Source organism: Lepeophtheirus salmonis, chromosome 6, assembly GCF_016086655.4.
Source record: "Lepeophtheirus salmonis chromosome 6, UVic_Lsal_1.4, whole genome shotgun sequence".
Lineage (NCBI taxonomy): Eukaryota > Metazoa > Arthropoda > Copepoda > Siphonostomatoida > Caligidae > Lepeophtheirus > Lepeophtheirus salmonis.
This window is the reverse complement of record NC_052136.2, coordinates 36967366-37255723: the sequence shown is the minus strand read 5'-3', so window position 1 is coordinate 37255723 and position 288358 is coordinate 36967366. Positions and strand designations below refer to the sequence as shown.

Here is a 288358-nt window from a genome sequence, read left to right as displayed (position 1 = left end):
CAAAAAATTATACAATGTTGATTTTGCTATATAGTACTCAAAATTTGATCTAAAATCATGGCCTAATACTGAACCAAATTGAGTTGAAAGCACCCCCAATAATGAAGATGATCTATTACGTCACACATATTGTAATATTTATGGGTTTTTAAAGAAGTTCTGAACAAGTATTATTTTTGTTTTGCTGCAAAGCTCGTTTATAAACATATATACATATATAAAAATATATTTCTTTGTTCTTTTATGAAGTAATATATTGAAGTCTATTTATAAATAAAGCATTGCATGAGACCAATATTTAATGGAATATGAAACCTTTTTTTATGATGGACCTAACATACTAAATATTTTAAACTTGCTAAAATAAAGAATAGAGAATATAAGAAGAAATAAAAGATCTAGTTGTAAGCTAATCATTAATTCGAGTATTAAAGAATGCAATTAAATGATCACATATAACAATGAAAACATTTTTTTGCAAAAATACATTAGCAGGTTTTAGTTTGGAGGTGCTTCATTTATTATACCTACAAAGGTACATAGATAACAAATGGTAATGATGAAAAGTTGTATCAATGTGGTTTTATACATTATCAATTTGACAATATTTTATGCTCCATTGTTTAGTTTTAGAAAAACTTACATAGCTTCGATAATTTGCATCATAGTCTAATACTCATTTTCAATTGTTTGTGTCTTTAAATATTGGTTGTATCTTCAAAGGCGACCAAATGGGATCCAAAAGAATTATATAGCTGGAAATTCTTGCGCATCAGTAGAACCCAACCGAGATTGCCAATTACCTCAGGATCATATGGACAGCCTTTTATAGCTTAAAAAGCGATTTGAAACCCAAAGAACAGTCTCCAAAAGTCTGGACAATGTCGAAAGCGAACATTAAGTACAAAGGCCATGAGTTTGCGTATCAAAAACCACCTTGCTAGAAATCCAGTAAGGACGTTTCGTGGTATGAAAAAGAAGATGAATGTGAGCGAAGTTACAATTCAAAGAATCCTTAAAGATGATTTGGGATCAAAATCAAGAGCAAGGAGGAAGAAACATCTCACTACAAAGATAACAAAGAAGAAGAAGTTGTCTAAACCCAAGCTTCTTTTGGCTTCATTACAGGGCATAATCCCTGAAGGAGGTATCTTAAAATCATGGGAATGCATCATACAGACTCTGTGGGGATACAACGGAGACACCAATTCATTTATGGACAGAGTGTGATGCTCTGGAGAGTATAAGGAGGGGAATATGGAAAACATGGCCCAATAAAAGAGAAATTTGACTCTTCATTGAAGTCGTTCAGAAGACTGGCTATTTAAATGACGTTTTTTTAAATCGGTGATGCTATTTTTATAGACTTTCTCTTTGATTTTAATAAAGGAAAATATATCCCAGACATAGGGGTATAAATTACACGGCTAGCTGCATTTAGTTGGGGTTTACGTGGCTTAAGGGGGAAGTTGATATCTCATATACATACCCTTAAAGCGTAAAAAAAAAAATAACTTCCTTTTTCGAATAGGAAATAAAAAAGTTTTATGTATCAAAAAAAGAATTTAAATGACAATATATTTCTTTCCAAAATTGTAGATGATTAGTTGATTAAATAATTAGTTATTGGAGATTCTACATATAATGTTTATTTTTCAACCAAAAAATATATCAAGTTCCCATAGACGATTTATACTATTGTGTATTTATTTTATACAACCAGTCTAATGAAAAACATTTTAGTAGAATTATTTGCGTTCCAAGAATTTTTCAAGTTATGAAAATTAACTAAAAAAAAGTGTTTTTCTTTTTTTTATGAAGCCATTATTGGATTTTCATACACCACAATTATGAAAACTAAGGAGCTAAATTGCAATTATTTGAATTTTATAAAATACTAGGTCAAACCATTTTTTGTAATATTTATGTTCGACGCCAGAAGCACATTCCTCACTACTCCAACACATGATAGAAACTTACTGCATTTCGAAGAAAACTTTGCAATCTAGCCTCTAGAATGAAACCACACTACTACTTCTACAATCTAATTGGCCCATATTATAAAAAAAGAAAATTATGATGTCGTACCCTGTTTAAGTTGTATTCTTGAGTTTTAGCTATAATATAAAGTTATAAAATACACAAACATATTTGATACCATGTCTGATTCTTGATTTTACTTGATTTTTGTATTATTAGACACATTTTAGGAACTATAGAAAAGATCACTTAAGCAATAAATGATTTTTTAAATGTTAAAATATTGAATATATATTGTTGTTAATTTAACTTTCATTGATATATACTTATTTCTCTTCTAAATATGACTCTGTATCGAAATTATATTTTAGAAAAACCTTCCCCTTTTTTTTGCATTCAAAATTTAAAAAATCTCTAAATTAAGTTAGTGTTGAATTGTTTCTAAAATTAGGCTATCCAATAATCAAGTAAGTGTATAGTCGGGAGGTGGATATTTGAGGAAGTGATGTCTTATATATAATTGACTCACATAGTTGACCTTATGAGTCATTTACCATGCTATTTAAATCCTCGCATTCAAAACTATGAATGTATCAACACTTTAACGTTTTTATGACTTGTCTGATTTTTATCAACGTTCCAAAAAATTTGAGATTTTACAATGTTCTCAAAAAGACATATAAAAAATATAACAACAAGCAAGGTTAAGGATTCTTTAAAGTACATTTATGAGTCAATTTTTGAAAGATTTTTAAAGTCTTATTTGTATTTTTATTAAAAGCCCTTATTTAATTGCGTTTATGAGCAAAAATATTATTCTTGCGCATTGTTTTTGATGAAATATATATGTACATGTTAAGGTTTAAATATCTTTATTTTAATTGAGTAAAAATGATCGTTCTTTTATGCAAAAATAAAAATACAAGAAAAAGAATACAGGGTACTTTGTTGTGTAATTAATATCATCTAAACTAGTCGAATCCTACACTACTCCACCTAGACGGAAGATTTAGGAAAGAGATCGTCTAGTTAGTAATACACAATAAACTGCATCATAAAAACATTGGTAAATGAAGAAATAGATCATTCTCCAGTTGTAGATCTTGTGCATCTTATAGTCGGAGACGCTGGAAGGATACTTGAAACTCCAAATGCAGGTCGAAGTCTACCCATCAAGATATTGTCAGTTGTTGACCCAAATTGCAATTTATAGTAACGATCGTGCCTCTCAATCCCCTTAAACGGGCCCAAGAAAGTTGGCGAAAGAGACTCTTTTATGGGTTTATTTTGAACAAAAACGAATTCCGTTTTTTTTTATTGTTTGTTAAAATTATTCACTATTGTCTTGGAGGTTATACCTGGAATAGCTATCACTTCTGGCCACCTTGTGAAACGATCCATAATATTGTCTGAATAAAGGAAAGTCTTTCAGATGGAGGATCGAAAGACGCAGTTGGTTTTTGATGTTCTGAAAGGTTGGGGTTTCTGACACGCTAAACACTCTTTAGTGAAGTTTCTGACGTTTGCTCGCAAATTTGGCTAAGCATAAAAAAGTGAAACCCTCCTCAACGTTTCTTTCAATCTTGGTTGATTGTCCATGTGTAAAGAATGCAGGATTTTTTGACGCAATTCTAGAGATGACATAGCCACACGGAATGCGTCAACATTTCCAAAACCAGCAAGTATGATTCCTCCAACGTATTTAAAAGATGGTTTAATTTTAAACTTAAGTAAATTAGGATCCTGTTTCTTTCGATCCTCAATTATATCTTCAATGAAGGTTGGACCTATTGTGATGTGTCTATTGTCTCCAGTATGATTTAATTTTCTATAAACTTGACCGATATCATAATTAAATTATGCTATGAATGCAAAAGTACGGATGTCTTGGTGTCAAAGAGGGATTGCGAATGTCAATCGCAGTGACTAAAGGTTTGTGATCTTTGAAAACTTGTCCATCCAAAGCCCGTAGAAATTGTTAGATGCTTTCCTTAACACTTAATAATTCCTTATCAAACTTAGAATATTTCTGTTGTGTCGTTGAAAGAGCCCGATACCAAAAAGCAAGAGGTTACCAGTGTCCATATACCTTTTGCTCGAGAACAACTTCCATCCCTTTATCAAATTCATCAGTCGTCAGAGCTAAACGCAATGAACTATCTCTGAATGCAAATTGAGTACTTTGAGACAAACTATTTTTTACTTTGAAAGGCTTGTTCATGTTCTGTATTCCAATTAAACTTTACATTCTTCTTTAACAGGGGGTACAAATGAACTGTCCATTGAGACAATCTTTCGATGAACTGAGAGTAAAATTGTGTCATGCCAGAAAATCTATGCAGTTCATCTTTTCATTATAGAGTAGGTACTTTTTGGATTGTCTTTACCTTAGATTTTAGAAGCCTGAAACCTTTCGATGAAATAGAATGTCCAAGGAAGTCTCCGATTTCATGAAAAACTCACATTTTTCAGAGGAGAGTATCATACCAGCTGGTTTAAGTCTTGATGAAACCACGTTCAACGTTTCTAATGCTCATCCATTGACTCTGAAGCGACAAAGATATACCACGATACACAAACACATTTGGAATTCCTCGTAGAATTGAATCGATGAGTCTCCGAAATGTCTGAGCAGCACTTTTAAGACCAAAAGGCATCCTCAAATATTTATATAAACCAAGTAAAGTAATGATTGCAGTTTTATTTATAGAAGTGATATTCATAGGTATTAGGTTATACGCTCTGTGTAAATTCATTTTACTAAAAACAGTCATACTTTTTAGATTAGCCTCCAAATCTCTTAGATTTTGGAGGGGATACCGATCAAGGTCCATCATCCTATTTAATTGGCAATAGTTGCTGTATATTCACTAGCTTCCTTTGGGTTTTGGAACAACGTGAATAGCGGAAGAAAAATTAGAAGAACACGATCGTAGGGTTTATTTCTTTAACAATTCGTTGATTTCGTCTCGTACAAAATTTAACTTCTCACCATCTAACTTGTGTCATTTTGCACTGCAAGGAGGACCTTTCATATCGATATGGTGTTCAACTCCGTGAGCTGGATATGTTTCAATGAAACTTTTATTATCAAATACATCATTATATTTCGATTTGATTTCTTGAGTCTTCGATAGTTCTGTAATGAAGCACAGTTCATCTCGGAATAACTTTTTATTAAAAATATCAATTCTAAATTTGAAACTATATAAAAAATCTGCACCCAAAATTGGACGACCACTTTGTACCACAATAAATTTACATGGGAAATCTCCTAGATTTTCTAGATTGAGAATTAAACTTGTTGTACCAATAACATCAATATTCATATCCAATAATAGAGGAGAGTTTTTCTCGAATAAGACTTTTACATTTTTTAAATGGAATAAAAGACCCTTGCACTCCTGTATTTAACAGAAAGTTAATCAAATTTGAATTGTCTTTGATGAAAAAAAAGTTTGATGGTTTATTTATAACCTCAGTCCCGTGCAACCGAGGGTAATTTAGTTTTTGAAACAAGTACATAAAAATGGCAACTAGCTCCTGAACAGGTAGTTGCGTTCATTTCAAATTTAGAATGATAATAGCAGATATCTTTTTTCTAGTTAGATTTAGTAAATTTGGACGTGTTATGAAGAGTTTTTTTTAAACATGATTGATAGGTTGCGAAGCGGACGAGTCTTCAACAGTGGAAATATATGAATTGCTTAGTTCTTTGGCTGCAACACACATTTGCTTCAACTCTTCAATTGAATGCGACTGTGCTCTCAAGTACCCTTGCTGTATTTTAGGTACATTTCTTATGAGGGTCTCCCTTAGTAAATGATGAAGCAATCAGGGATGTATTCCTGATTAAGGAGACGTTCAACTTCATCTATAACTTTTTCAGGGGAAAATCCCGATGAATAGCACTCCATATCAGAATTTTTTTAAATTTTATTTGAAGTTGAGGGACCACATTTTTGTAATATTGCCTTTTTCCACGATCATACATGAGACCTTTATTTTTAATAGGGATAGACCTAAAAACTTCGCTGAAGCGATTAAGCAATATTATTATTTCGATCTGAGGGACATTGTCCGCATGGTCTTGACCATCAGAATGAGATTTTTTAGGAGGCATGAAACCACGTCGGGGTCACCAATGTTAAGATTTAAATATCTTTATTTTAAATGAGTAAAAAAGATAATTCCTTTATACGAAAATATAAGGAAAAGACAAGAAAAAGAATATAAGGTACTATGATAAGGTTAATATCATCTGAACAAGTCGAACTCCTACATACATATGTGGTCTGTCAACACAAAAGTAAACAAAATGATTTTGTCTAAGGATTACCAGTGTATTTTATTTGTATTTTTTGATGATTTATCATCAGTTTCGATCGACAAATTATTTTTATTAAGCCTTTGAAGGTACTGCAAATTATGTTGAAAATAGCCTTAAGTGTTCTTCAGAATTAAGGAATGAGAAATTGCAAGATTTTATTTAAATAGGTTATATTGGACTGTCATACACCAAATTTTAGCTAAAATTCTTGAATATCTAAGCTACTCCCACAAATTTGAAAAAAAAAGAAAGCCTGGAATTGACTCAAATATGTCTATAAAACATTGGGCTGTATGTATATATGAAGTTAAAAAAAGGATTTGATTTTTCCTTGATGTTTCCTCGGGATTGAGTTTATGTTGACGCACCCCATATATTTACATAGAACATTATTCAATATGGATTTTTATTTTAACATATTTTCCCCATCCGTTTTTTTTTTCTTTTGGATAAAATATTATATTGTTTTTTCCTTGCACTGTCAAATAAATAAAATGCAGACACAACTCAACAAATTTGCTATCAAAAATAACAATTATTTTTTACTCAAATAAGTTTATGCGACTACTATAAGAATAATTAATGACCATCTTCCAAAAAGTAATAATAAAAACGGAATTGAACATGCAAACAATGAAACTCATTTCGGCATAATGTTATTTTAATTTTATTTATCTAACATCTGTCTATTTTTCCTTCTCAATTAAAACAGATTAAAGTGTGAAAACTTTTTGGAACCTATTTTTGTCTTACTTATATAAGCAGTATTCAAGAAAAGTAAAGGACTAAATGCTCTAAAGTAGTAGTTCTTCATAAAGCCTGCGCTAAGATCTTTTTTTGGGTAGAGTATTTAATTGTTTTTTCAATTTTTTAATTGGCTAAGGCCCATTTCACAGCCCTGGGTATATCCAAAAAGGACGGCTTTTTTTAGCTGTTGAATTATATACTTATTTACGTTATTGGATTTATGAAAATTACATAAAAATCTGTTGTATATTAGGTCAGCTGTCAATTTTTCTACAGTTTATGGCTATTTTAGTTTTTGAACTCAAACTAGCTCTTATTCAGTTGTGAACGATTTCTTGACACTAAATTAAGGCTAATCCATTAGAAATAACGAATTAACTAACGACCAAATGACTTTGAGCTATTTTTTTTTTTTTTTTTTGATAAGTTGATATAAGTATATAATAATGAACAAATCGGTTTAAATGATGATTTATTACCTTTTTTTTTTTTTTTCCTTTATATTTCAAATATTATTTAAATTATAAAAAAATTTAATTACAACTTATTGCAAAAAATGGCTGGTAAATATTTTTTTTTAATTTTAACTATTTTGGCTATAGATTAAATAACATTGAATTTTTTCTTTCAGTTTTCAAAAAAATATTAAAAATTGATAGGCTCTTTTCTTGATGTAAGATGCTTTTCAACATAGCACTACCAAATATTACTTAGACTTTAGACTCCATTAAAGTAATGTAAAAAAAGAACAATTTAGTTATAATCAGATTATCCTATTGCGTCATTATTATTGAAACTTGTTATTGACAAAAAAATTATTTAAATAATAATTTTTTTTCAATCATTTTTTATCGAGACATTTAATATTCATTTGTTTATATAAAAGATTAAAATGTGCAAGATTTTTTTTTTTTGGTTTATAATTGCTTCTATGGTTACTGAATGTCTATGCTTTTCTTTAAGATTGTTAATTTCATTGAGCATTTGAATTATGTGGTACGCTATACGACACAACTACAAAAGATATGAGTATCGCAGTGACGTGAATTTTACATTTCATTATATTTGGAGTTGAATAGCTTGTTACTTGATAACATGGAACAACATAAAATAATTTGTTTGTGCATTTCTAGTTTTTAAACATGTTTTGTCACTAATACTTAAATATACTAAGGTATTTCTGTTTAAATAACATGGATGCATTCAATTAATACAAAATTAATATAAAAACAAAGGTATATATACCTACTAGTGTTGAGTATCGGCCCAAGATCGATTTTTTTTTCCGGTCTTAAGTGATTTTATACTTTCTTGGATCGATATTTTTGACCAAAATCACAGTCTGTAGACCAAAATTTAAATCATAGTCAGAAGGGTAGGGGGGATATGAAATTATGTCTTTTAAAAAATGTCGGAAAAAGTAATTTTATTTGGACCGAATGAGTTTGGTCTTACAAAAATTAAAATGGTCTCTGACCGGTATAGGATTTTCAAACCTAATTGCCAATGCTAGTACCTGGGGTTACAAATAGCGCGAGTGAGGCTTGGCCTAAAAATAAATGCGCGGGCCCTTTTTTTTCTTTCTAACATAGTGCCCCTACAAAAGTGAAGCCTGAGGCAAGTGACCGAGTATCTACCTTTAAGAACGACCTTGCTATTATATACTTGTACATATGTGTATATGTTTGGATCAACATGTACGTAATAAAGATGTACCAATTCAAAAAACCCTTCAAGCAAGCTATTTCTGTTTTGTTTTTTATTTAGGGCTGAATTAGTTTTTATTCATAAACAAAAGAATCATTTAAATTCAAATAAATAAATAATAAAAAGTAATAATTTGCATAACTCGTTTATGTGTTTTAACATAAAAATGAAAGGGAGGGCGTTAGATTCATACATAAATAGGTAATATTTATGACATGCAATTCAAGGTATACTTTAAGAGGCTATTTGAAACCTTTTCCTATTTTTATGATATTGTATGATACTCTTTTGAGTGTTCTTCTTTATCATATTTTTTTTTTTTTTTTTTTTTTTTTTTTTTTTTGCAAGAATGAACAATTACAATTAATCAAAGTATTTGTACACAAAATGTGTCAAACAAAGCAGATCAAATCAAGGGTCAAGTATCAGTAGAACGTTTATTGATTGCAAAAAATATTTGTTAAATTAAACAAATATATGTTATAAAATGTAACTGTGTTATCAGTTTTCTACGAGGGATATGTAGCTCTCAATGTCTGTTTTTCCCATGAGAAAAGAGTCGATAACAATTTTTGAAGGTCAGTGGCTTGTGTTGCCTGGACAAAGAAACTAGATTAATTGAATTTTCTCTATGTTCCAATTGCTTCCGTCTTGGTTATAGCTAAGGTGGTCTAGAATATAAAATTAGCTTTGGCATAAATCAGCAACTAATCAATGGTTAAATATCCTTTATACGTTGGTAGATAGACTTTAACCCAGTTGCACTATTTCCATTCATTAAAACGTATAACGACTGCTCGTGACTTATGTAATTATTTCTTCTATTTGAGAATTCACCAAATAAGTTCGTGGAGGCTTGCAGTTAATTATAGTGTTATTCCTGATACCCTCGGCGCCTCTATCGGACATAAAAAGTACTTTTTGTAACCATTTAAATTGGTTGTCGTTTTAGCACTTAGTGGTACCCTTGGTCCTGAGATAAAAGATGTCTTTGGAGAAAAATAAAGAAGGATTGATGAAATGAATTTTCACCATTAATTTCTCAATTTTATCCCGTTCAGGCGCGTAAAAATGAACGGAAACACTGAACAAGCCATATTTTCCGCTCAATATCCAAGTCTGTTGGTAGATGATCATACCTTTCTTTTATTAAAAAAAAATATTTTTTACTTTGATCGTTAAAACAAATAAATATTATTTAAACACGAAGCATGCCCAATGGGTACTTTTGGATGTCTTATGATTTAGATATACATAAATACGTAGTTTTAATCTCCTGGCCATATCATATCCACCCTATTTTAAAAATATACTAATCATAATTGCAGACTACCACTGGTTTGGTAAACAGTAAGGAGCTGGCTCATTCACGGAAGAGGCAAAAGGTCTCATATGATTTCAATCTTTGTACACGTTTGGTTGACTACAATACAATGATGGATCATAATATGTAACAACTATAAGCATACTTTTCAAATCACAAAATATTATGTAAAAAATATCATTTGCCATAATAGGTAGTGCCGTTATTGAATACCGATTGCTCAAGATATGTATGTACCAAGTATGAGTGCTACATGTAATGGAGTGTACTTATTTCCCATTATCATTCATTATGGTAGGTGGAGATCATGTTTATTATGTGGGGGTGATATGTGGATAGGACAATTGATATATCTAACTCGTCATCGATTTCAATCGTAATTGGAATATCTAACACGCCACCTATGAAATAATAATTACCCGGAAGGTTCCAAAAATATTATATTTCTTCAACATATGTATTTAGATTGAAATAATATAATGATTGTTGGATCTAAAATATCATGAAATATCACAAATTTAACTCCTTGATCGTCAAATTTCCTCGTATAAATGTCTCATATATTAGCCAGTAAACATTAAAGTAAGTAAGTAATTGAATTTTGAACCTTTTCCAACACTTCAAGTAAAAAGCCTTTTTCTCCTGTTTTTTTACTTTAAACCAACAAATAATTAGATTTTGTTGGATTATTCTCAATCAGACAGTTTCGGGCTATTTATTTTACAAAGTATTAGGTACGTCAATATGAACCTAGATCTTTGTATGTAGAAAATACAAGTTTAGGGCATGACAATGACTTTTAATATTTTATTCAAAGTATAGTCCATCGCTAGTTATACGTTTCCCCCATCTGCTTGACAATTTGTTGATAACACACACAAAAATGGTTGCTCTTTTGAGCCAAATCAGCTACCTAGCTGTTTTTACACATCATCGTGAAAAAAATGAAGCGCTGCTAAGCAAGTGTGTGTCTCATCAATGCAAACATGTGACAATCGGACAGAACCAAGTCTAATGAGTAAATCTCGTGTGAAAGTGTTTCCCAACCAAATGTCTCAATTGTTTCCTAAACCAGTTTTGCTGTGTTTGATGGTGCATTATCATGAAGCAAAATCACTTTTTTTTGTGTGTGTTTTTTGACATCTGTGTCGTTTTTGACAAAAAACTCTAATCAAATTGATCATTTGTTGACTAGCATTCAGTGTTAACGACACTTTTGAGTTTTTTATACTCCTCATAGCTCTGTGATTTACCAAAGTATACTCACCGTAAATTTCGACAAGAAGTCGATGTAATTTAGTTTTATTCAAATAGTAACATAAAATCGTGGTTTCCAGGCACAAATTTGACCTTTTTAACGCTATAACAACTGTACTGTTGTGCGAAACTTAAATTGTGAAGTAAATCTTCTTTGTTAGAAGTCAGAACAACAGAAATGGTGCAATGGTGTTGTCTGACAGAAACTATTGGTAAATTCCAATTTTATATTTAAACACCTATGTAAGCCAGTTTTAGCCTTTTTATCGCCCTCCCAATTTTTGCATGTTGTATATATATATTTTTTAATTCCCTTTTCTAACCGGGTGGTCCATTGAAATATAAACAATTACTAATTTAATACTCAATTAAAGTTTAATGATTTGAATAAATTATTATTTTCATATAATAAAGCATAAGCAAGAAGTTACCAAAAAAAAAAAAGACTGAGCTCTCTAGCTTACGTTTAAGTCGAGAAAATGACACTTGAACGTGATTGACGAATTTCCATTCGCGCACTCCAAGCAGTTGAGCGTCTCCAAGACCACTGTCTACGCAATCAACAAGTTCGAAACGTTGGAGAGGAAGAAGAGCTCTATGAAAAAGGCCAAACTGCACCCAGAGGAGTTAAAGAAAACAGCCCAGGCCAATCCCCTCATCTCCATTTATGCAAGAGATCTTGGAGTTTCACACCAGACTGTTCTGAGTTTATATAAAAAAAGTGGGTGGAAATAGCCTGGTGAGGGTGGAGAGTCCACTTTTGATACCTGTAATGAAAGAAACCCATCGCTTCCGTTGCAATATTTTTTGAATGAGTCTTTTGGGTTCTTTTGAACTCTTTTTTGACATTATTGGCTCCCTTCATCCCTGATGCAAACCCCTTCGAATACATCTTTTGGGTGTATGTCGAGAGGAAGACATAATCTTCGCGTTATCACCCCCCCCCCCTTTCGTGTATATTTACTTAGAGATCTATAGTTTTCTTTTAAGTATCAATTTATTTCGATATCTAAACTTATTTTGAGATTATGTCTGGATCGGTCCCACAAAAAAATGTAAATTTCATAGAAGACATCTAATACTTATATTTGCCACGATATTTCAATAAACTTTTGATAATGTGCCAGTTGTGGGTTCAAATGAAGAAAAATTGCATGGATAAATATATCATACAAAGTTTTACATCGACTTTTTATATGTGTGACCAATAAATGTTTACAGTCTCATACCATTTCAATAACCGTCAATAGTTTCATTCTTTTTTTCAGTCAGATACCAATTATATAAGTGTAAATTTGTCTAGATAGAATCATTTAAATCAGTTTGTGGCAACACAAATAATACTAAATGTGTTATGTGTTCCTTTTTGCAAGTCCCTTAAACTAATTAAATATATTTAAATATTTTTTCTGTAATATCTTGTAAGTAAAAATATACGATGGCTCATTTGGAACCACATTTAATATGTATTTTAATACCTATGATTATCCATATAAAGTCCTTCAAAGTCTTACTGGCAAAGGAAGGATACGTCTTTCATACCTCAATAAATTGCAATGTTGAATATTAAGTATTTATATTAAAGCCCAAGTTACATAAATTAATTAAATATAGGTATTAATGAGACACAAGAATAAATCTACTCGATTGTACCCACGTTTCCCGGAAGGATCCATAATTATTATGAAGGCTGTTACAATCTACTGGTAATACCTAAGAAAACTCTCTCTACATAGTTAATTTGCAAGGGGCTATTATTATTTTAATAAAACTAAGTTCATTTAGTTGTATCACGACTTTTATCATGGTGAGTCAATTATCACAATAAAACCAGTTATTATGTAAAGTTAAGGCATCCCCAATTTTGAATAAGAACTTGTGTATTATCATTGGGAGGTATTTTACTTTGAGATCTAGGTTTCAATGTATCCTATTGGGTCTTTAGCTTGGTATTATAGAATATGAAATTACCGTTCTATCTGTATTTTGTCACAGTTTGTTTAATATTCGTATGCAACAATATTGATCTCATGGAATGAATATTTCTATATATAAATATCTCTTAATAAAGCCATAGGAAAAAGTGAAAATATTTTTTTTAAGAAAAGGGCCCTGCATATTTATAATTGCACCATGTCACTCCAACATCCATACCCAACTCTGTGCAGCAGTAATGGAAGTGAATATGATATAATTTAGCAGATCTCTCCTTTATATGAATCCATGTATCACTAAAGGCACGATAGATGTAAGAAACAGTCACGAGAAGAAAGGATCTGCATTATTCAACTGAATCTACATATTTGTCTATGTAAGAGTCGTGACTCTCAGGATAATTTTATTTTACTTGCAATGAGGTTCTTATCTTATTTTGTTTTCTTTTCCCTTTTAAATTTATTATTAATATATCATTAATTACGAACTACAACGAGAACTATTAAGTATATCTATCGCTTACTAACCACAAACACCAATACAACCAAGACACTACTCACACATATGGTTTGTCCATTTGTATCCTTGACATTTAAAGACTGGCTATAACATTGTTGTGTGTTTGAGGAGTGAGTATAATCATACACATTTACAAACGTATTAAAACAACAAACCTATATAGATATGTTCGTTTTACACACTTTATCTCAATCAAAAAGGCAGGAAGACTTGTGTGTATTTATCGCTTATTTGATGATGATGCTTTGATATCAACTAACACTGTTTATCTATCTAAGTCACACAGATTGACGATATTACATATGAACACATACGTCAACTCAAAAGTAAACTAAAATTATTTTTGTTACATTGAGACTGGATTACATTTCTGCTCTTATAACAAATTATCCTTCATTTTAATGGTCAAATTATTCTTATTAAACCTTTGGAAAACGTGCAAATTACACTTGAAGTACCAAATTAGATTTTCATAATAAAAAAAAGAGAGAATTAAATAAATTTTATTGTGAAGAGATTACATATGGGGCCAATTTAAGTATCCTACATCAGATTAAGGTTCTAAACTTGGTTTGAAGATTATATAGGGTCACAGTAATAGACCATTAAATTTATACTTGACATAACTTTACAAAAAATTGAAATACATAACTACACAAATTTAGGCCAAGGTTTAGCATTCTACCAAGACCCCATTCTAGTTTGATTGTTAATCCTCAGGATTAAGGAAAAAGTTAAAATAGATTTAGATTGACCTTGGTGCAAAAGTTAAATATGGTCGCAGTAAGAGGTCATTCAATTTTGAGAGGTCAATCTCAAAGATCAAGGCAGCACAAAACGTAAAAAAGCATAATTGATCATAACATTGGAAAAAAAAATACATCACTCAATTTGATTTTAGACGAAGTTTTTGCGCTCTACCGAGTGCCCATTATAGTTCAAGATTGTTTTCATATTGACACACAACATTTTATTTTTGTAAATAAGATTAATCACTTGGATCTTGGCACATTTATCAGCTAAAACAATAGTAGCTTTTAGTTTGTATATACATAATATATAAATAATTTCTTCAGTTATCATCTTTTGATTATTCTTTGTACGTACAAATTTGCTCTTGCAAGGAATGAAAAAAAAATCATATTTGTATTTGTAGTACATAAGAGGAATTTAACCTCCCCCCTTCTCCCTAAAAACAATTGAATAATTTATTCGCTAAATTCCTTATCAAAAACTAATTGTAATAATAATATATCCATTGTGTTGGTACATAGTAATTCAAATGTGGATTAAATATGTATAATTAAATTCTTGGTCAATTCAATCTAATCAAGCACATAAAAGATGATATCAAAGGCTACATATGTATCTATTATATCATGCAGCAGTACTTCCTTTAACTTAACAGTGTCAGACTACACTTATGTACGAACATATACAAATAGGTACATAATATTATAACATATTGGTATATTAAAAAAAGGTAAAGGTAATTATTATTTTATAGTCTCATTTACCTTGTTCAATATAAATCATCAAATTAGTCTCATAACACATATTAAGACCTTTAAACTAAATCTCAACCTTTCCTTCAAAAAGGATAAAGGCTCTAAATTATATAGCCACTACGTCAGACTCTCCACTGTTGTACTATAGTGCTTTTTGATTGACTTTGTAAATTGTATCAGTAACTAAACGTAACGCCATGTTGGAGACAATGCTATATATTATTAGTGTCTCGCCAAAACATGGTTTCTAGTCAAAAAGAGGTGACCTCATCCTGTAAACCCAAAACATAAATAACTGCTATACGCACAATTTGTTAATAATATGTGTATTAATTTTTCAATATAATTAATAGTATAATTTCCCTCATTTTATAGTTGTTCCCTTTCATTTGTTTATGAACCAGATTCCCCTATTTTAAGATACGGGTGGGGAAGGGAGTTGATATATGTATGTATCAAATAAACTAGACACATTTCCTAAGAATATTAAATCAACTTCATCAAAATACTTAAAAAGTGTACAAACTAAACAGCTCTGTTGTTTAACACATTAAGCTCAAAAAAGAGCGTTATTTGAATTAAATAAAATGCCTAGTTACATACTAATAATATCTTTAAAATAGTTTAGATTTTTAAATTTAATTTTGCTTTGGACTGTTAAAGCCGATAAAGTTAGGATAATTAATTAAAAAAAATAACAATCTGATACATGTTCATTTATACATTGGTTAATTTAGTTTTTATTATTAAATCAAATCAAGCTACAGTAAATAATAATTCCTTTTTCAAATGCTGAAATGTTTGCATCAAATTATAACTATATATTCGATATATGGCACTGAATCGTACTTATACCCTAAAAACTTGATTTTTTTTAAAGGCTTTGAAGGCCAACCCAATATTCCTTGAAAGTTTTAATTCTCATGTTTGTGTTCTATGGCTTAAATAACAATAATAAATGTAGTCTTCAGCCAGCAGAAAAAAAATGCTGTTGCATGGTATTATTAAACAATTCATAGCAAGTAATTTGATCATTAAGGATTTGATTAAGATAAAACTTCCTTGCCGGCAATTTCATAACCTAGTGCAACGATATCCAACCCGTGGATCGTGGGCCGGATTGCTATCTGCCTAATGTTTAGGTGAGGACAACTACTCATTCTCACTTCAAGTAGTATGTTTTAGCACAATCGTCAAAACGCAGAAAACGCCCATAATAAATACAAACATTGAAAAATATTTGACTGGATCTCTTATTTTCTGAGACTTTAATAGGGTTACCACTGTAGCTTTTTTAAAGAGTTTGTCCTTACAAATTTTAATTTGGTCTTTATTTATATTTGGTCTAAAATTGAAAAAATATTATATTAAATAGTTTTGTTTTATTTCGCTATTTTTCAAGAAATTTAACTTCATAGATTCTATGGACTATTAAAATATTTCAAGTATCAATAGAGGGGTTTTTATATTAAAAGGTTAGACATCTCTGATATAGTGCATTTTCTTTGAAATTTATTTAATTAGCCATCCCTAATATTGAACATTAAGGACCCCTTCTTATACTCTATAATAGATCTCGACCCACGGGTTATGGAAGTGAATTTGTGCATGGAAATCTATGTCACTCACAATCTCAGGACCCATATGAAAGATCAAATGGAGACATTCAAGAAATTCTTATGATTTAAAAACCTCACAACAAGACAAATTAGTTGGCTGATAATCAGTTGTTTGTTCAGTGTGCAAAGAATTACCGCTTTCACTCTGGGATCAGGCGAAATTCATACCAAGTAATGTATGGGTATCGGATAAAGGTTGGACTTTTTTTTTATGTTTGATCGTTTTTACCAAGCTGATGGATAATAAAGGTGTGTCACTCACGACTTTTATAATTTGACAGAAGTAAGCAACCCCATTTTAATGACCTAACATATGTGTGGAAAAGATTATAAGAAATCTAACACAAAATGTAAGATTTGCTACTTTCAAACTGGTCCTGGCACAACATAAAAGGGGGTATTACATTTAAATACATACTATACCCTTGTAGGCATGAAAAATAAAAAAATAGGTAAATATCTATCGACGTTTATGAATATAATACGCTAGACAACTATTACTATTAGTTGCCTTGTAGTTATAACTTTGAACAGCTACATCTAATCATTTGGAATATTATTCAATTTTCTCTAGAAAGGGAAAATACACCATTATCTTAATATTAGGTATAGTTTTATAATTTAAAAAAAAGATCATCTTTATAGCGAAGAATTCAATTATATATTATAAATAGGCAGATATTACTATTTCCAAACATGAAATGATCATATGAAAAATAAATAAAGTTACAACTAGATTTTAATTTGTTGTTGACACTATGGATATAAGATTATATAACAATTTAATATCAAATGTTTAATACATATTATGGTTTATATGTATTTTATAAAACCAAGCAAAAAAGGTTTTATTCTTATAAAACTTGTTTTTTTAGTCCCCCATTAATAACCGACACCACCAATGTTTTTGCCAAAAGGATTTGAAACTAAAGAAACCTCTAACACTAATGAATTATGTATGTATATTAATCGACCTCATGTGCTAAATTAAAAAAAAAAGTTTATATTTATATGTTGTCTATGCAAATTTGGTATGAGATATTTATGTATTTAACTCAAGGCAGTATCTAATATTATTCGATATGGTCTATTTTCAACGCAGTTATTGAAATGGGATAGCATTAAGTATTTATGTGATAACTGATAAGATATGCAATTAATGGTGCTGTGATTCGATCCAAGAGCAATTTTTTCCCACTCGGTTTTTAACACTTTTTTTTTTGACTGATATTTTCGGTCGAGAACGTCTTCTCGGGCCGAGACGAAAATTTAATATTTTTCATATCGTGAACTGATTTTTTCAATATTTTTCTTTTGAAAAAAAAGGTCAACCTTGATGAATTGTTATTGACGTCACTAATATAGGATTCCAAATTCTGAACGCACAACGATGACTTCATATGAAATTTTAATAATCAACTCGTATAACTCGGAGGGAAAAAAACCATAAATAGATTCAGACCGAAAAAGTCGATCCATGATTTACAAAGAATTACATTTGAGTCTTCCGTCTTTACCTAAATATTGGTCCGAATCAATCTAGAAATAATCACTCTAGACCAAAGCGGAAAACAACTACAATGGGCCGAGTCTCAGCACTAGTAGTATTCTGTAACTATAATTGAATCAATCTTGTGACTAAATTCCTGAGTGGGGTCATACTTTTCCAGTTACAGCTCCTTTTTTAAGAACAAAGGACCTCAAAAATATTTATGTTATAGTTATATATATATTTTGTTTCTTTGTTTTTTCCACAAAAAAGTACCATAAAAGAAGAAAAAAGATTGTTTAGAAATTCAGTCCTAGGATCGATGAAGCTCTATCTGTATAACTTCTAATGCGGTCAATATTTAAGGCACAAAATATCGCAATGTATCTTGAGACATAACTAGTCACTAGCAGATGTGGGGAATTGCGACTCGATATGATTTCTTAATCAAAGACTCGGTACTCTACTTGTCTTGAAAGCTATTTTATACTTAACTCAAGAAAAGCTTTAACACTATGAGCCCTATATAATAATGAAGGAAATGAAATGAGTTCAAAAGAAATCTGAAAACTCGAACTGGAATCAATAAAAAATTTATGGACTCAAACTGGACTCGATGAAAACCTTCAAGGATATGGACTTGGAAGCTAAGACTTGAGATTTGACATGGACTTTCACAATACAGACTTTTTCTCAACTCTAATAAGTAGATATTGTGATATTTCGAATGGAATTTGTGAATTATTTATAAGAAAAAAATTATGGATTTCGTTTTGGCCGGAAATTTTATATTTTTTCAATGCGACATCACTATTTTAAAACTATTTGATTAAGACTTCACGCAGAAACATGAGCTGATTTTCAGTTTGTTGTTTTTTATATTGACAAAGAGATAGCATAAATATATAAGATAATGACACAATTACTAATATAAATTTTTATCTAATGTACAATACTTCTTTAATAGAAGAATAGTTGGAGCATAATCAATAGCTTAAAGACAAAAAGATATTCTTAATTTCTAATTTACAAATTTTAAAGCGATATCAAAAGGATAAATTGCATTTGTTTGATTTAAATGTATAATGTATTCATTATTAATTGAATGTAGGGTTTAAAGGACTATGATTATAGTCATTATCCTTTTGATAAAGGGATTTTTTTTTTGTTTGTTGTTGAAAAAAAGAAAAAAGAATGGATACTAACTTCATATGCAATGAATTATTATAATTCGTATCATTTCCTCTTTTCAAGCCAAGAAATATACATACATACATTCTAAGATTAGTGTTGAGACCCAGTCCAAAACCTAGCGGGTCGTGCAAAATGGATGGATCTTGTAATTTGGGCCTGGACATGGTAGGTTAGGCCTCAAACGCCATCTAGACCACTTCTGGGCTCGATTTTAAGGTTTTCTCCCTCTTTCATGAGCTTTCTGACCCTGTAGATGGTATGTCTTTAGATCCCAACAATCTTGACAATTTCAGGTGTGCTGTCTTTTTGCTTCCATTTTTGTTTACAAAATGAAGGAGGCGATTGAAATAGCTCATTCGAAATCTTAAAAAGTCAGCTGGCGCGTAAAACATTTGAACATTCAACATCCATTTCGCACGACCCGGTATTATTTTCAAATCGGTCTTAAGTAATTTTTTTCTTGAGTGTTTTAGACCAATACTTCAGTTGAAAAGTGGTCTCAGACAGAAGAAAAAAATGTAATCTTTTGTAAATTGTAATTCCTGAAAACCATCAAAAAAATGAAAGACTAATTGAGCCAGACATAACTAATAGGCTAACAATACATGGGCAGTAAAGTATAAAATGATTAACATATTACCCTATCTACCTAGTAAATGTCCTTAAATGTTAAAAAAAGATTCAATACAAAATATCGGAAATAAAATATCCATTTCCTCAGAAAAGGCCGTATAATTTTTTTATAACTCTCCAAATAGAATAATGCAGACTTCAATTAATATTAAACAGCTTTCAAAAGTCTTGGGAACAATTTTGAAAAAAAACAACAACATTTTTAAATGCTTGGTTTTAAATGTGTTATACATATTTGAAACATAGAGAGTGGGAAATGATTGTAGCTGTTAACTTTGGTATGCTTTAACAAAATAATTTAATTAATTTGATTTCTTCCATCTGGATTTTATCATAATATCTATAATTAAAACCAACTCAACAGCTGTATAAAACTACACAAGATCAGAATTTGTATTCTATGTCTGCCTATTTAAGCCAAATAGTTTAGTAAAAAACCTTGTCACCTATATAGTTTTCTGTCTCTATGATATACACTTTCAACTCCATATGACGTCATTCTATCGTTGTTCAGTATTTAGAATCACACTTGATGTCATCAAACTTCCATCTATAAAATCGATCTAAACTGTATTTTAAATGAAACCGATTCAAAGCTATTTTTTGTGGGGCCAATTTAGACGAATTAGCTCGGTCCAAGAAAAATTATATAAGGTCTAAGATTTTCAAACCAAAACCCAACACTAATAAATGATGTTGTGTAAGCTCTTATATATGACTGAAGAGTGCAGTCACATCCAGTCAGCATTGGTCCGGTGTAGTTCAGTCTTACATTTTACTCCTAAATACTTATAAAGTTCAGTTCACGACTATATTTCTTCTTTTTTAATCAGTTCTAGTACTGTCAGTCCAAGGGACCAGTTCTAATACTGGGCTGGACCAAATAAATAAGGACTGACACAGCACTACTCATAATCATATAAATTTTTGATAATTTTGTCCATACGCTTACATAAATGAATAAAGAATCTGAATTACCTACATTTGCAAAAAGGGAGTTATAAAAAGAATGAATACATTCTCCCAAATTATAAATAGCTACTACTATTAGTACCCTTCATATATACATGTTTAATTCTAAGAACCATTAATAAAATACTACTTGAAAAGTTATGAGATAGTAAGGAAATCCCATTCAGACGCAAAAAAAAAAAAAAAAAAAAAAATATGTACTACTCATATTCCTAAGTATGTAATATAGGCGCAGATTTTTAATTTTGGAAAAGGAGCGTACATCTTATGAAAGAACCCATGGAACATGGACACAATGCTATTCAACATAAATAATACTGAATTGAGCGATAACTTCATCATAAAAAGCAATATTGATAATAATTAAGTAGGAAATAAATACATAAGTGATGGATCTCGATTTTGTCTAAAAATAATTTCAAGGTAATTAATCCAATGACTGCATGCATGCATATACTATGTGGAAGTACATACCTAATATGTAGTTATATGTATCTATAACAGTAATATCTCATATTGCGAGTAATTTTTTGGAGGGGATCACCAAGTCAATCATTTTCTATTTAGATAACGCATTGATTGTTGAGTCAGTCTCCACGGAGGATTTTTCTTTGTAGGCTGAAGATTGCAATTCTATTAATTTATTCAGAAAAGTTTTTAATGACCTTCTTGTTATAATAGTCCAAAAATTTAAGATATTTTGGTTTTTAGAAAATTCACTATATTAAGCAATAGTCACAGGCCTGAAGGATGCATATAAAAATGTAAACTATTTTCTATTTATATTTCAATTGGGGCAATGATATTATTTTATTGAGTACTGCATTAAGTAATTCTTTGTAAGAATTTTTTCTTATAGCCATTCTGTGATACCACAAACAATAATAATTATCTTAGGTTGCGTGATTATCGTATCATCAATACTTGTTATATGACATAATTTTTATAAAAAATGCCCCTCTCCACTTATTATTTGGTTATAATTACCCTTTAGTCACACTAAAAAGGCCAATAAATATAAATAATTAATCTTTTTCACATTATACCCGCTGATACATCAGCTACTTGTACCAATACAAGCTGATACCACATAAACATCTTCATTAAAAACCTTCTTTCCTACAAAATAAAAATAAGTAAAGGTCCAAAGTTCACAGGTAGATAGCTCATTATATTGAACTATTTCTATTTATTTCGAGAAGGATTCATAGCCTAACAAGAAATATTTTTAGTTCAGCACGTCGTTTATTATATATCGCAACCATTTACAGAAACACAAAAAATCAAAATTAGCGAGCCAATTCTTCCCAATTATGGATTTATGATTCAATAATTATTCAGGAGTTAATTTGAATTCAACCAATCTACGTTCAGAACACTGACGAAGAGAAAAAGAGAAGAAAATTGACAGCTGATAGCAAATTAGATAGGAAGTTTTTATATTAGTAAAGTAATTCGGTATCAAATAATGAATTAAGGAGCCGAATCCTAATAAGAGGCAAAATTCCACAAATCAATAGCTGATTAAAAATATTAAGGATTTTTTTTTTTTTTTTTTTTTTTTTTTTTTTTTTACGATGCTATAGTTATAATGACCTTCAAATAGTAAGTAACTTGTAGTAAGAAGCATGTTGGCAGTCTGTTTTAGATTACGAGGACTTACCTCATGCGAACACTGCTTGTAGTTTGAGATATTACTGTCCCTATATTGTAACAAAAAATTTGTATATGTATGTAAATATTTGCAAGATATAGAAAGACCCTACAAACGTTTTACAAATGTAACTTTATACAAGATGGAGTCCATAATTATTCATTTGAATATTTATTTGCATATCTGATAAAATTGTATGAATGTTTATTTTATGCCTTCCAGAAAATGTAGTATAGATTTAAACGAAGAGATTACATATTTTAAAAGACAACTGGAAAAAATCTGGATTGAGGATTCATCATGAAAAACACAAATAATGGCTTATTTTAGTGATTTTTTTCTATTTTGGAAGGTATATGTGTTACACCTAGGAGGATCTTCTAAAAACATTGATAGCTTTAGAAAAAAAGTGGTATTGTAAAAATTATAAGAAACCAACAAGTATCAAAATACCAAAGTTCGGTGTATAGCCAATTAGGGATGTCGCCTCATTGATATGATTTTTAAAACTAGACTAAATAAGCTTGAACTGTGTACTGTTATTATTAAAAAAAAGAAACTTGTCGTATTAATAAAACTTGTTTATTTGCCTTTTAAAAATGAAACTATGTTACTGCACCTTGTATTTGAAAAATACTGGAATCCAGGCAATTCTCAAAAAAAAAATGGCGTTAAATGAGAGCTATTCAAAAACAAATTTCCTACAATTCTGAATAAATATGGTTATGTGTCTTCATGTTGCCGAATCCATGGAAAAACGACTTTATTCCGAACTAGAGTACAATAGCTCCTGAATGTAAAACAAAAGAGATTAATGTTATTATTTTTTTATCACTTATTAAATAATGACACATTATTAATATAACAATTGGGAATATAATTTAATGCAGCAATCAGCTAAATATTTTCATTTAGATGTATTTAAAACATATTAAATGAATTATCCAACAATGTCTCATTTAAGATAGCAGTTGAACAAAAATTACTCAGTCATGAATCTTCACAATGTGTGGTCTAAAAAGTCATTTACATATGTACACAATGATTTTATTAATAATATTCTTAAATATTCATTTGTTTTACGCAAAAACAAAGGACACTGGAATGCATGGATTTAATAAAATATACCTGCAACACATAGCTACATATTATCCAGCTATTTATATTGTAAGTAAGCACGATTCAAGTCTCATTAATTGCATTGTGGAAAAATGAATTAAATTATCTGTCAGATAATTATAACATGGACACTGGACAGATATCCTACTGTGTATACTTGTATATAGTATCATATGTATTGATGAAAATTGTTTGAATTTGGGTATTTAAAAAGAAAGAAACCGAAAATCAACATCTTAATCCTGACAATTGGAAGAATGTTTAAGAAGCGAGAAGCTTAGTTGTCATGACTTTTCATTGGATCAGCTACAATCAGCTGTGACAAGGTGGAAAAAATAATCAAGGGCATAGGCAATAATTACTCCAATGTCGATCCTCAACTATTTTGTCAATCTATAAAGGACTTACAATTAAAACAACCCAGTAAAAAATCATCAGTGATACTCTCCGTCTTTTTGAGCTCATGCAAATGTTAAATCTAGTTTTGTACTCGTCAATGACATCACAATGTTCACTCTTAAGGAATTAAATAATAATTATAACAGCGTAGGAAAAGAAAACACAATAATCAGGTTACCGACTGCAAAAAAAAACCCGGGTGAGCTGAAAAATATTTATTATTAGCATCAGTGATCATAGGTATTTAGGATTATTAAAGGTGTATAAAACATTCCCTAGAAAGCGGGAGCAGTTTTTTTCTAGATGTTAATCGCAACAGGATTTTTATTTTCTACATCGGTTTGATTATTATTTAATGAGGGTTTGCTCGGGAAATATAAATGTGAGTACATTTTGGACTTATGTAAAATAGAGGATTGACTTCAGAGTAATTTCAGCCTATATGCCCTTGCTATATACGTAGTGGGATTTTTATTTATTTCCTTCCTCTAACAACTGCTTCCTGCTGCTCTAATAAGACGTCATGACAGCTAACATGCTCTCCTCCCAAATATTATTTTCAAATTATCAGTGGTACACGTTAATTTTCTATTTCTTTTGTTTTTAAATATCGACAGGACATACATTGTGCATTACTGAGGATGATCATATTTGGATTTCCAAAAAGAGGACACTTGGTCAAATTATTTTCGCTGGAAGGGAGGGAGAGATATTGTATTTTAAATCTCGTAAACTCATAAAACCCAATATTTAATGAATAAAGAAAATAATATCCAGACGCCCTGAACAGGATTTAAAAAGATGACATTTCCGGGATATATTCAATCAGAATCAAGTTTTCAAAAAAATGAATAAGATGTATACTTACTTAAAATTAACTCTTGCTATTGTGGGTTGACTATAAGTGCAAATGTTTTTGCAGTATGTACAATGTAATGTCTATACATTAGCAAATTATGAATAATAATTGGGTGTGGTGCAGCAGAAAGGGGAAATACAAAAGGGATAACGGTCCCTTTTTTTAACGATGCGGTGATCAAATGTTGTTCTTAATTCAAGCAACATAATCTTGTTTGATTAAATCATATTGATACACATCTAACATTCCAAGAAAAACACCTTCCATTAAACGAAGAGACAAGTTATTTGACCTTTGATTAAATTAATTACAAATTTATGTATATCCAAATATATGTTGGTAAAATAATCCAAGATTATTTAAGAGGGAATATTAATATTATGTTGCATCTCCAGAACATCAACTGTTAATGTCTTATTTCTTATTAGTGATCGGATCGTCGATCATAATTAATTTGATTATATCTTGCTAAGCAGTTAAAAATTATACCCATACAATTGAATAGAAAATAGTCCAACATTCAGAGAGAATTAATGTATCAGAGGTATGGACTCAAGTCGTTATTTAAAGACATATGAAGTTACATTGGCATTAGCCATTTGAAACTTTTAAAAAAATACAAATCAAATCTCCATCATTTAAGGAAACTAATTTTAACATTGAAACCATTGAGAATTTGGAAGCTTATGAATTACTTCAGAAATAGTTTACTTACAATGGCTTTATTCACGACCTTTACAAAGATAATCATCATTTAAATGTTATCAAACTACATACTAATAAATATTTCTTTAATTCTAATACTAAGCCTTTAGTAATATGTAAATTAATATATTTCAAAAATAAAGATGTTTCACTAGTTTAAATTATAAATCACCATTGACATTTAAGTTAAAAGAACAAGACCCCATTCTCAATGTAACCTCAGGAGCCCATATTACTTCAAAGTAGTATTTACATTGCATTAACTGCAGGGTTTTAAAAGCATAAAGGCATGATTTTAGAAAAGAGGCAATTTGTTTTGAAGAGACATTTTGTATTACTTGGTCCGTCCTTTCAACCTGTGTTGGCTTGGACTAAAGATTGAATGACTAGAGACTTGACTTGGGCTTTCAAATTAGTATAATTTTGGGTCATCTTTTCTTTATACGGGAAAGGCTGAGAAATAGATTATTTCTGTTATTGGGTCACACCTAGGATAACCCTAAAAAATCAACATCGTGTATTATTTTTTTGTCAGTTGTCCATTTTCCCTCTTCTTAGACCTCTGAACATTGATATGTTGAACTTAAAACTATCTTTCTAAACAATAAATATCTACCATTGAATAGAGAATCACAGTCCAACTGTTGAGTAAAATCACTAGGGGGATGGTATTTTTGTAGAGTGTGAGGGTGCCTGACTGAATGTACTTCTGAACTATGGCCACTGTTAACATTTATGATAATGGAGGGAGGAAATGTATTATTAATACAGTGAATATAACCTACTGACACATCGTTCAATAAGTGCCGGGCCTAGGTAGGAAAACAAAAAAAAATGTCCAAAGCTCATTTTTATTCATCAATATAATCTCCTTTTAGAACGATATAATTATTCCAACGTTTCTCTAGCTTTTCAATACCACGGTTGTAGAACCATTTCAGTTCACTTCCCTCTTTTCATCCCCAAACAAGTTTATCACGAAGCAAGCTGTTGTTTCTTGTTCAAAGTCATATTTTATACAACTTTATGAACATATATCTAAGCATATCTTTACATACATATTTCCAAGAAAATAGTATGATAAGAAGAAACGAAAAAATTCAACTATTTTTGTGAGTTCGTACGTGTAACTTGTCTTGATTTTAGGCGTTGTCTAAATATGTATGTACATTGTATATACACACACAACCGAGAGTAGATTTTTTCCGAGATGTTAATCTACCTAAGAGGAAGAAGAAGCAAAAAATAAAAAAGGTAAAGAAATATAAAAAATTGTTCATTAGACTAATCAATTACTAAAAAATGGCATTAAAAGACTATGAAATCAATTGAATTAATTCAGAGTGCATCATCATTGAATGAATATTTATTCAAATCAACACTATGATTTAAAAGTACAATCTAAATCACAAAAAAATGTTGAATTTTGTATTTAACCGCCGATTTTTCAGCATCAGTTCATGACAATTAGATGGAAAAAAAGACTCACACCGTAAAATTTGGGAAACTACGTATTGATTTTGAGTCTCCTTTGTTTTCTTTTTAGAGAATAAGTTGAGAGATATAATATAAATTACTACTTGTCACCTTTTAAGAATTGTAAAGGATGTAATGGTTTGTAATATTGGACTTAAAATCGATCCTGTCCACCGTCTTGTCTCGTCCTGAGCTATAAACAATTTCTAACAGTTATTAAAATGTTAGTTAATAATTAGGAAGAATTGGGTAACTACTACTTAATTTTGTGCCTTTTTTTTTTTTTTTTTTTTTTTTTTTTTTTGATAAAAGGTTGTGAGATACAATCAAGGTAACGATTAGAAATAGTATTACATGTCGTCTTATTGTATATTATTAGAACTAAACCATTATATTATTAATGAAACCTTCAAATGATTAATAATTTTTCATCATGATTCTATGGTTTAAATTGATGGCATTGTATGTTTGTAGAAATGTATTAATCATTCCAACCCAACAATAAAAAGAGAATTTATCCAAAGGACCAACACCCTTCTCTTCTATCTCCCTTCCCCATTCATGACCACTCTCAAGCTCATTATAAAGGGTCTTTATAGGTAGAAAAAGTGTTCTTACTGAAGCCCCAACTGTATGACACATTTGAATGTCATCTTTTTAGACCACCATTTATCTTCAAACTCAAAAAAATATAACCGGATAAAACATAAGTAATATTAAAACCAATGAATGTAATATGTACGAGTACTTACATTATATAATCATTCTTTTTTTACAACTTGATTCTTCAACATCATCATCATGGAACAATCTAAAATGTAACAAAACAAATCATCAATTAGTCTCAATCATCAAATAGATAACTATCCATTAAGAATCTCACGCTTCCTGGATGTGATAATGATAAATTTTGTTTAAATTAATATACAAACATACGAGTAAGAAAAAGTGTAAATCTCACTTTGGATCAAACGAATAGGCCTATAAGTATGTAAACATGATTGATGCACATATATACAGTTATTAAGAATTACAAAAAATATGAAATGATTTATAGAAAAACATTGCTTTCTGCCATAGAGCATGATTACTTTTTTTTGTTAATAATCCCTTAATTAACGATCATGTAAAATAAGAGGAAATGTAGTGTTAACAAGGATAGGTAAATGAGAGTTTGTACCAATATGTACATAACGTATACTTATTGGATGGTCGGTCATGTTCCACATTAACAACTCGTGGGCAATCAATTGCCCAATCTAAATCATGTCTATAAAATAAAAATAAATAAGAGTAAATCCCTTGGACTAGAAAAATAATAACAATGTTTTTTAGGGTATTACTACATCAATTAATTACATCTCTTTATCTTTTCTAGTCCAAAATCAGTTGGTAGTAGGAAGCCAATTCTTCCCATGCATCGGTGGAAATATTCTTTACTTAATATTAGGGAATTATTCACAGATTAAAAAGAAAGAATTCGAGTTCAACTCATCAACTATAAGAAGACTAGTTAGAGGCAGTACATTAACAGCTGACAAAAAAAATAGAAGTTGTTGATGATTTTGACATACAAGTCTGAAAAATAAATTTTTTCCTTCTTATTTCTTTTTTATTAATTTAATATTTTAATTTAAATAAGAATATTAAAGAATAGATTGTTGCAAAAAAAAAAAAAATGCACAATGCATGGGGCACGTCATTATCTTTATTATACTTTGCAGCCATTTCTTCAAAAAGAATCAAATGAAAAAGAGGGCTCAAAATCAGTTGATAGCTATCCATTTCTTCCCAACTATAAAATTATCATTCAATTACACGATTTATTCAAACAATTCCAATGGACTTGTGCTTTGTTTATTTATATTATGGGACTGTTTTTCTGGAAAATAAGACAAATCCCTCAATAATAATATGATTTAATATAAAATATAGGTATGCTTATCACATAGAGGACGTTGTAAAAATTTAAATTGCATTCCCAAGCTGTATACCGTCACACCCCCTGGGAGATATTTTCTTTTTTAGTTTTATTATGCCTTATTAAAACAATCAAACGTTCAGAACACAGATAATGAGGAGGAAAAAGTAGAAAAATCCACCGTTGACAACAAAATGCTACAAAATTTATGTATGTGTTTTTTTTTTGAGTTTCTGTAGATACCATAGTGCAGTGGTTATCAAACTTTTCACAGTGTGTAAGACCTGAGAAAATATCAAGATATCCGTGTATTATCACTATTACAACCAAATTGAAAATGCAAAAGGGGAGGCATAATCTATTTAGGATGTTCCTCTATGTATCACTAGGTTGAGAATCACTGTCATAGACTATTCATTTTATACTATCAACAGTGGATCAATAAAAAAGCTTTCATTTCAACAATTGGATATTTGTATATATACAAATACATACACAAGAGTCTACCTGGATCATACGTCGTTTTAAAAATAATGATTTAACAAAATAAGTCAAGTCCCTATTTAAAGAATTATATATTTTATATGGTTCTAAGATGAATGAATTACCTTATAATTAAATAAAGATGATTGGATTCACAATGTGGATTCATGCACCAGTCAACAATTGTGGAAGTATCATAAATAACTCCGTGGAATAACTTGGAAAATTGGTGATATGATATATGTATGCTAATGTTATTTTTATATCAATGTTAAAAAAGAAGAGATTTTGTAGGAAAAATATTATAGGATTTAATTCGTTTAACATAGACATATCATGATGGCAATGCCTCAAAACGGTAGAGTTTTTCCTTTTCATTGTATCTCATCTTATAGGTAGAGCGCGAGGATAAGGCTGTAGTGAAACTCATGTCATGTACTGAATTAAGACCCTTGTTAAGACCAAGGGTCTACTTTATGATTTTGGGGGAGATAATGAATTACTGCTAAGAAGGGGATAAACTTCAATTAATATTTAAAATAGCATTAGTGCAGGGAAAGTATTATAGTTTTATTTAACGTTGATACGTTATTACGTGTCAAGAAATAGAAAAACTTTGCTTTATTAAAATGGAAGATATCTCCATAAGATACTCTATGCTTATCAAGGGACACAATCACATGTAATTACTCAATACTTAGACATTATTTCCGCGATAATGAATGAATAATGATAACAGCTATGGAAAATTATTATAAAAAAATATTGTTCAAGTTGCCAAGAATAACAAAACTCGTAAACTAAAAAATGCTTAGGCTTGAAACCCCTAGTTATATGTCATCTCATTTTCATTTATTTTTGATATGAAGCATGAGCTTAAGCTACACATGATCGTTGTTAAAATGAGTTGTTTTCAAACAAAAAAACCGAAAGACCGACTTTGTTTTATTAATATAGATATAAATAAATATTATTGGTATAATATGGATTTTTAAATACAACAAAGGTAAGCAAAAATTCTTACCTGGCACAGAAAAATGTTAACACCATGACGATTTGTTAAAAAATTAAGGAAACAAAGTGTATATACTAACCGTTTTAACTTTTTGCATCTGTAAGCTGGGTTTTTCTGTACAAAAATCTTACCTTTACCCATAAGTCAATTAATTCTGTATTTTTTTTACTATCTCTAACACAACCATCACAAAATAAAGAACCTTTTATTATTGACTTGTGATAAATTTGAATGGTATTAAATTGAAACAATATACCGTAGTGCTTAGAGTAAATACAATTAAAAGATGGAAGGATCTTACTACATATAGCCGAAAATAATCAAAAATCTTGTGGCTCAAGTTCAATGAGAGCGATAAGCATCATCTAAGTCATCTACGACAAAAGATATATGCCGTTGTTAACTGTCGATTATTTTCTTTTATTCCTATTTGTCTTCGGAACGACGTTAATTGATAAATTTGAATTATTTTTTGTTAAACTGTGAATAACTTTTCCAACAATTATAATTATTCAATAATCATTCCGTGGTAGGGAAGAATTGACGAACTAAAAACTAATTTTAAGGGGGTTTTTTCTGTTTCTTTTTGGATCAAAGGTTGCATTATACAATAAAAGTAATATTGTATAAGAGACAAATAAATAAAGTCAGTAGTATATTGTTTAGCATTTTAACACTTGCAAGTTTATCCTAAGGCCTAAAAATAATTTAGGGATACTTTGGCGTAAAGCATTAGACTGTTTTTAGGGATTTTGTTAATGGAGTTTTTTGTCACATAATACTTTTCACTGTGTAAATCTGAGGTACTTACATATGTATATAAGTAGCAGAGATGGAGAATTGGACTAGAGACTTGAGTCAGATTTTGAATTAAGTCCATATTTTGAAGACTTACGATTTAACCTGGACTCAAAAGCTATTTTATAAGGAACTGAAAAGAAGAGGAATCGATGAAAATATTCAAGAACTTGTACTATTGAGCAAATACGTGATACATGATCGACTTGGACCTGAAGTATAATTGCTTTTCCCAGCCTCTGCTAAATAACATTTGAGATTCCATGAAAGAGTCTACTACAGAGACAGACAACAAATATACAGTGATTAAAGAGTTAACGTTGTAAGAGGTGTCCCTATGAAGAAATCCATAAATTTTAAATAATTGAAGAGGCACATTGTTGGCATGAAAACAATCGGAATATAAATGGTGATAAACAGTTTTTATAAGAAGGAAGTTCATGGGAGCTATAATCATGACACCACCACTACCATACAAGATTACTTTGTACAATGTAAAACATTTCAGTAAACTACAACTATTCACAAAAAAATTAATTTTTACGAACAAAAATTTAAAAATGAAATTTTAAATATAAAATTTATTGGGAAAAAAAATCAAAAATTCACTGTTACTCTCAAAAAAATAAATTTTTTTGGAAAAACATTCAAAAATACAATGTTAATATCAAAAAATTAAATTTTTTGGCGAAAATTTAAAAATTCTATTAAACTTCAAATAATAAATATTTTGAAAAAAATATCAAATATTAAATTTTCTAGTAAAAGCAAAAATAATTTGGGGGGGGCGATGGGCTACAGGCCCTCCAACCCATCCCTTGAGGACACACCTCTCATATTCCTCATGAACCTTCCCTAATATGATTCTTTGAGTTTAAAATTATACTTTTTGTTTAAATTAGTAATTGATTTAATTGTAAAAAATAATGTGCACAATTCTAAAGGGAAATTTGACCCGAAAATCCCATTTCTTCAAATTTGATTATTTTTGTACCACTCCCAAAATGACTTGAAGGACCTCAAAAATTGTCCAAGTCAGTTTTCTGATTTCTTTAACACAAAAAGTCTATGTTAAGACGATAAGAAAATACTAACCAGACAACAGGACAGTCTAACGTAGATGCATTCATAGATTAGTGATGGGACTATTCAAAAAAAAAAATCCTGCCGATTCCAATGCGACTTTCGTAACAAATTCCTTTGCCGATGCCAATTTTGATTCTTTAATATTTTAAATAAAAATTAAAAACTATCATTCTGCTATCAGAGGAGCTCCACAGGATTATATTATAGGGGGCTTGGCTTTTTGGGAGAAAAAAATCAAATATTAAATTTATTGGTAAAAAGCATAAATTGCTTTATTTTTTTTTTTTTTTTTTTTGTTATTTTTTTTTCATAACTTAGAAAAGTAATCAATAGATAAATAACAGTAATAAATAACAATAGGAATCGCATATTCAACATTATTTTCCTGATTCCGATTCCAGAAAAAGGATCCGATTCTCCGATTCCGATTAATTGTCCCATCACTAATATAAATTATAATGTAATATAAATACATTATAAAAGTATAAATCTATTTATTATGATAATTGTTAAATGAATGAATGTATGTAAGTAGGAAGAATCATTGTTGAGTCTACATAAGCGGATATGACAATGTTCGGCTTTTATGTCTTTTATTTCATTATAATACTTATATATACATAATCAAACAAAAAAAACTTAAAATAGTCATAAATGTATCCATAAATAAGAAGAAGGAAAAAAAATATATATGTTGTGTCTCGGTTTGATATTTTTGAAAAGCCATTTCAAACTTTAAACCCTTTTGATAAATATTAATTTAAAAAAGAAAAGAAGAGTCGTTGAAAAGGTTTGATCTTTAAAATGGTTTGTTCATATTTAGACAAAGAATATGTTTATACTCAAACGGCTCTCATACATCGTAATTGATCATATGTTTTTATCATTATTTTTATGAGTAGGAACTCCATAAAAAAAATTATAAATGGGTAGTCATTAATGCTTTAATTAAGAATTTTATACTATCATAAAGGAAAAAACCATAAGATTATAATTTATTAATTTATTGGAATCGTGATTCCCCCTTTCAGGAATGGTGAACCTATGAACATAAATGAGTTACTTAGTTTGACACTACTTCAAAGCAAAAATTGAAGTGAGGTATAAAGTGGGTTGGTTTTAGTGGGAGCTCTGGAGCCATGCAATGGACATCATTTTGAAAATATTAAACACATACACTACCAAATAAGAAGACACTTTAAAAAAAAGAATACCGTCAAATAGAAAAATGATGAGCTTTTTTTTTTTGAACAAATTGTCATGATTTTATGTTTGTAATTTTATGCTTTAATTCTTTTCAAAAAAGAAAAGCTAAAACCGGACCTGGAAACAAATGACGAATATATTATGTATTTTTGAAGAGATTGAATTGTCGTTAAGTTCTACATATATCAGTTAAAACATGCGTGTGATTGTTTTTTATATATAATTGTTAAATACCTTTATTAAGAGACAAATAATTAATTTTGGTGACATGTGCATAATAGGAGTATGTAAAATAAGCATACTTACCTATGTACAAAGTGACCTTTCATTCATTTTTTGTCAACATCCGGTGCTAAGAATGGCGTTCAAATGAGATGTATTTCAAGGAACTAATTAGATATGGAATACATAATATATACAAAAACCCAGTTTATTCTAACCTACTGATCAAATAATTATTCCACTTTAAACTAAGTATATTATGTAGGTACTTAAATTATTTAATCGATCGAAAATATCTAGTTTTATAACTATGTCCCGTCCCAAATTGAGGAATTTTTCCTTTTTACTAGAAAATTTTAAATTATTTTCAAAAATTTAATATTTAATCTAATTTTTCAAATCTTTCTGAAAAAAATTATATATTTGAACTTTAATTTTGAATTTGTTTTCCAAAAAAATTAATTTTCTGAGAATAGCTACGGATTTTTGATTTTTTGTGAAGAACTGGATTTTTGAAAAAAAAATCCCAAAAAATGTAATTTTTCAATTTTTTTTTCAAAAAATTTAATTTATAGCTTTTCTTTTTTTTTAAATCTAAAAACAAAGTGTCCCACCACCACATACACACAACTGGGGACGCTCCTTACATAATGTAGCTAGGTACTTGATATGAATGTCTCTGAGATATATGAACGGATTTGATTAATGATGTGTGTTTTAAATTGAGATAGATAGACATCATTAAGAGCAAAGTCTATTTGGAAAAAAGATGGATCAAATCTCTTCTGTAGTCATATATATATAGGTAGTCGTAAAAAATATCCCTTTCTGTTTGTTTTTAAAAAAAAGAAGCCGAAAAATAACATGGTAATCCAAATAATTGTTTGAAGAATATTTTAGAGTAGATCAGCTTAATCGCCATGACATTTCATTAGATCACCTTTAAGGAGCTGTGAGTGGAAGTTTTCATTCATGAGGAAAATAGTGCTCTATTGGATGTCAAAATTGGACTGAAAAATAAAAGAACCTAAACCTTACGGTCAATCAAAAAAATTTCTCCTTCTAGTATTACCAAGTTTTATTATTTACCTTAAACCTAAAATGTTAAAAAAATATGTTATTACATTGTTATACAATCTTATTTCCATATTGTAGATAAAAATTAATTATTGGAATGGAAATAATAACAGATTTTACTCCTATGATCCTACTCTTCTCGATAATAAAATATATAATATTAAAATTTATACATTTTATAGGAATTTTCAATATATTTTGGATATTTCGATTTAATTCAAATATCACTATTTATCATAAGAATCAAGTATTATTCAATGTAGGTGTTAAGGTTTTTTTGATTCATAAAGCCATTTGATTCAGATTAATGAAAAATTAAATGGAATTTGCTTTACGTCCTTGATGAACTCAAAGTAAAATTGAGGATCAACATCGAAATAAATCCTTACCTATGTTTTTACCAGATATAGAGTGAATTTTAATTCATTTACTTTGTCTTATAGCTGCTCATAGTCAATTTATTAAAACTACATGGCAGCTAAGCTGCAAGTCCTCCCAAACCGTCTTTAAATTTTCAGGGTGGCCACCTTAATATTTCAGTTTCTATTTTTTTAACAAACCGGCATGTAATATTTATAGAGCTATATTAATCGTATTTTGGCAGCCCAATACAAATTCAATACGACATGAAAAAACTAGCAAAATATTCATAGTCACAAGATGGAGATCTAGAATCTTAATAAACAACAATCATGTTCTATCAAGTCTTTTTTTTTTTTTTTTTTTTTTTTAACTACTGGACTTGACATTATTTAATAGTAGTAATAGGCATAGCCAAATCCAGGTTCAAAACACTAGTAGTAAGGGGGATGAGTAGACAAAATAAATCGCTGAACAAAAGTGTAATGTATTTTTTTTTAGAATAACAAACTTTTATAACAGCTATCATCCAAAACTTAGCCAGAGTTTATCTTTCTAAAATTATATTAGGTAATACACATACCTATTAATAGGGATTTCTTTTTTTTTGGAGACAATAAAACTCATTCTTAACCAGAATTGGTAATAATAATGATCATATTCTTTGCAGTAGTAAAGATATTATGTGGGTAGCTCTGACGGAAATTACACAAATAAATAAAATAAAGTGATTGGCAAATATTTGACAACCTACGCCTTTAACTGGAGCTAAGGGAGGTTAAAAATGATTTGGATCCATGGACACTGGATCCAAGATTTTCTCATTATATCGACAAATATATAATGTAATATACCCATGTGTATTTACACATAAGCTTATAATAATCATCAAGTGGATTGAACCCTGGAGCAAATTAACATGTTCAGAATACAGGTCATATATTATAATATATGACCTGAGTACATATATACAGTTATATCTTGGAATGCATTGGTTTTCAATTTGGAAAATGAGTAATGTCTAGAGTCATTTTGAGCAAGTTACCTTGATTAGACGTTCTTGAGAGAAGCCCAAATAGTTTGATTTTAGAGTAAGACAGAGTTGGAAATTGTACTTGTGACTCAGACTTATTAAATTGCGAATTCAGACTCGACTTGTTAAAAGCTTTAGATTATAGTTGAACAAGAGCTCAAAGACTCAAAATTTTAAATAGCTAAGTCCATGTAAACCCTTACTCTACATTTAATAAGTAACAATACTCCGTTAGATATTAAATGAGAAAAAAATAAAATAGTAGCAAATATTTCAACGATACAGACAATAAAATTTATATCATAATGATTATGGGTTTCCTTATACAATTTTCAATTTAAGAGATTACTGTTGGTCAATGTATAAATGCTGTGTCCAGAGTGAAGTTATTTATATAGAAAGGGATCAATCTTAACCCTGCCACTATGAACAGTTTTGCGCTAAGACACTGATCATGCGAGAACCATTGAGCTTCTTGTATGTTGATCATTGCCATGAAATTCAACAAATGAACGTTTACAACACTAGTAATATGAGGTAATGTAATTAGATAAATCAACATCCAACAAAAATTACATAGGAAGAGTTGTTTTTGGAATACTATTGTGAGGCATGGTCTCGAAGAGTTTTGTTTAATGAGCTCTTCTCCTACACGGATATTGCTCGTTATTCATTTAATTATAGTATATAAATGGTTATATAGCTATTGTCGCATTGGCAGAGTTTTGTAGTTTGTTATAGCTACTGTTGTTGGTGTACATGTATGTTGTAACTACAAACAAGGAAGGTAATTATTTCATTTGAAGATTTCTATTGTATTATTTTGTGTGTTATGTACAATGTACATAATATGTAAGTATTATTTAGTTTTAGCAAATTTGAAATATGATATGTGAAATGTGAGATCTGCCTAAAGGCCTTGTGTGTAAATGAAGATATATATATTTAATGCCTATGTAATTCAGTATATTTTGAGATACTTAATTAATAGAACTCGGTACACCTTTCTTTCTATGTATGCCTACTACATGCAAGTACGTGTATTCAATATAATTATAATTTGCGGGTTTTATCTTATCATGAGAGACATCTAAGACATTTTGCAAAGTCATACCTTTTAATTATGAGTTATTCTGATAAGAGAGATGAGAAATTTTATAGGGATTAATTTACTTTTTTGTGCTAATTCCCACTAATCATCTCCAACAACGGTTTTTATCACTAAAAAAATGATTATAGTTTTAAATTATATGAACTTTTGGGATTACAAAAAATTTCGGAAAACACAAATATCACTTCATATCTAGGAAGGAACTACTTCAATGTCGATTGTCGATCCTCAATTCCATTTTGTGTCCAATAAGAACTTACACTTATAACTCTGCAACGAATCCTCAGTTCTAGGCTCCGTCATTCATTAGGACCAGCATTCTATATTTAGGTGTTCCTTCCTCAAAAATTAGAAAAGTGTGATAACACCTTTGGAGGAAAAAACACTGCTCAAGTTGCAACTACGAAAAATCTCAACTCATATTTGGTCATATTTTTTATTTGTTGTTCTTTTAATTGGACAGAGGAAGTTGCACTGATAAATAATTATAATACTGTTACAATTACTTCATTGTTCCATCTTATTTTTTACAACTTTACAAATAAGTTACTTAAATTCATTATACTTTTTTAGCAAATTCCGACTTATATCATTAGAAATGTAAATTACACACATTTTCTCGCCTTTTTCTATTATTATTTTCCAAAGTTATCCCCATTATTCTATGATTCTTGAAGAGAGGGCATCTAAGTATTAAGTACCAACGAATGCATGATCCTATGCGAGACAAAGAGAAGCACTGCAGATTTTTTGGGAGAGTTATAAGTCTAAGCCCCATTTGGACTCAGAGTATGGTTGAGGATCAATCCAATTCCAACTTATGTCCTTGCTTATAAATATATGGTATTTGTATCAATTTCTTCATAACGGTTTTTAGATAATTTAATTAAACGTCATGATAGCTAAGCCAGGGAACCCTGAAATGAATATGGAACCATGTCGCTTTTTTGGAGTTAGTTTAAATTGACTGAAGTGTAACAAAATCTTCACATATTAATAAAGTAAATTGAAACTTTAACAGCTAATTATCTTACTGATTTCCAAATTTAATTTAATTTATTTTATAGAAAATTTAACAATTATCATTTCAAAGACATTGAATATATAACGCAATTTTATAATGAAACACATATAGGTAACAATATACACTTTAACACTGACAATAAAATAGACCTAGTTACATAATTCATTAAAACTTTTGGAAACAAAATTAACAATTGAATAATTTTTTGAAACCCCATTCCTTTTTTTATTTGCTGTTGGCTTCAGAAACAAAAAATATTAGCTTCTATATTATAATTTTTGGATACGACTCGATTGAAAATAGTTTTGAATAGATGTAGTAGATGACGATTTTTTAAACCATGTTAGTTAGATGGCATATGGAATTCCTCTTGCTTATTTTCAGAAATTGAAATGGACACATATTGTGTATACTGTACATAATATATGTAATTCATTATAAAAATTGGTTACGACGCGTTCGCAGGATTCCGTTTTTTTTTTTTTTTTTTGGGGGCTAAAGGGTTTGGTTTTTGGATTTTTTGGAAAAAAATTTGAAAAATTAAATTTTTTATTATTTTTTTTTAAATTTTAAATACTTCATTTTTTCAAAAAAATTTCAAATATTAAATTTTTTCAAAAAACCATAGTTATTTTCAAAAAAATTCAAAATCCACAACTGTTCAAAAAAATTAAATTTCTTGGAAAAAAGTTTTCAGAAATTCGCAGCCATTCACAGAAAATTAAACTTCTTTGAAAAAAAAAAATTCAAAGATCCACAGTTTTTCATAATAAGTTTCAAAAATTAAATTTTATGAAACAAAAATCTATAGCTATTTCCAAAAATTTCAAGAAACCACAATTAACAAAAAATTTCAATATTAAAATTTCCAGTAAAAAGGAAAATCTCCTTTATTTGAGGGGGCTATAGCCTCTCTAGCCAACCCCTACTAAAATACCCTTGGATATGACGTGTTAAATTTTCAATTTACAGTATTTATCAATAATCAAACACATAAAAAAAGCGTATTCCATATTCATTTCATTATTCCCTTACTAAACTGATCTTCACTAAAACACTTTCTTCAAATTGTCAGGGTTACAATGTCCATTGCCAATATATATTTTTAACAAACCGAAACTGATTATGATTTGCAACTCTATAAATAATCTTCAACAAGGGTTTGAATCAATAACAGAAGGATAAGAAAATGCTGTAAACTCATTTTTCCGGAAGAAGATAATCATGAATTACTCTTGTATACCTATATATTTTTTTATCAATGACTTATTTTTCGTGTATTTCTTTGATTCACTATCTGTAATTATTGTTCTTTAAATATTTATTTAGTCTTCCTTTGGGTCTACTTCTACTCTTACAAAAAGTTTTATTTATTTTCTTAGTTAGAATCGAGGTCATTTTGATAATTAAAATTGACATCATAACTTTTTTTTTTATCTTTTATTGAATTGTAAAGTTGATGGTATCTCTTCCAAAATGGTTTAGATAAGTCATATTTATGAGCTAAAGTTTCCGCCTATGACTCCTTTAAGTAATGAATTATGATGAATCTCACAACTAGGATTTTTTTATCTGGATTGTCGTTCGTTGTTTATCATCATCTATCTTCCATGTTATTCTACTACATATGATAATAAAAACGGTTTTTGTGGAAGAATTACGAGTTTTTATACATACTACATATTAAATTTTTATAACCCTTCTCTCAAAGAAATGAATTACTGTCATCTCATTTGCTCATGTTTGAAGGACATATATATATGTATGCATATATTGGGTAACAGTTAAACAAACCTGTTCCAACAATATCTATATACCTATATGTAACCAAAAGATTGGTGTTCCTCTATTCATGATACTGACATACATATGAGTAATATACATTCATGAGCTAGAAGCCCAAAATGGTATTTGATCAAGGATCTGCCCACATGCTTACTACAACTTCGATTTCATGTTGTAGACATATATACAATTAGCTGATGCAGTTGCACCAACTTTATCAGAATCAGAAGAGCCTAATTTTGATACTGCATCTAGGTAAGTAGAACACAGATACAAAATTTTAGCAAATTTTATTAATGTTTACCTCTAACACAATTGGAATTTTTAAATGTTTATAAAGAAAAACTTTTTTATTATGGGTTTTATAAAAAATATATTGAAAAGTAACATATTCCTATAATCAAATAAAGACTATCTTGTTATTTAGTTTATAGAAACAAAAAATAAAAAGCGTACAAAGTGTCACAGATTGAAATCCAGTAGAATCCTTGATTCTCCTGGCAGATATTGTGATCTAAATCTGTCCTATGCCTAAAATTATATTCTCTCCTAGGAAAAGTTAAAATTTTACTGAAGGAGATAGTAGCATTGAATATTTGAAAAGGTTGCGTGTTTTCGAAAATATGATGCCAAGTTATACCTTCTATGTTACCGTGACTTATCCAAATTTACATATTCGTATAATTAAGAGAAAAAGCATATAGTTGTTGATCACACGGCAGTTCATAAATAAATAAATAAAGATATTTAAGTTTTAAGATATAAAGAATGTTAAACTGAGCACAACTAAAGTCAGCCAGCTTGCATTCCTTACTACTAATTTGGATTAAATGTATTTTGATCCAAAGGAGTTCTGTAATGTAGTAATCAATGATACATAATATTCTTTAAATGTATATTTTATCCTACATAGTATTAAAATAATTTATGTTTGTTTGTGCGTGATGTACGTCCTGCTTAGAAAAAAAATGATAAAAACGCATTTATTTCAAAGACAGAGACAGACTTGAGACATATAAATAAATGTTGTTCAAAAGTTTGAATTATGTACGTAAGGTTATGTTTAATTCAGATCAAACCAGATTACTGGGCTCTGGAGGACAAGTTTGATTTTTCGTTTATAAGCTGATTTTTCTCATAAAACAAGATCGATTCCCCATATGTCAAAGTTTTTTTAAGGTATAGGTTGTCAATTCAAAAATGCACTAAAATGATTGTAATAACAGAAAAAAGGAGAACGTGTATTAAGCCGAATTAAAAAAGGGAATAAAGAACAGGATGAGAGAGTTATGGATCTTCAATCCTCATTATGGTTGAAGAAAGAACATAGCAAGTTAGCAATGACAAGGAAAATAAATTAATTAAAGGTAAATCATATGAAAAAATTGCTTTATATTTACCAAAATTAGTATTTTTACAAGGTTAATTATATGTTACATTTTCAAGAGTCTCAAAAGGACGGTATATTTACATCAAATGGACAGAAACAACAAAAAATGTTGTATAAAAGGAGATTTTAATAGGTAATAGAAATGTACCTATTCAATAATAATAGTTAATAGTAAATCGTTTTAGTTTAGAATTTTAACATAAATAAGCTAAATTAAAATAAAATCTTTTAAATTTTTCATTGAGCATCTGTAATAGATGGTATGTATAATCATGCTAGTTGTATATGAAATAAATTTATATCTAATATGTTTCAACTTTTTCATTAAACTTTAATCTTTAAAAAAAAGAACCTATATTGATTCAATACAGGTTCTTTTACACATCAGTTTGAATCATTCCAAAAAATAGTTGAAAAGTATTTTATAGGTGGTATTTTAAAACTAATTTAGTAAACAAATCTTTTTAGTGAACTGATTCAATGTTCCATCTGAGTTTGAATTTGACTGTGAAATAAAAATTTTAGTTATTAGTATATTTGTAAATAATATTCAAAACTTAAACCTCAAAATGTAAGATCGCCTTATCATATTCAATCCTCAACAGATCAATCAGGTTCTTGTATTTATCAACTACTAAAAATTAGGTTAATTTCGGAAAGGTCTTGAAATCATGTTATACTTCCATTCGTTAAGATCCAAAAGCCTCCCAGTAATATGAAGATGGTTAATTACTACAAAGAACATAGTTATTTCCTAAGAAACAGTGAGGAAGCACAAGTGAAGGGTCGAAGTGAGCAAAGCACAATCTATGATTGTGATGAGTTGAGGAAACATTTCGATAAATTTAATATTATATATCAAAAATCAAATGGATACAGACTTTCATGGACGAGGCCCCCATCATGATTAAGTTTTAAAGCTCTAGTACAATCCTCTTCATGGACTCTTGATGAAGGATTAGAGTGTATATGAATGTCATTGATTCTTTGCAACAAACCATAGTAGTAGTATTCCATGATCCCCTGAAAATGTTTTGAAACCTATGTATTGAAGTTTGAACGTTGTGATTCGATGTGAAGAGGATGAATGATATATTCTAGAAATCTATTACGAGTCCCAGCATGGTCCTATGAATGATGATAATTGTTGTAACCAAGATTAAGAAAATTGGGTTTGCGACAATTTTCCATTTGATGTATCGTACCGACTGCTGGGCAGGATAGGCAGATTTTGACAAAACACGCAATCACTCATAATCTATGACGTCACTATTGGTGGAATTTTCAATTAAATGTATTGTACTGACTGCTGGGTAAGAAAAACAGATACTGAGAAAGCACACAGCCACTAATACACTATGAGATCAATATCAAAAAGCGTGGTGGAAGTCAAACATCAGTCCTACATGCGTTATGACATAACCTTGTATTTCTATTAACCTTGGCTGTAACTTGTAGGATTCAATCCTGATTTGAGATTGAAGAAGGGAGAGTAAGAAATCCTGGAGAAGGGATTTAGGGGAAGTTTAAAAAACAAAGAAAATTGTAATCTAATTGATTTGGCGTTAGTTATGACAATGATACTAATACTTGTATGGGGTCGAGACCTACACGATACTAAGATCTTCAAAAATTGGTCTTGAACCATATCACTAAGATCATTCATATTTATAGATATGAATTTTATCTTTGCTATGAAAAGTTTGAGATTGCACTATAAAACAAACGAAATAGAGGGCTTTCAGTTGACGTCAGTATTATTGACTTTGGTCATTTAAGGGGCTAAAAATGGAGTTTTTATGAATGAAAACAGTTTACTCATTAATATGAAGGCAAATAGTGAACTATGAGATATCTCTATGGGACTAAGAAATGAAAGGACTCAAACTTGACTGTCTATCAAAAATGTATCCCTCTATTATATATCTGACTGTAATACAAAAAACATGATATTACATCGATATACAATCTTATTTCCGTATCATTTATAAAAATTAATTATTAGAATGGCAGTAACAAGATATTTTTCTCCAATTATTCTACTATTCTCGTCCATAATCGATCAAAAAAAAAAAAAAAATAATGGTACAGTTTTTTACATTTTATGGGTACTTTTAGTACATATTACTGTGATTCAAATCAAATATCCCTCTTTACCATAAGTATCATGTAGTATTCAATGTAGTTGTTAAAGTCTTTTTAACTCTTAAAGTCAATTGATAGAGTTTAATTAAGATTTATATTCAATTTGTTCATTTAATGTAGTCAAAATATTAACTTTGAGCGCCCAAGATGGCGTCTCTTATAATTATGATCCAATTTATGAAGTCCGTAAATACAATTTATTAAAGTTGTGAATTTACTTTTAGCCTACTAATGAATGATGCTAAAACATTTCAATGTATAAAATCATCGTTTATAGGCTGAAAATAGACAATTCAATAACATTAAAAACATTTCTCATAAATTGTAAAAATATGCAGCAAATATCGTTTGGTATTCTAAATTTTGAAGCAGTTTTAAAATCTGGATCCATTTTTTAAGTACTCATAATAATAGACAAATGGACGGTTCGAAAAATGCTTTTAAAGGATTTTTATTCAACACATAGAGATAAAATATTTTTAGCGTAGGTATTTCAAATTCGTTCAATTTGAGTAATAAATAACAATATAGTTTTAGCATTTAATTTCAAATCTTTTATACTTATAGGTTATTTTTTCTTGTTCCCAGAAACTTCAATATGGCGGAATTCCTTATTATTTGTTATCAAAATAGCTTATGTTATTATTTAATAAAATGGTTTCATTTGTAGAAACCATTGTTTTAATTTGGTGGTTTTGATTGTCAAAACACTGAATGGATATTTTAATGTAAATATGCCATAATGAGTAAGGAAATGTATGAAAATAGCAAGTTGAGAAGTATTCATTGTCTAATTATCAAGTTTTACCTTTTTTCGCCAAACTGATTTTATTAAAATGATATTCACATAATTTTGTCCTCGATGACTAGAATACACAAAGTTTAATATAAAGCCATCATAGATTTGAATTGATTTTATCTTAAGCAAATGTGATAATACGAGGTCTAGAAAATATAAATATAAAAGTTATTGATATAATTCAATTTAATATTTATGTTTTTGAAAGGTTTACATACTAAGATTGATAAAAGAGAGAGCATACACAAGTCATGAGACAAAACACTATCTACTCTCTGGCATTGGGATTGCACAAAGTAATTTAATCTAAGGAGTTCATAGATTTGAATTGATCTTATCTTAAGCAAATGTGATAAGATGAGGTCTAGAAAATATAAAAGCCTCTTTATTGTTGCAAATCCTTGTAGTTTCATATCTTCAACTTCCAAAGAAACATACATACCCACATCATGAAATTCATTGCAGTTCTTGGTCTTTTGATCGCTGGAGCATCTGCTCTCTCAGTTGAGCTCCCGTGGGATACCTGTGTTGAAGACAGTGCCGCTACCCTTGTCACTGACTTCACTCCCTATCCCGTGAGAATCGTTTCTGGAGAACAATTGAGTACAAAACTTGTATTGAATGTCCTCAAGGAAATTGATGGAGACCTTGAAGTTGAATTGAAAATGGCCAAGAAAGGAGCTCTTTTCAATATTCCCATTCCTTGCATTGAGGTAATTTCTTCCATTTTAAATTAGATTTTTAATTTCACAATGGATTTATAATTCATAGATTTCTGAGGGATTTTTTCTCGGATCCTGCAAGTACAAGGTTGCTGAACTATTGGAAAAATACGGAGAACTCTTGTGCCCTGACTTTGTTCCCGAAGGACAAGAGTGCTCTCTCCCTATCAAGCCCGGTACATTTGGAGGTGAAGGAAGTCTAACCCTTCCTAATATCCCCAATGCCATCGCCAATTTGGCTAAGGGAAAGATCATTGTTTCCGCCAATATCGTAAAGGATGGAAGTGAAAGTGTTGCATGCATCTCTGGAGTTATTGAACTTACCAACAAATAAATTTCCAATTTATTCTTTTTATTTGTTTTGTGAAAAAAATAAAAGAGTTTTGTACGACCAAGATCTGTAGTACTTTTAAATTGTATAAATATTTCTTTTGTACAATAAATATTTATTTCAAAACAAGATGCAAAAATTTTTGTCTTTCACATGATAGTATATTAGATGCCATGTTTTCAACTATCAAATATCAACAGCTTCCGTGCATTTTTTGTCAGCTGTTACTTTTCTACTTTTCCCTCCTTATTTGGGTTTTAAAAGCTTATAAATTACTCGTTAATCAGCTAACACTCAATTATAATATAAGTATAAATAACTAATGTTGTGTCGGTCTTTATTTAGTACTTTAGACTGCAGTTCCGTCGAGTACAGTCCTGTGTATTAGTACTAAAACTTATAAAGTGCGGTTATTGATAACGTCACTCAACTTCATTTGGACTTGTTTTTATTAGTCCTTATACTTCACTGGGCAGATTTAGTAAGGACCTCACTCAACACTGTATATAATAATAGAAATAATAATAAATCCACAACTTACAGAAAAGTAATAAACGCAATAGTGTGAAAATTAAAGAACAGATATTTTGAAGGTATTTTTGTATCGAACCGGTAAAATAGTACAATAGTTAATAAAAATTTTGGTTTAAAAAGGAACAGGGACGAGTATCTATAACGACTAAGAATTATGTGCTAAAATTAGCCAAAATTAGTTTACAGATTAATTTTACCTAGTGTGACAAAAAGTGTAATATCCCTTAGTCGATTTGACCCATACACCTTTTATTTACACAATTGCTCAATTATACTGAACTTCCAATTTAAAAATTATTTGGACAACTCAACTTGAAGAGCTTAGGTCAAATGTGACAAGTCACGATTTAGCTGCAAAAGACGCAGAAGAACTTCAAAGGAAGCAAAGAATTCTAAAGTTAAAACATTTGTATGCTAAAACATAGCGCACATCAAATAAGGAAGATTATCTTGATCACGAAGCTCAAAACCTATTCTCATCATACATTTTTATACAAGAAGCCCTGAGATTGAAGTTTTAACATATATACCATGCTCTAGTTGTATCAATTTAGTTGTGGCAAATAAGTCTTTATCTGCAAAAATACAGCATCTTCAAGCGAAACTTCCCAGGAACAAGGCTTCAATAATGTCAACTAAAAAAAGCCATAAAAAGATATCGATAAAGGTGGTATATGTAAATGAGACAGTAATATATTACTTTTATCATATTTATTATTTTAGGCTCAGTTTTGTCGCAAACCCCATATTGAAGGTTTCTTGAATGATGTTTTTGAAATAACTCTAGAATTAATTTTAAAATATAAAAAGCACTAAAATTAACAAATAAAAAAAAATCAAAAGCTATGTCCTTTCTTATGAATTTGTAAATATAATTCGTGGTTCGTTAGGGTATGCTACTCAGACTTTTGCAAAAAAAAAAAAAAAGGTAATGAAGCTAAGACTTTCATTCATTCGACAAAGTAATGTAGGAAAAAATGGTTATTGGAATCCATGGCAAACTGCTATCATTTTGTCGACAACTTCAATCCTTCAGTTGCACAAGGAACTCATTGATGAAGGATTTTCATTCATTTTTTTCAGGATGATTTACTCAAGATGCCGTGGAAAATTTATTCAGCCTTATTAGGTACAATATCTCAACTCCAACATCATTAGGGGCTCAAAACAATCGAAGAATAATTGTTTTAAGTCAATTCATGAAGGAAAAGGGATCTTCCAATTATCAATATGATGATGGCGAATAACTAATCGATTTCTAAGATGATTCAAAAGAAGGAATACATAAATCTGACGAGGTGGATAATGCATCTTTACTTCAAGAACTAAGTCCTGAGCTAGAAGAAGGAACTGTGTTGTCTGAACAACAAACTGATGTTTTATATTATAATGCAGGTTATACTTTAAACCAAATTAAGACATAATAGTCTGTTTGTTCGGATTGTCTTAGTTTTGTTATTTTGGACACTAATGATAGTGATCCGTATTCAAAATTCCTTGATCTAAAAGATATTACCGGCCAATTTTTATGCCGCTGTATCAAGAAAATCTTTTAAAGTACATATATTCATTGCAGTCGAAAAGCGATTTCGCAACTTTATTAGAACTAAAAAAATGAATTATTTAAAAAAATGTAACAAAAAATCCTGCAAGATATAATTGAAAAAGAACTAACAAATATACCAGATTGTCATAATATTAAGACAAAATTATTAGCAAATATTCCCAAGTTCGCCTTAAGATGTTAGCAAAACTTTCACGAAAGAGACAAACAGAGGAAGAGGAATGAGGAACAATTTTCGGCCTAGCAAAAGCGCAAGTATGAATGAAATTGTGCAACACATTTCTTGATAACTGGCCACATTTAATAATATGTATACTTTATATTTATTTAACAAAATTAAATTCTTTAATAAAGATGATAAAAAAATGTTAACAAGTATTTTATAAAAATAAATATTTCAAATTATGAATTATAAGTGAATAACAACTATATATATGTATATGTATCAGTACGTGCAAATGCAGTAGATGATTTGACCTTATTTCTTTCCTTTATATTTTGTTGTTGTTGTTGATTTGTTGTTTGTCCGCTCTTTCCCATGAGTCCTTTATCTCATCGTAGTGTTGGATTTGAATATTACTCACGTTGGGGGAAATTGACATTACTAAAGCTAAGAATTCTCTTAACTCTTCCAAATATCATACATAATTTGGAAACAATTTGATGGGCAGCATGTTTCCTTAATATGGGGCATATTATCTGTTCCGTGCTCCCTTCTGTCACATTCCTGTCCTTAAAAAGCGTCTAAAATTTTAAAGGCCTTCTTTTAAGCATTATTTTAACTTACTAATGTACGTCAGTTTATCCATCGAATTAGTTTGATCCATGATCCCCTGAAAATGTTTTGAAAACTATGTATTGAAGTTTGAACGTTGTGATTCGATGTGAAGAGGATGAATGATATATTCTAGAAATCTATTACGAGTCCCAGCATGGTCCTATGAATGATGATAATTGTTGTAACCAAGATTAAGAAAATTGGGTTTGCGACAATTTTCCATTTGATGTATCGTACCGACTGCTGGGCAGGATAGGCAGATTTTGACAAAACACGCAATCACTCATAATCTATGACGTCACTATTGCTGGAATTTTCAATTAAATGTATTGTACTGACTGCTGGGTAAGAAAAACAGATACTGAGAAAGCACACAGCCACTAATACACTATGAGATCAATATCAAAAAGCGTGGTGGAAGTCAAACATCAGTCCTACATGCGTTATGACATAACCTTGTATTTCTATTAACCTTGGCTGTAACTTGTAGGATTCAATCCTGATTTGAGATTGAAGAAGGGGAGAGTAAGAAATCCTGGAGAAGGGATTTAGGGGAAGTTTAAAAAAAAAGAAAATTGTAATCTAATTGATTTGGCGTTAGTTATGACAATGATACTAATACTTGTATGGGGTCGAGACCTACACGATACTAAGATCTTCAAAAATTGGTCTTGAACCATATCACTAAGATCATTCATATTTATAGATATGAATTTTATCTTTGCTATGAAAAGTTTGAGATTGCACTATAAAACAAACGAAATAGAGGGCTTTCAGTTGACGTCAGTATTATTGACTTTGGTCATTTAAGGGGCTAAAAATGGAGTTTTTTTATGAATGAAAACAGTTTACTCATTAATATGAAGGCAAATAGTGAACTATGAGATATCTCTATGGGACTAAGAAATGAAAGGACTCAAACTTGACTGTCTATCAAAAATGTATCCCTCTATTTGGTGTTTTTATTATATATCTGACTGTAATACAAAAAACATGATATTACATCGATATACAATCTTATTTCCGTATCATTTATAAAAATTAATTATTAGAATGGCAGTAACAAGATATTTTTCTCCAATTATTCTACTATTCTCGTCCATAATCGATCAAAAAAAAAAAAAAAAAAAAATAATGGTACAGTTTTTACATTTTATGGGTACTTTTAGTACATATTACTGTGATTCAAATCAAATATCCCTCTTTACCATAAGTATCATGTAGTATTCAATGTAATTGTTAAAGTCTTTTTAACTCTTAAAGTCAATTGATAGAGTTTAATTAAGATTTATATTCAATTTGTTCATTTAATGTAGTCAAAATATTAACTTTGAGCGCCCAAGATGGCGTCTCTTATAATTATGATCCAATTTATGAAGTCCGTAAATACAATTTATTAAAGTTGTGAATTTACTTTTAGCCTACTAATGAATGATGCTAAAACATTTCAATGTATAAAATCATCGTTTATAGGCTGAAAATAGACAATTCAATAACATTAAAAACATTTCTCATAAATTGTAAAAATATGCAGCAAATATCGTTTGGTATTCTAAATTTTGAAGCAGTTTTAAAATCTGGATCCATTTTTTAAGTACTCATAATAATAGACAAATGGACGGTTCGAAAAATGCTTTTAAAGGATTTTTATTCAACACATAGAGATAAAATATTTTTAGCGTAGGTATTTCAAATTCGTTCAATTTGAGTAATAAATAACAATATAGTTTTAGCATTTAATTTCAAATCTTTTATACTTATAGGTTATTTTTTCTTGTTCCCAGAAACTTCAATATGGCGGAATTCCTTATTATTTGTTATCAAAATAGCTTATGTTATTATTTAATAAAATGGTTTCATTTGTAGAAACCATTGTTTTAATTTGGTGGTTTTGATTGTCAAAACACTGAATGGATATTTTAATGTAAATATGCCATAATGAGTAAGGAAATGTATGAAAATAGCAAGTTGAGAAGTATTCATTGTCTAATTATCAAGTTTTACCTTTTTTTCGCCAAACTGATTTTATTAAAATGATATTCACATAATTTTGTCCTCGATGACTAGAATACACAAAGTTTAATATAAAGCCATCATAGATTTGAATTGATTTTATCTTAAGCAAATGTGATAATACGAGGTCTAGAAAATATAAATATAAAAGTTATTGATATAATTCAATTTAATATTTATGTTTTTGAAAGGTTTACATACTAAGATTGATAAAAGAGAGAGCATACACAAGTCATGAGACAAAACACTATCTACTCTCTGGCATTGGGATTGCACAAAGTAATTTAATCTAAGGAGTTCATAGATTTGAATTGATCTTATCTTAAGCAAATGTGATAAGATGAGGTCTAGAAAATATAAAAGCCTCTTTATTGTTGCAAATCCTTGTAGTTTCATATCTTCAACTTCCAAAGAAACATACATACCCACATCATGAAATTCATTGCAGTTCTTGGTCTTTTGATCGCTGGAGCATCTGCTCTCTCAGTTGAGCTCCCGTGGGATACCTGTGTTGAAGACAGTGCCGCTACCCTTGTCACTGACTTCACTCCCTATCCCGTGAGAATCGTTTCTGGAGAACAATTGAGTACAAAAGTTGTATTGAATGTCCTCAAGGAAATTGATGGAGACCTTGAAGTTGAATTGAAAATGGCCAAGAAAGGAGCTCTTTTCAATATTCCCATTCCTTGCATTGAGGTAATTTCTTCCATTTTAAATTAGATTTTTAATTTCACAATGGATTTATAATTCATAGATTTCTGAGGGATTTTTTCTCGGATCCTGCAAGTACAAGGTTGCTGAACTATTGGAAAAATACGGAGAACTCTTGTGCCCTGACTTTGTTCCCGAAGGACAAGAGTGCTCTCTCCTATCAAGCCCGGTACATTTGGAGGTGAAGGAAGTCTAACCCTTCCTAATATCCCCAATGCCATCGCCAATTTGGCTAAGGGAAAGATCATTGTTTCCGCCAATATCGTAAAGGATGGAAGTGAAAGTGTTGCATGCATCTCTGGAGTTATTGAACTTACCAACAAATAAATTTCCAATTTATTCTTTTTATTTGTTTTGTTAAAAAAATAAAAAAGAGTTTTGTACGACCAAGATCTGTAGTACTTTTAAATTGTATAAATATTTCTTTTGTACAATAAATATTTATTTCAAAACAAGATGAAAAAATTTTTGTCTTTCACATGATAGTATATTAGATGCCATGTTTTCAACTATCAAATATCAACAGCTTCCGTGCATTTTTTGTCAGCTGTTACTTTTCTACTTTTTCCCTCCTTATTTGGGTTTTAAAAGCTTATAAATTACTCGTTAATCAGCTAACACTCAATTATAATATAAGTATAAATAACTAATGTTGTGTCGGTCTTTATTTAGTACTTTAGACTGCAGTTCCGTCGAGTACAGTCCTGTGTATTAGTACTAAAACTTATAAAGTGCGGTTATTGATAACGTCACTCAACTTCATTTGACTTGTTTTTATTAGTCCTTATACTTCACTGGGCAGATTTAGTAAGGACCTCACTCAACACTGTATATAATAATAGAAATAATAATAAATCCACAACTTACAGAAAAGTAATAAACGCAATAGTGTGAAAATTAAAGAACAGATATTTTGAAGGTATTTTTGTATCGAACCGGTAAAATAGTACAATAGTTAATAAAAATTTTGGTTTAAAAAGGAACAGGGACGAGTATCTATAACGACTAAGAATTATGTGCTAAAATTAGCCAAAATTAGTTTACAGATTAATTTTACCTAGTGTGACAAAAAGTGTAATATCCCTTAGTCGATTTGACCCATACACCTTTTATTTACACAATTGCTCAATTATACTGAACTTCAATTTAAAAATTATTTGGACAACTCAACTTGAAGAGCTTAGGTCAAATGTGACAAGTCACGATTTAGCTGCAAAAGACGCAGAAGAACTTCAAAGGAAGCAAAGAATTCTAAAGTTAAAACATTTGTATGCTAAAACATAGCGCACATCAAATAAGGAAGATTATCTTGATCACGAAGCTCAAAACCTATTCTCATCATACATTTTTATACAAGAAGCCCTGAGATTGAAGTTTTAACATATATACCATGCTCTAGTTGTATCAATTTAGTTGTGGCAAATAAGTCTTTATCTGCAAAATACAGCATCTTCAAGCGAAACTTCCCAGGAACAAGGCTTCAATAATGTCTTTAAAAAAGCCATAAAAAGATATCGATAAAGGTGGTATATGTAAATGAGACAGTAATATATTACTTTTTTATCATATTTATTATTTTAGGCTCAGTTTTGTCGAACAAAACAAATGCATATTGAATGTTTCTTGAAATGATGCTGAATTAATATGAATTAAAAAAAAAATCAAAACCTTGAGATGCTCTTTATAATTAAGCTATTCCTTTATGAATTTGTAATGGGAACCTCTTTTGATCATTCGCAAAAAAAAAAAACAAAAACCTTTTTAAAGTAGATGTAATGGAAGTCATTCGACAAAGTAATGCAGGAAAAAATGGTTATTGGAATCCATGGCAAACTGCTATCATTTTGTCGACAACTTCAATCCTTCAGTTGCACAAGGAACTCATTGATGAAGGATTTTCATTCATTTTTTCAGGATGATTTACTCAAGATGCCGTGGAAAATTTATTCAGCCTTATTAGGTACAATATCCTCAACTCCAACATCATTAGGGGCTCAAAACAATCGAAGAATAATTGTTTTAAGTCAATTCATGAAGGAAAAGGGATCTTCCAATTATCAATATGATGATGGCGAATAACTAATCGATTTCTAAGATGATTCAAAAGAAGGAATACATAAATCTGACGAGGTGGATAATGCATCTTTACTTCAAGAACTAAGTCCTGAGCTAGAAGAAGGAACTGTGTTGTCTGAACAACAAACTGATGTTTTATATTATAATGCAGGTTATACTTTAAACCAAATTAAGACATAATAGTCTGTTTGTTCGGATTGTCTTAGTTTTGTTATTTTGGACACTAATGATAGTGATCCGTATTCAAAATTCCTTGATCTAAAAGATATTACCGGCCAATTTTTATGCCGCTGTATCAAGAAAATCTTTTAAAGTACATATATTCATTGCAGTCGAAAAGCGATTTCGCAACTTTATTAGAACTAAAAAATGAATTATTTAAAAAATGTAACAAAAATCCTGCAAGATATACTTGAAAAAGAACTAACAAATATACCAGATTGTCATAATATTAAGACAAAATTATTAGCAAATATTCCCAAGTTCGCCTTAAGATGTTAGCAAAAACTTTCACGAAAGAGACAAACAGAGGAAGAGGAATGAGGAACAATTTTCGGCCTAGCAAAAGCGCAAGTATGAATGAAATTGTGCAACACATTTCTTGATAACTGGCCACATTTAATAATATGTATACTTTATATTTATTTAACAAAATTAAATTCTTTAATAAAGATGATAAAAAAATGTTAACAAGTATTTTATAAAAATAAATATTTCAAATTATGAATTATAAGTGAATAACAACTATATATATGTATATGTATCAGTACGTGCAAATGCAGTAGATGATTTGACCTTATTTCTTTCCTTTATATTTTTGTTGTTGTTGTTGATTTCTTTGTTTGTCCGCTCTTTCCCATGAGTCCTTTATCTCATCGTAGTGTTGGATTTGAATATTACTCAAAAAGGGGGAAATTGACATTACTAAAGCTAAGAATTCTCTTAACTCTTCCAAATATCATACATAATTTGGAAACAATTTGATGGGCAGCATGTTTCCTTAATATGGGGCATATTATCTGTTCCGTGCTCCCTTCTGTCACATTCCTGTCCTTAAAAAGCGTCTAAAATTTTAAAGGCCTTCTTCTAAGCATTATTTTAACTTACTAATGTACGTCAGTTTATCCATCGAATTAGTTTGATCCATGATCCCCTGAAAATGTTTTGAAAACTATGTATTGAAGTTTGAACGTTGTGATTCGATGTGAAGAGGATGAATGATATATTCTAGAAATCTATTACGAGTCCCAGCATGGTCCTATGAATGATGATAATTGTTGTAACCAAGATTAAGAAAATTGGGTTTGCGACAATTTTCCATTTGATGTATCGTACCGACTGCTGGGCAGGATAGGCAGATTTTGACAAAACACGCAATCACTCATAATCTATGACGTCACTATTGCTGGAATTTTCAATTAAATGTATTGTACTGACTGCTGGGTAAGAAAAACAGATACTGAGAAAGCACACAGCCACTAATACACTATGAGATCAATATCAAAAAGCGTGGTGGAAGTCAAACATCAGTCCTACATGCGTTATGACATAACCTTGTATTTCTATTAACCTTGGCTGTAACTTGTAGGATTCAATCCTGATTTGAGATTGAAGAAGGGGAGAGTAAGAAATCCTGGAGAAGTTTAAAAAACAAAGAAAATTGTAATCTAATTGATTTGGCGTTAGTTATGACAATGATACTAATACTTGTATGGGGTCGAGACCTACACGATACTAAGATCTTCAAAAATTGGTCTTGAACCATATCACTAAGATCATTCATATTTATAGATATGAATTTTATCTTTGCTATGAAAAGTTTGAGATTGCACTATAAAACAAACGAAATAGAGGGCTTTCAGTTGACGTCAGTATTATTGACTTTGGTCATTTAAGGGGCTAAAAATGGAGTTTTTTATGAATGAAAACAGTTTACTCATTAATATGAAGGCAAATAGTGAACTATGAGATATCTCTATGGGACTAAGAAATGAAAGGACTCAAACTTGACTGTCTATCAAAAATGTATCCTCTATTTGGTGTTTTTATTATATATCTGACTGTAATACAAAAACATGATATTACATCGATATACAATCTTATTTCCGTATCATTTATAAAAATTAATTATTAGAATGGCAGTAACAAGATATTTTTCTCCAATTATTCTACTATTCTCGTCCATAATCGATCAAAAAAAAAAAAAAAAAAATAATGGTACAGTTTTTTACATTTTATGGGTACTTTTAGTACATATTACTGTGATTCAAATCAAATATCCCTCTTTACCATAAGTATCATGTAGTATTCAATGTAATTGTTAAAGTCTTTTTAACTCTTAAAGTCAATTGATAGAGTTTAATTAAGATTTATATTCAATTTGTTCATTTAATGTAGTCAAAATATTAACTTTGAGCGCCCAAGATGGCGTCTCCTATAATTATGATCCAATTTATGAAGTCCGTAAATACAATTTATTAAAGTTGTGAATTTACTTTTAGCCTACTAATGAATGATGCTAAAACATTTCAATGTATAAAATCATCGTTTATAGGCTGAAAATAGACAATTCAATAACATTAAAAACATTTCTCATAAATTGTAAAAATATGCAGCAAATATCGTTTGGTATTCTAAATTTTGAAGCAGTTTTAAAATCTGGATCCATTTTTTAAGTACTCATAATAATAGACAAATGGACGGTTCGAAAAATGCTTTTAAAGGATTTTTATTCAACACATAGAGATAAAATATTTTTAGCGTAGGTATTTCAAATTCGTTCAATTTGAGTAATAAATAACAATATAGTTTTAGCATTTAATTTCAAATCTTTTATACTTATAGGTTATTTTTCTTGTTCCCAGAAACTTCAATATGGCGGAATTCCTTATTATTTGTTATCAAAATAGCTTATGTTATTATTTAATAAAATGGTTTCATTTGTAGAAACCATTGTTTTAATTTGGTGGTTTTGATTGTCAAAACACTGAATGGATATTTTAATGTAAATATGCTATAATGAGTAAGGAAATGTATGAAAATAGCAAGTTGAGAAGTATTCATTGTCTAATTATCAAGTTTTACCTTTTTTCGCCAAACTGATTTTATTAAAATGATATTCACATAATTTTGTCCTCGATGACTAGAATACACAAAGTTTAATATAAAGCCATCATAGATTTGAATTGATTTTATCTTAAGCAAATGTGATAATACGAGGTCTAGAAAATATAAATATAAAAGTTATTGATATAATTCAATTTAATATTTATGTCAAAAGGTTTACATACTAAGATTGATAAAAAGAGAGCATACACAAGTCATGAGACAAAACACTATCTACTCTCTGGCATTGGGATTGCACAAAGTAATTTAATCTAAGGAGTTCATAGATTTGAATTGATCTTATCTTAAGCAAATGTGATAAGATGAGGTCTAGAAAATATAAAAGCCTCTTTATTGTTGCAAATCCTTGTAGTTTCATATCTTCAACTTCCAAAGAAACATACATACCCACATCATGAAATTCATTGCAGTTCTTGGTCTTTTGATCGCTGGAGCATCTGCTCTCTCAGTTGAGCTCCCGTGGGATACCTGTGTTGAAGACAGTGCCGCTACCCTTGTCACTGACTTCACTCCCTATCCCGTGAGAATCGTTTCTGGAGAACAATTGAGTACAAAAATTGTATTGAATGTCCTCAAGGAAATTGATGGAGACCTTGAAGTTGAATTGAAAATGGCCAAGAAAGGAGCTCTTTTCAATATTCCCATTCCTTGCATTGAGGTAATTTCTTCCATTTTAAATTAGATTTTTAATTTCACAATGGATTTATAATTCATAGATTTCTGAGGGATTTTTCTCCGGATCCTGCAAGTACAAGGTTGCTGAACTATTGGAAAAATACGGAGAACTCTTGTGCCCTGACTTTGTTCCCGAAGGACAAGAGTGCTCTCTCCCTATCAAGCCCGGTACATTTGGAGGTGAAGGAAGTCTAACCCTTCCTAATATCCCCAATGCCATCGCCAATTTGGCTAAGGGAAAGATCATTGTTTCCGCCAATATCGTAAAGGATGGAAGTGAAAGTGTTGCATGCATCTCTGGAGTTATTGAACTTACCAACAAATAAATTTCCAATTTATTCTTTTTTATTTGTTTTGTTAAAAAAATAAAAGAGTTTTGTACGACCAAGATCTGTAGTACTTTTAAATTGTATAAATATTTCTTTTGTACAATAAATATTTATTTCAAAACAAGATGAAAAAATTTTTGTCTTTCACATGATAGTATATTAGATGCCATGTTTTCAACTATCAAATATCAACAGCTTCCGTGCATTTTTTGTCAGCTGTTACTTTTCTACTTTTTCCCTCCTTATTTGGGTTTTAAAAGCTTATAAATTACTCGTTAATCAGCTAACACTCAATTATAATATAAGTATAAATAACTAATGTTGTGTCGGTCTTTATTTAGTACTTTAGACTGCAGTTCCGTCGAGTACAGTCCTGTGTATTAGTACTAAAACTTATAAAGTGCGGTTATTGATAACGTCACTCAACTTCATTTGGACTTGTTTTTTATTAGTCCTTATACTTCACTGGGCAGATTTAGTAAGGACCTCACTCAACACTGTATATAATAATAGAAATAATAATAAATCCACAACTTACAGAAAAGTAATAAGCGCAATAGTGTGAAAATTAAAGAACAGATATTTTGAAGGTATTTTTGTATCGAACCGGTAAAATAGTACAATAGTTAATAAAAATTTTGGTTTAAAAAGGAACAGGGACGAGTATCTATAACGACTAAGAATTATGTGCTAAAATTAGCCAAAATTAGTTTACAGATTAATTTTACCTAGTGTGACAAAAAGTGTAATATCCCTTAGTCGATTTGACCCATACACCTTTTATTTACACAATTGCTCAATTATACTGAACTTCCAATTTAAAAATTATTTGGACAACTCAACTTGAAGAGCTTAGGTCAAATGTGACAAGTCACGATTTAGCTGCAAAAGACGCAGAAGAACTTCAAAGGAAGCAAAGAATTCTAAAGTTAAAACATTTGTATGCTAAAACATAGCGCACATCAAATAAGGAAGATTATCTTGATCACGAAGCTCAAAACCTATTCTCATCATACATTTTTATACAAGAAGCCCTGAGATTGAAGTTTTAACATATATACCATGCTCTAGTTGTATCAATTTAGTTGTGGCAAATAAGTCTTTATCTGCAAAAATACAGCATCTTCAAGCGAAACTTCCCAGGAACAAGGCTTCAATAATGTCAACTAAAAAAAGCCATAAAAAGATATCGATAAAGGTGGTATATGTAAATGAGACAGTAATATATTACTTTTATCATATTTATTATTTTAGGCTCAGTTTTGTCGCAAACCCCATATTGAAGGTTTCTTGAATGATGCTGAATTAATATGTTTTTCCAAGAAAGGAAATAACTCTAGAATTAATTTGTAAAGACCAACAGTTAAAAAAGCACTAAAATTAAGGATAACAAATAAATAGAATGAATGCGATTCTTTTATGCCTTATTTTCAAGCTATGTCCTTTGTTATGAATTTGATGGTTCATTTCACTTTTCAGATTTGTTCGTGGTTCGTTAGGGTATGAATCTCTTCTTGATCGAGGATTTCCTTTACCTTTGCAAAAAAAAAAATCAAAACCTTGAGAAATATAATGAAGCTACGGACTCAGACTTTAAAAAGGTAATGGAAGTCATTCGACAAAGTAATGTAGGAAAAAATGGTTATTGGAATCCATGGCAAACTGCTATCATTTTGTCGACAACTTCAATCCTTCAGTTGCACAAGGAACTCATTGATGAAGGATTTTCATTCATTTTTCAGGATGATTTACTCAAGATGCCGTGGAAAATTTATTCAGCCTTATTAGGTACAATATCCCAACTCCAACATCATTAGGGGCTCAAAACAATCGAAGAATAATTGTTTTAAGTCAATTCATGAAGGAAAAGGGATCTTCCAATTATCAATATGATGATGGCGAATAACTAATCGATTTCTAAGATGATTCAAAAGAAGGAATACATAAATCTGACGAGGTGGATAATGCATCTTTACTTCAAGAACTAAGTCCTGAGCTAGAAGAAGGAACTGTGTTGTCTGAACAACAAAGTGATGTTTTATATTATAATGCAGGTTATACTTTAAACAAAATTAAGACATAATAGTCTGTTTGTTCGGATTGTCTTAGTTTTGTTATTTTGGACACTAATGATAGTAATCCGTATTCAAAATTCCTTGATCTAAAAGATATTACCGGCCAATTTTTATGCCGCTGTATCAAGAAAATCTTTTAAAGTACATATATTCATTGCAGTCGAAAAGCGATTTCGCAACTTTATTAGAACTAAAAAAATGAATTATTTAAAAAATGTAACAAAAATCCTGCAAGATATAATTGAAAAAGAACTAACAAATATACCAGATTGTCATAATATTAAGACAAAAATTATTAGCAAATATTCCCAAGTTCGCCTTAAGATGTTAGCAAAACTTTCACGAAAGAGACAAACAGAGGAAGAGGAATGAGGAACAATTTTCGGCCTAGCAAAAGCGCAAGTATGAATGAAATTGTGCAACACATTTCTTGATAACTGGCCACATTTAATAATATGTATACTTTATATTTATTTAACAAAATTAAATTCTTTAATAAAGATGATAAAAAAATGTTAACAAGTATTTTATAAAAATAAATATTTCAAATTATGAATTATAAGTGAATAACAACTATATATATGTATATGTATCAGTACGTGCAAATGCAGTAGATGATTTGACCTTATTTCTTTCCTTTATATTTTTGTTGTTGTTGTTGATTTGTTGTTTGTCCGCTCTTTCCCATGAGTCCTTTATCTCATCGTAGTGTTGGATTTGAATATTACTCACGTTGGGGGAAATTGACATTACTAAAGCTAAGAATTCTCTTAACTCTTCCAAATATCATACATAATTTGGAAGCAATTTGATGGGCAGCATGTTTCCTTAATATGGGGCATATTATCTGTTCCGTGCTCCCTTCTGTCACATTCCTGTCCTTAAAAAGCGTCTAAAATTTTAAAGGCCTTCTTCTAAGCATTATTTTAACTTACTAATGTACGTCAGTTTATCCATCGAATTAGTTTGATCCATGATCCCCTGAAAATGTTTTGAAACCTATGTATTGAAGTTTGAACGTTGTGATTCGATGTGAAGAGGATGAATGATATATTCTAGAAATCTATTACGAGTCCCAGCATGGTCCTATGAATGATGATAATTGTTGTAACCAAGATTAAGAAAATTGGGTTTGCGACAATTTTCCATTTGATGTATCGTACCGACTGCTGGGCAGGATAGGCAGATTTTGACAAAACACGCAATCACTCATAATCTATGACGTCACTATTGCTGGAATTTTCAATTAAATGTATTGTACTGACTGCTGGGTAAGAAAAACAGATACTGAGAAAGCACACAGCCACTAATACACTATGACATCAATATCAAAAAGCGTGGTGGAAGTCAAATATCAGTCCTACATGCGTTATGACATAACCTTGTATTTCTATTAACCTTGGCTGTAACTTGTAGGATTCAATCCTGATTTGAGATTGAAGAAGGGGAGAGTAAGAAATCCTGGAGAAGGGATTTAGGGGAAGTTTTAAAAAAAAGAAAATTGTAATCTAATTGATTTGGCGTTAGTTATGACAATGATACTAATACTTGTATGGGGTCGAGACCTACACGATACTAAGATCTTCAAAAATTGGTCTTGAACTATATCACTAAGATCATTCATATTTATAGATATGAGTTTTATCTTTGCTATGAAAAGTTTGAGATTGCACTATAAAACAAACGAAATAGAGGGCTTTCAGTTGACGTCAGTATTATTGACTTTGGTCATTTAAGGGGCTAAAAATGGAGTTTTTTTATGAATGAAAACAGTTTACTCATTAATATGAAGGCAAATAGTGAACTATGAGATATCTCTATGGGACTAAGAAATGAAAGGACTCAAACTTGACTGTCTATCAAAAATGTATCCCTCTATTTGGTGTTTTTATTATATATCTGACTGTAATACAAAAAACATGATATTACATCGATATACAATCTTATTTCCGTATCATTTATAAAAATTAATTATTAGAATGGCAGTAACAAGATATTTTTCTCCAATTATTCTACTATTCTCGTCCATAATCGATCAAAAAAAAAAAAAATAATGGTACAGTTTTTTACATTTTATGGGTACTTTTAGTACATATTACTGTGATTCAAATCAAATATCCCTCTTTACCACAAGTATCATGTAGTATTCAATGTAATTGTTAAAGTCTTTTTAACTCTTAAAGTCAATTGATAGAGTTTAATTAAGATTTATATTCAATTTGTTCATTTAATGTAGTCAAAATATTAACTTTGAGCGCCCAAGATGGCGTCTCTTATAATTATGATCCAATTTATGAAGTCCGTAAATACAATTTATTAAAGTTGTGAATTTACTTTTAGCCTACTAATGAATGATGCTAAAACATTTCAATGTATAAAATCATCGTTTATAGGCTGAAAATAGACAATTCAATAACATTAAAAACATTTCTCATAAATTGTAAAAATATGCAGCAAATATCGTTTGGTATTCTAAATTTTGAAGCAGTTTTAAAATCTGGATCCATTTTTTAAGTACTCATAATAATAGACAAATGGACGGTTCGAAAAATGCTTTTAAAGGATTTTTATTCAACACATAGAGATAAAATATTTTTAGCGTAGGTATTTCAAATTCGTTCAATTTGAGTAATAAATAACAATATAGTTTTAGCATTTAATTTCAAATCTTTTATACTTATAGGTTATTTTTTCTTGTTCCCAGAAACTTCAATATGGCGGAATTCCTTATTATTTGTTATCAAAATAGCTTATGTTATTATTTAATAAAATGGTTTCATTTGTAGAAACCATTGTTTTAATTTGGTGGTTTTGATTGTCAAAACACTGAATGGATATTTTAATGTAAATATGCCATAATGAGTAAGGAAATGTATGAAAATAGCAAGTTGAGAAGTATTCATTGTCTAATTATCAAGTTTTACCTTTTTCGCCAAACTGATTTTATTAAAATGATATTCACATAATTTTGTCCTCGATGACTCAACTCATTTATATATTGTATTTCTGAAATATTTTTGGCAAAAAGAGGAAGGAGAAATTGTGTTTCTTTTGCATAGAGGAAAGGAAGACTTAAAAAAATGGTTCACTGTAAAATGATTGTGGTAAAACGTTGGGGTAATATCATTGCGTGTTAATATCATTGTGTACATTATCATTGTGAGACAAAAACGTTGTGAGTAATGTCATTGCGAAGTAATATGATGGTGAGTAAGTTCATTGAAAGAAAATTGTATATGTGCAATTTTGTTACAATTAATATTTTATTCGGTAGATAAAACTATTAAATGATGAAGAAACATGCCAGGATGGAACCCTTCTAATCCATGATACACCCTGTCCCACAGGCTGTGTAGCTGAATTGCTGGATCCTTTATCCGCCACCGCTTCCCTTCTAATTTCCAAAATAAAGCCCGGCCCACAGGTTGTACAGGTGAAGTGCTTTCTTAGTGACAAATTCTTAAGGTAGTATTCACCTTTTTTAACGAGGAATTATTCATTAAGAAGTCTTATAAATTCGAAAGAGGCATACATTTAAAATACTACATTCCAATGTTTATCAAAGATGGGTAAAATAATATTTTTAATTATTCATCAAATGTAGAATAATTGAAGGATTATATATTGTGGATTTAATTTTGTTGAAAAAAAAGTCCCATTATATTTTATCAATTATTTAGGGTACTTGTCATTGTCAGTATTCCACGTGATTATCAAACAATATTGTGTGATTTATTTTTGTTGAACAAAAAAGTCCCAGTTTTATATTTTATTTGTTCATTTTTTTATTTATAATTATTTACGGTAGACGAAAATACATTTGTCATTGATACAGTTACTAAATTATTCGACAAATATAATTCTATCTAAGTCTTTCTCCGATCCCTTTTTTTATTGAGAATAATCCATAATTTTATACATTTAACATTAATAATTGGGAGAATCTACAGTTTGTTTTTGTCCTTAAGAATTTATATATTTAAAGCTTTTAGGTTTGATATTTAAAGAAAAAAAAACTATTTCAAAATGTCATAACATTGGACAACACGGAGAATGCACATCCTTTTTAAAAAATCCAAGAGGACCCATAATCGAAGTGTTTGAATGCCAATATGTTTTGTAAATTCATCCCTCCAAATAAATGAACTACTTGCTCAAATGATTTTTGTTACTGAAATAAGATTACTTGCTCGTCGCTGAAATAAATGTTGCTTAAATGAATGCACGCATATATGTGTCTCTAATTATTATGACCACGGGCCTATCTATATTTTTTTTAATGTAATAATATTTACATTAGTTTTCTAAATTCAAAGTATTCAAATATAAGACTCTGAGCTCACTCCTGTTCTTAAAAATTGTTATCATTTATCAATGCTTTTTATGAAGGACTACCAAAGAGGTTACGTAGTTTTCCATTATTTTTATTAAAATTCTTAAGTATGAAGATATAAAACGGATGTGGCATGGACAAACCTTGTGTCAGGATATATCATAGTATATTAGAAGGGTTCCTCGGTGTTTACAAACTTAGTGGCGCTTGAATATAAACTGCCTTGGGGCTGAAGCGGCGGGGGATAAATTCAACTTGCCTCGGGCCCAGTATTTCAGCTGAACAACCTGTGGGACAGGGTGTATTATAGATTAGATTACAAGGGTTTTATCCTGGCATGTTTCTTCATCATTCAATAGTTTTATCTTCTGAATATAAAATAAATTGCAATGAAATTACTCACAATCATATTGCTTCACGATGATATTGATGATGATTTGTCCCACAATGATAATGTACACAATGATATTACCACGCAACAATATAGCCCCAATGTTTTTGTCCGTAACATTTTCACCACAATTATTTTACAGGACACCGGTACCACTGAAGGCCTCATAGTAGTTATTAATTAATTTGTTTTTATTGAATAGATTAGATTTGCTAAGGTCATAACAATCGTTTTTAAAGGAAAAATCCATGGATGCCAATTGAGCATTTATCAAGCACCTAATACTTATTGTTACTAAGAATTCCTTTTAGAATCAGATATAAAAATAGAAATAAGTTATAATTTGCAAAAATAACAAGATTATTGATAATATTTTGTATGTAAAATATCATGCAGGTATGTAATTAAAGTAAATATCCATGAATTCATTTAAGATGAACTGGCATAAATCAACTCATTTTTAGAACACTCACGGGAATAATCAAAAGACAACAAGTTATGTTGCGACACCGTATGAACTGATATATTTATAAATCTCAAGGTTTCTTCTGATTCAGGTTTTGTAAATAAAGTTATGTCTTGCAAAATATTGCTTAATGGAATGTGAGTCTTCTAAAATGTTTCCTTCTCAATCTCTTAAAAATTGCATATTCATTTTGTGTATTTTGTGTACCTACAGACGACTCGAATTAGAAGTGTACTTTTAGAAATCATTGTCCAAAAAAACTTAAGAGAGGATATATGGGGAATAAATTATGCTGCAATACGAAATTTATATTCATTTATGTTTGTTTGAGAGAGAGGACATCTTGAATACTGTAATATATTTTTCATGTTTGCGAAAGGTTTACATACCAAAATTTAACAAAAGAGAGAGAATACACAAGTCATGGGATAAAAAACAATCTATTCTTTGCTTTTAGAATACACAAAGTTTAATATAAAGCCATCATAGATTTGAATTGATTTTATCTTAAGCAAATGTGATAATATGAGGTCTAGAAAATATAAATATAAAAGTTATTGATATAATTCAATTTAATATTTATGTTTTTGAAAGGTTTACATACTAAGATTGATAAAAGAGAGAGCATACACAAGTCATGAGACAAAACACTATCTACTCTCTGGCATTGGGATTGCACAAAGTAATTTAATCTAAGGAGTTCATAGATTTGAATTGATCTTATCTTAAGCAAATGTGATAAGATGAGGTCTAGAAAATATAAAAGCCTCTTTATTGTTGCAAATCCTTGTAGTTTCATATCTTCAACTTCCAAAGAAACATACATACCCACATCATGAAATTCATTGCAGTTCTTGGTCTTTTGATCGCTGGAGCATCTGCTCTCTCAGTTGAGATCCCGTGGGATACCTGTGTTGAAGACAGTGCCGCTACCCTTGTCACTGACTTCACTCCCTATCCCGTGAGAATCGTTTCTGGAGAACAATTGAGTACAAAACTTGTATTGAATGTCCTCAAGGAAATTGATGGAGACCTTGAAGTTGAATTGAAAATGGCCAAGAAAGGAGCTCTTTTCAATATTCCCATTCCTTGCATTGAGGTAATTTCTTCCATTTTAAATTAGATTTTTAATTTCACAATGGATTTATAATTCATAGATTTCTGAGGGATTTTTTTCTCGGATCCTGCAAGTACAAGGTTGCTGAACTATTGGAAAAATACGGAGAACTCTTGTGCCCTGACTTTGTTCCCGAAGGACAAGAGTGCTCTCTCCCTATCAAGCCCGGTACATTTGGAGGTGAAGGAAGTCTAACCCTTCCTAATATCCCCAATGCCATCGCCAATTTGGCTAAGGGAAAGATCATTGTTTCCGCCAATATCGTAAAGGATGGAAGTGAAAGTGTTGCATGCATCTCTGGAGTTATTGAACTTACCAACAAATAAATTTCCAATTTATTCTTTTTATTTGTTTTGTGAAAAAAATAAAAGAGTTTTGTACGACCAAGATCTGTAGTACTTTTAAATTGTATAAATATTTCTTTTGTACAATAAATATTTATTTCAAAACAAGATGAAAAAATTTTTGTCTTTCACATGATAGTATATTAGATGCCATGTTTTCAACTATCAAATATCAACAGCTTCCGTGCATTTTTGTCAGCTGTTACTTTTCTACTTTTTCCCTCCTTATTTGGTTTTAAAAGCTTATAAATTTCGTTAAAAACTCAATTATAATATAAGTATAAATTAATGTTGTGTCGGTCTTTATTTAGTACTTTAACTGCAGTTCCGTCAGTCCTAACTAAAACTTATAAAGTGCGGTTATTGATAACATCACTCAACTTTATTTGGACTTGTTAGTCCTTATACTTCACTGGGCAGATTTAGTAAGGACCTCACTCAACACTATATATAATAATAGAAATAATAATAAATCCACAACTTACAGAAAAGTAATAAGCGCAATAGTGTGAAAATTAAAGAACAGATATTTTGAAGGTATTTTTGTATCGAACCGGTAAAATAGTACAATAGTTAATAAAAATTTTGGTTTAAAAAGGAACAGGGACGAGTATCTATAACGACTAAGAATTATGTGCTAAAATTAGCCAAAATTAGTTTACAGATTAATTTTACCTAGTGTGACAAAAAGTGTAATATCCCTTAGTCGATTTGACCCATACACCTTTTATTTACACAATTGCTCAATTATACTGAACTTCCAATTTAAAAATTATTTGGACAACTCAACTTGAAGAGCTTAGGTCAAATGTGACAAGTCACGATTTAGCTGCAAAAGACGCAGAAGAACTTCAAAGGAAGCAAAGAATTCTAAAGTTAAAACATTTGTATGCTAAAACATAGCGCACATCAAATAAGGAAGATTATCTTGATCACGAAGCTCAAAACCTATTCTCATCATACATTTTTATACAAGAAGCCCTGAGATTGAAGTTTTAACATATATACCATGCTCTAGTTGTATCAATTTAGTTGTGGCAAATAAGTCTTTATCTGCAAAAATACAGCATCTTCAAGCGAAACTTCCCAGGAACAAGGCTTCAATAATGTCAACTAAAAAAAAGGGGGGGAAATTGACATTACTAAAGCTAATAATTCTCTTAACTCTTCCAAATATCATACATAATTTGGAAACAATTTGATGGGCAGCATGTTTCCTTAATATGGGGCATATTATCTGTTCTGTGCTCCCTTCTGTCACATTCCTGTCCTTAAAAAGCGTCTAAAATTTTAAAGGCCTTCTTCTAAGCATTATTTTAACTTACTAATGTACGTCAGTTTATCCATCGAATTAGTTTAGTCAAACTTTAATTATAATTCAAGCACGAGAAGAGTTCACCATGGTTCTAAATTTAGCGCTAATTGTAATATTTATTACTCTTCTATATAAAAATTGGACACGACTAACCTTTTTATCCATTCTCTTCCTCGATGGTCAAAAAGGAAAGGAAAAATTTCAAAAAAACCTATGGTAGCTAGTCTTCTTTATTTCTCTTGTTACTAAATGTTTACTATTATTTAAAGAATAGTTCTTAATAATTATATATACTGAATTGATAATCTCATCAATGACAGAGTTTGAAATCATACAAATTCTAAGGGAAGGGATTGAATAGATATATACTAATATAAAAATCAAAATCTAATGTAATACCTTTTTTGAGTTCATAGTACATTGAGTCAGCTACATTAAATCAAACAAGAATCAACTGATGAAAATTAATGAAAACAGTTGAACGAAAAATACAATACATCTAAGTAAGTTAAATAAGCAAGTAATGCAAGATTGGTGACTTTATTGGCAGAAATATATGTTAACGTCATTTTCAAGAAAGTTTTCTACATGAGGAATTTGGGTACGATTTGGACGTGTCCATAAGATTTAAGACGAGACAACATCCTTTTTGGATCGTTACGAGTATATATTTATATGACAATGTTATCATTTCATTTTGATCTTTTATAATTATTACGTGCATCTAATATGAGCATTTGATCTTTACAATGTGCCACAGTATATGTCATTATTTATCAATAAGGTAATTTTCATAAAAAATCAAAAATTACATCATTTATATGTATATCGAATATGTAATGAAAATCAAGCCTTTGCATTATACCTAATTAAAAATAGAACTATTACATAGAGTCAATTCTTCATGTTTCATCTATTTTGTGGTTGCAGCATGCACAATTTTGTTCATCTCAACTTGTACACGACATGCATATCTTATCTATTTTACATACCTAATTTGGGCGCTTTCAAGGTTTACCAATCTGTGATTCCTTAGTCCTACATATTATATGAAATTTTAAAACTTTATTTGCAATGAATTGAATTTTTTTAATGAGTCATCTTTGGGCGGAAAAAGAAGTTTTATGTTTTTATTTCCTCCCCCCTCCCTATTTTTTAGAAGAAATGGTAATTACAAAAGACAATATATTGAAGTAATTAATGAATCAATAGAAATATGTATATAAGAAGAAACAAGAAAATGTCATAGAGGATATGTTTGTGACTTTGCATTTGCTTGCTTAAGAACCAAGGCATCAGTATACTTTAATACAATATTTTGTAAGTTGTACATAAGTAGGAAGACAATATAATAATCGATCATACTTCATATAACATATATCGTAGAATGAATATCACAATTAGTTGCACTAATTTTCAAATGTTGGCTTTGTATCTAGGAAAAATGACTCTGGACATCCTAAGTCTATCTTGGACTTATCATCATTTCTGTAGGAATATCCTAGTCGTGAGAATTCTCAAAACGATTTTCTTATGGCTTTTTACTACATCATCAATTTCACTTTTTGTTAATTATAATAATACTCCATATTTCAAATGCAAATGTCTGTGTATGTGGGGAGGGGTGAGGGATGTTTGTCCGAAAACTATACCCGAAACAAATATTGGATTTTGCTGAAATTTTTCATCTAAGTTTTTAAGGCTAAAGAAAGGGATCTGATAATATTTTATTAGCCTTCAATGCCATGGTGTCCTTTAAATAGTATTTTTCTAAAAATAACAATTTTTTGACAAATAAATGACTTTTTTGTATAAAGCTAAAATTAAAGACCTTAAAATTTGAAGGAGGATTCTCTCTGCAAAAAAATATGTATTCTAGCACACTTTTTTTTTTTTGTAAGAAGATTATCAGACTTAGAGATTTAAAAAAAGAAGAGAAAATAAAACAAATGGTTTTTGACAACATTATGAAAGATGAGAAAACGATAGTTCAACTTGAATATTTTGTCTTCTCTAAACCTTATAATCTCATTAAAAAAACGGAAGAGTTCATAATTAATTTTAATTTCTTCATCTCCCTCGCAAAAGCGGCAAACTAAGTCTATCTCTTTATAAATAAAAAAAAATATGCAGATACATACCACACTAATATGGATCGAGAATAATTCTTAAAACTTTATGTTCCTTATACATTGCTTTATATTAAGCAGAAGAATTATTAATTAATTTTAACTTCTTAACGTCCTGGGAAACGTCAGAGAACCCTTCTCTACTTACAATGAACGGTAAATTAGACATTTGTTTCTGTGAAGAATTGCAATTTGTCAGAAGCTATCATTGTTTTGCTAATAATTTGAATATCCAATAAATCCATCCTTACTATGGATTAAAAAAATAATCAAGTTATATGAACGTAACTGAAAAAAATGCATTCTCAAGTCCTCTGTTGATGAGGATGTTACATAATATCACAACAACAACAAATGTATTTTAGTAGGTAGAAAACTATTGAATTTACATACATAATAAATTATAAAACTTTTCAAACCAAAAGAACCTTCAGAATTTGTATACAAAATTAAATTAAATCCTGTTCTTTTCATACACCCAGCAGGTGTTATATTTAATTATGTATATCTTAAACTAAAATGGGACACATTACCTCCACCTAAAACCAAATTGAGCTATGTATCTCAATTTGTTCGATTATGCATTTTTGTTATGTTTTATGTTTGCTTGACCCCTCAAAATATAATGATCATTTACTGTGATCATATATAATCTTTGTAATAAGTTTAATCGAAATTGATCTCTAACTTTGCCGGAATCCTAGTGACTAACAATCAAACAAACATAGGCAAACACAAACATCTTTGAGGGAGCTGATAAGTGTGACAAGAGGGCACTGGATCAGTTTAAGTTGACCCGTAGTTACTTTTTTTTGTCTCTTGCAACCCTTCCGAAATAACACCCAAAATCAGAATTGCAATTGTTAAAAAAAAACACGTATTGTATATTGATTGCCGAAATAACATATAGTTCTGATAAATTAAGAAACATCCTCTTCAATAATTATGATGTAATATGATTTTGTGTATTCAACATCAGAATAATATCAATACTGTTACCTTGGAATCAATATTACAAGTGGCCACTTTTATAGACAATATACTATTTTATAGACTTCAATTAATTTTAGGATTTGTTGATTTACTTTTTATCAGTTTAGCGTCTTCAAAAATGGATGAGAGGTATGTGGGCGCAGTTGACTGACTCTTAAAAATAAAACAAGAGGCGTTTGACTCATCGATCATCATTTAATTATGAAAATGAAGCTTTTGCGTCTGTATATTGATGTCACAAAATATAGATGTGACAAATGGATACAAAATCAAGCTAGAATTATTTTCTCAAAATGTGGATTATATTTGTATTCTCAACAAATTATTCTGATTAATCCTTTAGAAGTTCTGCAAGTTGCATTTAAAGTTTCAAATATTCAAACCCACATATAAAGAATGAGAAAATGATACATTTTATTTAATAGGCCATATCCCTACCCAATTAAGTATCATATTCATAATTCAGAAAAAGGCTTTAAACTATAACTAATATTTTGTGCTTTAACTTATTCCATATATTTAAATACAAAGCCTGTAGTTAACAAAAATATGTCTATGAAATATTAAGCCGTGTGTATGCTGTATGTATAATATACTAGTGATTATCAAGTGAAAATCCACAGTGCATCATTTAGGGATCCATGAGGTCACCAAGAAATGGTTTTTCTATTTAAAAAATGTTTTCAAAAATCCTAAACCCAAATATTCAGGCAAAATCAGCTGTTTCCAAGGGATCTACAGTGATAAAAAAAGTTGGGAATCACTTATGGACATACATGTATCAGGGCGTCCGTAGGAGGTGGGCTAGATTTTTGCTTTTACTATGTTTTTTTTTGTCATTCAGGCAAATTATGCAGCAGAACAAAACATTTAAAATTATCATTTTTTTTTCAAAAATTTAATTTTTAGCTATGGATTTTTTATTTTAATTTATAGATTTTGTTTGAAAAAATTCCAAAAACCAAGCCTCCTCCCCCTAAAATATAATCCTGTGGAAGCCCCTAGGTATGGTATCAAAAGTAAATTTGCCATTTCTAGGTATCTTTTCAATATTGTTTTTTTGTTAACACAACACATTTAGTATCATAATGACTTTAATGTAACTTTTTCATGAAGGATCCTATTTAATTAGTAAGGTTCTGAAGGTCTGCAACATAGGTTCTTTAACGTGCTAAAAGTATTTACTACAATTACTAGGTAAAACTCATTAATAATCTAAATATGTTTCGTTCTAGAAAAAATATATAAGATTCGTAAAAAGATACGTAAACAGACAAAATAGGATGGTTTTCGTCAGGAAATGCATTGAGTCATCATTTGTCAGGATGATAATATGTATGTAGACTCAAGGTCTTTACCATTAAATAAATTTATAGGATCAGTAATAAAATATTCTAATAACTCTCAAAATGAAAACATATTTCCCATGCTTACCAACCAACCAAATTATCCTACGAGTATAACCCTAGAGTAAACCTAGCATAAAAACATTCACTAAGTCATATCAGTTAATTCCTTTATTAACTAAAGCCACTTCATAATGGAATAACCAATTGTTTTTCTGTAATTTAACATTGCTTCTTGTTTAGATAAGGGTGACTCAAAAGTAGAAACCAAATCGGAAACACTCATGTTAGCTTGAGTCGATTCATTGTCTACTTCAAATATTTCCCCGCCGCAAGAAGTAACTATCGAGATACCACAGATGACGTTGCTTTATAACTTTTCCTAATGGCATATGCAACTTTTTCTTTCCTTTCCAGAATGTACCTTTTAAATTCAATGGAAGGGATTCATTCATGAAGGTTGCATTGTTCGTTAAGAGTTATATTCGTGGTAGTTGAGAAATCCATGCTCTGGTGCAGTTTTCCCCTAAGTGGGAGTTTAAAAAGTTTTTTCCAGAAGATAGTGCTCCACAAGAACATAACTGGATACGCTCCTTTTGCCACCACAGCTAATCATATTACGTTTGATTTGAAAAATGCACTTATCAAACTTTCATCTTACCAAACACGAAAAACAAATTTTGTTTCTAAAACACTTGACGAATTTTGGATTTCTGTGATGAATGAGTACCCATTGTTGGCTAACGCAGCTTTAGTTTTACTTATACCATTTACTTCGACTTATTTATGTGAGAAAACATTTTCCATATGAACTTGTATAAAAAAAAGAGAATTGATAGTATAGAAATGATTCCAAGTAGTACATATATCACTAATTTTTTTATTTACAATATCTGATTATTTCGTCGTTGTATTTCATATATATATATATATATATGTATATATTTCAATATTTTTGATAAATATTGTCAAATAGCTTATATTACTTGACTCTGTCTTGAAATTTATAGGGTTAATGTAGCATTTAAGTCATCTATTTGTATAAAATGAACTCTAAATTTTATATCCATATCTCAATGAGAGGTGTAGAGTTTCATATTGTCTAGCCACATATTTCAAGCGTAGAACTCAAAAAAATTTGCGATCCACTACTCTGGTGTTCAAAAAATGTACCGCATAGTCAACTTCTTGGTAAATTATTAATCAAGTGGTCTTCGTTTTGTCACTTACTTTATAGCTTTGAGGCAAGGATCTTTAAAAATTAAAAATTTCAAGGGTACTACCTTCAAAAAATTGAAACTATAAATGATATATTATACCCTTTGATTTCCTAAAAGGAGGTTATGTGGTCCCAATTTTTGGCGAGGGGTTTAATATTTATAAATTTGTAAAATTTAAGAATGAAAAATTAACAAATTTTGAATCCTTTTTTTTAAGCACTCTTTTACAAGGTTTTTATAATTTTTATGAGAGAAGATATACGATAAAAAAATGTATAAATAATTTCGGAAGAAAAAACTTCCTCAATGGGAGCACAAACCCCGAAATTCATATCATCTGTGTTTCTTTGGAAGGTATAAAATGGAACTAATGTTGTGAGATGATGCCATCAATTCTATGGATTTCTTCAATAAGTGATTCTCTCTTTGCATTCTAACGCTAGCCAAGGATCATATGGAGTGTCTCTGTGTCCGATTACAATAACTCATCATCGAATAAATCCATAAATATCCAAAATGTTGTTTTTTTAATGCATAAAAAGTCGACTCCAGACAGTATGTGAAATGATCTTATGTCAGTGCAAAAGAGCATGATTAATCATTTAAGCTTAGGTGTATTAAGTATAGATTTGTTAATCCTAAGCATTTTTTTGCGTACAAGTTTTTTGTTGTGGGCAACTTGAACAGTATTTTTTATTTTATTTTCTAAAGCTGTTATCGATATTCTTTTATTCTTGAGGAGAGAACATCTAAGTATAAAGTGTAATCACGAGGGTGTGCTCCTGAATAATGGAGCGGCACGCTGAGTATGTGTTGTGAAATTGTTGGATTTAGAGTAGAATTGAGGATGAACATTGGAACAATTCCTGTCTATATGTCTTTCCTAAATACGGAGTCGTATTTTTATTTATTTTCTTCCTCTTCGGCTGCTTCCAGCTGATTTAATAGAGCTTTATGACAGTTAAGCTACTTTCAAAACATTATTCAAATTGTCAAGGTTACCAAGTTTACGGTTTATAATCTTAATTATGCCATTTAGGTTCAACTGTGTTATAATGACAAAACCTTTCATTTCATGACCAATCAGAAAATTGCACTTGAAAAACTTAGATGAGTTCAAACTTTTTAAAGACCATAAATACTTAATAACATTTTCCTAGTCTTTAATTAATTATTATTATTATTTAAAATACTTAGTTATTAGACTTCTTTAAATATAATTTTGATTAATTACTTACTCTAAGTATGTACATTTTTTTTTTTTTTCTTAAAAAACACCACAATAAATAAGAAGATCTTCAAAAGGGCATTACTCCTGGAGTTCAAGGATAGATATAATAAGTAAGAATAATAAGAAAAACATATTCTCATCTTTCTATTCATATCCATTTATTTTTAAATTATACAGTGACAAATTCCTTATCTATTTGTATAGAGCAGTTATCCTCTGGTAATTATTCAGCTCCTAAAATTTACTTAGAAATATGAAAATCATTGCAAGATCATGAGTGATTTTGTTGTTAGAGTCTACGAATTTAATTTTTAAGTATTCAGCTAAGTTCTCATGTTAACTCAACAAATAAAATGACAAAAAAAATTATAATATATCTGGTACAGAACCACGTACAGTCTGTAATTTATTTATGCAAAACTATATGTCCTAATTTGACTATTGGTGAGCTTAGGAACCGACTGAGAAAACAATCTGGTTTTTCGTTGGATCATAAAGAGGACTAGCTAGCTTTTGAAATGATTGCAAGAGTAAAAGATTGAGCTGGCAAGGAAGAGGTCCCAATAAAGTCCTTACCAATAAAACCAAGTTATACCTCCCCCCAAGAATGACGTTACACGGTTAGATGATATACCCGAAGGTAACTCACCAACTGCACCACAAGCTCTTGTGTAAATCTACGCAAAAAACGGCACCTTTAAGATGTAGATTATTCCAGGATTGCATTTTACAAGGTGGGCTCTTCTTAGGGCGTACACAAACAAAATGAAGATTTATACCACAAGATATCGCCACTTTATCATTGAATTTTAGCACTTAATCATTTACAGCTTTTTTGGTGATAGTTGGATCAACAACAGTCACTCTGTTTGAACGAAACAGATGTTCAGAAGTAGGACAATTTTCCTACAGTGGTTTAGAAGCAAACAACAAATATCTACGATTCATTTACGCAAACTTATCTCGTAAAATTAACCAAGAAGACTCCAATCAGAATCTACCGTCTATGACTTCATTGGAGACAAAAAAAAGTATAAATATAACCAAAAATAATTAAATTTTGATTTGCTCACATGAGCAAGAGTGGATAGAATGGAGATGTTTCTGCAAAGTTGAAAAGTCTGTAAGAATTCATAGTTACATATAATCAAACCTAAATGTACGCACTCTTGTGCTCTACCAACTATTTGTACCATTTTAAGCATACAAAATCCCCATGTCTTTGAGACACACTTCTGTAAAAAAAAACCATAAATGCAATTTAGTTATCTTTTTTTTGTTGTTGTTGTATAAGAAATTGACTAATTTTTTTTTTTTTTTTTTTGTTAAAATAATTCATTTATATTCTATAATACAAATAGCGTAAATAATGAATACACATAAAGATAAAAGCAGATCATATAAATAAAAAGCCATAGGACAATTACGTTTTAAAAAAAATATAAAGGAACATTATAGTTCATATTTAATGTCCTGAAGTAAAATAACCTGATATATTATTAAAAGAAAAAAATTCTAAACATCAGCCAAGGTTAATAAAAAACGAAGATGTCTTCTTATCATTGACTTGATGAGATTAAAATATTGCACGGACCTCGAAGGAACAAATTTGATGATATTTCCGGCCCATGCCTACGATGAAGATGATGACAGAGGGATTTTGATAGAAAGTGCTGAATATCGAGTAGCTGCGCTTATCATTATAGCTCTTAATTCTTCCACATGTAATGGAGAGTCAAGTCTTAATTTTTTAGCAAACCAATGATTTTATATTAATAAAGCAAAATCCACTGCTCTGTGACCAGGAGAAGTATTTTTATTGATCTTATAAGCTCCAAATACTATATTTGTCTTTATTAAGTTAGAAGAAATATCTTCTGTCAAACAAACGTTGAATTGGATAAAACATTTGACTACTCACAAAACTGAGCAACCAGCAAAAGCGTGCATGGTAGAGTTGAATATAAAACTGCAGTCTTTGCACGGATAATAAAATTTGATATTGTCAGTGGAAATTTAAAATTGTGCCGTAAATTTGGTTCCGTCTGAAATTCAGGAAATGGATCGGTGAATTCTTCTTTCCCATGAAGGAAGAAGATCGAGTAGTACCATATACAGGGAGCGGAGATCAGATTGTCGCCTACTTTAAACCTTGATAACTTGAAGACGACATTATCAAATAAAAAACCGGTTAACAAATAGGAAAGCTATTCTTGTCAGCTGACGATAGGAGTGAATTTACGGACTGTTCAGCGTATCCGTCAGAAAATAGAGGACACCTGGGATGTTGATGCCACCATAAAGAGGGTACCCAAGGAGGAGGGCGCCGACAGGAAGGTCAGGGACATCGACTTTGTCGACAAGGTGAAGAAGATGGTTGAGGATGACCCTACCAGGTCCAAGAAGGCCATGGCGAGGGATCTGGGCTTCCCTAGGTGTGGCAACAGGACTCAGCACCCTGCCATGTGTCCAAAATCTCCATGCAGTGGTTAACCGAGAACTGTTATGACGTCGTAACCAAGGATTTGTGGCCTCCTAACTCTCCCCACCTTAATCCTTTGGACTATTTTGTCTGGGGCTATGTCGAGAGACATACCAACAGACATCCCCATAGCACCAAGGCCAGCCTGATGGACTCCATCAAGGAGGTATTCGGTAACATGGACAATGAAATGGTCAGAAGAGCCTGCGGCCGGTTCAGAGGCCGTATTGAGGTCGTTATTGATGCCAACGGTTGATTATATTAAATGAATGGCTACTTTATACCTATATGCTCATCATAGTTTTGATTTTCAATAAAAAAGTAAAAAAATGTATATTTTGTGTTGTTTTTTGTAGAAAAATATTTTGGCGACAATTTGATCCCTGCTCGCTGTATTTATCTGACGCAGACTTCACTTCCACAGATAAATTTTTGCAAAAGCTCACTTTTAAAAACCATGCTTTCGAAGGAGTAAAATATTTAAGAGACCTCTTCCCAATATATAGATTCCTGGCTTAAGTCATGATAACTGTTATGATGGAGAGCAGTCTTCTCTAATAAAAACGGATTCCCAAACTTATTAATAGAAGGCATTTTACTCCTTTTTTTCGTGAATTATATCAATTGTTGAATCTGAATGATAAGTAGGCCTTCCTTTCCATAAAATTCTCTGAATAGACGCTAACAGTGGCGAAAAAACTTCCAAATACCGATTAGTTCTAGATGTTCCCATTTGGATCCATTTATGATATTTAGAGGACGTGAAGTTCACCTTCAGTCTCTTAACGGGTATACACCTAATTCCTCCATAACCTTTTTGTAACATTCTGGAATTATACTAAATAAAAGGCAGATCCCACCTCCTAATTTAAACTTTGGACGCTTTAAAGCTGAAATATATTTTTATGGAAGAGGCCCTTAAACCTTCGATCTTCTTGCATCATTGCAGATTCTGCTATAGAAGGAATTCAGGTAGCTCTGTATAATACAAGAGGAACAATTCTCAAATTAAATAAATAAATGGGTTCTTGTAGAGATAAATGACGCCATTTTTTTATCTCTTTGTTGACCATCATATTTAATCGTACCCAATTACCTCTTGATGCCCCGTTGGTTGACCATTCTATGTCTAAGATGTTTACCTTTGGTATAACTCTACATGCTTTGATTATTGTAGAACTATCCGGGTTCGAAGATCCAAGGGGAAGGATGGTGGGTTTAGTTAGATTAATTTTTAATCCAGAATTGACCTTATATTTGTTAAAAAAAGTCAAAAGAACTTTGATCCTATAACGAACTTGAAATGTCGAATTGGCTTCAATGATTAACATTACATCATCAGTATATAGGTCAATTAGATGTGGAGTACCACAAAAAGAGACAACAAATCCCCAATACTTCATCGAAATGATCCTTGTAAGTTCATCGATGGCAGATATAAATAACAAGGGGAGACTCGACATCCTTGTCTACATCTCTTTTTTAATTGAAAGGGTTCACTCATTCTACCATCCAACGAAATTATAGAAGATCCGTTAATGAGTAAAGCTCTGATATGGTTAAAAAAATATTTGGGGAGTAACATTTTAACAGATCTCATAGTGTGGCAGTGACGTACAGAATCAAATGCTTTGCAAAAATTAATTGCAATCAATGCACCAAACTTGCTACTCCTATTAAGAGATTCAATTGATGTAGCTATATTTTGTAAAATATCCATAATTTTTATATTTCTCCGGAAACCTTTTTGTTCATCTTCAATATTTGGTTTAAAATGGGTTCAATTTGCTTAGCTAAAACACCAGAAAATATTATGTAAGCTTCATTTAAAACTGTAATGGACCTCCAGTGATTGAAATCAGTGCCATAACCTTTTAAGGTAAAAGATCTATCCTTCCTTTTGTAAGAGAAAGGGGGCATTTTTCCAGACTTCTCCATGGATCTCCATCTGATTGTTCCAAAGAATGGAATCGGTTTCGCGATCTACTTTTCTTCTCATTTCAGTTTCAGCAATGTCAAAGATTCTGTATGAATTCACCAAATCTGTGGTGTAATTTAAAAAAAACAACTAGAGGAGCTATTTATAACTTTTTCAATACTCTTTTGGAACCTATTTTCTTTCTTTTTGTGAGATTTAATAAATTTTTGTATTGTTTTAACATCAATATGAGACAATAATTTAGAAGCACATCGAGAAGGCAGAAAACTAAGACCTTTTAAAAGATTGGATTTTAAAAACTTTTTGAAATTATATTCCCTTAATATAAATTTCGGAACTTTAAACTGATGACTGCGGGAAGAAACAGAAGAGTTATATCAATAATTTTGTGATCGATCGACGGATCTGGTCTATATGAAGTATTTTTAATATTCTTAACAAAAAAAAACAATATTAAGGCTAAATCAATTCTTGAAGATCTATCCCCACAACTCCAGGAAATATTATCCTCTAGACTCAACTTTTTCGTCAAATCCAGTAATTTAAACTTTTTTATAAGTTCCCAAAATATTGTAGCATAATAGACAAGATCTCGCTAGCTTATCCAGGTCTACATTGAAATTTCCAATCAAAAGCATTGGAGAATTGTCAGTAGTTTGGAAATCAATAATAGACTGAAAAAAAGTCAACGACTTGGAATTTGGCCCATACGCATTGATGACTGAAAAAGTACAGCCAGACAAGGTATCAATAATTTTATGCCAATGACTTTTGATTGTATATTATTTTTCAAATATTGGCTTTGGTACTCTTTTGGAGACGAAAGTTAGCACTACTCTCTTACCTGAACCAGGAAAAAAATGGAATAAAGATGGCAGACACAGGGGACAATTTCCCGAGCAGGACAAGGACACTTGAGTCACCACATCTTGCAGACATAGGATATCGGGTTTTTAATTCAATAGATGTTTCATAACACCATGTCTAACTCGTCTATCTCCTCCTCCTCTTATATTCAACGACAAAATTGTAGAGTCCTATATTGGTCTTTAGATCATTTGAGATTTTCAGAGGAAAAAAGTCGGTTATTTTGTGCTGGAGTTTATTAGTCAGATACTTTTTGGGTATCTTCATCTCATTCAACGTTTGACAATTAGAGTGCAATTCATTTCTATTACTTATGTTAAGTGATTGGAACCTAGTACGACTGATTTCGACAATTTTTCCCCTCAGAAAAGGTTTATTAGACGTCTCATTACATAGTGTTAGTTGTTGAATTTGGTTCAAAGGAGTTCGGAACTAAGCTAACTATTTCCACTGTAGAATCCGAGATACTTTCATTAGTATTACTAGATGTCTTCGAAGCCGATGTGGATGAAACTGGAGTGTTCTCTGAATAAACAGTTGATACTTGATTTGAATCTATTAGCTCATCCCCGTTCGGTTCTTGAGCTTTACAATCTTCCCCTCGTCTCACATATGTTTTTCCCTTTGAACTAGCTCCTCTTCTCGAAATAAAAGTACTTTTTCTCTCCCATTTTTTCTCTTAAGCCTAGAGATCCTCCAAGACTTATAGTAATGAACCAAATTAGTTTTTTCACCACAAGAAGACCTAAAATGACCAAACATAAAACAGTTTCCAAACTGTCGAGATTGGCTAATGAACTCAATTGTTTCAATTTCATCTCCTAATGGAAACAGTGAAGGGGTATTTCTAGGATTTCCTGTAACATTTATTAGTATGTCTGAACCCTTTGTGTTCCAATGTTGATATCTTGGATTATTGAAAATAGCAAATTTTTTCAAAAGAGATTTTTGAAATCAAGAAGCGTTCCCTATACGAAAGGAGTTGACTTTGCAAAAAGGTTCGAGCATAGATCTTAATGTTTTCTCACAATTTTTCCATAGCCATATTTTAAAGTCAAATCAAACACATGCTCGCCATCTCTAGCTAAAGAACTTTATGAAAAAATAAAAGTATATTATTAGCTTTGATTTTTATACATATAGTTATTCCATGTTGAAATATGGGACTGCGTCGTGGGTTATATCCTAAAAAATTGATTTTTTTTAAAAAAACATGGTGGTTGAAGGTTTTAATTGTCATTTTTGTTTGTCTCCTACTGCTTAAATACCAATAATTTATGTAAGTTTCAGCGGGTAAATGAAAATACTGTTGCATCGTTTATTGTTTAATTAATCATTTAGATGTAATATAATTACTAACATAAGCACCTAATATTTTATAGAATACGTCATTTTCTTTTTTAACTTAGAATTTATTTTTAAGTGGCCGTATTAACTTTTTTACGAATTATCAAATAAACCTAATAAAACGAAATATAAGTTACTATTTAATTTAACAATAATAGTATATAGTCGTGAATCATGAAAGAATAACAACTGTCAGTCGGTGCAATAGCTAATAGAGAGTAGATGATTAAAATTTTCTTTCCCTAATATTTGTGTTGTTGTTACCTCCGCAACGAAGTTGAACAGACTTTACATATTTGACTCTGTTTGTTTGTTAGTCACCAGGGTTACAGCAAAAGATACAAATCGTTATTGATCAAACTTGGTGCAAAGATTATACCTATATGGTCACAGTAAGAGGCGACTAAATTGTGAGATGTGAAGGTCAAAGGTCAAGGTGCCATAAAACATAGAAAATGTATATCCGACAAATTGAGATACATAACTCAATTTGATTATAAGCGGAGATCTTGCGCTCTATCGAGAGCCCATTCTAATTTTTGATTGTTTTCTGTAGTTTTGAGTAATGAATCAATAATCTTCCTGAATATATACTGAAAAGTAGTCTTGTGGTTGTCCTTATATATTTGGTGAAGTCCCGTATAGTCTTAAGACCGATCCTAAAGACTAATAGGATCGGTCCTTCAAATTGTCAGTACTGGAACTGATTTAAGAAAGAAGAAACAAAGTTCAGTGACGTCATTAAGGACCAAACTTCATTTATTTTAGGACTAATATGCAGGACTGAATAGGAACGGATCGAGGATGAACTAGACGGGACTGCACAACACTACTGAAAAGTATGGGTAGTAGATGAAATAACTCCATCTAAAGTTTTTTCTATAACATTTATACCAAGTATAATTTGAAGGTTCAATATAGCAGATAAGTCTTGTTTGTTTAACCTCTCCCTATTGCATAAAATTGATAAATGGTGCTTAAATAGCGCTATATTTATCATAATAGGTTGGTATATACTTATTATGACTTTTATTTTATTAGATAACGCCCAAATGATATGATATTATTGAAGGGAATGATACCCTCCAAGCATCGAACTAAATATAGTTGATATTGCTATTATATACGTGTATATCCATAATTTTGATAGACTTTATAAACTAGACTAGTTCAGGGAAAATAACATTATATTGAAATGAAATAACTAAATAATTGAAAATTTAAGGTTATAAAAATAGATAAAAAACATTTAAGCATTCAAAAGATAAATTATTTATTAAGTTATCTTGAATGCAGTTCCTATAAAATGTGTCTAATCATAGAAAAATTTACTAAAATTTCCAGTCATCTGCAGTCCAGTGTTTCCACTCACAACAGAACTTCCTTAGGTTTTCTGAAAGTTTGGGGTATAGATGATGTTTGTATGGCAAAGCATTCCAAGAGTGTCTCAGGTAGTTGGGGAAGATGATTTGGATATTGGATAGCCCTTTGAAGTCAATCTTGGAACAAGTTTCCTAGTGGATTGTCTCTTTTTGGTCGAAAGTTTTGAAATCACCAGTTTGGGAAATTTGCTAATTATTTTCTTCCTTTCTCGACCCTTCCGATTTGTATGGGTTTGTCCATCTTTCCTTTTCTTACACCAACTCTCAATGGTCCTGAGAGTAATCTTTAACCTTTCAGCAACGTCTCTCTGGCTTGATCCACCCTCTATCATGCCAACAGCCTTGGCCCTGAACTCCAAAGCGTGTTCTCTTACCCTTTCGGATATTGAATTTAAATTAACATCCTGTGGTATTTTCTGAGACCTTATATACTGATGTATGATGTAATCATCGAAAATTATTGCATCAAAAAAAATCAATATTGCCTAATGGTTGTGTATCAGCCAAATTTCATTTTATTTCGACCAGAATTTTTTTTTTTTAATATCAAATTGATACTTTTAATACCACCATCAATTTTTGGACATACTGTATATTCACTTTATACTAAATTTTATAACAGCATTTTTTATTGAAAATATAAATACCGTCTACATACGTAGTTCTATCTAGTAAAATTGAAAAAGTTGCTGGAAAAGATGTTAAAAACCATAAACAAGCTTCTTTGCATCGATTTCCTAACAAAAATGGAGAGTTTTTAGAAAAATGGAAATCTATCATTCCTCGGAATCAGATACTTATTAAGTCTCTTTTGATACTTATCTTAATTTTGAAATAAATAGAATTACACTCAATTATAGAATCTAATTGTACTTAAAAAAAACCTTTCTTTGGCTTGAATGCATTTGTACAAAATAAGTGTTCCCCCTCTAATTAATCTGGATGCAATCTGGGAAATGAATTTATAAATAGCTACATCAATCCTAAAATATACATTACGAATAAAAAATACTCTTTTTGGTATTTGCATAGAAATTTGAAACTCTTCAGCAATATTGAAAAAAATTCTACAAAATTTATTTTTTATTTATTTTCTTACTTCATAAACAGTTAACCTAATGATCCGTTGTCCAACTACATGTACATTTGATTTCGACACTCCAAATAACAGTACATAGTTTCTATCATTTTAGTCACTTGCAATAAAACGGAGGACTGTTTTTAGGTCTGGCGGCCGATTTTTTTTTATTTTTTCACCAAAATACTTGTCAAAATATGTAGTCAATAGAAAAGTCAGGCCCAAATTTAATTTGCTCATTTTAATAAATTAACATCCTTCCCCTCCCCCCAAACACAACACACACACTAAAGATCTCGGGTGTACAATTTTCTTTTATTTTTCTATTTTAAACAAAGATTAAATTGGAAATTTATTTGTTGGTAAGTTCAATAACTCCAGAGATGCATGCAACACTTTCACTTCCATCCTTTACGATATTGGCGGAAACAATGATCTTTCCCTTAGCCAAATTGGCGATGGCATTGGGGATATTAGGAAGGGTTAGACTTCCTTCACCTCCAAATGTACCGGGCTTGATAGGGAGAGAGCACTCTTGTCCTTCGGGAACAAAGTCAGGGCACAAGAGTTCTCCGTATTTTTCCAATAGTTCAGCAACCTTGTACTTGCAGGATCCGAGAAAAAATCCCTCAGAAATCTATGAATTATAAATCCATTGTGAAATTAAAAATCTAATTTAAAATGGAAGAAATTACCTCAATGCAAGGAATGGGAATATTGAAAAGAGCTCCTTTCTTGGCCATTTTCAATTCAACTTCAAGGTCTCCATCAATTTCCTTGAGGACATTCAATACAAGTTTTGTGCTCAATTGTTCTCCAGAAACGATTCTCACGGGATAGGGAGTGAAGTCAGTGACAAGGGTAGCGGCACTGTCTTCAACACAGGTATCCCACGGGATCTCAACTGAGAGAGCAGATGCTCCAGCGATCAAAAGACCAAGAACTGCAATGAATTTCATGATGTGGGTATGTATGTTTCTTTGGAAGTTGAAGATATGAAACTACAAGGATTTGCAACAATAAAGAGGCTTTTATATTTTCTAGACCTCATATTATCACATTTGCTTAAGATAAGATCAATTCAAATCTTTAGATTAAACTTTGTGCAATCCCAATGCCATAGAGTAGATAGTGTTTTGTCTCATGACTTGTGTATGCTCTCTCTTTTATCAATCTTGGTATGTAAACCTTTCAAAAACATAAATATTAAATTAAATTATATCAATAATAATGTTATCTATGATACGTATGGCTAACGTAAGTAAATTTCAGACATTTTGGCCATATTATAAAAAATTCGAGATAATACAAATACTTTGAAATAGTTTATCTTTTGAATTTAATAATATTAAAAATATTTCATCTTTGCCAACTTCTTTTTTTGTCTTGAACTTGCAATTATTGGAATCAAAGACGTATTGGAATAGTTATCATTTGAATACCAAATTGCAAAAACTCTCTCACTTTTCAATTATGAAATTAGTGTTTATTTGACAGCCGTTCAAATTAAACAATTTCAATTTAAATGGAAAAATTGGATTTCTAGCCATTTTTCAAGATTGGAAACAGGAAATAAATCGCTGGAAACAAAGGAGTATAAAGTGGATTGAAATATTAAAAAAAAAATAATGACAGTTTCGTAATCATGTAGACAAGTACTTCTAGAAATTGAATATAGAAATTAAAAGATTTTTTAAAAGTAAAATTTTGTTGACTTGAGTTAATTTTAAAATAAAAACCCCTTTTACCTATATTCAACGCTCCTAGCGGACAAGAAAAAGTGTCGCTACGAACACTGCCTTGTAGAAATATTGATTACCTGGTCTTCGTTTCACCTCTTTGTTCTAAAATAAGTAGAGTCTAAAATATTTGAAATGTAAATTTTCGAGAGAAAATATCCATTTTGTTTTTTAAATATTTATTCGTCCTAATGTAATATTTTCTAATAAATTTTAACTGTAAAATTAAAAACTTTTCGTTCAAAATTTGTCAAAAAAACATTTCGCCGCCAGTGGCTCTTATCTACCATTTGAATTAAATAAAACGTCGCAACAATTAAATCAACATTATTTATTAAGCAACAATTCCCTTAATTAAAAAAAAAATGACAGGAGTATTTTGAAACTACATCGAATTATTTGAATTATATCGATCAAACAACAAGAAAGATAGTATTGATGAAACATGTATATAATACCTGAGATTTTCATCAGACCAAATTATAGATTCCTATATATATATTAAGTATATTTCCTTATTTTTTTCTTATGCATGCATACTTTGGATAGAAAATGAGTACAAAAGACATGTATTAATGAAAAATAGACAATTTTATAGTCTCCACTTTATGAGCTTTCAAAGGATTGATCAAAGGCTTACAACACAAGTCCTTCAATTTTATATTGAAGAGAAATTAAACAACTTTTTACAAATCCGAAAAATATAAATATGTATATCACAGAAGGGGAAAAGTAAGTATATTTGCAATGTCACAGATGAGGGGGGGGGATTACAATTTTATAAATATCATTCATAAATTGTCAACTAACAGATTCTTTTTATCTCTTTTTCCAAGTCGTGAAAGCAAGTGATGTGCACCACATTAAGAGAAGTTAAATCATAAATAATATAATTATCTTAAAAAAAGTAAATGCATGGTACAAAAATGAAACTCATATAATATATACAATACATATCTTAAAAACTATTGCAACAACATTGTAGATAGTGTAATAGTTATCTTAAAAAACGTACCGGAATAATTCAGTGTTCTTATTATATATTTTTTAAAAGGGAATAAATACAGGTAAAGGCTTAATAGTAAATACTGCTTACTCTGTATACCAAAGGATATGTTAAAAGTATGTCAATATGCCTGGTAATAATAAATTCTTCTTCATAGAATACTAAATTATTGTAAAATCAATATCTGACGATTTTGGTTTACATATGTAGGCGTCAAGTCTCATTTGATGACTTTGTTCCCTCTTGCATTGCTTACTCATTGGATCAGGTTAAGATTTCTTTCGAATGGGAAGAATAGGACCTCTTTGAGTAAGTCCCTCAAATCTTTTAAACGTATAATTTATAAAGACCCAGTCTTTATAACCAGATTTTTGGTCGCATGTTTTAGGAGGCTTTGGTAAGGTTAAATCTGTTTCAGTAAACTCATCAAAGTTTGAAGTATCATCAATAGATTTAACATTGACGGCGATAGCAGCAGGACGTTCTCGTATGTGGTCCCAATCAACACCTTGGAAAAAATTGATCTTTTTTATGTCGTCTAAAGAGCTAACTCGAAAATCAGACTCGCAGCAAAACCTGTGTAGCATAATTGTATGAAAATAAATATAATCAATGTTAAATATAAATAGTTTCCTACTTTCGTATAGTTTCCTCTGCTGATTCAGATATTGGAACTTCAGGCGGAAAAACTAAAGCTCCTTTCCAATTCATTATTTTCCTATAGGTCTCTTGAGGATTTTCGCTGCAAAAAGGTGGATGTCCTATCAACATTTCAAACATGATTACTCCAAGACTCCACCAATCGCAATTTGAGGAATAACCGGTCTATAATAAAAATACAATCATACAATAAAAACAAAAATAAGTCATCCTTGTGATTCCTTTACCTGTAAAAATACTTCCGGTGCAATGTAATCTGGAGTTCCAACAGTGGAGTATGCCAACTGACGACGATTTTTCTTCCAGCTTTCAGCTTTTCTCTTGGAATTAGAAGGGCCAGATGTGAAGTCAGAAGGATTTGCCTGAGATAAATCACGATAAAATTCAGTCCGATGCGACTTTTTTAATCCTGTACAAAGACCAAAGTCAGATAACTTAACATGTCCACGGGCATCAAGTAAAAGATTGTCCGGTTTAATGTCCCTAGAAACATAACATACGAACATAATTAATTAATGAATATTTTATAAGAGATTGTTATTTTGTCAATATGCTACTCTAAATAATTAACCAATACAAACTCTTACCGATGAATAAACCCCAATTTATGAATGGCTTCAATGGCTAATCCAGTTTCAGCAATGTAAAATTGAGTTACTTCTTCCGACAATGTATCTTTTTTCATTAGCAATGTCATCATGTCTCCTAGAAAAAAAACCCAGATTATTTGAAAATTGTTAATTGCACAATTCCTTCCTTACCACCAGGTAAAAATTCCATGATGAGATATAAATTATTCAGATCTTGAAAGGAATAGTGCATTTTAACAACCCATTGATGATCTGCTTCTACCAGAATATCTCTTTCTGCTCTAACGTGAGCCAATTGTTCTTTTTTGACCATATCTACCTTATGCAATATTTTCATCGCATAGACATGACCGGTATCCACTTTTTGAACAAGTCGTACCTATAATGATTTAAGATGAATATGATCTAAAAAAACATCAATAAAATTCATGCTTACCTCTCCGAATGCACCACGTCCAATGATTTTCAAGGAATCAAAATCGTCTACGCCTAGACGCGATCTTTTAAAGCGTAAATATTCAGTCTCTTTGACAGCGTGTTGCTGAAGTTTTTCCAACTTTTGAGATTCGGGCTCATCCTTCAAGGACTCTTCCAGGCGCAATAGTCTAGAAATAAGAGGATCAAATGGAAATATTATTACTGAATTACTTCAGAGAAAGATCCTTTTAAGCTTTAGTACCTGCCCCTTCGTTCCTTATGCTGAGAAATTAGATTATTGTAGTAGTTTTCAAGTGTAACTTTGGCTTTTGTTGCTTTGTCCCAGGTATGATCCGAGAAACGCGGCTCAGGGAAGGAAGAAGGAGTCTCCGTCGTCGATGAGGACATCCTATCACTTCGTCGTTGCTGCTTTCGTCTCTTTAAGTTTAAATTCCGAATAATTATGACTGAGTTTTCCGTGACGACTCCTAATGGAAATGTATTGGACCCAAGCACTTTTTGATTAGTCTTTTCTCCGTAGCTTCTCGCTCCAGCTACAACAACAACAACATTTAATATAAATATTTATTAATCAAGATTTAGATACAATAATTAATATATTGTTGTCAATGTACGTATGTCTGTGTTTTATTTAATTGTCATTTGAAGTAAACAACAGACTCACAGTTCTTGACTCACTCACTCTCTCTCTCTCTCTTTATTTCTTTCCTTCTGTTCTCTAGCCAGCCTGCATTTAAGACTGACAAACCTTAATATATTCACTACTCTATTTCTATAGCTTTATAGTTTATACACCTACATTATAAATTAAATATCACAATAATATGCATATCCTATTTGAAAATACTGCCTTTGAATGCTGAATATTCAAATGCAGAGCATTATACCTTGTATCAAATTGCAATTAGGACATTTCAAGGGAGATGGCTCTTGCTCATGAACGTTATAAACCATATTTTTGTAAAAACCTTAACAAGAACAAAAAAAAAGAGAAATTCACATTTTCTTATATATTTCTAAGTAAGGTTAGTTATATACCGTAAGGTAAAAAAAAAAAATTTGACCATGTACACCATGACCTGTATTTAATGTGGTCAGAAAGTATAATATATGTTTATATATTTACAAGAGACAGGTATAGATAATAGAGCATATGTGTTCCACTTATATCCTTATGAGGCTTAGTACATCAAGATTTAGCTTACACATTTAAGTATAAGCTTAATCGATTAATTGTTCATACTTATTAAATCTAAATTGCATTGATTATGAAATAGTCAAATAATGTGTGGTGCCCCTGAATTGACGTCATTTTCTAAACAGACTGAAATATAAATAATAATATTTTGTTTCAAGATTCATACTAACTTTCGTCATCCATCTATCATGTTCCACAACATAAGGAATCCCATTAAATCGATGGCATCTCAATGTTTGTTGACGATTAGGTGCATGAGTAAGCATCCTAAAATTGGTTCACCTTGGCCAAAGGGCTTTGAAGATCCATTTGCTTCACGTGTTGAATTTAAAGAAGCGAAAGAGTCAGGCGATGAATATGCAAAGAAAATGGCTGTATCTATAAAATCAGCACCAAAAGAATCTACAGTATCTGTATTTCGGGATTATCAAATGGACAAATTTTCAAGGCTATTCATGAAAGCAGGAAGGAGGGAAAAGTCGATAGAGATTTTGAACGATATCTGTAAAAAAGTATGTTTTAAGTTGTAGTTTACTTTCTAAAGTCTTCGGCATGTCATAAAAGTTAAAATGTATTTTTTTTTTACTATTTTCAGATCAAAGAAACTCAACATAAAAAACGGAATGCAGCGTCCAATGCCGATGCCTCCTCTTCTGAAATAATTGTTGACCCGATAACAATTATTCATAAAGCAATCGATAATTGCAGTCCTTTAATGGTCACAAAGTCCGTTCCTGTTGGTTCGGTTAATTACACTGTTCCTACTGCTATACAACCTCCAAAACAACGTTTCTATGGCATGAAATGGATCGTTGAGGCTGGTCGCAACCGTCCCACAAGGAAAGAGGGAGAACTTTTTGCTCATTTTGTTGCTCGAGAAATTATCGATGCATCTGAAAATGAGGGACGTGTTGTTAGTAAAAAAGAAGAACTTCATAGAACTTGCTACCAGAATCGAGCCTATGTTAATTACTATTCTAGGAGAAATAAAGGCAATTCTAAATAGTGTCTTACATTGATTTAATTTTCTGTGTCTCTGATGCATTATATTATTAGCATACTAGCTAATTTTGTTGCTAAAAGGTTATGATAATTATCCAATCAGTCACTATTAGTTACTTTAGACACTCTGAATGGAATAGAAAGGCAAGGTTATCTTTGTCTGACTTCTTTAAATTAATATTAATTAATAAAAAGGCATAAAGTCATTTGATGCAATATAATGAAAACAAAATTCAATAATAAAACTTTATTTGATTTTTGTTATTAGATTGATGACAGATAAAATTAAAGTAATCATCTTAGCTGCCGGGTATGGTACAAGACTTGAGAAGGATATAGATAGCACTTTAGATGAGGAGCTCCGATCAAGATTAAGTGGCATTCCTAAGCCTCTTCTTCCCATTGGAGGCAAATCTTTGATTAATCGATGGCTCACTATTTTAGAGAATTTGGAGAATACATTTGACCCTCTCATCAATGTAGTTGTGAATCAAAAGTATTTTCATCTCTATGAAGAATGGAGCAATGATGTCAATTCAAGAGGTAGTAATCAAGATTTTGTTTAATGGTTTATCATGTGGTAGTGGCTATAGCTAATATTAATGTCTCAGACATAAATATTTATGTAAGCTAATGATTTTCAGATAGGTCTACATTGAAAGTGAACTTGATTAACGACGGTAGTACAAACAATGACAACCGGCAAGGAGCAATAAAAGCCATCAGTCTTGGAATTCAATATAGATTAGAATGTTCAAATTTTCTCGTCATCGCTGGAGATACTCTTTATTTAGATGACTTTAAAATAGATAATATTGTACATTTTTTCAAAAAAAAATGTGGAACAACTATCCTGACTTGTCCCGTGAACGAAGATGACGTTTCTAAACGGGGTATTGTCGAAGTTGATGGGAAAACAAAAAGGGTTCTATCATTTATTGAAAAACCACTGCCGCATGAAACAAAATCTAGGTAATTATACTTTCAATTAATATGTCCAAATTTGATACATATTCTGTATCTCACATAGACTTCAATGTCCAGCTTTCTACCTTTTCAATGAAGACTCAATCGCCTTTTTAGAAGCTTTCATTTGTGAAACCAAGTATCTCCCCTTGGTTGTTCGAGATGCTCCTGGGCATTTTCTCTCTTATCTTATCCCAAGATCCCCTGTTTTTGGATACTCAATAAAAGGTAGGTTTGACGTTGGAGGACTTGAATCATACTTAGAATGTGATAAAGCTTTTCAAAATCAAGGCTAAAAGTATTGTTAGTTAATCTTATTGTTGTTAGATTGAAATTAAAGTTACTACTTGTTGTTGAAACATTATTTAGGAATAGTTGTAACTATGTTATTGTCGTATTAAGAAATATACAACTATAATTGAATTAATCGAATGTGAATTATTGAAATAGTTTTGGGTATAATTGTAAATGTTAACATATTTTGGAGTTAAATAATAACTAATACTTGAGTAGGTTTGTCCGGACATTAAGAATCTTCTGTTTAATATAAGACAAAATATAAAGAGCGTAAAATCTTAAGAATTATTTATATGTTGTTTTAATGTGTACTAATAAATAGGCACTCTGGCTCTCTTCTTTCACGCGATGAGGAAGTAGTTACTTTATACTGAGTCAGACACTGAACTCGCAGTGGTTCGCTGATGAGCATAGTAGGCCAAAATACAGTTTAACCTCTACCGCCGCCGTTTTTCTAGGTACCAAGAAACCCTTTTAATATTTTATTATTTATCCAGCCCAAGAGTTGTGCAGGTAAACTGCGGGGCCTGAGATAAGTTAAATTTCCCTGCTGATTCTTCCTGTGTATCAAGGAATCCCAAAATACACCCTAGCTCTCAAGCTGTGCAGGTGAAGTACTAGGCCTCAAGGTAGTTTAAGTTGCACCTCTGCCGCATTTATATGGACCAATAATCCATTCCAATATACCAGGACAAATCGTAAAGTTTCGCACTTGTTATAAGTGCATTTAGGCAATTCACTAATTTATGCTTAAATCCCTCGCAGGCAGTTAGCAATTACTTAAGGCATTAGTACGTAAGTTGGTGTGTTGATGTACATAAATATCGTTTATTAAATAGATTTAAAAATTTATAAACTGTTTTAGGATTAGGCCGCGTACACGTAGGCAAATGGGACCACAGACCCACAAACCTTGGCCACCCGCTGCTAGTCCCTGAAGTAGGTTAAATTCTTCCACCCCGCTTCCCTGAGCACAAAATATCCTTCATAGGTAGTGCTGGGCATCTAGCGAGTGTGTGTAAAAAGTGGGAGCGAGATATGGTACCATTGATTAAAAGTTGCGGCTACGGAGGATAGAATATCACGTGATCCAGGTATAAAAATGAGAATCTCCTATTCCTTCATATTACACTAGAAGAGTGACTATAAAAAGTAGTTGAAATTGTCAAACTTTGGAATACCTGGTTAACTTCGTGAAAATCATGAAAAAACTTCCAAATTTTTATATTATAGATTTATTAACCAATATTGAGTCGCTAATATGATACATCATACGTCATAAGTTGTCAAAAACTTAAGATTATCGCTTAACCCGTAGCTATAGACTACTAGTAAATTTAGACATTGCGTCTCCAGCCTGTCCAGTTTTTTAATGAATTCTGGTATCGGGGGCTGGCAAAACAATGCACCATACCTAAAACACCTTCAGGACAGACTGCAGTAGTATACCTAATCCGGCAAACTATTGCGAGGGAACCATAAGTTAGTCATTTTCCCATGTGCCCGTACTGATTGTATATTTTATATGAAGTATAACAAAAAATGTTTTTCTTTTCTTTAAACTAATTACTAACGTATATTTGTGATATTAAGTTAAAGAAGTATAGGTAAAAAAAAAAAAAAAAAAAAAACACGATTAATTATAATGAAAAATATTAATTAGAAATTTAATGGTAGCTATACACAGAAAGTGAAACAAATTAATAATATCAAACGACACTAAATATTACAAATTATTAGATACAAAAGGACGACCAAAGAAACGTCCATCCAAAAAAAAACCATCAATACAGCTGTTATTGATCGATCCCGGTTGTCTTTAGTCTCATCAACAGCTATACAAATATCCTTATCTCCAATCTTTCCTTTAATTTTGGTGATCACATCCTTACAGACAACCTCCATTAATCTATGTACAGACTTTCAACTAGGGACGGTTCTATTGGCATATTTCTACACAGAATGAGAAAATGGGGCTCTATGGCGAAAAAATGTATATTAGAGGAAAGTAGCATCTTTAAGGGGTCAGTGTTAAAGTTATCAGAATCCTAATGAGTCAAATGTTGTTCGTATGCATTCATTTTGTTGATGTGGAATGATGACATTAAGTGTAGTTTGACTCTGAATTGGGGGCTGTAAGAGTACTTACACGGGCATATTCGAAAAAATATTTTGTTATCGTGCGGCAGGTAGCTCCAAATTTCAAGTCCTCCATTAATTTCAATCCAAGCGTAATGTGATATTTTTTCGGCATTTCACTAATTTTATTGTACAAACTCAAAGGTACTCAGCGCACAATAGATTTTTTGAGGAGATATTAGCACAATAATAATTTGAGAAAGAATGAATAATTTTAAAAAAATGGAAATTTTACCAACTGTTTTTCTTTTCTAATCTTAAAACAGTAATTGTATTGACCCGTGCCAAGGACTCATGTAAGCAAGACCGGGCACACGCAAATACGCGTGCAACATGGGCCCATTGAAAAAAAACAATGCAACGTGTTTGGTAAGATAATAAGTAATAACTAATAACTATTAGTTGCAACGTGTTTGGTAAGATAATAAGTAATAACTAATAACTATTAGTTACTTTGTGCACCCCATCTGTATTGTGTTTTGTAATTCCAATCATGCCCACAAGGTGTTGTGCTCCAGGGTGTAGAACGGGATATGACAACGAGCCACAACATTCTAGTGTTACGATCAATCTGTGGTCAAAGAGAGAAACCCCAGACTTCATAACGCCTGACTGAGAGCTATTCCAAGAGAAAAAGATCTGAAGAAATCAGATTAGGCACCATCCAAAAGTACAAAGCTGTGTTCCCTGCATTTCAACGAATCTGATTTAATCTGTGAGTCTAAAAGAAGTCAGACCCTTGACAAGGCTCTAAGGAAGAGGTAAGACAGCTTCTCACTTTTGATGGGTATGCGTATAACTGTCCTTGCTTTACAGGTATCTCAAACCAGATGTAGTACCATCCCTATGGCCAAACTGCCCAACTACCTCTCAACTCCTATAGCTTCATCAAAACCAACTCAGGCTGCGATCACGTCACGTAGGAAATGAAATGAGTTCTGTGGAAGTACTTGTTGACAAATTGGCCAAGGGGACACTCCCATCAAACTTCATCCTCATCCCAAAACCAAGTGCTGCCCTTTTGAAGTTATCCCATGATGAGAAATTGGGCCCCCAAGTAGTAGTCAGCATCCAGTTGGAGACAGATATGTCATTCAAAAAGTACCACACTGGTGTGTTGATTGACAAAAAGGCAGTATCACACATCACCTCAGAAGGCAAGGTCAACACTGTGATTCAAGCCATCAATTTGGCTTCCTTTCTGGGAGCAAAAGAAGAATTGAATCAAACAGAGACCTGGGAAGACATTTTCAACAAGTTAGTGAAGTTTCTCAACTCCTCAGAGATTAAACATAAGCAAGTTTCTAAACTCTCTTTAATTCATTAGCAAATGGCTCTCTTCTTCACCAAAACCAACAGTTAGATAATATTCACCTTGTGTTCTTTCAACCGCACTCATATGGGAGAATGTGAGCTCAGGACTATGTGGAATATCCTAAACGTCAGACACCTGGATTTGGCTACGAAAAGAGAGATGAGCTTCGTGAACCAATCTCTGAACAAACTTGGCCTCTCTTTCTTGAGAGATTTAGTCGAATTTCTCATTGAGGGGCAAAACAGTAAAGCATCTGGCCTCAGAAACCTTCCTAGCAACAAAGAAGACTTGCTTTGCTGCAGTAGATCTGGTAGAGTATCTTCTCCTAAATGAATACTTCTTCTATGTTCTCCTCGGCATGTTCCAGTCTGATCCCATCGAAAGAAGGTTTGGCTGGTACAGACAACTAAGTGAAGGTATCTACTACATCAGCGCGAGACAGATTCTGGAAGCAGAGAAAAATATTCGTATTCTGAGTCTTGTCAAATTCTCAGGTAAATAAGATATTTGTTAATAGTAAGCTTCTTTATTTTGGTATTACTTATTTTCACAATATAATAATATCATAACAATATTTGACTTTTTTTATATTTTCAGGTCTGACTACTTCAGAAATTAAAGGTTTGCTGGATGAAGACCTGGTAAAAACTGAGCTCATTTTGACTAACTGGCAACCAGATGACCTCCAGGAACTAGCTTCCAAGGGAGAGAGTAATACTCACCACTTTGTTGCCGGGTATATGCAATATCACCCTCTGGAATAGCTTAGCAAATATTGCATTTCCTCATAACCAAGAACTCTAATACATCAATTGAATAATATTTTATTTTTTCTATATCTCCAAATCTCAAATCCAAATATGTGAACAAGGCTCGATGGTTAAATCAGTGGACTAAGAAGATCCCTGACGTCTTCAACTCTTACCTGAATGTAGTTGATCTATGGCGCATTACAATAAACTCCTATATTATTTTATATACTTCGTGTACTCCGTCTCTAAGGAATGTTACTTTCAAAGATGAGACTCCGTATTTCATTTTTAAACACTTGTCTTATACTATCTCCTCCAACACGAAACTTTTCAGTCAACCATATTATTCATTTTTTCCATCTCGATTATTTACTTTGGTATATAATACTTAAACTCTACAATATATATATTTTTTTAATTCTGACACTTCTAGGATTAGGTGCTTGATACAATATGGTTGGAAAATTGATGCTTCGGACTCATGTTGAATTAGTTTATAACTCAAGAATACGTAAACACAGACCTTGTCAAAAGCATATTATATTATAGAACAAACTTCTTAAACTTGTTCCCTGAAAAAATTGCACAAAACCTGTAGAGAGGACTGGAAAGCCATAAGCCAAGACTCAACAAAATTATTTGTCCTTGGTAATCCCTGTGCCACTCTATCGTACATATTCCAGAGAGATTGTGGATACTTAGCAACTCTTCTGGCTAAACCGTACTGTCTACCTATGCATGTTTCTTCAAAATAGTCTGCAACGACTTGCAGTATGTCTGGAAAAGTTTCTGTCAGCTCTTGGAAGGCTCCTGGAACCTGGTCCAGGCGTAAAAAAAAGTCAAAGAAATTAGGTTTTTTTGCCTTTAATCGAAAATCTTCACTAGTTATGTATATTTGCCTTAGTCCAGAAGTTTATGTATGTATCCAAAGGGATAGAAGCAACCAACTAATTTTGCTTGTGGAAACGCATTCTGTGTTGCTGTTATAGTTACCTGTTCAAAATCTAATAGGATGCTTTCAGGATAGAAGACTCTGCTAGGAAAAGTCCATATCAAAATCTTCTATTAGTTTAATGGGACTTGTTTGGAAGTAATCCAATGAGACATGGAATTACTGTCCCAATAAGAAGTACATGGACAGTGAAAACTTTGTAAAATATAGTCAGACAGACTTTAAATATCCCTTTCACGAACCAATGTATATATTTGGTTATTAAGTCCCAACATTTTTGATGTGCCAAATATTATAATTCGATGTTCATCATCGACATCTGAATCATACAGGAGAAACGAACGCTGTTCTACAGCGTTCGTTTTATGAAATTCCTCAGAAATTTCAAATCCATTTCTTGCTCCCGGTGATGGTGGGGCCTTGTTATTGGGATGTATCCTTATAATAATAGTTTGGGCCAAATTTATATTAGTTCTTAAAGAAGCAAATGCTTCTTCGCTTAAATTTTGGACATTGTTAGCAATATTTGCTCTTGTAGACTCGGAAAATGATTTAGCATAATTTATTATAGAAGTGTACAATTTCTTGATTTATATTTTTGATGGAAAAACACCATTGTTAAATCTATGGCCACATTAATGACATTAATATTCTTTATGTTCATTCAGAAGGGATACACCTCATCTAGTCTAGGTAAATACCTTGGACGTACCAAATTGTGTATAACGTGATTATTCAACAAAAACTTACCATTTTAACTATTGTCTTCAATAAAACACATTATAATTAGTTCTTATGGAAAACATTTAGTTATTATCTATAATAAATTTATTCGTGTGGAGATCCTAGATCTTTAAAAGAGTAATATTCCAATAAGGTGAGAAGCTGTTTAGAAACTTAATAAGTTTGGGAATTGCAACAACATTAAGATATTCCAATTGAAGTAGGCGTAAGTCACTTATATATTTTTAAACACATAAACTCTTAAAAGTTCCCAATAACAATTCAAATGTAATAATATAACAGAATAGAATTATCCTCCACATGTTTTCCAATGATAAAATAGACTCATAAGTAATAAAGAAATCAAAGGTGAGCTTGGAGTGTTCAGGTTGTAAAATTAGCCCTATAGACTGCACATCACAAACTCCATCTTATAAATGGAATTATATCAATGTGATATATATGAATGATTTCAGAACACTGAAAGACTTATCAACGAATGTTTTCTTAGAGTAGGAGACGAATCAGAGTTGACTTAAGGAGAAATGAAAATAATTTCATTGAATGAGCTGTGGATGGAGGATAATTATTCTGTTTCTATTCCTCACTGGGTCTTTCAGTCGATTATTCTGTTCTTTTATGAAACTCCTTGGTTCTTATAGAGTATACGATGATTTCTTACAAGATCCAGAGGAATTGATGTGTTCTTGAGCATAGAGGCGATGATTCAGAAGTCAGTAGTCACTATCAAAGATCTTGATGTGAAGGGGCATCTGCACAATGAACGATCCCTCCATTAAAGGAGACGGTATCCCTTGAACAGAACATGAAGTTGAAGCAAGGATCAGAAGGTATAAGATTAGATATCCAAAAATAATATATTAATTATTAAGAATGGAAACGATGGTCCAGTATAACCAAATCTTTAATTTTAATAATATCAGTATTAAAATTAATAAAGTTTGTCTGTCTCTCTGACTGTGGAGGACACATTTTGACGAACGTGTGTTGCTAAAGCTCAGCATCTCAAATTAAATAAGAAAATAGGAGCAATGGTGCGTCAACATAAAAAAAAGGTCTTGAACAAAAATTAAAGAAATAAAAATCCAAATTTATTTTATACATCATATTTTATATTCATGTATACACACAACCTAGTATTTCATAGACACAAATGGCTCAATTATAGACTTTGTATTGAAATTTGTGGGATTAATTAAAGTACCCTAGAATTTGAACTTGTTAGAGCACCTTCGACTGCTCTACTTCCCTTCTTTCTTGTTTGGGTAGAACATTGATTAATTAATAGTATGTGGACTGTAATATTTTCTATAGATAAGTTCTATTCTTTTAATGTTCCTCCAATCACAACCCAGTGCTGTCATACATAAATATATATATATATATATCCTACCCTACAATACCCTCACTCGTTTACGAGTGAACATACTCTCAAGGTTGATCAACTCCTTAGTTATCAACAGCAGGTAATATTAACTTTACTATTTGAATTCCTTAGTTCAACACTTCTTACTAATCCATCAGAACCAGGAAAGTTACAAGCTACTAATCCTAGGGGCCAGTCCCTTTGCCCTTGGATGTCATCGACCATGACTCCATTAAATTTCTTATCTTGGTCTTTATTAGGTTTTAATTGTAAATTCAATACAAATTCCTCCATCCAGCAATTTCTAAAATGTTTTAGCAAAATAGTTAGTTTTTTTCACTGTGATAATGGCGACAAATTATTTTCAATTAGCCGATCTGACATGTTAAATCTTGTTATAAGAGCAATATCTTGCACGTTAGAAGATAGTGTTGAAATAGGTACACTATTTATCAAAGATTCGACTTCAATTAAAGCAGTCGACAACTGCTATGGAGAAAAACGAGCCCTAACAAATTTGTTGATTAAGGATGTTCTTACTGACTTTGATGAGACTTTTCCAACTCCCACCTTGGTTAGGACCTCTTAGCAGGATGAATTGCCTTTCTAGGAACCCTTGATTTTCTTGTGGGATGATTTAATATAGGACCCCTATAGTGTACGGAAGTATGAGCAAATGGCCTTGCAAATTCAGCTCTTGCTTTTGGTAAATTACCCATAATTTGTGCTTGAAGTCTACGAAGATCTTTTACATCCAATACAATTTCTGAGATACGAAGAAACCAATCTTTTACAGCCGATGATCCAATAATGTCGACGTATTGAGGCATTTACTATATTGGGACCCACATGAATCAATCGATTGTGTTCGTTTTCAATAAGTAAATTTGATATTTGCGATTCATTTGGGAGTAGAATCGGGTGCATTACTTCTCTGTATAAACAATCCATATTTCTAAGACAGCCTCAACACGAAGTCATTGATCGTTTGAATGAATAAATGGATCAAAATTAATTCATTTATCATTTGATGAAAGCACCTCCTGAGTTTTTAATTTTTGAAATAATTTTCCCCAATATTTAACTTGTTCATGACAAAACAAAACAAATTTTCCTTCTCTAAGTTCATCTATACTTTACATTTTTTACTGATGTTAGATAAGACTGAAATCGAATCATTCAGGACACTGCTCTATGTAGCTTCGTCCAATATGATAAAAAATATATATAAGTCGGTATGTTCCTCTATAATCATCTTCAATAATAGTATGATGAAATACATTCATTTCTTCCGATTTCCTTGTCTTCATAGTTGTCTTCTGTTGGATGGATTACTTTTAGGCCTTTTTTTTTTTTTTTTTTTTTTTTTTTTTTTTTTTTTTTTTTTGTAAATACAACCAAGTGGGCCCATTTTTCTATAAATTTGAAAGAATAAAACCAGATGCCGACATCCATCTGCTAGCCATATCTGCTGGATTATCAACTCCAGAGACGTGGTTCCAACATAATGTCAGAATGATTTCCTCAATCATTTGTACTCTGTTGGTCACATACATCTTCCATCTGGCTGACTCAGATTGCAGCCAGTGCCAGACAATAGTAGAGTCAGTTCAAGCATAAACTTTATCCGCCTTATATGAAATTAATGGTAAAAAGTGATCAATAATTTTGGCTGACAAAACTGCTGCTTCAAGTTCGAACCTAGGAATTATAACTTCCCTGGCAGGTCTTGTACGACTAGCAATAAAGTACACATAAACTTCTCAGTTCACTCCACACACTCTAAGATATGCAATAGAACCATAACCTTTATTTGACGCATCACAAAAGATGCAAATATCAAGTTTAGTGTTTTTATCTATGTATGTAATCACACTTCTGGGTATACTAAACATTTTAAGTTTTATGAAATCGTCTTTCTAAGATATCCATTTTTATTATATCTCTACAGGAATTTCTACATCCCAATCATAATTTCATTTCCATAGATATTGCCAAAATTTATTATGACAATAAATTTAGGCTACTTTAAGTACAATTGATGGCACACCCAAATAGTTAACAAGAATAATTTGTTGATAGAAATTGACGATAATTTTTCGATTAATGTAAATTTAATTCAAACTTAATTTTGAGAAAATTCATTCTAGCTTTCTTTTGTTTTGACGGGTCAAATAATGAATGTGACTCTATATGAGATTTGGCAGCAAGCGAATGTAGCTAAGTCCCAGCATATCATAATAAAAAATAAAAAAAGGGAATACATATCTACATTTTTAAAGATAAGTTCATCGACGCTTAATAACTCCAACCAATATAGGGTACTACCTAAAGTACACTAAAATTGAAAGACTCGGACTTTACTGGATTTGTTACCATGTCGAAGGAATATTGGTTTTTATCGTGATTTTTTTTATCCAAGTCTGTTTAGGAGTCATGGTTCAAGGCTGCTATGTACCTTCAACCTATTTCGAAGAGTTAAAGAAAATTGTATATGAATTTAAATAGGAAATATCCAATCGCCTTTGAAAATTGCCAGTAAGTTCTTGAAAATCCTGCCCTTTCATCAAAGCTAAATTGTTACTTTTATCGGAAACTATTATAAATCTTAAAACAGAAGAAAAGCCCTGGTATGATTCGCTTAATATACATTCTGAAGCCAAAAAAAAGGATTAAAACATTTTTTTTAATGGAAAATACTTCCGAGAAAAATATCATATTTCCTTCACAGAAATCATTATCTTCTATTTATGCATACGGTTGAACGTATGGACGTCTGTGAAGGTCATTTTGGCCACAAAAAAAAAAGAGCAACAATCGTTATTGTACTCATAAGCTTTCCTAGTATTTACCACATTAGTTGAATAAGCTTTAATCACCAATATCAACTACTAAGGTACGGTTAAAATCGTTGAATAATATTTTATTTTATTTAAAAGCCCCATTCATATTAGGATAAACATTCAGAATATTTTTTAAATTGAAATCATTTGTTTTTGTGAATTACTCTTGTTTTATATTCTACATTTTTTTAAGTTTTGGTTAGGATGAAATCACAAACAAATATTTTTTAGCATTAAAGATAACGTCATGTTAAATTTTTTGTCTCATCTGTCATCATCATTAGTCAGTAGTATTTTTGAACACATGTCTTTCATTCGAGGATCACATAGCATATGCATAAATGTAATAAAGATAAAAAAAGATTGTTAAAACTTGATGTAATTGTTCAATCATTTAGTTAAATAGAAGTTTTATTTGTGACATTAATGACTAGAAATTTCTACTAACGTGTCATTTTTAACGTAGCTTAGAAATACACGTGTCATCTACACGGATTCCGTGTAAAAACTGATCCCCCAACCCCGAACCGTATACAACTGTATGCATTTCAAAATTAGGATCAAAAGTGTATCTATCTCAGCACTACATATCGAGGCATCTAGAACTGCCCACCATTTCAGTTCATCACGAGCATCTTCCGAAGTAGAAATACATTTAAAACGAGAAGCATTGTGTAATCCTTCATTTTCACTACGTATAATTACTCATTATTGTTTGAGACTTTATGAAAGTGATTTAATTAAGTAATAAATTAATCAAAAGTATTCTCGACTGAAAGTGGTTCTTCCAAAGATGAGTTGGACAATTCAAGAAGTTAACTTCAAGAATCTACTCTTTTTAAGAAATAAAAAATGTATGAACTCCTTCTCGCTAGTATTACTTGAATTACAATTTGGATTTAAATCCATTAAAACTAATCCATCTACTATTCAATGTTACTATTACAAGGTTAAGCAAAAAAGAAAATGTTGTTTTTTTCTTCTGAAAGAGTTTGTAGATGAGTAAAAAATAGTGATTTCCATACTACGCATACAATTCAATTCTTTAGGAAGAGGAAGTGCATCAGGAAAGTGATGATGATGATTAAAACAGCTCTTACAATATTTCATAATAAACTGATAACACCATTTTTGAACCTAAGATTGAGAGTGAGATTAATGATTATCATTTATCACATGGAAGAGACTATGAAAATTATTCTTAGCAAGCCCCGTTTTTTTGAACAGGTTAATTTATAAATTATAATAATAACAATCTTACAATTTCCAAATACTGCAATATTGCAATTAGCGCCCTTAAGCAATAAAAAACCCAAGTGAGAGTAATTCACACCCCCGGCGGATAATATATGTTTTTTTAGTTTGATCGTGCCCTATTGAGTTGGCTTTTGTTTTCAAGTTCTCTAAAGATTTATTATCATGTTATGCACTCATTTTGGCATTTAGTTCGTTGATAGCCTCATATAGTCCCATGATCGGGTGTAGGGACTGCCGAAAATCCCCGAGGATCTTAATGTATACGACATAATATGAGGTAGAATCAATTTTCAGTTAATTTTTCAATTCGTACAATGAACTAAATCCTTGGAGATGACTTTGTCAATGCAATACTTGGCTTCCACCAAGAGATTGAGTAGAGTAGAGCCGTGCGTTAGGATGGGAAATCTTTGTCATCGCCAGTTCTACTGTCGAGGTTTTAAGAGGAAAGTTCTTGCCTGCACTCTTCCCTTTAATAGTCCAATACACCTTCTTCGTCAGTTCTTTGACAACCGGCAGATCAGGCAACCTAGTTGATTGTTGATGAAAACACAAAGGATCAAAAGTTGGATACGGGAAAAGATTAGCCAGTTGGGAAGGAAGGCAATTAAGAAAAGGAAAATCTCTCTGGTTAATAATAACAAAAAGAGCGTTAGTCTTCCATGTCTCTAGAATTCCATGATAAATCTAACTAACTCGAAGATAAAGCTATAAAATCGACTAGAAAATTGTAGATACTCACAGACTAGTAACTGTGAATTATAGTTTAAGAAAAATGATTTGAATTTAATATTGTAAAAATAAATCTGGCATGGCTTACTAGGCCCATTCATCAAGCTGTGTATTATTTGTGGGCAACTTCTTATATATATGATTTCATAATGTTTTGGAGCTTAACTAAATTAATTACCTTGGATTGGGGTTCACGATGAAAATCTAAATGTAAGTGTAAATTATATACAATACTATCGTGTATTTTAATGAAATGACTTATAAATCGAAACCCGTTTTTACCTGATGTATAAATACAATACTTTTACTAATCTATCTTTTATTGATTTACCTTTTTGTATATGTACACGTATGTGTTAAAACGGTGTCTTTTAGAGCTCAAGAGAATATAGTCACCTTTAATCTTAATTCCTTGTTTAGTGTCTCCTTTATCCCCACTGCCACCTCATCTAGAGGACGAATCTTAATAGTAATATTATTCTAGTTAAGTTCATTTTAATAAACCACTAATACATTCCCCAAAAATAGAGAAAATAAACTAAGTTTGTCACATAATGTCAATTTACGGAAAGAAAGAACTTGCAGGAGGCGTGGGCGGAAGTATATAAGTTTCTTGAGGATTCCCATTCATTACTTAAATGATAGCAATCAAATTCATGTCATTTATATTTAATGTAGATAAATTCTGAATATTTCCCCCAGGCTAAAAAAAATTAAATCCATTACTTCGTTCAATTGCATAATTTACTGGAAAATAATGGTGGCTAAAATATAGTTTATTTAGTCTATTTTTTTTCTATCTGTTGCTTCGTTTAATTGGACCATTCACTGGAAAATAAGTCATCTCAAGATAGCCTTCAAAATTACGAATGGGGTGTAATGGATCAAATATAAGTAATTGGGACTTCAAATAATTTATTTATCTAATATCTTGTAAGGTTTCCATTTAATATGTTCCTGAGGCGTACATCAATTTCAACCCGGCATTAGCACCTTTAATCTTTATTACTGCACAAATATGAAAGCACTTTGTCGTAATTTTTATCCTTTTTTTTGCAATTTCGAATATATGAATATCTTCCCAAACAGTCTAGGCTATTAATGATAGATGTTGAAAGAAAAAAGAGATATTAAAAATTAAGACAAAGTAGTTTCATATTGTGCTGTAATAAAGATTGAAGGTCCTAATGTCGGGTTAAGATTTATGTACTTCGGATAAACAAATTGAAAAAAACTTTATGAAATACTAGATAAATACATCCATTAACATCTATTATACCTTTCATGTGATCCATCACAACATATTTGGGATTTTGAAGGCTATCTTGAGATGACTTATTTTCCAGTGAATGGTCCAATTAAACGAAGCAACAGATAGAAAAAAAATTAGACTAAATAAACTATATTTTAGCCACCATCAAAGATAATAATTATAATTAAACCCATAATCAAGAAATAAGGTGCAGTAAGAAATCTTTGGAAAAAATAGTCAAAAAGCTACCTCTTATGGACAATAAGAAAATGAACGCCATTCATATTTTTTCCCCGTTCATCATTCATTCCCCCCCCCAATATTTTCCCCTTACTAATGCTATTTCAAGCGTAGAATTTTTTCTATTCCTCGACAACTAATAACTCTGGGCAATGTAGGGTACTACCGCTAATATAAATATGATATGATAATTATTGATAACAGCCCCTTCAGTAATAACTTTGTCACTCTCTATATATTCTCTATGGAAAAATTAGTTATAAGTAGGAAACTAGGGTAAACACTATTTCAAAATCATCAATATTTTTTAATCTACTTGTCATGTAGCTAGAACTTTCACAATTGATGTACTTAATTCTAACACAAAAATATTTGAAGTTAGGGGCCTTTTTTGAAAACTGACAACTCAGGCTAATACAAGCCCCCAAAGTTGAATTAGTATAAATGAAACTAAGTTGGTGTATTGTTTTTATTAAACTAATAATTAAATAATAATGCATAAAAAATATAATATGATTGATAAAATTACTTAGACATATTATGTGAACAACAAGTGTTTGCTAGGCTTCATATAGGCCACAAAATTCAAAATTGTTATGGATGAACCTCCTACAAATTGAGGATTTGGAAGCCTCATAACAAAATCTAAAACAATAATTGTTTCTCATATTACTAAAAAAAAGAGGCATTTTATATAATTTATTATGTTATTAAAAAAAATTAATCATCGTAAAATCGAATGTTTATTGTATTATTCTATGTTTACTATAAATTGAATTTACTAATACAGTGTAATTAAAAATATTATAAATCTTTGAAAAAAAGGTAAAAATAGTAAAAACCCTTTTCACATTTATGGTACAATTATCTTGAATGCAATATAGGTGAAATATGATTTTATTTCAAAACAAAGTAACTTTAGAATGAATAGTAAATTAGTATGTTTCATATTACCAAGGGACCATATTACTCCTATAGGTTGAGCGCCGTGATTAAACTTAAATATTCAAAAAGAAAATCTTCCAAAAATATTATAATGCATTCGTTAAAATATTTTCTTGGAAAGGAATAGTAAGCTTATGATTATATTAAATAAATTAGATTGATTAAGGAATAAAAGTCTTTTTATGACTAACTGTTTAAGCAATGAATTTCCATTTATTTTATTTGGGTTTGAAAGACAAATGTTGAAAAAACACGCAACCACTCATACTCAAGTCAATATTAAAAAGCGAAGGGGAAGTCAAACGTCAGTCGTACACGCGTTATAGTATAGCTTTGTATCTATATTAACCTTGGGTTTGACGAAAGTTTTCAACAATTCTTGATATCCTCAGCATCTACTTGCGGGGAAACAAGTATTCTCGTAGTCAAATAAATGTTGACCTTTTAATCGTCATTTCTTCAGTTGATTTTAGCTTTAGTCCTGGTGTAAACACGGCGTTACCTTGATATAACAAAAATACCCTATTCATTTTTTTCATCAGCTGTCGATGCCTTGGTCTGACTTGATATGTCATAATTTATTCTTTTTGATAAATAAACGAAGTAAATTCTTATTGATCAGTCGTAGATTTCTTTATATTGGCCATTTTATTATTTATACGAATAATTTTTGCCTATCATATATAAATATCAATGTCTAGCTACGCTCATAATAAAATATTGCGATGCAATATATAATACAGTATTGGATACAATAATGTGTAGAATTTTAATATTATGAATATATATGTGTTTAATTTATTAGAAAAATTATTGAGAAATAATGACAATTATAGTCTGGTAGTAATTTATAGATAAATAGCAGTTGGTATGATTGATATGTTTGGATGAACCAGGAAACACTAAAAAGAATATTGAACGTCTTCCTTTTTCTTTTCATTTTTGTTTTACAAGAGTGCAAACAAGGAATAAATCATTCATTTGTTATATGTTCATTCCAAATGATTATTCTAGTTTTTGTATACTTAGACACTTATTGGCATAGAGTGTGTCATTCTAGGTACGTTAATTATATATAAAATATATGATATATCTATCACAAAAATGTATAATGTTTTCACAGGAATCATTAAATGAATTCATTAACAATTTCATCTAATAAATTGATATTTTGCATTTATTATTTTCGACAGAATAATTTGCTGTTGTCCAGATTTTAGGACTGGTTATCATAAGAAAAAAAATCATCAAAATCATGGTGAGGAAGAAATTGTTGAAGAAAACCATCATCTCTATAAGTTTCCAAAAGATCTTGAACTTATTAAAATGTGGATCCGTTCGATCAGAAGAAAAAAAACTAGGACCCAAATGAATATTCAAGAATCTATAGCAAGCTTTTATTCAAGAAAGAACGGATACAAATTCAACTCGGCAAAAAAATTATTGTACACTTAATAGATTAAATCAAATCTGATGCTGTTCCAAAAGTATTTTCGGATAATTCCATAAACTTGAGATAACAAACTTTTCCTGAAAGGACAACAACTTTATTTACATTTACTAAAAGGTTATACTTTAGAAAAGGTTTATTAACATTTCAAAGTAGTTTAAAGTGCATTGTTATTTTTTCAGATTTGAGCAAGATAGACTTCGTCTTAATTATCAAATTGAACGTTTATTTCAAGATGATGAGATAAAAATTTAACGGATATAAAAAGACCATGGATAATCGTGTTATCCAGAAGGCATTAATGTAATATATAATGAAGAATTCGTCACGTTTTTTGCCCTTTCATCACAAGATCTTGTTCCTCATATTTTGTTTGGTTTAAAAGTGAATAATGACCTTTCCTTCTCAATTTCTTCAAAAAGACTTCCTATACCTATTGCCGAAGTAAATCATTAAAGAGTCAGAGGCGTTATTCAGATATCAATAACATTTCAGCATATTGGAAGAAGCAGTACATAATCAAGACTTTAATTCGAAAAATAATATTAGCTTTATTATAGAATAATTATAGTGCAAAAGATACTCTCCCTGATTTTTTTTGGAATTTCTAAACTTTGGCACAAGCCCAGATTTATATAATCAAATTAGAGAATCTGGAATTATTTGCTTGACATCTGAATAAGAAGAATAACAAGTGAAAGTTCAAGGAGGAGTGCCAGTATCGACAATTGATTATTTAAAATCTAGAGTTAAATTATTGGATGAAAATAATTAATAATGATAATAATTGACGAAGTCTATTCCTGAAAGAGAGTTGAATTTAGTAGTAGTAATTTTTTTGGATGTGATAACAATGGAAAATATTATAAAACCATACTTTGTTTTATGATTATGAGTGTACTTGTGAAATACAGTGACATGGTAGCTATGGTACTAATCAAAAATATTAAATCTTCCATTATAAAACAATATTATATGAAATTTCTTGGAATAGTTAACAAAGTTGCCCTAGAACCTGCTGCAACCATTACGAATGTGCATGCCTCAAACAGAAAATTCTATGTGGATGACCTAGGAAATTGAATTTTTCCAACATATATACTAAATTCTTTTTCCCTCTTCCGAAAGAAAAATATTTATCTTTTTCGATTCGGCACATATCTTCAAAAAAATTATAACAACTTTACTAGGAGACGAAAATTATAATGTTCATCTTTTGAAAATGAGGTTGGTATTCTTGAAGCCGAATTTGAGCATGTGAGCCAAATCTACTACATGAAGGTAGACCAGAGATTGAAATTAGCTCACAAACTTAATTATAAAGTAATTGCTCCTCAATTAATTGAAAAATGTAATATTAATCTTTCTTTAATGTTTTTTCACGTGTCCACTCTGAATGCACTCAACCATTATGTTTTAAATGATCAATTCAGAAGCTCGAAAGAAACAGCATAAGTTATGGATATTCTTGAGCGCTTTTGGAATTGCATAAATGTGAACTCTAATACTATGTACGTCCAGGAGAGAGATGATTCATTAAAACTAATTTCTGTAAATGAGTGGGAACAAATTGATTTCTTGATTAAGTTTGGAGAACGGATTAAAACATGGGAGACACTCTCAAAGAATCTTGGAGGTGGTTTATCTTCCATGACATTTCCTGCTGCCTATCAAATATCCATAGGATTAGCCTATTTAGTCATTTATTTACTAGATAAAAATAAAGTTAAGTTTATTTTTCTACATAAAATTAATTCAGACCCAAAAGGTATTTTGGGTGGTATAGAATTTTGCTCTTGGAAATTACTATATCAGTTGTAGACAGGTATTTTAGACTGAAAAAAAAAAATCGTGTTATCTTACTTTTAATATCAATATTAGCAATTGCATCAATTTTAATGAATACAAAAGTATCTAATTATTCAGGTGAAGAAGATGTTTCTACATTTATCAGCATTATATCTTCCAATTCTGCAATGGAATTAGATTCACTTAAAGGTTTGGAGACGTTCATTTATTTTGTATGTAGTTGTTACCCATTCTATTTCCAAACCCTTAAATCTGAAGTGTTGTACCAAGTTCTTATCTTCGGATGTAGATATTACTTTCTCAATGGATGAATTGGGAAAATATTAAAAATTAGACTCCTTTGTTAATGAATTAATAGAGGGGGTCTAAAAAAGCCTAGTGATGTAATCTATCTTCCTGTAAGACATCTTTGTGAACTGTTGCATGTTTTTCAAACAAAGAAAGTCGAAATTTTATTTTATCTATGGCTACTCCAAAAAGTGTTTTTGTAAAAGGCACGGTAAGATTTCCTAATCAAACTACAGTATGATTTGAAAAATCATCATGAAGTAATACTCATCTTCTCAGCAGCACTTCTTTTAATCAAATTGCATCAAAAATGTTTAATATGTTTGCAAAAAAAATTGTATCTGGAGAAAACAGCCATCATCATGTAAATAAAAAAAAAGGAAAAGTCCTTCCAAAAATTCTTCTAAGAGTAAAAAAAAATGCAAAGCTCAAATATGATTGAATAGCTCCTTTTTTTCTTCAATGTCATTTGTATATTTGTACATATTATATTTGTTTCATTATAAAAATTAAGCTCAATTAAAATTATGTGTTAAGTTTTCGATAATAAAAAAAAAAAAATTTATAATGGTTTAAAAAGGGTAATTATGACTTATGAGTTTTTACTATTTCAATTCACTGCATTGACTTTATTAATATGATAAATGTTACATTGTTAATTTTTATACATTAAGACCTCAAAAATAAAATAGGTTTTTTGGCAAAAGTTGGCGAATGAAGTAATTTTTTCACAGGATGTAAATATTACTAACAAAAGTTATGAAATATCTGAAAATTTGTTGTCATTTGGAATAATATATTTTACTTAAAAAAAAATAAGGGACTAAAGTTTAACTATGCTCTCACTTCAACATCAATAACTGGATCTACTCATATTTATTAGTAATGTTACATCCATTTGCACTCTAGTAAAATGAGCTCGCGTCAAAAGAAAATACGGGTCCATATTCCCAGTTCAGTGTTCCCTGGGCTGACTACCGAATGATCTAGGGCCTTCTTTCTGGTAATAGTTAACTTCGTATAAACCAAGGTTAATAGAAATACCGTACAAAAAAATGTATTTCTATTAACCTTGGTATAAATCATATTCGTATAAGGACAATTCGTTAAAAAAAAATCGTATAAATTTATGAGGAAACGGAGCATATACTTTATGAATTGCCATTTTATACCCCGAATTTTGGGGTTGTGTTCGAGTACTGCCGGATCCCAAAACGGGATGCAACCTACTGTCAATACTTGAAAAAAAAGTACTAAGAGCCCCTAACAACCTCATATTTGTACCCCAAAGATATAGGAGGAACATATATCAGATTATAATTTTAAGCCAATAAGAATTCAAAAACACCACGAAACATTCGGGGTAAAATTGGGGGGGGTTAAGGGACTAGTAATTGTTTAATTAAGTATCGACAGTGGGTCGCATCCCAATTTGGGGACACAGTAGTACTCAAAAACACACTCAACATAAGGTGATCTTAGTAGTTAATTAAGTATTGCCAGTACCCGAAGGATATGCACCGTTTCCTCACAAATTTAAACAAAATGGTTTTATACAAAATTGTTTTTATACGAAGTTACCGTACACACATATTTTGGTTTCTTTTCATAAGAAAGGTTGCGTGATAAAAAAAAAAGGTAACAACGCGTAAATTGGAGAAAAATAGAAAATAAATGAACGGCTAAATGAATACCGTTCAAATATTTTTTCCGTTAATCGTTTAGATGCTTAAAAATGTATGATTCTAGTAGATGATGACATATTAAATATTTTTTAATATACATAACACAATGAGTTGTGGCTGACTTACAGAACAAAAATGTTCTTTTGGTAGTGAATATAAATATGCATTTGACGTAAAATGCCATTTTCAGAAAGTTTTAGAATTAACATTTAAGAATGGTTTTTTATAAAATTTTCCTTATTTTTTTTAGAAACGATTTGGAAACCTTCTTTTCGGTTTTTCCTAGCGTTAAGAATAATTATATTTTCATGCACAATTCCTTCAAGATAACTATGTAATTTCGTTTTTTAATATACCATAAAATAATATGTATAATTATTGATAAAAAATCTAATTTAACCATAAGTTCACAAAGGATATTACAATATATTTTTGGACACTAAATTGGTCTGTTCTTTTATAATTGTATGGAAAAATATATTATAAAAATGCTATACCGAACAAAAAGTCGATTAATATAACCGAACCATAGTTAGAGAATTATGTCTCTTTAACTTCATAAAATAAATTTAAAATGAATAAAATTTTGATGTTGAGCGTTTTATGCATTGATTTTTTAAATTGATTTTCATAATATACTACAATATAAATCGCATAATTTTGATAAAATCACAAATGTTGTCACATAAAAGACAAAAGCGATATAAAAATACAATTATATATATTTTTACAAGTAAAACATGAAAAAAATTGTCTTGATAAGTAATCAAAAGTAATGAAGAAGAGAAATAAAAAGAGAGAAAAAAGTCTTATAGAATGCTCTCACGAAATTTTTGATAAACAGAAGTGCTGGTCTGTTAAAGTAGTCACAAGATTACTTTTCTAGGGTTTAATTTAAACCAAGGTGGAGAATAATAAATTAATCGAGACAGAATCAACAAATCTATGTCTTGTTAGTTGAAGAAACAATAAGTTGAATACTAATGCATATAAAAATAAATTTCAAATATAACATCCGTGATATGTTCATCGACTTTGATCATCACTCGTCTCAACGAGTGCTTTGAGGGGTTCATAGTGTTTTTTCCCCGTTTTCCTTCTTCGTACATGCATCACACCATGTGATTCGTCCATCATTTTTAGAATTTGAGATTGGTCCGAAGCATCCATTGGGGTTACAGAAATGTCTCGTACAGCTCTAAATTTACCTACAATGAAGGGAAATAAAACAAAGATTTCTTGGGAAAAATGAACATATAGGAAATACATACCGCAATTGTTGAGATGTTCATTCTCTAAACGAAAAAAGTTCCATACAAATCTTCTAAAGACTTCCAGAGGCGCAAGGATTGAAGTAAGTAGATCACCGTGAACATATCCCATCTCTGTTAGAGATAAAGAAATGGCCCAACCAAATCTCAGAACGAAGTCTTCAACTATTCCAAAATAATAGTAAATTTTCCTAGAATAAACTACCTCTTCACGAAGATACCTATTCTCCCCTGCATTTGAGTCGAAAAGGCCCCAATCCATCTTAATATCCCAGGTATATGCATATAGAGAACTACAAACAGAGCTAACGATCCACATATAAAAAAATGGTCCATTTGAATCGTCAGATATAGAGTTTAAAGTTGAAAATGTAACAACAAAAAATGTAGTCGAATATTTTCCAGCATTGACTAAATGAGGAAATGCTTCTTTTGTGTCTCTATAACGTCGAAGACACTGAGCGAATCGAAACCATGCAGGAAGACAAGACAATATTGATCTAATCCAATAAGTGGAGTCCACACATCTGAATTTATCTGTGGCGACCTGCCATTTCCCTATTAATTAAAAATCCGAATTAATTTAAAAGTCCACAAAAAAATGGCAAGAATATTTCTTTATCTCTTTCAAAGTAAAATAATGTGAATTTATACAACAAATAACCCTATGACCTTCCATACGCAAATTTAATATTTTTTGATAATCTGTCAGATAATTTATCAGTTTTTGAAACATGGGATATGTGCATATATTTTGATAATGGATATTTGTTGAAAATGGTCAGTGGTCATATATTGTTTGTTTCAATCTGTACAGTATATTTTGGCAAGTAAGAAATAATCATGGTTTTTTTTCGTTTGATTTGTTAGTATTTCTCCCTCATGGACTCGTCTATGATCTTTTACCTTAACATTAATCTTTGTTTAAAAGGGATCTATATATTTAGTTCCCTTATATAAAATATCATTTAGGTTTTGTTGTCATTTGACAAAACCCATTTTAGCGAGAAGGATTCGTCAACTTTGATCAAATTGATGATAATTTAAGTGTATTTTTATCTGATAAAAATCAACAATAATTCAAGAATAACTTTCCTCTTCATCCTTCATATTCAAATTTATTTTATGTACAAGTGGCGTCGTTAGTCCCTTTTTTAGCTTCCCTAAAAATTTCTGGAGATTTGTAAAATATATATATATATATATAATACCTGTTTATATACGTAATTATATGGCGATGTTGACAATTTTTGGGACTAAGCCATCCCCCTCCCCGCAAATGATGAAAGCTTGTAACACTCACAGAATATATGTACATATAAATTACAAATTGTCTTTTGGGGAGGGGACATAAAAATAATGGATTTTACCGTCAATCGTGGCATTGGGACTCGAGTAGAAGCAAATGAGATAATGAAGATCCGTTATAGCAGGAGCTAATGAATTAAGTTGATCAGCAATCCAGAAATCAGCAAAACCAACATAAAAGAAGGGAGCAGTAGCTATTCTTCCCAAAACTCGAAGTAACCAAAATCGCGCCTGATATCTAAACGTTTTAGTCGGATTAAGCAAAAAGGCACCCATAAGGACAACGAGGGCTAAAGGACTGACATAAGCAGGTATTGATAAATAGGAGGAATATAAAAACATCAAAACACTTAATGTCCAAATAACACCGAATATTGCTGCAACCTCCATGAGATGTTGTTCAGATAAATGATTTCGGGGATCCAATTCAAATATCAAAACGTGATTCACTCCAGATGATCTAAATTGATATTGAATCACAATAGAGAAAAATATAAATCATATATGTGTAATGTGTCGTTACCTCCATCCGTAAACATTGACTCCCATCAGAAATATAAAAAGTATGACAAGAAGTGGACCTCGATATAAACGAAAAACAATTCTCCAATCATTTCGACCTTGTTCAGATTGATAATCCTTGGATATACCTGATATTATGACAGTAATGAGTAATACAATAAAAGCACCAGAGAAGAGGCCAACCTGAGATTAATATTTATAAATTTTCGTTATAATTATGATAACTATTAATACTAGTTTACTTTAAACGTTGTCCATGGAGAGTGATGATCCCCTAAAGGAGGAACGCGAAGCCTTTTCATGGCCTTTTGTCTATCTCCATCTTCCAAGTCATTCGTTACTTTACTTTCGGTGTCTTGAATGAGTTTGTCAATGTCTTTATTAATGTAAAAATTGGCCACATCCACATTTTCGATCCTCCAATTAGCACCAGCATGCGTTGATAGCATTTTGTCATGCTTTTTAAGAATTTTGCGAAAGCCTGGTATTTATTCATACAAAAAAAAAAAAAAATTTAAATTTTTTATCTTTTAACTCGTCAAAAATGCAAATTAATTATTTTATTTACTCAACATTTACCTGTATAATTCAAATTTTGATAGTTTTGTAATAGAACTAAGCTTAGATAATACTCTGAGAAGGCCAATTTCAAGTCCTGTAATTTCCTTGCAGGTACTTTGTTTCCATTAAGGCCTCCATCCCGACTAGGAAGAAGACGAGATTTTTTCCGACCTCCAAAGGAAAAAAACTTTGATTCTTTGTGAAAGGTCTCTTGAGCTGCGGATAATTCACTACAGAGAGTTGCATATTTACGTGTTGCTTCTGCTAATTTCTCAGAGTAGAAGGTATTGATTTTGGCAAGCTCTGTAATAATTAAATAAAAAAAGCTATTGCTTTATAATTATATATAATTTTTACAATTTTCTATAGTCAATGAATAACTTTAGAACCATGACAAAGATATAATAATAAACACTTTTTATTTTTGTCTTAACTACTCCAAGTTAGTTTGACTCACCAAATTTTAACAACACATTCATACATATGTCTGCTATTTTTTTAATTTAAGTAAAGGTTATACCAGTCATTAGTTTTTTCCCCTAACAAACTAGAGTTGAATGCGAATCGTCGATGTCACAACTGTACTCGTAGTCAGGAACGTTTGAATGAGTTGAAAAATATCTTCACGCTGTTTAATTATTAAATTTCAAAGTATTATAGTACATTAAGATATAAATAAGATTTATACTATAGATTACTGATCAATATTATGGATCGGAGAAATTTCCTAACAAAAAAAAACTATTCATGGGACGGTTTTGGCTAAAAAAACATACTTGGTGTCGAGTGTAATTAATTAAAATAGTAAATAAGAATGAACAAGGTAAAGAGATTAATTTAAAACATGGTGCAATTGTCCCCTTTGTACATAGAGATAACAGAAGACTCTATTCTTAATTCATTCAAAAATTCAGTTGCAGGAAAAATTAACATGTAACTGCATTATTACAGAAATAATGCTCATAAAAAAACTACTTTTACCCCCTAAAACAGTTTTAATTTAATATTTCGAAGAAAAGTTGACAAAAATGATTAATTTTTGTCACAATAATCTACAGTATGTTACAATTGTCACGTAAATTTTATAGGTGTAGTTTTTGTCATGTTAGAGAAAAGGGGACTTTTGAAATCATCTTCAGTCTCCCCAACCAAAATTTTGCGTTATTTATTTGCTTTAAAAATGTTACATGCATGTATTTAACACAAGAGTGCAAGGATATAATCAACTCATAACTTTTTTTTCAGGTGGTATGAAAACATTTGAGTAGTAAATTTTTTTTTCATGATACTTTGAGTAATTTAAATTAAAATTTATTATAAATTAGATTTTACAAAATATGCCAAATCTTTAAAGAGATGAAAGACAGTATTTTTAAGTGCATCCTTTCTTTGCAATTTATTATTAATCCTGATAAAATGCAAGATATAATCATCCAATGTTTATATTATATATGTATTATAAATAAGTATTAACTCTTATAACTATAGGTGGAAACATACAGACAGACCGTTGATAATGATGATTAAACGATTTGGTCATGAAAGGTCAAAGGCCAGAACAGTCTCACAACGGGCATTTTGCGTATATCATTTTTAGAATTCCATTAAATAACGGATACTAAAAATCCATATGGCAGGATTTTTACTATTAACTTTATTTTTGATCTATAAGGGACTAGAAAAGTTGGATTATCGGATCAAAATATCTTATATTTGTAATAGTTACATTTCTTATCTCCACTATGTAAATAAGAATTTATATTTACGTAATAACATTTTTTAATAAATATTAGTCTGTGCTGAAAGAGATTCATTCTCCATCCTTCGATAAAGGTGCCTGAAAAGTGATAATAAAATTCGTAGGCACCTCAGTGTCTGTGATATTTTATGGAGACTAACGTTGTAGAATATTTAATGATTATCCTTCAAAAATAATACAACAGGCAGATAATATTAACAAGGGTATTATTTGTTAAATCAATAGTGCCCACGGTATTAACTCACATATATAAAATTTATATTGTATTTTTTTTCAGCGATCAATTTTTCTGCTTCTTTTCCCTTTATCAGTGTTTTGAATGTAGATTGGTTAACTTGTAATTATTTTTTGTTAAGTTGTGAACAATTCCCAACAATAGGGACGGTTTGATCTACATGATTAGCCACTACGGCTCTCTTTATTTATTCCAAACCTGACAGGATCTCAAATTTTATACACTCCACTACGACTCTCTCTCTCTATCCATTCCAAGCCTGACAAGATCTCAAATTTTATACACTAAGTGGAATTTCCGGCAAAAAATTCAAATTACTCCGTGACTTCATTTTCTTGTAATATAAACTTTACTTTGAGCTTGGATTTTTCACATTTTATAAGTTTCACAAATAAAGCGCCTTTCATCTGTGGACAAGTCGTTCTAGAAGTTAATCAGCCCTTATTATTGAATAATAATTTTAGAGTTGGGAAGCATTTACTAACTGCTAGCAACTGAAGGCTTTTTTTATTCATTTTGGAGGAGAGGTTGCGATGTTGATTAAGTTATCTCTAATGGGCCTAACTATAGCTAGACAACTACTTTAGTTCATGCCGATTTTACGGACTAACATTAATACATATAATAAATCGAGACGATAAAGAGATGACATTCTGATAGTCAATAAAGATTTATTTCTTATTATTTGACAGAACCCATTTCAACATCCAAATTCACCATTAGCCTTAATTTGAATGTAAATAGAGTTTTAAATACCTCATAAAGTTTGGTTGTTCAGGCCCACAAGATAGCCGACATCAGATGTAAATGTGATAAAGATAATACGTTAGATAATTAGTTATTTTCATATTTTATAAATTAATGAAAGTACTTAAAGAATAACATTTTAATATACTATATTTATGTTAAGTAAACATAATCTTTTTTTAACTACATGATAATGTATGAATATTTATTATTGTAATATGAATATTGTATATGATACATTTTAGATATAATATATGAACACGATATTTTTGTTGTCAAATCACTATAAAGAGTATCTGCTAGTGTACTGTAGGATATAGAAGATATTTGAAATTTGAACTAGGGGTTTGCATATTAAATATATTTTCTAGATACATATATTAAATTTTGACATCCAAGATGCCTAACAGAGGCGAGGGAGGCACTTCCGCAAACTCCGATTATGTTGTAGAAGTATTTTAAGGGTTTAAAAAATGTTTCCTTATTCTAAGCTAAGAGTTATGTAAAGTTATAACTTATTAATGACCGTTGGGACAGTCACATTCATTCTCAGCCAGTGACCAATCGTTGTCAGTTTTAGTATGACTGTTGACGATTCAACTTACAACTCAAAGAAATCCAAAGAACTTATCGAATAACCAAATGAGGTAATAATATTTATAAATAACCTAGGGAGTAAAACTAGATTCGAAAAATCCTTAGAATAAACAGAGTGACTTTATTTTCATTGGAAATATAGAAAAATGTCAGCAAATATGTACAAGGTTCTCCGGAATTAAAGTATCATAACTTCAACATCATTTAATTTGAGGGTAAATTGTGTATAGACATTTTGTTACACAAATAAAAAATAGTACGACAGCATTTTGTCAGAGAAATTATTACGGTGTAGGCTTGATTTGCAAAGTAGGTTATGGTCAAGAACAAAGTAAATGCAATTTCCAGGCTTCGTAATGACTCCCTATGCCTTAATGCCAAAAATTCCGGAAGACATTTTGCGTAGGGTAGAGAGTGATCAAATGAGTGTACTTTAGTTCTCGCTTCATAACTATTCAGTTTTAAAAATTATAAAACTTTTTTTAGAATACTTAAATATACTTAAACTATGAACTATCAAACGGTCCAAGTTTCATCAAATTGATATAATTTATTGTACATTTTTGGGGCAATATATACTTCAAAAACTATGAACAGAGTTTCGGGAACTCAAAGAAAAAATAACAAGACCTTTTTAATCCATCATTATTCATTATCCACATTTTAACATAACTAATTCTATTTCAACCAATCAACATTCATAATACTAAAAAGGGATAAGATTAGTAGAAAAATTGATAGATGCCTAAAAAAAAGGTGTAATATTCATTTCCCCACCTTTTAGAAATATAAATGTATCTTTACTTGTCCAATACTAAGCATAAGAATAGTACCTATGAGATCTTAATGGCTACAACTGAGACACCTAAGTGAAAATAATTGTCGAAGATTATATTATTAACCTTCTCTGACGACTAGGAATAAACTTAGTTATTGTTTTTCTTGTCTGATATTTTAAGAAATCTTATCTTCCCTATTTTTCCATTTTAGTCATTTAGATAAACATCTATTTGCTACTCCAACTGGTTAGTATTTATTGAAGAATTTATCATTGTATTTTCATCTAATAAATCAAACACCGTATCTATCTTTATTGCCATAATAATATTTGGTTGAAATATATGTATGTACATACAAGAAATAATATAATATTTAATTAAAGATTATATCTTCATTATGGGTATGTATATGAGTTTAAAGAATATGTTTTCTGAAAGGTGATTTATTGGTTTAAAAGAAAAGAAAGAATCAACTCCAACAAATCATAAAATCAGTCAACTTGATCAAATGTTATCAAAAATACACAAATGTAGTATTAATGATCAGTGGTGACACAAGTCTCTTTATTATCATATAAATATATAGTTAATAGTTTCGTTTTATGAAGCCATTTTTCATGAAATTTAATTTAGTAGGTTATGTGGACCATAAAAATATTTCATGTGGTAATGCGACCCATAATGTTGAAAGGTTGGATTACGCTTCTGATCTCATCAATAACTAATTTTAGCAAATTACAGTTTGGCACAGTAAGTAAGAGCTCGTTCACCAAAAATCATCAAATTCTGGAATAGTGTAGTTTTAAAAAAATATATATCATTTAATAAATTTGTATTATTTTAATTAGGCATGTAACTGCCTAAACCTCAATTAATCCGTTTCAAATTTGACATGGAGTCTAAAATCTGTAAAAGAACAATGTCTAAATAGTGCAGCCTAGACCAAAAAAAATTACTAGTCTCCAACCGTACCGTTATACTAACCTTGACCATGGCAACATGCGTTTTAATGTAAAACGTAGGAATCCAAACATTGTACATAAAGGAAGGGGATATTATCCAAATATTTACCACAGTAAAATATCAATTTTTTTATAAGGAAAAAAATATATATATAACTTTTGTTTTTTAAGTAATAAAAAAAATGAAAAACTTTCTATCAAAAATGTAAGAAAATATACTTAAAAAAAATCCTAGTCACAATCCTACAAAAGACTCGTATTTTGTCTTTTTAACAGACCTTACTCACGGTTCGACCGGCTCTGGCCCTTTCAACCTATATCTTAAATATGGCGAAACGCAACTGTTAGCTTCAGTAGATTCCTGGTCGTACGGATATATTTTTCTACACATAAGATGTCGATTTTTATGATATCACAAATGACGTCACTGTATCATTTTCCCTCATGACTTATGCAATTTTTCCTTCCCTTGTTAATTCAGTTAAAAGGGTGAATTCATGAATGCTCATGGTTAGTTATAGAGTAATATTCAAGTATAGTCGACGTCTAAAGTGGACAAAAAAGTATCACTACGACTACTACTTTCAGGGGCTTCCTGAGGGGGTGGAGTGGAGGGGCTTTACTCCCCCCTAAATGAAGGAATTTTTGTTTTGGATTAAGTAAAATAAAAGAAAAATTTGAAAAAAAAGCCTCCCACCCCAAAAAAAAAAAAATATATATATAATCTTGTGGATGCCCCTGACTTTGTAGAAATATATTACTTACGTGGTCTTCGTTTGGCTTTTTGGCGTACAGCTTTTCTTCAATCTATTGTTTGTTTTTTAAAAGTATTTCTACATGATAATTATGTTATTCTATGCCATGTGCATGAAATTTGACGGATATAACCTGACAAAAATGTTTGAATGTTGTTGAAAAGGAAATATTTGATATTTTAGAGCCATAAGTAATCTCAAAGCTGTTAGAGGAGACATTATAGAATAATATGTTAAGACGTATACAAGCTACAATATGTTCCAATGGTGAAATGACCTGATACTATATTTTGGTAAGCATTTCTTAAATTTCTTTAAAGAAATTAAAAATAGGGTCTATAAAATTACATCAAATCTTTAAGTTATTTAGGGGCGAAAGTATTAAAATATCCGAGGGATATTGTCGATTGTATTAAAAATATAGTTCTGGATTCCTTAATATATGAATGGTAATAATTGATAAGTAGGAGTAGAAGAAACAGTTTGTAACAATTGTAACATATAATGCAGATTATTGGGAAAAAAATAAATAATCTTCGTCAGCTTCTTTTCTTCAAGATATTGAATAAAAACGATTTTTGAGGGGTAAAAGTTGTTTTTAATGAGCATTATTTCTGTAATAATGCAGTTAGATGTTCATTTTTCCTGCAACTGAATTTTTGAATTAATAAACCATGGATTCTTTTTTCATCCCTTTGTACAAAGTGTTAAATTAATTTCCTCACACTGTTTATTCTTATTTTATATTATTACCCTTCACATTAAGTATGTTTTTAGCCAGAAGAGGACCCTGAAGAGTTTTTTTAGAGATAATTTTTACGATCTATAATATTAATGTAATAATATTTTAATCTAGCATAATGCATTGAAATTCAATCACTCAATATCATGAAAAGTCTAATTATTCATTCCTCAAAAAATCACTAAGTCTTTTTTTTTTTTTAAATTTCGAACCGAAATTCGATATTTTTATTAATGTAGCCATCCTTGGCTAAGGGAAATTAGAAACCTTTGACGAGTCGCATTCAAATTTGTAATTTGCGGAGGAAATTTTGACTTGTATAACTTTTAAATAGATGAAAACAATGTCAAACATTTTTGGGTAAATTATATTAAAATTTAGAGTCTAAGTCATAAAACAAAGTGTTGCAACTGCCCTTGGTCGTCCGTACATAATATTTTCTCAATCAGTTCTGAGGGATTGGAGCTCCAAAAAAGTTGAAAACTTGGGTTTTAGTACAATGAAGGTTTTGCAAGCAATTTAAATCCATAACTTATAGCATGGGAGGCGTTAGGGGGAAGGATTTAATGAAGCCCCAAAATACACCCTGGCGGATTTTAAATAAATTGCCCCCTTCCCCCGGTCCAAAAAATCTACCTCCAACATTGACTAATAATACACTATACGACTCTGAATAGTGCTGTATATAAATAAGGTACGTACCAAATAGGATTTGAAGACTGGTCTAGATAAATATATTGTCGCTGATAATTACTGATGTAGGTATATGTGCTTTAAATGAAAGAGTTATCCATAAGTGGTTATTAATTACGTCATACAAGTAATAAAAATCATTATAATTATATTCTTCAAAAAAGTGAAATTCACTCATCTAATTTTTTCATAAAATGTTGATTTTTATATTTTTTAATCGTTTCAATCGGCCGATAACATAAAAAAAACATAAAAATCAATTGAATTAAATTAGTCAATTCTTAAGTCAATCATATTACATTTCCATGAATTACCTTATGGGACTGTAATACCTCGTATAATTCGTACCACGTAGAAGGTTTCAAGAAATTTTGGCAGTGTACATTTTGTCAGGTAGGACTGTCATGTAATGTTTTTTTATGGCGAAGTCGAAGTAGTTGTTTTTTTTTTAAATTTTTTATATGACTTTAACTTATTCGAATGTCTTAAAAAGAATGAACAGTAATGGGCATTGGGCACCCTAACCCACTAATCGATTGATAAATAAATAATTCGAACTTTTTTTGTTCTGGACAAAATAAAGACGTGACTAGGTCCGTTCACACAGCAACGTTTATAAAACGGAGCTTTATTTAGGTTTTGCGTCTACAAGAAGACTTAATCCCAGTTGGTTAAGAATCTTGATGGGAGTGGGAATCTTATAGTTAGAGAAAAAAGGTAAATGAGCGCATTCTGAGTGAATATTTTAATTTATCCACTTAATTTATACAACTTGCATGTACGAGTCACAAATTTTCTAAGCAGATTGTAAAAGTTTATTACGCATAAACAGCGCTATAAAATTAACTCTAGAATATCGTTTTAGGTAAAACAAAACGCCGCTTTATGTGGATACAAGCCCAAAACAGATAAACATTTTGCATTTCCCTAAGAAAACGTTTTCGTGTGAACGGTACCTAAATTTGATAAAGACGGGAAGAAAAAAAAAAAAAAAAAACGAAATAACACTGGATTTTGTTTTAAAAACATAACTTAAATCCTCCAAGAAGAAATATCCTACGAAACTTTGTGACAACTATAGAATATAATAAAGTCATACTTCTATTAATTGATCATCTATACTTAGTATAAGAGATAGTGAACCTGACAAATGAAAATATCAATGGTGAAACTATTGATATTAATGCATATTTCTTTTATTGTTTATTCTATGAATATACCGATACCAAAATTCTAGGGGATTCCCATACTAAAATAGTAATTGTACCTATTTTTAGTGAAAAAATAGTAATAATTATATATTGGTTTGGTCCCTTGCAATATAAGAACAGTTTTATCCATCTAATTTCAGACAACAAACTAATCTAATAAGGATATATCATGATTAATTATACAATATATTGTAATTTGTGGAATTTGAAGTCTTGAGTCAATTCTTGCTTCTATAGATTACAATACATCCATACATTCCTTGTTAAAACTCAAACCAACTATTACAACTATTAATATTTATACTTATTTTATTTTTGCTCAGACACAGCTTTTAGCTTATAATAAATATGAAAATTCATATAAACATTTATTCAATTAAATTTAAGATATATTAATTTGAATATCTAACAAGTTCGAGATTTAATTTATCAGAAATGTTATTTGTTGGTTTATTTTTTAATATGAATTCATAATTTTAATTGTTTCTTTAAACTCATGCACTTTATTACTTAGTAGTAAAAATAATATTGCATTAGTTTATAATAATTTCATTCATAAATTGTCATGGATACATTGAACTCTTTCAAATGGAAGAACTGCAAAAACAAAATATAGTCCAATATTTTGTTTTTGCTTCATAGTTTCCACTTGGAATATAATATGCTTACAACATAAAATATAGTCTGTAAAGCACATATTTGTTGGTGACTGATTTACAACTAAAAATTGAATATGACAGGAGTATCAACAGGCCTACCCCCCTAAAGTTAAAAATAATAACAGTACCCTATATCAACAGAACCAATTTCCTGGACTATTGCTGTACATTGATGAATATAAAGCTTTCAACAACAATGTTGAATATAAAATTATTGTATTTAGTTCATAATATTCCTGCTTGACATAGACATGTATGGACAACGTTAAGTTTTAATTTTGTACCTAGAAAACTTGAGTAGCATTACAGAATCTGATTTTCAATCAAGAAAATATTAAAGTTTAACTAAATATCCTTTAGAACAAGTATCTCAACTCTCGGATAAATTACCTTTGAAGTGTTGCGATTGGATCCAAGGCTGTTTTATTTCCATGAAATACATTTCCAAACATATTATTTAGAGTATACATATATTGGAACTTGTCTAACTGGACCGTTGGTTATAATAGTTAAGTTATCTCCTGCTTTAATATATCATTAAAATATCCTTTTATCCTTAAATGAAGGGGTGATATCCCTAATTATAACTAATTATTAGCGTTAATGATCCTACGCTCGAAAAGGCTTCAAATTGAGATAACATGACGAAAAGTATTATTTCTACATAGAAGAAACTACACACTCATTATTTTAAAAACAAGACTGCAACTCATTTGTTTATCATGAATCTATAAAAAAAAAACCAAATCTTGATATAATCTAAACAACAGTTATAGTATTTTCTCAAAATATAAACAGTATATATTTGTAGTTGACAGTACGAATCGAGATGAATTCATCCTGTTCGTTTGTCTACGTACATTGATATCATAGGCTAGAATCTTGACTTACAGTTGAATTTATGAAGACATTCTGAGGCTATAACAAAAGATTTATGGGTTTGGAAACTATGAAATGTGCATGATGAATAACATCAATTTGTCATAATGCAATAATGTGAATCAAAGGTCAAGTCATATTTAGGGCATATGAAAATTAATATGTATGTACTTGAATGATATGTATCTATTATACCACTATCTAGTAACCACTCACCACATTTCTCATACATAAAATAAAATGACATGGATAAAAGCAAACTAATTAATTATACATAAAATTGATTAATGTAACAATTATGAGCCGTAAATAAACTATAATCAACATTTCGCCTACCTTTCTCACAAAAAGTGAAGAAATTTTCGTCAAAATTGGCATAAAATCGAGTTAAAACTTCTAGCTCCACTATTTCGGCAGAAGGAGCCTCTTCTTGAGCTCCATAGAGCATATCCTTCATTTCCTCGTATTGTATATATTGTTTCCGCCATTCTGGAGTGATGTGAGCCCCAAGATTTTCTCCAAATTTCATGGTGCTCCTAATATGTCTTTCTTGAACTATATTCGATCTTCAATTGATATTTGCTGTTGTTTTGTCTCACTCTGCTGAGGTGAGTCTTTGAAACTCAGTAATAGTGATGTTGTCGGAAAAAAAAAAAAAAAAAAAAAGATGTGCGCTTCCCTCCTCCTCCTTCCTCCCTCCTCTGCTTCTTCGTTCATCCACGATGCGGGTAAACTCGAGTGAAAACACTTCTTGATTTATTTATACAATTTTTATTATGTATTTGTTTTAAAGGGGCGGGGGTCAGGAAACCATTAAAAAGATCTCTGGAATAAAAGAAGTGTTAAAAATTATATAATCTTTTAATTCGTCAATATAAATAAAATTATGTAGGTATAATACAGAAGACTCATATTCCTTAACAAAGTATGAATTAATTACATAGGGGAGACCAGCAAACGTTACAACAAGTCTTTTTTCCCAAACATAAAAAATATACAACCATAACCATTAAATGAACATTACATATTGCAGATCATTTTGAAAAAAAAAACACAATAAGTGTTCTTCACTTTTCCTCGAGATATTGGAGCAAATCTTATTTTGAAAGGGAAAAGTAGTTTTTGAAGGAGCAATATTTTTTTAATAATGTAGTCAGTTTCTCATTGTTTTTGATGATGATGTAACTCATTTCATTTGAACGAAGACCACGTAAACAAAATATTTGTACAAGAAAAATGTGTCGGCATATTTTTTTGTCCGCTAGGAGCGTTGTATAAAATATTACACAATAACTAACCAGTAACTAAGCAGCCTCCATGAATTCACCTTTTTAACTGAATTAATAAGGTAATGTCTGCATACGCAGGAAAATGTTGAATACGGCATAAGTGAAAATGAAAAAAAAAAGAAATAGAGTGACGTCATCTGTGGTATCATTATAAGAGACACCTTGCGTGGAAAAAAGATATCACTACGACCATCTATCTCCTCAAGCTTACAGACACGTTTCGCTACTTCTCTTTAAAGTTTTAGTGTGAGCTATTTTGTTAGCAATTGATATAATTTTGCTTGATAGTCTAAGCCCTTTCCATTTATTAAAAATGATAGGTCCCTAATATATTTAATCATTCCCAAAATAACGATAACCTGGGCCCGTAAATACATACTTCCATAATATTATTATTTGAAACATTAATTTGGATCCATGTCCTTTATTTTAAAGAAACAAAACAAAAACAAAAATTGCCAAATTTATCTTATGTCAATAGTACTAGATAAGACTCAAACTCTTCAATACATATAATGTACATAACAACTAACTACACCACGGGATTGGCCTTGTCAACTCTTTAATTCTGTCAAAAAACAACTTGTACAAATAATGTCATCAGTACTAGTGATGTTTAAATTATGTAAATAAGATTTGTTTGCATTTTTGGCTATTATTTGCATTTTTTTTTTTGCATTTTCGAAATTTATTTACATTTTCCCTGTCAATTTTAGATTAAAAAATATTCATTTATTGGAGTAAAGGGAGGATTGAGTGCGAGTATTGGAGGAGAATAAAAAGAAGAGTTCAAATAGTGATTGGGGAAGTACTCTAAGAAGATGATGCCTAGACGCACCAGATGATAATTCAATGGAATAAGGACCTGCTGCATTGAGAAATTTGTATGATATATTTGTTTTTTAACAGAATACATCCTATTACCAGATTTATTTGCATTTTTCTGTATTTTTGAGTTTTTTATTAGCATTTGTATTTGCATATTTAGCTCCATCGAAGCACTTTTTCATTGTAAAAAATATGCTACATGAATAATGATGAATGATTGAAGGGAAATCATAATACATTTTTTGAAGAGATACACAATGTAAAAGCTTCTCGCAAAAAATATATTACATTTTTTTCACAGAATAAAAATAATTGTCACCTTTTGCAATTTATAATAGAGCTGTACCGACCTGAGTCCATTAAGTCGAGCGTTAAGTAAAGGTCGACTCGAGTCGAAAAATTAAAAAGCGTAAGATAAAAAATAAACTTTAGAAATTACGAGCTTTACTCGTTACTCGTATGAATACTCATTACTTGCCCAAACATTTAACCTAATTTAAAAATATACATTTTATTTTGTTGTCAGCTATAGATGTTTCTGCTTCATTTCTAAATTAGTGTTCTCAACGTTGATTGGTTGAACTACAATTTGTTCCTTTTAAGCTGTTAACAATTCCCTACAATAATGAATAATAATTCCATATGGTAAAAATTGGCTAACTACTAATTGATTTTAGGCCTTTTCCTCCAGATTTTTTCCGGAGCAGTCGGTACGATACATCCAATTGAAAATTCTAGCAAGCTTGATTACATGATGGTCTACCCCAAGGTTAATAGAAATACAAGGTTAGACCATCATGTAATTGGGCATCCTAGAATTTTTAATTTGATTTATCGTACCGACTGCTGGACACAACACAAAGATTTTGACAAACCACACACCCACTCATAGTCTACCACGTCAATATTGCTAGAGTTTTCAATTTTATGTATCGTACCGCCTGCTGGGCAAGGAAAACAGATTTTGACAACACACGCAACCACTCATACACTATGACATCAATATTAATAAGCGTAGTGGAAGTGCAACATCAGTTGTACACGCGTTATTGTGCAGCCTTGTATTTTATCAACCTTGAGTGTATCCTATTAAAAAATAAAATAAAAGTGGAATACATATATATATTATTAAAGCAAAGTTTATCGGTCAGTTTGTCTCAAATTAACTTATGCGTACCTATTGCACAACAACAATCAACATACTTCTACATAGTGCTGCCAGTAAAAAGAACTTAACTTCTATTTGCTCGAAAAAGAAAAAAAAGGAATATCAAGTTTAGACAAGTTTCGAGTAAATACTCGCCTTAGGCACACGAACCGAGTTTGCTGGTGTCATTTTGTTAATTTTATAAAAATCGGGCACACATTGACGAGTTTTGCTCGTGCTGTATCACTTATTAATTTTCATAATATAGGCTTTTATATGTCCCATCCATACCCATTGTCCTTTACTGCATTAAACATATTATACATTTTTTAAATATAACAATATTCACAATTATATCCTCATTTTTAAAGCAAAAACTTATAACCTATAAGCCAATATTTTCACTATTGGTTGAGGTTGAGTAATGAAAAATCAAATCAACTCATATAAATATTGAGTTAACACGATTTTTGTTTTTAAATTTGAAATTTGAGTCGAGTAGAACCGAATAAACAGGTAACTATTTTAAATCAATTTAAATGTGTAGATAATGGGACTTCTATGCTTTAAATACGATTGTTTTTAACGATTGGATCAATGATCAATTAATAATTCTTTCATGGCTATTTGGAATCTTTTTAAAAAGGATGAATAATAATTTGATTTATAGTTTGTGAACATGAGGATAAAATATCATTCAAGAATATGTCTCTCATCATCTAAAATGACTTTGACTTTGTAACTAAAATAATAAGGAAAAAAATTAAATTGTCAAATGTTATTAAGAACTTAATGAATTTGCAAAAAACATCACTTGTGAAATAATCTTGTTATATTATAGAGATGACACCAAGATTTTAATTATGCTGGCAGTACACAAACCCTTTTTAGGGGCATATTCGTAAAAAAAAAATATGACCTAGTTATGTAAAAATCCCCGTAACATAACATGATAACTCTGAATATAAATAATATTTGAGATGAGATCAGCTTAGCTTTCATGACATTTCATTAAATTAGGTACAAACAGCTGTTAGATGAAGGAAATAAAATAATAATGGGACGATTAATCGGAATAGGAGAATCGGGATCGACATTGGGAAATAATGTTTAATTTGCAATTCTGATTCTTATTTACGATTTACTAGTATATAACTATTTATTACTTTTGTATGTAAAGAAAAAAAGATAGGCCCCCCCCCCCCAATTTAGCAATTTTCGGGTTTTATACTAGAAAATATAATATTGGAAATTAAATTAAATTTTGCAATTTTTTCTGAATATCTATGGATTTTTGAAATTTTTCCCCAAAAATTCATCACATATAATTTTTTTCCAAATTTTTTTATTTTTTATGAACAGCTGTGATTTTTTGGATTTTTTTTTCGAGAATGGATGTGGATTGTGTACATTTTTTTTTCAAAAAAATGTAGTTTCTGGATTTTTTTTTCAAAGAATATTGATAATTGCTCTGGAAAATATAAAAATCTGAATATGTTGGAAGTACAAAAAGTAAACCGCTTGTCTAAGTTCATATTTTATACGTTTCTACAATCTATATGTCATTACCTACCATTCGAACTGATCCTTTAATGTGCTTGTGATTAGCTTGTGGGAAAACAATTGGGATGGAAAAAAATCAACATCAATTGATTCTTAGCTATGTATCTACAGGGTTAAACTTACCGGGCCGTGCAAAATTATTTACCGATGATGTAAAATATACTTTTTAAGAGGTTTTGTGGCAACCAATCTGATTGTTTCGTATTTTTACTGTTAAAATAAACAAAAATCCTTCCTGTGAGAGCGTAACAACTTCCACACGTGAGACCATGTCCATGGAGATCCAATGGGAAGGCCATGAAGCCAGTATGGTTCCCCACTGGCTCAGATTAACAGCGGAGGATTATGTTAAGTTTCTGGCGTCCAAGGTCCTTCCGTGGATCAAATCCATAGTCGGCAACTCTCCTTGGGTTTTTCAACAAGATGGAGCACCCGCCCACGCTTCCAAGAAAGCTCAGGAGTGGCTCAAGGACAACATGAAGTTTTGGCCAAGGACTACTGGCCCCCTCAGAGCCCAGATCTGAACCCACTAGACTTATCTATCTAGGCGCACGTGGAGACCAAGGCCTACAAAAAACGACGCAAGAACATAAATGCCTTAAAGGCTGCTGTCAACAAGGACTGTGCCTCCATGGATGCCGATTACATCCAGCAAGTCTGTGGTAGCTTCAAACGTCGCCTGATCAGTATCATTGAGTCAAATGGTGGCTACATTGATTAAATTTGATCACAAACTATTTTATTATTCTAAAAATGTATGAATAAATTGTTTCTCAAGTCATTCGAAATGTCATTATTGTCTGCAATATGTTCTGAACCAAAATCGGTAAATGATTCTGCACGGCCCGGTATATATGTATGTATATGAAGTTAAAAACAGATTCATACTTAAAAAAGAGGGAATTTTTAATCTTTAACCGTCATGATAAGTATCCATCAAGACAAAAACAAGCCTGAATTTCAAAAAAAAAAAAAAGATCATGGATTACATTTGTATTCTTCGACTAATTATCGTCAATTTCTATCACCAAATTATTCTTATTTACGCTTTGGAGACTCCGCAATTTGCACTTAAAGTAACTAAACTTGATTGTAGGAATAAAAAAATAAGAAATTGATAGATCGGGATCAATATAAGTCTTTTAAATCAAATAAAGTTTCTAAACTATAGCTGAAACTCTTGAGTTTCTCATTATGCATTGCTCTATGCTATATACCCTTTAAATACAATGTTAATTTGGACTCAATACTCAGCACCTTAGCATTATCAAAGCTGATGAGTGGCCTTTCAACAGCCCTCACCTTAGACCGTGTGATTTCTAGTTGTGGTCAGAGCTGAGAAAGAAGGTAAAAGAACATCCCAATAGCTCCTTGAGATCCCTGAAGTTCTTTGCGAAGAGGAACATGTCCCGCTTCTACAAGAAAGATGTAATAAAGTTCTGCCCGGTCTTTATGTACCATTTACAGTAGGTGATGAATGCCGAGGGTGATCATATTGAATGATACAACAGGTAATTAATTGTTCATACGTGAATAATTATACAACTTTATTTGAGACCCTTACAGGTTATTTGATTTAGAAGAGGAGGAAGGATCCTGACGGGAGTTGAGTTCGGTTTTTAAGAGACACTCCTTGTTAAGAGTTTTTTCGTGTTGTAATTAAATATTTTATTATTAGTAAGAGGATTCATTATTTGATTAAGGGTGGGTAATGCTTAATTGTAAATCTATTTTAGCATGTAATCATCTTGAATCATCATTCGTTGTTCAAATGATTTTTATTCAGTATGATATGTAATAAATTTGGTCTAAAAAAGCAATCTACTATTATTTAAACTTAATTGAATATATTGTCCGAATACTACTGCTCACCCCTGTATATATGAAGAAAAAAAATAGATTGGATCTTCTCATTTTCTTTATATTTGTTCAAGATTGTTTTGATGTTGACGCACGACATATATATAGTGTGGAAACAGCATGAGTAATCAAAAATATCCTCCCAGGTATATATATACACGTTATTGCACATACAGCAATTATAAGCTCTCAATGGATCAATTTTCTTTGTAATAATCATCAAAAGAGATAATTTGCATTAGTTGTAGATACTACATTTACCTAATTTCCATATATTCTACAAATCATCTACCTAATCTGTATAAAAGTAAATTATAGGCAGAGTAGAGTTGCACAATCTGAAAACTTTATTTTATGTTGTTTTGGAAATATCATAAAGTTTTCTAAGCAAATCTTTTGAATAATTCTTTTACATGGAAAGTTTCATTTCATCTCTCAGCCTTTCCTCAAAAAATACCTTAGTCAGACTTTAAATTAATTTTCTAAAATTGATTTTTTTTCATTATTTAACAACATTAAAATTTTAATGAAATAGTAATAAAAACATTCAAAAAAATTCATTCATAAAGAAAATAATTCAAATTATTTTATTAAAAAGCCGTTACATTGTAAAATAACAATAAAGTAATTATATAAATTTCCGAAGCTCAATACATTTTAACTTGTCTAACTTGACCCTTTCCCATAATATTTGAATAGTCCTGCTCTATACCTTTTTAGTAAATTTCCTCAATTATGTATTATAATACTTGTAAGATAATTGTACTATATACAAACTAGGGGTTCTCACTCATAAACCCGGGATTTCTCGGGGTTTTTCATCTACAGGAAATCCTACACTTAATTATTTAATCCTATAACTTTCATTAATTGCATAATCCAGCAAAAAACAATTTGTTCGTCTCTTGCAATTAAATTATTTTTCTTAGTGACCGGATAAGGTAAAGAAATTCAAAAAGGTGGAGCAACGGATTCTAAAAAATTACTCGTACACCAGAGTCGTCGCTAGCTCATTTTTTCTTCTTGTTTGAGGGGATGGGGGCTTAATTTATTATCATTTCATTATCATATTATATTCAGTAAAGACTGTATTCTCAACCATGAGTTGACTTCAGTTCAGTTCTATTAATAAAATGCATGCCAAAATAATTTAATAAGCAGCTTACTCTATAACTAAAAGGAGGATGTGAACGTGGAAGTGTTGTTGTAAAAAAGGATTGACTGCTAGCAGGTTAAATAATTATTTAATAATTAAAGTAGTTCAAGTAAAGATATTTGATCGAATACAGTTTATGGTTGATGTTTTGAGTCTATTAGTCTGTTAATTTATACTTGAAAAACAACTGATTATTTCATACCAATAAGGAATGTAAATTATAGTATGCACTTACATACATGAAAAACAAGTTCAACAACAAAAATTGTCAATTTTTATCATAAATTAGTAGATATCTCGACCCACTATAGTATTATGTACTTTGTTGTACCTAAATTAAACTATTTTGTACACCAAATATACAAATAGATAGGGACAGGATTAATCTGTAACATCATCATACCGAGATAAAAACCACCAACAGAGAAAAAAATTACTTACTCCACATGGACATTGTCATTATTTTAAGATTTTTTAAAGTATACACAAAGCAGACTGAATTTTGAGTACTTCTCCAATATAGGTTAGCTCAAAAAAAAAAATGTTTGGTGTATGAAAATGGCTGAGTTTGCATGATAAAGTTTTAACTTTGTGTATAAATATGGGAGATGGATGTAATTCTATTTACCATACTTATAGTGATGTAACAGATCCTTAAATTGCCTTCCATGATTATATACGGTTCTTTGCTTTTAAAGTCCAGGGTTCTTAACGAATCATCATCTAAATTTGAGTGGTTTTGACCAAGTTCCTCAATTAGGCAGGAGATCAGGTTGTTTCTTACTATTTTCTGTAAAAATAGTACGTATATAATATCAAGAGCAAGATAAAAAGGGTTTGAGGGAGGCCCGTCTCTATTATTAATAGCCTGAGATAGTATCTTCAGAGACGTGGCAAAAATCAAAAAAAGTCAATTAAGCAACTTGTTATTGTTCCAAAAAACAAAAACAAAGAAGTAAATTTTAGATTTAACTATGGTAGAGCAGTGGTTCCCAATCTATTGGTTACAACCCCAACTGGGATCGCCTAAGTCCTTCAAAAAAGTTGTTTTTTTATCCTTGGTTTTTATTTATGTGTTAATATCAATATTATCTAATTATAATAGTCAACTAAACTAAAATATATTTTGTAAAATTTGAGATTGCCTATGATGAATGGATAGATCAACCCAACTAACTTTGTTTTCTTGGGGTCACCGCAGCTTGACAATATTATTAAGTAGTCAGGGCACAAATTAGTTTGGTAGCTGCTGTTGGAGATGGTGAGTAGGTTCTCTCTTCTCTATTATATGGAAAGTAACCTTTTTTTGTAAAACCTAATCCAAAGCACCCATTTTTTTTTTCCTTTTTCAACCAGCCATGCTGATTTTTATAAACTATTTTAGGTAATATTTTTTGTGGAATATCAGATCTTTTAACAGGAGGAGTTATAAGTAGTCATGTAAATTGCTTGTAGTTTTTAGCTGGCCTATTATTTTCGAATTGGAAATCTGAAGAATGAATTTTCTCTTCTTAACTGTTTTCATTATTATTTGACTCTTGAGTAGTGAACTTCCATTCCTACTGCATTCAATTATACTCAAAACCAGACTGAACATTCGTTAATACCCTGAAATATTTGTTTTGGAGTTATAATTGTAAGTTCTTGTTGGACTCCGAGCAGAATTGAGGATCGACATCTGAATAATTATTGCAAGTGTCCTTGTTTATTTCCTTCTACCTCTTCTTCCTTGTCACCGCTCATTGTATCTGATTTAATGAAACGTCATTATGGATAAGCTGATCTCCTCCAAAACATTCTTCAAATTGTTAGGGTTACTATGTTGATTTTCGGGGTTTTTTTTGTATGCCTCAAATACATGCGACTTTCATCACTAGTTATCAACATTTTTGTGAGATATCTATGATTTGCCACGAGTAGGTTTGAGAATTGCAAGTTGTTGTAGAGGGTGTGCAACAAATTATTGGTGCCAGGCATAATTTGATATCTTGTCTACTGAAGACTAATCCAGATTTTACTCTCCAGAAACTGAATCAAAAACCAAAACACAGACACTGCATTGAACCATATGGGGAAAGTAAGGAAGTGTGTCATAGGTTTTCATATAGGAGCAAGCAGGCTTGTGTCAGTCCTTGTTTATTCAGTCCAGTCCAGTCTAATTTTAGGGTCGGCCCTATTAGTACTTAGAATCTGTCCTTCGGACTGTCAGTAGTAGAACTGATTAAGAAATAAAGTCGAATGACGCAATCAAGAACCGAACTTTATAAGATTTAGGACTGATATGCAGGACGGAACTCCAATCTTCAATCCTAAATAAGGACCAACACAACACTAGAAGCAATCACATTGGTTTAATGACATTGCAAAAAGCGTGACATAAAGGAACATTACATGTATAAATATTAGTAGAATAAATTAGCCTTGCAGATAAAAACATCAAAAAAGAGAGTAACTTTTTCTTTGAGAGTCTAGGATTTTCGTACATCTTTTTTTCATATCAGAAGAAACTCAGAAGTTATAAAAGAATTGGGAGTGATGCCTGAATCCCAGTGATAACTTCGTCAAGTCTGACAACATGAAATAATTTATTTAACGAAACTTATTTTCTTGAGGAAGACGAAATAAAAGATAACTACGATGAAACAATGACGATTCACTTCCATAATCCGTGGTCCTAGGGTTATAAAACACTATTAGAAGGGATTCTTAATGCTCCATGAAGCGGTGGTGGTTACTAACTACCAACCCATTCGACTCGCGGTTTACCTGCACAACCAATGGGCTGGGGTACATTATAGTATATTGAAAGGGGTCTTTGATACTCAGGGAAGCAGTGACGGTGGATAATGATCCACATTCTGGACAAGTGGTTCAATTATTGTACTATCTGTGCTGTATAATAATATATTACAAGGGGTCCTTGATACTCAGGATAGTAGTGGGAATAGGTTTGGATCCACCTTGGGGACCAGCTGTCCATCTGTACAACCTGTTGGCCGAGGTATATTTTGAAAATAAAATTGAGTCTCTTGTGATAATTTCTCATCATACTATAGTTTGATTGTATGAATACAATATAAATTTCAAGAAAAATATACTAGATCAGAGATGTGTAACATTTTAATATAATGGCCCGCATTGCCACTAAAAATATGTTAATGGGCCTTAGAACCTGTTAAGTTAAATTTCTTGAAAAATTTATAAAAAACAAACAAACTATTATATACAAATTTATTTTAATTTTAGATCAAATATAACAAAAGGCCAAATCTAATTCTTCAAGGCTAAACTACTTAAAAAGCTAATCTGGCAACCCTGTTAGAATCCCAAAAAATAAAAGATACCGTCAAATATATTTTCAATGTTTGTACGTTTTATGAGCGTTCCACACGTTTTGATGATACTACGTCAATTTTGCTAAAAAACACTACTTGAAGTGACAATGAGTAGTGGGTCACAACTAAACATTCAGGTTGGACATTCCTACACTGTATTATCAAACCGCTTGCAAGGAAATTGTACCTTAATAAAATCCTTAATGCTCAATGACATATTTTTCAATTGTTATTTATTTCTAAGAAAATATAAATCAAAAATTGTTTCCAATGCAGAGGAAACTCTGACAAAGACGAAATTCTGACGAAGGCGAAACTTTGACGAAGACAAGTTTAAAAAAAAACTATGGCGAAACAATGACGATGTCTGACAAAGACAATATTATGACACAGATGAAACTCTGACGAAGACGAAAGCTGACGAAATGATGACAAAGTCTAATGACTGACGAAGGCGAGACGAAATAAAACGAAGACGAGACGAATCTGAAAATAGCTGACAAAGTTAACAGTGCTGAAGCCTTATAAGTTGAATGAATATCAGTATGATGGAGAAGAGTGATTTATTTGTTTTGTACATACAGGACACTGAGGGACTTAAATCAATATTAGAGATTTTTTAGAATATGAAAGAAAGCGGAGAATACTTTTGTAGTACTATACTTTCCTGTATCATAGAATTATAGACACATGGAATAATCACACATGCTGTTAAGCTTTTCTTTTTTTCTTTTTCTTCTTCCCCTCTTGAAGGAATAGTGCACAAAAATGAGTTTGACTCTTTTTTCAAACAATCTCTGCTTATATATTCCCTGTATGGGGAAATAAAAATCATGTGTTTCTAGAATTCCATAACTCTATATAGAGTCTGAATGAACTTTTACAGGATGGTTTTTAAAAAATTCTGGATTTTGAGTAAACTTTTAACACAAAACTTAAAAATCGATTCCATGGGTATTTTCTACTCTTGAAAAAAAAAAAAAAAATGGAAAGAAAAAACAAAATCTAAGGGAAAATTCATTGAAAGCTTTATTATCATTTTGTAAAAGATATTTTAGAACGATAAACAATGTTTCAAAAGCTTTTTAATAATTTTTTTAAATTGTTTTTTCTCTTCATTTTTTATTAATTGTAGAAAATCGTGGTATCAACAAAAGACGGGTATTCCTCATTATTAAAAAAATCATCCCAGCCCTATAAAAAGGAAATCGTAATAAATTTTAGAGTAAAAATGAAAATAAACTTGAGTTGCTGTGATCATATCAACCAAGGCAGATTTTAGAGGAACATTTGTCCCTGTAACTTGCTCTCAATTGTGGCCTTCTAGGTATATTTTAACTTTATACACTGAGAATAAACTGTTAAAAACCCATAAAAAGTGATGAAACGAAAAAAAAATCTTTAAAAAATATAATATACGAATTAATGCATGCCAATTTTAGGCCTATATTTATGCCAGATCAAGACGTGAAACAGCCAGTAAAGCCCATGCTGGACCAGATGCTGGGTTGAAATTAAAACTCCTTGAAAAATATTCCTTGATTTCAATAGGTACTTATCCCTAACCCTTATGAACCTTTATTAAATTAAAACAAATTTGATTTTATAATAAATATTATATAAATTATATCTCCAATGAACTGAAATACATATCATAACTTCGTATAAAAAATCTTTTCTTAACCAATGTCCTTTCTCATAAGCATATGAGAGTAGAAACTTTTTATGGGGGCATTCAAATTTTGCCCAATTACCATATTTGTGAGTAGTATTTTTTGTTAAAAAATTTATTGACAGTTTTTTCGGAACTTTTTTAACAAATTATATTTTTAGGTGTCCTTTTTACACTATTTTTTTTTTTGTAAAAAAGCTTTTTTTAATTAATTGTCTTCATATTTTATTTAATGGCGACTTTTTGAAAAGAAAGGAAATAGTTTTTTCTATGTTTAAAATGCCCTTTAAATAAGTCCTTTTTCTTTTTTTATGAAAACTATTCTTAGTATATATTGTACATATATTTTTTTAATTATGCCCACTATGGGATCCCCAGTCAAATGAAGCTCTGCTGCTTGCTAGAATATACCATGAATACTGATAGTTTCCACAGAATATAGACATATTTGGGGTGTTAAATTTGTTTATTGGGAATCAGAATGTACCAACCAATGGTTATAAACTGACCAATTATTTAAATAGTATTGGTATTAATCCTCTTTCAAAATTGCAGAGAGTATAAAGAGTATACTATTTATATATACGGGACGAGATGGTATTAAGGACCGGTACAACCCTTCATATTTCAAATATAAAAAATATATTTGGTCATGGTTTCTATAACAAAGCAAAAATCATTGCCGGGAAAATGCTCTCTGTATATTTTGCACCAGAAAAAAGTTTTCATCTTTGGCAGATTAATTTGCAGAAAAACTTTGATAAGAAAGATTCTACTACTAATCAAAGAAAATATTTATAATTTACCATATCAAAATTGAATGGTAAATTATAAATATTCTTTAGTATATTAAAGATAAGTATAATATTATTTATTTTTACAAATCATTACCGACCTTTATATTGATCTAATTTACTGAAAAGTTTTCAATATATACAAATCTGAAAAAAAGAAAAACTTTTATGTAGATAATTTCCTTCCAACAATAGAAGTTAACTTTTTTTTTCCAAAAACCTCCTACATTTTAAGGGAAATAAGATCTGAATTTGCACGCCCAAAGTATTAAGAATTCGTATTCTTATCCATAAAGGCAATAGAACCAAAAAATCACGACCAAATACTCAAGAATATGTACATGTATATAGATATGTTCATATATGTAAGTGTAAGTCCTAGCAGGACTCAGAGTAAAATTGAGGATAAACATTACAGTAATTTTCATTATATCTCTTTGATATAGTATAATGAGTGGAATTTGTTCATATTTCCTTCATCTCAGAAGATAGAATAAAACGTTATGACAGCTAAGCTCCTGTTCTCGCAAACATTCTTCAAATTGTTAGGATGACCACGTTCATTTTTTGTTATATTATACACAACTCTAGGCATATTATGAATTATTCTTTACAAAGTTGTAATTTAATCATTTATTAAATTATATTTATGGGTGATGAAACTCTTGAATTTTCAAACGTGTAATACGCTACAAAATTGTAATTTTTCATCAGTTAAAGGTTAAAAATTAACATATGGAATTTCAATCAGTACATATTCTTAACATATAGGTATGTATTGAATATAACTCCTATACATAAAGCTTTCCATCGCTTTTCAAGATAAAAATAACATATCTATGTAAATTATGAACCTTTTTACATAATACTTATAAATCTACAATATCAAAGCAGCTGTCAGTAAGAAATATCAGATTTCAACTTATAAAGATAATTCATATTATCGTTGCAATTTCTTTTTTTCAGCCTAATCCTGTTATTAGCATTGTGCTCATCCAAATTTATTGGGGAAGGTTCAGTCTTGGGACCCGTCCTATAGCCTTTAAGGACAATCAATTCTTGGGAACGGTCCTTGCAACTCTCAGCTCTTGTTTTTTCTTTAAAATGTGGAGAATGTATTATGACAAAGAAGATGTATGTGATTTAAGATTAAGAGAGAGAAAAAAAGAAGAAATATACAAGTAAAAATCCTTTGTCTTATTCTCTCTTTCTTTCTTTTTTCTTCATAAACTTTACAATCTCCTTTTAAAAAGTGAGCAAAGATACATACCAGGATGTAGGAAGAATAGTTCATAACTCTACGGCTTTTGCTTTATATGAAGTAGTCGTTTGTTCGTCAAAAAAAAAATATATTCTAGAAAAATGATATCTTAAGGCCAACACGGCATTGAAGACCAAAATTTTTTTTATCAGAACCTTCTCTGAGCCCTTAAAAAGCAAAAGGAATTTTTTAGCAAATCCGTACATTAGTTTGGCCGTAATTCATGGATACACAAAGACATTCGCATTTAATATATAGAGATGCATTAAAATACAGGTAAATACTATTTATATTTAATTATATAATTTATTCTGTTATACATGGCAAGATAATCAAAAAAGGAAAATCACACTCAATGACGTTACGAGGGATGGATTTTTGCTTCTTTGGGGAAGAGGAATTGGGCTTGACCGTGGAACTCTGTCCTAGATAAGGACCCACCATAATGAAACAAATATATAAAGATGACAAAGTATGCAGAAGACAGTTAAATTACATTCAACTGTTAATTTTGGCAAGCCTAACTGAAGAGGTTCCACCGAGACAGCCATAAATTTAGTAATAATATCCAATAGGAGGCCAAACTCAACAACTGTAAAAAAAAATACTCGACATCAGAATATTTATTCTCTGTCCATATAACACAGCATTGACGACCATCTCAAAATCGTTATCACCTTTATATTTTTCTTTCTTTATGGGAGCGACATACAGCAACCGTTACTTGACTTTTTCTTGGGGGGGGGGGGGGACGAAACTTTGACAATTTTGACTGTATGTTTTGCAAGTCATATTTTTTTAATGACTAGCTATAGAATTGGTAAAAATGAATATAATTAATTTGAAATTGTGACAAAAAATATCCAAAAATTTTACAATGTACTTTCCTTTTTTCCAAAAAACACAGATTTATTTACAAATTTTAGACAAGGGGGTTTAGTCCCCCCTTCCCTACATCCCCCGTTCGACACAACACTCATTGTGACATTGTAATATTATGAATCATATACTATTCATAAATACTTATATGTATATAAAAAAGAGACCATATTTGATTAGGAACTTGTTCAATAAAACTGGAATATCAACAAATAAGAAATCATAGCAGCCCATTTACAAATACCAAAGAATAAGGAAGAACAGTAGTTTATTATCAAATAAAATAATTGCTTTATTTATTTGAAACGAGATCAAGAAATAAAGACTATAATTATAATGGCAACCATGACACTCAAAAAAATATATAAGGAAACTTGAGAACAAGAAAATATATTAGTGTTAAGATACTGTATTTATTTTATTCAAATTCAAAAAGTTATTTGTGTCCACGCTAGGAAGAAATCAGCTTCATTTAAGCATGTTAATATCTTTAATGTATCTAATGAAAATGCGGGTACAAAATTGTACAAGTTACGACTGGGATATAATAACTTGTCCATGTAAATTATACAATTACATCTTCATACGCTTAAAAATACCTGCATTCTCACACTAATGAGAATCTTATTATTTGTAATTCAGTATTTGCATTTACACAGCGTGTAAACCGAGTTGTCAAATTCTTCCCCTCTAAAAGACGTTTAAAAAAAAGTCGTTTTAAGTGAAACGGAACCCCGTCTTCGTGTGGACGCCAAGCTCAAAAGGGATAAATAAGTTGCCGAGTGAAAGGGCTTAAAAAACAAACAAAATATAATCAATTGCAGAAAGGAAATAGCTTTGTTCACCTCAAATTACTTTTCCTTTAATTGTACATAAAAATTAAGACATAAATCATCTTAGAGCTATAATGAAATCCGGTTTGCAGGAATGTAAAAAAGATACACAGCATTAAACAAAAAATGAAGAGTGACAATTATGAACTTACAGTAATTATAGGATATTAAAAATGGTCCTTGATTCTCAGGGAAGCGATGGTAGTTGGTAATGATTTAACTTCTGGGCCAGTGGTTCACTTGTACAACCCGTAGGCTAAGGTGTATCACAGGATATTAGAAGGAGTCCTTAATACTCAGGATAGCAGCGGTGAAATGTTATAATCCCCCTTGTGGACAAGCGTTTCATTTGAATAACCCTTGGGTGGGGTGTATAATAGGAAATCTATGCTCAGATAAGCGGTAGCGATAGGTTATGATCTCCTTAGGGACCAACTGTCTACCTGCACAAGCTATTGGTCGATGTCTATTTTGCAAAATAAAATTGAGTCTCTCGTGAATCTTTATTATAAAATTTCGATGAACATACATTTGATTATCAAATTGCTTGCAATGAAATTGTATCTTAACCCTTTACGCCCTGAATTAAGTTTAAAATAGGATTTTACAAAAAAAAATGAACATGGATGGAGATAGTTAATATTTGTAAAAAAAAAAAAAAGTTCCAAAAATTTTAATTTTTTTGTGAATAGTGATGGATCTTTGAAATTTAATTTTTGAGGGTTTTTGTTCCAAAATAAATTTATTTTTCTGCGAATAAGTATTGATTTTTGATTTCTTTTCTTGACGAAGTGCAGAGGACTTATAAATACAAATATATATTATATACAATAAGCAAGTTGAAATGCTACAAAAATTCATATGAAGATGATGAGGAAAATGTAAAAACTTTAATAATAGTTGATGAATGAAAAGATAATACCTAAACCTACATACATATTAGTTTTGCAGTTGTAGAGCAATTAAATTAAAACAAAGGTTTCTTACGATTTAACAGAAGTATCCATCTTATTTTTTAAAACACTTATTGCAAACATTTTAAGCGCTATTTAGTGACTCCAACTAGCTGAAGTTAAACATCTCTTATCAAAAATATTCGAATCCAACTCCACACCACTAAATAAGTCATCTTGCATTTTTTTTTTTTTTTTTTTTTTTTCCACGAGTTATATTTTAGACAATTTTCCTAATAAGACTCCTATTTAAACGATGCAATTATATTTCAAGACCTACCGATGGAATGAAAAGTTATGTTAGGATTTAAATACTATATGACACATTTTATGAAAATGAATAAGTTCTGAACAAATTTTAAAACTATATTGATTGTCCAAATAGGCGAAGAAAGAAGAGAAGAAGATTGGTTGCGTTGTCTCAGGGAGCCTACGTTAAGGTGAGAACTGTTGTTGATACCTCTTATTCAAGCTGCAGTTGTAGGAGTTAAGAGGCTCTACAATCCGAGCTTTATATGTGGCTTGACACACACCTCGCCCCTTCCTAGATGAAGACGGACAGGACGTGCACACATGTCAGTTACTTAGTTTTGTCTATGAAAAGTACCTCCTCGGGATCCTCCGCACGCCACCTATCGTTTATGTGATACCTTGGCTTCCGCGGATATATTTTCGTCCTAAAAGAGGCAGCCTGCTTGAGCGACGAGAGGTGGCCCAAGGACTTATTGGACTAGAGCTTCTTACGAGCCTCAAAAAGCCCGGCTTTAGCTGTAACACGTAGAAATTGTGTAACCGGATCTGTTGTAGAGGCCCTGTGGACCAGGTCGAGAAATTGAGCTGTTTGTTTTCCTCTTTTCCCTCATCAGAAGTACAAGGGGTCATAAAGAAGTAGGTTCGAAATTATTATAAAAATGTGCAACATTTATGTTTGATATTTTCTATTTTAAAATGGATTAAAATTGAATTCAATACGCTCATCTACCACTAATATTGCAAAAATGCATTACAAATAACTTCAAGTTGGGGGATAATCATTTTAAACCTTAAATTATGTGTGGAAGATACATTTATCCTTAATATATGAATGATGGCGTGACTTCTGCAGGGTCAAACTTCTGCTGAGAGAAAATTCCCAGGCCTAAACTACCTGGGACGTAACATCCTAGAACCTAAATAAATAAATAACTACAAAGTAAATCAATATTTACTTAAGTATTCGACATATTTTTAATCAAGTTATAGATGCATTTTGGATAGAACTACATTATCAGTGAAACTAGAGATTTTGTTTTATCCGGATTTGACTACACATATGACTATAGGGTACGAACTCTGTTTAACAACTAAATTTTTTTTAGTTTTTTTGTTCTTGATGGATTTTTTTATAAACAAATCATCTGATTTTAAGAAAAACCAATGCCAATTAAAGCTGAATAACTTTTTTCTATTATTAAATATAAGTGCCTTTGACATCAGTAACAATCTCAGCTCGATATCAGAAAAGGGACATGTCTTGAGGACAGTTTCCTTAGTCGGACTCCTGAATTCCTCCCAGATCCTGGATACCAGCTCGGATTTTTTATTGCAGGAGGATATGTTGGCGTGTGACTCAAATTTGACCCGCACAAAGAAGTCCATGGGTTTGAGGTGTGGTGAGCTAGGAGGACAAACACTGGGTCCAACAAATTTAAAAAACAATTCTGACAACTAAGTCAAAGTTTTCTTTGCAGTATCTTCTCTGTCAGAAGTTGGGCTCTTTGCATCTTGTATAATTTGTATCACAAATCATCTGCCACACACTTCCTGATCAGCCTTTAAGAACAATTGAGATCACTGTCAATGGCCCTCGTCGATTTAGATAGCTCATCCTCAATGAATTTGCATTGAAATCCTGATCATTTTGGCAGTCTGACCTATCTTGTGATCTGGACGCTTTGCTATTTATTCCTATTTACCTCCAGACTCTTCCAGTTCCTTCCTGACTCTCCACCAAAAGGACTTGTCCAGCTTTAAGAAGTTTGCAAACTCAACATTGTCTCGTCCGATGGGGATTGCAACTTTGCATTTGCTACGATTTTAGAATAAATACTTCTTTGATCGTTTCCATTTATTTTAAGTAACGCCAAACACCTATGACTAGCAACCAAAACAACAATCAACGTTCTACCTGTGCTTGCACAGCTGTCGGAGGTGCTCAATGTTCGATGTTAAAAAACAGCCACACACTCTTTGTAATTATTTTTAAAAAAATAATCCTAATCCAAGTTTAGCTTGGAATTCAAGTATCTCTATTAAATCAGATGGGAGTAAGTCAATAAAAACCGAGGGATCTATCCAAGTTTGCAAGTGCTCTCATCATTAGGTGAAAGAGGGGGAAAATCCTACCTTAAACTTTATTAGCAAGAACAATAATACTTACTTATTTATAAACTTGTTTTAAGGAATTACTTTTGACATTTGTTATTATCTATTTTACAAATTAATAAGACCTTTTATACAGCAAATAAATTGCATAGTCTACTTAAAGTCATATCTTCCAATGTATGAGACATTTACATAGTCGGTAAAGAGAACACTCACTAAAACGTAATATAAACCCTCTCTAATAATAGAAAAAAAAGAATTTCAAGAAAATTGCAGACAATAACAAAAAATATATTCGCACACTAGTTTTTTCATGTTCATGAAATACAAATCACTAGATACATATTATAATCTACTAATACCTATAAAGTATTTATACGCACGTATCTTATAAACTTATACAAATGACTGCATAAATATAAAAACAATCTTGAACAAAAGTCAAGAAAAGGAGAAATTCCCTTTTTACGTCATATACCTATATGTAGAGTCCAATATTTCATAGACATATTTGAGTCAATTATAGGCCTTGTATTCAAATTTGTGGTTATGAATTCAATTACCAAAGAGTTTTAGCAACGGATTTAAACTTTATCTGATGAAAGAGACTTCTATTAAACCCGATGTGGCCCTTTCAAATAAAATGTATCATTTTTTTATTGTGACAATCATTGATCTATTATAAGTGCAATTTCCGACGCCTCCAACTGAATTATATGAATAGTTTGTTAATAAAAAATGAATCGTCGAAGAATACAAATGTAATTCATACGCAATTTTGAGAAAAAGCATTGTATCTTATTTTTGTGTTCATCAACCACATTTGTATTATGGTTATATATTATGTTTGTTTTATGAAACTACATCTTGTAATAATTATTTTTGATCGAACAAAAAGTGATAAAAGTTTGCTGTTTTTTGAGGAGGTTGTATTTAAAGTATCAATCAACTTAATAATTATTTTATAATATATATGGCATATTTGATTCCCAAATATGAGGCTATAATATCTAAAAATGCCCTTAGTATATTACTTTTATGATATAAGTGCACTTTTCTGTTGTAATATGTATTGTGATTTGTCTGTTACCTCATATTATAAAAAAATCTAGAGTTGATTTATATGGACAATGCTTTTTGTGCCTGAAAATATCATTAATTAATACTGGAGTTAATAACTATGAATGCATTGTCCATATATAAAGTCAAATATGTAATTTAACATTCTTACAACAATTAGGGTAAAAATTAGGGCGTGATGTTATAGATATTAAAATACAGAAACACTATTCAAGCAATGCTTAGATCATCACATTCCCTTAATTGACCTTAAACTACATAGACTTTGTAGACAACTCCCCATAAGCAATGATAACTTTCGATAAACTTAGGGGTTTCCTTTCAAAGTTATTCAGGATTCGAAAAAAACTAATACACATATGAAATAAGGATATACAGTAAAAAATTGAAAGTGTTGTAACTAATTACCTTATAAACATAACAGCGATAAATAGATTTTAACATCAACATCAACACATACGAATACAATACTCCAATTCGAAGGAATAACAAGTAAAAGGACGGAAGGGAATTACTATTATTAAAAAATCGACTAGAATGTAGGATCAGTAACGTAATGTTAACTAAGGTGACGATGTTTTAAGTTATAACTAAGTATAAGGATGGAAATTTCAACAGTAAAGTACGAATAACAACTGACGTCATGGGAAAGCAGTCGTAGTAATAATATAGAAAGCAAAAGTAGTAATAGGAAGCTGAATTGAAGAATTTTCACCATTAAGGAGTGCTCGCTATATTATCACCCACCCTCTCTCTCTTTCTTTCTTTCCATCCCTCACATCTGACATTCTATGCGTTAAAAAAAGCGGCATCTAACAAAAGTTTTTCCAACTAAATAATGCCTACGTAATCCATCTTGCGTTTTGACTCTGTGACAGAAATATTCATGTGTAGTTCACAAGGAAGAAAAACTATTTTTCATTATTTAAAATTATCAAAAGAAGGAATTGGTTTACTAATTTTTGAGTTATAAATACTCATTATTTCAATAACATGTTACTAAATTGTGTTTAATAGTATTATTTATTCATGACATTTTGAACAATATCTGTTCGTGTACTAAGGTACCTAAAAGATAACATTATATTCTCATGAAAAGTGCATATACAACACATACACCAGAGTTACTGTATTTTCATAGTATTTGTAAAGTAGTACTCTTAGTTAAAATATTGGGTTACGATTATTATTTTTCATTTGATCTAAATATTAAATCCCACCAATAGAAAAGCTTGAAATAAACTTTGTCATTGGCAAATGAGTTTAAAATCCATTTTTCCTCTCATGAAGCATTTTGTTTTAATTCAAGAATTCTACGTAATATATCACATATAGTTATGTGAGAATTGAATAAATCCTTGTAAGTTTAATTCAAAATTAAAAGTTTATGTTGGCAACTTTGATAGACGACATATCTGCTGACAGAAATCACTATAAAAAACTACAAAGATATATTTTTGTTCGTAAAAACTAAAGTGCTCCTTTTTTCTCGCTAATAGTATTAATTTCAAAATAGGGATATATTAAAATAAAGCAAAGTATATCTGTATGTATGTTTGTATGCATAAGTCATTTGTTAACCTAGATACTTGATCTAAGAAATATCATTACATTCGAGCGCACGGGCATTATAAAAAAATACTATAAACGAGGGTAGTCTGAAAAATTCTGATTTTTTATATTATTTTTCAACATAGTCTCCTTGGAACTCTACATAATTATCCCAGAAATGCTACCATCTCTTTTACCAGTTCCGTCTGCTTTGTCCCTGGGAGAAGTGTGTAAAGTTACAAGGAGACTATGTTGAAATATATAAATTTTGAATTTTTTTTTACAAAAATACTCATATCAACTCACTCAAACGACTATTATATAACGACTGTGTATCCAAAATGGCTGAAACTTTAGTGAGTAACTGTAACTAAGGTAACATATAAGGTGTATTGATAACCTCTTTTTTTTTTGTTTAAAATTGTACTGGTTATTTTGATGACGTCAATTGAGGAGGAAATTCAAATTTTTATAACTAATTGTATTAATACATCATATATTAGTATTTTAATTTCTTATCATACAATTCTATTAGTGTAAATGTTTACCCTCCGAAGATCAGAGTACTAAAATTAATTTAAAAAAATAGATAAAAAGTTGTTTTAAATATTAAAAAAATAGTTCAGATCATTTATTTTCAAATAAATATAGTAAAGCGAAGAAATCAATAATTTATTAAGTATAAGTGGATATTATGCACTAAATATGAAATGATTATTTGAAATATATAAACTAACAATAAGATTTTAATTTGTAATTTATCTTGAATATAATAAAAATAGAGTTCAATTTAATTATCTTGCTAACATAAACAAATATAATGCCTTAAATAAGCCTCCTTTGCCTTGTGATTTTGACTCTTCTCTCTAGATATATATATATATTTAATAATACTAGGGAAATCAAGTTTTCTAAAGCATCCTCACTTTTATATAGCATGGAATAGTCAGTAATAAAAACTAATAATAGTTATGAGTTTATAGTGTCTACATGTCTGAAGAGAATCTCAATAACGAAATAGCATTTGCAAGTACAAAAAAAAACAGAATGAATCAAATAATCGTAATATATTTTTTTTTTGGATACATTTTAAATATTGTCTTTAAATCAAATAACTTATTTTTAGCTCATATGGCACACTTGGTAATTTATTTATTTTTGTAAAGATCCAAGATATTCGACATAGTAATATTCCAATATCCTAACATGCAATTCAGCTGCTTAGAAGAGGATTCAATAATTTTGGAAATTGCAGACATTCAAATATTATAATAAAATCTACAGAAGTTAAGAAGTCAAGCATATTTTTAACAGATAATCATTTAATAGTTTCCAATAACTATTTATAAGCAATGGTAGGATAGAATATGCTTTGCAAAACTATCAACAAAAAAAAAGGCACATTATCTTTAAAGTCTACAATAATCTTCCCCTTTTTTCCAATAACAAAAGGGCTCACAAGTAATTAAGAAATCATTAATCAGGGTTAGGCTTAAAGTATCCAGCTTATATAGTTATCCATATGGACCATGCATTTCTGCATTGTATGCATCAAGGAGACTTATACTGAAATAGTTTTCTTAGAGTAGAAGACGAATGGACTTAAGGAGAAAAGGACTCAAGAGCTTCAATTAAGGAGCAGTGGACGGAGGATGAGAACTATCCAAATACCTCATTGGATCTTTCAGGCGATTATTCTGTATTCTAAACTGGTTCTACCTATAAAATATTGTGAGGAGTGTCTTTTTCTATATGATGTTGATTTTTTAGATGTTTTATAACACTCTATAGTTCTTAGATATAGAAGTATACGATGATCTCGTAAAAGATCTGGAATAATTTTTGCATTCTTGACTATAGAGGCAATGATTCACAAAATCAGAAGTCACTATCATAGACCTAGATGTGAGGCACATTTGCACAATACAGGATTCTTCCATTAAATAAGATTATATCCGCCGAGTAAGGGACAACATCCCTTTAATTTGAAGAGAGGATCAGAAAAGGTTTTATATATTCAAATAGATATAAATAGATATAATATGAATTCCTAAGAAGCGGAAAGGATGGGCGGATACGGATGAATATATCCGAATATGTCGTAAGAAAGATATGTCCAAATCACTAAGAATTAACTGTATTCCCACGCATTCACAACTTTCTTATCCTCTTTTGGCTTCTAGTATTTATCTATAATTAAAATTAACACTTATCAGGAATGAGTAGCACTGAACTTGGGTCCGTTGTGACGTCATCAAAGAAGTTCTCAGTTAACGTCAATCAGACTGTGTTGCAAGTTTATTATCGACACACATTATATATAGTCACCTTGGATGTGATTAAATTTTCATTTACGAGTGCTGCCATCTTCACGTTGGGGTTGAAAACTTTTCAGACCACCCTCGTATGTACGGAGTTGTGGGCAATTCTATGCAAATGTAACATCCATAACGCTGGGTATTTTGTTACTTCTCTCAAAATCCAAAGGGTCAAAACATTTCATATTGTAGGATTATCTGTATCACGATAAGTGTAACTGAAATATGTATACTTATTTTTCGTCATTCAAATCAATGCCTTGTCAATGTTAAGCCATGGACATCTCTAAGCTCCTGGACGCCGGCTCCATAAAGTGGCTGGATGTTTTACCACGTATTATTATAATTATTCACTGTTTAGAAGAAGATATACTTAGTTTTGATATGATTTGATTGTTATCTTATTGTTTTCAATTTATTATATAGTGATTTTTTATTATTGAATTGTCTCATTTTGGAAAATAATTGGATAGAAATGCTGTGCCCGAGCAAGAACCCTAACATTAGTTATCACAAATTTGCTGGTTTCAATGTACCGCCTAATCCTCATCTTCAGTAATGCTGGGAAAGGGCAATACCAAAAATCAATCACAGATCTTAAAACCAAACAACCATTTTGACAATAATTGAAAATTCAAGGATATGTTGCCTACATTTTAAAGAGGAAGACTCAATTACTAATTCCGTGTACAAGCGGAATGGTAAAGGCCGGGAGTACAAAAGGCAACTTCGTAGTCGGTAAAGCACCTCAAATTTCAAGAAATTGATTAATTTATGACTTGCAGCTTGAAAAAGGATGTTGTCTCCTCTGTTTGCCCAAAGTAAAGCAATGTCATGCTTAAGCCTCCGGGCTATTTTTCCTTCTCATCACCACCACGAAGGCCAACCTGAGCTTCCACCAGTAGACAAAGACTCCAACTTGAACACCAACGTCAAGAGGCATTGGAGTCTGAAATGTTCAAGGAGGAAGAAGTACACTCGTCAACTAATATATTTGTTAAGTTATGAAGAGAGACATTGCCATAAGGAGTTCTTTTTATTAAAGCACCCAAATTGTCCCTGGTAAAACTTGATGCTCCTGAGGTCAAGGCCTTAGAAATCAAAGCAAGTTTCGAAATTGAGGACAACCTCACCTTCAATGATTTCCTAGGACATCAGAGGATCAGCAACACTTCAATATCTCACTGTCTTGGATTAAAATCGAATAAGATCAATTTCATGACTAAAGAAATCAATATTGGTGCATATCTTGAATGATTGGAGCAATTGACTTAATATGACAAGTGTGAAGTCATTTTGAACTTGCTGTATAGATTGAAAGAATCCCATGACTTGGAGACACCCCAAACACCAAAGTGGGAATTTTTAATAGAGCAGTTGCCACTACTCTTCCAGAACCCAAATGTGAGGAGGTAAGCTGCATGCCTTCTTTCTGCTTGTGTTTTTGTGGCAAAATATGAGTATTGCCCTCTATGACCAAATTTATTGATCAAATAGTCTAACAATTCTATTTCCCAAGGATCTTAGTGCCCTTTCAAGTGCTGTAACTGTGGAGGTAGTTTTGCCATCTTCAACCTTGCAATATTTGAGTGCCAGAATAAAGTACCTGTACTAAAGAGAACGAAATATGACTCTCATAATTGATGAGGTCTACTTTACTCAAAGAGTGGAGTTTGTGAGAGGTAAGTTTCTATGAACTGAGAACAATCAAACCACTAGAACCATCATCACCTTTATGATAAAGTATGTTGGGGGAAATACATGGATATTGGATTTTTTATACCTGGGGCAAATTTGAATGCCAAATTCATCTTAAGTCAATATATAGTCATTATGCAAGCGCTTTACCAAATTGGATTTATTGTTGTAGCCTTATCTGTCGATAACCACCTTCCAACAACAAGTTTAACTCGCAGCTTCTTTGTGGTGGTCATCTGCAAACATCCATAATGCATCCTCACAATAAATCTCTGAAGGTGCATCTCCTCTTCGATTTTGTGCACAATTTCAAAAATGTCTATAACTTTTTTTAGCGGCAAGTATACTTCAATATCCCCCTGAACTCTCCTGGTGCCAAAACATTTTACGTTCAAATTTTTCTCACATTTAAGAGATCTATCAGAAAGAACCCACGTATAAAGTAAGACAAGCTCATAAACTTACTCTCAAGTTCCTTCATCCGACAGCAATGGAAAAGACAAAAGTGTAGTTAGCTGATTCTATTTTTCATTGATCAACCATTGGAGCACTTAAGTTTTACTCCAATGAAAGACCTGAGTTCATGGATACAGTTGAGTTTCTTGAATTTGTATATATCATGTGGAGCATCTTAAATATAAAGACACCAACAGTTGGGCTGAGGAAAAATGACAATATTAGAAAACAAATCACAAAAGAAAATCCTACTGGTTTCTTCTTCCTCAAAGAGTTTGCCGACTTACTCACTGTTTGGGAAGATAGAGGTGAAAGAGGACTTACGAAAGAAAGTTTTTTGGCAACTAAGCACACTTGTTTGGCTGTAACAGATCTTGCTGAGTACTTGCTGGATGGTAAGAATAAGGACTTTGACTATATATTGCTTACCATATTCCAGTCTGAGAGTATAGAAGAGTAGGGAAGGTTCAGCTGGTATAGACAACTAAACAGAGCTAATTATTATATTAGTGTTAGACAGATATTAGGCTGAAGAGAAAATACAGAGTAAAGTGTCTCTTAAAATTCAATTGGATGACGATTTTTGAGATTAAGGACGTGCTTGGGGATGTAGACAAGAATAAAGTTGAAATACTCCCATTGATTGGGACCCTTCAGACCTAGAAAAAATGAGCAGTATTGGAAAAAGTAATGTATTGTATTTTGTTGCTGGATGAATCGTATTCTCTCTCAATAAGAAAACGAAGTGCTCATCATACAGATCTCTTCAGGTTGGCAATTATTCTCCATTTAACACAAGCATAAGGTTGGTAGCTGAATCCGAAGAGTAACAAGTTAACTTAGCTAAGTTGATAAAAATTATGAATAGAGGAGGGCTCTCAACTCCAACCGATATTCTATTTCTTACTTTTCTTTACACTCATTCTTTATTAGGCTAAATTATTATTACTTCTTTACACCTCGTGTTATGTATTTGTCTAAGTGATATTACACTATTCGTATTATAGGGGTTACCTGTGCATGTGCACATGACATTATGTTCCTTTCCCTTTTATTATTATTCCTCTTGGGTCTTCCTTCGTATTGTTATAACGTGCTAATAAAGAATAATAACGATCATTATGGTCTATCTCTTCTAATCATTTCGATCCCTCGTTCCTCTGTGCCGTGGGTGGTTGGTGACAACTTCGAATATAGTATTAATTACCTTTTCTTACCCAGGTGCGTACATACTATAGTTGTAATCCACAACACCTCGAATCCAAGAGCTTCTTTTGTAATTACGTTTCGGGAAAAATGATGGATAGTTCTGATTCAGCTATTGAAGCTATGAATCCCATTGATTGCGGACAAGGTCACAAATGGAGTACTTTCCACGACGAGACAATGTGATGGGCAATAATTTGGTGAGGCAACTAAATGATGGGTTCCGTAAAGGGAGCAGAAAAAGGACTTCAAATTAGAATATGTTATGTATTGCCTTTTATATACTTTTAGCTCATGACTTAGGGATTTGTTTTAAATAGATACTAATGTACCTTTTGTTTTACGTGTTGATATATTTTAATAGTTATGTCTATGTACATCCTTTTAAGTGTAATCCCTTATAGAATATATATTTAGTGTATGATTGTACCCCCAATCAAAAGGTCTTCTTATTGGCTTTACTACGGTCCGTTACTTCCGTCTGTTGGTGGTGTTCGAAAAACACTACAGAATACATCTAAGACTGTCAAGCTCTCTTCAAGAAAGATTTCTAAGCTTCAATCAGGCTCCACTTAATTATGTACATTTTAATGTATTTCTTTAATTATCTTTTATTGTCTAATAAAAGCACTTACCCGTCCTAATTATGTTAGTTATAAAAACTTCATATTCCTTTTTAAGACTGTGAGCCACTTTCTGGAGCACGCTTTTAAAGTCAATAGTACATAGATTAGAGATGTGTTTGGTTAAGCTTAGTTTCCAAATTTCAATCTGAATGTTACATCTATAACGCTAGAATTGCCCTTCTGTATAAATGGTAAGTAAAAATGAATGAAATTTCGCAGGAGGTCAACTCCATACAATAAAATATGAGTTGAAGGCTCTTTTTTAACAATGATGGAGTGTAATTAAATCTCAAGGAAGTACTTAAGTCTATAAAATCTTCCCATCATATTAATTTTTTTAATTATTATTTCATTCTTCATGAAAGAGCATCTATGTATTGAGCAACTGTGAATGAAAAACGGAGATTAACACTGAGGATTTGTTACGGAGTTATCTTCTATATTATTAAAACAAAGTTTGTTTGTTTTTGTCGACGCCCAATAACCGTGGGGAATGAGGGGTATTAGTACTAGTAATTGATAAGAAACCTAATATCTTGCAGATTACTAACATATACTTTTTTTAGAATAGATGTATGTTTACGAGGCCAGCCTTTGACTAAAATCTCGTTGGAGAAATTGTTTATTCGAAAAGAACACCTTCCCCCTTCATCCTAAAGACAAATCCTAATAATAAAAAAGATCATCCAATTTTTGTTAGTGTAATAGTCTGGCAAAAATTTGTCAAATTCGAAAAAAATTGTTAGAAAGTAGTAACACCTGGGTTCACTCCCAAAAAGAAAAGCTCTAATCACAGTCTTGACCCCTGAATTATGAATTGTGTTAATGCAAAAAAAAAAATGACGATTCACTATGACAAGAAAGGTTAACCTTCTGAAGTAAAAAGCTGTGGAATTATGACTGCTTTACTTAAGTTGTCAAAAGTTAAAGATATCGACACATTTTTAGATAGTAAGGGATAGGTCAACCTCATACTCAATTTACAATTCATCTTTAGTTTTCATTTTATATATGTGTGACTTAGATACATACATAGTATGGGAGTATAGGGACATTTTTTTCGTACATCAAAACAGCTTCAATTACAAAATTAAATATTATATATTAGGAGATTAATATGAATAAATATTAATCAATCAGTTTTTTCAACTTTTCTTTGAGATATTGATAGAAGACTGATTTTGAGGAATAAAAGTAATGTTTGTTAAACCTTGTTGTTTGAAAAAAAATGTTGCATGGGGGAAATAATTTTCACATTGCCCTTTGTGGGAGTAATATACATCTATACTTTATTTTAAAGAATAATTGCAAAGGATTACTGGGCGTAAAGTAGTAAACCAAGTAGCACATCGAAGGCATTATTCGGTAAAAAAATATATTGGTCAAAATTTACTTTATTTGTCCGCTAGAGGTTTTATTATTTCACGCATTTTGGAGAATCATTTCTTGTTCTCTCGTAAAGGATTCAAGTACTGTACTGTTTTTACTTTTATTTACTTCATTACTCATATACTTTTTGCTTGAACAATTACGGAGAAGGAATTGTGATTCAAAATGATTTTCATATACAAAATGGTCAGCAGGTTTCCAATTAGGAAGATATTTAAGATTTGGTATTTATTTTTTTCTTCTTACGACTTTTTTTGCATTTTTGGGAATGGGAAATTTAATTAAAGCGACCGTTTCCTTCAAACTTTTGGATATTTGACTCAGTTCTATTTTTGCATCCTCGGACACTACAATGACCGATTATTTTGGAGTAATTTGTTTCAAATTTGCTTAATAATAATATAAAATATTTAAGACTAGAATAAATTATATACGTATTATTACTTCTCCAAACTTATTAACACTTCATAGTACGTACAATAAATAAATGAGTGAAGTCATAGAAAAGCAACATCTTGCGAAAATATTATGACAAATATTGACAATACCATTTTCTCAGGCTAACGGTGCTCGATGCACTACTTGGTTTAATACTTTAACCGGGTGGGCATAACTCGGGTAAAGGAGGGAACTGAAAATATCATTGATAGTGGTTCATATTATTCCTTTATAATGTTAAACCCCTTTGGCGAGGGCGAGCATTATAATATTTGAATGATTATGATTCATAATAATTACAATGTAATAATTTATGAACTTAAAAAAATTAATTTTGTTATAAACTTCAAATAACATAACAACATATATGCAAAAAAAAGAAAATATAGATACGAAGCCCCTTTTTTATTTGTGTCAAAAAATTGCCAACTCTAAATTTGCGAATATAATTTCCAAAAAACTTTTGTGCACTAATTTTGATAAAGAAGTTGTAAATAGCATTTATTGGAATTTTAGAGAAGAACACTGACCTTCCAATATTTTTTGACCCATACAAAAACTAAAAAATTATTTAAAATAATGTGTTCTAAAAAATGACCCTCGATAACTGGTTCATTTTTGCAAATATTGCCAAAATCATGTCATGAAATGTTCTGAAAATTGAAAAAACTATATAGCATTTTGGAAGGTCTATACCTTTTTGTCCAAAATGCATCGATTTGTGGCATTTTTTCTTAAAAAATTGACTCTATCAGCTCTATCAAATTGTGAAGTTTCTATGTGTGGCCTCTAAATGACAGACTCTGTCGTAGAAGGAATCGCAAGCTCTTGAAGACCTTAATCATTGCCCGTTGAGCTATTTCTTGCTGTTGACGGTGGTTAACGTCCATTTTCATATCAATTTTAGAATCAGGTTTGAAGCAATTTGCTACCATTGCGAGTCTGTGAGAATTTGAAGCCTGGTAGCTATTAAATCTGGGTGACGCTTTCTTCCAGTTACAAAAGCCGACTGAAACAAATGCTGCTTCATTGATCTTGGCCAATTTCAAGAGTTTGCGTTTTTGTACCTGTGCTCAGTAGAAACACAGTATCCTTTTCAGGGAGAGTTTGTTTGGATACAGGGGTAGCTTTGGTACCATTTGGCTTGAAACATAATTTTTTGCGTTTTAGTTTCTACTACAGGAATGGAAGAAGTAGGATGTGATTGGGGCAACCCCAGGTGGCAAACCCGGCATCAGCTTCATCATCATATTTCGCCTCAGATTCTCCATCAACCTCAACGGCACTTTCTTCTCGTTGAACTTCAAGGAGAACAGCCCTACCTCCGACATCCTCCGATTTTGATGCAGACGGATATTCGTCATCATGTTCTTCATTCTCATTATGCTTGAAAAATGAAGTGATCATTGACGTTTTCAACTTCTTATTATGAACCATTATAAAATACTAAAATCAATTCACACTGTGAATTATTTAAGTGGCACACTTGCATATAGATCTAGGAAAAAATAATATGACCTTAGACCAGCTCGATACTTATTGTAGTGACAACTGAACAGTCTTTTTTATTTTTTTTAAGTATTTTAATCCGTTCTATCAATATTGTTTATGTTTTATTGTTGATATCCAATAGTTCATAGAGTTAAACAGAGGATCCACATAGCAATTACTTAAGCTTAAAATACCACGTGATGTTCAGATAAAATTACAACCACGACAAATATCATAGTCTTATAATTGTACAAAGTTCATATGAGTTCACCAAGTGGAATCTATCTTCAAAAAGGTTGTTTTTCATCACAACAAGCTGCGTGATTGGAGCTTGTGCTCCTCCAGATAGTATTATAACTCATTGCCCTTAGTTACATAAGTGAGATTATTATTTAAATAAAGGAAGGCGATTCTTCTGTCTGGCGAGTTTTTTCCATGGTGAATTTTCCCAGGGCAAATTTACCGGAGGCTAGTTTTCCAAAGGCAAGCTTTTCTATATATATTTCTTCCATAAAAAGTTAAAGAAGACAAGGCCTCCTGCTGAGCAGATTCCAACGTGTTTTGGTTTTCTAGCTAACTGCCTTAGCGCGTTCCTTCTCTCCACTCACCTAATGCACACATAACACGGCGTATGCTCTTAATCCGCATCCCTTATTTTCAATAGCTTATTTCACCTGATAAAACACAATTACAATAATGATGAGAATTAGTATTGTCATCATCAGAATTATTATTAGTAGTAGTATAATTGATATCATTATTATTATCATCATTAAGACTGATATTTGACTTCCACCACGCTTTTATTAGTGACGTCATAGTGTATAAGTAGTTGTGTTTTTTTGTTTACATTTTCCAAGGTATAAAATAAAAACAATCTATATTCTTGATTCTAAAATTTTACAAGGTCTTCATTTGATTAAAAGTCATTCAAACCCATTGAGGATCTTCCACGTTGTAGTGAAGCATATGAAGCTAAGTCTCAGTTTTCTACAGAGGATCACATTGCCATAGTAGACTCCAGCGTGGAACGAAAAAGATTGTCGGATTTCCTTCAACTCCATTAGGAAAATTAAATTGAATGGTTATTAGTTATTATCTATTCTGTGATAACTCTTCAGCCTTGTCATCATCAATTCTATCGTTGATTACTTTTAAGTTATTTGTATTGACTGTCTTTTGTTAGGATGGCTATAAATTATCATAAGCATTCTTCGTCAAATAGAAGATACTAGATGAAGACTCGTTTGAGAATGTGTGGAGTTCAATCTAACAAAAGATCGTGTTACTTCGTCACCCCCGCATTAAACAATAGGTCATTGTGATAAAGTGCAACATAATTACATATACTGGGGATCATGAATTTAAAAAAAAAATCATAATATGCATTGTTATCTAATGATTTAATTAAACTTAAGTATCTTAAAACGAATACTTTATTGAGATAGAACTGATTAATCCACATTCAAACATTTCCCATATTGACTCGTTGTGGATTTGACACAAGAAGAAAACTTTGCTCCCAATAGCATTACAGTTGTGTTAAAGAAGAACTCTTACTTCGAAAAAATGTTGGTCATCCAATTTCTGAGGAATTGCTTGACAAGGTTTTTCGACTTAGCTAGAACACAGGCACTCACATTTCTTTCATCTTCACATTCATCTTTTCTAACACAAGTGTTACATTGGTTTGAGATGATTTGTCTAATGTATCCAAATATATTTCATTAGAATCTTCTTCAAAATGGTCCACTATCTTAATTCATTTCGTTTTTCTTGGAGCTTGCTCAAATCCTTCTCCAGGTATGAAAGCTCTGGAAGGGATAGCATCTTCTTTCAATTTTATTTTTATAAGTAGTCCCAGCAATTCACCTTTTAAATCCCTTTTGTAAGCATTTTCCTCAAAATGACTATCACAAATTCTAGGATATTTTCCTAGTGGGTCCTTTCGATGAAAAGCACTTTCCCATTTTTTCCTCCTTGAGGATTGTTTGGAAAATGATGATAAATTATGTTGCCAAGAGAATCAAAATTGGCAACTGCACAAGTGACAGTTTCATTATGAAATACATTATACTTCTTCGGCGAGTAGGGATTATTATCGTAATAATAATAATGAATTAGTAATAACATATATATTGTAAAATGTAAATAAGATGTAATATCATACTCCAAGGATACCAAACTTATCTCTTTTGCCCCACAGCGAGGTCCCAGTTCTTAATTTTGGCCTTTTGTGAATTTGTATTTGCTACCCTTTCTATATTCAATGACGTCAAAATCTCCCTCTCTCACCCAGCAGTCGGTACGGTACATCAAATTGAAAATTCTAGCAAGCCCGATTACATGAGGGTCTAGCCTGGTATTTCTATTAACCTTGACCCGATAGTATATTGAAAAGGGGAAAATGTATAAGTATAAGTGCTAATATGAGTATGTCTTTAGATGGAAATACAGTCAGAGACAGATATAAATATTATACGCCCTCAAAAGTGGGAGCAGGTTTCTGCAGTTAGAAATACAAACAGAATAGCAACGCTCCGTCCTGATTATTTCGAAAATACAAACACTCTCATCTCTGAAGTGAAGAAAGTATTTTTTATGTCAGGTGATAGAAAACGTAAATTTACTGCTTTATGCGAAGTTCCCCTCCCACCAGCACCTATCCTCATGCGTTAGGGATCTTAGCTTAAAGCAGTGGAATACTATGCCAAGCAACTCAATTAAGTCAAATAATTTATTAATAGTATGGATGAAAATAATAATGCAACAAAAAAAGTAAAAGATTTTTGAAGAATGTTTCTTTTGTCAGAAATAGTGTTTATTCAAAACTATTTGAATCCAATACAAGTAGCCATTAACACATTGGAAAAGAGATTCCCGCTACTCACGAGTGTAACTACCGTCGAAGATCGATGCCAGGATATTACACTTGAACCATTCAAAACTAAATGTCTGGAGGTGATAGAGAAAAACAAAGGATACATCGAATTGAGAGAATTGGCACCTGAAACCATCAATCACGATAGTGATATTTTTAAATACAAAAACACTCCTATTGTTAATTGTGATTCCGAGGGAGTTTTCAGTGTCAGACATAGATATACCAAAAAGGTCCCGTTTGACGGAGGGTCATGTCAAGGATATTATGATAGTGAAATGGAACATTGATTTGTGAAGATAGGTAAATGTTACCATAAATCATTTATCGTTATTATTTACTTAATTTTTATCTAATTAATTTTTTATATTTTTAAGTAGTTAAATTTCATAATGGAATCATTGCAAAATGATAGATTAAAATGTAATAGGTATTTATCATGTAAAATCAAAGTAAATTTTTTTGATTATTTATTAATATTATTATACATAGAAATTATGAAATCATTCAACTATACTCATAGTTGATACCAATGTTCCATTTGATTATCATATTCTTGACGTTCAGACTACACAGATACCTAGTACATGAAGTAGAGATTTTCAAATTGTTCTTTCGGAACCTTATTATTCCACAATAATGCTTAAGGAACCGAAGATGATTTTGCTACCTTCAGGAGAAACTGACATGATGCTAAGCCCTGTTGCTAAGTTGACTATCTTAGGATGTGTCCTTAGTGGAGCAGATGGTATTTCAGAACGAATTACCATTGATAATAAAGCTTCTTTGTATTCTGGAGTTATTACTTAAATTAAAAATTATGAAGACTTTGATCTTGATACTATTTATAGTTCTCTCGAGTTAAACTTAACTAAGTTTTGAATAGGGAGAATGTCCTAAAGAACCAATTACTGCAGAACTTACCTCATTGGAGCTACGGGCTGATTTGGAAATACAAAGAACTGTTGTCTTCGATACATCTAGGGGTGAGTGGTTCATAAAAATGTCATGAATTGATAGTGATCATAATGGTAGAGTTCTATCTGATAACTACAGTAGAGCCATTGCTGTCATGCATTGAGTTCACAATAAGGTCAAACCTGGACATATAAAACTAGTTAAAGAGGCTTATCAAGAGTTTCTTGATCTTGAATATGCTGAGGAAGTTCCTTCTAACGAAAGAATCACAAAACATCCCAGCTATGTCCTGACATCAAGACCTGTCTTTCGTCTTGATAAAGACTCTACAACATGTAGGATCGTGTTAATTGCATCCTTAGCTGATGTCAAAGATAAAACTAAATCTTTGGATAAGCTACTAATACCAGGTAAGAATACGCTTACACAAATAATGAAACTTATTCTAAAGGTAAAATGCAATAAGTATTTTGTCGCTGTAGACATTAAAAAGATGTTCTTATCAATAAATCTTGCCGACCCTCTTGATAAAAATATGTTCCGTTTTATTTGGGAAGGCCCAGAGATCAACCCCGGTTGATGAGGTTCAAGGTCGTTGTGTTTGGACTAGTTTCAGTCCTACATATTTCTTTGTGGTGTCTTAAAGAAACTGCCAAAAGGTATCAAAGAAATACCCAATAGCCTCAGAAGTTAAAAATAAAATGACCCACATGGACGATATACACATTATCCAGGATACCCCGGAAGAAACTATCCAAACTAATTTAGAGGTATTAAACATTCTGGAAAGCGGAGGATTTTATGGTCATAAGACAGCATCTTCACATCATAAATTCTTTCAGAGATTGAACCAGAACGAATTGCTCCTTCACGAGGTAAGATTTCTGTTCTTGGTTTAAAGTTGGATACATGTACAGATGAATTTATGTTTTATCTTGCAAGCCAATTCGAAAAATTTAATCCTGATTGTGCTTTGTTATCGAGTAGGGATATTTTATCTCTAGCTAGTCAAGTCTTTGACACACAAGGTTATGTTTTACCATTTATAATGAAATTTAAATTGATTCTTCCATTACTATGGGAAGACAAGTTTAAGTGGGACGAAAACTTTAAGTCTAAAGACACCAAAGCTGCTGAAGAGGCCGTTAAGGTCTTTAACAAATGAATATATCCCTTTGATGAAAGATATCCATTTCCAGGGTTATAACGGAACCATCAAGGCTCTTGCTGTGCTTCAGAGATGCCTCCAAAGTAATTCCAAAGTGTCACTGCCTATCTAGTTGTAGAAACTGAGGAAGGCAAAAAGCTGACTCAACTTGTTTACTCAAAAAGCTCAACAATGCCAAAAACTCTCCGTGAGAAAAGTAAGCTTGAAGACATGCTGACGATTGCTCGAGCAGAACTTGTTACTCTAACCATGCCTGTGACTATGGTAAATTATATTAAGAATGTGCTTAAGCCAATGGCATAAGCTCATACCACAGTCATATTGACCGACTTCCCATTAAATCTGTAGCGGATACAAAGAGGTAAAGGATGTTGTAAGCCATGGGAAGAACGTAGAGTTTGCAAAAACAATCTCTTCGGTGGCCGTGTAAGGTTTTGTCCAGGAGTCCTCAATCCAGCAGATTTGCCTACTAGAGGGCGCTATATGAATGAGCTTACTGAAAGAATAGAGTTTTGGAAAAATAACACATGGTTTCTCTTGGAATGCCGTGATAAATGGTCAAAACAGCCACGGCCAACTGAAGTCTCTGATAACAAATCTAAGACTAATAAGTCTGATCCGGTGATATATTTTAATCAGATCAGGACCTCGGCCTCTGAAAGTTATAAAGCTATTGCTTATAGAGCACAAACCTGGTCTACTTCGATTATACAATAACATATTTGACGATGTTCCAAGTTATCTATAATTAAAAGAGTGCTTATCCAAATAAGGAGATGGGCCCGTAAAGAGCCTATTCCTTCCTAAACGTATTTAGAGAAGAATCGGAATGGGCAGAAGTACTTTTAATTAAATTCGAACAAGAAAACTCAGCACTTATAGGATGCTGAGGAGTACTCTACTGGCTTCACTGAGGAGCTTTCAAAGAAAGACTGTGCTAATAGTGAAAGCCTTGAAGGGCAGGAAGGAGAAGGCACCACCCAGGTTATTATAAAATCCTCAGTAAAGGAAAATTCTGAAGAGGTTTTTCTTCTTCAATACTGCAAGTATTTTTTCCCCATATGCATAAAATCAAAAATCTGATAAATAACCATGAACTAGTTTTGGAAGGAAGTTGGGCCATATTTTTCCTCGGAGGTTTTACCCGTTTTTCCCCCCTCAAAGAGGTTTTTTTATGGCATAACTTTTCATTATGACATATAGTTTTCATCCGTGAACAGCCGACAGAAACGAACGGATAAATTTAAATCATGTTGGAACCCCCAGCAGTGGTTGTACGTGCCGAAGGCCAGAAGCCTTACAACCTTCTGACCAGAGGTTCTATATGGGATTTACAACCCCATGGAATCCAAACTACTTGATCTTGAGTACAGCTGAATGAATTTCAACCCCGGTTGATACTTGGGATGCTGGAAGCTATAGGACAAGCGTTCCCCATTTACATATGGTCCGTTTTATCCGAGCTATCGGTTTTACTTGGAGTGTGAAGTTTTTTCAGCATAGCCAGGAGACTCTTTAGCAGAATCTGACGTCGGTCTGTTTCAAGAAGGATGGCAAGGTTTTGAGGATCAACCATCTGGTTTGAGATGCATTTTGATTGTTTTCCGATGATGGGGGGAAGGAGTATATATATATTTTTTTTTTCGAGCATGTAATGTTATGTAGTTTTGGGTTTCATCGGATCGATAGTCGAGTATTATTTCAGACTTATACAGTTGGGTGCCGAGTAAAAACTTTGTGGGAAAATTCGCAACTACCAGCACGATTTTATCAAGGCCTAACGAATGGACAACGTCATTGGTTTAATGAAAGAAATTATACATAATCCCACTTTTGGGTAACGATGCGCATGTTAACTCAACAACCTCTAAGGATCAGCATATTCCATAAAATGAATTTGTCTTTCATTATGATACCTTTATATCTCTTGAGATCGCTAAACGTCTCATGGGCGAGTGTCGTGGTAAATCTATCATTTTAGCATAATATTGTAATTTGGATTATACAAACCACGTTAGCATAATTAATAATTACAAGTTTGAACTTATCGAATAATTATTGCAAGTTTTAACTTGTCCAATAATTGTTTTGAACATTTCTCTATTTTTGTTTATTATCGCCAAAAGAGAGAAGGAGTTCTAACTTGGCGAGGTATCAATGCACACCACAAAAGGAGTTCTTCACTATGAAGAAGTAAGTCCACCTCAATCAATTCGATTGAAAAGAATCTGTTGTTCTTCATCACTTCCATACGTAAATAAATTTACATTTAAATTTTTAACTTGATATGTAACATTATTTTAGGTCTGGTTTGGTGAGGTGTTTAATTGACCTTCTAAGTTCCATTCAACAACTCCTCAATAATAGCAAAAAAGGACACGCAGCAAAAGTATGAACAACATAATTAAAAACTTTAGCATAGTCTTTGCAATAATCATTAAATGTTATACAACGCAAAATAACGCGAAATTCGCGTTAATTCCCCCCATGGCCCAAGATACATTTTTGTAACCATTATATTTTTTCAAGGAATATTTCCCTAAATTGTAATGTAATGGCTCACTCATATCTGTAAAAATAGTTTGCAATTCTAGCATTTGGTATAATAAACATCTTTGTTAAAAAGATTATAATAAGATTCTACAAGGAACTGGATGTATATTTCCTTAATAGATCATTCAAATGATTAATTAATATGTACGTTGTTTTATGTGTCATTCAATATCAACTTGGAATAAACATATTATACGGTCATATCTATTAAAGGGGTTTTGAAATTTTGAACAAATACTTTATGTACTTTATAAGGAGAGGGGGGATAAACAAATGTGTACTAAATGCGAATAAGGAGCTGAGGGAGGGAGAAGAAAAAATCCAAACTTGTGCACATACTTTGTAGATGTATATATTTGACTATAACGTCAGGAAAACAAGAACAAAAAAGGAATTGCCATTTCAGGTATAAAATACAATGTGTAGGTCACATTAAAAATAACACTTTCTCAATTTCTAGCAAAATACTTTCAGAAACTCTTTATTTTGTTGCAAAATACTTGAAGAGAGACATTCCATTTAGAATAATCAAATTCTAAATAAAAAAAGACCCATATTGGAAACGCGTGACTGCAGTGTCCTGTCCTGGTTACAGGAGTCCTTGATAGAATACATAACTATTTACAACATCTATACATACAATAAATAAGAGAATCAGAGGAAGGAGACGAATACATTACAATTGGTGTCTCAAGACAAGCTAGAATATTTTTCAATTGCAGGTATTTAAAAATGTCATCTTTGCAGAGTATTGTATATTGTAATTCATGAAAGTTTCATTCAATTCTCTTGATGTTTAAGAAAGTTGTGTTGTTTATTGAAATATCATGTTTTATTATATCACAGATTTTGGTGTAGGTTATAACATAAACAGTTTTAACACTATGAAAAAATGGCGTGAAACTACGATGATGGAATGGTCTATAACTTAATATTTGTTAGAAACATGACGATCATTCAAATGATTAATTAATATGTACGTTGTTTTATGTGTCATTCAATATCAACTTGGAATAAACATATTATACGGTCATATCTATTAAAGGGGTTTTGAAATTTTGAACAAATACTTTATGTACTTTATAAGGAGAGGGGGGGGGGGATAAACAAATGTGTACTAAATGCGAATAAGGAGCTGAGGGAGGGAGAAGAAAAAAATCCAAACTTGTGCACATACTTTGTAGATGTATATATTTGACTATAACGTCAGGAAAACAAGAACAAAAAGGAATTGCCATTTCAGGTATAAAATACAATGTGTAGGTCACATTAAAAATAACACTTTCTCAATTTTGTGAAAAAGCCTCCATTGGAACTTTATACTATTCTGTTACTAAGTTTAGCCACGGACGTCTCTACTCTTAAAAAAATATATCGGAGCGCACCTCAACATGTATTACAAACATTATATATAATTCTTATTAACCTATCTTAAATAAGTAAAAAATATAAGAAGTATAACTAATACGTGTTAAAAAACAAGAAATACCCTTTTGAACACATGCAAATAAATTAAAGGAAAATAAGTTACATCTTATTTTGACCAAAAAAAAAAAATATTAACAATTATTAATAGTGAAGAATAGTTAATTTTGAAGCTCCTCATAAATTGACATATTCAGTAATGAATGAATGTCTAGCGATTAGTGTCATTTAAATTGTTTCCCAATGTTCAGAAAAAATATTTATTTTTTTAAATTAGCTCAAAAACATTTTATTTATAAATTAAAGTTTAAATGTATTGCATCAATGGCCCATTAGCTCAGTTGGTTAGAGCGTCGTGCTAATAACGCGAAAGTCGCGGGTTCGATCCCCCCATGGGCCAAACTGTTTTTTCTATGTAAAAAAATCATATTTACAAACATAGTTTTTTTATTAACTTATTAAATAGAGAACAACCCGACATTTGGGGATAATGACGTAGTTGGTTAAGTATCAATTATTTCGGGCCCTTTTTGGAGGAAAAGGTGACATGTTCAAACATAAAACATAAACACTTCCGCTGTATTTCGGTCAGTTTTTAATTTATCTACTACTGGTTTACTACACATAATTATCTTTTTTAATTGAAGAGAATAGTATTCCACAATTGTGGAAGGATAATCCGTCTCTTAGATTACAACACAAGACTGAGGTACTTCAAATATAAGAAATTGATTTCTTATCAAATCAAAATTCAAAATAATTAAGTGATGTAGTACTCTAATGTACCACTTTATATTGAATTGGAATCCATTCTAATCACGATTACCAACTTATTAATTAAATTTAAATGTTCTTTCCATTTGAATTTCATTAATTACCAGGCTTGGATCCGTTTACCCATTGTCGTTCATTCGTTCATTTTTGAAGTGTAAGGAAAAACATGGAAGAATAAAGTTTTGTGGTAATGATAAAAACTGATGTTCCCACGATATGGCAACCAATCCAGTAAAGTCAGAGCTTGTCAATATAAGTATACTAGAGGTATACTTTCAACTACATTTATCGGAGCTGTTAAAGCGTTGATAAACTTTTGTCACACTTTAAAAATTGTATATATCCGTTCAAGACAAATCAAGTAGAATCAAGAATCAAACTTGTATTTCAAGTTTATTAAATTTTCAAAATTGAGTGGGGATTATATTTATATTCCTTGACAAATTATCGTCCATTTCTATCAACAACTAATTCTGTTGTGTCTGACGAGGTTGACCCAAACTATTTATACAAAGGAATCCAGGAGGACCGAGAAAATGAGGAGAGAAATAATGTCACACTCATTATTTTCTTATTTACAAAAAATTGTATATATGTGGTCCCATTCATTCAAAACTCTCACAAATCAAGCTAGAATCAAGAATCAAACTTGTATTTCAAAAATACAACGGTGCTCATTTTTTCTCTCGTATTTGAGCATGACAACTCTTTACTTATAAAGAATTAAAGACAGTACTTTACAAACATATATATATACGAGACAATGCATGAAATAATAGGGAAGGAGACACAAATACATTACAAATTCTTATTAACTCTTAGTGTGTCCTGCAAATTGAACCTTAAGTAGGCTAAATTGATTATTATAATAAAAAAATGACAAATTGATTGATTTTATTTGAAAGATAATATCGGGCAAATATCAGTCTTTTAAATTAAACAAAGGTTTTAAAATATAGTTCAAATTCATGGAAAGTTTTACTAATTCCAAAAATTTTAATACAATTTTTTTTTTAAAGATTTGGGCTCCCTTTAAAAAAATAATCATTTTAATTAGCCATTTAAATAAGATCGGAAGTAAAATAACTAAAAATAATATATAGGATTATTAAAAAAAATCGAAAACTTATTTATTACGCCCTACTTAGTCTTAATATCACTGGCCTGGAGATACATATTCTGACACAAATCATTTGGGAATACCAAAAAACAATGGCTATCTTAATTATTTACATGCATTCCCATAATGCATTTGATTTTACAATACTTTCATCATTGTGTGTTTAATAAAATTAAGATTTTATTAAAATATTTAGAAATAAAAATATGAAATTAATGTTTATGTAGAAAATTGAACTCTAATCAAACCTAGAATACCTATTACCTAACGACAATTCCATATCTCAGTGATTTACAAATGGTGTGTTGTAAGACATTCCATAAAAAGTAATCAATTTACAAAGTAACTGATAATTGTACACAAAAAATTACTTCCATAATTTTTAAATATATATTTATTTTATATTGGGCCCCTCATAGATAATAATAATTTTTCCCGTAATCAAGGAAATAAATTTGCTGTAATCTTTAGAAAAAATAGTAATTAAAAACAATAAAAATGAACACCATTCCTTCCCCCCTGTTTATCTTTTAAAAATCACATGAGTATAATAAAAACATTAGCTGTAATTTGGACTGGACTTAAAGTTACATTATTAAGAAAGCTACTTCTGTAGAACTACCAGAATTGGAAGGACCAGTTCTTATACTGCAAGTCCAAGTCTTTTCTCACAAGTCATTGAATATTTATTATAATAATTAATAACCATTAGAAAAATTAAAATAAACAGTCGGAAATATATTCTAAGTCACTGTTCTCCCTGGTTGAGAATCCCTGTTCTAAATTCCAATATATATGATGCTATGAAAATTACTTTAACTTGGTAATTTGTTTATAACACATGAAAAAAACATTTATTCGGAATTGTATATAAAATTTGAACAGATTGTGATAATTTTTTTTTTTTTTTTAATAGTCTCAAATTTTGAATCCAAGTCCCCACCTCATATAACTACAATTGGAAAATAACCTGATTTATAGAGGAATTTCAAATTCTAGCAAATGAGGATGTAATTGTTTTTATTTAAAAGTACTTTTTCAGCTTGAGACGAAATTTGCCTAACAAAGATCCTGCAAAAAAGAGACTTACCCTTTTAATATCAATATTCCCACATGAAGATGTCTCAGAGTTATTATGTTATAATAATACGATGATTTTTTGTTGAATTCAATGGAATATTTATTTTATACATATAATTTAGAGGATTCTTTGTTTAATATGGTTTTATAACAAGCAGTTAGTAAAATATAAAAATAAAATTAGTTTTTGGACTTTATAACTTTTAGAAATACTGAGCATGGATTGAGTATCATTAGTTCAAATGAAAAAAAAAAAATAGCTATAATATTCACATTATATTAAATTAAAGCAAAGTTCAGTTGGATGACATTTTTTCGAGTATTGGGGTTATATTCATGGACGATAGTTGATATTTTTGCAATTTTAATACTTCATTTTCATAGGTATTTTATAGAGTAATTTTATCCGTGTGATCCCGTTTTACTTTGGGCTCACTCAGCTTAAGATCCACAATTTCCTTGATCAAATTAGGAGATGAGGTAACAAGAATACTCCTTGACATGGCATCAAACTCACTACCATCAGTATGGCGAACAACTCCTCCTGCTTCTTGAACAATAACATTTATCTCTGTTCCTCACTAGGTTTTTCAATCGATTATTCTGACATTGTATAGAACTCCTTAGTTTTAAAGATTACGATTATTACGTTGAAGATCTGGAGTAATTTATGTATTGGGACAATGATGAACGAGATTCAGAAGTCACTTTCACAAAGCTTGATAAGAAGAGGCAGCTGCACAATGAACGATCCTTCCATTAAAGGAGATATAAATCCACCGAATGAAGCACTTGTTCAGGAGATCTTGCATTAAGAGTCAATATTCCTTAATCACAACGTGACATTTAATAGAGTATCAGAAGGCGTGTGAATTGGATATTCCTATATGGATTGATCAATGCAAATTCACATATTCGAATGCTCCGTAGGAAAGATCCATCCAAATCACAATTAATGAAATGTCTTTCAACGCGGTTCAACTCCTCACTTCTCACGCCTCCATCCTTTTGCTGACTTCTGAGTAATGACTAATGGAATTCAATATCCTACCCACTAGTGACCATAGGTTTTGTGAATCAAAAAGAAGTTGTAAGTTATACTTTATATTAAATCAATGAACATAAAAAGTAGGGAAGACAAAATAGTTTATAACAAAAAAATAAATAGTACCTCTAGAACATTTTTAATATTGAGCAGAAACTGCATATTAAATGGCTTAAGTGATAACTTATAAGCCATAAAAACATCTATATTTGTTTTCAAAAATTACCGTGTCTTAGTGTCAGATTAAAACGCTTGAATTCAATGAAGTTATGCTACTCAATATTTATAAAATAAATCAAAATTGGAACTAACTTATAATTGTCAATTGGATGGGCACTGAGCAAGCATGTCATACAGCTATTTTTTTGTTCAAGCTTTGGGTAATTAGTTTTAAAAGTGTCGGTTTAATGAGAAACAACCCTTCTCATGGTCTCCCCTATTTTCTTGTATAATAAACGAAGAATAAAAGAGCTGCACCTGTCAATTGATTTAAGACACACTTGCTGAAAAATGTCAGAGTCTGATCATGAATACGAGTATGAATCTTTTCTAAAGGTCGCCATACTCATTGCTAAAAAAGCAGGGAACCTCATTAACAATGCCATCAGCAATCCTGATAAGCAATTTATCTCCAAATCTGGTGAAACAGACATCGTTACAGAAACGGACAAGGCCGTTGAGGATCTCATTCGACGGGAACTGTTTTCTTTATTTCCAGATCATGAATTCATTGGGGAAGAGTCCGAGTTTGAGAAAGGACTCACTATGGTTGAGGATAAACCGACCTGGATCGTGGATCCTATTGATGGAACTCTGAATTTTGTGCATTGCAATCATTTAACTGCTGTTTCCATTGGGCTGGCCATTAATAAAAAAATTGTTTTAGGTGTGATTTACGCACCTATGCGACAGGATATGTATACTGCCATTTCAGGAAAAGGTGCATTTAAAAATGGCATACCCATTCATGTAAGTTATTCTACTCCCTGTCTGTCAAAAGTAATTACTCATTAGTAAATAAATCCACAAATAACCCCATATAGGTCTCCAAAGTTCATGATTTAAACAGAGCTATCATAACCTACGAAATTTGGGCAAGAAGTAAGGATGAACACAAGGAGCATCAACTCAAAAATCTATCCATCCTATGCTCCAATGTTATGGCGATAAGATCTTATGGTGATTGATCCGTTACGTGTTTCAATCAATAGATTATATTCTTAAATGTTTCATTTGATTATAGGCTCTGCTTGTATGAATCTCTGTTTAATGGCTGAAGGGCAAGTAGATATTTATATAGATACAGGGATCCGAGTCTGGGATATGGTTGCAGGGGCTCTTATTGTTCAAGAAGCAGGAGGAGTTGTTCGCCATACTGATGGTAGTGAGTTTGATGCCATGTCAAGGAGTATTCTTGTTACCTCATCTCCTAATTTGATCAAGGAAATTGTGGATCTTAAGCTGAGTGAGCCCAAAGTAAAACGGGATCACACGGATAAAATTACTCTATAAAATACCTATGAAAATGAAGTATTAAAATTGCAAAAATATCAACTATCGTCCATGAATATAACCCCAATACTCGAAAAAATGTCATCCAACTGAACTTTGCTTTAATTTAATATAATGTGAATATTATAGCTATTTTTTTTTTTTTCATTTGAACTAATGATACTCAATCCATGCTCAGTATTTCTAAAAGTTATAAAGTCCAAAAACTAATTTTATTTTTATATTTTACTAACTGCTTGTTATAAAACCATATTAAACAAAGAATCCTCTAAATTATATGTATAAAATAAATATTCCATTGAATTCAACAAAAAATCATTGTATTATTATAGCATAATAACTCTGAGACATCTTCATGTGGGAATATTGATATTAAAAGGGTAAAAAAAATTACATCCTCATTTGCTAGAATTTGAAAGTCCTCTATAAATCAGGTTATTTCCAATTGTAGTTTTATGCGGGGAGGGATCGAACCTGCGACTTCCGCGTGACATGTATAGCGCTCTCATCAACTGAGCTAATGAGTAATTACTATCTACTTCCTAAACTTTAATTTATAAATAAAATGTTTTTGAGCTAATTTAAAAAAAAATTATTTTTTCTGAACATTGGGAAACAATTTAAATGACACTAATCGCTAGACATTCATTACTGAATATGTCAGTTTATGAAGAGCTTCAAAATTAACTCTTCTTCACTATTAATATTTAATAGTAAATAAAGTTTCAATGGAGGCTTTTTCACAAAATTGAGAAAGTGTTATTTTTAATATGACCTACACATTGTATTTTCTACCTGAAATGGCAATCCCTTTTTTGTTCTGCAACAGAGTCTTGATTATTTTGAAAATACACTCATCACTGAAGTGAAGAAAGTATTTTTTATGTCAGGTGATAGAAAACGTAAATTTACTGCTTTATACCATGTTCCCCTCCCACCAGCACCTATCCTCATGCGTTAGAGATCTTAGCTTAAAGAAGTGGAATACTATGCCAATCAACTCGATTCAGTCAAATATTATATTAATGGAATGGATGAAAATAATGATGCAAAAAAACCAAAAAATAAGTAAAAGATGTTTTGAAGAATGAGTCTCTTTTGTCAGAAATAGTGTTTATTCAAAACTATTTGAATCCAATACAAGTAGCCATTAACGCATTGGAAAAGAGATTACCGCTACTCACGAGTGTAACTATCGTTGAAAATCTATGCCAGGATATTACACTTGAACCTTTCAAAACTAAATGTCTGGAGGTGATAGAGAATAACAAAGGATACATCGAATTGAGAGAATTGGCGCCTGAAACCATCAATCACGATAGTGATATTTTTAAATACAAAAACACTCCTATTGTTAATTGTGATTCCGAGGGAGTTTTCAGTGTCAGACATAGATATACCAAAAAGGTCCCGTTTGACGGAGGGTCATGTCAAGGATATTATGATAGTGAAATGGAACATTGATTTGTGAAGATAGGTAAATGTTACCATAAATCATACAAGCATTATCGTTATTATTTACTTAGTTTTTATCTAAATATTTTTTTATATTTTTAAGTAGTTAAATTTCATAAGGGAATCGTTGTAAAGTGATATATTAAAATGTAATGGGTATGTATTATTTAAAATTAAAGTAACAATTTTTGATTATTTATTAATATTATCATACTTAGAAATTATGAAATCATTCAACTATACTCATAGTTGATACCAATGTTCCATTTGATTATCATATTCTTGACGTGAACCTTTGTCAGACGGGATTTTTTTTGGTTCATTTATGTACAACATCACGTTGCAATCCCTCTCGGAATGCAATTTAACGATACAAGTGTTTTTGTATCTTAAAAACTCTATATCGTGATTGATGGTTTATGGTGTCAATTTTCTAAATTTGATGTATCCCTATTATCTACAGACATTAATTTCGAAAGTTTCAAGCGTAATATCTTGGCATAGATTTTCTACGATAGTTACACTTGGGAGTAGCGATAATTTCTCTTTCAAAGTTTTATTGGTTACCTGGATTGGATTTAAATTGTGTTGAATAAACATTACTTCATACAAAAGTGGATCATGCTTCAAAATATATTTTTTTTATGGATTGCATCATAGTTTCCATACATAACATTCATATATTGATATACTCTTTTGAGTCAATTTTTTAGATCATCTGAATTAAATATATATATTCACTTCAGAGATAATAGTGTTTGTATTTTAAAATAAATCAGGTGAGAGTGTTGCAATTCTGTTAAGCCTATGAGCAAAACAAGTGATATGCAACATAATTGGAAAATGTTGTTTAAATTTTTTGGTTGCTTTAATACAATATGAAGCTCAGTTGGTAATGAAATAAGAGACAAAAACGTTGCTGATACTTTTTACAGCAACACTTGTAATCATTGGAGACCCAGAAATTAACCATATAAAGAACCAACCAACACTGCAGTCATGGACCGCTGTCGAGTGTCAGTAGTTTCGTACAATGCAAGAAATATATCCTTCCCTCAAGTTTTAAAAAATCTTTGTCAACACTACTTTACTTGGAGACTCCATTCACTTGGTGATGGAGAAGCGAGAGGGAATTACTTTTCCAGTGTAAATTTCCATATATACTTACCAAAATTTGGATGATTAACGAATGGAATATTGCAGGAGACAAGCATTTTGGTTATATCTTCTGTAAAATTGGAATGTTCATTATTGAAATTAATTATATGATGATATAAGGAGAAGGGGGAAAAAATACATATGGTGTCATTGTTTAAAATACTGATGTGATTATCATCTGCCTGCTTTATTATGATTTTTGAGGGTATAACGAAAGTATTTATTAGAAAAATGTTTAATGAAGATATACTACGTATAATTTACTTCGACGTTTTTTATCCGTTACAGTAGATTTGAAAACGTCACACTCCATGAAATTGTAATTCATTATGAACCTTATTCTCAGAATAATAGCTAATGAAACGACAAAGTAGAGTATTTCGAAATATATTTGAAGTTCCAAGTTTCAAAAAGAAGGCTTTAATTAAATATAATATACATAATAAAAAATATACCATCATACATTTATGTTAAATATACAAAATTAAACAATTGGAATCATATAACTAATAACAATAAATTATATATACAAAATATTGAAATAATAGATTGATCCAAATAATATTTTCTTGTTCTGACACCGGAATCCAGTTAAATATGTCATAACTTTAGGTTGCAAAACAAAAGCGAGACCTGGAGTTTAATCAAAAAGATAATCACCCCTCTTCTTCATGTGGAAGTTGCTATATACAATTGTGCACAGGATAGATATATCTCTACCGATGAAATAAATCTATCTTAAAGATTTAGAGCAAAAGCTAACTATGTAGTAATGTCCGGCGATATTACTCCTTATTAAGAGCATCAAAAAAGATATTTTCCCAGTTATTTATGCTTATAGAGCAACATACTATTATCATGAAGGATATACACAATTGCTAATTATAATGCTACACCCAATGTAACTACCCCCATTGTTGTGCCCATTTAAGCAGTTGTTTTTGCTATTTAATGAGTTGTGTATCATAATTCTTGATATGTTTAGCTAAAATAGAATCATATTTTAGGGTCAGATTTAAAAAAAAATTGAATACTTATTGTTATATAGTATAAAATTCAGAGTTCCATTTCGAAATTAGTAAATATTTTATACTTTTAACAGATAACTTGATTGTCATTTGGTGTGGATAAATCAAAACATTTTTATATGTATTTCTATAAATGACATCAGTACCAACATCCTCCATTAATTAATGATGATTCCTCGGGAAGGGAAGAATTTACCCGCGTATTTCTCCATAAATTTTTTGAACGTAGGATGATTAGCAATGGATAAGGGTATATACATGCAATAAGCATCTTTGTGAGATCAGAGTTAAAGTCTGACTTGATGTATTCATCATTAACTTGATTTTTTAGATGAATATCCATGCTCTTGATATGAGATGAGGATAATGAGTGGCGTTTAATTCTAGACAGGGGACGAAAGGCACATTTATATCGACAAATCCGACAAGCCATCTGTTTCTCATCTGGTACGATCCATCTGTGACCAAACAAAGAGAGAAACTCTAGACTTGATACCGCCTTCCTGAGAGCAATTCCAAGAGAAACAGATCTGAAGAAGACAGATTAGGCACCATCCAAAAGTACGAAGCCATGTTCCCTGCATTTCAACGAATCTGATTTCATCTGTGAGTCTAAAAGAAGTCAGACCCTTGACAAGGCTCTAAAGAAGAGGTAAGACAGCTGCTCACTTTTGATGCGTATAACTGTCCTTGTTTTACAGGTATCTCAAACCAGATGTAGTACGATCTCTATGGCCAAACTGTCCCAACTCCTTCTCAACTCCTAAAGCTTCATCAAGGCCAACTGAAGCTGTCACGTAGGGCTCAACAGTTCAATAAAATGAGTTCTGTAGAAGAACTTGTTGACAAATTAGCCAAAGAGACACTCCCATCAGACTTCATCTTCATCACAAAACCAAGTGTTGCCCTTTTGAAGCTATCCCATGATGAGAAATTGGGCCCCCAAGTAATAGCCAGCATCACTGGGAGCAAAAGAAGAATTGAATGAAACAGAGACCTGGGAAGACATTTTCAACAAGTTAGTGAAGTTTCTCAACTCCTCAGAGATTAAACATAAGCAAGTTTCTAAACTCTCTTTCATTCATGAGCAAATGGCTCTCCTCTTCACCAAAACCAACAGCTAGATAATATTCACCTTGTCTTCTTTCAACCGCACTCATGTGGGAGAATGTGAGCTCAGGACTATGTGGAATATCCTAAACGTCAGACACCTGGATTTGGCTACGAAAAGAGAGATGAGCTTCGTGAACCAATCTCTGAGAAGAACAAACTTGGCCTCTCTTTCTTGAGAGATTTTGTCGACTTTCTCATCGAGTGGCAAAACAGTAAAGCACCTGGCCTCAGAAACCTTCCTAGCAACAAAGCAGACTTGCTTTGCTACAGCAGATCTGGTAGAGTATCTTCTCCTATGTACTCCTCGGCATGTTCCAGTCTGATCCCATCGAAAGAAGGTTTGGCTGGTACAGAGAACTAAGTGAAGGTATCTACTACATCAGCGTGAGACAGATCCTGGAAGCAGAGAAAATATTCGTATTCTGAGTCTTGTCAGATTCTCAGGTAAATAAGATATTTGTTAATAGTAAGCTTCTTTATTTAGGTATTACTTATTTTTACAATATAATAATATCATAACAATATTTGATTTTTTTAAATTTTCAGGTCTGACTACTTCAGAAATTAAAGGTCTGCTTGAAGACATGGTAACAGCTGAGCTCATGGATGCTCTCTACTTAGTTGCCTTGTATATTGGGTTTTCTTTGAAGAAGATCAGCTGTACATCATGCCAAGAGTTAATGGTCATCAGAGACACACCTACGGACTCAATAACCTTCGATAGCCCAACTAATCAGCATGTAGACCTGAAAGAGTTCATCGACATAATGAGCAGAGGGGGGTTGTCGACTCCATTCGACCTTCTTTACCTCTCCTGTCTTTATGCTTACTCCATGTTATCTTACATCACAGCTACTCCTGAAGAGAAAGACAGTTTACTTGGCACACCAAATCCTAGAGCTTCATTTGTTGCCACATTCATAGACAGGATGCAGGACAGTTTAAACTCTGACATTATCGCCGTTGTGGGAGTAAAGTGCAAGGAAGGACATTCCTGGTCAGCTTTTCTTCAAATAATTTCATTTGCTATGTTTAATGTCATGGGTAAAAATTTAAGTGCTAAACAGAATGATGACATCCAATTTTTAACAAAAAAGAGAATGGCAGCTAAGAATTCAGATGCTAATAGATAAAAAGCTAAATTTCAATCAAAATATTCTGACTTGTTGACTTGGACCAACTTTGTACTTTTTGATTGTGCCTTCTTTTATATGTTTTAATGTTTATTTTGATTAAAGAACTAATAAAATACCACTTCTATTATAAATATATAGCCTCATTTTTTATTATTTTGATGATTTTCCCTAGCAAAATACTTTCAAAAACTCTTTATTTTGTTGCAAAATACTTGAAGAGAGACATTCCATTTAGAATAATCAAATTCTAAATAAAAAAAGACCCATATTGGAAACGCGTGACTGCAGTGTCCTGTCCTGGTTACATTTTGGTGTAGGTTATAACATAAACAGTTTTAACACTATGAAAAAATGGCGTGAAACTACGATGATAAATTGGTCATAACTTAATATTTAAGCTAGAAACATGACTTTGGTATCAAAATGCCTTTTTTACTACTATCTATTACATAAAACAGGTTTAAAAAGTAAAAAATTGGATCCTAAATAGATCATTCAAATGATTAATTAATATGTACGTTGTTTTATGTGTCATTCAATATCAACTTGGAATAAACATATTATACGGTCATATCTATTAAAGGGGTTTTGAAATTTTGAACAAATACTTTATGTACTTTATAAGGAGAGGGGGGATAAACAAATGTGTACTAAATGCGAATAAGGAGCTGAGGGAGGGAGAAGAAAAAATCCAAACTTGTGCACATACTTTGTAGATGTATATATTTGACTATAACGTCAGGAAAACAAGAACAAAAAAGGAATTGCCATTTCAGGTATAAAATACAATGTGTAGGTCACATTAAAAATAACACTTTCTCAATTTTGTGAAAAAGCCTCCATTGGAACTTTATACTATTCTGTTACTAAGTTTAGCCACGGACGTCTCTACTCTTAAAAAAAATATCGGAGCGCACCTCAACATGTATTACAAACATTATATATAATTCTTATTAACCTATCTTAAATAAGTAAAAAATATAAGAAGTATAACTAATACGTGTTAAAAAACAAGAAATACCCTTTTGAACACATGCAAATAAATTAAAGGAAAATAAGTTACATCTTATTTTGACCAAAAAAAAAAAATATTAACAATTATTAATAGTGAAGAATAGTTAATTTTGAAGCTCCTCATAAATTGACATATTCAGTAATGAATGAATGTCTAGCGATTAGTGTCATTTAAATTGTTTCCCAATGTTCAGAAAAAATATTTATTTTTTTAAATTAGCTCAAAAACATTTGATTTATAAATTAAAGTTTAAATGTATTGCATCAATGGCCCATTAGCTCAGTTGGTTAGAGCGTCGTGCTAATAACGCGAGAGTCGCGGGTTCGATCCCCCCATGGGCCAAACTGTTTTTTCTATGTAAAAAAAATCATATTTACAAACATAGTTTTTTTATTAACTTATTAAATAGAGAACAACCCGACATTTGGGGATAATGACGTAGTTGGTTAAGTATCAATTATTTCGGGCCCTTTTTTGGAGGAAAAGGTGACATGTTCAAACATAAAACATAAACACTTCCGCTGTATTTCGGTCAGTTTTTAATTTATCTACTACTGGTTTACTACACATAATTATTTTTTTTTAATTGAAGAGAATAGTATTCCACAATTGTGGAAGGATAATCCGTCTCTTAGATTACAACACAAGACTGAGGTACTTCAAATATAAGAAATTGATTTCTTATCAAATCAAAATTCAAAATAATTAAGTGATGTAGTACTCTAATGTACCACTTTATATTGAATTGGAATCCATTCTAATCACGATTACCAACTTATTAATTAAATTTAAATGTTCTTTCCATTTGAATTTCATTAATTACCAGGCTTGGATCCGTTTACCCATTGTCGTTCATTCGTTCATTTTTGAAGTGTAAGGAAAAACATGGAAGAATAAAGTTTTGTGGTAATGATAAAAACTGATGTTCCCACGATATGGCAACCAATCCAGTAAAGTCAGAGCTTGTCAATATAAGTATACTAGAGGTATACTTTCAACTACATTTATCGGAGCTGTTAAAGCGTTGATAAACTTGATAATGTCACACTCATTATTTTCTTAAATTGTATATATGTGGTCCGTCAAGACAAATCAAGCTAGAATCAAGAATCAAACTTGTATTTCAAGTTCCCTCGGCTAGAATGAATTCTCTCAAAATTGAGTGGGGATTATATTTATATTCCTTGACAAATTATCGTCCATTTCTATCAACAACTAATTCTGTTGTGTCTGACGAGGTTGAGGAGACCCAAACTATTTATACAAAGGAATCCAGGAGGACCGAGAAAATTGAGGAGAGAAAAAACGTGGAGGAATAACACAAGGCTATATATAGGAATATTCTTATTAATACAAAACACTACTCTGAGATATATATACAATACATGGCTGTTTCGGAACCTGTTTCCTTATCCCATTCATTCCAAACCTTACTCTCATCCTTTGGCAAGGTATCCAAGACCTTTTAAAACGTAACGTTCATATGCAGAGTGTTAGTCCGCTCAAGGAATCCTGAGCGCGCTCCCGCTCAGTTACTACTTTTGTGAGCCTGCTCCCGCTCAATGAAAAATGAGTGGTGCTCATTTTTTCTCTCGTATTTGAACATGACAACTCTTTACTTATAAAGAATTAAAGACAGTACTTTACAAACATATATATATATATATACACGAGACAATGCATGAAATAATAGGGAAGGAGACACGAATACATTACAAATTCTTATTAACTCTTAGTGTGTCCTGCAAATTGAACCTTAAGTAGCCTAAACTGATTGGCATAATAAAAGAATGAAAAATTGATTGATTTTATTTGAAAGATCATATCAGGCCAATATTAATTTTTTAATCACTCATTTAAATAAGATCGGAAGTAAAATAACTAAAAATAATATATGGGATTATTAAAAAAATTCGAAACCTTATTTATTACGCCCTACTTAGTCTTTATATCATTCTACAATTTAATGAACATTAACAAACCTAATATTGAACTGTTAAGCTTTTACAAATTTTCTAACTTCATAGCAAGTTTTCTGTTATTCAGAAGTAAATATTGGTTTAAGAATATTTTGCCTATATTAGTAATAAATATATTAGATTAAATACGTTTACTAAACAATACATAAATACTTAAAATGGATGAAATATCATATTCACGTTGCAATTGTAAGAAGTTCTGATCCAAATTCATGTTACTCAAATTTTGGAATAAAAGATGAAATGTTTAATGCTGGTTTATCTTTTCCTTATATAGAAGAAAGTGGAGTGGTGTAATTATAAGGGTATAATTGTTCCATGTATGAAAAACATGTGTTATTCTAGTAATGAATAATAACATTCATATTATATCATTATGATATATTTAGGTATCTGCGAATTATGTTTGTTATAAAATAAAAATAATAAGTTTATCATATCCTGAATTAAATACAATATATACACGACAAAATAAAGACTTACTGATTATAACCTTCAAATAGAAAAAAATAAACAACTTTAAACCAACAAAATATGTATTTTAAGATATTACACTACAAATTGTCATCTCTTTGACGCATGTTTCGCTTCTTATCTACCGAATCGATTTTGCGTTTTCTGAAGGAAATTTTGGATTTTTGGACATGAGATTCAGGTAATTCAGTATTATCTTCGTATAATGTTGAGACAGTTTTTTCTTTAAAGCTGTAACGATCCCTTTCAGAATGAAGAGTAACTGAAGATTGAATTGGAGCCTTTGCTTGAGGACATTGATAATCTATTTTTGATGTGGGAACAGTGGGTCTGAAAGAGAATTAATTAAGTAATTTAATTAAAACTATATACACATGATTTTACTTGGGCTGTACGTTCTGCCACCCTCCGTAGGGATCATACGTTTGTGGTTCTTGATAAGAAGTCGTAGATACATCAGAGTATGAAACTATTTCGCCCTTTCCATGAATGGATTGTGAGGCAAGTATAGAAGCATTCCGATGAAGTGTCTTCGCTTCTGCCTTACGATTAATATCATGTTGTTCCTGTATAGACAAATATCCTTCTGGAGGTTTGTCCCATCGTGATTCTTGGGTCTCAACATGCCAATAGTACTTTGTTCCTGAATCATCATCCATTAAGGCTTCGTACCATTTCTTTGGACCCTTGGAACTTTCAGATTTATGCCATTTTGTACCTGATCTAGGAGCTTCCATCCTTCGTATAACGTTAGGACCTGACTGAGGACCTGTAACATAGGGAACATAAATTCAATGAATACATCTTTGTTACTTCAGTACAAATTTTCTTTACAACATAAATTTATAAGAAGTTGCAATTTTGAACCAGATGTAATTTGTACAATCTGATTTTGAACAAGTTGGAATACAAAAATGAGATAAAACATTTTAGATAAATAATTTATAGTACTTGCGACAGGTATAATGAAATGATTAAAATTCCATGAGATATTTGATAAGTTAATAGATTAATTTATGACTTTTCGATGAAAATTACCAATTGATAAGTAATTTGAGAAACATTAGAAATTTGGGTGCCTACAGTTATTTCATACGAGTATACATGATAATTATAAAATAATAATATATTCAATTGAAATGGTAACATCAATGTATAATTGATAACTAAAATGGTTTATAGCATACATAAGTATATTAGAAGTTATTAGACGTAGAAATAATAGTGTACAATACAATTGGTTAAGTTGTAACGAGTATAAAATTTCAACTTGTAGTAAAAAAAAACAACACGATAATATTAACACCCTATTTCTCATGTGAAAATAATGACTCGACATGCTTCTTGGAGAAAGAAGTTTCATGGTTACGTTGATACATATTCGATACAGAGTTTAGTCCCGTATATATATGAGCATAATCTATTTAATGGGATTACAGAAGTGTATAACATAAAATACACACCAATGGAAGGTCCGATGGAATCTGAGTTAGCAGCTGCATTCAATGCAGCAATTTCTGCTTTGGACATTTCATCATTAAATCCTTCAGCTGCAGCCTCTTCACTGATTCTTCTATTTTCCCTCATCTCTGCACGGCGTTTGTTGAAAATAGAAGCAGTTATATCGGAGTTGGAGTCTAAGTCCTTCATTCTATAAGTGTTCAAAGCATCTTCTTCCATTTGCCGAAGCATGGCTGCCTCATCTCGAGAATTCCTCAAGTCCTCCATACCCTTTCTACGAATGTCCTTCAAACGAGTTTGAACGGCCATTTGATGTTTCTTTCCGCCCTCATGGAATCCCACACTCTAATAAATTAATAATGAGTTATAATTATATATATTATATTTGTACTATTATTAATAATTATAATAATAGTATTATTACAAAAATGAACTTACGGCTTTGTTGTCCGTGATCCATACTTTGCAGTATTGACAAAACTTTTTTGCTTGAGACTTCCAATACTCAGTCCTGTTAACATACAAAAAATATTATTTTAATACAAAAAAGTCACTCCACTCTAGTAATTTAAAAAAAATACTTACATGACTTTAAGTTTAATTTAACTTAAATAAATTATCAAGGAGTTTCGATTAAAGTGAAGCAATGTTATTTTCCTTAAAATAAAGAAAAAATTATTGAGTAAACAAAATATCATGGTAACCATATGAAAAGGAGTGAGATTAAATTATAAAATATTGTAGTATTTTAGCCATGTAACCATTTTTACAGGTCCGTAGTACCATCAACTATTAATTTTTGTCTAGGGATATATATATATATATATAAGAATCACTGAATATTATGAAATTTCATATTTTTAAATCATACAGAACAAATCATTAACTATAAAGTTATATATCCAAAACATAGGGGAGACATGAGCTGTTTGTTGTACAATACCTAGGAATGGTTATTTTATATACTGCGTACAAGTTGCAACTTTTATAAGCAGATAGTACAAATAAAAATTTTACGTCTCATTGTGTGTTATTTAAATTCAACATCAATCTTATTAATTAACAATTAAACAAAATTAACAATTATTTAATTTAGATAATTTAAAATTATGTATTTATTATATAATTACGAGTATTAAATATGTGGGTATTTAATTGAATTTTTTAATATGCCACAGATAGTTCATCAATTAGTAATTTAGACCATAATTATGGTAAGAAATCTATCATCTAAAATTTTTTAATAATTGTACTCTAAGGCCATAATTTAAAATTATTCATCTCATTTTTTGGTTGCAACTTGTACTTGACATGCCATTGGATATTCGAATAGTTATTAAAAATATAAAAATGCGGCAAAAAAAACTTAACTATCTGGATCTTCCCTAAAATACAAAACAAATGAGTAAGAGGTTGCCTGACTGAATATATAAAGTATAACAGAGTACTGTCATTCTTTTGATAATATGATATCAATTATACATAAATAATAACAAACAGTCTATATGACATTTTGACGTCAATGATATTCATTCATAGCCTTATCTACTAATGAAAACATCGTGAATTCAACTTATTCGTTAAAGGGCCTTGTTACATTATCCTTTCTTCTTCAAATGAAAAATGAACTCCATAAGGGTGATGAAGGGATGTACTCTCTTATCAGTGTTCCTATTGTTGGTGGTACTTTTGTATCTGATTTGTCTTCAAGTCATAGCCCAGTATCAGATCCCAAGAACAGATGTAAATAAAGAAAAGGACTCAATTCTTGATAATATTGCTCAGGATCCGCCTTTTTGGTTCCTTCAAATATCGGATCTGCATTTGTCTAAATTCAATCCCAAAAATCCTGATCGGGATTTGAAGAAATTCATTTCTTTTGTCAAGTAATTTACCCCGTTATTTTCTTTGATTTAAATCAGATATTTTATTTTAACTCTATGAATCAGCACTCAAATATCTCCTGGAGCCTTACTTGTAACTGGAGATTTAACAGATGCCAAATCTCCTTATGGATTCGGTTCTGAGCAATTTGATGTGGAATGGAGACTCTATCACAACATTATGAATGATTTTAACTATACTCATTTTATGGATATTCGTGGAAATCATGACACTTTTGATGTACCAGATATGGAGCACCCCAGAAATTTCTTTGACGGTAATTGGATATTTTTATTTATATGTACATTCATATTTTTATTCTAATTTTTTGTAGATTACTCTATTCAGGGACAGAGTGGTAATTCACGATCCTACTTGCGCATAGTTACCCACAATAAAAAAAAAATGTGTTTCATTGGAGTAGATGCGACACAAATGCCTGGCCCAAAGAGACCTTTTAACTTCATCGGGATCATTGATCAGGACACCATGAGTCATTTGAAGAAATTATCACAAAAAGCTTCTCAGGAATGTGATTATGTGTTTTGGTTTGGACATTATCCAACCTCTACGATTTATTCTGTTAATCCTGGCATAAGAGAACTCATGGCCTCCCATGGATTTGTCTATGTATGTGGACATTTTCATACCCTAAATAATTTTGTAACCAAAATGTATAGTCAACATTCATCTGGACTGTTAGAATTAGAATTGGGAGATTGGAAAGATAACCGCTTGTTTCGTATCATGACTGTCGATAGGGGCACATTTTCTTTTGCCGACTTTAGATATAATTCTGATGAGGAAGAAAGGCCTTATATTGTTGTTACTCAACCAAAGGACGCTTCATATGTATTGCCATCAAAGGAGCCCATCATGAGAGACATTGATCAAATAAGGGTTCGTATAAATTGATTTTTTTTCACTAAATGATATTATCATACTTTATTCTTAGGCTCTTGTATTTGGCGATGCTAGAGATATATTTGCCGTTATAGAAAATCGCGAAACAAACATTAAAATAACAGTTCCTCTCCATCGAAAGAACGCAGATAGTCCCTTATTTATTGGGAATTGGACTTCCACAAAAGATTTCAAGCATGGAGCTCACTTGATCACTGTCAAAGCAAAGAACTCAAAGGACAAAGTCTTTACCGCTTCACATCTATTTTCATTCGATGGATCCGGTAAATATTTCGGAATTGTAGAGAGGATACTTTTGATGTCTAACTGGATTACCGTGACCCAGCTTATATCTGGACTTTTAACATTTGGCCTCACTGCCATACTCTGTATGGCTCGTGTTCTATATTCTCAAAAGAACAACCTTCGATGGTTGAAGAACCGAGGATTTTTCTTTAATTTTTTAAAGAATTTATTGATTTTAAGCTCTTATAACGAGCTTTTATATCCCTTAGTAATATATATTTTGTACATTCAATTTGGGCCATGGGCGTTTGGATACTTTATATCTGACCGAATTGGCGTTCTCTTTGCTTGGGGAATGATTATAGACGGATCATTTTTGCCGGCTGATACGACTTACCTTTTTACTATTTTCCATGCAATACTGTGTGAAATTCCCCTCATCATTCTATTAAGTAATTCTTTGATGAGAGAACGCTCTACTAAGTTTCTCAAATTTTTATATGGGGAATCTGGGTGGGTCGTTTTCATGTTGATTCAATTTATTTATATAGTAATTTTTTATTCGTCATATGGACTTTTGGCTGTTCTTGGTCCTATTAGAATAGGAACCTTGATTTTTTCGGGTTATTTATGGCTAAGAGCGACAACTCTGTCCTTCAACAAATCAAGGATGTAGCTTATTTTATTACAATAGCTAATTATACATAGTTTATTTTTCTGTTAATAAGAAATTTGCCTTAAAATATCTTCCTATTTATTATTATTATTGAGTATGAATAAATTAATTATGGAGAATAAATATATCTCATAATAGTCGATCATACGGAAGCGTCTTATAATTCAGTTTATTTCATATCAGCTTTTACTTAACTTCTGTCCACAAGAAAAAAAAATAATAGGAGAGAGTTCAAAATAAGTTAAATATTAATGGACGTAACTTGGATTAATATATTATAAATATTGTGGTGAATGGCATGAATAGGTTTACTCAAACGTTTGCGTGTCTAGCTCCTCTTTCATCGGAAAGTGTCCACTCCCAAAAAAGTTATTATCAATGTACTCATCATCATATGATAAAAATGTAGGACTTGTTGTTAGCAACGGCGAAAGGGTCGTTGTGGTGTACGACTGAGAATCAAGGGCACTTGGTAATGTTGCTCCTGGAGCCAAACTTGCACATATACACTTACCATAGTCGTCACATATGTATTCATTATCTGAATCTGGACAAGCTATGAGAAGAAGAAAAATAGTGAGGATATCCAATTACTTGTTAATCGTACTTACTCCACTTAAGGTCATCTTCTTTTTCTACGGGACAATCCCCCTCGTCTTCTCCATTCAAACAATGTGGATATCCGTCACAAACTAAGGACTTGTCAATTAACATATCCCCGCAGATAAAATCATTCTTCAAATCTGCACAATATTTCTCATCCTCACCACCCGGACAATCAGAAACTCCATTGCATTGATTGACAAATGGAATACAATGCCCATCATCGCAAGTCCATTCATGATCTTTGCAAGATATATCAGAATCCAATGGCGTCTGTAACATAATTTTAAATATGAAGCAAATTCATCCATGATGATAAAAGTTTTAAAAATATGTAAGGGGTATTATTTAAAAATTTTGACGGAATGATTAAAATGTACTTGTGTTGTTTCGTAAGGCCTACTAGTGGTCCATGGGTAATAAATAGGTTTAGTGGTTATCGTTTCAGTTGTCGTTGCACAGAGTGTTGTTGTGGGATAAGCAAATATGTCCAATGGAGGTAACATTGTTGTCTCCATCATGTTAAAATCCATATATGGAACCATTGTTGTCGTGGCTCCCAAGATTTCTAAAATCGTTGATGTGGTCATTTGAGGTCTTCCCATGTTTCCATAAGAATTTTTTTCACATCTTCCAGAATGAACAGCATATAAATCTTTCATTCGGATATTGTTACAGGACTCGAGTATGAGGAAGCATTCGTTGTCATATGTCCTCCCATCAATACCACAAACAGGATCATAGATTTCCGTTGAGCAATACACAGGACACTCATAAAACCTGGTTCTCACTCTTACAGATACTTTAGTGGAAGGACCCATGGTTCCACGGAGATTATAGGGTGTACATGTGTAATCTCCCCCTATCCTTTGATGATGTTACACTGTCCAAAACTAGAGAGCCTTTTGTACTGCCTATTGGACTTCCATTCTTATGCCAAACTATGTAACTAATAGATGGATTAGCATCAACTCTACACGGGATTACTCCTCTTTGCCCAGCAAGAAAAGAAAGTTCAGCCGGACCTCCTTTTGCTATCGCTGGATCTGAAAAAAAGAGAGAGATAAATTCATTAAATGTAGATCAGTTTTCCAGTGTGTGACAGTACATTCAACATTTAGGTAAGTGGTATATTCCTCCATTGCTCTATTTCTGCAACTGTACCACCCTGCATCCCCCTTTCGAAGATCAGTGATAATCAGGACATGCCCCTTTTCATCGGTAGCATGAGCTGAATTCGATTGTATAAGGTTGTCTCTGAACCACCATATAAAAAGTTTTCTCCAGATAGATGGCATTTAATGCGTACCACTTTTGGCTCTAATTCATTTTTAATTGCCACACTAATATTCTTCCCGATAATAACACTCTTCATATCCTTTCGAAAGCAAAACTTCTCGTCTCCTTTGTCCTCACAATCTGGAATACCATCGCAAAAAGATGTTTCCTGAAGTGATAAATAATTTAGTTTAAGGATTCATGGGTACTAGTGTGATGTAATTTTTATACCTTAATGCATTTCCCAGATGGATTGACGCATTCCCTTTCATCAATTGCACATTTAGATGTTGTCAAACGATTGCATTTAGACATGGCGACAGGTCTAATTTTAATCTTTAGATTACAACTGGCTTTGGTGAGGTCACAAAGACTTGAGTAAATGAGACCATTGCTCCCACATACACGCTGTGCAAACTCATCGTCCTTACATTCCTTTTTACATGAGGATGCATCTAAGACTACGTAAACTGAAGATACTTCGTTTCCTCCAGAAGAAGCACAAGTGTAATATCCAACGTCCTCCTTTTGGAAATTTCGAATCAAAAGACTTCCATTTTTAAACGCAGTTCCCAATCGTCCTGTTTATTGATTGATAAAAAAATCATAAACTATTGATTGATGTAAATCATTTTACCCTCAAGTCCCGCTGAAGTACTATCATGTACGTTCTGCCCTTCATATGTCCATTTTCCAGATGGATTCACAACATTACAGTCCAAAATCACATTTGAAAAAAGTTTAACTGGGATTGTTTTTGGAGAATGTTCAAAGATATATGTTTGAGTACTTAGTCCCTTACAATTAGTCTCGTCAGAGCCATCGTTACAGTCATTATATCCATCACATTTGCGACGAGAGTCAACACAGACTCCGTCTAATAAACATTTGAACTGCCAATATTGGCATACAACTATATTTGCATAAAGTATATACAATTCGATAAATAATTTAGAATGAATAAAACAATCTCACGTACCACTCAAACAGTCTACTTCATCTGATCCGTCCAAACAATCTGTGTATCCATCGCAAAGACGCCTAGAATCAATGCATCTCTTTCTATCCCAGCATTTAAACTGCCATTCTTCATTACAATCCCCTTATAGAAAATAAATTTTTGTTAAGTAGTTTTTATTATATACGTAATTGTTATACTTTCTGGGCATTGATCAATGTCTTCATCAGATAAGTCATGACAATCAGGATATCCATCACATCTTTTTTCGTTTGTCAATACAAACATCTCCGCTCAAGCATTTCCATTCATCGTCTCCATCACAATTATCTAAAAATGCACAACATTTAAAGACTGGTTTTTATTTTAAAAAAATAGTATATTTTTATTATCTACTAGATGATTTGCATGAAATTTCATCTGTTGAATCATGACAATGAGGAGTTCCATCACAGAGCAATGCCTTATCAATACATTTTCCATCATTACACGCAAACTCTATCGTCGAATTACATTGAGCTGAAAAAATAGAAAGAATTGTCAGCACGGGGATGGGAATGCTTCGACAATTATAGACAACATACTTACAGGGGCAAAATGCCTCATCACTCTTGTCTGCACAGTTGTAGACTCCATTGCACCTCTTGGCAAAATTGATGCAGGATCCATCATCACAAATGTACTCTGTTTTCTTACATTTAACTTCACACAATTGTTCATCAGAGCCGTCTTCACAGTCACTCTCACCATCACAACGTCTCATGTAATCGATGCATTCCTTATTGCTCTTACAAGTAAATTGTGTTCTCTTACAATTACCACAGTCCTGCTCATCCACACCGTCAGAACATTCTCGAATGCCATTACATCTCTCGTTGAATCGTATGCATGTTCCATCTCGGCATTTTAATTCACAATTCAAAGTTTTTTTGGGGATTGACATATTTTTGCCAGTTTTTGGTATAAAGGGATTAATGGGGAGAATGGAACTGGTGATTCCATAATCTAGAATTTCGTTTCCATCGTAGTATTCATAATTTTCAGTTGATGTTGTATTGATTGCCCATGGTACGAAGGGGAGTTACTCTGACAATTGATCTTTTTGGCGTTGTCGTTCTAATCGAAAGTGTTGTGGTGATGATGGGGGGGTTTTTTAGTGTAGGGAGCTTTAGTTCTCCTTGGGATGAATTTCCTCTTTTTAGTTGTTGTTGAATAACGGGGAGGAGGGGTTGAAGTCGTAAATCTGGGGTTGGATGTGGATGATTTCTTTATTTTGCTACTATCCTTTAAACTGGTATGAGTTGTTTTAATAGTCACTGAAGTTGTCGGTGTTGTTTTAATAATCACTAAAGTTGTCGTAGTTGTTTTAACAGTTACTGAAGTTGTCGAAGTTGTTTTAACATTGGGTCTATTCTTCTTCTTATTATTAAAATTATTTCTCCCTGATTTTCTATTCTTTGCACATAACCTTTCGTCACTTCCATCCTGGCAGTTTGTTACATAATCACAAACCAATTCCTTAGGCAAACATTGCATATTTCCATGGCAAGGAAATTCTCTCAATCCGCAATAATTCTGAGATTGGATTTTTGTGACTTTTTCAATCCAGAGGCCAAATCCTTCACTTGTGAGACCAAAATCCTTGTAATACTCAAAGGGAGATCCGGGAAGCATCAAGTTCCAGAAAAGAATTTTTGGAAACGTATCAATCATAAATCTATCTAAAAATAAGGGATCTCTATCCAAATCGACATCATAAAACGTTATATTCCTCTTATAATAGTCTTTGTAAACTTTTTTATACTTCGGTTTAAACCTATTACATGCGGGACACCAAGGTGCAAAGAAATACACCATGACGAAATGCGTCTTTGTGTTTCCAAAGACAATTTCATCAAAGTTTCTAGAATTCAATGTTATGATCTTTCGTGTTTCAGGTCTCATACGTCTTAGAGAGCAGTTTTGTTCATCTTCCTTCTCAGTGCAGTGAGCTATTCCGTCACACAAATAAGATTTTTTTATGTATGCTCCATTACTGCATTGGAAGTACAGTGAAGAATTGAACATGGGCGGAGTTGTTGTCTTAGGGAAGCAATCCATTTCATCTTCCCCTTCCGAACACTCAATGATTCCATTGCACATATCACTCCTTGGAATTAAACGTCCATTCAAGCATCTGAAGAAACTTTTTTCTATTTCTTTGTCATTGAGATTGGAGTCTATAGAGTATACAAATTAATTATAACATGGATATTATATTGAAAGAAATAGATCCATCACCTGGAATAAGATTTGTAGAGGAAGCTCCACGACTACAGCATGATCCAGTCATATAACATGAATTTAAACACTCTTCGTAGGTATCAAAGGAATTTCGTAAAACATTCATTCTGGGATCAAAAGATGGCGGAAGACAACTTGTATATTTACGACACATTTTCGAAGTGGGATCATAGTAGTATTGATCAGAATTGGGACTCATGAATCTACAATATTTATTTGCTTCCTGAATTGGAGGGAAAGGGGCGTTCTTGCAGGGTCTCATAGGTTTAGGGACAACTGATTAAATGGATAATAATTAATCATATTAAATTAAATTTGATTTTTTAAATACCAGGCTGTATTGGACTGGAAAGTCCATTTGGTGATCCAGAATTTGGTTCAGAATAATATGGGTCCATTGGGTAGTTGTTACTCTGTGGTAATATTCCCTCATCGATGGATGGACTGTAATTGGGTGGATGATTGGGAATCATGGATCCATAATTATTGAAAATATCATTTACTTCAAAGTCATTATTTGGCATGTAGTTTTCATATTCTTGAGGAGAAGGATTTAGTGGAGGCGGAATGTTTCTGAATGGATAGTTTTGGATAAAAGGGGGCCGCCCGTAGTATATTCTATCTTCGAGAATTGGTTCATTTGGAGGTGGAGGTAGGGGGTAATTGATGGGCGGTGGCGGAGGAATCATTGAATTCATATCAAAGGATGGTTGCCCACTTTGTATTGGTTGCCTAGCTATTTTGTGTTTAAAGGAATAATAATTTAAGGTCATCCTTTGCTAAAAATATATATGAATGTATAAATGAAAATTCTTACGAGATCCATTGATTCTCCGACGTTTTTGTTGAAGATGATCCGGTAAACGAAACCAACCATTCGCTCTCCTCGAAAAGGCTTCATTTATGATGAAAAGTCCCAAGAATAACTGAAACGTATTCATATTGAATTTATTTTATAAAAAGTAAATCTAACATCACATCATTACACAACTTTTAATGACTTAATACTTAAGTTATACTTGAACTTAAAATTTCAACCCTCACATCCTTAAAAAAAAGAGAGAGAAAGAAATATAAATTATATACAAATACCGTAAGTACGATGTTTTTAACGGATAGGCGAATCATGCAGAACGGATTTGCAACCAACACTTAATACAATGTCTTAAATGATGAATATACGATGTATAGTTAAATTTGTACTCAAGTCCTCGAGCATAGAAGTTAAGAAGCTAGATGACTCTGGCTAGACTGAACTCACAGATCAATTTTATGAGACTATAGATATGTTTGAAGCATGTAACATAAACAAAAGGTCTATAACACACTATTCATTTGTGAGAATCAAGCATCTGTAGTGCATAGTACAGAGAAGAAGGTTTTGTTTATGATTAGATGGAAGTCATTGGGAGATACAGGATTTTATTATTGTGTTTACATATATTTATGTTCAACATGGACATTATCGTGACAAGTCGAGATGGGGGATAAACGTTTAAAAAACGAAAAGACTGACATGTGAATAATTCCATCATCAACTCTGTCATAACTCATAATGTTAAGATATGTTGGAAGTTTCAATTGAAAATGAGATAATATTAATTAAATTATACAGCACATGGCTGAGGTCTCAAAGATATTTAGGTAATTGAGTTTGGCTAATAGTTATTCATTAATTGAATATTAATAGACTTTCATCAATATAATTTATTGATGACTATTATATCATTTCTGACTTGATAGCAGGGGCATCCGCAGGATTATATTTTGAGAGATGCTGGATGTTTGAATTTAAAAAAATTTTTTTTTAAACTAAATTTAAAAAAAATCAAATATTGAATTTTTTGAAAAAAATAATAAAAAATCAACAGGTATTCACAAATAATTAAATTTTTTGGAATTTGTTTTTGAAAAATTAACTTAAACTTCCATTTTTTAAATTTTCTAGTAAGAAGCAAACATTTCTTATTTTGAGGATGCCTCTCGATAGTTCTTTAAATCTCCTGAAGTTACAAAATTAATTTCCGTTATTTACTTAGTCCCATGAATCTACGAGTAAAACCTTTTTCGATAGTAAATAATATTCTATTGATAAAACATCTTTAGAAATTATGGATTTTAACCTGCACGCTAGGTATATTATTGGAACTTATAATTATATTCACGAGTCATTTTTTACGAACGCAAGCTGCACGGATTGCAAACTTATGTCTATTTACAAAATGAAAATATTAGAAAATTGTATTTCAATTGGGAAAATTCATTTTACAGAAAAGAAAGATTTATCTGCCAACGTAATTTCCACAAACAAAGGAGATTGGGGTGTCTCTAAATGAACTGATGTCTGAGTCTTCCTAGAGAGACCCGCTACATGAGAAGCAAAATCGACAACCAAAGACAGCAGAGAGCCATAGATACAGCATAGAAAAAAATATTCTAGCTTATCTTGAGACATAACTTTAACCGTATTTTCTTGTAATCTTTAAAATTATTCTTTAACTTCAAATTTTTCGATGTTATCTCATAAGATACCGAAAACTGAAAAAGTAATAGAAATATATACTAATGAGCAAAAATTCGAGCAATTTTTTTGCTCTTCTAAAATGGCGAGTACCCACCCGATTGTTATTCAAAACAATGAGTGTGCTTAACCTCAATAATTTTGAGCGGTGCTCACAAATGGTTTGCTTACAAGTAATAATTTAATAGCATTAAAATTTTACTTTTTCAAAAGTCTTTTAAATTCCATATTCAATTGTAGTTGTATTTGACAAGTTAGTCCCGAATCTGTAATTAGTTTCTTCGTTTCAAATCTGATTTTCGAGAATTTTGGATTTTAATTTTTTGAGTTTTATTATATATAGGTTTGAGTAAACTTCTGAATTTGAAAGAAAAACAAAAAAAAAGAAAACAATAATCCACATAAAATTAGATTTATTTTTTGTAAATATTATGTTAATTACAGATATATTTTGATATATGATCATTCGATTCGAAGAAAATGCAATTTAAAGCTTAAAAAAACCACCATATTTTAAAAGTTTTGTTTGAAAAGCAATAACGCTTCAGTTTTGAATTATTTTTACGCTAAAAGAACTTATTTGAAGCGTAATTAGTTAAAATTTAATTTACTCAAGAGTACATAATTTATAGAGGAAATAATCAATAAGAGGTTAATATGATGTTTTATGGAAACTCCATTGTTTACTTATTTATTATTTTTATACAATATAATTAATTAATTATAACGGCATTTGGAAAATTTTAATTTTTTCAAATGCTGAAGTAAAACACATTTACATGACATCTAAAGTACATGTATCAATGCCCTTCAAGATAATAATTCAATATTTTCTATTTATAAATGCATACTAATTACATGAACAGAAGCATCAGCAGAGGTTGGTCTGGAGGAGCTGTATCCTCCCCCTCCCCCCTCCCAAAAAAATAATAATTCAAGTTTTCAAATAATTAAACTCTTCAATTTTTTTTCCAAAAAATTTAATTTTTTGTTTCAGAGTATTTAATTTTTTTTTGAAATTTGTTTCCAGAAAATTATATTTTTCATAAAATTTTATTTTTTGTTGATAACTATAGTCACTTGACTTTTTTAAGGAAAGTAGTGGAAATTTGATCGTATTCCAAAAAAAAAACAGTTTAATTGGAATATAATTATTGAAATTTTTTTTCAAGAAATTCAATAGTTGAAATTTCTGTTTTGAAACTTTTTTCCAGAAAAATTATTTTTTTGTTGATAGCTATAGACTTTTGAAAGTATTTTCTGAAAAATTTGTTATTTGAAATATTATTTTTGAAATTTTTTTCCAAAAAATTAGATATTTGAAATTTTATTTTATAAATTTAATTTTTTGTTATTAACTTTTTATTGAGCAACAGTTTATTTTTGCAATTGTTTTAAGAAATTTTTAGTTTTTAGATTTAATATACTCTTAAATAAAAAAATTGATTGAAGTGTATAATCAAGCTCATCTTAGTTAAATCTGACGATCTGTAAATAAACTCCAACATTTGATGAATAATTAGAAAAATAATTTTGCCAAAATTTGATAAACATTGGAATATTGTATTTAAATGTATGTTTCTTTTATAATTTTTATAAGACTTGTTAATGAGTAATTCCTGGTTAAAAAAGATGAATACTACCTTAAGAAATTTTTTGAAAGTGCTAATTCGAATAATTCATTAACTCTTAACATTTTGAAAACCTAAATAAATCATTTTATATCCTCTTGGCTATTCTCTACAATTTTAAATATAAGTTCTGTTTTACAGACGTATGGTGCATACCCTTATTTGGATATCAAATCATTATAAAATCGAGAATGGGTTCTATCGGTAGCGGAGTGCAAAAATATTTACGTGAATTTAAGATTGCAGCTGTGGAGTTTAAACTACCTTGGGGCCCAGCACTTCAAATGTGGAACCTGTAGCCCAGGGTGTATTTTAGGATATTAGAAGGGTACTTTGATGCTCAGGAAAGTGGTGGTGGATAAATTCAACTTGCCTTGGGGCTCAACAGTTCACCTACGCAACCTTGGTCCAAGGTGTATTATAGATTAGAAGGGTTCTATCCTGGCACGTTTATTCATCGTTCAATAGTTTTATCGTCCGAATATAAAAGAAATTGCAACGAAATTGCACACGATGATATTACCCACAACGTTTTTGTCTCCACAATGATAATGCACTCAACGATATTATCACGCGATGATATTACCCCGGCGTTTTTGTTCGCAACTTTTTTACTACAATCATTTTACCGGACACCAACAGGGATATTTAAATATAATCAAAGTAATAGGTACTGATAATCCCTATGAAATATAATAATAATAATATTTTTTTTTTTTGATAAATAAGGCACAAGAAAAGTAGGATAATAAGAGAAAAATAGTTTTTTCTTTCCATTATAGTAATAAATTTTTATAACACTATTGTATAATGGTATAATAGCATATACTTTCATACTTTTTGGGGTCTGATATATAATAAAATTAGGTCATAGAGAGATATATTTTTAATAGACAGTAAGTTTTAAATCCTTTTATTTGTTGGTCCCATTTCGAAATCCAATAGTTCACTATTTTCCTTAAAGTTAATGAAAAAAGGTGGTTTCATTGTTATAAAACTTGGTCATCTAGGCACTGAAAATGGCCGACATCAACAATGCCGATGTTACTTGAAAACGTAAATTTTTTGCGATTTATTTTTAAACATACCCCTTGGAAAGGGGAAAAAATATACAATTAAGGAATTATTCCTTGTGTTGGATTATTTGTGGAAAACCTCACAGTATTTCTAGGAAGAAAGACAGAAAGAAAAGGGACTGTAAAAATTCACCATAAACTCCCCTTCCGGTTATATATATATTTTTGTTTAACATTTTTTATTTATTTTATATACGTACATTATAAAATAAGAACTTTATATATGTAAGTAAAATAATAATTAAGGTCAGTGCTCTCCAGAGTTAATTATGAACTTTGTTCTATTCCATCTTCAATTCATGTAATTCTCTAATTTTTATTATTACTACACATATCTACTAAAATATGTATTAAAAAAAATATATTTATGAAGTTGCATAAATATATATTTCGTATAGGAGCAACAAATTTTGGAAAAAAAGTAGTAAAACGTCATGTTGAGGAAGTGGCATTAAACTGCATGCACTACCGGGTGGTGCATTGAAATCTGAATATGTACTTATTCAATTATTCATGAAGGTTGAGGAATTGATGTTAATACATATTTCGATTTATTAAAGTCTAAACAATTAGTCACAAAACAAAGCAAGTTTACGTACAATTCTAGAAAATGACACTTGAACGTGATCTACGAATTTTTGGATTCGTGCACTCTAAGGAGTTGGTGTATCCAGGACTACCCTTTACTCCGTCAGCGAGACCCAAATGTTAGAGAACAAGAAGGTTTCTATCAAAAAAGGGTAAACTGGAACTGGAGTAGTTAAAGAAAACAGTCTAGGCCCAAGTCATTTCCTCAAGTCCACAGGGATCCATGCAAATGATCTCGGGATTTCACTCCAGACTATCAAGAGAACTACTAAAAACGTAGTTAGAAAGAGTATTATTAGGGTGCAAAAGCCACTTTTGACACCCACAATGAAATAAATCCATCTCCTTGATTGCAAGACTCATTTAAATGAGTCTTTTGAACTCTTTTTTGAAACTTTTAGCCCTCCTACAGCCCTGATGCCAACTCCCTCGACTACATCTTTAGGGAGTATGTCCAGAGGAAGGCCTGCAGTGTGTTTCATCCAAACACAAAGTCCCTCAAAGCCACTGTCAGTCAGCAATAGGACGCCAAGATAGAGTACTAGATCAGCAGCGGGCGCCAGGCCTTCTGCCACCGCCTGGAAGCAAATATTGCCGCTAAGAGCAGCTACATTAATTTTTTAAAGAGCCTAGACACACATCTGTTTATAGTATTAATTTTGTTGAAATTATACTGTTAATTAATAAATTATATCTTGTTGAAGTTATAAAGTCAGTGTTCAGATTTTAATGGGCCACTCGGTAAAATCAATTTTCTAAATTAATAAAGTAAAGTTTTTATGTCTATTTGTATATGTTTAATGTATGTATATGCAGATTTCCTGTGAAGAAAAAAAAATATGGGTTGAAGACGTATTTTTAACAATGAGCGTGTTTGAATAAAGCTCATACAAAAAAAAAGAAAAAAAAGGAAGTGCATCATAGAAAATAATGAATGTGATTTTAGATGAGGTGTAGTACCAAGTATGTGTAGCTAAAGCTCAGCCAGAGAGTGCTCTAGAAACTAAAGTTACTTAAAACTCATCCCGTCTTATCAAAAATAATTATCACACTGTTTTTTTATTTTATCATTATTGATGAGAGAACATCTAGTAACTACGTGTGAGTGTCTTCATGAAAAACAAAACGTAACGCTGAGGATGTCTTGGGGAGTTATCTTTTTTAATAATAAAAAAGTTTGTTCGTTTGTCGACGCCGAATAGGACTAGCCAAATCCAGGCACTACTATTAGTTATAAACAAATCAAACCATTTATTTTGCGCGTTGTAATTTTTTTGATAAAAAATATCTTATTAATATATTGCATTTTTATCTGAAGCCATCATTCTAGAAAAAGTCGGGCATTTTTTGTATGAAGCATAAGCAATCAGACTTTATGAACATATAGCATGGCGTTAGTTAACTTGTTATATATAATTGATAGCACATTTTGTTGTCAGTAATTGATTTTTATACCTCTCTACACCTTATTATCAGGACTCAGGAAGTTGTTCACTGATTGAGTTTGAATTAGCTTTTGTTAAGGTGCTGTGAACAATTTCCAACAATGATTGAATTTTAATTTCATATTTGATAACAATTGGCTAGTACCTACTTATTTTTGTGCTTTCCACCTGTTTCTTTTTGAAGAAGAGGTTGCAAGCTGCAATAAACATAAAGTCCTTACTTCTATAATACAATAATTTAGGCTTGTTTTCATTTTTAAAGCCATTGTATTAAGTTTCCTTAAGATTATTTTAAAGATAAATTTGATATTGTTTTTCAACAACAAAATTATTTATGGGCCATGGAATACGAATAACTAAGAGAGTATAGCCAACAACCATTGATTAAACAAGGCGAAGAAAAATAATAGACAGATGTGTGTATGTACCTTGGATATCTCAATCCATTTGTATCGTATTATAAATGCAATATTTTTGATAATGACTATTTAGAGCTATTGACTCCAATTAGAGCAAAAAAAGGGGAATTTATTAAAAATTAAATATAATCTAAGATGGTTGCCTCAGGGAATGGTCTCAAAATAAACGTTATTCACGTATTAAAAAATTATACTTTTCATCAGTCTTCAGTAGACTAGTTGTAAGTAATTATTTGTTAACAAGGTTTAGTGAATAATTCTTCATTCAAAGATACAATAGTACTTCTGTATGGCGAGTAGACTTTTTAAATATCTAATGAATCAATTAGGAAGAGATGTGACAGATTTCAATGATTCAATTGGTTAAATGTAAAATATATGTAGAGGTGGTAGCCATGGTCGCATATACAATATACAGATCAGAGGCAAAACAATATAAGAAGACAAGCCTTAGCCATGAAATGAGTAAGAAATGACAACTACGCTGTTATAGTGGCAAGAAAATTAAAAATATGAACTAAATAGATAATACAACACAAAAACAAGCTAGAAGGATTTTTCACAAAGTTGAGTCTAGATTTTTACATTTTTATTTTTCAACGAATTATCGTCAATTTTTATCAACAAATTATTCTGCTAAATTATATGGAATTGCCACATATTGCACTTAAAGTAGCAAACATGTATAATTGCAATTAAAAAACAAGAAATGGATAGTCTTCGGTACTAAATAAAGCCTCTTAAATTAAATGAAGGATCGAAACTATACATTAATATGTCTATGAGTTATTGGGATTTATATAAAAAGATAAATGGGACATTTATCCTTATCTTGATTTCTGTTCATTTTTATGTTAACTCTCAGCTTATTTGAATACAAACCGCAGTACAAAAAAGTTGGTTATCTAAATGTTAGGATATAATAATTAAGCCTTAATTATTATAATCCAATACCTCTTACTAACATTTTTTTTCACTTTTCTTGATCAAATGTGTCACCTTGTAGAAAAGGAAATCTTGGTCCAGGGCTTGAATTTTGGCCTGTATGATCTATAAAAAATTATTTAGGACCGAACTAAAAAAAAAAGACGGTGTCAGAGCGAGTCTCAACCCTAATAAAGGCAAGTGTAGCGCTGGGCCCATGCTGTCATAATTCTGGGGTAGTTTATTATACATATATATTACTTTGTCCCTGATAAGGATGAAAATGACGTCTTTCATGCATAAATAAATATGATAAATATGTGGATATTTAAATAGCCTGCTAAGATATATTATTAAATGCGATAATGAAGCGCATTTCACTCATCAAGGCTGAATTAAACTCCTCAAGGTGTATTATTTTTGCAAAAAAAACTCCAATTGTGTCTCGAATGATTTAAGAAGAATGTCATCACTTCATTATTTAACTCTTTACACAAGCACAATGTACTTGTGTAAATAAGATATAGACAAGACTTGCTTTGATTTTTCATACTTAGTATCTACTGCGTATATGTTCTATTCATTACGTTAATAATAACAGTCTCATTTTTGTATTTGGTATGTGTATCATATGTATGTAATATTGTATATGAATGACAATTAAATTTATGTATTAGTTATAAACAATATGTACAAGATTGCGTGAGGGGGTCATTTTTTCTAGTCTTTATAATTAAGGGAATCCCTGCTGAGGGTTTAGTTATTATTTATATAATCTATGATCTGTCTAATACATTAGATCAGAGGTATCTCAAACTAACTAAGTACAGTACCACGGCCAGAGGAGGCATTAGGACCATGGCTGAATGTGGTGTGTGTGTATGTAGGGGGGTAGTGCTACTCCCCTCCAACTAAATTTTTTCAAATTTGGAGAAAAACAACTATTTTTTCCAAAAAATTGAGAATCTGTTAAATTTTCCTTTTCTAAAAAATATTATTTCAAAATAGCATCAGGTAAATCTAGCATTATATTTACTTAACAAAATATGATTCGATTCAAAAATTCGTTTTAAATTCGAAACTTTGCCCCACACTCGGCTCACAATAAAACCAACCCACTCAGTCACGGAGTACTACAAATTTCACAAGGTAATTTCCAACTGTAAACTTTAGCTCCCTTACGCAACGGATTTAGAAAATTGTATTAAAAAAATAGCTATTTTTTTTTTTTTTTTTTTTAGAAAATAAATTTAAGATTTCCTTTCGATTAGGCACCCCCTAAAAAATGGCTCTCCCGTCAGTATCTTTGTTGACGCGCTTAGACGGCTGATTTTAAATTTCAAATCTTATTTTTTATTTTAAATTAAATTTGAATTATTGTTCTTTTTTTTTTCTAATTTACTGTCCTATACATTATAATCCTAGAGGGGAGATGAACCCCTTGCAACTGGCCACGTCATAACAGTCCAACTTGAGGAATAGTCAAGTGTATATATTTATATGAGTCGTATCAATAGAGGGTGAGATAAGTCCTGACCCCCAATATTGTTTTCAGTAGTATTATTTGTTGACCCTATTAATAGTCACTTCAATCATCAAAGTAAGTAAGACCAAAAATCTGTTTCAGTAGTCAATATTTCAAATTCAATTTTTGCCATAATTTTTAGATACAAGAACATATTTTATTATGAAAAGTGTCTCTTAAGAATGTACTTTTAAAATTTAAATTATTATAAAGCCATTGCTTGAAGTATAAAATGACATCTATGATGACAATGTACATACATTTTTCCTTATAAATTTCAAAATTGGTGAAGAACACGTTTTTCAGGGTTGAAAATTTTTTTTTTTGGGATATGGTTGCTTTCGGCCGATTTAAAATATGTTTTATCCTTAATAATCCTAATAAAATAAGCCCCTTCCTACTCATACGAGCTTTTTTACTTTCTTTAATGCTCACTGTGGTAAAAAAAAAAGTTTGTTGAGCACTGATTTACATATTATATCAAAAATATGAATTTGTAAAGATTATAATTAGGATTAACATATTATTTTATTTCGATAGTAATTGGCACCCTACATAATTAATAAACAATTATAATATTAATACAATGTACTTTATTCCTCTAAAAAATAGAAAATATTTTTTTTCTTACTTGCTTGATCATACTTACATATAATGTTAATAAAAAAGATGAGACAAAAATAGGTAGAAATATGTTTTTACATATTAATATATGTATGTAAATATAAATTATGGAAGAAAAATAAATAATTAATTAATTCGCCATCAGAAAGAAACAAAAGAAAATTGATTTTTTTTAAAGAAAAAGATTTAATGAAAATATATAGATAGGCATATGTGGTATGTATATAAAAGAACTTTCTGTATAAGTGGAGCCTGCCACTCTTCCAGCAAAGGAAGAGCTCTTTACAGAGTAATAATAATAATTGGTTATGTTGTTGTATATACAGTAATTATTTTCCCCTTCACATCTTTCACAAAATCTTCAAAAAAAGATTTGACTAGTAGAATACTTGTTCCTTTTCTTCATTTGGCCAATAATTGTTTCTGGTGGAAGTCAAAGCCGAGGGCATTTTCCAGGGATGTAACATCCTCTTCATAGCAGTATCCAGAGACTCCCAATTCCTCCATGTCCTCCATAGGAGAAAATGGAATGTGTTGAGTGCTAATTTCCACATTGGAAGCTACAGTAGGTAAAACAGATGGATGGATATTGCTTATGGACTGATGTGTTGTGATGTGGGGGTTTTGATGGTGAATGACTGTCGAGAGATTGGAATGAGAAACAACAGGATGCTGATGGTGAGAAGTATGTTGTTGTTGTTGTGGAGGGTGATGCTGATGCGTCGAATGATGGTGAGGGTGTCCGTGCTCATGGCTCAGTTCTAAAAATATGCGTTTATTGCTCTCATGGTCCAGAATTGATGACACAGAGTTGTTTTCAGCAATAAACACCTCTGTAATTATAAAATATGTATTTATACATTATATTATGTACCCAAACATCCATTAGTGTTGGGTTTAGGTCTGGAAATCTGTCTGAGACAGTTATGATTTTTAATAAAAAAATATAATTCGGTTTAAGTTCATTCTGAGACGTCTTGTACACAAAATTTTTTATTCCACATAAGAAAAACAAAAAATGACGCTGTGTTTTCCAGCCTCACTCTTTTAAATTTCTATCCAGAGTTTGAGATTTTGGTCATACCCGAAATATGGGCCCAAAGCGGTGCAAAAAAATCAAAAGACCAAGTGATGCACCGAGTTTCAACACTATTCTGTGCCGGTTTTAGGAGAAAAAATCGGGAGCACTTGTCTTGGACTCCGAATTTAATTATAAGAAATAGGGGCTCTACACATATTTATTAGATAAAATAACATTATTTTCTAAATAGAAATATTTTATTGACAAAACATCTGGTCTGATCATAAAAAAACATCATTGTAAAGAAATGTCTTTTAAAAAAGAATTATTTCATAAAATCCCAAAAAACAAGAACAAAAAATAAATAGCACCTCTATGATTATAAAGGAACCTGTATTTTATCTTTGATTAACATCAAACCGGCCCAGTCTAGGTCTTGTAGGTTAATGTAAAAAATATGGGCCTGTGCGAAATTATTTTCTTTAGAAAACATTCTTAAATTCAAAAAAGAAAAACCACCCCTGTATCTATGTTTTTCTACATACCCTGTCCAGGTTGAACTTCCGCCGCAGAGAGCTCTTGAACGACAAAGGTTTCGTGATTACCCCGAAGTAAGGAACTGTGAATGGTTTCAGCTTTTTGGAAGGTATTGCTGGATGGAGAGTAGGTTTCAAGGTTTGAGGTGGGATACTTCCTTTTTCTTTTCCCCTATAAAAAATATATGATGTATATTGAACACTTTTTTATTAGAAGAATTTTCTCTTATGAGTAAAATTCCTTTCTTTCACCAACCATGGCCTTCCTTCAGCCATATGGGAATAGCTACATTCTAAAGGATTTTTAGAATGAATAATGTTCTTGTGCACATCTCCAACATTTATCTACTTACAAATCATTTAAAATTTCGTATATCCATGGCTACTAGAAAGCTACAGACTTATGTTCTACGAAAGGAATTTCAACCAACAAATTTGTAAACAGACTCTTATATTAGGGTGGTCATATTTAAGAGTTTGAAATACTGGAAATTGGTCACAGAGGGGAGGGGGTTAATATTTTAGAATGAATGAATGTAAGAATGAAATATAATTGATTATTGTTTTTGTTTTTTTAAGAAAAGGTACTTTTTTCTTTCGTTCATTTAAAAATTATTTTCTATCTAAGTCGATTTTTAACATGCCTTTTATAAAACCGTACATTTCAGGAATTTATAAAAATAAATATTTGAATGGGATGTAAAAAGAGGATATGCCCAGGGAAAAGAGAATGAGTATTCATTCTATTGATATCTACTAGTGTTGGATCAGTCCTACGACTGATCGCCTAATGAGTCTTTTTTTCCATCTCGTTTCAGTCTTTTTTTTATGAGTCCGATCTTTTTTGCCATTCAATGATCCTTAGGAGTGATACATCGATCTTTCAGTCATACCGTCCTAGTTATATTTTTATTTTCTTCATTCCTATCTAGGATTGAAGAATATAAGAACTAAGAAAATAATGAATGATAGCTAGAACGTATAATAATACGTTCTAGTCACACATCTCCTACAGGTATCTTGTCTCTTTATAAGAGGTTAGGAATTATGATGTTGTTTCAGTAACTCAAATGACGTAGTTAGTACTAACTACGTCATTTCAGCTGTTGTAGTTTCTACAAAAGACCGATAGGACCGGTCCTTCGACTGGCAAATTTTATTAGGACCGGACTGATAGAATTGCAGTCTTCTTAGTTTTTTTAGACCGATCCAACACTAATATCTACCTAATTTAATCATAATCCTTCATAAAAATACCTTTTTGACAGACTCTTCAGTAGACGAGGACGACAGCGAAGAAGATGAAGGAGAAAGAGGGGAGTCTTGAGCTGCCGCTAGTTTTTGTTCCTCTGAATCCAGTATGGATTTCACTGCTTTTGTAGCTTCATCCTCTTCTATAGGTAGGATGTTTCCACCGTCAACATCATTGATTTCAGCTGATAAACAAGAGTCTTCTTCATAGTCAGCCAGTACCCAGAGATGTCCAGCTCCATGTTTGGATTTAGTTCCTTTTCTAAAATGTGGATTCATGGATAAATTATGTCGCACAGAGTTTTTCCAGCGATCATCCTCTGCTTTGAAGAACAAATATCTATCTCTGAAATCAGAAAAATATCTAAGTAAATATATGTTATGTATGATCCTACACTCTGTAGAAGGCTTGATAATTACATACATATTTTGTATGTATGTTATTATAATATATTACCAGCGCATTCTCTGTCCCTCTAATTATAAATGTACATACATATTGGTGTCCTGAGAAAAGACACCTTCAGAGTTAATGTTATTTATTTGTTTACTACCTTAGCAAGAGTAGAATTTATTACATATAGTATATATACTTTTTTCACTAACTATATGTTGTTTATTTCGCAGAGACATTCACTTTTAACATAAGAGACTCGGGGGATTAATTGAACATAGCTTCGGAAACTATATATACATAAAGGCTTGGTCACACGGATACCTCATCAAATAATTATCCGTTAGGACTCCAACACTTTTATTCACATCTTTTTTAAGTATTATGTATTATTGAATAACACAACATAAATTATGTTATGTATATAATACGAACGTATACCTATGTAAGGTATTATATGACCAACTTTCAGTAGTATTTAAGGAAGAAGATTTATGTTCTTCCTTTATTTTTAATGTACACACAAGAGAGAATGCCCAGCAATTTAATTAAACTTAATTATGCTTTTATTTAAAACGCAACACAAACAAAAACCTTTTACTGCTTTAGAGCATGCCATGAAATTGAGAGGAGGGAAGTGGGACATGAGTCACTATAATTTGACTTTGACTTTTTTGATTCTTAAGAGTTTCAAATTGCACACCATAAGCAAAATTTGCAAAAAAAAAACAAAACTGACTTTACGCAAAGTTTATGCAATTGTCTCCGTGAAAGTAGCTAATTCAATTCTAATTATATTTCTGAATACTATAGAATATTCCTAAATTTCCCCCCCAAAAAAGCTTCCAGGAGCGGTTTTTGTTTCGCATTTCTCAAATTATAAATAAATAAAATTTGGAATAATTTATGTTACTTTCTGCCTTATAATAATAATTAATAAAATCTTAAATCGATCGAATTTATTTCATATTTCGGAATTACAAATCAAAACCAAAAAAACAAAGTATCCACAAACTTTTATTATTGTCTTCAAAAAAGAATATCAAGATTGAATATAAATTATAGGAGATATTAAATGAATAAACGAATTTCATATACAAATTCAATTTAATTTTACTTTCCCTAATTTGCTTAAACAATTAACAGTAAAGAATATATCCTATAAGCTCTTTATGGAACTTTTTCTTTTGACCCAGTTTTAATAGAAATTGATACAAAGACACTTAATTCTGCCTATGATTGATATCCTTAAACAAATTATTCGTTAACTTATACATCGTTGACTTATTAGGACATAGGTTTAGTTGTGATGATGTTTCTAATATTTTACTTCATAGAATGAATAAATTTTCTTAGAGGTCTTAATTAGACTCCATCAAATAGTTTTAAGAATTAAAAAAATTTAATTGATGGTAATGATAAACAGTGATATTTGAATTAAATCAAAGGAATATTTACAGAATAATCCCTAAAAATGGCTGGATTTTATAGATTTTTTTTTTTTTTGATCGATTAGGAACGAAAAAAGAAAGATAATTCGAGAAAACTATCTTATTATATTCATTTTGGTCTTTAATTTATTATCTACAATATGGAAATAAGATTCTATAACGATGAAATAACATCAATAATCGTTATAAAACTAGATTGTTTAAGCCCCAAAAATGTTTAACATCAACAAGATTGACGTTACGTGACTATTTATTTTCTTTAAAAAAGGTCAACTAAAGGAGGGGTGGGTGTATTGAACGTCTCAATTATCTTTTTCTTAGTTTCTTGATTGAAAAAACGACAACTGGATATTGAACAGTTTGTGTATTTTAGGTGGACGTCATATACGTACGTATGCCCATATTTTACAAATATTTTCTTGCCAAACAAAATATTTATATACAAGGAGAGCTCGTAAACCAAAATTACACTCAATGCATGTAGATATAAAATCAAATATAAAAATATATTACTACGTCCAGAGTTATAATCACTGTAATTTGCATGACGGAAATAACTTTTTTTTTTTTTTTTTTTTGTATTTCTGTTATTTTTGAATAACCGGACGTGAGTAAAAGTTAGATACATGTAAAGGACACTAGGAGTACCGACACCAGCGTAAAGTATGTTTGGAATCAGAGGAAGAAGAAGGATTGCATGCTTCAATGTCCTACCCCTTCATTTTCTCATCACAAATATTCACAGATTTGTAGGTAAGTATTCTTTGGATAAGGGGAGGGAGGGAATAAAGTCATCATCATCACCTGTACCCTTATTTTATTATACATTTATGTACGTAGAAACAAATGATGATGGAGTAGGATTTTGTAATGCTTAGTTTCTAACTAACTACAATAAACTTATTTAAGTACAGTAAATAAGAGAAATATATAATTTCAATCATCTACACAATATTATGTGAGTGCTACTCTCATTGACTGTATGTAATTTACGTTTCTTTCCTATATGTACAAAATATACATTCTAGACTAAAGTCATTCAGGATCTGAAAGAAAAAATAAAGAGTAAAAAAGTTAAGAGGAGAGGCAGGGGGAACTTACATACATAATACAATTCTCTCAGGAAAATAATAAAACAAAAAAAAAGATATTGTTGTCCCCTCGATCGTGTGAGAGATACAATAATAATAATGAATAGTAGGGGGTACACGCGTCAAAGAGGGAAATAAAAAAGTACATGTTATATATGTTGTGTACAAGTTGTGCTAAGTAATATGTACAATATTGTACAAGTTGTAAAAACGGAAAAACAATTTTACAAGTTCGTCACATTTACAATCACAAAAATGAGAAAAAAAACATATTTGACCATTTCAAAATTACAGATCATGGAAATAATGACTCATAAAAGGACTACATTCTCGGATTTATTCACCTTTAAATAAATTGTTGAAGGTTTTTTTTTGTTGTACAAAGTGACTATTTCCACGGTCCCGTGACCAAAACATATTGCAAATAATTAGTTCCATTGCATATGTTGTTATTTTTTTTGTTTGTTGACCAAACAAAATCCTTCCAGGAGTTTTTGCAGGAGAGAGGACATAGAAAAGTCATTTTATCCATAATATATGCTGAGCCTCTATATTTATGTTAAAAACAAGACAATTGTCCTGGTTACTAGGGGACTTAAGCTCTCACTTAAAAACCCATTTATTTACTTTAAAAGACTTATCTCTCTCCCCCCAAAGAAAAAGTCATTTTTAAATATTGTATTATCAAGTTTCAAATTTGGTAAATTTTGCGATTAGATATCTCAGTAAAATCAATCCCACTTCCTAAGCAGCACAATCCCTCTGTCAATATCCACATCTCAGAAACTATTTCTGAAATAACTTAATATATGGCATTCATCAAACTTTCCTTCAATTCAGGATCTGTAGTCATCAATACTTCATAAGTACATAGTTAATAAGTGTGTGAAAAGAAATATATTTATGTTAATGTACCCTTATTTATTTAAGGTCAATTCTATTATATAAAGTTTTCATTTTTTGTCATTAATTCAATTGTGTTTCACAGATTACGTAGAGCTCAAGGAAGAGGTTATTATTTGGATGCAGGACTCATAAGGGATTTTTAGGTGATTGAAACAGGATTATTCGGGAAATTATGTTTTATAATTATCTTTCGTTAGACTAGAATGATCTCTTCTCAGGATTCCACATTGTTCAGAATCGTTAGAAAATGTTATTATATACAAGGTATAAGTTGCAATTTTCTCAACATACCTACGAGAAGATTCACTTTAAATGAAGAAATTTCAGTATTTGTAATAAGTATAATGCAGTTGTAAACTCCATTATTGAGATCTTCCATATATTTATTGAGTAATTTATCTGTTTTTTGTTTTGTTTTTTGTGAAAGTTACAAATTGATCAGGGGGGTCTTTATTTAGGGAGGGGTGGGGGGGGCCTTAGTACTTATGAAAAAAAATCCCCATATTTTACTATTAAAAACGATAATTTTTCCTTTTGCAGGACAAAAATTCTTTCATTTTTTTTTCTTTGGGGGGGGTACATACTCTTCACTTCTCTTCCCCTGCAAGAGCCCCTGTTGATAAAAAGTTAATTATTATGTGACACATCCAAAGAAGCACGTTTTTTCAGTCGTAAATAAGTTATATTTATTTTACATAAGGTGTAGTATGTACCAGTGTTGAGAGTTGAGATTGATTTTTTTTTTTTTTTTTTTTTTTTTTTTGGTTTGGACTTATGGTTCTTTTGCTGGGCCAATTTGGACCTATATTTCTGTCAAGACTAAGGTTTCAGATCCTGGATTGAAGTTTAATCGGCTTCAAATCGTGGACCAATGTTTTGGGTCTTACTCCATGGATTTTTTTTACGATCCTATTTATACAAGTAGCACTTATATTATACAAATTTATAGAACATTTCCAAAAATTGAAAACACGCATGACGTCGTTAACCATTCATAAATAAAATCGTTCTAATCACTGGTTTAAATGAGAAGGATCAAGACTCCTTTTTTATAGAACCGATTTGTAACGAATTTAAGAAAAATTATAACGTTATCAGATCGATCCAGGATTTCTAGACTGAAACCAAACACTAGTACAACCTACTAGTACAAGTTGTAACATACATTAAAGCCTCTACCCCATTGATTCCCAACATTTTCTCATTGCAGAGTCCTATAGTAATTACATAAAATTTGTTCAACCAAATGTTTTATTAATTGTTTTTTTTAATAATATGGTAAACCCTTGGTGATATGTCACGGAGCACCTGGGCTCCAAGGATCTCTGGTTGGGAACTACTGCTGTACTTCATACTAACAAGATACAGTATCCGTTATTTTATATGTATTTAATTTATCATGTCATCTTTAATCCTAATAATATGTGAAACTTACTACCTAGGTATGTTATGTATACTTATTATAGAAAGGTAGTCCATGTAATCAAGTCAGGAGTCATTTTTTCTTCAGAATAAGAATAATAATTTAATGTTTGTCGACATACTAGGACTGTGTATGTTGTCCCCACCTCCTTCTATATTCTTCTCCTTCTGCGTATTCGCATGCTTTCTTCAAAACTTTCTTTTTATTAAATATATGTATGTATTAAAAGGTACAAGAACCTGTGGAAAGGGAGGGGGAAACAAAGCTAAGGAGGGAATTTCTTCTTTGTCTTGGTCTCTTGGTTCTTTGCTACATATATTATTATATTATTTGTGTTTTACTTCAAAATGAAGAAACAAATATTACATATTTTAGGTATAAGGAGACATCGACATGCTACATGATATTAAATAAACTCTATCCTCTTTATACAACATAATTTCATAATAGTCATGTACTTACTAACCACTCATATAATTTAAATGTACCAAGTTATTAGACCTGGCCTGATATGTCGTGCAAAATACATACCCAATATCTGCACCGTATCGATATCAGAGAGAATTCATAGAAATATCAATATTTTATAAGATGTTTGCATGTTTGATAGGAAATCAGATTACCTGTCATGACGTTTCATTGAATTAGCTACAAAACAAGATACAGTCCCACTCCGGATCAAGGAGTAGGCAAGAATGACTCTTTTTGATTCTCATTTCTACTCCAATTTGTCAAACAAGGACAGCATGCACTTTTAACTCGTCGGGGTTACTCTCTCACATTCGTGATACAAATTTATAAGTATATTTTCTCTCCTCAAGAATGTAAGGATAATGATAACAGTTTTAGAAGAAAAAAACGCTGTTTAGATTAACAACGATAAAAAAAAAAACTCGTACATTAAAAAACCCTTAGGAGTTACAACCCTAGATATGTTTATTTTGGCAAACAAAATAAGCCAAATGTGAGAGGAAAAAAAATCAAATTCTTCCCGGGGTACAATACAAGGATATTTAATCATTTGCAAAATATCGAATCAGTAAGATAATTTGATATCTGATATTGTCTCATACAAATCTATTATATTATGTCTACTCTTCTTGCAACAAAGTATTAAAGTACCTATCGACATACATATACAATGCAAGAGGAGGCACTCTTAAATGACAAACTCCTTATTATTTATAATATTAAAAACGTAATCACATTTTATGTCATCAACTACAAACATATTATGTATGTATAGAAATATAATCATAAAACAACAACAAAACTGAAGGAGAAAGAACGAAATAAATTACGGCAATGCTTTCATTTTAGGAAATTTTCGCGTGTTACGATGATTTTTTTTAAGAGTAAGCATTTCCCTTATTCCTTTCACATACATACATGGAGTTATGACAGAGAGTAAGGAAAACATGAAAAAGTATATGTTTAAAATATATATACTAGTATATTAAGAGATATATTTTATTTTGCCTTCAAAGTAACTTATAGAGTGTACATTAAGAATATATGTGGTACGTCAACACAGAATCAAGATAGAAGGATTTTTCTCATAGTGAAACGGAATTACACTTGTATTTTTCGACTAATTATTGTCAATTTCTATCAACAAATTATTCATATTAACCCATTAAAGGCACCGGAAATTAAACTTAAAAGAGCCCCCAAAATTGATCGGGATACTGAAATTAAAATTTTAGAAATGGATAGATTCTACTTAAAAGCCATATCGGGGCAAATATAAGTATTTTAAATCAAATAAACTACTCAAATATGTCTATCAAACATTGGGATGAATGTAGGTATATATCAAGTACAGTAATTATTGGGATTTTTTACTTTTCTTGATTTTTGTTCAAGATTGTTTTTATGTTGACGCATAACATATGTTTGGACAGACGGTTAATGTTTTTAAAATGAATAAATTCATAATAATATATAATATGTAAATCATAATTATGGGCTATTTAATACATAAAAGAGGTATGGGAATAATATTGAATCTAAGCTCAGATAAAGTGCATCCTCCACATTCCTTGATAACAACAATAGACTCAGTGGGCGTCTATATATACTTAATGTATTTACAAAAAGGATGTATACTTACATGCTCGAACATGTGAAATAATTGAGTGCCACTCTGACCCTTCCACCGCCAACAACGTCTACTTTCTGCATCATTATAAAAGTTACATAGTATTTTAGTTATCTAAACTACAAATATGTAGCTAATGATGTCATCATGATACCAATATTTATGTACCGGTTCTGGTATCAAAATTGTCGATACTATTTGACTATATATATAAAAAAAGGATCGTGTACGTGCAAATACTTTACATCCAAGATTTTTATTTTGAGAAGTGGGAAGGACCCAGTTAAGAAATTTGAAAGACTTTTTATAATACATAAAAGACAATTTTAGTTATTGTTGCCTTATTATAAAGGACATTTTTTGGGAGCAGGCTTAGCTCCGAGCTTTGGGGGTTATATAATTGGCACTAAACTATCCTTAAGATGTAAGGTCACTTCATATACCGATTCCAATACCATTTAGTATAGTACTGATTTATATGCGTCTGTTCTCCGTACACTATATTAATAGAATGTTGAACAAAAATAGTAGCTACTAAAAGTTTTTTTTTAAATCAGCTCGAAAATCAAATGGTTCAATATTTCATTGCTTCACCCGCCATTTTTTTCGTGCACGTTGTACATTTAGTTAAAAAAATAGTTGATCATTGGTTATAAATTATAAAATTGATCTATAAATCAATCAATCTCAATACAGCGGATATTAAAACATTATGTTAAATATCCTTATAAAAGGGGGAAAAATATATAGATACATAAATAGTTTTCTGGTCAAAAACAATAAGATGATCCATCATTACAAAAAACAAAACTACCAAAATATTGTGGTGAACTTTGTGTTTTTGTACAAATAAAAAAATAAATCCTTTGTGGTTTTGGAATGAGTTAATTGATTTCCCCTCCTTTTCCTTAAATATTGTCTTATTTTTACATAAATAGATAAATAGTAGTCTTAGATTCGAATTAAAATGTTCGAGTTTGTCTACACGAGTTCTGATTCAAGGCCAGTTTGTGTTTTTAAGTCAACATAACATTTCTTGACTTGGGGCGAGTTAGTTAATGTGGTTTCTTCTTTTTAATACAATATCAAATCTTTCAGGATCAGCGGTTGATGTTTTTTACAGTCCTTTTGAGTTATACTAGAAATACACAATTCACTGAATACTTTTAGTATGTAATGTGCACTTCCCCTCCCCCTCCTTTTTTTGACCAAGTAAAGGCTATTTTTCTATTTATAGAGCAGTTATGAAAAAAAATCCTGTAATAAATGTCTTAATTAATTAAAAAAACAAATTAGGTAATCATTATTCTGATGACAAAATAAATAGATCAAGACCAAAAAATATTTTAACTTTATTAAGATATTCTTCACAGTTGTTTTAATTCAATTCCTTTTTCATGTAATAACTATTACACTCTACAAAATCGTCTTAGTTGTTCAAAAAAAGGAAGATAAAAATGAGGGTGTGTTTCTTTTATAAAGTAGAATGAGGGTGGATTATTCAAGTTCAAGAAAAGTCGAATTAAAAAAAATATATATTTGTAGTAATTTTTAAAAGGCTTTAGTAAAATTGAGTTTTTTTCGAGTTCGGATAATACTCGAATCCAACACCAGTACAAAATAGAGTCACATTTTGCATTTCAGTAGAAGGGAGTAATTTCCATAATAATGTTATTATTAATTTCACGGTATATTTTGATAATTTACTAGGGTGATGATGATGAGTCAAAAGAAGAATTGATGATTTCATTTGACTAATACACATAGTCTACCGTTAATACATACTATGATTTATAACTTCATAGATATAAGTTAGTCAAATAACGTACATTAACAAAAAATTAATACATATAATATAATCAACGACCATGAATAATCCATATAATAAATGCTCACCTGTACAATTTATGTTATAATGTAGATTATTCAACTTACATAATCCACTGATAGATCCCAGAGACCGTCAATGCCGTTTTATCCTTTAGGGCTTGTGTAATTAGTTCTGTGTATGTATATGGGGGCTTTTTGAAGCTCTTATCATAGCCCTGGAAATGGAAGAATATAACGGATTATTTATTGCATCATGTGTAATAGGGATGACTAAAAATTACTTTGGCTGGGGAAGGGACCCTTGCCAGAACCTCACTTTCCACCTCTTCATTGTTGGAAGGTTCTTCTTTTTTCTCCTTTGGAGGAGGTTGATGTTGAGTTTGGATTTCAGGAGCGTACTTGTCTGTATCTAAAATTATAAGGACATCATTACAAAATGGGAGCAAGCGAGAGGAAATTAATAAAAACAATATTTTCTCATTTGATATCAAATTTTATGGCGTCTAAGATATCCCCCCTTTTCTTTCTCTCTCTTTCTCTTCTAATACAAGGCCAATAAAGTAATTAAGAAGGATGTTACTCACTAGGGTTATAATAAAATTGTTATTACTTATACTCATTGAGCAGCATCTGTTTCCCTTCATGTCCCTTAATTCGAAAATTTATAATGGACTTTATGCCATTTGTCATAAAAATGACAAATAATGACCATATTGATATTATGTATGTATATGGTATAAGGGTAACCAACTGTCCTATTTTGTCAAGACATGTATTCGTTTTCTTAAAAACTAATTTAATGTCTGGTTTTTATGGTTTAAGTTGATTTTCAAATATGAATTAAATAAAACTCAATAAAAAATAAAGAATGATCAAAAATCAAAATTCATTTCTAAATTTTCCTAATTTCCCTCTCCTCTGAAACCGACACTGATTGGACCATGATACCTCTTATTTGGAAAATAATCAAAATATGATTACTCTCAAAAGTGATTCCCAAACTTTTCATCACTACAAAGCCCTTAAGTGTATTTTTTAAGAGGGAGTACCTAATTTTGGATCCGGATTTTGTAATAATTTTCTTAGAAAAGCCTTTGATAACCTTGCAGAGCCCCGCGTGATGCACTGCGGAGCGCCAACTGGGAATCACCTAACTAATGTTTTATTATGAATATGTAGTAGCAGGGGTGTCCGCAGGGGGTGGCCTAGAGGGCCGTAGCCTTCTAATTAAGGAATTTTTGCTTTTTACAAGATTTTTTTTTTCCAAAAATTTAATTTTTTGGAAATAGCTGTAGATTTTTTAATATTTTTTTTCCAAAAATTTAATATTTAAAACTTAATTTCTGAAATTTTTCCAAATAATTTAATTTTTTGTGAATACCTGTTGATATTTATAATTCCAAAAAATTTAATCTTTGAAATTTTTTGTATAAAGCTGTAGATTTAAAAAAAATTGATATTTGAAATTATTTAAAAAAAAAAACCCAAAAACCATGCCTCCGTAAAAAAATATATACATATTTTTGCAAACGTCCCTAAGTAGCCATTGGCTGCATCACTTATCCTGATCTAGATCTTCGGTATATTTTTTTCTCAAAACATACCTTTTATTAGTAAATATGGGAAGTATGGATTATAAAATATACAAAATGACTCGACAAAACCCTTTGGATCGACTAATACTCCTTTCAACTTTTCATTAATATGTATTTTGACGTTCTCAACTCATCATTGTCATCATTCGTCATTTATGTTTTATATTTTACCACTTCATTGAGCTCTTAATTTTTCTTTTTTTTCCTCGTTCATGGCTGAACTGTGTAACTATGTAATTAATTCAGTTTACATAACTAATTGCTTGATGATACAGTACATACATTTTAATAGATATTTGAACAATCCCTCCTCCCTCCTCCTTTATTAATGATTCATAAAAGGGATAGTTGTAAAGCACGAGAGGATGGGATCGGACGAAATCATCCTTTTCATGAAGTCTCACGTCCTTACCTTTATTTTAACACGCAACATTTCTTCCCAAAAGAAACAAGGATCAAAATCCCTTGGTAATTTGCCAATTTTCCATAAATATGGAATTATTATTCAATAATTGTAGGGGAATTGTTTACAGCTTAAAAATAACTAATTCAACCAATCAATGTTCAGAACAATGATTATCAGAAAAGAATAAGAAATATCGACAGCCGACAACGTAATACTCTGTATATTTTTGTGTTAGAAAGGTAACGCGGTGGTCTATCATAAATATGTCCATACATGCGTTTGATGAGGTTACTTCATGATGGGATACATTTTTGTCTCCTAGTTTTGTCATAAATTAAATGTCAACCATAATACAATTTAATAGTTGGTATTTTAAGTTGTAAGAGTCCTAACTAGGATTCCCATACAGCTAATGAGGATACTAACGAAGTCCATATTTATCTCTTTTTTATATAGATAGTTTCGTTTTTATTGAAACTAATTGCAGTTTTTAAACTCGAGTGGACTAAGGGATTTTTTAATTTTTTTTTTTATGTGAGGATTTCCTAAGAGCTGTAACTTTATGGGTTTTCAAATAAAATCTATCAATTTATCATTCGTTTACTGTGCCAATTAACTTTGCCCACTTTATTTGCAATTTGAAGTACCTCTAAAGGGTTAGCAAGAATGATTTGTTGATAAAAATCAACGATTATTTGTGGAAGAATACAAATTTGATCCACACTCAATTTAGAGAAGAACCCTTTTAGCTTATTTTTGTGATGACGTGCTACATATGGCTACTAGAATATTTTGATAAGTGATGCAGATAGAATTTATTTAGTATAAAAGTTATACTACAGAATTAGAATATTTTTTTATTTAAATTCCCCCCCCACCTCTCCAAAAACCCTTATGGCAAAAACCATTCTCAAAATATTATATATATATAAGGTGACCAACTGGCCCATATTTTTCCTAGGTATGTTCTCTATTTCCATTCTCTCGTGGAACTTTTTTTAAATTCATGAGCCAAAAGCACAAATGGCGCATTTTTAAAGAAAAAAAAACTAAAGATCAAAATTCAAGTTGCAAAATTTTTTTACTGAAAAAAAAAAACAGAAATCAAGATGCATAAATCAATTTTGAGTTTACTAAATTTATACTGTTCGGGTCTACGAGGTTTTAAATGAACCCTCCCCCAACAAGGTCTTAGGTATTAATCCTCTAAGTGCCAATATGGTTTGTAAATGTCCCCTTTCATTTGTTTAAATTTTATTTATTTTTTAAGTCGATTTTTCACATGCACTATCTGGCTTTTATAAAGGCCTGGAAAAGAGGATAGTGTATCATCCTAAACTTGCTTCCTGACTATGATTGTCGTACAACAGAAGGATTTTTAAACTATTTATATACAAAACTATTTATTTAATATATATAAATGTATATGAATATCTCTGTCAATAAGCTTATGCATTATGTAGGGAAATAATGTATAATAATTATTTCATTAGTTAAACGATGATGATTGCATCTTCCACTTTCCCAGAGTCTTATTTTTTTTCACAGAATCATTAGGAAGGAAATTATTTTTTGACATACATATTATGGATATTTTTACGTCACTCGAGCCATTTTTATAATGTTACTCAAAGTAATAAATGTTTATGTGGGACTAGTAAGTAATAAGAATCTTGCATGTTACAGGTCTAATTTCTTTTTTCCTACTGTTCTTTTGCGCCATGACGACACGATGACGGCACAACATTGTGACTGACTTTATTTATGTTGGTATTTGCTTTTTTAATGTATGTTTATATGGCTGCTTCCTTGCTCCTCTCGTAATTTCCTATCGATCTCTTAACCCTTTATTTAACGTACCTACCTCCATTATTATTATTATTCCTATTATTACGCATATTATTTTATTTATGGAAGGGGAATCTATCATTAGGTAGGTAGAGAAAGAGACGCACATAAGTGCTTTTTGATTGCCAAAAAGGTTTTTTCAGGGAATATTTATGTGTATGTGTGGTTCTCTCATGGAAAAACAACAAAATCCCCTTTCTCGTCTCTCCCATGTTTCCGTGTTCAAACCTACTATGTGTATTTATTTGCTCAGCTAGCCACAAAATGACTTAATTTAACTCTTTATCCCATGTGTATCTACATACATACATAACGCCAAGTGTAATGATGACGTTTCCATTATGTGACAAAATTATTCTTATTTTTACCTTGGGGGTAATTTCAACTTGGGACTTGAAGTTAAAGGATTCATACTCACAAACATTTAAATCCTTATTGTTATTTAACCACCATTTACCACATTTACCATTTACATTTATGTTATAATTAGATATGTGAACATGTGTACTGGAACCAGAAAAAAGTAGCTTTTACGTCATAAAAATATGTGACATAACCCCCCACCCCTCTCATTTAAACATTTTTTTAGCTAACCCCTCCCCCCGCCCAAATTTGTATTCTAGCAATGGTAACATATATTTACATCCACATAACCAGTGGAGTCAGAACTTTTTTAGCCAGAGTGTAATATTCCTATAATAAAATTATGAGGTTGGTTGAATACACTTGCAAATACATTCCAGCCTGTTAAAGTTGAGTCAGGCCTCCACTGGCTATGGACTCGTACTCACAACTTCGAGATAAAGTGTGTAAAACTCAAAATGAACTATTTGTTATAAAAAAGGACATATGAACAGCACTGCTCACGGATACTAACCTATAAAGACGTTAATACTCTGTCAACTCTGTTCAATATGTTTTCATGAATTTACTATCTACATTGTAATATGTTATACATACTTGTAACCATTGCGGTTTTATGGCTCTGACTTCCTTTACAGCTGTCTACGTCGACTTGAGCTCTATATAGGTATGTAGGTAAATATATCAGGAAAAATAAGTTTTTAATTTATGGAGAGGAAGGTTTAAGTCTACCTATGAACATGCATAGTTGATTACTTTTTTTTTTTCTAATTACTATCACTCTTTTTTACTTTTAACTAGGATGGATGAATAACTTTACTCTAATTGTCATTAGTACCTTGTAATATTTATTTTGATCCCATATAGCACTTGTTTTTTTTTAATTCTGTGGTGCGTCAATATAAATACAATCTTGAACAATAACCAAGAAATAGAGAAAATCCCAATTTTTTTTACTTAATATATTCATACATTAAATTTTTGTTAAAAAAAATGAATACTTGAAATATTTTGTGAATAGCTATGGATTTAAAAAAAAAATCCTTTTTTTTAAAAAAGAATCTAGAACAAGGGTGTGCAACCTTTCAGACATGGAGTGCCAACTTCAACATTTATAATCAATGAGTGTGCAACTGCCAATAATAATGGTAAAACACACACAAATTGTGGGAATATGTTCTAATTTGTGCGTGGCATTGAATATACCTCCGCGTGTCATAGGTTACCTACACTGGTCCAGAGTATTATATTTGTATTCTTTGAGGAATTATATATCAAACAAATTATTCTGATTAATCATTATGAGGCACTGAAAATTGCAGTTTAAGTAGCCAAAATTCATCATTACAATAAAATGACTAGAAATTGATAGATTTTATGTATTTGAAAAGGTGAAAATCGGTTTCTAAATAAATCTCATAAATCCAATGGTAATTCTAAACTATAGCTAACATTCTTGAATATCTCAAATAATCCCAGAAATTTGAATACAAAATCAATAAAGCACTGCAATATGTCAAGTAAGTAATATACTGTATGCATATATGAATAGGAAGGTGTGTTTAAATCGAATTCAATTTTAGTACTAATGTTCTGATGCTCTTAACGACTGAATCGAGCCAACATAACAGTTATACTATTGTATCATGTATGTGTTAGTCCTGATTTCAAATATCAAATTGGATTAGTTAGAAAATGATGGCTCAATTTTTATGAGTGTATACTCATTTTAAATAAAAAAAAGATTTGTCCCAAAAGACCTGTGAATGTATTTTTTCGTATGTTAAAAAGTATATTGAAGGAGAGATCAAGACTAATAAACTCCACCTACCTCATCTGATTTGATGCTTATCGAAAGAATCAGTAAGAGATGGAAGTTTAATAAAAGTCTAAAGGAGATTTTAAAAAGCCTTCAAAGTTTGTGTCTACAATTTTAAAGGCTTAGTCTTTTGTTTTTAAGAGATTATTTTGTTTTCTTTATATTTTTTTTTTATATTTAATCATTTCACTCAAAATATAAGCATGACATAATTTTTTTTGTCCGCATTGCACTTGAGGGAGTCCATTTTCTCTGAATTTATTTAGCAGTAGAATTCATTGTTCGGCGTCTATTTAATAGAATCTTTCTTACTATTAGAAAAATTTAAAATTTGTGTGATATACTAAATTAATACTTAAAATGAAGAAACTTTATCTTTATTTGAAAATAAAAAATCCTAAAGATATCCTAGATATTTTCTAGCCAGCCTTTTAATTCATATAGACCAAGGTTAGGTCATCATGTAATTGGCCTTGCTAGAATTTTCAATTTGATTTATCGTACCGACTGGTGTGTAGTAAAGACAGATTTTGACAAAATACGCAACCAATCATAGTCTATGACGTCACTATTGCTAGAATTTTCAATTTAATGTATCCTACCGACTGTTGGGAAGAAAAACAGATTTTGATAATCACGTATAATATTAGTAACCATTAATACACTATGACGTCAATATTAAAAAGCGTGGAGGAAGTAAAATATCAGTCGTACACATGTTTGGGTATAACCTTGTATTTCTATTCACCTTGATGTAGCCCAAATTGTAAAAGTAATTGCTCTTGCTTTTCCCAAACTCAGCGAAGGATTCTATCAATAAAAGACACATGTCTTTGGATTTGAATATTTAGATGTGATTACCAGATTGATCATATCCTACCAAAAGAATTTCACAAATTTATTAAATGATTCCTTAAAAAAAAAAAATTAGAGTATTATTAAATGCAATCTCAAAGATTTTTGGATAGGGATATCATAAATGGAGGAAACTATTATGAAATGACATCTCTCGTTTGATACAATCTTTCTCGTGACATTGAGAATTGAATATAAAACAATAAGAATGAATAAATTATTTGAATCATGCCCCTAGCTTTATATTTATAAAAATGGAAAAATATTGAGGGATTTACTTCCAAATATAAATACGACTTCTTTCAAAAGAGAAGAATATTCTAAATATATAAAATTAATTATATTATCCTATAGGAGGGGATTCTGACCGCTTATCTATGTACATTGTGCACAGCATTTCTATTACTGTTGGCCATTTACAATAAAAATTTTAACTGAGCTCTGATACTTATTTGATTCAATGTCCAGGTTAGTACAGGGTTTCTCATCATTTGAGTACCCAAAGTAGCTTGTTGGTCAACGATTTGTTTTTCTTCAAAATAAAAAAATCATTTTACATTATTCTTTATCACTTGAGTAAATGAATTTTAATGAAAAATTTCATATTCAACATCATAGCCTTCAAATTGAAACCTTTAAATCACTTTACAAATATCGAATTCCGTCTAAAAAATGTCATTTTCAACTTACTAGAGAGGTCAAAAAAGCAGGTTTTGAAGACTGGAACTTTGCAAACATAACTTTTGTATCAATACACAGCAAAAACTCAAAATTAAAAGATTCCCCTAAAAATAGGGCACCTTAGTACACACGCTATTTATCCTTTTCTTGAGTTGTGTGTAAAAATGTTTTTTGTTAATTCACTGCATATTTAAATAAAATTTAATTCGTGTAGGAAAATCAATTTATTAGTGTGTATAATAAATTCATATATCTGTAAAAATCCTAATTGATATAAATCTAGAAGAAAGTTAAAAAAATGAACACTCCCATTGGAGGAATATTTTAGGACAAAAAAATACATACAAATCATGCTGTCATTGTGCTTTTCTCATGTCATCATTTACCTATATATCTAGGTATATATACAATATAGACATGAGTTTGCAGATGGTACCATTCTTCTCGAGAATAAAACAATTATCCACTTAACTCTCTTGATGTATGTAAAGATGGGTGTATCGTTATTAATTATAATTAATTATTTCATGGGAGAGAGATGTATATATATGTATAGAAAGAGAGAGAGAGAGAGAGAGAAGAGAGCCTTCTTAACTGATTTCGTGTTCATGATTGATGTAAGCGGAAGTAGTATAAGAGTATATTTAACGAAGAACAAAAATGATTGCGTGGAATCAAAACTAGGTATTTTGGTACATGAAATTAAGCTTGTCAAATAAGAAATTGTTCATATCCGAGCAGAGCCGACGCCCGTTTGTATTGAATTTAACGGTAGTATATACATACGAGTATATTATAAACTGAACGTGAGATATTGTGGTATATATTCTACACACTTTGTCCATGAATGAAATGTCTATGTATACATGGCAGAATAAAAGGGACACACTTACTTTTGGTTAAGACTGCTGCCTCGTGATGATGTGGTGGGCCTATTCCGGGCTGATCATTAAAAAAGTCCAATTTGAAGTCTAGAAGCCACATGAGATTCGGATTTCCCTCATCATCTTCCGAAGGGCCACTTAATCTCTTTGTAATTGTGGATGAGGGAGGATGAGAAGAGATGAGAGAGACTCCTGGAGATGATTCCTTTTCTTCCATTCCTGGATAGGGACTATTCCCTGTTCCACTATTGGTGGCATATCCCTCATCAGAGGAGTTTCCGTCATCCTCATCCTCTTCAATGAGGGATGATACGTCATCTCGGGACTTTTTTCCTAGGGCTTCTCCATGGTTCAATCCATTCCATCCTTCGCTGCCACCGTTATCACCAGCACTTCCTCCTCCTGAGAACCATGGTTCATGGTTGTAATCTCGATCATTATTCTCATACATCTTTCAAATAATATCGAATAGACACTGACGAAGGAAGAAGGATTAGAGAGGAGAAGAGTATTGGGGGGGGGGAATGGTACAAACATACATTCATACGTGCTGCGGGTAGTAATGGTGGAAAGGACTCGGGATGGTTCCTCCTTTTTTTTCTTTTTCATAATGTCAGAGACGACGACCAATTGTACTGGTTGTAGTTGTAGGGGGAAGGAGGGAGTGGTTTTTGAGTTGTGTGGACCATCATTCCAATTGAAGAGATAGCCGCTTTCTCACTTCTCTTGTTTTCTCTCTCTTTTTAGGCTCCCCTATCTTTAGTTTTACACATTACATAATAAATATTAAAAAATATCCTATTAGAAAGTTCCTTCCTTACTTTTACTACTTTGTTTCTCCGACATGGGGAAAAAAAGAGAGGGATTTATGTGGCTACCATGTACCGGGTCTATCTTATTCACTCTATCGTGTATATGTAAAATATGTATCGTGATTCATGACATTTTTATGATTCTTCTTTATTATAAACACACAATTTATTGAGAAAAAGGACGACTTCGGATTCATATTAAGAAGAAAAATTAGAAACACTTTCTCCTTGAAAGTCAGGAGGATGAGATTGGAATAGCCATAAATAAAATATTAACACTCATTTAATTATTTAATTCGGACTTTTTTTTTGTATAGTATGTGAGTAAGTTGTGTTATAGACTGGTAGGGTACCCTTATAATTTTTAGTAGACGGCACGGAATTAGGTACCTTCTCGTGTAATCTTACGGTTCAAATTGATCCCTTTTCAACCATAAAACTACAAAATACCTCTTTTTGACATTTTCCTGCAATAAAAATTCCTTTATATTTCCTAAATATAAAGCTCAACATTAGAAAAAACTATCAAATTGTATCATTTATTTTTTACTAATAATGTTTTTTTTTTTTACAAAGGTTGTTTTATGCCTCAACTTAACCCGCTTATTAAATATGATAAAAAATTCAAGACACATATATATCACCAAAGTAATGAAAAATTAATAGATATTCTCTCGTAGTTAAATATCTCCATTTTAAGTATAGATAGATCCAGAATATGATTACTTGAATTGAAGAAAAGGCATACTTAGAGCTACAAAGATATATAAAACCCAAAATTGTTGTACAAACATTTTAACCAAAACTACAATGATCCAACAAAAACAAAAACATGCTTAACATAATTCTAAGGCTACATAGTTTCAAAATGAGTAAAATTTTGAACTAAAAAATGAATACTTGTATGTTTATGATGTTATAAATCCCATTCAAAAGTAACTTACAATAACATCCTTGATAAGGAATAATTCAAGATCAAGAATTCGACGAAGATCTATCTGAAAAAAATTATATAGAAAAATGCTGCACATGACTTCATTCATCTTCAAAAAAGAATACATTTTTCAAGATGAAACTTAGTTTTTTTGTCCATCTGCTCCTGATTGACAAAAAATGAAAACGAAATTAATTTGAACAGAACTGAGAACAACTACTCTGGTCTCACAAAGTATTTCATACACATTCGGACATCCTTTCAGATTTTTTGTTCATTCAACAATTCCAAAGATTGAAAGTGATAAATTTGGAAGGTTTCCACAGATATGACCAGAATTTGAAAACCCGTTATATGTCGGGCCTTCTAGCCAATTTGAGTTGTTCATATTTCAGACGTCTATAGATCTTGTGATGAGGCAACATTTAATCAAAGGGACGCAGAGAGCCGAAGGTTTTTTTCATATTATCCATCGATTAAGCTATACTATATCAGGAAAATATATTTTTTCACGCAATTTATATTTATATTGGATAATTTTTATAAAAATTGTAAATTTAAAATAATTACATATTTAAATGAAAAATTAGTTATGAGTTTGTTTATTAATTATTTATTTTATGAATAAGATATTTTGGAAAGTGGGCGTTTATGACCCTTAAGGCAATGGGTTCGTATAAAAATTAAAAAAACACCAGAGGGTTAAGTATTTCCATCTGGAAGAAAAAGAAAAGAGTAATTCGGTCTTGATCGGTCTTACAAAAAAGGTGTCCGTTCCATTTAAAATTCGTTCATGATCGATTCTATTTAAGACAAAATAGGATTGATGAGAAGATCTGTCCATTGATTGAGGGCAAAAAATTTGGTTTTAATATAATGAGACAGAAGAAATTGGTCCAAATTGATCAAAATCAAAATAATAAAACCGGAAAAAAATCGATCTTGGACCGAGTCTCAAATAGTAGATATTAGTGTTGTTCAATATACCGATACTATAGGCTTATAGAAAAATTTGAAATTCAAACCAGTTCTTGGAACGAGATTATATCATAAACAAATTACCCTTACAGTGACAAAAGCACCCTAAATTGTACTTTATAAAACAAAACATCAAATGAAAATTGTCGTTATATAATGTCTTCAAATTTTGAAGCTTGTCCCCTACCCCTGACCGAAAGAAAACGCACGTAAAGTGCCCTTTACTACATTTTTGTTTTATAATTTCAGTTCCACAGTTTCATAATAATAAGTATCAAAAAGTACGAAATACTGATACTTATTTTTTGTACCAGAACCGGTACAAAAGTATTGATATCGTGACAAGACTAGTAGCCTTTGAATTTCAGTTTGGAAATACTTGACCGGTCTGAGAACGTTATGATGTTTGTTAGTCATTTAAAAAAGTTTGGTCCTGATTCATACAATAGAAAAACTCGGTTTAGATCATTCCCAAAAAAAAAAAAAAAAAAAAAAAAAAAAAATCCGCATTTGGGATGTGTTTAAAATTCAGTCTATACTTAAGGCCGAATTGGAAAAACATTGGTCTCAAAACAAGTCTTAAGACAAGTATCTCAATCTTTAACATCTCCCATTTTTAGGATAATATTTTATTTTACTACACAATCTTCTTTTTTGTTTGAAGAAATTAAGAAAATACAATATATTCAATGCAATCCTGATATAATTTTTGACATAGTTCTGACAATTTTAAATTATGAAAATAGTGACATTTTTGGCTCAAAATGGTCAATTTTGGTTCGTTTGGCACCAAACTGAATTTGTAAAAATGTAGTAAGTTCAAGTAGATATATTCTATTCATCCTTTTTTACCTTCGACTCATACTGCTTCAACAGGAATTTATACTGAGACGTCATTTTGAATAAATGAGATGAGAGCAGTTCATATTCATTTAAACATTTTTTATTGCAATATTACCTTTTTTATATAAATAATGGACTCATCATTGCGTGATTTGCAGTTATATTTCATACCTAAGCTTGAAAATAGACTTGTAAGGAATGGAAAACTCATAAAAAGGCTTTAATTATCACGAAATTTGCAAGTTTGATCTTATTACTTTGACAATAGATTAATAAAATACTCATTCATGTGTGAAAAAGTAATATTGGTGGTAGGGGGAGTTTGACCGGATTTTTTTTTCTTCCAGAGTGCTTAAAAGATAATTTTACATCCGAAAAGTTTAGCTTTAATTTGCTCATTTCATGAATTAACACCCCTCCCCTCCCCAACTAGAACGCATCTAAAAAAAACCAACATCTACCTGCTGCTTCGGAGTAACACTAGCCTACATGTCCTTATATAAGGAGTGGGATTTGTGTTTATCTCCTACCTCTCTTAACTGTTTGCAGTTAATCTAGCGAAACGGCATGATAGTTAAGCTACTTTCCTCCAAAACAATTTTCAAATAATTATCCGGATTACCATGTTGATTTTCCTTTTCTTTATTTTTGACATACCAAAAATGCTTAAAATTGACAAGCCTAGTATGAACACTAAAGGACTCAATGATGCAAAGAGGCTGGAATCCACAACCTAACTGCATCATATGCCAAGCTCTTATGACACAGTTTGCAATGATTTTTTTAAAGTACGTATCTAGATAAAATCAGAGGTGAATAAAATGGCCGATTTTAATGTCTACCATGAATGAATAACATATATTTATTAAATATAAAAAGCTAACAATAGTATAAAAAGATTCAAATACATAGTATTTATATATATGTTTCCGTTTCTATGAAAAAAGGAGTTTTGCTATTTTTTACTAGCAAGGAAGTTGAACATATTGAAGCTTGAAGCCGGTGGACCCTGAGATTTTTTGTCCTTTTCGTGTCATTAAACGGACCAAAAAAGGAGTTATATCACCTACAAATGGATGAAAATACATTTATAAAGAAAACTTATAATACATTTAGATCCTTACTTGTAATGGCAGCATTGACGTCATTACCATCCCTAGTGCTCAAAGTGTCTCCACAATAGACATTGTCCTTGTTTGCTGAGATCGTACTTGGGATTTGGAGTTGAGCTTCGTTGCAGAGACCTATAGAAATTGAAAGTTAGGTTTTTTGTTTTTAATAGAGAAGAAAAGGGGATTATAGTCAACTTAAGGAATCCTCAACAAAAGATTGCTTAATGCCCACTCACCGGTTGAGGTCTGTAAAAAGAAAAAGAAAAAAAAGTTATATACACAACCAAGGTAAGCCAAAGGGACTCATAAACACACCTTTGATGATGTAGATTTGCCAAGACCAAAGGGATTTACAGATTTGGAAGTGTCGTCTACAGTGTACAACACTTTACAAAATCCTATTTCACGTCGAATACACATGTTATAAGCTGTGTTTTGCAAAAGAGTTCCAAAATTGTAGTTTGTGATGGTTCCAGCGATACCGAAATAATATTGCAGACAACCGTCTGGAGGACTAAATTAAAAAGAAAAAACACTGTAGATTTAAAAAAATTGTTTAACTAACTAATCTTACACCACTCTGGAGTAGCATGGAATCATTGCAACCTTAATGTCCCACATTCTTGAAACATCAGAGTTAGGATCAAAGTTAAAGGTGATAGATCCAAGATCTCCTTCCGTTCCACTTGACAAGTACACTTAAGAATGACATTTATAAGTGTACATATATACAATACTAAAACTATAAACATATCAGAATATTGACTTACTGTGCTGTCCACTCAATACACCACAAAAGTTGGGAACAATTGCTCCTGTTCCGGGACGTGCCGTGAAAAATTCATTTCCACAGTCTCCATCATTGGGAGATGCATTTCGAATCCGGAGAGTATTAAAGTCTAATCTAATACTGCAGATACCTTCCATACTACGAGGAATATTGTATGTGCAAGTTGTGGTGTCACTTCTAACAAATTTTGATGGGAATCCAGGATTTTGAATATATGTTGTGTTCTGTAAATAATGATGATGAATTTGCACAATAACTAGCTCGCTCAACTTACGCGTGTTATGGATCCTCCACAGTTGCTTACACTTAGAACACAACAAACTCCAAAACCTGCGGCACAGCCTCCATCTGCTTCTCCACGTTGTGTTTCACATTCATTAGTACTCATACAAACTCCTTGTCTTCGTGCAGCATCCGTAGAGGAAAGAGTCTCACACTCATCGTTTGAGAATCGAATGATGTTAAACAGACCCAAAGCCCCTGTAGGAATATATGTATGTATAACATAAAGGTTTAGGATAAGTCAAACTAGGAATAATGAATGAAAAAGAACCTACGTTGATTTTTTGAGGTAGGCAAACTCCTGGAGGAGGATAAAAATAAGAGACAAACTAGCAAAGGAGCATTTAGACCCATCTTTCCTTGATGTTTGACAAAATGCGAATGATATCTGTCTGTTGTTTTGAAATGAAACGAAACGTACGAAAGTGAAGATATTTGCAAAAAACAAAAAATATAACATTTGAAACCAGTTTGCAATTAATATATAAATAAAAATAAATATGTCAAGGTGAGGTAATGGATAAGATATGAAAACCAAAAAAAAAAAAAATCTACTGAATTAGATTGTATATTTTAGGCACAGTCCTCCTTTTTGTACCCATGTTTGGACTGGATTTCATGTACACGCAAATTTTTCCCTTTTAATTTTTGTTCTTCTAAAATTAGGTTCATAAGTACATATCCATAATAATTCATCACTGGGACGTAGATTAACCAGTCAAAAATCCGAAGATGTTATAAAAAAGGTATACACATACAGCAATATTTAGTAGGATCTACTTCTAATTCTCAAGAACGCGCCCAAATCGGACTCATAAGCCGTTCTTTGGAGCAATTTTCATTAAATAACATCCTCATTTAATATGGACCAGTGACGTCATCATTAATGTTAGTCGCCTATATTGGAGGTGTAAACATGTAATATTTGTTTATAAGAATGATAAATACTGTTGCAGGGATGGACATTGTATATGGATACCAATAATATATTAATATTTATGATGATGTAGAGGGTGTTTTAAAATATAGGATGTTTTCAAAAATCGATAAAAGGACGGGACAAAATCCATTCTAAGACCCATACCGCTGACCAGTACAACCTAACTATATAAACAAAAACTAAAATTCCTTCCGTCCGACATGCACATATCAAAACAGATCTGAATTTAGTTAATTTATATTTCATCCAATAAAATCAACAATTTACATGTAAAAAGAATAAAATGTTGGTTCGTTGCATTGACAGTCTCAAATAGTCTGTATTCAAACCATTCGGTAAATTTTCAGAATAAATTACCCAGATGAACATACGAGTATTTTGAGGCATTTGAAATAAGTATATTTTTACAGTGGATCTTTAGTTTAATAGATCCTCTGGAATATGAATGTTTTGTTTGCTGAGCAAATACATTCAGTATTTGCAAACATTATTGTGATACGAGTTACACTTTGTTTGCAACGGAATATATTGAAATACCAGTCGACTTGTATGTACTTTCACATCTATGTATCATGCTTGATGATAATAAGATGATGAACTAGTTCGATAATTTCACCTGTATAGTTTTGGAAAGTGTTTCCCAACCGGGGCTCTACAATGCATTGTCAAAAGATCCGCGAGAAATTAGATTAATCATAAATAAAGTATTTATTTGAGAATATTCTATAAGTCGAAAGAAATTAATCAATTAAAAATAATTAGCGTTGCAGTAATGAAAAGGTTATAAATCTGTGGTCTAGGAAGTAAAATATGATTAATATTGCAAAGTATGTTTGAGAATCTGTTTCTTTGCGACAATAAGGATCGAAATTACTAACAATATTCAAAGATATCATATTTTTTGATCATTTACATATTTCTTAATTAATAATATTCAAGTTCTAAATTTGAAGATTCACCTTAAAAAATAAGGACTTTATAGGGATTTAAGGAGAAAGAGCGTTTTCTGGAGGTTTACTCTGATCCTAGACTCAAATTTTCCAATATTTAAACCCTCATATCTCTGTTTTTGATGAAGATAATGTCTTAAAATTTTGCATAGAGTCTAGTCTTATATGAAAGTTTAAACAAATAGTGTGAAATGAACCAAATTTGTAATATATGGTTACATCCGTCGTATGAATTGGCATGTATTACAGATTTTAAGTTAATATAATGAGAAACAATTATATATTAATTTTTTTGAAAAAAAAAAAATTATAATAAACTAATAGAAAAAATTTGGATTTTTTATATTTTTACCTTGATTCTTGTGGGAGTTATTGATTTGGATTACAAACAAACTTTTAAATTAATGTATCGATGTACCTACTTTTAATTAACATCATTTGGATAGAGCATTGATGAGAAATCAAACCTGTTCCTTATCCAGGATGACGGCTTTATTTCAAAATTTCATTTTACGCGAGAAAAAAAAAAAAAAATAATACAAATCAAAGTGCTAATGTTGGTTGATTTTTTATTTTGGAAAAAAACTAGGTCAACTTTGTACATGTGTCTATATTTAGAGATTTCTAGTGCCAATTAAAAAAATGAAAAAAAGAAAAATAAATATTTTATGTCTGAAGCTTCCCTCATTTTGAATTGTATTGGAAGTGTGGATGGAGACAGATTAACGCAGTTTGAGCAGTGTTGTATATTCAGTGCAATTTCTAGGATATTTCTTGGGGGGGGGGGCTTTTTGACAAAACTTTGCTAGAATTATTTTTCTAGAAAATAAAAATTTGACAGCACGATTTCAGTCAAGAAGGGTGAAGCACAATCCCATACGTTGTTATGGGATTGTGTATATTTTCCGAATTTATTATCATTATTCCTTAATTTTAGAGGTTAAAACATCTAGGTATGAAGAACCACAAGTATGTACTTATAAAACAGGAATAGTTAGGGTTACTTCAGGAATATTAAGTGTAAGTCCATTTAGGATTTTGATGAGCTTTGGTGATGGTGTTAATCCTAACACAAGAACCTTATGTCTCAAATTATAGACTTTTGCAAGTATCAGGGCCCGTTTGTGATTCCCTTAAATTTTCACCCTTTTCGAAGGATACTCAAACTTCAGTGGGACAGAGCTCCACTCAGACTCAACCGATTTTTAAAATGTTTGCTTTAAAGTACTTACAATAGCAAGTGCTTTAACTTAATGATTCCCTATGAACCCCCTGCACCGCTCTATTTACGAACTCTGAGTAATGACATACATGTATGAAATTGGCAGGTACTCAGCAATGGTTGCAATGCTGAACCTCTTCTGTAAAAGTTTCGGCTCAGTTTTGTAGTCTGCCTGCGTAAAAATACTTGACTCTCCCCTTGAGTCCGTTTACCGGTCCTTACATGACAAGTGGTAAAAGATGTCAAACTTCAGTTATATGAAGGTTCCTTTTGTGACCTGTCAGGTTTAAGAAGGCTTTATAGTGTTGGTATTGACCAGCATACTGCATAGTCGTCTAAAAGGTTAGAGGTCACTTTTTAATTTCCGAATGTGGCCTTTAAATATATTATTAGTTGGGCACTGGAATAAATGTACTATGATGATATCATAGCAGTTGTAGTTGCAGATGCGTAATTACAAAAAAAAAATCATTTTTTTTTAGTATACTGAAGGTAAATTTGTTGACACTGATGCAAATAATAGACCTAATGAAGATTATTCCATTGAGATCCCAAATGTATGGTCGTAGTGTATGTGTAGGTTCAACTACTAACAAAAAATTGGAAAAATTAAGCTTTAAGCTTGGTGGTGGGGGGGGCGCATTTTAGTATTTTGCAATAATGTATGTTTGGTATTTTTTGCACAAGTATTATGTGTTTAATAAAAATTAAATTAAAGCACTTGCTCTGGTGAGCATTTTAAAGGCAAACATTTTTTAAATCAGTTGGGTCTGAGTGGAGTCATTTTCCACTGAAGTTCGAGTATCCTTCGAAAAGGTCCCTCGTCCTTACATAAGTATACAATTTTGAGGCAAAGTGTTTTTTTGTTGGGATAAACATTAGACCCCCTCACCAAAAATTATCATTATCGGTGATAACCATCTTAGAAATTTCCAAAAAGTGTGTTCACATACTATGAATGCTCCCATAGTAACAAATATAATGTAATGACGTTACAGCTTAGCAACTCTCTTCCGAATTATCATATTAATTTTTGATTTCAAGTTTTTTTTACTCACTTAAAATTTACAACCCCGTAAATGAGTGGGAACAAATTACATACATTAGATAGGAAGGTGCATTTTATAAAGTGCGAGGACTTATTGTACTCATGTATTAAGGCCTTTGGTAACTGCCTATTTTAGGATTTTGGAGGGAGAAAAAACAATTATTGATATAGAAAAGATACTTTTCAACATGTAAATAACATACGCAAAGGGAAAATATTGTCAAATACTATTCAAAAATGTATTACTATACATTTTCAAAAAAAGAATTACCCTAAGATTGAGGTGAAGTTCATAATTGAGAAAAATAGATGATAACATGATAATCTAGACTAAATAAAGAGAATTAGTAGAAAAAACAACTAACTTGTCATGACGTTTTATTTGATTAGCTATAAACAGCTATAAGGGAACACAAATCCAGTATTTTATTAAGCAAGAAAATAGAAAGGGATCTTCAATTTTACTTTGATTCCAGCTGGGACTAACACTTAGTTGTAACTCCCCAACAAATCATCTGTGTTACTATTCGTATTACAAAAGAGCACGCAGTCTATCCTTAGATGTTACCGCCTCAAAAACTAACAATTATGATAACAGCTTTGGAAAATAAAAAAACTGGTCAGACTGACAAATAATCAAAATTCATAGGCAAAAAGGTACAACTCTAGCTATTTATTTCGTGCTACTAATTTTATTAGTTGTTTAGTGGTTAAAAACGAAAAGGATCATGATATTCTAGCTTGTTTTTGTGTTGACGTGCCATATATTGATATAAGGGATAATTATGTTGATATTTTGATCTATTTTTAGATGTGGTTCACTCTCAAGATTTCTTTTCTATAAGAATATTTTAGTAGTATACCATGTATATTTACTTATTTAGTTTTTATAGATGAATTTAAAAATATAACTTTTCCTCAGGCATTTTTTTTTTTTTCAAAGGAAGTTTTAGAACCATCTTTGAGTCTATATTTCAAAATGGATTGACCACGCGATAAAATGTAAATTTTTTATTTCATATTATAGTTCGATCTAAAAGTAATATGAATAGCCACAAAAATTATCAAAAAATTAATTGACGTAATTTCTAATTGTTTTTTCGATGTACTATCTATAGGATTTTTTTTCCACATAAAATTATCAATTTTGCACACAATAGACCATGCATGAAGTAAAGTAAATTTCACTTTTAACAATTTAATTCTTAATTATTGATTTGTCTCCACAAAATATAAAAGATTGATTCTCAGTTTTTAAAGTCCATGCCCAAGAGAAAATAATGATTGGAAAAACCAAGGTAAACAGGCCTTGATTTAGAGTCTGTACCCTTTGTCAATTCATGTATTACAATCAGGGGCGCCATACACTTAAATCCAGTTGATATCAAGGCCCACGTGTATACCTGTATATACATTTCACATATTTTTATTTTGTCGGCAGGGGCGATTCCTCATATGGGCAGTCGCTCCGGGTGACATTCGTTGAGGGACAGAATGAGCGTCCGCAATACGTTTATATATAAGTTGCAGTTGAAGTAAGAAATAGGTTAATATGCAAAATAACTATTTAATGTGCATTAATAACTGAACAAGACCGTTAATGTGCATAATAACTGAAAAAAGATCGTCAATGTGCAAAATGATTGAAATCATAAATTTTGCATTATCTTCCGAGGCCCCTTCCAAGAGACCCAAATTGATGCTCGGCCTATGGGATATGCAGCATGACAACAGGTCTTGATTTAGAGTATGCACCCTTCGCCAATTCATGTATTACAATCAGGGATGTCATCCACTTTAACCCCGGTTGATATCAAGGCCCACGTGTTGTCTTGTGTGCCAAAGCAACTAACAAAGGGATAAAACCCACCACCAATTCATATAACATCATCAGAGACGCCATTTACTATAGCCCATTTTGATATCCCATCGCACGTGTTGTGTTGCGTGCCAGCATGACTAACAAACGGGTTGGAACCCACCGCCATTTCGTGTAATATCATCAGACACGGCATCAATAATAGCCTGGGTTCATATCCCAGCCTGCGGGCTGTGTTGCGTACTAACTCGTTTATTAGTCGTGCTGGCACGCAAAACTATCTCTGATTATATTACATGAGTTGGCGGTGGATTTCAACCCGCTTTTTAGTCGAGTTGGCACGCAACACAATGCGTGGGAGGGGATATCAATTGGGTCTATAGTAGATGGCGTCTTAGTAATTAGTTCAAATTGTCTGTCACTCTCTTAGGAGACCAGTCGTAGCAAAGTAATAGTATATCATTTTGACCAAAAATGGTTTATTTTATTATAATTAGGAAAGTTAAATTTTTACCGCCACCATCAATTTTTGAACATACCTGCTATACATAGTTTAATAAGCGATTAATAAAATTTTAATGACATTTACTCATACTTAAACAGAGGTATATTTCATAAAAAATGCACCTAAACCATGAAAAACTTGACTAACCATTAACGATATAATGGAAGTAGTCAAAAATGTTACAAAATACATTCCAAATTCCCATGCCAGTGGATTAATGATCATCGAAAGCCAGTCTATCATACAGTATCACAATAGAAGCCAGAACTCTAGTGACAGTTTTGTTATTGTGGGTGAGGGTCTGATTTAAGTAACTATGGATGATGCCCTACCATTAATAAAATTAGTCAGTTTAAAACTTAAAGAAATAAAAATATAATGAGGAAATTCAATTAATACAGGATTCCCTAATTTGAGATCTATGGGGATAATATTAAGTGCTGTTTTTTGGGGAAGGGCCGTATGTTGGAGGACTAATTGATGAGAGTGGTTAGAGTGGCTTTGGACGCCTTTGTCCGGTTTAGTATTATTTGGAGTTGCTATGCCCTCTCTCTCTGTCTGTTTTTGTTATACAAAAATAACAAATTTTGACTTAGTGGTAAAAGTAAATGGTTATCGGTGATATTGGAGTTATGAAATGCCTCTTACCGATGGGTTAGTCTTAGATTGTTTTATGGTGCCTAGTAAAGATATAACTTTTGGCAAAATACGTCTATTAGAGAAAGGTGCGGCTTTGACTTACCCTATTAAAAGAATATCACAGTTGATGGGTTCATCAAAAAAGGTGTTACATGTTTGGGCTGTGCCAAGGCTTGGGGTCAAAATAGATGCAGTCCCCGGGGAAATCAATACCTTATCTATATATAAGGTCCGCCCTGGTTTATATTTCGGCCAGTGTTCTGAAATTTGTGTGGATCATCATAGCTTTATGCCCAATTTGCTCGGGATGGTAAGTGTGGACGACTTTGCTAGTTCATTGAAATTAGATGGGGAAGGGTAAGCATAGTGTGCATTGGTATGCACTCAAGAGGTGGAGGGTGATCCTATCTTGTATCAGAACTTATTTGGATTTTTTAGGCACCCTGAAGTTTATATTTAAATTCTTCGAGAATTCTGGTTAATTTCACAAATTATTACAATGGAAAAATGCAACGATGAGGCTTTTGGTTCTTTGGGGATAATTTATGCTATAGTTGCAATTGGTGTTTTGGGTTTTATCGTTTGGGCCACCACATACTTACTGTAGGTTTAGACTCAGACACTTGTGCCTATTTCACAGCTGCTACTATGGATATTGCAATTCCTACTGGGATTAAGGTATTTAGGTGGTTGGGTATTTTATAGGCTATAAAAATTATTTATACTCCTTCAATTTATTGGATTGTAGACTTTTTATTTTTATTTACCGTGGGAGAATTAACCGGTATTGTTTTAGCTAATTCTGCTCTGGATAGAACTTTATGTTACACTTCTTACGTTGTTGCTCATTTACATTATGTTTTAAGAATGGAGGCGGTTTTTGCTTTAATAGTGGGGTTTACCCCCCACTGATACCCCTTACTTCCAGAGCTTACAATAGTCTTGACCTATCTTCAATTAACAATGTATAAGCTTTGGTCCAGAGAAAGCTGAATGACAATATTCCTAAAAAATCAATAGAAAAAGATTCAAGGAAAAATTTCGCCCAATATATTGAGTAATATGTATGAAGGGATGCCAAAACTATCAAAATGTATTACCCTGAGGGGTGGTTATATTTTTGCAAACTCAGACTTTGCTACGTCAGAAATTTAACCAAAAAATCAATTGAAAAAGACTGAAATAAAAATTTCAGCCAATATATTGAATAATATGGATGAAGAGATGTCAAAATGTATATAAAATGTATTAAGCTGAAAGTTCATTATATTGGGAAGTAAATAATGTTTTTACAACAACAAAAGTTATCTTGCCAAAGATATTTCATGAAGCTATAATAAATAACCATCAGTTTGTAAACATACTGTAAATTATAATCTCTAGTTTTACAACAAAGTTTTTGAAAATTTAAATCGATAAATTTATTTATAATATTAGAAGCACTTGTCTCTAGGTTTAATTTGTTGATAATTAATTATATAAAAATTTAATCAACAAGGGATCATTGAGTAACATAGTCGGAATCCAGTGTTCATCAAATTCACAGCCTCTGTTGTTACACGAACATTAAATGGCGGAGTGTCTCCTATTATTAAACAATGAAATGGAATTTAGATCAATTGAATCGTGATATATATTAGATTAGCTTACCAATGACGGCAGAGTTAACTACGCTACCAGTAACAGTATTCAAAAAGTTTCCACAGTGAAAGTTTCCTGCATTTTTATTTACGGTACTGGGAATCACGATTTGTGCATTTAAACATTCGCCTAATTAAACAATAATAGTCCATGTTGTCTGAATTTATGGCTCAACGTATCACTTACCTGGGTTTACCTATAGACAAAAAAGTATTAGCATTATAAAATTATTTTTTTAAGCAGCAAAATAATGTGATGTCTACATACCTTGGATGTAGCTCCCAAGTCTAAGTTAAAGGGATCCGGCATTTGGGAGGACTCATCAACAGAGTAAGAGACAGTGCAAAATCCTAAGGAGGAGATATTGCTTAATATTTATTAAAATAGACTCTTAAAAGTTTCAAACCTGCTTCTTGCCGCAAACAAATATTGTAGGCCTGAGACTGCAACAATGCTCCAAAGTTAAAGTTTTGAATCTTTGCTGTGGTTCCTGTATAATATTGAAGGCAGCCGTCCGGAGGTCTACGTATAGATTGAAATAAATCTTACTATCATTTTCTACTTTTAGAGTCTTTGACTAGCACATAATCTTGGATTATCAGGGTCCCATATATATTCCCTTATTATTACTATTATTATTTTTTTCAAAAAATGACATTTTTATCTGTCATAATATAAAATTTGACATTTGTTTGACAAAATATTAAAAATTAATATTTCTGACATTCTGTTATATCTATAAAAAATATTAACGTGGCCTATTAGCAACAAAAGACAAAAAACAACTATAATGATTTTTCTCAAAATTGAGACTGTGTAATAAATTGGTATTCTTCAACAAATTATCATTCATTTCTATCAACAGATTGTTTTGATTAATACTATGGAAGTGCTTAAACTAATTGCACATAAATTACTTTTCACAATTTAATTATTTTCGAAATGAATAGATTTTATGTTAATGAAAGAACATGTCAGGAACATATTAAGTCTCTTACATTAAATGAACGTTTATAACTACAACTAACACTTTGGGTAACTTAACTTATTCCATTTTTATTTTTTTTAATGCTTCTTTAATTGTTCAGATGGAGTTGCACTGATTAAGTATAAGTAAGTAAACATTAATGTATTACAATTACTCCATCTGACCTAGGAATGATCTTTGAAGTCTATATACATTATGCAGTTTTTCATATCTAGGAACGACCGAGACGCGAACCTACGCACATTGAGTTCAAGAGAATAAATTCCATACATTTGAATAGAATGCTTATAATTGGGAGAAATATGTTTATGAATTATTGGGCTGTATCGGATGTAAAAAAAATAATGAAGCCATTCTTTTTGTGTTAGCTTACACCAAATGCCATATTTAAACATCCATTTTCCCTCTTTATTGTCAATGTGCTAAGTCCCTATTTTTTAAATTAAAGGGTAGGGCTTATGACAAAAAAATCATAAATCCTACGTCTAAAATATTGATTCTATGTCAAAGTACTTACAGCGTCATGGAATTACAAGGGATCATGGTCACCTTAATATCCCAGCTCCGAACAGCGTTGGAAGCAGGATCAAAGTTGATCTTGAAAGATGCTGCAGTCTGGCTCACCGTCCCACTAGATATGTACACTTGAAATAACATATCACCAGGTATTAGAAAGATAATAGAAAGTGTTTGATGCATTTTAAATCTTACTGTGACTTCCAGTGAGTGTTCCACATAAAACAGGAAGGACTAGTCCGGTAGGAGAGGTGGCCATAAAATTTTCATTCAAGCAATTCCCTTGAACGGGTTGTCGAATGGAAAAAGTTTCAAAGTCCAGCCTGGAATATGAAAGATATAGTTAATGCATTTACAAATGCTCCAAGGCACCAAATCCTCAGACCTGATACTGCAAATTCCATCCATGTTTCGAGGAACTGTATAAGAACACATTGTATTTCCACCAAGTGTAAATCCGGAAGGGAATTCTGGGTTCTGAGATATATATTCTATGATTTCACAAACATTTTGTTTAGTTCATAAACTTACCTGAACATAGGTACAATTCTAAAACAGAGTGGAAAGAAATAATTAGTTCTACTAAGCCTCATGAAATCTATTAGAAGCTCGTACTTGTGTAATGGTTCCACCACAGGATTTCAGCCTATTATTTGATTGAGAAATGCAGGAAAATATGAAAATATTTAAAACAAAATTGGAAAAATCTATCATGGACTTAAAAGCAAAAGTGTTATATGATTATTATTATTAGGATTATTGTTTTGAGACATTGGTGATTAAAGTTTTCAAAACCAAGATAATCATAATTATGCAGTATATGTAGTTACGTTATACATTCAGATCTACAAAAAATATTGAAAATTACATATTTAAAGTATTTTTTCAAATATAGTGAATTATACATTATCACACAAATGGATTAAACAAAATAATTATTTTTTTTTGTGCTATACATTAGTCGTCATAATATTCCCTTCTTTTTTTTCTATAACAATATAATTACTCCCTTAATTAAACTATGAATGGATAATTTAATATATAACATTTAAAATTTGTTTCACTCTTAAAATCTATTAAAATTTCGATTTTAATTGGTGTCAGAATTCCAAATTGTTGCATTTGCCGGGATGTAAAGCAGGTAAAGCTAAGATCGTTATGACGACGAATGTATTCATTTATTTATACTGTTATATCCCTTGTTACTGTATCTCATGATTAAATGTCGTAAATTTTATTGTATCTCCCAACCGTTCCAGGATTTTTAATCAGGAGGGTCTGCAGGGTGGGTTTAGCTATATTTTTTTTAAAAACCCCAACACGTCAAACAAAAATCTATCTTGACACCCCTGTTATTAATTTATATGTGTTGAAAATTATTTACAGCTTCAGAAGAGCTAATTCAAAAACTAAATACAGGTTACATTTTTGTATATTAGTCTTAATATGACCTAAAAATCTCATTCTTAGCACATACAAAAAGTACATTTTTGCTCTGTCCTCAATAGATGAAGGATAAAGACAACTCAAACAGACGTTAAAACGCAGCAAACTCCGAAACCAGAGGCGCAGTTTCCATCAATGAGACCTCCATTATTGTTGCATTCATCTCTTGTGAAGCAAGTTCCATGGCGTGATGCGAGTGGGGTGGAGGATTGTGTGGTACATTTTTGATTTGCGAAGCGGACAATGTTTAGAAGGCTGAAATATTCTGAAATATATATATATATAGTTATGGATTAATAAATGGAGTAGACGTCTTTTACTCTGTTTCTTCTTGGATGGAGCACCATCGACGGAGATTTGATCTATAAATACGTATATAAATAAAATGTATAGAAGGTATCTCATCCTTTATCCGTCACTATGCAGTCCAGAATTAATAATGAATCATAATAATATATTATATTAATAACCTTTGAATCTATTTTTAGTTACAAAGCGGTTTTGGTTTAGAATAAAAAATGTTTGACACAGATTTACATTGTATTGTCAACACAAAGACAAACTGGCATGATTTTTCTCAAAAGTAAGTCTTGATTACATTTGTATTATCAATCAAACTATCTTACAATTATCTTTCTATATTAATTGGATAAATCCTTCTGAGGCGCCTATAAAGGACGTAAAAAAACATTTCTGTTTATCTCAACCCATCCTAGAAATTAGAATAAAACCGATATTTGACAAAAATAAGTTAATATAATTTGTAGGTGCTGAAATTTAATAAATTGGAAATTTATCATTCTTTTGGACTTTTGGTTAAGATTGTTTTTGTGTTGACGTATCTCATATTTCATGGAGTATATATTCTTCCATGTTTCACCCTGGATACATTTAATTTTTTAACCTTAAATGGCAGGTTAAAAACAAAAAATGTAATACGTAATAACTTATATTGTATCTTATAGTGGTAAAATATGTAGATGTACATACGAGTAATCCAAGATTTTGTATTTTAAAATGTGGAGAGTTGTCATTGACATCACGGATTAAGTCTAAACGGAAGCTACACCATTTTGGGGACTTATAATTGATATATTTTTTAGATCCAAAAGAAAATCCTTGAAGAAACTTTATACATAACTTAAGAATAAAAAAGACTTAACACCTGCATTGAATACTACTTGAATTGAATCAAATATCAAGACAATGAAAATCACATTCAAAAGGCTAGATTTTTACAATTGGTTTTGTTTTAGATCGATTTGGGAAGAGAAAAGGAGGCAATTGCAGAAAAATATACGATCCTTACTATCAGGTAAAGAGTGCGATAAAAAAATGTGATCTCAGTCGGAAAGTTTGGATTATTTATGTAATGATATGAAAAAAAATATGTATGCCCAACAAAAAAAATTTATTTCCTTTTTGAGTCGGAAAAATAAGTCATTTCATATTAGAGTCTGACAAATGAAACCTCAGTAGGAATACATGGATATTCGTTAAAAAATTTGAAAAAAATATCGGCGATATATGGTTTTAAAATCAATTACTATTACATAAAGTTGAACATTTACAATATCTATCTAGTGTGATTTATAAATAGCCTTGTTACTTTTAAGCATTTTTTAGAGATCGTTTTTTTTGTTGTTGTTGTTGGCAACCTGAAGAGTATTTTTTTATTAACTAAAGCTGCTGTCATTATTAATTTATTAATCACGAGTCTGTGTGCACATAAATCACAGAGAGTAACTCTGAGGATTTATAAGTGTAGGTCCTTTTGGACTAAGAATGTTATTGAGGATCAAAAGCGGACTCATTCTTGCCTATTTCTTGCTTGATATGGAGTCTAATTTGTATTAGTTCTCTTCATCTAAGAAATGCTTGCAGCTAATTTAATGAAACGTCATGACAGCTACGCTCATTTTTTCTCAAATATTATGTAAATTGACAGGGTTACCATGTTAATTCTCTGTTGTTTTTGTTATTTCCATGCCGAAATGCCTACGATTTAAAACACTACTAATACATAAACTATTACCTTTTTAAGGACCACATGTTTTTTTCCCGATTACTTTACTTTTCTGTTCTCTAATCCATTCGGGACAAAATACATTTTGAAAATCTAGTCTTTTCATTTTGTAAAGTCATCTGAAATAAAATATCTTGGTAAAAGACAAGATAGTTGACTAAGTAAGAGACTCTTAATGAAATAATATTACATAATATTGAAGTATTTTTTATGACAAAGATTGAAAATTTCCATAAAGATCATTAAAAAAAATGACACTGAATAGATCCTTGGAAAACAATAAGAACTCAAATTCATGGGGATCTTCACCACGGGGTGGCATTGACTAGAGTTTTTATCTAAAACTAACTATCTAAACTTAATTAATTATACATTTTAACTAAATTAAAAAGATGAATTCTGGAAAGAAAGAAAAAAAGTTGCATACTTCATGAGGGAAAATGTCATCCGTAGTATCATAAAAGCGAAATCTTGCGTGGGAAAAAATATTTAACATAAGCAATGAATCAACTCAAGCTAACAGGTGCCTTCCACCACTTGGTTTAAATATATGCATCGGTATAATAATTGAAAATAAATTTTTGGATGTATATACTCTCCCTCACAAATATTTAAAAACTTCAGACGGCCCTGCTTATAGTATACTTGACTTGTGCGATTCACATCTATTTAAAAGGCGTGAAAGTGGTCTATTTTTAATGAAGGCACGGTTTATTTTTTCTTATTTTTTTATTGCTTGGAATTATACTACATAATATCAAAACAGGATATTTCTGAATCAATAAAATTATACATATAATAAAAATATAAAGCTGATTAGTCAAGTTATCACCTTTCCTCAAACGACCCGTTTTGCTCTTTAATATGCATAGATATTACCTTGCAAAATAAATTAATCATTTTAATAGTGTACATAAAGATATCACTGATTGATTCAAAGTATAATATGACTTTTTGTTTGAAATTTCCTTTATTGCTCATATGAAACAAAAACAAGATCACCGATTTCTATAAAAGAGTCGACTCCAAGTTTAATTCCAAAGCAAGGAGAGTTTCTTCCCACTTTATGTTTTAATCGAAATGTCGAAAGGGTCTTCAAAGGTTACTTTTTTTTCTTCATTTTTTTACACAATGAACTGGTTCAATTGTGGTAAACTTGCCTTTTTTACAGGGCCTATCATTTAGGGGGGAAATCTCACTTCCAATGCAGATCCTGGTCCAATTGCCTTCATCAAAAGAAAGATTAGTTTGTATATGAATATTTGTTCTGAATCTTTTCTTTATCCACGATCAAATTCTTTTTCATTGTGAGTTTTTAAAACTTCCTTTAGGTGCTCAACACTCCTGAATGTCGTTAATAGAATAGGATAACCATCATCATAGAAAGGAATGTCTTTTACCCTGATTAGTGACGCCGTTATTTTTTTTAACCAATGAGGGATCGATAACTCTTTTCGTCTCAATGATAGAGAATATAACATTGGTTTAAGTTCTCAAATTGAAGATACTTTCCAAACCAGAGGGAGGCAGCATCTCCACAGTCGTATCGTCGACATACATTTCCAAAAATATTATTGTCTATAGGTAAGGATAAAGAGGAGAGAATAACTCTGGAAAAGAGTTCCATTCCTTGACCCTTCAGTTTAAAAGTATTATGGTTGCTTTTCAAGAGTTCCACCTTTACCAATTCATAGTAATAGTTTTTTACGTACATATTATTTTTAGTTAGATCCTTTGACTTTTTGCACTGGAATTCCTTTTCCGGACTTGAGAGGATAGATGTATATTCTGTGAAGGAATCCTATATGATACCATATATTTGCCATGCAAACTCAATTTAATTTTCTCTTTTCTTTTTTATAATATCCAAAACATTATGTTACTGCGAACTTGAATCACTTTGTCAGCACAGCACAGGTTATAAACAACAAAATCATATAGATTTATCACTTGGTAGTAGTTACGGGCAATGTGCAAAATGCCCGGGCAATCTATAAATTTTCCAATAGAGTGGTCAATTGTCATTTTAACTACATTCATATTGTCAAGGGAAATGATTGTGGGTAATATGATTATCAGACAATTCATTGCTAAGCAATTTCATCATTAAGGATTTGATGATGATACAATTGCTTTGCAAACAATTTGATACTCTCGTTTATTTTCATTGAATATTATATTGTATTCACATAATCAAACTATTGTATGATAAGAAATTGTCACCAGAGACTCAGTTCTATTTTGCAAAATATACCTATTCCAACATGCTGTGCAGGTGAACAGCTGGTCCCTATGAGGGATCACACCCTTTCGCCACAGCTTTCCTGAGCATCTAAGACCCCTTTCAATATACTATAATACACACCAGCCCATGGGTTGTGCAAGTGAACCACTGGTCGAAAAGGTGGGCCATAAGCCATTGCCACAGCTTCAATGTAATTCCTCAGTGTCGATGAAAACAACTCTCTAATAGCAAATGCCATGCAGGTTACATGATGGTCATAAACCACTGTGTAATTTTGGTGGTGTTTATGACCATCATATAACCTGCATGGCATTTGCTATTAGAGAGTTGCCCCTTTTTTGAAGATGAACTTATTTGTTTTGAGTCTGTGCAATTGCACTACTTAAAGTATTGTTCATTTCCATCCGATAAAACTGATGCAGTTAGTCGTATTGTAACTTAATTTTTTCTGGGAACTTCATCGACACTGAGGAATTGCTCCTTGCAAGACTCAAACTGCTTTCTTACATTGACTTGTTTTGAGATATAATTTTTTGTCCCTAATCTATATTATCCGTTCTCTGCTACAAGAATCTCAAAAGCCAAGGCGTAGTGGGGATCAGTTTTTCCATGGTCGATACTTGAAAGCACTATCGTACCTCAGTCTCCTTGAACTATCTTAATGAGAGTTGCATCATCTTGTTTGCTTATTCTGCTTGCTAGTGATTTGCTCCTCTCTGTTACACTTGGTCGTCAATCATCTTCATTTTCTCCATGGCAACACTGAAAGGTTCTGAAGCGTGGCATTGAAAGCCGACGATGGAACCTTTTTGTTCTCTGGATATACATATAATGTTGCCAGAATACCCATTTCTCGTCATCAACTGGTGTTCTCCCTATGCCGTCCACTTAGGGCCTTTCCTAGTCTATATTTCATCACATCTAATAGATGCTACTCCGTGTTTATATCACACTTTTTTGAATAAATGTAAGCTCTCAATTCCGACCTTTATCGGATGACCTTGGTATGCAGTTTGCCCAATACCAGAGGGAAAGCGGTGATTCTTGGTATACTGAACAAACTACTGTCCATCAGCCAACTTACTTGTATTTTTGTCTCGTTGCCACATCATAAGAATGTCATAAATGTCTCCAATTGCTCTGTAATATGATTACTGAGATTATTAGTGATGGGGATTTCCATGCACAAGTTCACTTGCACAACTTGTGGGCCGAGGTATATTATAGACTATTAGAAGGGGTCCTTAATGCTCAGTAAAGCTTCAGCGGTGGCTAATGACCACCTTTTTTGACAATCGGTTCACTTGCATAACCCATGGTATTATAAACTATGTATTATATGATATTGAAAGGGATCCTTGATGCTCAAGGAAGCATTGGTGGTGGATAATGATCCGGCTCTTGAAACTGCATTTCTTTTACACACTCTAGGGGTGGGGTCCACCTTTTGGACCAGTGCTTCACTTGCATAACCTGTGGGCTGGGGTGTATCATAGGATATTAGTAGGTGTCCTTGATTCTCACGATAGCGGCGGTGATAGATTTTGATCCCCTTAGTGGATAAGGGGTTCACTACCGTAACCCGTGGGCCGGGTTCAATTTTAAAATGTTAGAATGGGTCCTTGATACTCAGGATAGTGGTGGAGATAGACTTCATGAAGAATCCAAGAGAATTAGGATTACCATCATTTCTTTTCACAAACAACGAACATTCATATTATAATTATTAGTATATAGAAGTATTTTCTGAATATTTTTTCAATTTTCTCAATTAATTGTACCATTTTTAATGTGATTTCACTCTCCCTCCTTAGCCCGAGCAACACTGAGTAAATCTTTGCTAGTATTTTATATTTATATAATAACTTTTAAAGGCTAAGTAAATTGATTATATATTTCTTAATCGTGGATAATTTAGCCAAAATAAATATTGAAAACAGAAGAGTCTTCTAGGTTTTTGACATGCCGTTTGTGTGATTATGGGATCAAAACTGTATATAATTTTTAAGTAGAACAACATATTAAAAACCAAATTGACGAAAGTATTTTGGACTTTATACAGATCGTAGAGTTCTGATATTTCAAATTTACTACTTATATAAGAAAGATATTTGTCTCCTACAATATTCCACTCTATTTCTTCAATCTGGTTAACTAAGGTAATTCGTGAAGAAAAATGCAAAAAACTTTTTTGTACTAATTTTGGAAAAAAAAGGTGTGAATAGTATTTATTGGAAATGTAAAGAGAAACACAGAACTAACAATATTTTTTTCGTACATGCAAAACAAAAAAGTTATAAAGAATAATATTGTCGAAAAAATAACCCTTTATAAGGTTTATTTTTGCAAATGGTGTAAAAATTATCAATAAAATATTATGGAAATTAAAAATACATGAGTGTTAATTTAGAATCTCAAATTTTATATCCAGAATGTAAATTTGTGTCATTTATTTTTAACGTCAAATTTAAAATTGACATTTGATGAAAAAATGAGAAAAAAGAGAGAAAAAATATTCAGAAAATGACAGATATTTCAGTAAAAAATCAATTTTTATGAATCAAATTTATATGTAAATAGATTTCCAGACAAATTTCTACAAACTTTATTTTATTGACTAATCCAATATTTAATTTGAAGTTCTTTTTTTTTTTTCACTTGAAAAAAAAAATTGCAATTTTCACCAATTTATTTTTTTGACCATAACTATTTGATTTTCAATAAAATTAAGTAAACATAGTTATTCGTATAGTTGTTTTTTGAAACGACAATCACTTCTCGAATTATAATTTAAAAGATTATAAACTATCAAATAGAGATCAGATCTATTTTCTGCTGGTACACTAAACAATTTCTATTTTCATGTTAAAACAAACTCTGTTAAATATGTGACATGAATATAATCTAAATAAGGTTTAGAATTTTTTGGTCTCGTCAATGACAATGGAAGTGAGTTTTTGTGTTCTTCATAATATTCAATCCGATTCTTGACAATAACAATTTTTGCTATTAAGAAGTAATAATTTAACCTTATATTTAATCATTTGACCATATAGCAATTAGCACTTGCAGTATTAATAATATCAACGAGAATTAGTTAATAAAAACGTGTCGATGACTTGGTATCCGATAGATGAACAGCAGTTTTTTTATCCAAAGGATCAACTCTCTCCATGGTTTTGTTCAAAGCATTACCATTATAGGAAAAATGATCCACGTTGAGTCGTTTTCATCTTATTTGAACAATTGACAAGCTGTTCATCCTTTAATAAACACAAAATAAGATAATGGGTTAATACTTAATACTATATTGGCACCATTCCTACCAATACACCATGGATAGACACGTAGTTGGATTGAATATTTGCGTGTGCTTATGAAAGAAGCAGATTAACTTTTAGGATTTGTTGGAAAGTTATACTTGTAAGTCCTCATTGGACTCAGATTTGAATTAAGGATATAGGTTGATCGGAGTATTTTTTGCCTATGTTCCTTATACATATATACTGAGTAAGATTTTTGTCAATTTCCTTAGCAACTCTATCAGAGCTGCTCACAGCTAATCTAATAAAACGTCATGGAAGCTAAACTTCTCTCCTCCCAAACATTCTTCAAATTGTGAGGGTTAACACATTACTTTTTGATTTCTTTTTTTTTAAATACCAGGAGAACATATAATATTTATAACTGGTAATTAATAATAATATGTACATACAATGATGACGACTTGATTCTAAAACAATTTTTCCCTCAGTCGTCTGTCTACTTGAATCTTGTATCATTCTTGGTGCTTTTTGAAGATATTAGTTAATCACAAAAATACTATTTTTTAATGCTATGTATCTTCAATAGACAATTCAATTTCATTTATGCGAAATATATGTAGGTTCAGTGTTCAATTCAGGGCCCTTTGCAAGATCTATCAATTATCTATAGAGACTTCACTAAGTTACTTATATGTAAGTTATGGACTTAAGACTCTTTGGAAACATTTGATCTTTGTTGAAATATCAAAAATGTATGTTTGAATCTTAAAAAGGTTTAATTGTGGAGACATTGATAAGTTTATTTGTTCCATGTAAAAACAATGGTCTTGTTTAGTATCACACGTTTCATATAATATACGGTGAGTTAACACAAAAATAATCTTTGACAAAAATAAAGAATAAACAAATGCCCAATTAATTTTTTAGATCGTGTTATGTAATTACATACTTCATAACATATTTGGGTCCATTATAGGCGTTGCATTCAAATTTTTGCGATAATTTGAGGTATTCAAGAATGTTAACTATAGCTTAGAATCACCATTTACTTTATGAGACATAATAGGGCCCAAATCCGGCCAATCTATCAATTTTTATTTTTTTCATTGCAAGCAAATTTAAGTAGAATTTGTGAAGACATCTCCAAAGGATTAATCAGAATAATTTATTTATAGAAATTGACGATAATTCGTCAAAGAATAATAATTTTATTTCAAATTCAATTTTGAGAAAAATCATTCTAGCTTGTGTTTGTGTTGGCACACCACATAACATATATACTCGGTTCTTATTTGGTCCAAATATCAACTTGTTTTATTTTTCTTACAAAAAAATATATATGCCTGTAAAAAGAAGCGTTGAAAAAAAACACAATTTTATTTCCCTGAGCCAACTTCATTGTGTCTGATATCTTGTACTCAGCAGAAAATTTGAGGTGAAGAAAAGTACTTCCTTAAATGGAAAGAAGGTTTTTGACCTCTTCCCAAGGTATTAGTACAATGTACATACTATATACTATTTTTGGTAAATGACAGATAACAAGTTATAAAAACATTAATGATATGTAAACATAATTGCTTTTAATGAATATATTTTATAATGATATTAATTCATAAAACTATACAACAAAATCCAGGTCTTGGAGCTCCCGCTAGATAAAACACACATTTATTATTGCTATTTAAGCCATAGAACACTAAAATAATCATTAAAATTTTCAATCGTAGAGGGTTTGGCCTTTAAAGCCTTTATTTTTTAAATCACGTATTTAGGTATAATTTCGATTCAAGTCCTTCTTTCGAAATGAAATAACTATATATGTAGATGAAAATTAAAGGTAATAAAATATAATAGATAAAAAGATCTTTATATAATTTGATGAAAGTATATTTGTGTGAGTTTAAATGCAGAAATCTTTTTTTAGCTAGAGGAAACGGAAACAATATTATTTTTTTGTGGGGGAGGACGTTTAAACGTAAATATCCCACCAGTTCTAAATTCCTTTGTTTCAATGAACAACTTTCTCTAAATGTAAAAAGTTTCTCAAGTATGGATTGATAATTAAAATTTATTGGTTGCTAAAATAGGAATTAAAATAGAAAAGTATTTTTATTTATTTACTATTATATGTGTAATAACCTTCGATACCAAAACGTTATTTAAACCTCTTCATAGCAATATACCCCCCTTTTTATCTGCGTAGGTAGCTTGTACAAGGATTGTGGAGTCGGAGTCAGAGACGTGAAGTCAAAGTCGGTACCTTTTTCGGTGAAGTCGGATAATTTTTACCGACTCCAGCTACTAAATTTATTATAGTTTATGTAAATAAAACTTATTTATAATCTACTCCTTACATTGAGTGTTAGTAAAGTTTTTTCCTAAATGTTAATAAATTATAAGGATAAATTACTATTAATTTATGAAACTTTAAAGTTAAATCATTTACAAGTTTACTTCACAAATTTCAAACGTGTTCTATAGCCTATACAATCACAATTTCCGAAAATCTCTAAAGTCAAAATTATTAAGTTGGGTAGAGCATAGCCACTAGTCATGCTAGTTCATTTACTTAGATTTTTGAATAGTCAATGTCATCAGAGTAAAGAGTAACGTTACAGTGAGGGGTTGTTTGTATTGTTGTTCCTCGGTTACGAGTACATGATAAATTACGTTCAGAAACTTATGAATGTATTAGTAATAGATAGATTTTGATCCTTTTTTTCTCTCTTTTGTGTATGAGGGTACAGGGTACATCCCCATATATTTTTCTTAATTCATATTATTATCACAATCTAACAACACATTTATTATATTCTTCACTGTTAAAATTAAATTGTCTGAGAAAGGCCTTTTGGTACATCTAAATTTACATAAAAGAATCTGCAATTTGGTAATGATAAAATTAATTAATTCCCTTTCTGGGCCGGTATAAATATAACATAAACTCTTTACTCTAAAAAAATATTTTATGTTTACCATCTATCACTAGGGTCAAATAATCCTATATTTTTGCCTGGCTTGCTTCATTCATATAAAAAAAATCTTGTGGTCTCTAGTTATAAAATCTCCCCAAAGTTTTTTTTAGATGCTGAATAGCCGTGATCGTCATGTCCTCTCGTGCAATCTTTCTTTGTATCTGGCCCAAAAACAACGACTTTCTTGATTTTTCCACAAAAGCCTGCCTCGAGTATCTCATTTCCAATCCTCGAAAATATCTGTTTCTTTTGATCATATTCCCTTTTTTATATATATTTTCCTCTCCTAAACCTATCTCCCTCTCGATTCTTTCACTAAAATTATAATTTGGTATGTCATTAAAGACTTTCCCCACAAATATATTAATTTCTTAATTGAAGTGTTAGCTAGGCCTTCCATTATCTTCTACTGGTTCTTGCCATTCCGTTATTGGTAGGTTTTTCATTGTCATCGCCTAGTTTACCTCTGAGTTTGTCTTCCAAAAGGGACATATTTCCCTAGATATATCAATTACTGGGGTTGGACCTTTACCTTCCATTTCGGCAATTGTTAGGCATATTATGCTCTTCATTTTTTTCTTGAAAAATCCTACCCACACCGATTACTTATCCATTAATCTCCTGAACCAATAGAACCCCATGACCTTCCAAAAGTCTTTGAAGGAGATTTATCCCATCCATCATACTTTTTGGTATCTGTTGTCCTCTTCCATGTAATTATCCTGGATATACGCTAGTAATTTTTGAAAACGTGGTCTTGATAGTTATGCGCATTGACTTGAGTTGAATTATATTTAACTATGGGCTTCAAGTGATGTGCCCCTCGCTACCAGCAAGGCTAAAATAACAGTGAAAAGGACCCTGATGTGAGTTGTCATTGATTTTCACTGAATGATCCTAAAATCATGGATAAATGGAAAACAAATATTTATGGGGACAAAAGCTCCAGCCCTAAATTATTGCTCTTCCACCCGCCAACAAAAAAAGAGTTTTCCTGCTTATTGATACAGTGCGCAACTTTAAATATATATATATATAATTGTTTCCAGAGAAAGGATTACCATAGTTGTTTGTCCTGACATATACATTTCCGTATATGTCAGGACAAACAACTATGGTGACATCTCTACTCCTAACATCACTCATATAAGATAAATATATAACAAAAAATCAACCCTCCGTGTAAAGCTGGCTCATAAGCTTTCACTCAAGGTGTTAAATCTAACCACAATTGAGAAGACCAATGTCAAATTCGCTCTAGCTGTTTTCCGTGAATCCACCATTAGTGCACTCAAATTATATTCTGATAATAAAAAAATACGGTACTTATTTTTTTATCAAATATTAAAACATGGATTTTACTCAAATTAAGGAAATACTTGTCAACGACAACGACATCTCCAATTCTGAAAGCATACTTACTGATTGGAAGCCTTGCAAATTGGAGAGAGCAGCACTTTATACCTTGTTGCTGCGTTTTCACTCAAGAAAAAAGTCCAGTGTACATCTTGGAGAAGACGTCTAGTCTTAAAAGATACTCATCTAGACAATATAATCAGGTTTGAGGGGGAATCAGACCAAGAGAAAATTGAATTGGGAAGATTAATCGAAATCATGAGTAGGAATGGGTTATCAACGCCATCAGACATAATCTTTCACACATTTATGTATGGATCCACGTTATTTGATTTTATATCGGATCGTAAGGAAGAAAAAACCCATCTAATGAACTCTCCTAATCCTTGAGGATAGTTTGTTGGAACTTTTATCGAAAGAATGTCCGAGAGCTCAACGATATTTGTTGAAACAATTATGAACACAACATGTGATGGAAGTCACTCCTCGGCAAAATCTCACAAGTGTTTTTTTCAATATTATTATGAGCAAGAATATCATAGACAAATTGAATGACAGTTCTGTTCAGAGTTAAAAGAGGATATCAGACAAGTTAGCTATCATTAATAGAAAAATGCATAAGCTCCAATTAGCATCAAAGTAATCTTTGAATTAATATATGTTAATCTTAAATTATTTAATGGTGTCGTCTAATATAAAAAAGTATCTGTGGTATGGGAAATATATCCATATCAATGTTCTAACAATTAGTTTTTAGTAATGCTTGTTTAGGCCATCTTTTGTGAAGGTGTGCTTTTTCATTCCTTTCGAGTTGACTCTAGTATTCCTTGATCTAGGTAAAAGGGCTATCGAATTCTGAAAGGCGGAACTATGATTCTTTATAAATGATAAACGCAACCTCGTTCATTCGTTTTTCACTTTTCATATAATATTGATTCTTTATTTATTTTATATGTGTCACGACTTTGCCTCACTTACATAGAAATTAACCCTGTTTTTGCTCTCACCTGTCGATTTTTCTTTCCCGTAATGGGAACATAGCATCTACTCCCTGGATAAATATCCCCGTCATTTTACCCCCAAACCATTTATTCCCATCCGTTTTATCATTATTATTGAGAAGTATATTTAGTACTTGATTGAGGGGCAAGCTAATAAATGAGTATTATGGTTTTTGGGGAATGCAAATTTCGAAATTCGAATCAGAAAGTAAAAATGAATTCTATAAATTATGAAAATTTTAATACTAATTTAAAACATCTTTCAATTAAACTATAGGCATGACATATTATAAGATTAAATAAATAATTCTACTTAATCCCATGACAAAAAATGAGTTTTAGCAAGGTTATACATACGTAACATACCATAACGCGTGTACGACTGATGTTTGACTTCCACGACGCTTTTAATATTGATGTCATAGTAGATGAGTGTTTGCATAGTTTGTCAAAATCTGTTTTTCTTTCGCATTAGTCGGTACGATACATTAAATTGAACATTCGAGCCATAGTGAACTCATAGTCTATGAGTGGTTGCGCCTTTTGTCAAAATCTGCCTATCTTGCCACCCAGTCGGTACAATACATCAGATTGAAAATTCTAGTAAACCCGATTACATGATGGTTAAATTTTGTATTTCTATTAACCTTGAGTTTTAGTAGGTTATTTTATTTGATGAATTTAGGAATTTATTTTTGAGGGAGTATGTACAATACATGATGTTATAATAAATGTCTGAGAAGGGATTTTTGGATAACTCCTTAAATACGGTGAAATAGAGTCATGAATATAAAAAATGAATATTAATGAATGAATGAATTATTATACTATGTTGTTAATATAACTATGTATTAGAATAATATCACTCTTGTAGACAGTAAAAAACATAAAAACGACTGTATTTTCTCACAAAGAATAACATAAATATTTTTCTGGGATACATAATATTTATTTACTTACTCTGTCTTGAAAAAATAGACTGATTGTAAGCAAGATAATATTGGAAAACCTGTTGTTCTTGCAATATTTTAAAGACCTCTACCTTATCCGCTAAACCTGCATTAAAGTCTAAATTTACTAAATATAGTTTGGTTTTAGTTAATTCAGAGAGGATTTGAACGCGCCATTGATTAAATCCCGGATCTACAAGGCTAAGGACTTCAAGTATATGAAAACAGCATTGTCTTTTTCTTTCCACTGCTGGTCTTGGCATTCCTTTTGAAAATGAGGAAGTGGGTATATTACCTAATTTAAAGTAAAGAATTAAATTAATGCACCAAAATTATATATGCTATAATAAATGGCATACTCTTAATATATAAATAATAACAAAGAGGAGACAATGGCTGAGTCAGAGATAAAGTACTTAAAACATAGGTCGGACTCTTCCATAATTACGGCAGTACTCGTCGTTATACATTATATTTATTGGGCAGAATGTTACCTCACTAACACACTAATTTACAGAGTATTTTATTCTCAGCTGTCCATGTTTCCGCTTCTTTTCACCTAATCAGTGCTCTAAACATTGATTGGTTGAATTATAATTAGATTTGTTATACTGTGAAGTACTTCCTAGAATTATTGAGTAATAATTTCATAGGTGGGAGTAGAAATTGGCCAACTACAACTGTTTTTAGGCCTTGTTTCTGTTTCTTTTATGAGGGAAGGTTGCAAGGTAAAATAAAGGTAACGGCATATAACAATAGAGGATGTTGTGTGATAATGGCTAGAAACTATGTATGATTAGTGTTGGATCCGTTCTAGGACGGATTTCTTAATGAGTCTTCTTTTTTTCCGCCTTCCAGTCTTTTTTTTTATTTTATCGAACCGTTCTTATTTTTATTTTATCGATCCGTTCTTTTTTACAATTGAATGATCCTCAAAACCTATTAGTCAGTCCCTCAGTCCTTGTGTTCTAGCTAAATTTTATACATTCTAGCCAGACGCCTCTTATTTAAATTTTCAGATATATTGTCTGTTTAAAAGAAGTTACGCTGAACAGGTCAAAGAACATAGATGATAACTATAGTCATTTCAGCTATTTTAGTTACTATAAAAACCGATAAGGACTGATCCTAAGACTGGCAAAGTTTATCAGGAGCAGACTAGAAGAACTTCAGTCTCTTTACTTTTTTTATACCGATCCTACAATTCATATGATATAACTAATAAAAAAAGCAAATAAAGTGAAAATTTGATTAAAAATACAGTTGAATACTTGTAATTAAATTTTAGTTATATCCAGGAATTTTATAAAAATAAGTTCTATTCCAGCGTGTATCTAAATATTTTTAGTTCATATTTATAATTTGATTACCCTTGTACGTGTGTAGCTGTCGTTTTTCCCATATATTATGACACATACTTATATTTTTTCTCTGTGCTCGCCGGACAAAAGGAGAATGTCTATAGAATTTGTTTTTTAATAATATTATTAAGTTATTTCAATTTGATTCATATCTAGGAATACTCCCAGCAGTTTGGGTTCGTTTATTATATTCTTTTCAAATATAAATAGGGGATAATGGGTCTTGAAAAAAAAAAAAAAATCAGGACTGATTGAATCCAGACTAAGCTGGATGCTACTGTATCTTTACGATTAAAAAATATTATCCCTTATGAAATAAACAAATTTAAAATATGTTATATTTCAGCTTTTTTTATTAATTCTCATAATTTGACTCTTGGATTATTTAAAACAGCTGACATTAGTATCATGAACTCAAAAAGGTTATTACAAAGGATTTGGATCTTTATATTAATTTATATCAATCAAGGACTTTAATTCAATGTATATAATCTCCATACATAAATTAATATTTTTTCTTCTATGGTTATATTAAATAATAAATCCAGCCATAATAATTAATAGTTGGTAATAAGAGAAATAAATAATGTTATATAGACTTTTTTTTTCAAAATTTTCCATCGGGGTAGCGAGTGGTTAAAAAGTTCAACGTCCTCAGCCCCTAAATTCATATAGCCTTTGACTCTTTTTAGCTTTTTCTTTCTCTTTAGAATATATTTTAATTAAAGATAGGGCTCTAAGCCCACCCGTTGTGTTATTTTTAACTTTGATATCGATATGATTATTTCGATCTTAGTCATTACCAAGGGCAATGATAGTTTTCATTAGTAGGGAACTTGGCCCCAAATATGATGAACACAGTAATATAATTATTTATATAAATAGGTTTATTTTTATGGTAAAATTTTTGGGGTGACTTCAGAAATTATTGAGGCTAGCGACACAGCTGGTTGATTAAATATATATTTCTCAACTTTCAACAACTAAAAGTCTTCGAACCTTTTCCTCGAAAATATTAATTGTAAATTGGTTTTGTTGTGTATTTTCTCTAATTTTGAAGAAATACTATTTTTTAAATCTAATTATATGTAGATCATGTTCTAGTAAAATCAAATTATGCATATATTCTACCTATAAGAGCAGCGACTTTCAGTTCCGCCTCGATTCTCAAATAATGATTGGGATGCAACAAGTCTTGAGTATCATATAGAATCTTTTCATAAGAATTTGGATCATACGGAGTTGCTTCCTCAAGGGATTCTCCAACAGAAATTAAAACTCCCATGACATATTCCACATCATACTCTTTGGAACAACCCTTGCATGCCCAATTGGACTCTGTCTCCAGGGGATTAATGGGTAGTACGACAGACTTACAGCTGGAGCAAAGAAGGGCACCTATATATAAAACCACAAAATAAAAATAATATATGCTAAATATTGTTTGCTAAAGATACTAACCAAGATAAGATCCACACTCAGTGGGATCTGCACATCGTTTGCAGCAACAATCAAAGTACCATTTGTTCTTAATCGTGGTTCTTCGTGCCAGGGTACATTTATTTGGACGAACGTACTGATTGCAAATTTGTTCCCCTTTGGAAATATTCACTGAGGCTCTCATCTCAATTCTGAAAAGAAAAACTATTGTGTTAACACAAATTAGAAAATGAATAAATTGTATTATAGACACCTTCGATCTTGGAAATTGATGGTTTTAGTATTACAAACACAACTATGATTTAGATTGGAATAAATTAAATACAGGCCAGTGCCCTTTCCGTGTTTTCCATCATGTGGTAAATTCAAATCCGCGCCATTTGTATCTATAACACCAATTAATCGCGTAAGAGTATCAGTATCGGCATTCCCTTTTGTCAAACTTTGTATCTTCTTGACAACAGTCTATGTAAAATATATAATTAATATTTTTTCATGGCCATTTTTCTGAAGCTCACCTCCTCGTAAGAGGTCCATTTCTCGGGAGTATACTCTTGAATATCTGAGTTATGATCCAACATGTCCTTCATGATGGTATTCCAGAATTCAGGCTTGGATTCCTGTAACGAAAGGAGTCGAAGTGTCGTGATGATAGAATAAAAGTCATTATCGTTTTCATCTCTTTTATGCCCATATTTTTGGAATGCGGAGCATTCAATTTTATGCCAAGGTCCTTGAGAGCACTCCTGTGAGCAAAATGGGTAATTGCAGGAGATACAGGAATGAGGAGATGTGTCCAGGGTTTTGAAGCACTGAAAGTGTAGAAAAGGTGAAATATTTCAACTACATACATACGTACAAATTATGGACGCTAGTTAGTTTCCCCTTAAACTAGTTTACCTCAAGACTTTACCTTAAAACATTTAGCCTTATGACAATTTTTACTTAAAGCCACTTTATGTCAAGGATATTTCGCCTTCATATATAAATATATGAAATTTATAGGTCATTATTGGTCATTTTTGGTTAAAATTGATTTTCCCTTTAAATTTTTTAATCAAAATATTTGATGTGTTTTACTATAAAACGTATTAAATGGTTGTTTTCTATTGGAAAAATGATAGAATTATGCTCCCAGATTTCAGTACAGATACCAGCCAAATCTTACCATTCAACCAATTTCAACCAAAAATAAACTATATTAACGTATGAACCTCATTTATTTAGATATTAAGACGAAATATACCTTAAGCAAAGTGGCTGAAGGCATAACGCAAAAGTAACGAGGACCAACAAAATGATCTCAAAAACATCGTTTTCATTGGGGATTTCTTAGTAATTTACTTTAAAATAATAAAAATATTCCAATAACGTCTTAGATTGGATGAAAATATCGCTCTGAAATAATTAGTATTAACAACAGATTTGTATACTGATATGCACCACGTCTTATGGATTGTAGATTACGGGGTCTTCTATCCCCGCTGATCTTTCCAAGTAAAGCTTGAGAGCCTATAAGTAGTGTTCCTTTAGCTTTTTTATTTGAGAATGCTAAGAGGTCATGCCCCACCTAAACAATAATTTAAATGTAATTCTACTAAAATTGCAGAATTGTGAATACCTCCTAGATTTTAGTAATTAACATAATTAATTTTTAAATCGGCTACAGAGGACCGTAAAAATAAACTATCTTTAAAAAAAAGTCATTAAATAATTTCAAAAATTTATTAATAAAATGCTTGTCCATCAAGCCAAGGACCCTCCTAGAATATAAGTTTGTATACATATATGTACAGTTACGGGACTGCAGGGTGGATGTATGTATATAATTATCCAATCCAGGAGACACATGCAGTCTTGTTTTCTTATGGATAACAGAAACAGAGATTTTGAGGCGTATATAGTTACTCTCTGGAGCGAACTATTGCACCGTGGTGCAGAGTTTCAGTCTTCGTTAGAAGAATGAAAATTTGTATAATAAATATCAAAATGGGTTATTAAATATAATATATAAAGTCTGAAGAGTTGAAAATCCGTGTTTTATGATAAGTTTGATTTGTATGATTGTATACCCCTATATTTAAATATTTTATGTGTCCATGAGAAAATCCGAATTACCCATTTTTACCAATGAATAAGTAGTTGAATAGTAATAAATTACGTCAGAGTAGCAATAACCCTGGTTAATGTTTTCCTTTCTTTTCTTTGTAGTACATATTTTTAGAGAAACAAACTAGCCTTTGAATGGGGATTAATTTAAGTTTGAAGTCTATTTAAAGTACATTTTAATCTTTTGGAAAGGAATGACAGGAATTCGATGTGTTTAAAAATATCTCAACTACCCCTATGTAGGCACATATATACTTCTCTTAGCATGTACAGATGCATTTTTCAGAGTAACTCTACAAAATATGTATGTACATAGAGAGAGTTTTAAAAAAATTAAGTTAAGCCTGGCTATAGCCTATAACAACATATTATATGCATACAATTACGAGTAAGAAAGTTGAATGCTTTATGGATCCATTTTGTTGTATACCCATTGGGATTTTGTACAAGTAGATTGTACAAGTTGCAACCAAGAAAATTAGATAAAATATATTAAATGAAGAATGTATATTTTAATTGTGATAAGTAAAATGCAATTAATGGAATTCCTTCCGAATAATTGAGAAACAACAATGACGTTTCTGGTCAAAATTATCATTTCATAATATGTATTCCATTGCAAATTTTATTGCCGGCCCGGCACTTCCGCAATAAAACCTATATTCAAGGAGATTATAGATTGTGCTAAGCCAAATAACTTAGAATGTAGTCAAAAATCTGTAGTTTTAGTATAATCAGGCTTAAATTAGGTGTATATCCTTATTTCAGCTGAGGTACAAACAATATATTGGGCCGACACAGACCGTAGTTACAGCACTGTAGCTTCCAAAGGGAACGATTACCTCCCAAACATAAAATACAGTCAATTTGGTCTAACAGCCACCTGCTTTAAGCGTTTCACATATCTAGTTTTCAAATTTATAATTGTTACAAAAAAGGAAACCTGGTTGAAGTGGTCGCTTTTTCAGTTTCCCTAGCCTGATTACTTAATACAGATTTCATTGTATTTTCAAAAGACATATTATTTAGAGGGGTAATTCATTTTTCCACAAAAATTTCAAAAATCTATAGTTATTCATAGAAAATTAAATTTTTTGGAGAAAAAAATTCAAAAATAAGTTTATTTACTGAAAATTAAATTTTTAAAATTTAAAAAATTTAATTTGAAATATTAAACTTGTTTTAAAAAAAATCAAAAATTCATAGCTATTCACAAAAAAAAATAGTAAAAAAATTTCAAATATTAATTTTTTTGCTCTGCTGCATAATTTGGCGGAAAGACGCAAAAATAATCTAGTATTTTTTTTTTTTTTTTTGGGGGGGGGGAGGGTTGCTGCTCAGGGGAGGCTATGGACTTTATTTTATATCGACATGTATGAGTTACCCACTCTCTCCAAACAACAAACCTGTGGACACCTCTGTAATATTAATGGACCAATTTTAACTATACGTCTATACGTGGTCATTCTACAAGTCGGATATATAAGAAAATACATATATAACTACATTTTATAATAATAAAACCCTTGCTCCACTATATGTAAAAACAGTTTAGTCTTGAGTGTATTTTTAAAGAAATTCAATTGTGTGTATGTATGTTTGTTTTTTGTTTTTTTTAATTATTGCATTTACTTATTTTTGTATAGTTGACCATTGAAAAATGCTGGTGTTGGGCTATAATTAAATAAAATGTATGAAGAATCCTACAAATACTAATTTGTACTATCTTGTATATAGTACAAGTTAAAGTGTGTACAAAAACATTTCTATAAATATATATGTATATAGAACAAAAAAAACGTGATATTTACTTCTAGACATTGGTTATTTGATGAGATATATGGACCAATGACGAGGGGTGACTCTTCTAAAATGACTTCTAAAGCCTTAATATCCCTTGTGGCCACAAGATGTCTTCCTAGTTGTGAATTCCTTTTGACAGCAAAGGGGAAGCAAAAAGAAGTTTCATCCTTTTTATGTCCGTAATGAAGGGCCTTATGGGATGGTTCCGAGCAAAAGGACACTAGTCCACATGTAGTACAGGAGGCTGTTGCTGGATTACCGCAGTAAAAACACTCTGCCTTTATTTTCATGGCGTCTATGTTTAAATATGCACTGAGGAGTATTATAGTATATGTGTTTGACCGTTTATTTTTAATTTTTTCTGACTATTGAATAAGAAAATGTTGCTGGTGTGTGTTAATTTGCAAAAAAAACAAAGATAGATTGCTGTTGAGGTCAGTTTTCCGTTTTGTTATTATTTTTCTCCTCTTTCTATAGGTAGTCTATACGTATGTATGTATATAGAATTTTCCTGAAATTGAAAAAGAGGGGGGTTAGAGGGAATAAGAAGTACATTTATTAAAAACGACACATTACACAATACCCATGATATACTTCATATATAATATTCATATTATGAATAGAAATTCAAGTAATATATACATATATATAGATTGAAAATAAATGAACGACATATTTTTTTTATTTAAACTTTCAACTTCTCTTTGTAATCCCAGAATAAAAGTGTATTTATTTATTTTTTGTCAAAAATGATATATTTAACTTACATATATATTAATATAAACTATTATTATATGTTATCATCAACAATTGGTAATACCTAATGAAAGTAAATATTCAAATGCAACATATTTATGAATGCTTAAGGGACAAACATTATGAACGAAAGTGGATTTTTATATATTATTTTCTGTCAATTTTACAATTGAAAAAGCATAAGGAATATAGAGATACGAGTTTAATAAATACGGAGCTTGTAAGTCAAAGCAATGATCCTTTAAGAAATAACGGGGGGAAAACGCTTCAAGTAGCTGTCGCGTCTCGTCGCCAAATCTTAACCAGCTCGTATCAACTAATGCAATTCAAATTTTTACTCAGGAATCCAGCTCGTAGGGCACTCATATTCGAAGATATTTAGCTCAAAATTAGATCAAGTTTCAAAAATCCTTTGGGCATTTCATATTTAAGAATTTATTCTTTACCTTAATTGAATCCCTTATTTAATAACTTAATAATAATAATGCCAAAATATGCAATTTAGCTTCAAATAATTACAATTTTAGGTTCCTATTAATCATTAACTTTAACTTTTTGCTTATTTCATGCTTAATAAATAATCCTGAATAATTATGAGACCTCAGAATAGGGTAATAGAAATAAAATAGCATTAGTTGAAGAGTGAGGATCAATTTTGACATAACTAAATATTAAAAAAAAAATTGCTAATATTTCGATACAAAAAAAGAATAATATGATTTTAAATAAAGTCAACCATGTCTCTTTGATTTTATCCACAGAATTTCTTTGTGTATGAACACTCAATTAATTAATAAATATAAACTACTGACCTTTTTTTAAAGATGGTGAATTAATTCATAAAAAGTTATATATATATATAGATTAATCACTTGAATAAAAAATAGATCAATTTGAATTTATATATTATGGGTTATGAGTATATAAGAATACTGAATAGATTTTTTCTTCTTCGTTAAAAAAATCCGACAACGTCATTTTTAGAAAGCTTTTTTTTATTATTATTTTTACTATTAAAAAATCTAAAAAAATACGTACTATATCTATACACTTATCAATTGTGAAAACATTAATTTCATGAAAAAATGTCCATTTATAATTTATAAAATCAAAACTATAGTCCAATGGGTAATTACTTTAACTGAACAAAAAACTATCGTCTTTTTTTTGTTGTTCGTAATAACATATATATTTATATATATATATATTAGGGTGTCAATTATTTCATTTTTGTGAAAAAGTAAACAGTAATACTTTTTAAGTAATTTTTGTATAAATCAGTAATTTATATGCTAAGGAACGGACAAATAGGCAGATATCCACATTTAGTTTCAATACTATTATCATTATTTTAGACAGATAAATACTCTATGCTTATAAAAATTGAAAAAAACTTATTTAACTATATAATAAAATTAAAAAATTAAAAATATTGAAAAAATTAAATTTTTTTCGAAAAATTTTCTACAAAATCCACAACTATAAGCGAAAAAAAAAAATTCTTTTAAAATTCCAAAAATGCACACCTCATTAAAAAAATTTCAGAAATTAAATTTGAAATATTAATTTTTTTAAATAAAAAATGCAAAAATTCCCAGTTGTTCACAAAAAATTAAATTTCATGCAAAAAAAATTAAAAAAAAATTCATTTCAAGTGTTAATTTTATGAAAGAAAATCCTTTGTTTGGCTGGGGAGGGGGTGCTATAGCCCCCTCATCCCACCCTTGCTAATGTTTCTGCCTTAATATACATAGGTAATCATTCCATGAGAAATGTTCACGAGAAAAATGATTCTACTCCAATTTGGTTTGGGCTATCATAGAGTAGTCCCACTCAGAAATTAATATTTGGAATTGCAACTAAATCCAACTCTGAATTATGAGGTATAAAGAGATTAAAAAAATGCATTTTGATAATTTTTGATATATCGTAAATCAAAGCAATGATGTACAAGTAAAATACATCATTGAATAGCTAATAGTCTGCTAAACAAATATTATCTTATAACTTTTTTTTAAATTGTTATGGGGAAAAAAGTAAACCATGATTTTAATAAAACACTTGTAAATTTAAAAAAAAAAGTGCAGTGTGAAACATTCATGGTGTGAGTTATACAAATAATAACTTGGTTTTTAAGCCTTTTTGAGTAAAATATAATAAATCTACAAAAAATAATGTATAAATGGAGTTAAGATTTCCTCCTTTTAAAATAATAAAATATAGGAAGCCCTTGACTTTAGCCCTTTAGATTATCAATGAATTAATTAACACCTTAATATATTTTTAATCATAAAAATTATTCAAATTTATAATATATACGATTGATGGAACCATGGTACGAGGGGGCGGGGGGGTATCGTGACCTCTCTGCCCTGAATATTTCCGAAAGGTGGAATATTGAAGAAGCAATAAATATTCGAAGAATTCTACAGCTCATAATAGAAGGAACACCCAAGTTTTGTAAATCCAGGGAGATAATATCAAAGCCATCAGAAAAGATCACTCCTTTAATAGTTCAGATTTAATGAAACAACATTATTTATAGCTGTCACTCCTGTGGACTCGTTTATTAATTATGATTATCTGATGTACATAATATTTATTTTTAATAATTTTCATTAGAAATATCAAACAATGGAATTTTAATAAGTGTTATAGCAAGTCTACTGTAATTTTTGAAAGCATTTAAAATGCTCAATGCTCAATATAATCAAAGAGCATCATAAAGTATTAACTAGTGACTTAGTCTTATTCATGTTTTTGAGGGAATGAAATCACGTGTGCTCGATACAATGTACATTGAATATAAAATTTAGGGATATATTACAACTAAATCTAGATTTGAGAAGCAGATGAAGAAGAGAAGGAAATGAAAGACATTGTCAAAAAAGAATAATGAATACTTTATCAGCATTTTACATTTTCTATGTAGAAATTTTTTGTATGTATTCTTAAAAGGCCATGACGTCATTCTATTTATGTATATTACAAAATATTATTCAGAAATCCTTGAGATGACATTTTTGATGGATTTTTGATGTTTTGATATTAGTTTAGAAGTGTTCTATAATTGAAATTCCAAAATCTATGTAGTGCAATATAAAAAGAAACTGTGTTCTAAGGACTGACACTTAACTCATTACGATTAAAAATGAACTTATTCAGATTTATAAATAATAAATAATTTTTTGAGTCCTATATTGTTACAGAAAGTGGGGATACAAATTCCAAATATAGCTACTCCCTCTTTAGTCCAAAGCCATCAGTCCAAGATTAGCTAAAGTATAGCTTTTTATTTTTAGACTATATTAGTATAGATACGTATAGATTGTACGTAATGTTATGACAGCTTCGAACAGTCTAGGTTGAAAGAATTTCGTATATCCATAGAAACAACTACTTTGAAAGGTTTGGGCAGCGGGATCTATAAAAAGTTGGGGAAAACAAAGTTTTCCAAGGATTCTAGATGTATTAGGTTGAGAGATAAATAATTTGCATGTGCCATAAATACTCGATTTTTTGTGAAAACGCTAGAATAACTCTACAATGACATAACATAGTCCCCCTGGGATGCTATTACGTCATGGCAGTGGTATTTTTCCAAGAGGTTGATCTCCCACAGACACAACTTCTTAGGGGCGTCAAAATTGTTCTCTCGGAGTAGATATTTGTTCTCCCTGAACAGGAAACAATCATTCAGGTTTTGGTTGGGGCTGTTCTATGGAATTATTGAATAATAAAGGGTTTTGATTAACGCTCCTGATGCCTCTACTGGTGAGAAAATTTTGTTGACTTGTTATTCTCTGACAGTTTGTGGGGTGTCCAGATACTCAAGAACTCTTTGTAACCTACGAGTAGATCGTATTTCAGTTTCCAATGATTTTTTTATTTTTGTGATGCTACAGCTTTCTGAGCGCTCAACCGAAGGTTGGGGTCTACTAGGTAAAGAACATGGTTAATGGTTAATGATATCGAGGCTCTGTATCTCCAGGGGACGTCCTGGACAATCCTTCTTCTCCAGAGTGAAAGTGTCATCGTCCATGAGTTTAGTCCAGTTGGACAAAGTCTACCAAGTAGACGAGTGAAATGAAACAAACACTCCTTTCTTACACATAAGGATATGAGAAAAACGATGATGACATAATTTTTCATGTAGCATTTACAGAAAAAAAGTTATGGGACCTGCAAATTATTGATGACTCAACTTAATATCAAGTATAGATAAGATTCAAATGGAAATTGAGAATTAGATGAATAAGTATGCTTTTTGAATTTATTCAATTAACTATTTATTTATTTAGAGATTACCATAGACATAACTGAACTTCACACTATTTTAGAACTGACACAATCCAACTTTTCAGTAAATATTTAATGAGGTGAAATTGTATAAACTTATGAATTCTGTGGATCTAGGATAAATCATTTAATAAGCATCTAAGAGAATTGCTGAGAGTTAATCCTTCAAAGTGAAAGGGATTTCTTGTTCTTGATTTTAAAAACTAATACTTTTTTAGTCTCAAGAGTATCATGGCTAATGAAATAATTATAAATTAGACGTATAAAAAATTAGCTTCACATGAATAAATAATTTTATAAGTAATTTATATTACCTGAAAAAATCAACAGTTGATAACAAAATAAAGTATATATTTTTTTATTTAAGGTAAAGTACCCATAGAGATCAAATACATAGAGTGCTTATGCGAAATTTGAAGCTTTTTTGAAGCCGAGAGTTAGTTGACTAAAATAATGAAAAAGATAGTGTTTTATGCATCATTCACTCCAGGTCTTGTATGGAAGTATCCTATACTTTTCATAAAACTGATGAGTTCCATAAAGAAAAATACTATGGAATGTAAAATACACGGGGAACAGAAGATGAAAACATTTAAATCACCCTCTATGTTACTAACATTCTTATTTATTACATGGATTACTTAACATCTGGATAAACTATTGGCTTTTAAATACACGCAACCTCTCTATTAGAAGTATTTCCGCTTTGATTCAATAATTTATATAAGCATATTCTTTTGTCATTAATTTAATAAAAAAATCCATATAAATTGATTATACTTACTCAACGAGAAATATGCCTTCAAATTGTGTGGTTCCTTGTTGTCACACTGGTAAAACATCTGATCAAAAGCTCAATGATAATAAAATAAGAACTTCTTTGCAGTAAGTCCATTAGAAATGGAAATTCTTGATAAATGGAAATCAGCTTTACCAACAAATTAGATACCTGGTAAAAATACTATATATTTATTTCCGTGACAATTGATGAGTGTTAATATTCAATTATTATTGTGTATATAAATAGTAAATCCGTTGATAGCTCTAAAAAAATTGTTTTTCTCTACATTTTAAACATAAAGATTTTGAAACAGAAACTAAATGAAAAAATGAAAAACTTAAGGGACTTATCTTAAGAAAAAGTGCTATACCGTCTTTAGGATTAAAAACAAAAATTAGCTCTTTATTCGACAGAATTTAATCATACTCTATCATTACCTTTAGAGGACTCATTCAAGTTCCACCTCCAAAAAATGAAATTATTCGACAAATTCTTCTCTTTTACCATTCTTATTTAATAGAACAATTATTTATTATTAATTTTAAAAATTCTGATAATGAGGTTGCGTGGCTGTGTCCATCCAGATGTTAAATAATTTATGTTTATTACTAAAACAATTTGAATATTTTGGTCTACTACGACGGCATCAACTTCTTCTTCACATTATCAATCTACTTCTTTTTTTTCTTTTTTTTTCAACGAAAATATTACATTATTTTGGGGTTTAAAGGATCCTTATTTGGGGGAGAGAAAATGCAACACTAGTAATTTACGTAATACAAAATTACATTTATCTCATAATTTTCAAACCTATAAACAAAAAATATTTTAAAATACCGAATATCTCTGTTTTGAATGTGTGAATTGTTGAAGTTGGAAAATTATAATTTTGAAATTTTTAGAAATATTAGTCGATTGGCCCATTCCTAAATTATGCACATTTTTCAGAATTGAGTGTTTGATATTCCAAAATATTGTTTTGTTCTTTATATATTCAGACTTTACAAGAGAAGAAAAGAGTTTTTAGTTTTTACTAATGTTTTAAAAATTTATTGACTACTATCTATTGATATATAACTAATATAAAGTTTTTCTTCATTGAGGATTGTTGATATCATACTTATATTACTATTTAGAAAATAACTACTCTAATCCGATGATTTTTTTAAAAATAAAACAATTGAAAAACTTATAGAACATCGTAATAAATTTTGAATTTTGGTTTCATTTAATAATTACATTGAAACATTCAATATATAAAATATTTTCAAAGTCAGTGGTGTCCTTAGCTTCTCGAGAATTTATAATTTAGACAAAACAATTTATGTATTTCTAGAATTAATTAATTTATAAACAGATTGTTTTTTGACTATTAAATTACAGGTGTTTTATAAAAAAAAGGGGGGATGGCAGTATAATATTATGATTAAAAAATATATTTTCGCTCACATTTTATAATCGTTTAATTTACTTTAATCGTTAACTTTTCGAATTCATTTAGTTCACTAAACTTTTATCATCGAATTCGTTTAATTGGACATCGTTCTCGTTTTAAACAACTTTTCTGATCGTTTTAACCAATTTTAAAAAAATAAAACGCAATTATAGTAAATCAAAAATTTATAACATCTTTTAATAATGGGGTCGTCAGACTAAGACTCACTGACCACATCCATCCCTACATACCGTTTTGGTGGGCTCAAATCCTTCTGCCCTCTCGTCTGTAGACATAAATAACTAATTTAACTATGGCTATGTATACTTTCTTTAGTCAGCTACAACTCCTTGTAAAAAAATCGAGTTTAAACACTTAAATACATTTAAATTTGACTTTTTAAAATTTTTCATTAAAAAAGTTAATTTTTTTTTAATTGCCCTTCAAAAAAGGTCGATTTTGATTTATTTATGGTTAAGCTTATAATATTTATTAAAAAAATGAAATATAATAAGTTGGTTAGTTTGCATGAATTTAGATTACAATAATACTCCAACGAAAGAAATTAATTAATTAATTAGTAAATACTAAACAATTGATTTGAATATGAAGCATTTATTAACTTGTTTTAATTCCCTTACATATAAGTCATGAAATTATATATACTCATAATTAATTACGTTTTTTCGTCGGAATATTATTCTAATATATATTCAAGCAACCTAACCAGCTTTATATTTAAATTTTTTAATAAGTTTTATAAACTTAATTGACCATAAATCAATCAAAATCGACCTTTTTTTAAGGTATTTCTTAAAATTAAAATATGAAGTCTATTCTATATGTTCAGCTATGATATATGTAAAGCATTTGAAGAAAAAATAAAAAAGATATTAGCATCTTAGTAAGGTCCTTCATTTTACTCCATTTTTTGGTGGTTTTATACATTTTTTATTAAATGTAATCAAGATAACGTAATAAATAATTCCTTTTTAAATGCTGAAATCAATTTCTTATTTTCTTTGATTTTTATTTATATCGTTTTTCCATGCCGAAAAATGGCACTGAATCTTAGTTATACCCTAAAAACTTGATTTTAAAAAAATCTTTAAAGGCAAACCTTCATGGATTGAAAGTTTTAATGGTCATATTCGTGTTTTACGACTTCAATAACATTAATAAATGTGGGTTTTAGTATGTGAACGTTTCAAGACCTTAATTTTGTTGCATAGTGTAATTGGGTTTTTGAATTCATGAGATAAGGAAGAAGCCCAATGAAGACGATTTTCTAGTCTTATAGCCTCTTTCTGCTCATCCCTGAATACTGGTAAATGTCTCAAAGAAGAATTTTTAGGTTACTTATTCTTATTATCAAGCTTTTCCTTCTTAAGAATATATATTTCTCAGTTTAAATTTTTCTCTTGAGCTCTTTTGATTAAGGTATGTTCCGCCCATTCAACTTCTGTTACAGTTCTGAAACTTTTTGAATTCGTTTTTTTGAGTTCCTACCCATCTTGGCTCTTTCATCATTAAAGTTAACCGCTTGATTCTTATTAATATAGTATTAATTTTATTATAATTACTAGAATTTGATATTAATATGTCTGAACGGTAATTTTTCTGTTTGTATTTCAGCATTCACTCTGTTGAATATATTTGTGCTCTCGTTATTTCGACTTCATGTATCTTTTCTGCAGTTATTTGACTGAAATATATCTATATCTATTTTATGTTCTTGAATAATGATATTATCTTTTTCGTAGGGACTTGACAAGGGTTGTTTAGACCACCTCTCAATAGATTGAAGGAGAAAATCTGGTCCTTTTAACCAAAGACTTTCCTTTTCCTTCAGTTCATTTAGAGAGAAACCTCTACTTGGTAAGTCTCCTGTGTTTAAGATTCCCGGACAAAAACGAACTGACGACTCCTGAACATTGTCAAGAATGTTTACAACGCACCGTTCTTCCCACATTTTACAATGGCTCTGTATTCGTTGTAGGTTTAATAAAAAATTGGTATAATAAATGACATTTTTGCTTGTTATCGTTCCTTTATAAGTATTTAGTAAATAAAGTCCAACTCTAAAAGCCATTAATAATGTTATTAATTCTGCTCTTGCAATAGTTAGTGTATCTTCCTTTTTTGCACCTTTTCGCAGATTTTTGGGCATTATGGAGTCAAAATTCTCAATTCTTCCAGCGGCCCATGGCACATGGTTTTGAGACTCAATTCATATACGAGTATTTATTTTTACTTTGATTTAAATTTATGTCCTTCCCAGTCCGCACGCATTTTGGGCCAGATTGCTCCATAGAATGTGTGCATCAAAGCAAACTCGAACATGTCGACTCCTTGATTAATGAGTTGCTCTTTTATAACTTTAAGGGCTTGGGATAATTTTAAGATGGATGCTGCCATTGATTCTTCATCCTGTGACGAATCTATTGCCCTTTAAAGGTAAGAATTTGATAACTTAATAGGATCGTCGTATAACTCTGTCAAGCATTTCATTGCTTCTGCATAGGCCATAAGGGATAGAGTTGGGAAAACAGATAACAGGGACAATGTAGGACCACCTAAACAATCTTTCAGCTTTTGAAAGCGGATTATTTCAAAATATCCTCGCATTTTCTATAAATATTTGAGTAGATTTTCACAAGCAGTCCTCCAGTTTGAAAATTTGAGGAGTACATTTTCATCTTCAGGCTTTCCTTTGAATTTTTTGAATGAGCTCTTTGATATTGAATTGTACAATACTCTTCTTCTGTTGAAGAATATTAAATGTAGTATTGTTCATTTCTTGTGTAGGCTTTGGAGTGAGTTTTATTTCTAAATCTGGTTTTAGTGATATTCGGCATTCCAGACCCGAAATGATAAATTCAAACTCCTCTATTAAGCCGAAGTATTGAGCATTAAGAGGATTTTCTAACCGGTTTGTATCACTTCTCAGCTATTCTGAGGAAAGCGGATTCCAATCGATTGGAAAGAGAGGATTCCATTTTTCAGCCAACTTTTTGGTCAGTCTGACCAATGTTTCCACTTTAGGATCGTCTTTTTATAGCTCTTATATTTCACCAAAACTTTGTTGAGCTTGCGAAAGAAGTTTTTTACTTGCTCTGAAGGCTTGGGTGAAAGATTTATCGTCTCTCCACCTTTGAACTATCTTGTCTTTTTTAGTAGATATCTCTGAAGCCACTTTAGCTTCTGTGACTTCCGCATCTTTTTTTGTCTTCACCGAAGTGGCCATAGGATTTGCATGCTCTGCATTTCTTTAGATACGTCTGTATCTTCCTCTGGAGTCAATGATAGTTCGCCAACATCTTCCTGGGAATACCATTCTTCTTTTTTCTCTGATCTCGGGAAAGGAGTTAAATGAGTGTCGGAAATTTCTACGAAGAATTTAATTATTAATTCAATGTACTTTATTTAATGTATATAAGTTTATATACACGTAGTAACAAGGTTTAACTTCTAGAATACTACTTAATAAATTTAATAGATATTTATAATCACAAAATAAATATTATATAAATTATATATTGTATCTTTCAACGTTTGTAGGTGCTATGAACTTAATTGTTTATACCACCTAAGAGCGTTGAAAGATACTATAGTTTCATAAACAAGCACGATGTCTCCTTGGACTTTCCAGTGAATTATAATTCAAAGGAACACAACACTAATATATATAAATAGATTCTCATATAATACTACAATCAAAACTAAAAAGAAGCAATAATTATCAGCACACCTATTGTATCTTTCAATAATCTTAGGTGGTATGAAATTCATTGCTTATACGATCGTCTCAAGGAGACACAATTGTATGATTAATGTGCGTCTATCAAGATTACTTCCAGATAAAAACCTCAAAGGAGTACAACTCTACAGCTGGGATTTCCCTAAGTCTGTGAGTCGAAACACCATGTGTTTCATAAACAAACACGATGGATCCTTGGATTATCCAGTGAATTATAATTCAAAGGAACACAACACTAATATATATGCTTGAAAATATTACAGTAATTTGAGAATAAAAAGCTTTAAAGTAAACAAAATATCAAATGAATCTCTAAATATGTCGAGAAACCTAACCTCTATGTGGTTCTAGGTTGGACGAAGGACCATGTGACGAGTCAAGCCTCTCTCGATACTCAAAGATGTTTAAGAATAGTGGACTGTATAACTTACTAATAAAAAATGAACAAAAGTACAACGTGTGTATTTCAAATGAACATATAAAATGTGGGAAATGGATGTTTCCCTAAAAAAGTATTTGTGTAAAAACCCTCCTACGTGAGGTAGTGAAACCCAAAATGGATAAAACCTCCGCGCAAAATAAGGAAGGGGGAAATCCAACTGTAACAAAACAATAGAAAACCCAGTTTTTTCTAGACAAGAAAACTATGTGGATGAATCACTCACATTCATGATTATATGCATGTTCGGATATGTGAGGGACCCAGATTCTAACAACTGTCATGACGTTTTATTAAATTAGCCCTGAGAGGGTCGGAAAGGAAGTAAACACAAATCCTACTCCATATATAGTGTGATAATTACGCTACATAGCTATTTTGATATACCCCTGCTGGTGTTATTATTATTTGTTCTAGAAGAAACCGCACACAGTTCTTTACTAAAAACTTTCTGTATATATTATATTAGTTACCAAATGTTAAATAAAGCCAATCTTTTGGTAATACATTTTAGTTAATTTTACGATAATTTATGTAACACTTGCAAACATGGAAAAGTACTTAAAGCCGGGACGTTTCGACGCCGATCCAAGCTCATCAGAGGCAGACCAAGAATGGAAACATTGGATTAAAACTTTCACTTGTTTTGTGAATAGAATCATCACAACAAAGTCCGTAAATACAGGCTTTGAATCTTCTGACGCGAGATTGTAAGTTCCTGTTAGTGCCGAAGAAATACAGAACAATTTTCTAATAGATGCCTTTATCAATGGTATTTCTTCACCTCACATTCGACAAAGGTTGCTAGAAAATGATACTTTAGATTGGAATAAAGCTTGTGAACAAGCTAAATCAGTAGAAATGGCCGAAAGCCATGCTAATTCTTATGTAAAATCAAGTACTACTCCAATAATAAATAAAAATGTCGAAAAGGATGAAGAGGGAATTAGTCCTACAGTAGGAGCCGCTGTGATGGAATCTTGTATGTTTTGTAGCTACTCAAAACATCCTCGTTATAATTGTCCTTCCAGGAATGATCAATGTAAAAAGTGTGACAAAAAGGGACATTTCATTAAAGTTATATAAGTTCGCATGTTTCCTCAGCCGCCTTCTCATGCTCTGCAACACCACCATTACTATTGTCAACCTCCATTGCTACAGGAGGCTTAGGAAAAGCTGTTGTTTCAGTTGAATTAAACAACATATCAATAGAAGCATTAATAGATACCGGCAGAACGGAAAATTTTGTGTCGCAAGATTTAATGCGAAGTAACAACTGGAAAATCTCGCCTTCTAATATCAAAGTCTCAATTGCTTCCTCTTCGTATCAACCGGTAAGTAATAGGAATGTGTAGCTTAATCCTTTGTATAAAAGAAAAAACATATAACAATGTTGAATTTTTAGTCCTTAAATATCTTTGTTGTCATTGGCAATGACAACAGTGCATATTGGCACATAATTTTTTGAAAGAGTACTCAAGCGTTGAAATTCCATTTAGTGGACCCAGAAAACCACTAAAGATTTGTAATCTTACAATATTGAATGTACCTAGTCCAACTCTCTTCGTTAATTTAGCTGCTGACTGTAAACCAAATGTAATTAAGTCTTAGACAATTCTCTCTTCCTTACGAAGAATACATAGATTCCAAAATCACTCGTATGTTAAGGGAGGGTATTATTGAAGAAAGTAGATCGCTTTGGCGAGCACAAGTTTTGGTTACCATCAATGAATGGCAAAAGAGAAGACTAGTTATCGATTATTCCCAGACCATTAACCGTTACACGCTTTTAGACGCTTATTCACTCCCGAAAATAGAAGATCTCATAGACAAGTAGCCCGGAACAAAAGATATAGTGCCATTGATTAGAAAAGTGCGTTTCCATTCCATCCATCAAGGCTAATCAACCTTGGGAAGGTTTGTGCAATATAGAAAAAATGATCCCTTAATTGATGAAGTCGATCTAGTTAGTTCTAATCACGAGTATGCAACAGTACGATTGTCTGGAGGACAAGAGAAACATTTGGCTCCTGCTCCTCAAAATTTGGAAGTCGATACTGGTAGTGAAAACAACGAGACTGAAATTGATCCATCACCTACTCCTGTGACTTAAGATCTCAGAGAAGTTGGATCCAGAAATAGAACTCAAGAAAAATGTCTTCCTGATGTTGGGAAAGAATCTTTGCACATGTCCGTAACTCCGAAGATCTACAAGGGATCGAAATCCGTCCAAGTATCTTAACCACTATATTTAGAGGGGGTAAATTTGATAATTCCGGTACATCACTATTTTGATGTACCCCTGCTAGTATTCTTATTATTTGTTCAAGAAGAAACCGCACACAGTCCTTTACTAAAAAATTTCTGTATATATTATATTAGTTATCAAATGTTAAATAAAGCCAATCTTTTGGTAATCCATATTAGTTAATTTTACGACATATAGTAAAACATTTGTTGGAATTACTTCAAAGTTGATCCTAAACTGTAGTCTTAGTCAAGGACATACCAAAAGGGGAACTTATTACAGAATTTGACTTTCCTCAATGCCTCTACCATAGTTCGTGTCATTTGTTGATGTCTACTTCAATTAAGTCATCCATTTCATCAATCCTCCTCATCTACTTCTGGTTTCGATACATTAGGAGTCCTTGTTTCCGCTATTTAAGTGAAGGACATTCGTCTTCTGGGTCGGACTCTCATCTAACAAATTGTAGTCCTGAGTCTTCTCCGAGTCTGTCTCAACATTGTAAATCCTTGATTTTACAATTTTACAAGATCTTCATTTTATTAGTCTTTCAAACCCATTGAGGATCTTCCACGTCGTAGTGAAGCATATGAAGACAAGTCTCACTTTCTCAAGAAGATCACTTTTCCATAGTACACTTCAATTCAGTCTCAATTGTATGGATGAATAAAGTGATGCAATCAATAAATCAACAACGATAACGTTATCCATTCATGCCATATAAAACCTCTGTTATGGTGAAATTTAAATGTGTACTGATATATGAGGCTGCTACAAATTTCGTTGAGGTTATCATCAATTAAACCTACATAGCTCAATCAATATAAGAAACCAAATATTAAGATATATTTTTAATATTATATTTGTATCTACCCATGTTCATAATTCCAATTACTCATTCTAAATATAGCTAAAGAAAAAACTCAAGATCCAATTCTCAGAGCTGTATTTGAATCTACCTATTCAGTATTCAGATCAAGTCCAAGTCCTCATGCTCAGGGGTTTTCTGGTTCCGAGTACAATTCTTCATGCTCCGAGTTCATGGAAAAATAATGTCTTGATCTACCTCTAGTCTCGACTAAGGTCGGATATCCTTTACCAAAAAGTTATTCCATTATCTTTGACAACACTAGTTTACCTTGGTACTCTATTGACTTTGGTATGACAGCTTTGGTAAATAAAAACATGTATGGAGGCAGAGATCACTCTCCCTGAATAAGGTGATAACTGCAAAAATCAGGGCCTTCTTTTATTATAGCTTTTTAAACATATCTGTAAATCATTCTCTTAATTTAATATTACATCCAAGCCTAGGTCAGTAGTAAGAAAAATGACAGTGACGTCATATGAAAAGCGATATCTTCTGAAAAGGTCTTAAAACGCTGCACCATTGTATCTCCTTAGGCTAACTTGGCTTAAAGCTTTAGCCTAACCTTGTTCTTGTAACATTCCTAATAAAAATGTAATTTCAGCTGGTTTAATTTCCATAAAAGACAGATAAGGACCGTTAATAAGATCGACTGTCAATTTTTTTAGGACTGAATTGATAGAAATGCAGTATTTTTAGTTTATTTTAGACTGATCCAACATTAGATCTATCTGTCCTAAGACCGTTGAATAGTAATAAAAAGCGGACCGATAAAAAAAAGATTGAAAATTGAAGGGGGGTAACTAATAAGGAAGTCAGTGACTAAAAAAAAAAGGCTTAAGTATTTCCAGGATCTTTTTACACTGCTTCTACACATATCTATAATCCTTAATATAGTTTTCTTAAAATTTAAATGTTCTTCGGATAAGAAAACATTTTTGTTGAGAAATTTGTCTTTACATTAAACATTCAACTCTATGGACTATGACTAAATCATGGCTATGAAGATAAGTATATCTTAGTTCAAATAAAAAACAGTACAAAATATACATAATTTTAATATAATTAATTAGCCAATAGTTAATTATAATTAGACATGTATTTATTTACAATATCCAACACCAAATAATTTCATTTTAATTAATAACATACAAAATCAAATTGAGTAGCTGTAAAAAAAAAATCATAGTATGTAGAGTCGCACTTCACAATAACGAAGAAAAAAATTGAAGAAATTAATGTTACATATCAAAAAAAAAATCTCTCATATCAAGGCAGTGATGGTTTAGGGCAAAATATAGTCAATGAGCAAAAAAAAATAAACATTTTAATTACTATAATATTTATTAAAATAATCAATACATTAATAAACAAAAAAATAACATAACTTAATGATTGTCTTATTAATTGAAATATGAGCAAGAGAGAGATGGAGAGTAGTTAGTAACTACTATTAAAGAGTAAATATAGTTATTATCAATTCATTGGTTGGTTTTACATATTACATAGAAATGGTAATCAAATTATGCAGGATAAGTTGAGTAAGAAGTGGTGATGTATTTTAAATTTGTGCTAATGAGAGAGGAAAACGCAGAAAAATATCTTTTTTTTCATTTTAAAACAAATTCATCACAGCGATTGTAATATCATAATTCATAACATTTAATACATCAAGAGAACACAAATAATATAATGTGGTATGTACTACAGCATACAATTAACCCGTGGAAAAAAATAGTAAATTTTTACTTGGACCTAAGATATTGACAGTTTTTTCATAACATAGTTCAATTTCATTCTAATAAACTTTCGCATAGTTTTTTAGCAAATATACGTTTCAAACCCATTGTTTGGAAATGTTAGTTTGTTTTTCTTGGGAATATAGAATGCCACAATTGGGATTTTTAGTTGTTTATTTTCAGAAATTTGATTTATGATAATATGAAACTACATATTTCATACATCTACTTCATTTGTTAAGAAACCTTAATTTTTTAAAATATACTCCAAGTCAGCTCAGTTTTATGTTGTTGCACCACATTTAAAAAATTCATAGACAGACTTAACATTTTTGACTAGAATGTAAAAACTTTTAAAAAAATATAGATGAAAAGATAACTAACTAAGGAAGGAAGGGGTCACATAAATGGTTTAATAATTAATTAAATTAAATTATAATAACACCTAAAGCGCAAAAGTATCAATAAGGAAATAGAATTTATGAAAGAGGTTATTTTTTGCATTCTATAAACTTATCAGTAATTTTTTTAACCCGTTCTGACAAATCACGGATGACGGACCAATCCACAGGAATGATCGCTTCTCCTTCTTCAACCTCTAATGGAATTACGAGTACAAACTTTAATAGAGCCTTTATGCATCTAAAAACGATGTCTTCCTTTATTAAGGTTGGTTTGTTGGCTCCACGACTCAGATATTTGAATATGGAATAGGTCATGGTTGCAGCACTTAACTTGGTCGCTTTGGACGTGAGAAGAATACGGGAGCCATTTAAATCCACATCTGCGACTGAGTTATAGCAGGGGATAATATTATCCGTCTCATCCAGAGTAGCATCCTTGTAAATACCTGAAATATTAAAATGGTTGAGATATTTACTCAAGGTAATAATAATTTAGCACGCCTTGTACCTTTCACCTCAATGGAGGCAAGATTAAGAATTAATCCACTTCCAATGTCTTGAAGGGAAGGAGTGTATGAAACGAGAGATAGAGCAGCTAAATTGGTGGCTACCTTGAGATTGGACTCTCTGGAATCCCCCCACTCATAGGAATATGTAAGCCAATCTCGTCCCTCTGAAGAGGAGCAAATATTACAAAATAAAAGAACCAATGCTTTTTGTTCTTCAGGACTGGATGAAAGGGACTCGAATGAACTAGCTTTGTTCATCAAAACCCGCTCCTTCCGATCCAAAGCGAGGAAATTTCCAAATTCCGGTCTAAGTGCGCACAAGGCAAGGAGACGAAGAACACGAACTCGAACTTGTGATGGAAGAGACTCTCTAGACAAAAGAACATTCACAAAGTCCCGAATCCCAGAGTCCATTACCCATCCATCAACCTTCCCGGATGCAAATCGCCGTAGATCCCCAATATGGACAATCTCCTCTTCGTCAAACTCGGCGCATTGCTTCAACAGTTCTATTTCCACACGGAGGTTCGCCGTATCGGGAAAGAGTACGAGATCCGACATTCTTAGAATAACAAAGATATTTAGTTCACAATTGCTTTAGTTAGGCAGTAGTAATAAGTAATGACTAATACTTGAATACTAATAGTCTAATAGAATAGAGCGTTGAGTACTTGACTTGTACCTAGTGTAACAACTATCACTTATCAGTTACCAACTCAAGGTTTATTCAAGGTATTCTAGAACTCACTAAGAACTGTAGACCAATGGCAATTTTAATTACTATTTCTAATTCTTCCTTCTATTGTGTAGCAAAAGGGCCTATTTCATATTTCATAAAAATAAAATGATTATAAATATCACGGCCTCTCTACGCTAGCTATGTAGCCACCATCACGGCACCTCTCTCCTTCCACCCATAAACATAAAAATATAGAACGCATACTCAATGAGTTCTTATACTATCTGGAGGAGCACAAGCTCCAATCACGCAACCTGTTGTGAAGATAAAAATCAATTTTTATGACAAATTCCTGTTGGTAAACTCAAATGATCTTTGTCTAATTATAAGAGTAATAGTTTGTCGTTATTGTAGTTTTTAACATCACGTTGTGTTGTATTTAACTCTTCCATTTTGGGTTAGCATTTTAAATCCCCGAAAATTGTTTTCGAGTTGAAAATGATGGACTCACTTCACGTTCACTGCTCAAAATCAAAATAGATATTTTTTAAAAGGTCTTCTAAAGTAAATTGTCAAAAAATAATTGAACTAATTATTTAAACGGATACATTTTCCGTTCAAAAATTAAGTATCAACTTCAGTTCATGTTTGTACAAGATAATATCTGTTCCATTCATATGATATTATATTTATTTAATAGATATTAATCTTGCAACAATAAAATAGTTCATTCATTATGGTAAACAAGTGTGTTTATATTGTGTATATAACTGGAGCCGATAGGAAACTTCCTTCAGATGTCGGACTACATCGATTTCCCAAATCCTTCATTTGTAAGCATAAATAGGTCAACATGACCTGTCACGAATCCTCATAGATACCTACGTCTACTTCTGTAGCTTGCTGATTACATTTTAACGAAAGAGATTATTTTTAAACTCCTGAAGCACAGAAAACACAAAGACTTCAGCCTGAGGCCTACCCTTCAATTTCTCCCAAAAATAAACTTTTAAAGAAGATAAATATTATTTTTAAATTTTGTCTCAATATCACATGGTATTTTAAGCAACTATTTCATTTTTCTATATCTACTTCCCCTGAATTAATAATATTAGGACTGATGAGTTATTTACTTTGGTTTACTTCTTCTTTGTTGTTAGTAGGTATTATTTTTACGCTAGTGGTTGAAGCACATATTGTACCCTAATGATGGTAGGTTTAAAAGTAATAAGTCGGATAATGAGATGAACAAAACCAACAAAGAAGCAATCTTGCTTCCAATTTACAAAATACATTTAATATTTATGGTAATAATCCAAAAGAACCACAGAGTAATTATTAAAAATCCACATGATGATGAATGAATAGAAGCTCTGATTGTTGAGTTGATACATTTTTATAATCTAGAAAATCACATAAGAATTGTGATAAACAAAGGTTTTGACTTAAGACTCGAGACTTGCAACTCAACTTGGATTTAAGTCCATAGTTTGAATGATTGCAACTAGACTTGATCACTTAATCAACTATTCGATGCTTGATTTGGACTCGAACAAAGTATTGAAGAACTTGGACTTTTCAGAAAATATATAATACTAGACTTTGACTTGTAGTTGTGCTATATGGACTTTTCCCCACTTCAGGTATATCATAACTGATGAAGAGTTTAATTTTTTTAGGGGGAACAACTTCAAATTTCGGGGTACATTAATAACTAATTTAATACAAAAATAAGTACTACGATTTAAAAAAAATACATTACTTTAATTATAAGACATATTTAAAAAAAAAACAACAACATTTTAATAGGTTTTTTTGTCCCCATATTAAAAAAAATAATAATAATTGCCCCTATTTGGCAGTTTAGTGCCCGGATTTCCATGTTATTCTAGTTTAATTATTGATTCCTTTTTCTCCGGAAAGTTTATGTTAAAAATATCTCGCATGACATTGTGTTAATTGTCTTTAGACAAAATCCATTAGAGCTTTAAGGACACGCCATTTAAGTTACATCAAAAACTTTGTAACTCACAAAGGCCCTTCAAATAACTCAGTATATACTTATTGTTCTACAGCGTATTTTAATTTTGGAACTATTTTTATTTTCTTCAGTCTACTAAAATGTGTAACTATATAATTGAACTCAATATTACAAGGTAAAAGTTGTGTACATAATTGCAACCAAATGTTCCGTTAAGTTTAATTACTATTTCAAAAAAATTTGAAAAAGTATTAATAATCATTTGACATTAATAAATGAAGCTATTATTAAGATATTGAAAAATAGGATTTAAGATAAATTATACCTAGATTGGTTTTGATAGGAATACTTAATGTAAAGCTCGATGTATATTATAAATAGGTTATTCCTCGAGACATTTTCACAAAGAAATGGGTTTGATTCATATTTGGTAAGTGATATATTCTATAGTAGTCCTACTCAGAAATTAAATATTGGATCCGTACCTCAAACAAACCATGAGTTATTAAAACTGTATTATGATATTCAGCCACTCAAATAAAAACAATATATCAACAATAAAAGTATCAAAAATACATAAATTATTCATTATCAATAGAATGATTAATATAATTTCTTAATAACATCTTGGTATGCTTAAAATAGATGCATCAATTTTGCTTTGGTTGCATACAGACAATATTGTAGTTTTCAGACTAATAAAATTATATCTTGTGAACTATTAGAAAATATATTTAATTTATTTTTTTAATAAATAATTATTCTAATTTCTATACCTATATATTTTATAGTAGGACAATATAATTGAAGTTTAACCACCCTTTTGCTATAAAGCTATATTGACCTAGATTAAATACTCAATGAGCCTTACTTATTCATATCTCTAAATAGGTGTATTCTTGGATTATTGAAAAATTACATATATATTTAAAAACAAAACAAAAATATAGATAAATTAATGTTTGGTTTATTATTATTACATCTGAATATAATCTTTTATATGATAAATAATATAAATATGTACTAAAAATATCGTATTGTTGCATCCTCACAAAATAACGATAAAAAAATTAATTGTACAATTTGTCTAACACAGTTTAATTCCTTCATTTAAAATATCATATCCCGAATTGATACAATTTCCTTAAAATATTAACATCACATTAGATTTAAGGAAATAAATAATTTCAAATTTTTTTTCGAACTGCCATGGAGAAACAAAGATCCAAAAGGCAGAGAAATGACGAATAACTTGAATAGAGCATATGCTATGTGGAAAAAGGTTCTAACTGCAGTTAAAAAAGAACATCTTCCCTTAGTAGATGAAGCTTATAAAGATTTTATTATAAATGGATATGCAGAGAAATACAAAATCACCCAACCTATGTGATTAGTGGTCGTCCTTTACTTAAACTTGATAGGGCTACAACAAAGTGTAGAATTGTAATTAATGCATCAATGCCTGATCAGAAAAATAAAAAACGAACCCTAAATAAACTATTATTATCAGGACGTAACATGGTACCTCAAATCACTGAGTTAATACTACATTCAAAATTGTATAAGTATATTGCTACGATAGTTATAACTAAAATGTTTTTATCTATACGATTACAGAATAAATCAGACATGGATATGTTAAGATTTATCTGGAGTGACTCAGATAAATGTCGTCCTCAAATGTTTCGATTTACAAGAATCCCATTTGGATGTGTATGCAGTCCATTTATTGCAAGCTATTGTCTTCAAGAAACAGCTAAGAAATGGATTAAAAAATATCCAAAAGCTGTAAACATAATATTAACAAAAACAAACATGGACGACATCCTCATTGGGGCTGATTGGGAGCAAGAGGTAATTGACCTAATACAAGAAATCCTCTTAATTATTGATAGTGGAGGATTTAAAGGTCATAAAATTACAGCCAATAGTATAAATATATTAAAAGTAGACTCATTAGAGGTCGTATCCATATTAGGGTCTTAAACTCGATCAAAGAACAAATGAATAAAAATTTGATCTAAATAACAAATTCAAACAATTTGATCGCAATACAACAAAGATTACTCGTAGAGACATAGTATCTCTAGCTAGTTAAGTATTCGATACTCAAGGTTATGTTTCACCTTTCATTATGAAATTTAAACAAATAATACCGATGCTATGGCACAATAAGACCACATGGGATGATAACCTATTAACAAAGACAATAAAAAATGATGACGGGAAACTCATCCCAGATCCAGTCGCTCACAAAGCTGTACAGCTCTTTAAAGATTGGATCCAACAAATACCAAAACTCAAAGAGCTCACGTTCCCAAGATGGTCGGGGGGGTACCATAGAGTTTATTGCCATATTCGGAGAGGCGAGTAAAAAAGGGATGGGAGTTGCAGCTTACATAGTGTCGAAGTCTGTTACAAATACTTTAACATCCCAACTAGCATTCTCTAAGACATCCATAATGCCCAAAAATATGCCAAAAGCTGCAAAAATTGAAGATGCACTCACTATTGCAAGGGCAGAATTAATAGCACTATTAATGGCTGATAGAGTCGGTCTTTATTTCCTAAATACTTATAAAGGAACAATCACAAGTAAAAGTGTCTTTTATTTTACGGATTCTTTATTAAACCTACAACGAATACAGAGAGGTAAGGGCCATTGTAAAGTGCAACGCGTTATAGAAATTCGTGACAATGTTCAGGAGTCGCCGGTTTCCTTTTGTACAGGAATTTTAAATCCAGCAGACTTACCAAGTAGAGGTCTCTCTCTAGATGAGCTTAAGGAAACGGAAAGTCTTTGGTTAAAAGGACCAGACTTTCTCCTGCAATCTATTGAAAAGTGGCCTCAACAACCCTTGTCAAGTCCCTATGAAAAAGATAATAACATTATTCAAGAACATGGAATAGACATAGATATATATTTCAGTCAAATAACTGCAGAAAAGATCTGGGAAGTCGAAATGACGAGAGCAGAAATATATTCAACCAAAGTTAAGGCTGAAATACAAACAGAAGAAAAATTATAGTTCTTAGACAGATTAATATCAGATTCTAATAATTGGAATAAAATTATCAATACATTAATAAGAATAAAGCGGTTAGCTTTTAAGATGAAAGAACCAAGATGGGTAAGAGTTCAAAAGCCAAATTCAAAAAATTTCATAACCGTGTCAGAAGTTGAATGGGCGGAACTTACCTTAATCAAAAGAGCTCAAGAAAAACATTTAAATAAAGAAATATATATTCCCAAAAAGGGAAGACTTGACAATAAAAATAAATTGAAAATTAACGTTGCCACTCAAACAATTTGAAGAATGCACGGGAGGAGAGTGGCTTAGCAGCTCATAAAGTTTCATCAAATTAGATACGAAGGAAATAAACAAAAACCCACTTCGTATCTAGCAATGATATAGGGATGACTTACAGCGGCATTGTCGATCCTCAATTCTACTCTGAGTCGAACAAGTTCTTACACGTGTAACTCTACAACTAATCATATGTGTAACTCTTTGTCTTTCACACACTAGTGATATCTTCATACTTATTCATCACTCCCTAAGAACAAAATATTAAGGATGACAGCTTCCGTAAATAAAATTATGTAATTATAAATTTGTTTTGTTTTTTGGAGTGAAAATGCCATAATAAACAAAAATTGTTTATTTGGAAAGGGATTATTGTTGAGCTTTGAATTATATAATATGCAAAGTTTATTGAAATAAATTGCTTGCACATGCATGATAGATGGGATAACCCATCTTAAGATGAGGTACCCTCGTAATAAATCATGTAAAAATCTATATTAAACATTTCTTTTTACCTTGATTTTTGTTCAAGATTGTTTTTGTGTTAACTCACGACATAATATGTAGTTATTTAAATACTTACTAAAAATACGTGGAGAAAACTATTAATTGATCCATTATCATTCCTAATGCCCGCTTCATGCTTGAACTTGAAATGGTATGTGTACCTATACATTTACTTTACTATTTTTTAAGAGTTTTGTTTGTTTCTGATTGGTTGTCATAGATGACAAATTGTTTTTTTCCTCAAAGGGATACAAACGTTCAAAAAGTATTCTGCATATAAATAAATAAAGAGTTCTTTTATTTAAAAATAAAGTATATTTATTATCGATAACTTTTGAATCCAATTTTATAAAGACTCTCAATTGATTTATTTAGCCTTCCTAACAGACCACTTTCTTTTTATTGGTCCGATAGAGTTGCACTGATTAAGTTTGATTAAACATTTCACATAGTGCTATAATTACTCCAAGTAAGAAAGGAATTGTCTTTAATGTCAATATACATAGAAAACAATGTATATTTAGCCTCGTAAATCCTAACCATTTTAGTAATGTAAAAAAACAATTGATCAGTTGAGTCTTTAGTGTAGTGTCTTAATCGGAGTATACAAACCCTTTTAGAGAATGAGATAAAGCATCCCTTCCTTCATATTGAGAAGGGCTTAAACCCCATCCTTTTTGTATCTATAAAACATAGTAGGGATTATTTTTAGTGTTAGTGGTTGAATCTCACATTGTACTGGTTTAAAAAGTAATAAGTCGAATAATAAGATAACATACCCAACAATACAGCAAACTTGGTTCCAATTTACAAAATACATTTACTGCAAATGGTAATAATTCAAAAGAACAATACAGTAGTTATTCAAAATACCAGGTTTGTAAGCGTTCTGATATTTTGGAGTTCCGTTCAATTTTTCTTTTTTCGTTCAGAGTTCATCATCGCTCAGCCATTATTTTTGTTCCGTTCAGGGTTCCGATTATAATTTATAACCAAATACCAGGCTTGTACAGTATACATACATATACTAGGGCGATCCTTAAATGAAGTTCTACCGTTTTTGAGGCATAAAAAAGTCGGATACTCAAACTGAGATTATTAAATTAAATTGAATGTAGAAAAACTAGAACGCTTTCATGTATGTCTTTTGCGTCAAAGCTTTTTTTGTCTAAAATGTCTATGGGAATCATAAAAAAAACTAATCCAGCCCAAGTTCAAAACATTAATAGGCTACTAAAAATTGCAATATTTAATTTCACAGAAGTGGAATAGCTATGTCCGTTGTGATTCAATTATATCAATCTTCTCTTAATCCAAATTGTAAATATAGATGAATTAAGTAATAATTAATTAGTCAAGTCTATTATATATAACTTATGACCGACTCTTAATAGTACTGAGTCATTGTAATATAATTGTGATTCATTGAGTACAATATAAATTAAATTATTACTGCGTAAAAGGACATAAATAATCATTATGTACTTTTTAGAGTGGATAATTCATATATGCATGAACATTAATATCAGTGGCGTCTGAAAGGGTGGAGGCTTTAGGTCCCACTCTAATTTGAAATGGACTCGAACGTCATTTGAATAACTGATCCCTTCTTTTTCTTTACCGAAGGACTATTTAAAAAATAATCTTCTATGACATTGTCTTATAAATATTACACGTCTTTAAAAATATATTAAATCAAATATTTTGTAGCTCTCAATGGCCCTTCAAAAAACTTTTTGTCTTACAATATATTAAATTATTTGAATTATTCTGATTTTCCTTCCTTTACTAATAGGTATTTTACAACTTAGATATGAACTCAATCTCATTTGTAATAGGTTGTGTAGAGAATTGTAATCAAATATTCCGTTAATTTAATTTCTTTAACAAAAACATTTGAGAAGTATTATTGATTATCTGTGGTATGTTGATTAATAAATGTCATATAGATATAAAAAACATAGAGAACTAATTCTATTCAATAGCAAAAGAATATTTTGAGATCGTTCAGCTGTCGAGGGGAAAAAATGCGCCCAAAATAAACAAATCTTTGGTATTTTTTCATGACAAATTAACTCTTAAAATCAAATAATATTGTTAATTGGGATTAATTTGCCACTTCTTTTTAATTGAAATGCGTGTTATAGGTAAGTTATCATATTATATATGTATTCCATTAACTTCCTGTAGCACTTATTATATCCACAATTTGTAGGGTCAAAATGCCTATTTGTGTAGCGTTCAATTGCACATTTTCATTCAATCTTCCAAGACTAAGGATTAATCCATGGATTGAATGAGAATGCCATTAATTTTTCCATTCTCTTGGAATGATCCGTGCAGCTTAGACTGCATCAACTCCTCATGAGCAACAAAACGTTAAAAGTATCGTGGAATCGACTCCAACATAATTATGTTATATGTATATATAATTAGATCCTTGCATAACATTTAGCGATTTCTTTTATGAGGGAAAATAAATGATTTGATTCTGGAGATGAATCAAAGACATGGTCATTAAGCGATTGAAAGACCTAATTCTTTGGTTAAACCCAATATTTCTTACTACAACAATATAAATTTTAAAATTAAGTTTAAGTCTGTAGGCAATGCGTCACTTCCTTCAGTCACAGTTTGTGTAAAACTTTATTGGTTTCCTAACAAACATAAATTAAATCTTTTGGAGGATATTTTAATGCCTTCTGAAAAAAGCCTCCCCAGTACTTTCTCTTTATTAAAGCATAATCCTTTGACTGGTTGTCATGACAATACAAAGATGATTGAAATGTATCACAAAATATTTTTTGTTCCAATTTTTTTAACTACAAACCCTGCTATATAAGTAATGACTACTCTCTTGTAGTCAGAAATTAAAATGCTGCATTTAGGATCGGGCACATCAGTATAATCATGTTCCATTTGTAAGTGACCTTTTTCTAGTAATCCATGTCTTCTTATAAATACCATTTGATTGCAATCGAGCCTCATCTGGTCATTTTTTCGTTTGGTTTATCCATTTGAAGAAAGGAAAATTGTATTATCTTGACTCAGGCAATTTCCTCTTGCTCCTGCTTTGATCTCATGCCAGATAATTAGTCTCTTATAAGCAGAGAAAAATTGTCTGACGGAAGGATTATTATTATGATCATTTGCAGAGCGTATGGGGCAAAAAAAAAAAGGTTCCAAATGATCCAGACTAAATTTGTAAGTCAAAAGATATTTTAAATAATTAGATTCAAGGAGGGAATCATATAGATGTAAGGCTACAAGACTACACTTGACTTTATGTCGAATGATTAAATCCTTCTTGAAATGTTTTGAACAAATTCTCGGCCACTTAGAGGGATTCCAATTTTCTCTCCGGCAGTTAATCAACCAGCGATTACGAAGCTCTGGATTGTTTGGAAAAAAAATATGCTTAAAGCAATAAAGTGGTCCAATTTGTAGTTATATATGTAGAAGTGGATAGTAAAAGGGCAGGAATTGGGGGAAAAAATAATTAAAACAGCATTTGATTTTTTTAAATTGTTATATAAATATATTAATTTTACTTACGTGAAGAAACTAATAAATTCGTGATTGGGCTTTCAATATCTCTCCTCTAGTCCATGGTCATAAGGATTAGCATCATTCTCAGCATGTTGAGAATAATGCTGCCCCTCATGATTCTTAGTCCTGAAGGACTGAGAGAAGGTTGCCGTTCTGGAGGTGCAATTATAAGCCACACAAGTAGGCATTGTAAACCTATAAATTGTGAAAATAATAAGTGTAACATATAGTTACAGGAATATATATTTTAATAACTAACGAACAACGAGTATTACAATCCAGAAGGGAGGATAAATGAATTTTAAATAACAAAGTTCCTATTACTAACAATATTGGAGAAGTTCTCACGACTTGTTTATCTTGGGTGCAATATTTTCCCCCTCGACAGCTGAACAATCTCACTTTTTCTCCAAATTGGTACCCTAATTATTTTAATAT

At 31.1% G+C, this 288358-nt stretch overlaps 17 protein-coding genes, 5 long non-coding RNA genes and 2 other non-coding genes across 38 annotated transcripts in view; 11 read left to right on the top strand and 13 right to left on the bottom strand.

Annotated features, from left to right (window-relative positions):
- Window positions 1-45289: 45289 nt before the first annotated feature.
- LOC121120486 (uncharacterized) lies at window positions 45290-45998 on the top strand. Its single transcript, XM_040715372.1, has 2 exons — window positions 45290-45594; window positions 45653-45998. The coding sequence occupies exons 1-2, from the start codon at window positions 45331-45333 to the stop codon at window positions 45935-45937; spliced, it is 549 nt and encodes a 182-aa protein (XP_040571306.1). The 5' UTR covers window positions 45290-45330; the 3' UTR covers window positions 45938-45998.
- Window positions 45999-51214: 5216 nt separating this feature from the next.
- On the top strand, window positions 51215-51989 carry LOC121120679 (uncharacterized). The gene is made up of 2 exons (XM_040715545.2): window positions 51215-51519; window positions 51578-51989. Exons 1-2 carry the CDS (start codon window positions 51256-51258, stop codon window positions 51728-51730), a joined length of 417 nt encoding a protein of 138 aa, XP_040571479.1. The 5' UTR covers window positions 51215-51255; the 3' UTR covers window positions 51731-51989.
- A 5086-nt stretch (window positions 51990-57075) lies between these two features.
- On the top strand, window positions 57076-57864 carry LOC121120620 (uncharacterized). Its single transcript, XM_040715499.2, has 2 exons — window positions 57076-57394; window positions 57453-57864. The coding sequence occupies exons 1-2, from the start codon at window positions 57131-57133 to the stop codon at window positions 57735-57737; spliced, it is 549 nt and encodes a 182-aa protein (XP_040571433.1). The 5' UTR covers window positions 57076-57130; the 3' UTR covers window positions 57738-57864.
- Window positions 57865-65794: 7930 nt separating this feature from the next.
- LOC121120497 (uncharacterized) lies at window positions 65795-66509 on the top strand. The gene is made up of 2 exons (XR_011780714.1): window positions 65795-66104; window positions 66163-66509. It is a non-coding gene; the product is annotated as an uncharacterized lncRNA (long non-coding RNA).
- Window positions 66510-84091: 17582 nt separating this feature from the next.
- Window positions 84092-84978, bottom strand: LOC121120454 (uncharacterized). The gene is made up of 2 exons (XM_040715325.2): window positions 84491-84978; window positions 84092-84432 (listed from the first exon to the last, which is right to left on the bottom strand). Exons 1-2 carry the CDS (start codon window positions 84752-84754, stop codon window positions 84148-84150), a joined length of 549 nt encoding a protein of 182 aa, XP_040571259.1. The 5' UTR covers window positions 84755-84978; the 3' UTR covers window positions 84092-84147.
- An 872-nt stretch (window positions 84979-85850) lies between these two features.
- LOC121120131 (serine/threonine-protein kinase tricornered) lies at window positions 85851-88922 on the bottom strand. Its single transcript, XM_040714974.2, has 7 exons — window positions 88470-88922; window positions 88227-88395; window positions 87962-88169; window positions 87788-87905; window positions 87428-87683; window positions 87178-87365; window positions 85851-87116 (listed from the first exon to the last, which is right to left on the bottom strand). Exons 1-7 carry the CDS (start codon window positions 88613-88615, stop codon window positions 86810-86812), a joined length of 1392 nt encoding a protein of 463 aa, XP_040570908.1. The 5' UTR covers window positions 88616-88922; the 3' UTR covers window positions 85851-86809.
- A 601-nt stretch (window positions 88923-89523) lies between these two features.
- Window positions 89524-177730, top strand: mRpS7 (mitochondrial ribosomal protein S7). 8 transcript variants are annotated; one of them, XM_071889337.1, is made up of 8 exons: window positions 89527-89938; window positions 90022-90418; window positions 90697-90971; window positions 91073-91400; window positions 91459-94591; window positions 94647-95639; window positions 95743-96274; window positions 96331-97638. In XM_071889337.1, the coding sequence occupies exons 1-3, from the start codon at window positions 89615-89617 to the stop codon at window positions 90699-90701; spliced, it is 726 nt and encodes a 241-aa protein (XP_071745438.1). In that variant the 5' UTR covers window positions 89527-89614; the 3' UTR covers window positions 90702-90971; window positions 91073-91400; window positions 91459-94591; window positions 94647-95639; window positions 95743-96274; window positions 96331-97638. The 8 variants fall into 8 exon arrangements, with proteins under 8 accessions (XP_040570779.1, XP_071745436.1, XP_071745437.1 ...); XM_071889338.1 differs by having other exon boundaries at window positions 90697-91008; XM_071889333.1 differs by having other exon boundaries at window positions 89565-89938.
- On the bottom strand, window positions 111777-146822 carry LOC121119729 (solute carrier family 53 member 1). Of its 4 annotated transcripts, none has more exons than XR_011780713.1 (9): window positions 146563-146791; window positions 125477-125965; window positions 115141-115425; window positions 114804-115042; window positions 114563-114744; window positions 114102-114499; window positions 112953-113289; window positions 112732-112896; window positions 111777-112668 (listed from the first exon to the last, which is right to left on the bottom strand). XR_011780713.1 is itself a non-coding variant. In XM_071889332.1 (9 exons), exons 3-9 carry the CDS (start codon window positions 125667-125669, stop codon window positions 112487-112489), a joined length of 2037 nt encoding a protein of 678 aa, XP_071745433.1. In that variant the 5' UTR covers window positions 125670-125965; window positions 133612-133773; window positions 146563-146750; the 3' UTR covers window positions 111777-112486. The 4 variants fall into 4 exon arrangements, 3 of the variants coding, with proteins under 3 accessions (XP_071745433.1, XP_040570423.1, XP_040570424.1); XM_071889332.1 differs by adding an exon at window positions 133612-133773 and having other exon boundaries at window positions 112732-113289; window positions 146563-146750; XM_040714489.2 differs by having other exon boundaries at window positions 112732-113289; window positions 146563-146822.
- On the bottom strand, window positions 113764-114095 carry LOC121119730 (uncharacterized). Its single transcript, XR_005864829.1, has 2 exons — window positions 113943-114095; window positions 113764-113894 (listed from the first exon to the last, which is right to left on the bottom strand). It is a non-coding gene; the product is annotated as an uncharacterized lncRNA (long non-coding RNA).
- LOC121119890 (uncharacterized) lies at window positions 152723-153819 on the top strand. Its single transcript, XR_005864875.2, has 2 exons — window positions 152723-153344; window positions 153399-153819. It is a non-coding gene; the product is annotated as an uncharacterized lncRNA (long non-coding RNA).
- On the top strand, window positions 166599-166672 carry TRNAI-AAU (transfer RNA isoleucine (anticodon AAU)). Its single transcript has one exon. It is a non-coding gene; the product is annotated as a tRNA-Ile (tRNA).
- LOC121119963 (inositol monophosphatase 1) lies at window positions 170391-172118 on the top strand. The gene is made up of 3 exons (XM_040714817.2): window positions 170391-171260; window positions 171335-171470; window positions 171535-172118. The coding sequence occupies exons 1-3, from the start codon at window positions 170802-170804 to the stop codon at window positions 171801-171803; spliced, it is 864 nt and encodes a 287-aa protein (XP_040570751.1). The 5' UTR covers window positions 170391-170801; the 3' UTR covers window positions 171804-172118.
- Window positions 172582-173910, top strand: LOC139905674 (uncharacterized). Its single transcript, XR_011780647.1, has 2 exons — window positions 172582-173280; window positions 173362-173910. It is a non-coding gene; the product is annotated as an uncharacterized lncRNA (long non-coding RNA).
- Window positions 177731-181053: 3323 nt separating the features above from the next.
- Window positions 181054-183345, bottom strand: LOC121121017 (uncharacterized). Its single transcript, XM_040715883.2, has 5 exons — window positions 183208-183345; window positions 183061-183133; window positions 182625-182967; window positions 181546-181930; window positions 181054-181491 (listed from the first exon to the last, which is right to left on the bottom strand). Coding segments are annotated over exons 1-5 (1053 nt in total). The 5' UTR covers window positions 183210-183345; the 3' UTR covers window positions 181054-181241.
- A 700-nt stretch (window positions 183346-184045) lies between these two features.
- LOC121121016 (transmembrane protein 62) lies at window positions 184046-186478 on the top strand. The gene is made up of 4 exons (XM_040715882.2): window positions 184046-184508; window positions 184572-184783; window positions 184841-185406; window positions 185462-186478. Exons 1-4 carry the CDS (start codon window positions 184246-184248, stop codon window positions 186329-186331), a joined length of 1911 nt encoding a protein of 636 aa, XP_040571816.1. The 5' UTR covers window positions 184046-184245; the 3' UTR covers window positions 186332-186478.
- An 8-nt stretch (window positions 186479-186486) lies between these two features.
- Window positions 186487-189689, bottom strand: LOC121120029 (uncharacterized). 2 transcript variants are annotated; one of them, XM_071889328.1, is made up of 7 exons: window positions 189567-189689; window positions 189371-189500; window positions 189192-189314; window positions 188850-189125; window positions 188444-188793; window positions 188043-188381; window positions 187841-187980 (listed from the first exon to the last, which is right to left on the bottom strand). In XM_071889328.1, the coding sequence occupies exons 2-6, from the start codon at window positions 189456-189458 to the stop codon at window positions 188133-188135; spliced, it is 1086 nt and encodes a 361-aa protein (XP_071745429.1). In that variant the 5' UTR covers window positions 189459-189500; window positions 189567-189689; the 3' UTR covers window positions 187841-187980; window positions 188043-188132. The 2 variants fall into 2 exon arrangements, with proteins under 2 accessions (XP_071745430.1, XP_071745429.1); XM_071889329.1 differs by lacking the exons at window positions 188444-188793; window positions 188850-189125; window positions 189192-189314; window positions 189371-189500; window positions 189567-189689 and adding exons at window positions 186487-186887; window positions 186943-187207 and having other exon boundaries at window positions 187315-187980; window positions 188043-188371.
- A 425-nt stretch (window positions 189690-190114) lies between these two features.
- Window positions 190115-192784, bottom strand: LOC121121015 (uncharacterized). Its single transcript, XM_040715881.2, has 5 exons — window positions 192546-192784; window positions 192271-192379; window positions 191785-192189; window positions 191451-191729; window positions 190115-191389 (listed from the first exon to the last, which is right to left on the bottom strand). The coding sequence occupies exons 1-5, from the start codon at window positions 192579-192581 to the stop codon at window positions 190287-190289; spliced, it is 1932 nt and encodes a 643-aa protein (XP_040571815.1). The 5' UTR covers window positions 192582-192784; the 3' UTR covers window positions 190115-190286.
- Window positions 192785-202091: 9307 nt separating this feature from the next.
- LOC121120725 (uncharacterized) lies at window positions 202092-223327 on the bottom strand. Its single transcript, XM_040715580.2, has 6 exons — window positions 222671-223327; window positions 214492-214619; window positions 214316-214425; window positions 205021-205360; window positions 203773-203935; window positions 202092-203039 (listed from the first exon to the last, which is right to left on the bottom strand). The coding sequence occupies exons 1-6, from the start codon at window positions 223110-223112 to the stop codon at window positions 202609-202611; spliced, it is 1614 nt and encodes a 537-aa protein (XP_040571514.1). The 5' UTR covers window positions 223113-223327; the 3' UTR covers window positions 202092-202608.
- A 3730-nt stretch (window positions 223328-227057) lies between these two features.
- Window positions 227058-230702, bottom strand: LOC121120645 (uncharacterized). The gene is made up of 9 exons (XM_040715515.2): window positions 230655-230702; window positions 228688-228804; window positions 228405-228610; window positions 228111-228354; window positions 227915-228038; window positions 227656-227854; window positions 227577-227586; window positions 227353-227472; window positions 227058-227294 (listed from the first exon to the last, which is right to left on the bottom strand). The coding sequence occupies exons 2-9, from the start codon at window positions 228764-228766 to the stop codon at window positions 227194-227196; spliced, it is 1083 nt and encodes a 360-aa protein (XP_040571449.1). The 5' UTR covers window positions 228767-228804; window positions 230655-230702; the 3' UTR covers window positions 227058-227193.
- A 6060-nt stretch (window positions 230703-236762) lies between these two features.
- LOC121120716 (uncharacterized) lies at window positions 236763-240583 on the bottom strand. Its single transcript, XM_071889407.1, has 11 exons — window positions 240447-240583; window positions 240217-240391; window positions 239296-239326; window positions 239212-239229; window positions 239066-239157; window positions 238876-239003; window positions 238682-238808; window positions 237583-237698; window positions 237444-237526; window positions 237186-237372; window positions 236763-237120 (listed from the first exon to the last, which is right to left on the bottom strand). Exons 1-10 carry the CDS (start codon window positions 240529-240531, stop codon window positions 237355-237357), a joined length of 873 nt encoding a protein of 290 aa, XP_071745508.1. The 5' UTR covers window positions 240532-240583; the 3' UTR covers window positions 236763-237120; window positions 237186-237354.
- A 13240-nt stretch (window positions 240584-253823) lies between these two features.
- LOC121120214 (SET domain-containing protein SmydA-8) lies at window positions 253824-262362 on the bottom strand. The gene is made up of 7 exons (XM_040715056.2): window positions 262227-262362; window positions 260667-261169; window positions 257265-257558; window positions 257000-257211; window positions 256768-256937; window positions 256438-256704; window positions 253824-254240 (listed from the first exon to the last, which is right to left on the bottom strand). Exons 2-7 carry the CDS (start codon window positions 260946-260948, stop codon window positions 253948-253950), a joined length of 1518 nt encoding a protein of 505 aa, XP_040570990.1. The 5' UTR covers window positions 260949-261169; window positions 262227-262362; the 3' UTR covers window positions 253824-253947.
- A 13929-nt stretch (window positions 262363-276291) lies between these two features.
- LOC121119933 (uncharacterized) lies at window positions 276292-279646 on the bottom strand. 3 transcript variants are annotated; one of them, XM_040714773.2, is made up of 3 exons: window positions 278645-278789; window positions 277896-278458; window positions 276292-277833 (listed from the first exon to the last, which is right to left on the bottom strand). In XM_040714773.2, the coding sequence occupies exons 2-3, from the start codon at window positions 278455-278457 to the stop codon at window positions 277475-277477; spliced, it is 921 nt and encodes a 306-aa protein (XP_040570707.1). In that variant the 5' UTR covers window position 278458; window positions 278645-278789; the 3' UTR covers window positions 276292-277474. The 3 variants fall into 3 exon arrangements, with proteins under 3 accessions (XP_040570707.1, XP_040570706.1, XP_071745396.1); XM_040714772.2 differs by having other exon boundaries at window positions 278529-278779; XM_071889295.1 differs by having other exon boundaries at window positions 277896-279646.
- A 3512-nt stretch (window positions 279647-283158) lies between these two features.
- LOC121120575 (uncharacterized) lies at window positions 283159-285502 on the bottom strand. Its single transcript, XR_005865111.2, has 2 exons — window positions 284448-285502; window positions 283159-283425 (listed from the first exon to the last, which is right to left on the bottom strand). It is a non-coding gene; the product is annotated as an uncharacterized lncRNA (long non-coding RNA).
- A 901-nt stretch (window positions 285503-286403) lies between these two features.
- The window catches only part of LOC121120594 (uncharacterized), a 7526-nt gene continuing 5571 nt past the window's right edge, over window positions 286404-288358 (top strand). The window contains exon 1 of one of the 2 annotated variants that reach the window (XR_011780705.1): window positions 286404-286518. This is a non-coding gene — a transcript (uncharacterized protein). The remainder of the gene's footprint in view (window positions 286519-288358) is intronic. The other variant, XR_011780706.1, reaches the window with a different exon arrangement.

Excerpts from the sequence above, each read along its gene's own strand:
- LOC121120486 (XM_040715372.1), top strand. The coding sequence starts at position 45,331 with ATGAAATTCATTGCAGTTCTTGGTCTTTTGATCGCTGGAGCATCTGCT. Across the intron at positions 45,595-45,652 it reads TTCCCATTCCTTGCATTGAG|ATTTCTGAGGGATTTTTTCT; the intron begins GTAATTTCTTCC and ends TATAATTCATAG.
- LOC121120679 (XM_040715545.2), top strand. The coding sequence starts at position 51,256 with ATGAAATTCATTGCAGTTCTTGGTCTTTTGATCGCTGGAGCATCTGCT. Across the intron at positions 51,520-51,577 it reads TTCCCATTCCTTGCATTGAG|ATTTCTGAGGGATTTTTTCT; the intron begins GTAATTTCTTCC and ends TATAATTCATAG.
- LOC121120620 (XM_040715499.2), top strand. The coding sequence starts at position 57,131 with ATGAAATTCATTGCAGTTCTTGGTCTTTTGATCGCTGGAGCATCTGCT. Across the intron at positions 57,395-57,452 it reads TTCCCATTCCTTGCATTGAG|ATTTCTGAGGGATTTTTCTC; the intron begins GTAATTTCTTCC and ends TATAATTCATAG.
- LOC121120454 (XM_040715325.2), bottom strand. The coding sequence starts at position 84,754 with ATGAAATTCATTGCAGTTCTTGGTCTTTTGATCGCTGGAGCATCTGCT. Across the intron at positions 84,433-84,490 it reads TTCCCATTCCTTGCATTGAG|ATTTCTGAGGGATTTTTTCT; the intron begins GTAATTTCTTCC and ends TATAATTCATAG.
- LOC121120131 (XM_040714974.2), bottom strand. The coding sequence starts at position 88,615 with ATGTCCTCATCGACGACGGAGACTCCTTCTTCCTTCCCTGAGCCGCGT. Across the intron at positions 88,170-88,226 it reads GACGTGGTGCATTCGGAGAG|GTACGACTTGTTCAAAAAGT; the intron begins GTAAGCATGAAT and ends AAATCATTATAG. Across the intron at positions 87,906-87,961 it reads CATGGAATTTTTACCTGGTG|GAGACATGATGACATTGCTA; the intron begins GTAAGGAAGGAA and ends TTTTTTTTCTAG.
- mRpS7 (XM_071889333.1), top strand. The coding sequence starts at position 90,701 with ATGACAGATAAAATTAAAGTAATCATCTTAGCTGCCGGGTATGGTACA. Across the intron at positions 90,972-91,072 it reads CAATGATGTCAATTCAAGAG|ATAGGTCTACATTGAAAGTG; the intron begins GTAGTAATCAAG and ends AATGATTTTCAG. Across the intron at positions 91,401-91,458 it reads CCGCATGAAACAAAATCTAG|ACTTCAATGTCCAGCTTTCT; the intron begins GTAATTATACTT and ends TATCTCACATAG.
- LOC121119729 (XM_040714489.2), bottom strand. The coding sequence starts at position 125,669 with ATGAAATTTGGAGAAAATCTTGGGGCTCACATCACTCCAGAATGGCGG. Across the intron at positions 115,426-125,476 it reads CTTCACTTTTTGTGAGAAAG|AGCTTGCCAAAATCAATACC; the intron begins GTAGGCGAAATG and ends TAATTATTACAG. Across the intron at positions 115,043-115,140 it reads TCAAAATTTGAATTATACAG|GCTTTCGCAAAATTCTTAAA; the intron begins GTAAATGTTGAG and ends AATAAATACCAG.
- LOC121119963 (XM_040714817.2), top strand. The coding sequence starts at position 170,802 with ATGTCAGAGTCTGATCATGAATACGAGTATGAATCTTTTCTAAAGGTC. Across the intron at positions 171,261-171,334 it reads AAAATGGCATACCCATTCAT|GTCTCCAAAGTTCATGATTT; the intron begins GTAAGTTATTCT and ends AACCCCATATAG. Across the intron at positions 171,471-171,534 it reads TATGGCGATAAGATCTTATG|GCTCTGCTTGTATGAATCTC; the intron begins GTGATTGATCCG and ends ATTTGATTATAG.
- LOC121121017 (XM_040715883.2), bottom strand. Across the intron at positions 181,931-182,624 it reads TTCCATCGGACCTTCCATTG|GTCCTCAGTCAGGTCCTAAC; the intron begins GTGTGTATTTTA and ends CCTATGTTACAG. Across the intron at positions 181,492-181,545 it reads TGGCAGAACGTACAGCCCAA|ACCCACTGTTCCCACATCAA; the intron begins GTAAAATCATGT and ends ATTCTCTTTCAG.
- LOC121121016 (XM_040715882.2), top strand. The coding sequence starts at position 184,246 with ATGAACTCCATAAGGGTGATGAAGGGATGTACTCTCTTATCAGTGTTC. Across the intron at positions 184,784-184,840 it reads CCCCAGAAATTTCTTTGACG|ATTACTCTATTCAGGGACAG; the intron begins GTAATTGGATAT and ends AATTTTTTGTAG. Across the intron at positions 185,407-185,461 it reads GAGACATTGATCAAATAAGG|GCTCTTGTATTTGGCGATGC; the intron begins GTTCGTATAAAT and ends CTTTATTCTTAG.
- LOC121120029 (XM_071889328.1), bottom strand. The coding sequence starts at position 189,458 with ATGTTTGTATTGACAAACGAAAAAAGATGTGATGGATATCCTGATTGT. Across the intron at positions 189,126-189,191 it reads TGAAGTAGACTGTTTGAGTG|TTGTATGCCAATATTGGCAG; the intron begins GTACGTGAGATT and ends ATGCAAATATAG. Across the intron at positions 188,794-188,849 it reads TACTTCAGCGGGACTTGAGG|GACGATTGGGAACTGCGTTT; the intron begins GTAAAATGATTT and ends ATCAATAAACAG.
- LOC121121015 (XM_040715881.2), bottom strand. The coding sequence starts at position 192,581 with ATGATTCGCCTATCCGTTAAAAACATCGTACTTACG. Across the intron at positions 192,380-192,545 it reads TTAAAAACATCGTACTTACG|TTATTCTTGGGACTTTTCAT; the intron begins GTATTTGTATAT and ends AATACGTTTCAG. Across the intron at positions 192,190-192,270 it reads TCGGAGAATCAATGGATCTC|CTAGGCAACCAATACAAAGT; the intron begins GTAAGAATTTTC and ends AACACAAAATAG.
- LOC121120725 (XM_040715580.2), bottom strand. The coding sequence starts at position 223,112 with ATGTATGAGAATAATGATCGAGATTACAACCATGAACCATGGTTCTCA. Across the intron at positions 214,620-222,670 it reads GGCAGCAGTCTTAACCAAAA|ATACAGACAAGTACGCTCCT; the intron begins GTAAGTGTGTCC and ends TTATAATTTTAG. Across the intron at positions 214,426-214,491 it reads GGGTCCCTTCCCCAGCCAAA|GGCTATGATAAGAGCTTCAA; the intron begins GTAATTTTTAGT and ends TTCCATTTCCAG.
- LOC121120645 (XM_040715515.2), bottom strand. The coding sequence starts at position 228,766 with ATGGGTCTAAATGCTCCTTTGCTAGTTTGTCTCTTATTTTTATCCTCC. Across the intron at positions 227,855-227,914 it reads CCATGCTACTCCAGAGTGGT|TCCTCCAGACGGTTGTCTGC; the intron begins GTAAGATTAGTT and ends TTTTTAATTTAG. Across the intron at positions 227,295-227,352 it reads CGTCAATGCTGCCATTACAA|GTGATATAACTCCTTTTTTG; the intron begins GTAAGGATCTAA and ends ATCCATTTGTAG.
- LOC121120716 (XM_071889407.1), bottom strand. The coding sequence starts at position 240,531 with ATGAGATACCTTCTATACATTTTATTTATATACGTATTTATAGATCAA. Across the intron at positions 239,327-240,216 it reads GGAGTTTGCTGCGTTTTAAC|GCTGAAATCCTGTGGTGGAA; the intron begins GTCTGTTTGAGT and ends ATCAAATAATAG. Across the intron at positions 237,527-237,582 it reads TTGTTTGCGGCAAGAAGCAG|GATTTTGCACTGTCTCTTAC; the intron begins GTTTGAAACTTT and ends TCTCCTCCTTAG.
- LOC121120214 (XM_040715056.2), bottom strand. The coding sequence starts at position 260,948 with ATGAAAATAAAGGCAGAGTGTTTTTACTGCGGTAATCCAGCAACAGCC. Across the intron at positions 256,705-256,767 it reads TGAGTGTGGATCTTATCTTG|GTGCCCTTCTTTGCTCCAGC; the intron begins GTTAGTATCTTT and ends TTTTATATATAG. Across the intron at positions 254,241-256,437 it reads GAAAGTCGCTGCTCTTATAG|GTAATATACCCACTTCCTCA; the intron begins GTAGAATATATG and ends ACTTTAAATTAG.
- LOC121119933 (XM_071889295.1), bottom strand. The coding sequence starts at position 278,457 with ATGTCGGATCTCGTACTCTTTCCCGATACGGCGAACCTCCGTGTGGAA. Across the intron at positions 277,834-277,895 it reads TGCCTCCATTGAGGTGAAAG|GTATTTACAAGGATGCTACT; the intron begins GTACAAGGCGTG and ends TTAATATTTCAG.